General features: G+C 33.9%; 7 protein-coding genes across 21 annotated transcripts; 5 read left to right on the forward strand and 2 right to left on the reverse strand.

The window, feature by feature from the left end:
- Positions 1-3,728: 3,728 nt before the first annotated feature.
- LOC106061308 (antiviral innate immune response receptor RIG-I-like) lies at positions 3,729-25,700 on the reverse strand. Of its 2 annotated transcripts, none has more exons than XM_056009757.1 (17): positions 25,503-25,700; positions 24,632-24,741; positions 17,301-17,432; positions 17,005-17,169; positions 16,773-16,867; positions 15,902-16,156; positions 15,255-15,417; positions 14,548-14,646; positions 14,282-14,457; positions 14,026-14,167; positions 11,690-11,902; positions 11,130-11,297; positions 10,504-10,751; positions 9,879-9,961; positions 9,026-9,310; positions 7,515-7,624; positions 3,729-5,018 (listed from the first exon to the last, which is right to left on the reverse strand). In XM_056009757.1, the coding sequence occupies exons 2-17, from the start codon at positions 24,684-24,686 to the stop codon at positions 4,915-4,917; spliced, it is 2,493 nt and encodes an 830-aa protein (XP_055865732.1). In that variant the 5' UTR covers positions 24,687-24,741; positions 25,503-25,700; the 3' UTR covers positions 3,729-4,914. The 2 variants fall into 2 exon arrangements, with proteins under 2 accessions (XP_055865732.1, XP_055865731.1); XM_056009756.1 differs by having other exon boundaries at positions 25,347-25,700.
- Positions 25,701-25,799: 99 nt separating this feature from the next.
- LOC106061293 (antiviral innate immune response receptor RIG-I-like) lies at positions 25,800-48,924 on the forward strand. The gene is made up of 19 exons (XM_056009742.1): positions 25,800-26,101; positions 26,977-27,105; positions 27,231-27,397; positions 31,424-31,586; positions 31,813-31,980; positions 32,318-32,533; positions 32,795-32,944; positions 33,882-33,979; positions 35,167-35,418; positions 36,099-36,267; positions 37,842-37,940; positions 38,396-38,580; positions 39,270-39,408; positions 39,826-40,050; positions 41,023-41,190; positions 42,193-42,437; positions 43,891-43,973; positions 44,157-44,432; positions 44,996-48,924. Exons 1-19 carry the CDS (start codon positions 26,026-26,028, stop codon positions 45,114-45,116), a joined length of 3,129 nt encoding a protein of 1,042 aa, XP_055865717.1. The 5' UTR covers positions 25,800-26,025; the 3' UTR covers positions 45,117-48,924.
- A 6,380-nt stretch (positions 48,925-55,304) lies between these two features.
- On the forward strand, positions 55,305-71,982 carry LOC106061310 (uncharacterized). Its single transcript, XM_056009704.1, has 19 exons — positions 55,305-55,549; positions 58,989-59,129; positions 59,464-59,630; positions 59,784-59,961; positions 60,265-60,408; positions 60,746-60,937; positions 61,111-61,260; positions 61,964-62,064; positions 62,219-62,470; positions 63,979-64,141; positions 64,276-64,374; positions 64,867-65,045; positions 65,224-65,362; positions 65,623-65,862; positions 65,944-66,111; positions 66,412-66,659; positions 67,212-67,294; positions 68,123-68,404; positions 68,633-71,982. The coding sequence occupies exons 1-19, from the start codon at positions 55,441-55,443 to the stop codon at positions 70,158-70,160; spliced, it is 4,563 nt and encodes a 1,520-aa protein (XP_055865679.1). The 5' UTR covers positions 55,305-55,440; the 3' UTR covers positions 70,161-71,982.
- Positions 71,983-72,011: 29 nt separating this feature from the next.
- Positions 72,012-94,621, reverse strand: LOC106061311 (uncharacterized). 5 transcript variants are annotated; one of them, XM_056009805.1, is made up of 14 exons: positions 89,763-89,931; positions 86,443-86,492; positions 83,651-84,306; positions 83,393-83,528; positions 82,936-83,086; positions 82,291-82,480; positions 81,304-81,421; positions 80,590-80,651; positions 77,647-77,806; positions 75,203-75,322; positions 75,021-75,094; positions 74,786-74,898; positions 73,232-73,295; positions 72,013-73,092 (listed from the first exon to the last, which is right to left on the reverse strand). In XM_056009805.1, exons 1-14 carry the CDS (start codon positions 89,789-89,791, stop codon positions 72,979-72,981), a joined length of 2,037 nt encoding a protein of 678 aa, XP_055865780.1. In that variant the 5' UTR covers positions 89,792-89,931; the 3' UTR covers positions 72,013-72,978. The 5 variants fall into 5 exon arrangements, with proteins under 5 accessions (XP_055865787.1, XP_055865780.1, XP_055865775.1 ...); XM_056009800.1 differs by lacking the exons at positions 86,443-86,492; positions 89,763-89,931 and adding exons at positions 86,273-86,371; positions 94,408-94,621 and having other exon boundaries at positions 72,014-73,092; XM_056009790.1 differs by lacking the exon at positions 86,443-86,492 and adding an exon at positions 86,273-86,371 and having other exon boundaries at positions 72,014-73,092; positions 89,763-89,915.
- Positions 86,980-124,536, forward strand: LOC106061294 (ATP-binding cassette sub-family C member 4-like). 3 transcript variants are annotated; one of them, XM_056009772.1, is made up of 30 exons: positions 86,980-87,031; positions 95,568-95,699; positions 99,585-99,695; positions 100,018-100,135; positions 100,582-100,800; positions 101,154-101,243; positions 101,669-101,832; positions 101,927-102,052; positions 104,385-104,637; positions 108,343-108,555; positions 109,009-109,062; positions 109,193-109,234; positions 109,506-109,792; positions 109,904-109,990; positions 110,575-110,671; positions 111,197-111,337; positions 111,587-111,739; positions 112,017-112,054; positions 112,915-113,174; positions 113,479-113,558; positions 113,702-113,852; positions 114,253-114,483; positions 115,076-115,176; positions 115,368-115,559; positions 116,046-116,291; positions 117,167-117,339; positions 117,648-117,753; positions 117,998-118,117; positions 119,377-119,544; positions 120,206-124,536. In XM_056009772.1, exons 2-30 carry the CDS (start codon positions 95,632-95,634, stop codon positions 120,935-120,937), a joined length of 4,821 nt encoding a protein of 1,606 aa, XP_055865747.1. In that variant the 5' UTR covers positions 86,980-87,031; positions 95,568-95,631; the 3' UTR covers positions 120,938-124,536. The 3 variants fall into 3 exon arrangements, with proteins under 3 accessions (XP_055865747.1, XP_013074825.2, XP_013074826.2); XM_013219371.2 differs by lacking the exon at positions 86,980-87,031 and adding an exon at positions 89,941-90,097; XM_013219372.2 differs by lacking the exons at positions 86,980-87,031; positions 104,385-104,637 and adding exons at positions 89,941-90,097; positions 105,927-106,173.
- Positions 124,537-136,444: 11,908 nt separating this feature from the next.
- On the forward strand, positions 136,445-165,281 carry LOC106050915 (vesicular glutamate transporter 2.2-like). Of its 5 annotated transcripts, none has more exons than XM_056009853.1 (12): positions 136,445-136,533; positions 149,809-150,021; positions 152,888-153,030; positions 153,205-153,322; positions 153,847-153,934; positions 154,621-154,707; positions 155,546-155,679; positions 156,548-156,700; positions 157,870-158,002; positions 158,629-158,739; positions 158,970-159,097; positions 163,594-165,281. In XM_056009853.1, the coding sequence occupies exons 2-12, from the start codon at positions 149,842-149,844 to the stop codon at positions 163,843-163,845; spliced, it is 1,527 nt and encodes a 508-aa protein (XP_055865828.1). In that variant the 5' UTR covers positions 136,445-136,533; positions 149,809-149,841; the 3' UTR covers positions 163,846-165,281. The 5 variants fall into 5 exon arrangements, with proteins under 5 accessions (XP_055865828.1, XP_055865838.1, XP_055865811.1 ...); XM_056009836.1 differs by lacking the exon at positions 136,445-136,533 and adding an exon at positions 147,229-147,544 and having other exon boundaries at positions 149,685-150,021; XM_056009846.1 differs by lacking the exon at positions 136,445-136,533 and adding an exon at positions 147,229-147,544.
- Positions 165,282-178,918: 13,637 nt separating this feature from the next.
- On the forward strand, positions 178,919-201,365 carry LOC106061296 (vesicular glutamate transporter 1-like). Of its 4 annotated transcripts, none has more exons than XM_013219376.2 (12): positions 178,919-179,052; positions 182,940-183,152; positions 184,727-184,869; positions 186,203-186,320; positions 187,443-187,530; positions 188,081-188,167; positions 189,468-189,643; positions 190,954-191,103; positions 192,622-192,754; positions 193,004-193,114; positions 193,579-193,706; positions 194,755-201,365. In XM_013219376.2, exons 2-12 carry the CDS (start codon positions 182,982-182,984, stop codon positions 194,983-194,985), a joined length of 1,536 nt encoding a protein of 511 aa, XP_013074830.2. In that variant the 5' UTR covers positions 178,919-179,052; positions 182,940-182,981; the 3' UTR covers positions 194,986-201,365. The 4 variants fall into 4 exon arrangements, with proteins under 4 accessions (XP_013074830.2, XP_013074829.2, XP_055865886.1 ...); XM_013219375.2 differs by lacking the exon at positions 178,919-179,052 and adding an exon at positions 181,685-181,823; XM_056009911.1 differs by lacking the exon at positions 178,919-179,052 and adding an exon at positions 181,864-182,434 and having other exon boundaries at positions 189,525-189,643.
- The last annotated feature ends 1,990 nt before the right edge of the window (positions 201,366-203,355 follow it).

The raw sequence follows: 203,355 nt of genomic DNA on the forward strand, positions 1-203,355 counted from the left end.
GTTATAGGCCCTAAACACTTATTAAATAGCTATTCTATTGGTTCTTAATAAATTTCCTAAACTCCTCCATGGTTCCAGACATTGAAGCTGCATTTTCATATCTCTACATATAAATTCAAGCTCACCCTTTACTAGACATTTTAAGATATTAAGTTGATCTAATCAGCTTTTTTGGTCTCCCTTAAAATCGTATAACTTAAGAGGCTGATCAGCGTGTCTTGTATGTTAGGTGTGCTATTTTGTCAAACAAAATACAAAGGTGCTTACAGTCAGTCTGACTTAAATATCTTTTACGTCGTTTGCTAAAACATTTATAAACTTTTTAACATGACAGATTTACTTTCAGCTATTGGTTTTATTTACGTTCTATTTTCAACAACTCATGGAAATTCTTTATTCTATAAAGACTCGTCGTTAATATGGTCACAAAATGTCAAATTTTCCATGCAATATCTCCTCACATTGTTTTACTTCTTTACATCAATCATAGCGACGACTTCCTTGTCAATTGTATTTGTAGCAGGATGGCCTTGTTTTCCATATTTCCAATCAGGATGAATTCTTCATACCTCTTTTAATATTCCAATATTGCAATTCATTTCAACTACAAATTAAATTTCTATTTCATTTCAATACAATTAATTGAAAATAGTCGACAACAAAAGAATACATTTTTTTGGTTATTAGTTGACTAAATCGTCCCCATTTGGAAGCATCAGAGCCATTCTTGGCATTAGCCAAAAAGACAAATCCCCTACAATATTCAAGTAGGCCTATATCATTCGACTGACACAGTGTAACATTTCCTTTATCTTGGCTTCTTTCACAGAAAAATGAAATAACATCATCATCTTCAGAAATCTCAATGGCCACCTATTTTCTTTCAAATTCTGCAAAATTTACATTAATTTCATGTGAGATTTCAATAATATTTTCTTTCTGAAGAATGTCGTCATTTGTTAAACAGTGACTATATTGGCTGGCATCCTGATATTACGAGTCTAGCTACAAATTCAATAGATTCGATAAAAAAATCAAAGCAGTGTTCATATACATACATGCAGATGGCAAACTTCTGAAAGTATTAAGTATGATATAGCATTTAAAACCTTTTGATAGAATTTCATTTAAAAATAATAAAATATGTTTAGTCGAAATGAAAAAAAGTATATAGATCTATTTATTAATTGTGAATAACATGTTTCTTCAAGAGCGTCCTAGAGCCATACATTTGCACAGGTAGGCTGTAGTCTATCTGTAATCGGACTGCTCCTAAAGTGATCGGAGCATGTCTGCTCGGGCTCCCCACTTCGTAGAGGCCAGCTTCCGCAAATGCAAAGTTTCCCTAAGGCCTTTCTTGCAATTTCCAGGATGTGCCCACACATTTTTAGTTTGCGATCTAAAGTTACACCAAGGTAGCCTACTTGGGTAGCTTTTCCATTCTGAGAGCCACTCCGTTAAAGGAAAGCCGGAAAGGTTGCTCGAGAATGCCAGTCCAGAGCGTGAACAGAGAATAGACCGTCTTGGAGATGTTTATTTCTAACCTCCATTTTTGTGTGTATGAGCAGATTCGAGCGTATGGAGATCTTCTTGCAACACTTTTTGTATAGAGGTTGCGCTCCTTCCGGATTTCCAAAAGACAATATCATCAGCATATAGCAGCTTTTGGCATTTTACCTGGGCCGGTAGGTCATTTATGAAGGCCGTGAAATGGACGCATGACAGTACGGAGCCCTGGGGCAGGCCGTGCTCGAGGGTCATTTCCCCTGAAACTTCTCCGTACATCCTTTTTCTTATTGTACGCTCTTGTGAAAAGTCTCTAATCCAGTAATATATCCGTCCCCGCACCGTCACGGCTCTTATCTTATGAAGCAAACCAGGCCGCCATACTTTATCACTGCTTTTTTTGTGTGACGGTACGCACCGATACGCAAAAATGAGTACTTTTCTTGTATTTTAACGTTTATTATTAATTTTTTAGTATTCTAAAGTTAGGCAATCCATCACTGAGTCCGGCACCTATATATTTACTTACAAAAAAGCAATGCTTTATCATATGCCTGTTTTAAGTCAATGAAGACTGCGTATCTGCTTTCGGTCCTTTGGAATCCATCTGCTAGGCTCTGCATAAAGATGTTGACTTGGTCTATAGCGGTCATTCCAGCTCTTAAACCAACCTGTTCTGGAGCTATAAGACGGGCACTCTCAAGGTACCAAACCAGACGCTCATTTACCATTTTTTCAGACATCTTTCCCACACAAGATGTGAGTGAGATGGGCTTGTAGCCCTCAGCAGTGGTAGCATCTTTCTCCTTTTTTGATATAGGAATAATGGTGGCACGTTTCCAGGCCTTGGGCAGATGACCATCAGCCCAGGTTCTATTTACAATTACGAAGAGCACGGCCCTTCCTTTCCCCCCTATATGCTTGAGGATTTAGGGGGTGATACTTTGCACAGGTGTTTGTCCAACGTTCTCGATTTTTCCTGTTAACAGACGTTTAGACTAGTAGGCTGAGTCTGTTATATTTCTGCCTGAGTGTTGGGTTGTTTGGGTTCTTTTGGACCTTTTGGTGTGCCCTTTTCCGAGCCGTAACAAGTTTGTTGATTTCAGGTTTCCAAAAGTTCTTGATTTTTTTACAAGGGTAATTTCAAAGAATAAACTTTTAGCCACGTTTAGCTGCTGTTATTTGACGGTATACAAGGTCGACAGAGCTAGACTCTACATGGATTTTTTCAAGGGCATTGTCGACAGGTGTCTCATATCCTTTACAAGTAGCTTTAGTATAGCACCACTTTCGTGGCTCCTTGGTGTTGATTTTAGAAAGAGTCGCAGTCAGTAATATTTGAATGTGGTCACTACCAATATCGCCTAGTACTTGATAAGTTATGACAGATTCCAAGTTAGCAGAGACTAAAGAAAGATCTGGTCGTGATAGTGAACCATTGCTAGAATGCAGAAGAGTAGGAGGAGAGTGTCTTTCCAAAAAGGCTCTCACGCTCTCCTGGTGCAGAGCTCTGCTGGTTAGGTTTGGGGAAAATGCTAAGCTCTGACTGACCTAACCCCTGCACGCTCGTCTGGTGTAGAGATTGTGTCTGTCGGGGTCTATAGCTTATGCTGAACTGATCAGCCGCCGCCCTGGAGACTAGTGAAGGGTCAAGCCATTAAAATTTGCGGGCTCTAAACTGGCGGGTACAACAAAAGGTCTCCTGCCTCACTTCACTTTCGTGGATTAAACCGTGCCCATACGAGTGAATAAATACATAAACAGTATCATAAATGTAGATAAAAAAAAAAGTAACACTTTTTATTTTTCCTGAAGGAAATGTATTTGATATGTTGAATTGATGAACGTTAATTAAAATTAACTTAATAAACAACAGAAATTTTAAAACAATCCAGATTTTTTAAAAAAAATTAATTTGTAACAAAACATCATCATTAGCATTGTTGTTGCATCATATAAACATTTTTAGTTCAGAATGTGCTATTTTTATGTTTGGGTTTTGAACATTTGAACAACATATATACATTTTAGTTCTTGGCAGATATAGTTTTGATCAAAGCAATAAGTGTAAACGTAAAAAAAAAAAAAGAAAATGTGAGATCAAATGAAAAACAAGAGTAAAACAAAAATATAAAAAATTAGGGGATTTGCATAATAAATTACAAAACCAGTAATCTCCTCCTTTGTATTCCAATTTTTAAGTTCCAGTTGACAATCTTTAAAAAAAAGATACAGAAACATAGAAAAAGAAGAGAAAGTGATGTGGAGGCAATATAAGAAAACCTAAAGGAAAACAAGAAATTAAAAGAGGTAGATTTGAAGAGATCTTGAAATAAATAGAAAACTAAACAATGTCAAGGACAACATAATGAAAGATAATTTTTTAAAAATAAGTAATAACAGATTGTGCTTTAAGCAAAAGAGCTTACAGTTTTGATTTTACAATGCTAAAAAAGTGTAAAAAAATAAATAAAGTATGGTAAACCTTTTAAATATATACAAAAATATCCTATACTCTTTATACTGGATAGAAAAAAATGCCAGCTATTTATAGTTATCCAAGGAGATGGGAATCTCCAAAGAAGAACAGATTATTATTAGTGGTGGTATACCCATGAGTACATAATACTAATCCCTTATAATACTCACATGGTTATTTTTCTTCCTTTGAGTCAACAACATTTGAAAGATATATTTGATTATTAAATAATTATCTGCTAATAATTGTCTTTCCTCTTGATTGTTACATGTTAAAAGATTTTGTTTTCATCTGAGTCATCAAAGCAGGGATGATTCTAGTTCAAATAATTCGACATATTTTTTAAATAAAAAAAAAAATCTGTTTTTATCCTTTTTTTTGTTGCCTTTAAAGTTTTACTTATGTGAGATAAGTAATTAAATAAAAGTACACCTTTACTTTCTCCACTTAACTGTTAGCTATACATTAGAGCTGTGTGGATGAAAGGGTGTCAAAAAATGCTGCAGTTTAAAGTCCAGTCTTCATCAGGATATAATCCTGAGAGCTCTATGAATGAGAATGACAGAAGAAGGAGGTTGGATTTCTTCTGCTTTGTCATTTATTTGCGGTAGTAATGTTAAAGCATAAAAATGACAAAAGAGTATAATAGGCTCCATTCTTCTCTGATATTTTGTTTTTCTATTGATTTTTTTGGTTATTGAGTTAACAATTTCATTTTAATTATATATAGAGCTATCTGTATGGTTTCTACTACAAAAAAAATATTTATAATGAGAGAGGGCATCACATGAAAAAGATTTTTAATATCAATCAATCAATCATTTATAATATCTCTTTCACTGTAAAAGAGTAAAAAAAATAAAGCAAATAATAAAACATGTTTTAAAATCTCATTTTAGGATTCAAAGCACAAATGAAATGCCATTATACTATTCGTTTTCTAGAATAGCATCAATATTATTGAATACATCCTCCAAACTATTTTCCTCTTGGGTATTTGGTTCTAATTTCTGTCTCTTGTCTGTTTCTCGGGCTGAAATTAAATACATTATGATAGATACCTTTTTTTTAAAATAGGCTTTTAACTTTAAATTGTAGATTAACCATTCTGAACATATAAATGAATTAGGCAACCCATTTCATGATCTAGAAATATTAGGGAAAAAAAGAGTACTTATGTGAATTAGTCCTAGCCTATGGAATAAGAGATGTGTTTTTTCTGAATATTTTTTTAGTTATGTAATTATATTTGAAAAGTTATGGTCTAGTTCAGGGGTGGGCAAATTACGGCCCGCAGGCCACATGCGGCCCGCCGGAGTGTTTTATGTGGCCCGCTGACACCTACAGTAGTCAGGTGTGCCCACAGTATATACTTATAAAAATGCAAATATATTAAAAATAATATAATTATAAATTATTGAAACTGCCATTTTAAAAAGTTTCAATCAAATGAAGACTATGCTTATTGGCTATACATCAATACACTCAATTCAAGACACAATCTCTGATCAGTATTTATTCAATGCTATGAAGAACTGTGTTGAATGTTGCGTATGCTTGGAACAAGATGGAAAGGGTGACAACTAGTGGAGCTTGATCTTTGACTGAGTAAAATGGTGGTTTTTTTTTAAATATCCCAACCATAAACTTTAAACAGGAAAGTTTGCACAAAGTTGCATAAAATATCATCTTCACAGGCCGAACGACCATAGTAATCAAACGTATTAGAGTTAGGGGTATTAACCTCAGGTAGTTCCGATTATGAATAAATTAATCCAATATTTCCTCTATCCTAGCATGGGCAAGGTAAACGAGAACAATATAAAATCTCAAGGAAGAAATTGTTCTGTTCTGGACATTGACTGTGACCATGTTACCAATAATTCTAATGAACAGTGGAAGACAGATTTCATGTTTCATAATTGCCATTGCAATGAGCCTTTTGCATATGAAATGTAAATGGATGTTAAATCTTTTCAAACAAGGCCTTCCCATTTCTACAAGCAAGCAAAAGAAAACAGGCATTGTCATTTTCCTCTGCTGAAAGGTGAAATTATTTCTAGTGAAATTATTAAAAGTACAACACTTATTTAGATTCCTTAATTTTGCAATTTATAAAAGCAAATTTTAAGACGTCAAGAACTGGTTTTCAATACCATTAGCTCACCATTTAGCGTAGAAGCTGATTTAGCTCCAGAGGACATAACTCCGAGCAAAGAGAATTTCCAGTCAGTACTTCCACAGGAGTCTTATGAGTTCCAGAATCTGTATGTCAACACTTTAAAAAATGTGCTGCTGTTCATACTATTTGGGTACACATACATCTGTTCTTCTTCTTCTTTGTTCTCATTTTACATGTTGGAGGGTTCAGATCAGTAATCTAAGATGAACCGCGCAATGTTCTTCAGATCAGGCAGTTCTCCAAATAGTTTTGGTTCTATAGGAGGGTTTTGGGGCCAAGGCCCTGTTCGGGTCTCTGATTTAGAATGCACCATTGAAGGACAAGGTCAGCATTCTCTGGTGATGCTCCAAAAGGGCAAGTTTCGCTCGTCCCCACATTTAACTTCCGGAACATATGTTGTCTCATCCAGTGAACAAGCATTTTATTTTGGGTGGGGGGAAACTAAACAAGTATAATTACTGGTCGATTTTGACTGACTGTAATTTGACAGCAGTCACAAGGGTAACAACTAGTAAGCTAGTTTCACAGTTCCGGAACATTATGCACGAGTGTAAAAAGTAAAATACTGCACATTAAGTACAACTGTATATTAGCGTGGTTATTGTAATATAAAAAGACAACAGCAATTAAAAAAAAATTATTTCAAATACTTCTAACTCTTTTTGTAATTCCTTAACGTGGAGTGTGGAAAAAAAGAAACGTGAATATAATACAGTGTAACTATGAATTAAAAGTTAGCTAGAGTATCTTTCTAAGTTGTATATACATATGCTGCCCGCCATTCCCAAATTTAAAGAAATGCGGCCCTCTATCCAAAAAAGGTTGCCCACCCCTGGTCTAGTTAAATTTTTGTATCTGAGTAGCAGGTTTGCTATGAATCAGGTAATTCCTTTTTATTTGCATTAGTTTTTGTTCATACTCTTGACTGTATACAAGGTAACCAGAGCTAGACTCTACCTGTAAAACTAAAGTAAAAGTAAAGTTCCCCCTTTCAGACCTTGCAATTTATAGGGCAGATGATGTAAAGGTCATCTGTTTCAGTGGCCAACTGTTAACTGTCATGTGGCAAGGACAATCCCCTTTACTTTTCCCCAACTAATGTATGATATCCATTAGAGCTGGGAGGACTCAGAGGCACCCAAAGATACTGAAGTAAAAAATCACAGTTTTCACCAGGATTCAAACCCAGGATCCCCAGTTTGGAAGCCAATCACTTTATCCCTTAGCCACCATGCCTCCTGGTTACATCTTCTTCAACTTTATTGCCATTTCACTCTTTCTAAAATGTCAGTGTCTTAATTTGGTGTATTGTTCTTTATAATTATATAAACAGCAATCAAAAATTACCTTCTAAAGAGTGATCTCTTTTACTTGAGCTATTTCTAGGAACATTACCATGTGTTTCATTAGCATGGACTTCCTCATTTATATCCATTGATGAATCTTCAAAAATATATCTAAAATACAAAATCATACATGGATGAATGTAATTAGGTACTAGCATTATAACTAAATTAGATATGAAATCCACCTAACTGAACCATAAAACATTGTGTTTGTAAAATGTTTTCCATGCTTCGGATGTTCCTACAGGGTTGAAGATAATTTACTCCTAGTCCAAACCTACCTCCTGCAGGATGACAGAGGATGGGAGCGGGCAGGGTTTGAAGCCAGAACCATTGATAAGTCCGAAGGACAGTCCAGCGTGCAAACTGCACAACCAGGCAGTCATCCAACATTTTGTCGAGCCATATACTCCAATTGAATTTTAAAGAGTCCTAAAAAATCTCATTCAAGAAGTGTAATTCTAATCTTATAAACTAAATATATTCCTTCAAAACAGAAGACAATGAATAATAATATTTTGATTATCCCCCTCCCACCATTTGAAACAAAATTCTGTTTACACAGACAAAAAACAAAAGATTTTGATTAGCCATCTACATGATGATCATTGCAAATTTGAAGATCTTAATAAAACTAATTAATTATATTCTCAAAGTGAATGAAAAAAAATGCTGGACTAAAAACCAGAGAATTCATTGCAATGGTCAACATCTTAAAACAGGATACATTTCTGGTAAACAACTATAAAAAAAAAATAATTCAGAACTGTTATTCTTAATTTTTTAAAAATTGATTTTGTATAACACATGTCTAAAAGAAGGTTTCAACTCAGCAAACACAACTTAGCTCGAGACTGGATTCAATCGTGAGTCTCTTTGAAACAGGTTGTCACTCAGCCAAACAACTCATTATTAATAAAAGATCAAAATATGCCAGAATAGTTAAAATTCAACAAATAGAAAAATACTAATAAGTTTCATCCAATAACAAGGAAATTGCACTCTACCAATAAAATGAAAACTCCACTATCCAAGTGAAGCAAAAAACAAGCTGAAATATGACAGCATCAGAAGACAGAGAAGTGACAATGATATTCCAAAGGACATTGCAGAATACAATATTGTATGATGGAACAAGCTAGTTTTTAAGAGTCAAAAGATCTCATCCCAGTTTAATGATTTACTCAAATTATTTATCCATAATGAAAAATTAAATGAATGAAAATTCTTTAATTGAGGTATTTAAGATAATAAACAATTTTTGTTGATCATATCTCTCACACAGATAAATTCCATGGGTCCCATGAAGAAAAAGGCATTTAGACAGCTATATATTTTCTAAGCAGGTTTGATTTCACTTGACTATTTTATTTCATCATTTACAAGACAACCAATAATAAAAAGTTGCACAATTATCTCTTTAAATCATGTTTTATTTGTATATTTTCTTAAACTCATCTTTGTTGACAAATGAAAACATTACATTAGTTTGCAAATAAAAAAATAAATTACCTTTGTATATCTTCATGTGTAATGTCATCAACGAAAAATGGGACTTTTTTCAATTGATTGAATTTCTGAGGTCGAGCATTAGGTTTAGTTTTGAATTCAAAGTTCTTTACTTTAAGAGCAAGGACAGGATTATTGCAGCATCTAACAATTCTTCCCAAAAAAGCTCTGCATTTCTTGCCTGGCTGGGGCTCACATAAGCATCTAGCGTCTGCAACATATTCTATTTCATCAAACTCTTCAATTCCTTTTGCACTTGCAAACATCCAGACTTGTGAAAGTAGCGAACTATAAACCATTAAATAAAAAGTTGTGTCAATGTCCAGTTAATCAACTATATCATAAAACTACCTGTGAAAGTGTCAGAACTTTTTTACATTTTTTATGGTACATCAAAACATTTTACAAATAAATTTTTTAAATTATTGGGGAGTCTATCACATTGCAATGACAAATTGATTATTGTATAGCCGCAATATTATTGTTTCTTTCTTCTCAAAATTAAATGTAATTTTTTAAAGTTATATTTTTTTTCAGTATATTGTCTTTTTTTTTTTTTAAATCTGAAAGGCAGTGTGAACATACTTGAATTAGGTCTTTATGTTAGTTAAAGGAAGGTCAGAGACATCAGGTGCATGATTTAGAGTAAAAGAGGATCAGTTTATTAAATGAAATGGATAAAGAAAACAGAAAGATGATCAGATATATAACATAGCATAACTATTACTGGTAATCTCAAGTGAAGAATGTGATAAATAGGTGTATATTACTAATAAGAAGTGCTTCGTATTGTTTACATTTGTCTAATTTTGTGTTATAGAACTTTTCAAGCTATAAGACATCTTGCTACACATACCTGTCTAAAGCTGCTAAGCAAGTTTTATTAATTAATTTAATTTTGGAACTGTGGACTTGAAACTTTCTGCATAAATGACAAACCTATAATTTGTGTGAAAATATAAAAAAATAAATTAAAAATTTATTCTATTAGATTTGGCATATTGTAATGTACTTGGTTGGTATTTTGGTATTTATTTTACTAACCATTTCTAATTTGCATATTACTTAGTTTTGCAGTACCTAGGACCATGCTTAAGTAAGTTATTAATTAATTTGATTTAATAAATGTATAATAATATGAGAAATCAAAGTAACATCTAGAAAATCCCTGAAGTACCAATATTCAATGAAAGGACATATATGTGGCACAAAGTCGACATTAACTACTTGAAGTCAGCTTCAAATGTTGGATGTTGTTGACTATCAAGGTAAAAAGAAAAATGATATGCCTGTTAAAATTGTAGAAACTGGGAGGCAGTACACAATGCTAGGAATGGAGGGTTGAAACAGTAAAATGTTAAAAGTGTAGAAACTGGGAGGCAGTACACAATGCTAGGAATGGAGGGTTGAAACAGTAAAATATTAAAAGTGATAGATCTAATGATTTCAAGTAAAATTTTTGAGCATTTTAATATCCTTACCATTGTAAAGTCAGTATGTACAAGTTTTCGTTTTCTTTCATTTTCTGTTTTCTCCTTCTCTTTGGCATCTTTTAATGTACTTGCTTGGTAAATTTTCATTTTACTTGTCCATTCAGAGGGGCTCCAATTCCGCAGAGACTTTAGGGCATCATGCATTAAGGTCATTTTATGACGATTTTGTATTTCCTTTTTTAGTATTTCATCCATAGCCAGCAGAACAGAGACACCATCTTTTGCTCTGGCACGTCCTGAAATATACATGAACGAAAAATCATTTCTTATTATTTAAACAGTTACGTAGGAAAAAAGTATAAGAGAGAAAATTTCTTGAATAATGCAATAGCAAATATTTTAGAAGAAGGAGTAATATCTAATTGGAATAAGATCAAAATGGACAGCAGATGATAGCTTTGTCTGCACAAGATGTGGAAAAATATGCAGGTTGCACTCATCCTTAATCTTGGAATTGAAGATATTGTCATTATTATTATTATTATAAAAATGTTTTTGTGTGTTTATTTTTAAATGTAAATTAAACAAATTAAATGTTACTGAAGCAAAAAATGAGTCCAAAAATATGAAAGACTTGTTGAAAGGTGTATAATTTGAACAAATGAATTAATTACCTCTGGTTTGCACAGTAGTAATTTCATTGCCAACATGATTATATTTTACAACTAAGTTGCATTCTGGGATATCCAGGCCCTCTTCTGCCACTGATGTAGCAACCAAAATTCTTTTCTCTCCATTTCTAAAAGCTTCTAAAATACTCTCTTGTTGCTGCTGAGACATACCTTTAAATTAATTAAGAATTGAGTGGGTCAAAAATAAAATGTCAGAAGACTGTCATAGAAAAAGAGTTATTAATTTAATTTAAACTAATTTTCTATGATACAATACAGATGCCTTAGATATTAGGTGAATTATAAAGACTTAATAAACATGATTTTAATTTGTTTTAAATTAAGGTGAGCAAATTGACATTGGTCAACTATATACAAAGTCATATTTTTATATTACATTTCATAAAAATTATTGAAATTATAGTATCCTACATTTTGCAGACTATGTAAATTTTATTATTTTATTAAATTCAGTATTGAACTATTAAGTGCTAAATATCTTTAAAGCTGAAGCTAATGAAGAAAATAAAGTATAAAGACATTGATATCCTAATGCATCATACCAAGACCTAAAGTATTGTTAGCGCTGGTAAAGGGTGAAGCAGCCCATTCATTTCTATTCAACCATGAAGCAAGTGCTTCTGTTAAAAGCCTTGTCTTGACAAAGATGATGCCTTTTTGAGATTCTTCCTTGAGATTTTCTTTCAATATATCATTTAGAGTAATCAGATTTCTATTTTCTTCCACTGCTTTTCTTGATACAAACTCATCCAGCTCTATTTCAAAAATGTGATTTAAAGTTATACATTTAATTTAAACAAATGGAATGCACCTATGTTAAAACTATAGGGTTATTTTTAAGAATCAAAACAGAGATGAAACTGAGCTGTAATTAAGAAAAATAATTTTAAAAAATACTATTCTTTTAAAATAAATCTTATATTAAGTGTAATTGTGTCAATTGTTTTTGGATCAGTCATGCATTAAAATTTGTAATAGATCTGGACAAACAATAATAAATTTGTGTGATTAGAAATATATTTAGCAATTGTTTTTGTTCCGCACAATTTCATGCTATTTAGCTTTCTTAATGCACAATGACCCTATAACTTGTCTGAACCAATTTATTTTGGGGGGGGGGGGGGGGGGGGGGGGGGGAGAGAAGGGGTTATCTGGATGAATGTTAACATAATAGCTTTTAAAATGCATTTTATTTTTTTTTAAATATAAGTGTTGTATGACTTAAATTTGAGCTTGAGGAGGTAAAGCCCCTTAGGCCAATACACTAAATACTGTGCCAGCAAAGTGGTTATGAAAATAGAAAGTTTTAGATTTATCTATTGTTAATTTCAAAATTTTAAGCAGCAACCTAATTCTCTACACAATGTATACACAATGGTATATATTCAACTTATACCACACATCTGTCAAGTAAAATATCATTTCCTTGTACCTGACAAAACAAAATATTTTTTTTTATTGATTCTTGTTTTGTCAGGTACAGGAAATAAGTGTGCAAAAATTTCAACTTGATCCAAGATTGAATGTGGGAGAAATGATGTGCACATACTTTTTACAGACAGACGAAAAGACACACAGAATGAGTTGATATAAGCTTTGTAAAAATGAGATATTTATGTAAAATGTTGAACATTTCATGCAGAGAAATAAAATAAATAAAAGAAAATGCAGCGAAGAGAAACAACCTGGTAAAAAATTGTCCACAAAGCCTAGAAGACAAAAAGATAATCAGACAGATCATACTCAAAGATGGAATAACATGACATATATACTTCCCATTCTCAGTCAAAGACTATGTTAGATAGCCGAAAAGTATGAGTCATGATAACCTATAGTATTACAAGATATATTGTAGCCTTTGTAAATGTTACTCTATTTAATCAGTTTCGTGGCCAAGCAAACAAGTCATGACCACATTGTTGTAGAAGGACAGGTACAAAATTGTAGATTTGTTTTGTCAATAAATGAAAATAAAATGTACATTTACTTAAGTCTTAAGATGCTATTAAGACCCAATGCCCTTAATAATCTCGTAAAAAAGGCACATGTGGCAGACCAGCAGATAACACATGAAGTGTACAAGTCAAAATGTTGTGATTATGGTTGGTAAAATGTGTGAAATGTACAAACATGCCCCAAGGTAAAAATAAAAAAAGTGTAAAATTATTCTAAGACATTGACAAAAGCTGGAATGCCATTCTTAAACTATCTATCATGGTCATAGATGATCTTTTACGGTACCATGTGTTACGGTCTATAAGCTCTTGGAAGATCTTGAATGATCTTTTGCCTCTTGAATAAAGATCCCGTAACCGTGATGCCGAGGATTAGAAGATGCCAGCTGTCTAGAAGAATTACTGTGACTTGCTAAGGACTATGTTATATCTAGATCTAGATGCAATCTAGAAAATGAATAGGCGAAAATCCTTCTCAATTCAAATACAGAAACTTTTAATTTAAAACTTGAAACAGCAAATAATAATTACAAGAATAAACTGTGACAGATAAAATATTCAAAAGATATCTACTGGATGTTAAACGATCTACACAGTATGAGAATCGGCTTGAGACTTAAGAACAATAAGTGTCTTGCTCTTATGAAAATCAACCTAAGACTGAAGAATTCTAGCTCTCGCGCGTCTCTCTGTCCTCGTGACTGAACTTGACCTTTAAATTAACATTAATAGATTAACCAATCAAGCTATTTCTACAACCAATCAGATAATTTGCTATCAAACATTACATGCATGATCACCGCATGATTGGGAAAACCAAACTTGACATATAACCTTGAACTGAAATAATTATTTAAATAATTATTAAATAAAATAAAATAATATGTTTGACAAATGATACGTGACACTATGCTACTCTTTACCTTGAAAATAATTATAAAATGTTTTTTCCTGATTTAAAGTATATTCATCCACTTTGACAGTATAATCAATGTTGGTTTTCAAATGCTGCATAACATCTTTAAGTTCAACCAGATCTAGTGTATCTAGGGCACAATTATAAACCTGTACAAATTTTTAAAAATTTTTTTTAGTCAATTAAGTTTACATTGTAATACAAAACCTTATTTTTTAAAAGTTTAATGTATATAAGTACTTTATATTACAAAAAGAACTTACTATTAAATAATTGACAATAATGATTATTGTTCTGACACAGAGATGAGTTGAGCTATCAATGATTTCTGATCTGGCCTCTCTCTTGACACTTTCAGCCCACTGTCTATATTCTAGACATTTTCTCTTTGTATCAGGAATTTTAGACACCAGATTTTTCAGTTCATCATTGCTTATTTCTGAAGAAGTGAAAGTCTGTGCAAGTCAACGTTTATTTCTAAACTAGATACCAACAAACTTAGATAAACAGTGCTAAGCAAGGTACATACCTTTTGCAAGCTTTTTTAATTCATTTTCCATTTTTATCATCACACCTGTGATTTTTTGGGCTATTTCAGTTTGATATTGTTCTCTTAATTGTTTGGATTCTGAAAATATTTTTATATTTGATTGGAGATTTTGGTAGATGGTGGAAAAAACTATTAATAGCTAGATTTTTGGTGTATCTGGTGTACAACATAAAAGGAAGTGTTGATACGCTAGGTTTCTATAAAGTATTTGGCACTTTTTTAGCACTGCAGAATCAAATTTTCTTTTGGTTTAAGCATGAAAGTATACTAGTATGGCTCCATGGTTTAAGCATAGAAATAAATTCAATATGGAGAAAGCTTTAGAATGTTTCTCTGTGACTTAAAAATTATTTAGAAACAAAAGGCCAACCAACTAGGAGACTTGATACAAAGATCAACTGCCACACACTGGTTTATTTTCAATTTATGGATCAATTTTTTTTAGTTGGACAAAGGGAAAGATGTGGTATAGTTTATAGTGAAAATCTCCAATAGTTTCAATAGCCAGTCAAAAAAGATAATAAATAGATAGGTGGTGAGCCCCCACCCTAATATTATGTAACTATTTCTTTTTTTAAGAGTATTAAGTAAAGGGTAGATATAATAAAAGCTTTTATTTCATTCATATTTTGGACCCAAGAAAAAAATGAGAAAATTAACACTTTTAATAGCTTTAAAAAACTTGCTTTCATTCAAATTTGGCAAATAACTTTCCAATTCATCTTTAAACTTTTCCACAATGGAAATATTTTCAACATCCAAATTTCCACAGAGATCAAAGATAGGTTTCACAGCATCTTCCACTTTTTGGGCTTTCTCCACACCAACTGAAGCAGTCAAACCAACAATCTGTCCATATCAATAAAAAATTAATCTGCAGTAGGTCTAAAAAACACCAGCTTTAAATAACTTAAGGATTTTATAGAACTAAAATATCTTAATAAAAAAATGAAATATAGAGTGACGCTTATTCTTAAATGAATATAAGATTATAACAGAAAAAAAAAACAGCTTGAATGTAAATAGTGGATTTAGTAAAAGCTAGGTTTACTGTTTTTGGCATTTATTAGAAAAAAAAGATAAACTCTAATAAAAAAAAATGATATAGTTTGCATTAGTAAAATATTATTTATGATTAAATAGAAATGTTTGGCCTGAAGAAGATGACTAGCATATTTGAAAAACATCCTTGACCTAGAGACTTTAAAATAAATTGTGATCAATTTTTAAGATCTTTTCATATAAAGAAAAATTCAAATTGCTTTAGGAAGAACTACATTACTCATAGGTAGTTTTGGTAGTTAAAACAATTTTTACTGTATTTTTGAACTACCTGAGGTAATCTTATGCTTTCATCATTTCTACTTTTTGTTTCCAAATAGTTCAACATCAGTAAATTGTAGGGTTCCCCTTTATGAGTATGATGACATTCATCAAAGACAATCAGAGAGAAAACACCAAGATGCTCAAGGAATTTCTCTTTCAGTGAGTTGTACAATATCATAGGAGTCATAACAATGACATCATACTCAGGAACAAGTAGATGAAGTTTTATACTACTTTTATTTCTGCCACATATAGAGGTAATCTGAAAAAAAATACAGTTAACTTTAATTAGATAATGTTTTATACTTTAATAAAACCTTTGACAAAAATTTTTTTTTCAATACATAATTTCCTTTTTTTATTTCTATATAGGATAGTGCATTTTTTATTTTAAATTATTCATGAAAACAAATCATATAGAGTCAGAGGAAATAATGCTAATCACAATATAACAGACATTCTACTCTACATAATTCACTGGACACCTAATACCATTTTCTGAAGTAGCTCATAAACATCTACTCGTTCCCTAATTTGGAAAATCATTATTATTACACAGCTACTGTCATTCACCACCCAAATTTTTCAGCTATGAAAATCATATGTAGCACACCCACATTAAATGGATTTAGTTAACTTGAAGACGACTTTATCATTTCATATGACATAATTTTATTACCGTAATTACCATGCAACATTTCATGTTCATTCATATGTATTCTAGCAAACTTTGTAGTGATACGTAAATATGCCTAGGTTAATAATGTTTTAATGTTTTGCCATTTTTATTAAAGCAGACTATGATGAATGTGATTTATTATATTACCAATTATATTATGCTAATTAATCTTTTCAGAATACACCAAAATACAACAAACTTTATATTCCTCTGGGAGCTCCTGGCACAACATTTTGTGTTGTTGCATCAAAAGTGGTACTGTTCTAGCCAAAAATGCAACTTTCCTTGTCCCTCCTGTTGAGACAATTGAATTTTTTAAATAGCACATTAGTATTATATTATTTAAACACAAAAATATTTTCCTTAAATTGCATCTTTCACCTAGTATAACAAATTCACAGTCAACAATATAAGATAAGGAAAAAAGAGACCTTCATGATTCTTTAAGTGTTCATTAATTATATGAATTGCCACTTTGGTTTTCCCTGATCCAGTGGGAGCACAAATTAATGTATTTTTGCCAGTTAAGGCATATTCTGCCAACTCTTTCTGATATCCTCTAAGCTCACTTTTAGAAGTAGTTCTGGCAGTATTTTCTGTGTGAAAAATATATTTACAGTACTTTAAAAAATGTGTATAAATAAGTTAATTTTATAATTAATATCTTCAATTAAATTCTGGATCATTGTAGAGACATCTAAAACATATAACTACCCATTAAATCTACCTTGTGTTGTTGAAGACTTAGTATTTGTTTCATGATGGCTAATGACATACTCTACATTACTTTTCCCTATGTCACTCCACTTTTTTGATGCAGCATCTTCCTTTGATAAGATTAATTTCTCAAAGTCTAAGGCTGTAAAACATAGATAATGGTCAAACAGTTATTTGTGTCATTTGATTATGTTCTTACTTTCACCTTAATAATTGGTAGTAATATATAAGATTAATTTACTCTAGCCATCACAATGTCTGCTAAAGTGCTTTGAATGGCAACCAGAATGTATTCCTTAAGTATTCATTTACAAGGTGCTGCCTAGATAAACAAAGTTTTAAATAATTTGTTGAGTTTTTTTTTTTGAAGGAGGACAATGATACATATATATATATATATATATATAATATATATAATATACTATTGGTTAATATGCATGACTAAATGCATGACGCGTAAAAAGTAAATCTTCTTTTTTTGAGGTAACGTCTTTATCAAATAAGATAAAATATATGCAAACAGTTTAGCTTACTGTTATATTATCACAATACACTAACAATACTGATGTTTAAAATTTACACTCCATTTTTATTAACGTGAAACAAGAAGAGAACGACCAGCAGAGACTGATACACAGTGACTACACACTACTGACACACTTCAGAGTAAACCGTGAACACGTGAACATACTGAACAGTAGAACAAGGGAGACTACAAGAAAACAAACAAACACACACACAACATACATAAATATAAATACACATAGAAATGTAACATCCTCCGGTGTTTGAGGTTAGTCATATACATAGTCACTAGTTCTAGTGGATTTGACCACTCGGCATGACCTAGTTGTATAGGTTGTCGACCCATGTAACTGGTCTTGTATAGGGCTCTCAGGTCTCTGAGCCGTACCTTCATATGTGCTGGGTGCAACCACAGGTGAGTGATTATCAGGCTCGTTCGTACCTACTGGTGTGGGCGCATTCGTATCAGCAGGCGGTGGTATTCTTCGTAAGTGAATTCTATTTCGGCGATAAACTCCTCCGCCCGATTCAACTTCATACGACCGTTGCTGTAACTGACGAGTTATAACTCCCTTTTGCCAACGCTCATGGCCACGCGACCTTGATCTCAGTCTCACCTCTTCACCCTTGGCAAGGGGAGGTAAATCTTTAGCATGTGAGTTGTAGTAAATCGCTGATCGCCTCTGGTTTTCTTTCAGAGCTTTTCTATGTTTCTGAGGATCCAGAACTTGAGGTTTCAACAGGTTTTTAGCTTTAGGTAGTAAGGTTCTGATTCTTCTGTTGAAGAATGCCTGTGATGGACTAACACCAATTTTGTTCGGGGTGCTTCTATGATTAAGTAAAGCTATGAACTGATCTTTATTTTTAAGAAATAATGTCTTTACAGTCTTCACGGCTGATTCAGCTTTCCCATTTGATCTGGGATAGTGGGGACTGCTTGTCAAGTGGTTGAAACTCCAATCATTGGCGAATTTTGCGAAGCTATCCGAAGAGAGCTGAGGTCCATTGTCAGAGACCACTGTTGATGGGATGCCATATCTAGCAAAATGGACTTTTAGTTTTCTTATGACAGTTTCTGCCCTAGTGTTCTCTAGGCGATCAACTTCGCAGTAGTTACTGTAGTAGTCCACACATACAAGATAGTCCTTGCCGTCAAGTGTGAATAGATCGACACCAACCTTTTTTAAAGTCTCTTCCTGTTGATTGGGTTGAAAAGCTTGACATATTTCGCAAGTTGAAATATAATGTTTTAGGTCACCAGCCATTCCTGGCCAGAATAAACTCTAACGAGCTCTTTTCAAGCATCCTTCAATGCCTGAGTGTGTAGAATGAACTTCTCTTTTCATTTCTAGTCGTAGCGACCTGGGCACTACTACTCTTTCACCTTTGAATATAAGCCCCTCTTGAACGGACATTTCGTCTCTGAAATTATAATAAGGCGTTAGTTCATATGGTAGAAGATGTTTGCTTTGATTAATTGTGATTAGAAATTTTTGAAGCGTCCTATCTTTCTCGGTTTCTTCTTTTAGTCTCTGTAGTCTTTCTTCCCCAATTGATAGGAAACTGGCCATATTTATGAGCTCAAACTCCCCTTGACTGTTTGTTTGCTTCTTTTCCTTTTTTATAAACTACGGTTATATCATAGTTTTGTATGCGCAACATCATTCCCTGCAATCTTCGAGAAGCAGCTGAGAGAGGTTTAGCCATTATTGCTTCAAGAGGTTTGTGGTCACTTTCAATGGTTGTATGTCGACCAAATGTGTATTGGTGGAACTTATCCAGTGCAAATACAATTGCCAGCATTTCTTTCTCGATCTGTGCGTATCTAGTTTCTGTATCAGTCAAAGATCGACTTGTGTAAGCTATGGGCTTACTTTCCTGCATTAAGACAGCGCCAAGACCATTTTGACTGGAATCACACTGTATGGTCAATTCTTTAAGTGGATTGTAGAATGCTAGCACAGAAGCTTGAGTCATCATAGATTGTATGTCACAGAATGCACTGTCATGTTTTCTCGACCATGACCAAGGGATGTCTGTATGAAGTAGCTGTCGTATTGGTTCAATGACGTCGGATAGTTTGGGTAGGAATTTAGCAAGATAGTTCACAAACCCACAAAAGCGCCGAACTTCCTCGACGTATGTTGGTTTGTTCATTTCTTTAACAGCTTTTACCTTTTCAGGATCAATCTTTAAACCATCGCTTGTAATTAAATGTCCCAAAAATGTTATTTCTTTCATTTTAATCTCAGCTTTTTCTTTGTTCAGTTTAATTCCCACAGAGCCACATCTCTCAAATAATGCTGTAATGTTCTTGTCATGGTCATGGGAAGCTGTTTCCCATGTGTCTCTAGAACCATAAACTATAATGTCATCAGCTACACCAATCACACCTTCAAGGCCTTCAAGAGTAGCATTTAAATGTTTCTGAAACAGTTTTGAGCTCACAGATGTTCCAAATGGTAATCTTCACTTGTAACGTCCAAAGGGTGTCTGAAAAGTTGTGAGCAAACTCGATGCTTCATCCAGATGCACATGCCAATAGGCATTTGCGAGGTCCAATTTTGAAAAATGTTTGCATTAGATAATCTTGGAAGCAAGTCTTCCATTACTGGAAGGGGAAAACGTTCTCTTTGAAGTGCCTTGTTGAGAGGACGAGGATCTAAACAGATACGGAGTTTCCCAGATTTTTTAGTTGCAATCACCATTCGACTGACCCAGTCAGTAGGTTTATCAACAGGCTCAATGATTCCTTTTTCTGTTAGCAGTTCTAACTCAGACTTTACTTTAGCCTGCATAGCTAAAGGTACACTACCAGATGGACATGTAACTGGTGTTATGTCAGGATTCACTTCTAAGTGTACAACACCAGGTAATTCACCTTGCTGATCCTCAAATACATCAGAGAACTGTTCAAATATTTTTGTCGATATCTTTGATAGAGGCTTATCAACACTTTCAACCTTATCAACACTTTCAAAAGTATGATAGTTGATTGTAATTAGTCCCATTTTTTCTGACGTTTTCTTCCCTAACAGGGGAGTTAAGTCATCTTTCACAACCACGAAGTCAACACGATATCTCTTATTAGTCCTTGGATTTTGTACTATGAATTGTACTTTTCCAATAGGTATAAGTGTACTACCATCATAGACACGTAATTTGCTTTGAGTGGGACAGATTTTTGCAGTTTTAATGAGCTTCTTAGGGATAACATTAACGCTGGTAACCAAGTCAATCTGACACACAATCTTCTCAACAGCCAGCTATGATCATTTCAGCTTTTATGATCTTATTGTTTGGTCCACCTTTACAGAAAGCACAGCCTCATCATTAGAAGATAATGAATAACAATCATCACTGTCCTCCTGTACACATGCAGTTTCTTTTGGTTGCATTGAATGCCGAAATGATTTTTTTGTTTACAGATATTACAGATTTTACCCCACGCAGGACACAGTTCCTTTTTAAATGGGTGATTTTGTTCAAAAAATTTACATTTGCGCTGTTTATGAGCAGCATTTTGATGTAGAATATTTTTGCGAGAAGAAACCTCGAACGCCTCATCCTGTGGTGGTGAGGCATCAGATGTACCTAGACTTGGAGATTAAGCGTCTATGGAAATTGTCCAAAATAACAATATACCCCATTGTTATATCAACCGAGGGGATAATAACAACTGACCTCACAGACACCTTCAAGGCCCTTAACATTCCTAGGAACATCTTCGTTGCCTGTCAGAGGGCGGTACTGCTGCAGACCAGCCACATCACCAGAAAATTCCTCAGTGGAAACTGTTAAAGGGACTACGATGAATTTTGTTTCTCTTTAGCGAAACTCGACCCTGGCAGCGCCAGAGAATGACTACTCGTTCATTTCTAACATAATAATAATAATCTTTATTGTCCGTATGGAAATTTGTCTTACAATTTGTGCATTACACCAAACAAAAAACATAACTATAAGAAACCAAACTGTACATTCACACCAGACTCACTCATAATTTACATGTGACAAAGTTTATATCAGATTGTTCTTATTTAATGATTTGATTGCCAGGGGAACAAAAGAGTGTTTGTGTCTGTTTGTCTTTGCTATCAGTGTCTTGTATCTCTTTTGTGATGGTAAAATCACAAAATCCTGACACAAAGGGTGATTCTTTATTTCGAGAATCTTGTTAGCTTTTTTAGAGATGTTTGTCTCAAACAACTGCCCAAATGGGGTTTGTTTTTTGCCAATGATCTTACCAGCAGCATTTAGGATTCTATAAAGTTTATTTTTATTTTTAATGCTCAGATTGCCATACCAGGCAGTGATATTGAAACTTAAAATATTGCAGATATGAGCGTGATAAAACATAGCCAAGGCCTTTTCGCTAACATTAAACGAGGACAGTTTTCTTAGTAGTCGTAATCTTTGCTGCCTTTTTTGCTGATATAATCAGTATTTGCAGTAAAATTTAGTTTATTGTATAGGATAGTACCAAGGTATTTAAAGGTTTGCACAATTTAAATAGTCTCTCCAACTACCATTCGGTCTCTTATTAGTGACTCATCCATACGATTGCAAAAATTGCACGTTTTAGCCAGTGTTCGTAGAGCTAGTAAGTAATCCTCAACAGTTTCTTGTGGCTTCTGCTATCTGTTATTAAAGACATATCTTTCATAGGTTTCATTTTTTTAGACATATGAAGTGCTCATCGAATGCACATATTATATTTTGAACATTGTGCTTTGGTTTAAAGGTGATACTGTTGTATAGGCCTACTCATGGGCGTAGCCAGGATTTTTTTTCGGGGAGGGTTTTGGGGTGGGATCCCCCCCCCCCGACCTCACCCCCCCCCCCCGCGGAAAATTTATATATATATATATATATATATATATATATATATATATATATATATATATATATATATATATATATATATGTGTGTGTGTACATAATTAATCTTTACTACATTCTGACCTTCCTTTCGGAAGACGTTTATTGTTTATTGTAGACTCCCCGCCCTTGTTAGCAAGGGGGTCTGGGGGAGTTCGCAGTGCTCCCCCAGCGCGGGGCGTAGCCCCGCCGCCGAGCACTATTTCTGGTATTGAAAGCCAACAAAATGCATATTCTGAGGTATCTACAGTGCATTATCTTGCTATTAAAAAGTTTTATTTCAAAAACCTAATGTGCTATTCTTACTGACTTAGACCCTCTCGCGCCGTTCGGCGCATTTTCCGGCAAGCTGTTTCCGCAACTCTTATTTTGCGTAATTCATTTTGTCGGAAAACATGTCCCGCAAAACCTCATGTGACGCTCTGTCACAACCTTACTAAGGATTCGACTCCCAGTTCGGCATATGATTTCTTTGATTTAGACCCGATCTCTATGACTGACTCCTAAAATCTGTCTTAGCCATCTTTGTTGAGACACATTTAATGATTTTTAATTTCGGCAGAAGACTATTCACTCTTAATTAATGGAGCCCAAGCCACTGGTAGAAATTTGTAACCTTTCTTGACTACGCTCTTGGAATTATATGCCTGTATTTCGCTTTAGATTTTATATCGAAAAGGAAAGTTTTTTCGTCAAATCATCTGTTGAGGGGTTTTAAACTAAAAAATCTCTGTTTTTTTTTTGTTTTGTTTTTAATTCAAAACCCCATTTAGCTACGATCATAGAATTTGGTGACTGTAGTTTGCTTTAAAATAATATTGAAGAGAGAGGTTTTCAACTCTAAACGCTCTGTAGGGGAATTTTAAACTCAAAACCATCTGGAGGGGTTTTAAACTTTAAAGAAAAAGCCATCTGGAGGAGGGGGATTTAAACTCAAAACCCCCTTGGCTACGCTCATAGATTTTATAGTGTGTAATTTCCTTTTTTTTTATATTGAAGAGGTACTTTTTAGCTTCAAACCCCAACTGGAAGGGGGAGGGGGTTTAAACTCAAAACCCCTTTGGCTACGCTCATAGAATTTTTAGTGTGTAATTTGCTTTTTTTTATATTGAAGATGTGGTTATCGTAAATTTTGGATGGGGTTTTAAAATCAAAATCTTCCTCAACTGTGCTGTTGGAATTTGGGGATTGTTGTTTGCATTTTTTTTTGTTTTATAGAAGAGGGTGATTTAACTGCAAAAACCTCTGGTAGGGGGTTTAAAATTCAAAAACCCCCTGTAGGGGGTTTTAAACTCAAAGCCCCCTGGTAGAGGGATTTGTATCTCAAAACCCCCTGATAGTGGTTTTTAAAATCTCAAAACCCCATGGTAGGGGGATTTAAACTCAAAACCCCCTGGTAGAGGGTTTTTAACTCAAAACTGCCTCGGCTGTGCTGTGGTAAGTGATGATTCAGTATTAAAATCTCACCTAAAATAAACAAAATGAAAGCAAAAATCAGTCACTTAATTCCGTCCCCACCCCCCTCAGGGGGGGGGATTTCATTTCGGGGGGGGGGGGTTTGAACCCCAAGAACCCCCCCTGGCTACGCCCATGGGCCTACTGCCAACGCCTCTGTGCCGACAGTGTGCAAGAACAGTGCTTAAGCATAGCATACTCTTCATCTATATCGTTTATTCTCTCTATAGTGCAATAGTTCAGCCACATTTGCTTGAAAAGCTTCCATTCCTCACACCCTTTCTTCGCATTTAAAGGAGGGTTAATTCTTGGTTTAAGTTAGTTTAGGGTTAGAGAGTGATACACACTACTGACACACTTCAGAGTAAACCGTGAACACGTGAACATACTGAACAGTGGAACAAGGGAGACTACAAGAAAACAAACAAACACACACACAACATACATAAACATAAATACACATATAAATGTAACACTTACTAAGCCCAATAAGATCATCAGTAGGCCTACAATCTGCTGGATAGGAAGAGGCCATGAAAACTTTCAAATTGGAATGTCAACTCAATGTAGATTCTAGTAGATTAAGACCTCTAGAATATAAAAAAAAATTAAATAGGATTTATACACCTGTAACTGTATGTAGATCCGTAGTGTATAATGCATTACAATTATTACAATAGACATAGAATTAAGAATAATAATTGACATAGATAATCGTAACTCATAAATGATAAAGCGTCTTGTAAATTATATTCTAAGCATCAACCATTCATTGAAAAGAGCAGATAATCTGTATCTACCTAGTAGCCTACCTATAGAGATATGATTCTAGTACTAGTCCTATATTCTATAAGTTTATAAGGGCAGACTGGGCTCTCCTCTAGCTGTAGATCGACTAAAGCTTTGGTCGGCAGCCAGTCTAGGAGACGGAAAATCCTACTCTATATAAAACCTGCCTACGGCTATCACAGTATCAGTTGTTCACAGCTACTCTAACTCTATGTGGACTGCATTTAGTCTAGATTTAGTTTAAAGAGTGGGTAGTAGTATAGGCCTGCACTTTAAAAATACTTTGCGCAGGCTGGAGGCAATGCAGTAATTTTTATAATGACTATAATTATAATATAGACTATAGAGTACTAGATTACTAGATATATATATTAGTATAGTCGCAACAGAGTCGATAAAAGGATACCTCTAAAAGTCGCCTGCTGGAATGTCCGTACACTGCAGGACAGCAGAGCCAACAAAAGTCCAAAAGATAGATCTAGACTAGATTCTATATTATAGACCTATATAGATCTAGATCTAGAGACTGAAACCAATAGTATAGTTAGAATAGTTAACTTACTTAAATCTCAGAAACTAGACTAGGCTAGCTCAAGACCTATAATAAATTTAGTATATATATATATCTCCCCTCTATAGAGTCTAGAATCTATACTAATCTATTCTATAGTAGTATAAGAAATCTGAAAGTGAAACTATGGAACTATACTACTAGATCTAGATATATCTAGTATCATAGTTCCATGGTAGAAACAAGATGATTCAAATAATTTATAATAATCGGAGAAACCCCAAAATCGGAAATTTGGCATTTGTTCCAAGAAAACTTCCCCCTTTTTGAGAGAGTAGGTCTTTGATACTTGAGTACAGCCCATGTCATGTGATCTATTATAGTCTACTGGGCTAGATATCTTGGGGCAGCATGCTAGTCTACAGACGCACTACTAGGCACTAATCTTCCTTATGTCATAATATGTCTAGAACTAGAATTTATATTCTAAATACCACGTAGATCTAGTAAAATCTAGTTCCATAAAATGATAGGAGGTTATATTTAAATATTAATACTTAATAGAGAAATAAAAATGGGGGAACTTGGTCAAATTATTCATAGTCTTGGAGATACTTTCATTACGTATTTAAAACCTGAGGCCTTTATAAGTAAGTGGCATATGATAATGGTATATGAATATGGTTACCGACAAAATATTTTTAATCAATTAGTTATTAGAGAATTACACCTGTAATATCGATAGGCCCTAGATCTATAGGCCTATAGATCTAGTATAGTGAATATAGTTTATAATTATCTATACGTGTAGGCCTACCTACTACTACACCAACTCACATCAGGTATTTATTCTTTGGTGATTCCACCTAGCTAGATGTAGAATTTATGGTTTGATTTTACATTAACTTTTCCTTCAGAATTGAAGACGATTAAGTCTGGCTAACCCATTAAATTTCTTGTAGGATGGTTGGAGATGATGCACTAGCAAATTATAAACTTAGAATCATACTGATGACAGTCAATATGGGCATATGATTGCAAGATATGCTATAAATATAAAGAATGATGTTCTGGTAAATGTTGGTTTCGACAGTGTGGGGCACTTCTTATTGTTCAATATCTGTCTAGATATATATATGGCACACCATCCCATATCAGAGACAACTAGAAAAAAGACTTGGAAACAAATGGTTTCCAAAGAAATAGCTATTTAAATCCCTCCACAAACAATTACCACAGAAAATATATAAGTATAGTTGTCAATAAGAGAACTTCAATTAGTGTGCATTGCCACTTACAATACTTCTTTTATCTTAATGCTCAAAGATAGGCCTAAGTCTTTTTATTATTAGATCTTGAGTTGGAATCAGATTAAGTTACCTTGTAAAATACAGATGTAGAGAATTGATGGTAGCCAGTCTTATTCAGATCTGAATGTGAAAATAAGGAAGACATTTAGTCTGGACTTTTGAAAATGTATTTTAAATAAAGAATTGCTATTTAAAATATCAATTTTCTTTTGTAGATTGGTTCACATCATTGCACTCAGGTGTTCCTTGTGATAAATTAGAAAATGTATTGAAACTTATCGGTGAAGATGAGACAGCTATAAATGAGTTTACAAGAATCCTTTCCAGTGTTACTACAAATGAAGGTGATAAATGTTAGGCTGAGCCTCTTGCAATTGTGTTATTGAATAAGTACATGTACAACTTCATTTACATACTATCATTGGTATATCTCATTCATGGGAATCTCACTTTTTTAATCTGTCTACAGAGCTACAACATAATGTTTTACTTGAAGCTAACAAAGATACAAGATTCGAAGGTTTCTACTTGAAATATATTCCATTTATAATTAATGGTCGATTGACTGCAGGACTTAATTTGGATGACTATAACCACATAGCTAAAATGTTACATAAAGAAAAGCTAATATTAGATGTAAGTAAAATTAGGGATAGAATTGATTTGGTTGCAGATCTGAATGTCTGTAATAAAAATTTTGATGGGAGAAATCAGGATTATATGGCCTCCTTCAGTCGCAAAGCGACTATGGATCATCTCATGGAAATGAAATGAATGCCTGGGCATTAGTTATGGTCAGAACGATGTCACCCACACATCAGTTCCCCCACTCCATGCAGTTGATGTATCCAAAGGAACGGCAGAGCCGATACAGTTTGGGGTCAGCGGCATCGCAGGTTCTGCCAGAGTGTAGCACTGGGTGCTGCAAACTGCCTTAGGGTCACCAGCTCCTGATTTTTCCGAAACCTTTCCCATGATTGGGTATTGCTGCAGGCAACAGAGGTTTGAATTCAGAGTTTTCCTTCTCCTAGGTGGGTAGCGAGCCATTGCTAATGAGCCCCTCCGGCCCGAAGCTTATTGGTTAAAGCGTCAGTTACTCACCTTTGCCCCTTCTCCTGTTAGTTAGAGCAGTTCCGCTGGACTCAATATCTGAGCCACACGTGAAGGCCTGGAGTTGGACTGGTTGTCAGAGGCTATTTGAGACGCATGCCATTAGGAAGCATTTTATAGGTATTGGAGTGCTTACATCCATTACCACTTCCGGCAATGACAACCTTGCGGAACCTTGGGAGAAAATCAGGATTATAGATCTTTACTTAAGTCCCTTAGCTAACTGTGCTTATTAAGGTAACTGTTGTCCTATGGCAGGCATGTCAAACTCGTTAAGGTGTATGGGCCGCATAAAAAACGTACAATATCCTGAGGGGCCACAGTAAAAAATCAGTTGCAAAACAGCTTACTAGTTTTATGTAAATTAGAAACAATAAAATGGAATACAATAATTAATGGCATACATGTCCCTTAGTTAGCTAAATTTGCAGTACAATTTCATAATTAAAAATTACTAAGATAGCGTAATATTTTCTTTGTCCTGATGCTTGACATATTTTTGGGATACAAGTTTATTAATATCAGGTGGAAGTTTGTTTGTCACTGACACTATCATCACTGACCACAAACTTTGATCAGATAATCTCAAACAGTGAGGTGATTTGTAGTTTTCATTATAGAAAAGAACTGCTCACAGAGATCAGTGCTTGCAAAAATAGCTAGAATTCAGGCTGCAAATTTCTGCAGTTGAACGTACCGTTTATATAAATAACTACATTTTGGCGCAGCCACTTCTTTATTCTTCGCTTTCAACAAAGAATCTAACTGCTATTCTATCAGCTCTAGTTGCACATTACCAGCAGCATTTTCAGAAGCAAATGAAAATGGAGATAAAAACAACAAAAATTCTTGCTTGTATCAAACAAAGTCATGAAAATGACCAGTGGAAGCATCTACTAACGATTCCAGGTGTAAGACATATTTACCAAATGTTTTTAGTTCCTGACAAGTGAACAAGATTTTCTCTTCATATTTGATTTATCCATACACATAATTTTGCTTGAAAGCACTTCACATGATCACACGCAGTTGTGACAATTTAGTCTTTATTTTGAAGTTTCAAATTCAAGTCTTGCAGGTGACCAGTGAGATAAATTGCAAATGCCAAATCCTGAACCCATTCTTCAGTATAGAAATGTTCAACAGGTTCACCTTTCATGTTCAAAAACAATACAATTTCTTCATGCAGTACAAGAAATCTCTTCAATTCTTTATGACAAGAGAGCCAGCAAATTTCGTGTCCAATGTCATTCAGAAACCTTGAAAATTGACGATGATTTAAAGCCATGAGCACTGAAACCAGTTTTAGGACATGTTGGAAGTGTAATTGCTTTGTGCATTATGTTTCTTGGTGAATGATGCACTGGAAATGAGCAAATTTTAAATTAGCATTAGCCTCTCTTATTTTTGCAAGTAGCTTTGCATCAAAACCATTTCGCCATCCGTTGTTAGACTAGCTAGCTTTAGCAAAGGTAAATTGTACTGCAATATCACCTGCTATTTCTCAAAAACATCCTCGCTTGTTGTGGTGTTATGTATAGAACAAATGTTACAAAGCTCAAGTAGCTCTTCATGTATCTCAAAATTCCTGTCACAGGTCCTTATGAGTATAGCCAACTGTGCTACACCCGTTACATCAGTTGACTCATAGAGAGCCAATGAGAATATTTCAAAATCTATTTTGTTCTTTAATCCTTCACACAAGCTGACTGACATGTCAATTATTCTATGTGCCACAGTGTTACTAGTTAAAGTTATTTCTTTCAATGCTTTCAACTTTTCTGGACTTCTGCAGCTTTAACGACACACTCCTCCATAAAATTCCTTTCACTAAATGATTTGCTATGGCTTGCAATTAAGTTTGAAAAAAATGTAGCTGGCTTTCACTCGTTGTTCAGTTTAACAAATACTATTTTTCAATTCAAGTAGCTTGTCATCTTTTATTTTCCAGCGTAATAGTTAAACATTATATTGATAATTTTTGAGGTGGCCAAGTGGGCCGCATGCAAGGTGGTCGCGGGCCGCATGCAGCCTCCAAACACCGTGTATGATATGCCTGTCCTATGGTATTAATGTTGATATGTTAATTCATTGTCTACATATAGTGATGAACATAAGATTGGCCCAATTAGATTAAGAAGAAAATTAAAACCTTTTTACTTTCTTTAAAATTGTGTAGATAAGAACTAATTTTATCCAGCTTACCCCTTTTCCTATTAAGATTTGGTATAAGAATATATTAAGTATAAGAGAGATTATGTAAAAACAAATCATTTGGAAAGAATTTTATTTTTAATTTGTTTAAATCCACTTAAACTACCTTGATGATAATAACAGTTACTTTTGTGGAAACATTTATTTTACTGATGTACTTTCTACAGCTTGCTTCCAAGTGATAATTTCTTATATTAATTTCAAAACATAATAAAATACTCAGAAAGACACAAAGATAAAGGCACATTCCTTGCTTCATATGATAGGACAAATTTGTACAATAGCTCCTTCTTCCATAGTGCTATTAGAGCATAGAATAGGTTTCCTGAGCGGGCCAGGACAACCAATGACTGACAGAATTTAAGTCATTGGTTAACATGTATTGTCCTAATCTTCTTCTTTTTTTGAAGTAGCATCTGTATTTTATAAGATAAGATAATATTAGTTGTTTGTTTTAAATGTTTTGGATGTTCCTTCAGATTTGAAGATAATTACATCCTAGCCCAAACCTCCCCAAGGACAATGATGGATGGCATCAATAAGGGCTAAAAACTGGGACCATCAAGACCACTTAGCACATACCACATGACCAAGCAGCCAAAAAGTTTTTAAAAATGTTTCTATTGTTCATTTTTAAAGTAATTTAAAGACTAAATTTTTTTTTTTAAACTCACCTATTGAAATGGAAAATATGTGTAAACCATTTAATTTGTATCAACACAATACACAACCTAGTACCTACACAAAACACAACTGTCATTAGAATGATCCAGTTTAATTCACCTCAGACAGACCCTATTATCCAAACGAGCAAGCATAACCAACACACTACAGAATGGTAGTGCTGAATAACTGATTACAACAGATTCTTTTTCAATGTTCAGATTGCAAAAGAACCTACAGCTCAGCAGCAAAGATGAAGAAGAATATCCAAACTATAAATAAGTTCATATTTAAATATAGAAGAAATTGAAATAGTAATCACAGTATGTTTATAAACAAATATTTGAAACTATTAATCATTTTAATAACAGCCAATTTTTTGTATAGCTTTTTGTTTTATATTCTTTCTCAGAATTGAAAATCAATTTGTCACTTTCACAAGGGCTTTTTAAGCAGACAGAACATTTTTAATTGCAATTGCAGTTTTTCTCAAATTTGTGCAATGAAAGATAAAAGTGTGATAGTATTTTTATTATATATTTTTATTCTTATTATTTCCTTTTTTATGTTACAATGAAATGAATCAATAAAAACAAACAAACTAAACTCTTTACTGATAGTTGTGTTTACTTTTATTACCAATCAAATGTAAACAATTTTCTTTGGTGTAAACAGAAGAACTTAAAGATTTGTTGTAGTCAGCAAAGTGAAAGTGATTTCAAGAGAGAATTGTTTAAATCTATCAAAAGAAAGAAACCTCACTGGCCATTTGTCTTTATTGAAATAATCAAGCAAAAGAGAAGTGATATTTTTAAACGATGTCGTTTCGAAATTGAAAGTAAGTTACCAACTAATTTATGATAAGAGCACTGCTAAGATGCTAAAACATTTTTAGCTAATTCTTATATTACATCACTTTTAAATATTAAGTAAATATGCATAGATTCCGAATCACAATTATTTGACTGATGCAGGATAAACAAAATTAAGAGTAAAGTAAATGACAATTTTCATTTATTGACTGAAAATAAAAATATACATTTTTACTTGACTTTTTAATATAGATATATTAAATGAGGATAGAGCTGAAGAAAACCTTTATGGTGATTACAACATGCCAGAAAGTGCTTCATACATAAGCTATTCAAGTAACTCCACATCTCTTGATTCAGATGATTTTTCTCTATCTTCGAACTTTGACTATGATCTGGATGAATCTAGCAACATCTCAGGTGATCGGAACAATATACAATGTTACTAGCTAGTTATATTCTATTCAGTTTTTTGTTTTATTCTATTGTCAAACACACTAATCAGTAATGTGCTCTGGCAGGATATTTTAACAATGTTGTGTTTATTTTTATATTTGATCTTCTTGAAAAATAAACAAATATTTTATGACATACTTTATGCATATTGGGACTTCAATTTTTGAAAACGTCCTCTAAGTCTAAAAATTATCTTATATAAACTATGTTTCATTATTCCCTTTTTTTAAAAAAAATAACATTGTATCTATTTAATGTTTTAGTCTATGTAACTGGTTTTAAATTATTTTTTTTTAATCAGAGGAAGGTTTCCACATACATGCTAGCTCCCAGCTTAAAGCATCAGTGAACTTTGAGCAGATTATTAATTCAGGAGCACTGAGTGAAGATGCCATTACACAAGAAACTCAGCGAAAAGTGCAGGATTGGAAGCTCAAAGAAGAGTCACAATTTTCTGATGAAGATAGATCAAATAGTGATGACAGTGATAGCTCAGATAGCGATGACTCTGCTCAAGGTCTGTTTATAAAATGTTCCGCATTTTTTTAGTAAGGAAAGAATACAACAAAATTAGTAAAGTAAAAATTTTGATTATGGATGAGCTAAAAAAACTTTTAAAGGAAATTTTTTATCATTATAATAAATATATTGATTTTGAAGTGGAAAATATTTATAAGTTTCTAGGCTAATGCTTTATTAACCACAATTCTCTTTTTCTTAAAAGCAAACATTCTACTATGCCTAAAAATGTTATTTTATTAAAATTTGATTTTCACAGAAACATTACCTTTAAATCTTAGAGGCTATCAAGAAGAACTAGCAGAAAAGGCCTTAGAGTCTTACAATACAATTATCTGTGCTCCAACAGGATCTGGAAAAACTAAAGTGGCAATGCATATTATACTTAGCCATCTGCAGACCAACAATGGTAATAAATTATTTATATATATGTTAGTATTGTATTACTGTCAAGGTAAATAATTTCATAGAGATTTTTGGATTTCAGAGAATGGAAGATACTCTTACCTCCAGTTGATTGAACTTACTGATACTGGTTTATGGTTGATGGAGATATAGTGTACAATCTTAACTCCAGTTGATTGAACTTACTGATACTGGTTTATGGCTGAAGGAGATATAGTGTACAATCTTAACACCAGTTGATTGAACTTACTGAGACTGGTTTATGGCTGAAGGAGATATAGTGTACAACTCCAGTTGATTGAACTTACTGATACTGGTTTATGGCTGAAGGAGATATAGTGTACAATCTTAACTCCAGTTGATTGAACTTACTGATACTGGTTTATGGCTGATGGAGATATAGTGTACAGTCTTACCTCCAGTTGGTTGAACTTACTGATACTGGTTTATGGCTGATGGAGATATAGTGTACAGTCTTACCTCCAGTTGGTTGAACTTACTGATACTGGTTTATTTCTGGTGGAGGTGTAGTGCTTGGTTACAACTGCTGAGGTATCCCTAGCCATTGTTATTTCCCCATGACACAGATCTAGTAAAATCCTGCAGCTGAGCTACATCAAACTGGCTGAAAGAGGAAGCATTTAAAACTCATTTTTCCTTTTTCTTTTTTGTTGTTTCTCAATGTGTCCAGAGTAAGGGTCAAACATTTTTTTTAAACTGTGAAGCAACCTCTCATTTAGTTAGTTTATTGAGTAATTTGGGTTGAGAATCTGCTAGATAATACATAAAAAACTTAGGCAAAATTTTTACTTTTTTTTTTTCTTTTTAGAATTCTACTAATAAAATATTTAGTTTTTAAAGTAGATAGTGGGGTTTGAATATCTTTTATATATATATTTATTTTAAGAATAAGAATTTAGCAATAATTTTTTTTTTCACAGATAAAAGGAAAAAAAAAGTAGTATTTTTGGCTAAAACTGTACCTTTAGTCATTCAGCAATTCAGCTGTATTAAAAAGCATTTGCCAGAACCATTTCAGGTAGGAAATAATTTTAAAAAAAAAGGTATTATTTAACTATAAACTCTATTTAGATGTGTGGACATTATGATTTTCATTACATTTTCAATTATAATTTCTTGAGTTTAAAGAAATTCATCTTATATACTTTTGTAAATTTTAAATAGTCTTTTAATGTATACCTTAATAAATAACATAATTAATAATACTTCTTACCCTGGCAAACGAATTGAAAATTGTTAACAGAAGCTAGGAATAGTTGAAATTATCTATCATACTCAGACATCCTGTTACATTACTCACAACTAAATTGCATTCAGAAAAATGTGAAATTTGCTTATAGTATGTGTATGTAGTCAAAGGTAATTTGAAAAAAAGGTAATATCTTTAGACCCAAATTATATTTTATCTTAGAAATTACAGACGTTTCTTCATAGCAGAAGATAATTAGACCTCATTCTATGCTTATTTATGTATGTCATTCTAGTCCTTCATATTAAATTGAGACTTAAACTCTGCTAAGTCATTGGTTTTTCTGGCTGATTCAGGCAACCTGTTCATGCTCTAAGGCACTAGAAAAGAAGGAGCTCTTTGTTAGCTACATGAAATAAACCAACTCGGCATGATAACAATAAAAAAAAAAGGTTGTTTTGAGTCAATATAATCTAGATCCCCTACAGCTACTGATTAGCCTTAACTGGTGATTTCCCTCTGTTAATACAATTATTTATATGTATATGCATAATTTAATTGGATTTTCAATAATGCTATTAATTTTTTATATCTAAATTTGAGAAAAACAAGGACATAAATATCATTGCGCTTTTTCCTAAAGTGCTGATAAAACTTGGTATTTAGTTTTTAAAAAAGTGTTTTTAAAGAATTTTTAGTGTTTTATTTATTAGTTGATATTTAATGGTTAAAATTAAATATTTTACGAAAAATATTTTTTCGAAACCATTTTTTCCACATTTGATTTGTTTTAGAACAACAATCTTGACCTTACCAAACATAATTTAGCCTTTTTTTTTTTTACTTTTCACCCTCACCACACACAAACACCATCAAAGCAAATGAAATGGTTTGACAAAAAACTTTTGTCTTTTGTGTTGACTTTCTGTATAGTTTTGTGAACATTCAATTTATATTGATGATTTTTAATGAAATGGTCTTTTTTTTTCGGTCTTTTCCTTGTCTTTAAAATAAAGTCAAGATTTTTAATAGGTGGTGGTGAAGACAGTACAAACCTTCATTTAATTCTACCAGACATTGATATTGTTGTAATGACGCCGAAAATTTTAGAAAATCATCTAAAGAAAAAACATGTTTTTCTACATCAATTTACCATGCTTATTTTTGATGAATGTCACCACACATGTCGAGGAGAGCCATACAACAATCTGATGCTGAAATATATTAAAATCAAACATAGTACTGGTGTATTCAGAAGCTTACCTCAGGTGATATTTTTTTTCTGGAAAGAAATGGATACTCTAATGTATGCATTGTTAGAGCTGAAAGTGTGTGTACAAATGTAGAGTTGAATTTTCCTTGTATAGGTCAGTGGGAAGGAATGAGAGGGTAACTGCAAGTCTGCAATAGTTAGACTTGTTACATTGTTGTGTTAAAGTTGTGATAGACTTGTTACATTGTTGTGTTAAAATTGTGATATTGTGATAGATTTGTGATATTGTTGTGACATAATAAAGAGGAGTGTGAGAAAAAGACTGGATACTTAGTAAAAGTTTCAGCATGACCCATACTATGGTTTTGAGGTTTTGAACAGCCGTAATATGCAACATTTTTAGATCTTTTGATATTTTCATATGCCTTATCAGTAAAAAAAAAAATGGGCTAATTTTGAATCGTGTTTAATAGTATATTATTAAATTGAAAAAATGAATGACATTTGAATATATCGACTTAATTGCTTATAATGAAAGAAATTGGATTTGCAAAGGACAATTATTTCTTTTTTTTTCATAACTCGTTTTGTTCAAAGTCAAATCAAGGCATATGACTAAAATAAAAAAAATTGGATTTTTTAAATGAATATTCTCACAGTTTTGAGAACTTTAAAAATAAATACAAATCATCAAAAAAATTTCTTCATGATTTTTAATAGAATTTTTTTTTTCAGGTTATAGGTTTAACTGCTTCAATTGGAATAGGAAAAGCTGACACAGATGAACTTGCAGTTAAAAGTATAATGGAAATATGTGGCAACTTGGATGCTGTACATGTTGCGATTGTTCAGAAAGAAAAAAATAAAGAAGAATTAGAGAAACTTGTCCCTACTCCTCATGAAAGTAAGCTTTCTTATTTTACTTTTCAAATATTCCTCAAGTAAGTAAGCTTTCTTATTCTAGTTTTCAATAACATATTGCAATGACTCTTTCTATTCAGGCTGTCTGCGTTGCATGACACAACCAACTCAAAGAACTTGACAACTCAGGGCTTCAAATAATGTAACTCTTTAATGTCTAATAAATCAACAGCAACTATTAGCAACAATTAGCACTGACTGTACAAATGTTTCTCCATAGACAACCATACTGCTGTATACACTCTGTATTCCTGTAAAACACTCGACTGGTCCCTCCTACTTGTCTTGGACACATACTTTAGTACTGAATTGAATCGTGAAGTGACTGGACTCTGCTGGCACCTTCGCTCTTTTTGAAAGCAAAATCACCTGTTCCTTCTGGATGATCACATGACTGTATCACATGTGAATTATCTGAGTAGTGCTCAGATTACAGTATTTTCCTGAAGTGTCACAGCATTGCTCTTCCTATTGCCTAGCTCTGGACTGTGTCACTATCAGCTGATTACACACACAATTACCCTTAACCATGTCACCACCACAGTTATAACAATATACTGAAGATTCTGATTAATTGGATCACATGTAGTGACATAATAATTTTTTTTTATTAACATCTGGTTGATCTAATTAGATGCTCCTTGTTTCAAGAAGAGATGGTGCTTAATATAATATGCCATAGTGACTTGTCACTATGTCTTATATTGTCCAGCACACACAAATGATACAAATACTTACAAGAACTACTTTTGGTCTACACATCATCCAGCATAGGAAATAAAATGACTAGATTAACCTAGGAACAAGCGTAGGATGCAGTCATCTTCTTTTTTGAAGTAATGTCTGTATTTTATAAGATAAATACATTGTAAAAAAATTTACCTGCAAAATTTAGCCAGCGTTTGAACTTAACATATAAAAATTCTTCATATTTGTTGTTCCACTTTTCTCTCCCTTTTTATTTTAGCAAGCTATTTGCCACATGTGAGATTTCAGCATTTATACTTTTTTTTTTCTGTCAGTTGTTGATGATGTTTATTTCTATTTTTTGTACTAAATTTTTGGTTTTAGAAAATGTTCAGTTGTTTTGGGTTAATGACCTTGAGGTCTAGAGAGAAAGGTTATTTATTTTATTTTACTTCATGTGAAACAGAAGTTTGATCCTAAGAAATGAAATGAAATGAAAATATAATGGATGTCTTTTTTTTTTTTGGATTTTTGGATGTGAACTGAATAAGCTTATTGTCCTATTAACCATTGTTGATAGTAAACAGCTTATTTAGTTATTAAATAAAGTAGATACAAATACTATTAACTTTTCTCTTTAAATATTGCACTTTTTTTTATATTGAAAATGTATGTTTTAATTTTTAAAAAATTTAAATTACTAAAGAGAACTCTTGTTTCCTATTGACTCATTAAAGGCTCTTTTATATTCCTTTAGGGATGCACTTCAAAGTTAAAATCCCAATGAGTAGCATTTATAATTACAACTATGCTTAGACAGTTCATTATTTGACTTTTTGTTCATGAGATATATATATTGTTTTGTTCCAGTGTTATTTCGATTGATTGATCATGATCTGGATGTATTTGTATTACAAGTCATCTCATTTTTCTTTGATTTGGAAATGAAACTCTCTGAATATTGCAAAAGTAAGTAATTACAGATCTTGATTTGTGTCAGTTGGTTCTAGAAGTTACCACAGAAGTGAGCGGGTGTTGTTGGAGATTACTTTGCCTTACTTCAATGTTTTTCTCAATGCATAAATTAAAGTGTAATAACTTAAGGGAGGTGACCAAATGATATACATAGGTTTATTCACATGGGGACTTAACTAAGACATAATAATGTCTGCCTAGAGCACAGTCTCTTCATAAATTCTACACTCTATAATGTAAACATTCTTCTCAGTCTAGTCTCTAAAAGTGTGCACCTTCTGCACTAGCTTGGATGGCAGTGTGCATGGCAGGGTTTTACTAATGTGTTACATTCTTCATTTCATCATGAATTAGTTTCAGCACTAAGATTTAGGTTAATAACTTATGAATAGAGATTTTTGAAGATTCCTCTTGAAAAACTCATCCTTAAAATTTTTTATCATTTACAGAAGCTGGCAGCAAATGGCTTGACAAGCATATGGAAAAACTAAATAGTACTCTAAAACGAAGTAGCCAACATTATGGCCAGTGGGCTGTAACCATTAGAAATATAGCAAAGCTTTTGCCTCGAACTCACAATGAAGAGAAACACCTAATAGTGAGATATATAATTGTAATAGCAGAGTTTTTGATAGTAAGTACCTTGTTTTGTAAAACATAAAGAAATATAAACATTGATCATATTTCTGAACTTACAGTTTTGAAATATTGCAAAGAAATGTATACTTAACTGTAATTTTTTTGTGTAAACAATTTTCCCTTTTAATTTGCCACTAATCTATTACTCAGTATTCCAATAAGCTCTATATTTACATTTAGTGTTTTGAAAATTAATTTTTAAATCAAATAGACATAATATTAAAATTGAACATATTTAAGATTATGTATTTAGTCTGTTTCATTATGGTAGTTGTCACAGTCATTATTAATGGTGCCTTTTCTAGAGATGTCTTTCTAATAGAAACATTCCACATTTAATTATCATAAACATTATATAGTGAAATAAATGTCCTCTTAGACACAAAATTAGATTTTAGTAACACTTTGAGCCAAAAAGATTTGATAACTTCAATTAAAATAATCTACCAAATGATAAAAATATTTTATTGGCTTGAAACAGGAAATAGAAAATCAGACAAATTGTCAAACGTGGGATCATTTGTGGAACAATCAGAGTGAGGTCTGTTTGTTACAAAGTCAATGCTAGACAGCCACTTGTGTGTCTACCCATGGAAGTAATGGTTGAAATTATATTTAACCTCAACAACAAAATTTAACTTACACTTTTTCAGTCATTTGTCTACATATTTTTTTTTTTGATAGGCTTACAATAATGCACTTGAAGTTCACAGCCTTATTCATCTGAAAAATGCAATGGAATATCTAGAAAAAAGATTAGAGAAATATAAAAAGAATGAGAAACCAACTAGTGTTGAAAAACATTGTCTCAAGTCTTTTGAATGTAAGTTGAACGTAGTATTATAAATGTTATGGTTATGGGTAGTTAATATTTGTGGCATATTCTTAATTCTACTCTTTGTTTGCTTTCTTCAGTGATGTAGAAATTACTTTCATTTTACAACATGAAAACCTTTTTTTTTAAATTGCTTCTCTATAGGGCAACTTTCATGCTTAATTTCTGGACCAGTGGGGGAGGGGGTATCTGAAATAGGTTTTCTTTGCTGACTTTAAGCAATAACAACTCTGCTTAAGTCAGGATTTGAACTCAAGCCTCCTTGATAGGTAGCCAAATTGTTTTTGACACTCTGCCACTCATCACACAGATTTTTAAAATCTAATTACATGCATGAAAATGTTTATTTTAGATCTCAACTTTTTTAGTCTCATTTCTTTTTTTTTTTGTTCTGTTTTACTATAGCATTAAAAAGTATGGTCAGAAATCAACCTAATGAAGAAAATCTCAATTTGATCAACTTAAAAAAAGCACTGGTTGATTGTATGACGGAAGAGTCACGAGGAATAATATTTGTAAGAACAAGAGCTTTAGCTTATGCTTTAAAAAAATGGCTTAATGAGCAGAAAGAGCTTCATGCCTATAAAGCTATGGTCTTCACAGGAAGTTCAGCTCCCCCTGACAAAGGAGGTGATAAATTTATATCAAGTATATTAACTTTAAATTTAAAAAAATGTACCTATTATGTCTCTCACTCACTTCTTTTGACTCATGCTTTATTTGTCTGATAGATGGCATGTTGAATAATCAATTTATGGTACATGGTAGTAATATCTTCATTTTGACAAAAATTATTCTGGGAAAGGGGGGGGGGATAAATATCCACCCCAGGAGTATGTTCAAATAGAATTTTTTTTGTATCAAAACTAAAGAATTTATTTGGTGAGGAAGCATAAGAACATAGAAAAAAACAACAACATTAATTAAAATTTGTAAAGGAAAAATAAATTAATTTAAAACAGTATATAGCAGACATATGGTATATTAATATGTACAGGATATGATAAATTATAAGCACAGCTCATCTTGAAGTATAAGAATAATTTCAAATAATAGTATAATCCACAATAATATATAATAAATGCATATTTCTGACATTCTTAATTTGTATTGAGATGTTTTTAAATGTAAATTAACTGTTAACTTAAGTCATTACAAAACTATTAACTTGAGATTACATCAATTACTAAGATATTCATCACAACTGTCTTGGATTGACTATCACTTACTCAATCACTCTTTTTGACAAACTAACAGTCTTCAAACTCTCTGACCTTATATTTTAAATATTGTTGACACACTTTCATTCATTCTGTATGAACACTTGCCATGAAATATTACATTAAATAAATTATATGATAAAACTATTAGATTGTCAAGAAATAAAATATGTAAACACATTACCAGCGTATTGAGAATCCATCTGGAACATAGCTATATAAAAACAAAAAGATGCAGCCAAGTTTGGTTGTGTTTCTAGATTGTGTTCTCATTATCAGTTCTTTTAATTACAATTTTAAAAATTACTTTTTATTATATTTGATATTTAAAATCACTGACAATCTATCTTTAAATGTGTCTTTTTATACAACTTCTTTTAAGGAATGTCTCAAATAACTCAAAAAAACATAATTGAGAAGTTTAAAAAAGGAGATATAAGACTTTTGGTGGCAACATCTGTTGCAGAAGAGGGTCTTGACATTCCTGAGTGTAATGTTGTTATCAAGTATAACCATATTGGAAATGAAGTGACAACAATACAGATAAGAGGTAGTCATTTTTTATTTGCTTTTTCAATCTTTTATTTTTATTAAATTATTAGAGGATAAATAAAATAGGATTTAATAGGATGTCACAAAATATTTTCTTAAAAATTAATTTTCACACCTTACTTTCTTTTGGACTTGGTGATGTAATCTCCTTATTTTAGAAAATGTATTTATTTAAGACTTAAATGTACAATATTTGTAACAATGAGTATCTCTCAAATGAAATGTGTCAACCACTGGTTAATTGGTATTAGGAATGCTCTGGATTGCATTTTCTGATATTCAACTGGAGCCAAATATGGCTGGATAGTAAAATATGATATTCGTCTGGAGCCGGATACCTGCATATCTTGTAAATAGCTTGCATTGCTGAACATTTTGCAAAACTGTTAATTAGCACACCTATATTCCTATTATTATTTTTTCAATTTTATTTACCATATTGTTGTAAACTCTGTTACTGATTGATGAATTCAAGCTTAACAGCATTTATAAAAAGATAGGCCTATGACTAACTTATCTACAAATTTCTACAAATTAGCAAACTCACTGACCGGTTACTCGTGTAGAGATGTGGCTAAGTAGATTTTATCTTAATAGACAATTTTTTTATCTAACAATTTTGTCTAAGAATATTATCTCTTTTCCTATCTAAAAAAAAATTTTAAAACCTATTATTTTCTTTTCAATGGTTAGAAAAATATGGAAATATAAAGGGAAGAGTTTGTAATGTTAAGTATGCAATATGTAAAAATAAATTATATACTGCTGAAAATTTTACCTAAGTTTGTAAACAGATTATCTACCCCTTTCTTACAAACTATATACAAAATATATATGTATAAATTTCATGTGGAAATTTCTCATACTTTCATTATGTACGAGTGATAGTGATAGTTGGGGGCACTAATGTTATTTCACAATTGACTATAAGAGAAATATTAGTTGTTCTGTTTTAAAAGTGCTATAATCTTCTGTAACAGTATTCATCATATTTTACTAGGCAGATGCAGAAAGGCCGGGGGTGTAAGTATTCTACTAGCCACAAATACTATATATGACAAAGAAATCTTGAACCAAAAAAAGACTGAATTAATGAAGCTGGCCATTGAACTTGTTGCACTAAAGGATGTAGTTACAATGCATGAAAAGAATTTAGAATACCAGAAAAGTATATTAGCTGAAGAATTAAAAAAGAAAGAAACAAAAAATCAAAAGAGAGAGGTTAAAACGAAGCATTTTGAAATGGTGAGTATTATGAATATGATATTAATATAAAAAAACTTTAATTCTATTTATTTATTACCACTAATTTTTAGAAGAAGAATGGCAGAACCGAAAATTTTCAATGTAATTTTATTTTAATAATTTTGATATAGTGTGCATATTTTTTTCTGAAAATAGAGATAATTTTTTATGTTGTATTTGACAACTACAGCTTTATTATTTATTTCATATGCTTATTTTAAGTGCTCAGTAAAATTGTAATAATTTGTTTCTTTCTTTAAATTTTGTAAGCACAAGTGATATGATCAGTTGAATTTTGCCAACAATATATATAAAATTATAATTGAATTAAAAAAAAATTTGCACATTTTATTTCTCATTTTATTGGAAATAAAGTATAGCTTTTATATAGCGCTACTTTCATGCTTATAGCATGCTCAGAGTGCTTTGGTCCAATCTCTTTTGTGGACCAGTTGGGGGGAGGAAGTATCTGGGAGAAATTTTCCTGTGCTGCCTTTAGGCGCTCAGTAAACACAATTCTGCTTGAGTCAGTTGTCGAACCTCAAGCCCCCTTCATAGGTAGCCAAGCAAAGTTCAAGGGTACTTAGCCTCTCAACCATACTTGTTGGAAACAAGTAAACTTTTTTTTTTTTTGTCAGTAGAAAGACAAATATTTAATTTACTGGTCACGTTTTGATTGAAATTCAAATTCCTAGGATAAAACTGCAAAAATTGTGTTAATGTAAATGTATAAATGAAAGTATGTTTCCACTCAAAAGTGCTATGATGTCTAGAAGAGTTGCTGTTTTCTCACAGACATTGTAGACGATAAAAAGCGAAGGATGACTTCTATAATAATCTTCTGGACAGTTTTGTGGAGATCTTAGTCACTGAAGTCTTCAATTAAAAGATTTATAGGCAAAAAGAGGAAGATCAAGGGTTTTTGTGAGGAAAATGGTTCTGATTGTTAAGGTGCATTTTTGAAACCCTCATGGACTTCATTGGGTTGTAAATGAATCACACAATCCTTAACATCAAGTAAAAATTCATATTGAGGAAGTTATTACATCCTTACAAAACTGAAATTAAAATTATGAAAAGCTAGGATAGGAATAGAAATAACATCCAAACATTGAAAATGAGAGAATCAGATAAAAAAAATGTATTTGTTCTTGAAACTAAACTTACATGCTGAGTCACTTAATGTAGACAATGGTTATTCAACAATGTCATGAAGTCACTAGGAAATTTATAAGGATAAATAAAAGTAAAAGTTTAGTAGTAATTACATTTCAAGTAAACATGCTAAGTTATTGCTAGGAAATCCTTATAGCTAATTTTGTTCAATATTAAATAAAACCAACCACTTTTAAAAGGTCTATTACATTTTTAAAAAAATGTGTATATTTATTTCAAATTCAATTTATTATTATCAGCCATGATTTCAGTTTTAGCACATTTTACATATTTTCAGACATGCCATTTATGTGGAAAGCTTAGAATAAGCAGTGATATGATTCGCACAATTAATGGATCACATAGAGTTATTATAGATAGGTAAGTTATTTTTAGTATAAAAATTATATGATTGAAATAATTTTTAAGTAAAACAATAGAAAAATATTATATTATTATATTTTATTGTATGCTAACATCAATTGGCTATAAGGAAAAAAGAATTTAAAAAGTTATTGTTAATGACATTGAAAATATTGTTGTTTTTTTTTCATCATTTTATAGGGATATTTGGAATGTTGTAAAAATTAGAGGAACAGATGGAACTAAAACATTTGGAAATACTCAGAAAATTGGAGCTGTTCATTGTATGTCTGATCCTGAAAATGAAACTTTCTGTTTTAATAAACTTGGAAGTTTAATGATTTATCATGGAGCTTGTTTTGTTGCTCTGGGAATAGAAAACTTCAGTGTAGAAGCTGAAGACAAAATTGCTTTCTTCCAAAAATGGAAAGCTATGCCTTACTTCATTCAAGAACTGTCTGAGGAAGATTTAAAACAGTAAGGATATTATTTAAATTCTTTTTTTTTTCTATTTAGCTATATAACCCAACACAATTATTTCAAATACTACTCAATTTATTCCATTTATCTGAGGATTTTGATATTGGACATTTGTTAAACACTTTTTGGTATACTAAGCAATGTCCACATCTAGTAGGGCAAACTGCATAGCCACCTTTAGGTTTATAAATTACTACAAGGCCTGCAACCTGTACTGACTATTTTAAATTCATAATTGCTTGTGCAGATCAATAGGCCTACCTCTTTTTAGACTGAATACCATTCAAAGTGGCACAGAAGTAGAAAATCATGTAATGTTCACACTGGCTGCTTTGAGTGTAAGTGATCACATGCAGTCATGCTTTAAATGAACATTTTGTATGAAGGGAGGTGGGTTGTGGTTGTTAGTACCTTGTATTTAATAGTTTCTGATATTAGTTCTAAAAATAAGGAAATCTACTGATAATTTGCAAACCTGTCAGGGCAGCCGCTCAGTTTGTGTGATAATTAAACAACAAAAAACTTGATCTTACTATAATTTTTTTTGATGCATCTAACAGATATTGTCCTGCAAAAAAAATAGATACAGATAATGATGAAACAGAAGAAGATAGTGTTGACAATGATAATAGCCAAGGAGAAAAACCACAGTGGGAAGAGGAACTAAAGATAGAAAAGTAACCACCTCAATAGGGAAGAAGATCAAGTGGGAAGATGATCCACTAAATCACACAAACAGAACGTACAGAGATCTTCATATCAAAATAAAATAATAGTCAGTTAAATAGTGGTGGAGTCTATCTATTTCTACATGTTTAGAGCATCATATTGTTGGATTAATGCATAGTCGCTATAAATTATCATATATAATCTCAATGCTCTAAGTTACAAAATGTTGCCAGATTGAACATTATGTGTTATAAAGATATGAGAAAATTTAAATGAAAACATTTTGCTGTAATTCTTTTTTTTTTTTTTTTTGCTCTTAGCGTTGGTAAGGTTGTGACATGAAACAGAATCTTATTTTTCAGTCTGTTTTTATCTGGAGATTATATAATACAGCTCTCTCTCTTTGTAGCTCTGAGAATAAAGTTGTAAAGAGAAACCTAATGTCAGTAGTTTTCAATCTACAAGCAGTAAATATGTTGTTAAGGTTCACAAAATATAAATATATCTTTATATTTTTTTTTAAAAAGGGAAGGGATATAATCCTTAATTTTTTACTGATGTAATATTTACTTTCTAAAAAGAAAGAATTTCAAATATTTTAATATCTCGTACTCAGCATGTTGCATTGTGAAGAGTTTCAAAATCTTAATTTCTCATTAACATAAAATGGATCCTGGTAAAGCGTTTTAAAGTTTTGACATCTCAGGGCATGGTGGCTAAGGGTACATTGCTTGACTTCTAAACTGAGGGGATATTGAGTTTGAATCTCATTAAAGACTGAGGGGTCTTGAGTTTGAATCCCATTAAAGACTGAGGGGTCTTGAGTTTGAAGCCCGTTAAAGAGTCTTGAGTTTGAATCCCATTAAAGACTGAGGGGTCTTGAGTTTGAAGCCCGTTAAAGAGTCTTGAGTTTGAAGCCCATTAAAGACTGAGGGGTCTTGAGTTTGAAGCCCATTAAAGACTGAGGGGTCTTGAGTTTGAAGCCCATTAAAGACTGAGGGGTCTTGAGTTTGAAGCCCATTAAAGACTTGGGGGGTCTTGAGTTTGAATCCCATTAAAGATTGAGGGGTATTGAGTTTGAATCCTATTAAAGACTGAGGGGTCTTGAGTTTGAATCCCATTAAAAACTGGGGGTCTTAAGTTTGAATCCCATTAAAGACTGAGCATGTGACATTTTTAGGGCACTCTTGAGTCTATCTGATTCTAATCAATACCTAGAATTAGTTGGAAAAGTAAAGTCAGTTTCATCATTGTTAATCATCACTTATAAAAGCAAATGAGTCTTACATCATCTATCAAATGGATCACAAGGTTTCTAAGGAGAAAATTACTTTATATTCATAAAACATGCTAGTTTCCCTTAAAAACATAGACTAAGTTTTCAAAGATAATTATCTATAATATTTGTCACAAATGTTTTGTTTTTTTCTAAATAATGTGTATTAATTACTATGGAAATTTTTACTATTCTATAGTTATGAAATGTTAAATATCCTAATTAATGTGGTGCATGGTACAGTGCATTGATTTTCTTTCATGCTTAATTAAGCTTTCTAGTATTTTTAATTTTGTCATTGATGTAGTTTAAGAAAGCTGGGTATTTTTTTTTATATATACTTTTGTTCAACCATATCAATTAGTAGATTAGGAATTAGGAAACTACAGACCAGTATCACTTACCAGCATCACATGTAAAATCCTAGAACACATAATATGTAGCAACATCATAAACCACTTAGACAAACATAATGTCCTCACACCATACCAACATGGCTTTAGGAAATATAGATCATGTGAAACACAACTAATAGGACTAATTGATGATTTTTCAAAAGGTTTAGATAATAGTGAACAAATAGATGCTATCTTACTAGATTTTTCTAAGGCTTTTGACAAAGTTCACCACCATAGTTTTCTTTAAAAATTAAAATATTTCGGCATTAATGGTCCACTGCATCAGTGGATTAAAGATTTTCTGATAGGGAGAGAACAAACTGTAATAATAAATGGCTCTAAATCAACACCGATAACAGTAAACTCAGGTGTATCTCAAGGAACAGTCTTGGGTCCACTACTATTTTTAATTTACATAAATGATTTACCAAATTGCATTACTTCAGGAACAAAAGTCAGATTATTTGCAGACGATTGCATAATATATAGAACAATAAAAACAACACAAGACACAGATATTTTACAAAGAGAATTAGATGAATTACAGAAATGGGAATCAAATTGGAGCATGTCAAGAGTAACAAAAAAACTAAAACAAATTAATTCCACTTATCTTATTTATGGCAAACCAGTAACACAGACTAAAAATGCAAAATACCTAGGTGTTATAATAAATGAAAAACTGTCATGGAATCCACATATTGATGAAACTACAAAAAAATCAAACAAAGCATTAGGATTTATTAAAAGAAATTTCTATAAATCAAATAAGAACATAAAACTAAAATGTTATTTAACCTTGGTTAGGCCAATAATAGAATATGCATCCTCCGTTTGGGACCCCCTCAACTCAAGAAAACATTAAGAAACTGGAACAGACACAAAATAGAGAAGTGAGATTCATAACAAACAAATATTCACATTTGACTAGAGTAACACCTTTAGTAAAATCCCTAATTTTAGAAAGCCTTCAGGACAGAAGACTCAAAAGTAAAGTAGCAATTATACATAAAACACTGAACCATAATCTTCAAATACAAAAACAGAATTTAATAAAATACTCTCAAAGACACAAAAGATAAAGGCACATTCCTCGTCCCATATGCTTGGACAAATTTGTACAAATACTCCTTCTTCCCTAGTGCTATTAGAGCATGGAATGGGTTGCCTGAGCTAGCCAGGAAAACCAGTGACTTGGCAGAATTTAAGTCATCGGTTAATATGCATGACTAAATGCATGACGCGTAGGACGTAATCATCTTCTTTTTTGAAGTAACGTCTGTATTATATAAGATAGGATAATTGGAATTTGAATTCCCTTCCTCCTAATGAGCTGATAATGCATTGTAGTTTACAGCTCTAAATATCAAAAGTTTTACTGGTTTATAAATTACAGATTATTATTATTGTCATCAGTAGACTCCTTGATCTCATTGTACAAAGTTTTACTGGTTTATAAATTTCTAAAGCATGTGAAATATGTTTTTAACCAGTGTCTGGGCATTTTATTAGCTATATCTTATATTATCAACTATTGTATCAATGTAAAGATTCCATAATTTGTTCTTTATTTTAAAGCCTTATAAGAGTAGTAATCTAGGTAGCAGTTTTACCATAAATAAGTTTTTTTGTTTTTGTTTTTGTTATCTTTTTTTTTACTCTCAGAAACTCATAGTAAGTTATTTATTTAATTGATAACCTTGAAGGATAATTAAAATTTGTTTTCATTCAGAAATTATTGATCCAACATTTTATTTAATTTAGCTCAAGCCTCAATTAACCTACGAACTACTACAAAAAAATAAGTGTAAGGGTGGGAGATAACTAGGAGAAAAAAAAGTGCTTTTTAAAGTTCTCTAAACTTTGACCCAATCTGTGTTAAAACTTGTTGGAATGGGCTTTTAGGTTATTGGGTATAAAAAACAACGAGTTACCTCAAAACTGCTCTGGTTTTTTACTGTCCACATTTCTGCTCTTTCTATGCTAATGAACAAAGGCAATAAAAACTTTGAGATGCCTAATTTGAAATATTTTCTTTATTTCTTTTACCAGTAAAGTTTTTATGTTTAACGTTGGCCATAGAAAGAGATGATCTTTACATCATCCCCCCTATAAATTGCAAGGTCTGAAAGGAGTACCCTACCTTCACTCCAACACAGTTCTAATCTTCCACATCTACTAAGTTAACATGACATAATAATATTCTCTTATAAAATTTTGACAAAAATATTTATGTAGCCCAATATTTAAATACATCATAGAGCCATAAATGATTTTTAATACATTAATATATTGCTAGGAGGAGGTGCAGTGGTTTAGTGGTAAAGCTTTTGGCTTCCAAACTGGGTCTCCCAGGTTCAAATCCTGGTGGACAGGTATTTGTAATTTTGGGATTTTTAGGAGGCCCAGCTCTAATGGGTACATACATTAGTTGGGGAAAAGTAAAGATGTTTGGTCGTTGTGCTGACCACATGACACCCTCGTTAACAGTGGGCCACAGAAACAGATGAACTTTACAGCGTCTGCCCTAAAGATTGCAAGGTCTGAAAAGGGAACTTAACTATTTTAATCTACTATATTGCTATGAACAGCAAACTTCTCAATTTTGTTTTTGGTAGCTGCTAACATCGTTCACTCCTTTAAGCCCAGCTTCACATGCCTGGTTTAATGGAATTTTAAAATCATAATACTTTTTTTAAAAATCACTTTCAATAAAGATTTGTTGTTTTAATTTTATCGAAAATTGAGGTCAGCTTCAGAAGTTAGAATTGATCACATCAAGGTTCTTCTGCCATTTATGCTTTGAATGAATTTTCTTTTGGGGTTTAGGCCTTTGCCCTAAAATTAGTTCTTGATTAGACATTCACAGGACAGTGTGACTATTAACCTTTAGTAAAGGTGTCATGCCTGCCTCACATCTTGGGGGCCAAGCCTACGAAGTCCTATTCAACGATTCTATTTACCATCTGCCACCAGAAGGGATTGGAGGCGCAACAGCTGAGCGGTAAAGCGCTTGGCTTCCGAACAGATGTCCGGGGTTCGAATCCTGGTGAAGACTGGGATTTTTAATTTCGGGATCTTCCGGCACCTTTGAGTCCACCCGTAGGCCACAGAAACAGATGACCTTTACATCACCTGCCCTATAGAACTTAACTACCAGGAGGGGTTGCTTCATAGAACTTACTGTAGAGAAGTTATGGATAAGCACAAGAATTTTCAATTACACTAGTTAGTGGAAGTAAAATGCTGCCACACTAGACGCATCACGCAACCATTTGAAAGACATCTTCAGTACACCTAGATCTAGTAAGTGTAGAAAAAAACAAGCTTTGATACGTTATTGGGGTTTAAAGGTAAAAGTGCAGATTAGTTTTGTTGTTATGATTAAAAACACATATACTCAAATAGTAGCGGCCACTAACTTGCCGAAGTATGCGGGTTAATGATATGCAGAAATAAAGAAGATGGCAACGATTCTTTTTTTTTTTATTATTTATTTTGCTCTTTGTTGAGCTTAAATCATTTATTTTTTAAAAGCAGGTTTGAATAATTAAAAAAAAACATAACTATACTCTTAAACATAAAAAAAAATTGTTTAAGTGTAGGCTTGTTAGTTTCATTGACAAAACCCTCTAGAGCCGTTCAGCGCTTAGAGATAGGTCACAACATCCACATCCTCATCCGATAGTGTCGAAGAATTTCAGCTCTTCTGAAACGGTGCGATACCATGTATTTGGCCTTCATATTATGACTTTTTTTTTTTTTTTTGGGTGGGGGAAATCGTATTTCGTCTAGTTTAAGTATATAACACACGAATTTCAGACATACGGTCACCATTTCACCTAAGAGACGAGAGTCCTTGCATGAGCTGTTGAAGATTTCTCTATAAGTGAAATGATCTCTGGTTGATTTTCCTAGGATCTTTGTTGGTTATCATTGCAGAATCACATTTAACTTTTTTTTTAAAATGAGTGACTTCCATTTCTCGCAGAAGTAGTTCACCGTAGGGACAACGATAGTGTTGAGGAGGTGGATCTCGGTCTCCATGCTAATTGATTTGTTTGCCCAGATAGGTCATAACTCATAATGATTGAAATATGGCTCCTGCTTTCTACACCCGGCATGCTACATCGTAATACACATCCCCGTCGTTTAAATTGTGATCACGCCTAAATTAGTGAACTTTTCTATTTGTTCAAGCTGGCCGATGTTGACGGGGTTATATCAGATGACTTGCAGCCAATATGCATAACGTTTATTTTACCCGGAGGCCAATTTTTAGTTCAACCATGGTGCAACTCTATTGAGGGGCTCCATCTTTTGTATACATTTAGATCTAATTGTAGTCCCGAGTAGTGCTATCTTAACTGCCATGTCCGTCAGTCTGTTTGTTTGACGCCATGCAACTTGATTCATGTTTTGATTTACTCCATAGAAACGCATTGTATACCATGACTCAAGGTTTATTAACGAGAGTTTAGATATACTTTTAGACAACCAATGTAAAACCTTTTGGTGAAAATATCCAAACGTTATTTGAGTAGGCCTATAGATGTATCAAACAGCAAACGAAAAGCGGATGGCCTTAAAAGAAGTGGTCAAGGAATCGGCTATTTTGAAGGAAAAAGTCATGGACACGATCACCGAAGATGTAGGTTCAAACGCAAATCAGCTTCGATTGGAATGATTGGTCTTTGTCAGTGGTGTCACTAGGGTCGGTGTCACCCAATGCGGTTAAGTCAGGGTGTCACCCCCCCCCCCCCTCACTGCCATCAACTTTATCCAAACTTTTCCCAATAGAAACTCTCGTTAATTCTTTTTGTTAAACCAATACTGTAAGCTGATTACCCATTTTCATCAATTTTTTTGCAAAAGTGTAAAATTAGTCAATTCTATTTTAAAATCCCATTTTTAGCGCCCCCGAAAGGGTAAAAGACGCTATTAGTTTTGTGTGAAATGTCTGTCCGTCTGTCCCGTTTAGATCTCGTAAACTAGAAAAGATAGTGAAAATCCGACATCACAATATTTTAGACCATTTAAAGTTCTGATGCAACGGCTTCTTTTTTTCTTTTCTGAAGGCGAAGTATCTAATTTTTTAAATCACTTATGCAAGCATTTTATTTTCATAAAAATACACCACTTTACAACTATTAACTATTAAACACTCAAACACGTGAGGCTCTTTATTAGGGGAGACGACCGTTTTCCATATTTTTAACACATTTATGCAAACAGTTGTAGATTTTTTGTATACAATTTTTATTTTTATATTTGTATTGTTATGTTTTGAAAGGTCTGTTATACTAAGTACTATATTTACACACAAACAAATGTTTACTATTTTTTTAAAGAGAAAAAATCTATTTAGTAATCTTGTAAACTGCATTTTCTTATTTACAGAAACATAATTCACACATGTGAATTCGAATAAGAGATTATCCTTTTCAAAACAATTGGATTAATTATAAGACATCAGTTATGCCAGGGGAGGCGCGGTGGCTGAGCAGTAAAGCGCTTGGCTTCCGAACCGGGGGTCCCGGGTTCGAATCCTGGTGAAGACTGGGATTTTCAACTTCGGAATCTTTGGGCGCCTCTGAGTCAGCTCTAATGGGTACCTGACATTAGTTGGGGAAAAGGAAAAGTAAAGGCAGTTGGTCGTTGTGCTGGCTACATGACACCCTCGTTAACTATAGGCCACAAAAACAGATGAACTTTACATCATCTGCCCTATAGACCACAAGGTCTGAAAGGGAACTAGTTAGGCCAGGTTCACATCTAACTTTACATTCACTTTCACCTATCCTTTGATCTGCTGGACCTTTGGGGCACTATACAAGATCTGTCAACCTTCTTTCTACATTCTTATCTGTCATTTGTCTTTGCCTGGGGGCCGATTTTGAGTTTGTGTTTCTACACATTTGTCTTTGCAACCTTGTTTTATAATAGTTTTGCATATTTTACAATGTATATTTTTAACATCACCTAAACATGTTTCCTTGGATAGACTTTTAGACGTAAACGGTATAATAATAATAATAATAATAATAATAATAATAATCTTTATTATCCGTAAGGAAATTTGTCTTACAATTTGTGCATTACACCAAACAAAAAACATTATAACTATAAGAAACCAAAGTGTACATTCACACCAGACGCACTCATAATTTACATGTGACAAAGTTTATACCAGATTGTTCTTATTTAATGATTTGATTGCCAGGGGAACAAAAGAGTGTTTGTGTCTGTTTGTCTTTGCTATCGGTGTCTTGTATCTCTTTTGTGATGGTAAAATCACAAAATCCTGACACAAAGGGTGATTCTTTATTTCGAGGATCTTGTTAGCTTTTTTATAGATGTTTGTCTCAAACAACTGACCAAATGGGGTTTGTTTTTTGCCAATGATTTTGCCAGCAGCATTTAGGATTCTATAAAGTTTATTCCTATTTTTAATGCTCAGATTGCCATACCAGGCAGTGATATTGAAACTTAAAATATTGCAGATGTGAGCGTGATAAAACATAGCCAAGGCCTTTTCGCTAACATTAAACGAGGACAGTTTTCTTAGTAGTCGTAATCTTTGCTGCCCTTTTTTGCTGATATAATCAGTATTTGCAGTAAAATTTAGTTTATTGTCTAGGATAGTACCAAGGTATAACGTCATTCTGTGTTATTCCAACGTTGGCTACCACCTAAAGTAGATAATGTAGGCCTACATTTGCCGCTTTAGTCATCTATTGGTCTCAGGGAGCGCTTAAAGATAACCTAGCGAGGTCCGAATGAAACCCTAGGCACCAAGCATTTTTCAGCATTTCTGAGCTTCAAAAAACTCGTTCTCTTTGTGTCTATCTTGTACCCATTGTTCAGGACGTCGCGCCCTCATGAGAGAACTTCATGGGGTAATAGCTTGAGGAAAGCTGCAGTAGTTCATGCGAGTTTGTAATGTTAGGGTTTGTAATGTCAGGGTTAATTTCTAAGCATGTCTTAGGCTTGGCTCCTTAGGGGTTTACTTGATTATTACTATTATGAACAATTATTACTTGATACACTTTAACTCCAGATATCCACTCAATTAGAATTACTTATTACTAAATAAACTTCAACTCCTGATAATAACAATGAATAACTTTAATATTCAATAAATCACACAATGACATCGACTCTCAATTATTATTAATTCACAATCACAAGTCCATCAACTTTATGAAATATATAAATACATAAACACCAGTCCAGGAAGCAACTATCCAACCTTCCTGGACCTGACTAACTAACACACTCTCTCGCACATTCAATGAAGACTTAACCATTCAGTTCATAACACGTGCAACACTATTCACATTCGTGACCTGGGAGTACTTAAACAAGGGGATATCACTATCATACCAAACTATTAAAGTAACGTATATTCATTCTCGCCATACCTCCCAACTGACAGTTGTTGTCCTACGATCTTCCTCTTGTTTAGTAAGGCTTCTTGTAGCTGGCCTGTTTTGTTCACACAAAAAGTCAATTGTAGGCCTACTATGGTACGTTAGTCGGAAGAAATTGGTTCGCACTGCCGTAAAAACGGGGTAGACTCTAGAATCAAGTAGTTCAAGAGGCATTAATAAAATGTTTTCTTTAAAAATTTGACGATAAAACGACTTCACATAATTAATAATTTACTTTTTCTTAAAATTTAGTAGGCTAATAAAGTCGCTTTCGTCTAATTAACACTAAATATAAAATAACTACAATGCAAATAGGCCTACAACCCATTTCTGTTCTTAAAAAAAAATGACTTTGCACCCCCCTTATTATCACGTATTTTTGGGGACATTTGTACCAAATAAAATAAAATAGTCTATGTACAATAGGGCCTAAAATAAAATCTATACATCTAATAGTAGACCCTACAGAAGATATGCTTGGGTAGGCCTATATTTACGTATACTATATGCCTACATCTAGAGATTTTTTTATATGCCAGTTTATGCCGAAATTCATTTTTTCCAATAAGTTTTTATTTTCTGTTTTTTTACCAATATTCTTTTTTTTTCCCCTTTAGGTACGTGTCCCCCCCCCCCCCCTTAATGCCACTAATGGGTGTCACCAGGAGCGAATCGCATCCTCCGCACTCCCCCATATTGACGCCACACGGATTGATTTCGATATAGAATCTAGATACCTGAGATGTTCTTAATAAATTGATTATTTTATTTTTTCGTTGTTTATTTTCAATTTTCCATTTGGGGTTTCAAATTCATTTCGCCTAAAAAGGCCGGCCCTGTTACAAACATCAGCATCATATGGGGTTTAGCTATGATTCTCAGGATTATTGACTCCCGAACCGCAGATCTAGATAGAGCCAATCACAGTTTGACAACATCGATATGAAACCGAAACAGACACCGAATGTTTAATCACGAAACCAGGAGGCAGGGGGAAGCAAATGTTTGACAACACCGACATACAAATTCCCGAAAGGCAAATTAAATTTAAGGGTAATTCCCGCTATACAATTTTTGAAGTAACGTCTGTATTATATAAGATTAAGATAAGATACAATTTAAAAACCCAAGCCTAGCTATGTTATTTTGACTCATAGATCTAGATCAAGGTAATTTCCGCTTTTAGCTAGAATCTATACTTGATCAAAGTGCTAGACTAGATTAGAAAGATGAATATTTCCAAGTTAGATGACTTGGAACTTTTAATAAACTCTCTCACTGACACATTTACAAAATATTTGTTACCAGGAGCCATTCAGAATAGAATCCCAATTCTTGGTAAGTAGTCTAAATCTAATCTAGACTCTTATAAATAATAAATTGATCATTATGATTATTATTATTGTAAATAATTATTAAATTTACTAAATCGAGATCTATAGGCCTAGTAGTTTATAAGGGCTTAGATCTAGACCTACTAGATAGATCTAGATTTATATAGAGAGAATATAGAGGATTCTGCTATTTAGGCAAGAATGGCTATCCTAATCTGTACTATACTACAAAATATCATCTGTATTAGAAATTTATTAAATTAATGAACAAAAAAGACAAACATTCAACACACATCTAATCATGCAAACATAAAATAAGTCTAAAAGTCGGTATAGTCGAAGTCAGTATCCCAGTGATCTAATTTAGGTAGAATAATTGTGTTCATATTTTTATTGTTTGTGTTCATATTTATGCATAATGTGAACACATCTTAATGATTTAATGTGAGGGACTAAGCCTGCGGATCTTAAAATTTAGTTAATATAGAATTAAAATCTGAGTTTATTGATGCCTAAATATAGACTGTCCAAAAAAAATTATGGTGTCCGGAATCAAATAATGTGGGTCAAATTAGTCAGAATTAAATGAAAACACACAGCCTCTTTGACCTTAAATATAATAACAAATATAGGTTAGGGGTACAAATATAAGTAGTCATCCTTATTCTCCTTAAACTAAAGAAGATTTTGATACTTCATTTTCTTTTCTATGTTGAACCATTGTCAAATAATGCGCTGTCAAAGTCAAACTTACAAATTTGGGCCTATAGGTGTCCGAATAGCATAAACAACTCTATATCTATAAAACCTTTTTCCCCATAGCTTTTAGATATGCATTAAATCTGTATGTTTCTTTAGTATGACTTAATGGCATGGCATAATTATTAACACAGCCAGTGGCAGTGAGTTTGGTCTGCTAGATTCCATAATAAATATATAATACTAGTCAACCGGCATCGTAGCATATGCCGCTATTTTGCAGGGCCGGCATTAGGGCACCGCAACCTATGCGACTGCAGTGGGCCCCGCACTTTCATAGGCCCCACGCTAATCCTAGGTGTTAATTATTAAATTAAACCATTTTATAACTTATAACAGATTTCCTGCGGCCTCCTGATTTACCAGGAGCTCCTGGAAATCTCCTGAAATTGCAAAACTTATGAAAAAGTCCTGGAAATCTCCGGAAATTATTAAAATCTTTTGAAAACTCATACAAATCTCCTGAAAATTATAGACAGAAATTGACATTTTGGGGTGTCATTCAATATGGAAAATGGAAAACACCAATAAAAAAAAAACGGCATTATCACGAAATTGTGGAATCTGGTGAAAGAAGCTTATTGCGCCTCAAACTAATGAAGAATTACTTGAGGTCAACAATTCTCAAAGATAGATTGAAACATTTGGTAATTCTTGCTATTGAGCATGATCTATGTAGGAAACAGAATTCTTATGATATACTGTATGACATCGCTACATGCAAGGCTCGTGTAGTAATTCTGTGCGTACTAAAGAAGGAATAAAATGCAAAGACAAATATATTTTCTAATACAAACTCTTTATTTTCACTTATTATCCGTATCCCTACCCAAACTGAGCCCAGCAATATCTGTTTCACATTGCGCCCCACAATGGTTAAGTCAGGCCCTGCTATTTAGTGACGGGTGAATACAGAGTAGATTACTTGTTCTCTTTTCATGACTTCTTGGTCACAATGGTTAAGTCCAGCCCTGCTATTTAGTGATGGGTGAATACTAATTGTTCTCCCCTCCCCTCTTTTTTTTTGCCTCTAAAATTACATGGGGTAATTCTAATCCGTCCGACTTGGATCTTTCCATTAGGCTACTTGGTGTCCAAACTCTTGAGCCATTAAGAGAATTATATATATAGATTAGTCTAGTCAGTGTAATACAGTGATGGGTATGCGGGCCAAGTTCGACAGCATAGAAGTTAAGTTTCATACGGCCCACCACATGTTTTGAACAGTTTTGTAATAATTAAAAATAACAATTTCATTAACAATTAAAAAATTCTAGCGTTAAATAAAATAAGAGTTTAAACATTGAAATATACAGTGCATTTAAAAAAAAAAAAAAAAGAAATTGGTGCCAGTACTCAGTGATGGATTGCTTAACTTCTAACTACTAATGAATTAATAATAAATATTAAAATATAAGAAAAGAATAATTTTTTCCCCCACATTGAAAAAGGTTACGCCATACCAGTGTGTACCATCATAAAAAAGCACTGGAAATATATATCTATATATCCTGTATGGGGGCCGAACGTATGCCAAAAGCAGTCTTTTTTAGTGAGCTGAAAGGTGGTTGATGCAACAGAGGTGCCCCACGGAAACGCTTTAAAGACCAGCTTAGACACCAACTTGCTTCAACTGACATAGAAGAGAGCTCCTGGTTGCATTTGGCTTCAGAATGAGACAGCTGGTCACTTACATGGGATATACATTTGAGACCAAAAGAAAAACCACCGGCGAACAATGGTTATGCTTCTGCCGGGTGTGGCAAGATATGTAGGACACAGCTAGGGATGCGTAGCCATGGGTGATACTGCATTCCTTATTAATCTTCAGACTTGAAGACTAGCTTTATTATTATTATTAGTATATATTGTGTTGTGTATTGCTAAAAGTAATAAAACATTTTCTGATGGCAACTTTGTTCAACAATATATATATGATTTAAGTTTGTCATTAGCTCAATTTCGATAACCATAGATTTAATGCAATATTTCTGTATTTTTCTTTTTTTTATATATTATGGCCCACCTAAATTTTTCTTTTAATTTTTTTGCCCACTCCTAGAGACGTTTGCCCATCACTGGTGTAAAATGCTGATAATGTGTGTAATCAACAAGTTCTGGGTCCCAAATTATTTTCTGAGGACAATCTGTAATCTGTTGCTTACAGATAATGTGAGACAGCAAATTTTATATTTAAAGAAGTTATAAGAAATATTCCTGCTAGGCATTTTTTTTTTTAATTGACACTTGTAATTATAAATTTTAGTCTAAAGAAAAAAATGTTTAAAAAAAGTAACTAACATTACAACTGTTAAATAGTATTTAAATCTTTAACCCACCTTTTCTTTCGATATACTCTAAAGACCTTTTAACTGTTAGCAAAAAAACTTTCAAAAGAGACAGCCAGAGGACATACATTTGAGACCCAAAGAAAGTCTACCACTAATTACAAACCCAGACAATAAAAAAATAGCTTCATTGAAAATGTGACTAAAGTCATTACTTTAATGATTTTAAATGATGGTGATGTGAAGAAATATATAGGTAATGATATTTGGGTCTGTTTGGTCAAATGCAATGCTTCACTTTTCATTAACTCCATATTGGAAAACAATGCCTTAAATTATTTAGATCTAGATTTGCACAAATCTAATAGAGTTGTTTTTTTTTACTTTAAAATGTAGATGGCAGATTAAAAGCCATTTTGGAAGATGAACATCAGTCAAGAAAATCCAAAATTGAAGGCCTATTGGAATGGATACTAGATGACAAAAATGCTGTTTGGATCTTTGCTAATGTTTTATGGGACTTAGCACAAACTTCTGGTATTTAATTGATTTGGTTTAAATTGAATAAAAGTTGGTTTTGTATAACATCACATTGTTTTTTTTTTAAATAAAGGTATTATATTAATTGTTAATTGTTGGTATAATTAATTGTAATCCTGACTTTATTTATATCTTGAATTGCCATTTAGTTTGGGTATCTTTATGTGACTGACTTGAATGATTTATTTTTGTTATTTAACAGAAAGTCTTTTGTATTTAATATTGACCACAGGGACATTAGTTCTACTTAACTAATAATTGTTTCATCAATTTCTCAAGAATATATATAATTCATTAAATTTATATATTTATTGTTCATTTTTTTTTCTAGATGGATCTCTGTACATAACATCAGGAATTGAAACAAATGTAGTGATAGATGTAAATGAAGGTATCTATCGATTACTCCAAATGGTAAATGGAAGCTCAGATGAAATATCTAAAGAACATTGGGGTGCAATAATAGATGAAATATATGATAATAAAATAATTCCACAGGTAATTCATAGTTTTAAGAGTCTTTTTTTTTTTGTTGTTGTTACTGTTGTTCTAGTAGAGGGATAGATGAGATATATAGCCTGTAGTGGGTTTGAAACAAATTATTTTTAAAGTATTAAATATTTTATACTTCTTTTTTAATTTCTTGTTAAGGTGGACTGTGAAAGGTGCAAGAATGAGTTAAAAGGCTCTGAAATTTGTTTGCAAATGATTCGATCAATAAGACGTCAAAAGCCTGACTGGCCACTTGTGTTTCTTAGGGCTCTGAAAAAAAGATGCCCAAACATTTTTACTCCAAATATAATCATATCAACAAAATTGCCAGAAGAAAGTAAGTTTTAATTACACTGTTGTAAAAAACAAAGCTCCAATGAAACAATTAAACACATCTATATTAAATGAACTAAGTATCCTGTCATTGAAAATAATACTGCTATAAAACATTAGAAATAATATAAAAATTTTTAAAGCTATAATCTATTTTCTCTGTTTTATGTCTTTTTATAATTTCAAATATTAATCAGCATCCATTATGTTAGTCGAAAGAGCTATACAAACTCATTTACAAACTCATTGTTTTTCAATTTTTGATTAGTAAATAAAATAATAAATCTCTGAACAATTTTTTTTCCAGCTCCAAAAATTGATGCAATAAGTGAAATTCAATGGCAAGATGATAACAATCGAAACAGTCTTGCTTCTGATACTTTTATGTTTTCACCTTTTTCTGAAATAAGTGACTCCAGTTTTTTACCAATAAATGAAAATGAGAGGCCATGTGAGTTATATAATTAGAATATTAAACTATTTACTAAATAACACATACTAATTTAAGCTATTGTTTTTTTTTTGTTACTTAACTCTTTACATATGCAACTCATTTTGTTTGGGAATTTTTTAAAGACAAAAAAATACTGATTATTTTTTTAAATTTATTTTTTTAATTTTTTTTAAAATTTATTTTTAAGGAATATCTTTTTTTTTAAACAAAAAAAAAATTTTACTATTAGAGTTTGGCAATAAAATTATGTTATATATATATATATATATATATATATATATATATATATATATATATATATATATATATATATATAACATTAATATCTTGATAGCTTCTACATATGTGAAAATAAATCTTCAAGAAGATAAAAATGCTGAAACATGGAGTCAACTGAAAGATATGGGTCTGATTGATAATAAATACTTTACAACAGAGACACAAGTTAAACAATCAATTACAACTCAGACATCAGGTGAAACATTTTTTTCTGATGAAAGTGACAGTGAAAAAGAGGAAGAAAAAGGTCAGAAACTAAACTTTTGCCATTTACTGTAACTATTATTACAATTTGTTTTTTTTTAATTTTAGTAATACAATTGTTTAAAATCATAGTCATTTTTTTTACTAGAGAATATATATTTATTGAGTATAAATTTTAAAAAATTATAATTAGAAATGTTTTTTTTATATTGTTAGAATCTCCAAAACTTAGTTTAAGGAAATATCAGGAAGAACTAGCTGTCAATGCATTGAAAGGAAGGAATACAATCATTTGTGCTCCTACAGGATCAGGCAAAACTAGAGTTGCCACTCACATAATATTGGAACACTTGCAACAACAAAAAGGTAAGTGTCTATATAAAACTTGTAAATCTGTTCTGTGAATTAACATATTTCCAACACTTTCATCTCAGCAATCCAAAAGTGAATTCCAAACTCTATTTATTTTATACAATTGATATTTTACTTTCTCTTTTTTAGTGCACTCAATTAAAAGTGTGTTTTTAGAAGTGTATTTTTGGATAACTTTTACAATTTGCATACTATTTAGTTTTGGAAAAATGAAGAAACTCTTAAGTATAAAATCAATAGTTTTGCTTTTATGCAATTAATTTCAAATCTTTTCTATATCCTAAGGTAAGCACATATTAATTTTTACTTTTCACACTTCTACATTAGGCACTGGAATAGCAGCAGTTTACATACAGCAATACCTAATCACCATATGATCTAGTTTTTTTTCCATGCAGACTAACTTGAGTGAAAAAATAATTAGATACTGTATTAATGTATAAACCAATGGGAATGTTCCTTTAAAAAAATGCCAGAAACTGCAATAAAAAAAAATCTTTAAGAGGGAGCGATGGTGTAGGAGTAATGGTTAGATCTTTAATATATCTATCTCTGAGATGTCTGAGTTTTACATTATTGCATTATAACTTAATTTCATGTCCTATTGTGAATTGAGTATTTTTTTAAACACATTTGTTGATGGGCAAAGTTTATTAGACAAATTATTAAAACTTAAAACACTTTTTAAACATTGTAGATAATGAACCCAAGAGGAAAGTTGCTTTCTTTGCAAGAACTGTTCCTTTGGTCATGCAACAATTTAAAAGTTTAAAGAAATATTTACCTCAACCATTCCAAGTAGGTGGATATGTCATTAAAAAAAAAAGCTAATTAAGAGAAAATTTATAAAAAAATGTTTAGCTACTTCTGCTAATATAAATTGTTATTGCTTGTTTTTTTTTAAATTTTTTTTTTTACTACACTGGCTTCAAAAATGTTCTGTTTTGCCAAGGTAACCAATTTGACTGGTGACAGTGAGGACAGTATGCATCTCCACATGATGTTGCCAGACAATGATGTCATTGTCATGACCCCTAGGATATTAGAGAATCATTTTAAAAGAAAATGCTTGCCTCATTTGGGTGTGTTCTCTATGCTGGTCTTTGATGAGTGTCATCATACACGCAAAGGAGAGCCATACAACAAGCTAATGTATAATTATCTGAAGACAAAAACAACTAATCCAGATGTCAAGCTACCTCAAGTAAGTGATCTTTATTCTTAACTCAAAATCAATGTTGCCCACCTCATTGTCTAACAAATTCATATCACTATTTTATAGCATTTTTCAAAGAAAGTAGAAATTTAAATGTAAATAGCTTTTAGTATAGTATACAGTACGACACAGCATGAATTTCAGTAGTGGTTCCCTATTGGAACACACATTTTTTAGTTTGCATGGTCTTTTAAGTCTCAAAAGGCTGAGAACTACTGCTGATGGTTGGGTACAATATTGGTTAATATACAGTGGTGAGAGCATGAAGAAAGGGTATCCAAATAAAAGCTTGTAATAAAAGAATGGACTGGCCTCTCTCTTGATATTCTGCTAAGAACAGTTGTTGACTAGGAAAAGTAGAAGGAATTGGTTAAATGAAAGTCAAGAGACAGATGATGATGATGATGATACACAATATATATAGAATAAAAACTCTGAAACCAAGTCTTTGCTGCCTTGCAGCTAAATCCCAACACAGGACAGGCTTTGGCAGTCAACCCTGAGAAAAAATCAGGAGCCGGTGACCCTTAGGCAGCTTGTAGCACACTATGTTATACTCTGGCAGACCCCATGATGCTGCTGTATTGACTATTGCCATTCTTTTAGACACAACAACCGTGTGGAAAGAGGAAATTGCAGTGTGAGCAACAACTTTACCATAGCTAATGCTCAGGCTATCATGTTGTTCTCCACAAGATGAGCCATAGTCGTCTTACAACAGAAAGAGGCCAAACACAATATATGTACATCATTCACTAATCTTATAGTTTCACAACCTCTGATCTAAAGTTAGGCCAGATAATAGTTTAGTTTTTCCTTTGCTATGGCTATATTATAACATCAAGAATTATGTGGACAAAATTGTTCTAAATTTTCACTCCTAAGTTTACTCTTTTCGTCATATACATAAGCTAAGGTAGAAATTTTACATTTATTTTTTACTATACAGGTGTGGTAGTAAAGAGCTGTCAAACCTAGAGCCTTAAGTTCAATTTTTTTTCTTCTGTTGGAAGAGTAATCACTGTGAAGGTTACTTATCACAATAATAAAAAAAAAAGAAAAAAAAAAGATTGAACTTTATAGCACTTAACCCCAAGATCTCTAGTTTTTGAAAAAAGCCTTTACCAGTCTTACACACTTATGAGCAGCACTAGGGACTGTTTGTGCCCTGGTCAATGTGGTTTCTTATTCTTTATAGTATTGACCATTTTGTCTCTCATTAAAAATGTTGTTTTATTGCTGCCTTTATAAATGTAATATGTGTGCATTATTTATTGTTTCAGCACTTAGCTTAACATTTGTATTCACCATTTATGAGAAATATTTCAAACACATAATACAGAAACAATCCCAAATTATATCAAATTTAATGTAAACAATCTCATATTCAGAAATTTACTATTTTTATTGTTTGTAAAATATTTTAAATGTTTTGGGTGTATCAAGATCAACAAGTACAAATTCAATTAAACCAATTAGCCTAATTCATTTCATAGATTGTTGGTCTAACTGCTTCAATAAGTGTGGAAAAGGCAGTACAAGATGAAGAGGCTATACAATGCATTCTCAAAGTTTGTGGTAATTTGGATGCAGAAAGCATTTCAATTGTTAAAAAGTATGAAGAGGAATTGAAGGCAACTGTTCCAGTTCCAGAAGAAAGTATGTAGAATAGTGAAAAAGGAAAGATAATTCAAAGTTAATGAAAATATCTTGTATTTTTATAATAAGATAATCTAAGAGCAAGAAAAAAAAATATTATTCATTTTTTTTTTAAATTATTTTGTTCTTCCCAGAGATGATTGAATTAGTAGAGAGAGAAAATGATAGAGCAGTTACACAGATCATAAAAGTCATGGCCAAATTAGAAGATAAGATTGCATTTTATGGTCAAGGTAAATCTTCAGCACATAATCAAATTTCTGAATAATTTTTTAAAACAATTTTATATTAAAAATTGAAGACATTGTCATTATTATTATATTTAAAAAAGTGTTCTTAGTTTAATTGTTAATGCAATTGTATTCTGTAGTTGGCATAATGATCTTTATAAAAGAGACTTTCCTATGTTTCAGTTAAGTGTTTAAGTAGTCAGTTTATTGTTTGGAATTTTTGAAAAGTAATATCTTAAAACTGGACAATAGTATTAATCTTCACAAATGGTACTAACCCATTTTCTAATGTGTCAATACAATTTCTTTGTTCTCTCATGAGAACCATTTATTATATACTAATGACTGGAGGAAAACAAATGTATATATTGAACAGTATATAACAGAGGTATTTAAAGTAGGGAAGAGGGTTAAAGAATGATTTTATTATTACAAAAGTGTGGGTATTTTACTGGCTGAAAATGCTCTTACATCATGCTATTATGTTAATTATAGAAACCAATAGACCAGAAATGAAATCATCAATAAGTAAAATGCCAATGGACAGAAAAAGCCAACAGTATGGACAGTGGGCTGTAACGATAAAAAACATAGCAAAATCCATACCCCGCAATGAAGTCAAAGAGACCAATCTATCAGTCAGATACATCATAATCATAGCTGATTATTTAGCAGTGAGTACAATTTGCTGTTCAGGAACATTTTCTTTACCAGTTTGCTGCCATTGAAAAACTTATCATGATCTTCTTTGGCTTAATGAAATTAATGTCAATATTTATTTGTATACTTTTTGAAGAATTCTCCAGAATTCTCATTTTTTATTGCTTGTTGTTTTCTTCCATTACATATTAGGCTTACAATGTTGCTCTTGAAACACATGACCTAGTACAACTTGGAGATGTGTTACATTATTTGGAGGGCTGCTTTATCAAATATCGTCTTAATGAAAAACGCACAACTGGTGAAGAAACATTTTACAATCTATTTGTTGGTGAGTTTTCAAAAATATTTACACCAAAAATCAAAATTTTTTTAAAAACTTCTCTAATAAAAAATAGTTATATGTTAAACAATTTGGTAAATTTCACATAATTATTAAAATGATTGTTTTTTTTCCTCTCGTTTTCCCATATTCTAGATCAACATTAGTTAAAGAACTATAAATCAATCTAGTTTTGGAAAAAGTAAAACTTAAAACCCATTTATTTGCCAATAAGTAACAGTGCTCATATGTAATGTTTTCAAACTCAGGTATTAAAGAAATGCTTGAAAAAAGGAAAGACAACCAGAATCCTAATCTTCAAAAACTTCAAGACACTTTAAAAACATATTTGATAGACAAGGGAGAGAAGTCTTGTGGGATTATCTTTGTTCGTACCAGGGCATTAACAGATGCTTTGACATCTTGGTTAAATCGTTGTGAGGATGAAGGCCTAAGAAAACTTAAAGCTACTGTTTTCACTGGAACAGCTGCAAGTGTTGATCAGGGGGGTAAGTGCTATGACAGAGATAGAATTGTTTAAAAAAAAAGGAATTGAATGTATGAACTTTTAGTTGTTTTTTTTTATATAGGCTTGACTCAGACTGAACAAGAGGAGATAATTCAACGATTTAAGACTGGAGAAGTTAGACTGCTTGTTGCAACTAGTGTCGGAGAAGAAGGTTTAGATATCCCAGAATGCAATTTGGTCATTAAATATAACCATGTAGGAAATGAAGTCACAACAGTTCAGACAAGAGGTATTCAGAATCATTTTTGTCTGTTAAAAAAACAATAAAGTCATGAAAGTAAAACTTCAACTAAAATTCTGCAAACTACAAATAATCTCAAAAAACAAAATAGATACCAATGTTAATAATATTATATTTTTTAATTTTATTACACATTTTATTAACAATCAAATCAATAAGTTAAAAAATTTCACATAGTTACAATTTTTTTTATGTTTAGCCTAATAAAAAAAATTTAATTCCAAACATTCTAGAAAAACCTTTTGACTTCAAAATTGTTTATTAGTTTTTTTTGTCATTGTTGTTTAGGAAGAAGTAGAAAAATTGGTGGAATGTCTGTACTATTAGGAATGAAAAGAATCATAACTAAAGAAAAAATTAATCAAGAAAAAGCCAAAATGATGATGAGAGCAATCAAAGCGATTTCTGATATGAGGCGCTCTTCCATCAGAAAGGAAAATAAAGTGCATCAGCATCAAATTCTTCAAGATGAAGACATTTTAGAGATGGTGAGACAACAGGAAGAATGCAGTCTTAAAAACAAGTCTTTTCATATGGTAATATAAGCATGCTGTCATTTAAAATGTATTTTTTTTTTTAATTAATGTTACCTAAATTTACTTTTGTTCTCCTGGATCACAAACTACTTCTTATAAATACCTTTCCAATTTGCACTCTAAAGCTTGATTTTCATATATATATATAATATATATTGTTATGGCATTTACAGGAAGCAACTCAACAGCAAGGAAACAATGATAACACAAGTTTAATTAAATAAATCACAAAGCAAGGCAGATATTAACAACCATCAAAACATTCCACTTCCTCCTCCTTTCTTCCATTTCATCTCTTTATAGTGCGCTGGTGCACAGCCATAGAGTCACTACAAAACATGGTTATTACAATATGTTTTAAAATTAATTTGAAAGTAGGAAAGAATTATACCTTAAAACGATACCTTGATTTTTAGTTTTCCTTTTGATCCACTTTCTATTAAATCAACTTTGGCTTTTCTTGTCTATTTTTTAAAAACATTTTTTGGCTTCCTTAATAATGTGTATCTTTTGTACCACCATTTGTTAATTAAAAAAATTATTTTTTTTTAGGTTTGTCATTTATGTCGCAAGCTTGTTATACCTAGTGATAAAATCAAAACTATATTTGATACGCATCGAGTAGTTGTGGACAGGTAATTATTGCATTTACTGATTTGTTATTTATAATGGTGATAATTTATTAATGAAATATTAGGCAACTCTTAAGCTAAAACATGGGTAACCAATGAGGTAGTTCTTTGGGGACCGGGATATGTTTTTAAAAATTAAGTGCTTTTTAGTACAAAATATTTTTATAAGATTATTTTTCATTTAACAAACACTGTTAGCTTTGTAATGACAAAAGTACTAGTAGTACATAGAACAACTTATCATCATTAACTGATGTTGATATCATTTTAAAATTAAGAAGTAAGAGGGTCTTTAGTGTAGGTGATCTTTACAAGATTAAAAATTGGAATGCTCTAGACCATGATTTTAATATCTCTAAAAGTCCATTACATTCAAATAGATAATAAATGAATAAGAATGTCTATTTCACAAATTTGAAAGAATGGTTTTCAAAAGTACTTTAGTTAAGAAATATTTATGTTAGAGCTTGAAACTTTACCCATTGTTTACTTTTTTTTTAACCCCCCCCCCCCCCCCCACCTTTTTCCTTCCATCCACCCTTTCCCTTTTGTCCAAAAAAAAAAGCTTATGAGGCATGTGACATTAAGTTTATGAGACATTTGATAGCACATCAACTGGTATCATAATAAGAATAGCTTAGAATTCAGGCTAATCTGTTTCTATAACAGGATTTAAATTAACAGCCAAGTACTTAACAATGGGGTAACCCAACCTTAAAGATTATATCTCTTTTCTTAAATTTTTATTATTGAGATTTAACAGTTATATTCTAATTTTCATCTTTTGTTTTTTTGTAAAGTAAAGAAAACTTTAACACAATGTAATTCCAGAACTATCCTAAACTCCACAAAAGTGATACCTTATAGAAATGCCAAACAATTTGATGAAGTTCAGCTAATAGGATCTGTTCGTTGTATGTCTGAACCAGAGCCTGGTAAACATTGCAACAGTAAGATTGGTAGCATGATGATCTTTTCTGGAGTTCCATTTCTTGTATTGACCATCAAGAGTTTTGGATTTGATACAAACAGCCAGTTAGGACTTGAGTTTTACAACCAATGGAAGAAGGTTCCATATTTAATAAACAGATTAGAGCCATCTGATATTACAAGGTAAAACACATTTTCACTCTCTTTACATCTAAAAAAATTATAGAAAGGCAAATTTTATTTTAAATATTTTTTTTAAATGTAAACTTTAATTTAATATTTTAGTGAAAGGAATTCAAAATATGATGGTTGCTAAAATGTTACTGTATAAATTTCAATTACTAATGAAAATCATTGATAGAAGACATTATATATATTTGATTGATATTGATATTTTGTTTTTGATTCTAGTTATTTCCCAAAAAGGATTGTTGAAATTAACCCTACAGATGAAGAAGATGAAGATAGTGATTCAGATGATGATGACAGTGATGATAGCAAGGGCAACAAACCACCCCACTTAAAAAAGCACACTACTCAATCTGGTGGATCTGTTTCACTTGCAGCGAATGCCCAGAGTTTAACTGAAGTCAAAAAGGAATCCCTAGACACAGATATTGCTATAAATAAAACCAACAGTAAAACATTACTTAAGAATTCAACAGAGACAGAAAATTTGAATGATAGTGGTAGATATTCTTATGGTGATGGCCAAACAGATTTACCTGTTAAAAGTGATGCACACCAAAAACTCGAAAGCTTTGATACAACTGAGCCTAAATATGTACCTAATGTAAGAAGAAACATTTTGGAGGGAGTGAGTGACAATGCCTTTCAAGCGCAAATGCCTGGTATAGAATCCTCAAAGCAAAACAATTATTCTTCAAATAATATTGATAAAGCTTTGAATGAGTATTCACCTTTCTCTACCATCAGTGAAAGACCTCTTATTATATCTTCTGGATGTGGTATTGGCTCTCCACTTATTAGCGGTAAAAGTTCATCCAGTTATTCTGTCAATAGCAATGTTGTAAGCAGTTCATATACACATTCTTCAGGAAGAAGTGATAACAGAAATGTAGGTAACTTTGAAGCTCAGACAAGGATAAATAACAATATACCATCTCAGTTGAACTCTGGTGAAAAAAGTGTGCATAGCAGCAATGAAGAAAACTTACATTTAAATGCCAAATCTAGCAACATGGAAAACATTCCAGAGCTCTTGAACCATAGATCTGATCAAAGATGTTTGGAAAATATTGCTGAAGAGAGCATACAAAGAAATTTAGTAAGCAGCAGTGAAAACGGTTCTAACAGTAGACTAGCTCAGATAGGTCTAGAAAGCAGAAGTCCTACTGGTGAGAACGATATGAAACCAGTGCAGAGATATTTAGAAAGCAGTAATGAAGAGAGATTAAATGATAGACTAGTTAAAAAAAGTTTAGAAAACAGAAGTGATCAAAGAGTTGATGTTAAACCAGTGCAAAGAAGCTTGGAACCTAATGAGGAAGAAAGATTTAATGTTAGACCTGTGCAAAGAAGTTTGGAAACTAATGATGAAGAGAGATTTAATGTTAGACCAGTGCAAAGACATTTGGAACCTAATGATGAAGAGAGATTTAATGTTAGACCTGTGCAAAGAAGTTTGGAAACTAATGATGAAGAGAGATTTAATGTTAGACCTGTGCAAAGAAGTTTGGAAACTAATGATGAAGAGACATTTAATGCTAGACCAGTGCAAAGAAGTTTGGAAAATAGTCATGATCACAGTCAAATATTTGAACAATCAGGCGGAGAAGTTCAGAATTCTAGTCAAGCAGAAAGGGAAGAAACTGAGCCCAAAAGACAATTGAATGGTCCTGACAGGGAAGACAGACAAGATCCTGAGGATTCCTGTCCACCCTCACGAGGGCTAGGGTTTTTGAGTGACTTACTGTGATATTTTACAAATATGAGCATTCTAAAAGAAATAAAGAGTTTTTAATACAAAAGTAAAGTTCTCTCTGAGAAGACTTGTTATGTTTATATGTTTTTGTGGCCAGCAGTAATGAAGGTGTTACTTGGATATATAATATTTTTAAAAATGTCAGGTTCAATTTTGTTACATTATAATATTGTTAGTCTTTACATCCCAGTAAAAAAAAAAGGAAAAAAAATGCATTGTTTGTGTAAAGATAAGTATACTTTTATGATTTGCTGGCTGGGGATTAGGGATGATAATTTTTGGTTATGCAAAGAAAGAAAAATGTTTGAAAAATTACATACAAAATTGCTAAAGATATTATTGACATAAAGGATTAATTTTATTCTTAGCAACATCTTGTGCTTTTTAGTTTTAGCTAATGAATGTTCATTTAAACATCAATATTAGCTTATTGCACTTAGAGTAGAAAAATTTCCCACCCTACATGTATTTTTGTTCATTTCAGTAAATTCAACAAATATTCATAACACTCTGTTCTCATAAAGGTACATTGAAGAAGTTTACCTTACAGTATGTTAAAAATATTCCTACTGATTACCATTTATTGATAATATGAAACTTCTATTGTTGATAATTTAATTTATCATTTCTGTGATGCTGTTGTCAGTGTATTCATTCTTATTATTTTAGTCTATTTATTAAAATGTGAATTTTTATCTTGATAATTTCATTTGACCTTTGTTGTGAATGGCTCCTGAATGTTTTGATTTGTGAGAATAACCAACTTGTATGGCTCACTGTTTTGTCACAGAAGCTAACCCTAAAACTAAACTAAAATTAAGGGAATTCCTAGTACCTGAGGGCATTAAAATTTCTTCACAGTATGAAGAGATAAACTAAAACTACTCACTGAATCAAACAACATGAGGAATCATTCAGACTTCAAGCAGGAAGTTATGGCATCAATTAGAACAGATTGAGAATGGCTATCTTAAAATCTCATGAACTTAAATGAACTCTACATAACAGAATTGATAGTTCAGAAATCGGTTGCCCATTTGAAGCCCTTAATGAGTTGTTCATATGGGATAGACTATTGCCATTTCTGTTCAATGACTTGTTTAAGTTCCTGCTTATGGCAGAATTGAATGACACAGAAAAGTTGTTTCTGGTAATAAGTAAGTTTTATAATTGTCATCAGGGAGAAGATCTATTCAAGAAAAATAAAAGAAAAAGTTTATTTTGCAACATCTGCTAACAATGCAACATGTAAGCAAAAGAATATAAGTGTTACAGTTGTGAAGAAAATGGTCATATGGCGAGACACTATTTCTGGAGACAAAACCAGAGTAATAGGACCAGCAGAGAACAATTTCCTGTCATGATTCAGGATGCTGAGAGTTTTAGGAAAGTATTTGTGTGGCTCAAAGCTCTGCATCTTAACTATGTAGTAAGAAGAATTCACTATTTGCTTGTAGGAGAAGCAGTTGATGAGTTTGATACTTGTGTTGCTATATGCTTTTAGATTCTAGATTGACTTCATCACTAAAAACTAATTTTGGCTCTTTGAGTAAACCTTGAAGTCCCATTCAATTGTTATCCATTCAAGTATACATTTTTTAAAATGGTTTTTGAATGTTGTAGAATTGATTATCATTTCCATTTTTCATACTACCTTCTATTTCATTATGCTCTATCTTATGGAAATAAAATGTAATTTGATGTTCATAAAACCACCTGTGTGCATAAGTTATTAAAATTATTACTTTTTATGTTCCTAACAGTTGTGATGTATATAAAAGAAATATGGATGAATAAAAAGATATACAACACTAAATGTTTTATAATAATTTTATTTGTTGCTAAAAAATACTAAATATATTTTTAAAAATCTATATAATGAAAACAAAATTTAAATCTCTCAAATTTAATATCAATAAATATAAGATACAATAGTCGATTACAAAATATAATCTCTTTATGAAAATTTAAAAATAAAGATTAACAATAATGAAATCTTAAAAATAAGTTATAATACAGTAAAATAAAATGTTTACTGTTAATGAAAATTGATTTTCATGTAAAATTACTACTATCACATAATGTAAAAATAAATCCTGAGAAACAATATCATATATAGTAAGAAAAAAAAATATCCATATCCGGAGAAACAAATGGGAGATAATAGTTATAAGAAGTGGGCTTTAAAAACAGACAATTTCTTTACAACAACAACAAAAAATCTGGTTAGAAATAAAAACAACAAATAATATATTATCACATATTCAAAGGCTTACAGATAAATGATGTACACATTCTAAATATATAAAAGAAATGTCTTGCAAAGATGTAGTTCACATGCAGTCTGTCAATAAAACATTTAATAATAAGGCTAGTCTTTGAGTTCAAAAATTAATGAGGAAGGCAATTTCTCCCAAGGCGACGCAGCCCCAGCTGTGACCTAAATATTTTGCCACATTCAGGGCAGGTATAACTATTGTCTGCCAGTGGTCGATTTAGATTTTCACCGCCTACGTCTGGTTATTTATATTCTTTTTGACTGCCCTAGACTTGCTCAATTCCATCTTGACAGGTCTGGTAAACCACATGTTCTTGACCTGCATGATGACAACAGCAGGTTTTTTGCAATCAAGGAATGGAACCTCACAAGCCTTCACTCACATGGAGTTTCATGATAATGATGGTTGTAGAAGCATATATAATATAAATGGCTAAGTAAATAATCAAATTAGTTTAAATCTACAATACAAATACATTCACTGTATTATCACTTTAATATCAATTTACATTATACATTTTCTTCATATTTTTGTTAATTTTTTATTTTATCCATGGCGTTGTGTATTTGCATCAGGGAGTTCATTTGTTCAACTGTGACAGTTCCATTTATAAACTTAAAAATAAAATTGTAATAAAACTCTGGTGCCTGAAAAAAAAATGAAATTACTCTTAATGTAGCTGAATATTAATTTTCTATTGTAATACTTTCTATTTAAGAAGTAATATTTATTAAAATGAACATGAAGTGTAATATTGAAACATTCTGTTACTTTATGAATACATACCCTGAATGAGATGTTCTTTAAAAACAACAAATGCTGATAAGACAAATTAGTGATACATGTGAATCTGAAAGTATTTACAAAGAATTAGTTTCAACTATTTGTTGATTGTTTACTCATTATCATGCATTCTAAAAAACTTAAGTTACAGATTCTAGCCACTGCACTAAACTATGGGTCAGACCTTTAATCTACAAAGTTACAGATTCTAACCATTACACATAAAGCTCCACAAAATAGTGTTTTTTTTTTATGTATAAAGGCCTATTAATTGTGTTTTCAGAAAAAAACAACTAAGAAGGATTATATTAAGACTTTTACAAATGTTAAGCAGTAATGGTAAACTATAATATCAACAATCTAGGATCCTAGCAACTTATCAATAATCTAGAACAGGGGTGGGCAACCTTTTTCTATTGAGGAAAAAAAAATTTGATATAATGTAATTAGAAAATACGTATACTGTAATATACATTTGCATTTCTTTTTTTTTTCACACTCCCAGTTGAATTACAAGAGTTAACAAGGCTATGGAACTAGCATACTTGTTGTTATCCTTGTGACTGCTGTCAAATTACAGTTAGTCAGCATCAACCTGTTCTTACACTTGTTTATTTTCAAAAAATTGTTATTCACAGATGTTTGTGTATCCAAATAATTGTTGAAGTTTAGCAGCAAAGTTTTAAGTGTGTAAATACAGCTTCTAGCACCTATAAAACTCCCATGGAAGAATTGACTGGAACTTCCCTTTCAGGTCATAATTTGGTTGGAGGATTGTCCTCTGAAACTAAATCAGCTTCTGCACTAATCTTGACTATTAAAATTTGCTTTCAAATTCCACAATCAAGGAATCCAAATAAGTCTTGCACTTATTGTTAAGAAAGATATTTAAAATTATTTGTCTTTAATATAATTGAAATTTTATATGCATAAAATTCTGTGGGCACACCTGATTTCTCTACGAGTCCGTGGACAGCATAAAACACTCAGGCGGGCCGCATGTGACACGCAGTACGTAATTTGCCCACCCCTGATCTAGGAGATATTCCTAGCAAATAAGTTTCTTAGTTTTAATAATAATAATGGCAATGTCTTCAATTCCAGAGATTTAAGATGAGTGCAGTGTTTCATCTGACTATGCAAAGCCAGCTACAACTAAATCTTTTTCCGCTGTTGTCTGCTGGCAGTCTATTTCAGTTTTCTTTTCATCTTTTGCACCTGTTTTCAACAAGGGCTTTTTTTTTTTATCTGAAATGTGTGTCTCACAACCTTTGTCACTTTCAGAGGCCATCTGCTGCCAGCTACTTGCCTCTGAGCCAGTGAGGGTGAGACGGTGCCTGAGACATTAAGACTGAGGCCCAAATAATAATATTATGCACAAACTCATTTTTACTCATCTAAACCTATCATTCAAGCAGGCATGAACATATTTCAAACAAAGTATACCTTAAAGAGTCGCAGTATGGTTAAAAGAGAATGACATGATTGATAATAACTAGTATAGTATTTTTAGTACATGTACTACAGCTGACAATCAAATTGTAAAAATATGCTTACTGTGAAAGATTATTTTGCACTATCCAATCATTCACATCAAAGTCCTGGTTCCTAGCTGGTGGCAGAGAATTAAGTGATTGTTGCAGATTTGACACCATCATATTGCCATTAACCTTTTTTTTTTTTGCCAAAAGAAAAAAAAAAGGCAACTTGAATGTCAAATAATTTAGAAAGAGAGAATGGTCAGTATTGTCATCATAAGAAAATATTTTTTTAAATCTTTAAATAAACTTACTTTTTTCTTGATCTTTCCCCTTTCTCCAATTTCTCTTAAAAGATCTGCTAGTTTGGCATTGAAGTCATATTTTCCTATTAAAGATATTAATAAATTATTAAATGTTTTATATTATTAAAACTAAATCAATAACATAGATTTTAGTGCATTTAAGTCTTTTTTTTTGTCTTAAATAAAATTACCTGTAAATTCAAAAAATATTTTTGAGCCCAATAAGAACCCAAGCCATCCATCAGGGGTGTACTTGTTTTGCAGAAGAAGTGGAATAATTGGTTTCTTCATTTTAAATGCATAGTCAGCCTCTAGTGAATCAGCCAAAAAACCCCATTAAAAACAAACATTTAAAACAAGAAAAAACATAAAAAATACTTTTTTATAAAAACAAAGCTTATATTAAGTGTAATGGTATCAATTAGTTTGGATCAGTCATATACTTATATTTATGATTGACCTAGACATGTAAATCTGTGCGAAATAAATATTTTTACCAATAGTTTTTGTTTGGCTTTTAGCTTTCACAGTGCGCTAGGATTCTATCACTTGTCTGGACCAGTTGTGAAAGGGGGAGGGAAGAAGGGGATATCTTGGTGAATGTTTACATGATCGTTTTTTTAAATGAATAAAAAAAATTTTCACTCAGGACTCAAGATTCCTCAAGGGGACTAATTCAACTTATATCACCACCTGTCAAGTATGATTTCTTCCCTTGTTCAAGATACCAAACTAAATAATTAGTTACCAATAGTTAATTAACTAAGTGATTCATTTTTTTTATTAATTCTTGTGTTGTCTTCAAGGGGACTAATTCAATTTATATCACCACCTGTCAAATATGATTTCTTTCCCTAGTTTAAGATAGCAAACTAAATAATTAGTTACCAATAGTTAATTAACTAAGTGATTAATTTTTTTTTTAATTGATTCTTGTGTTGTCAGGTAAAAGAAATAATTTCAGCTTAATCGGAGATTGGTTTTGGGAGAAATAACATGTACAAACTTTTTACCATACAGACAGACAGAGTGAGTTGATATAAGCTTTGTAATACAAAATAAATAAATAACATAATATATATATATATATATAATATATATTACACAACACATAATAGCTTTTACACTCTAAATATGCCTGTGTTTGAGTCACAAAATGAATTTATGACTAAACTTGAAAATTCCAAGATCTGTAAATTGCAGTGAAATAAACTTTTTTTTTCAATTGCTGTCATATAGCACAACATTTATGCTTAATGCCATGCTCAGAGCGCTATGGCACAATCACTTTTGTGGAAGGGGTGTCTGGGTGACGGTTTCAGTGCTGCTATTGGGCACTCTACAAACACAACTCTGCTTGAGTCTGGATTCAACTCAAACCCTTAGATAGGTTCACATTTATTAGAAGTTCTTTGATGATGCATTTACAAGCTTTTGAAATAGTATTGCTTCATTCTGACCTTAGTTCCAGTTTCTTATGCAGGTAATATTAAAGAAACATTAACATTGTATAAAGCTTTCAATGTAAGATATTATTCTGTGCTGAAATGAAAACACTTGCTTGGTCTTCAGGAAAATATATTCATTATGGATGCTCTCTGTAACAACATTTGCGATGGTACGATGTGTTGTTATGCCGGGGATTTTACTTGAATTCAATAGTTAACAAAAATGACGATCTAGAATCACAATTGACGACTCTTTGATAAAACAAAACTCTGGAACTTTATTAAATACAACGTAAGTACAGTTTATGTACAAATTACAAATCAATGAGCATATTACAAAGGCTTTTCAAACAGAGCTCTTAGAAACGTGACTCACTACAAAGGCATTATTTTATCGACTGGCGTTACTTTCTTACTCCCCGCCAATTCTCTGGCGCTAACTCTTTTCAAAAAATGTCTTTGTTTAATTTCAAAACAACCAATAGATTTCAAACTTCAAAATCACGTCCCTTGGGTAAATCCTGACGTGCTGACAAGTGTCTAAATTTGAGGGGTAAATCCCGAGGCTCATGTCGAGGGCTTATATTTTCTTTTAAAAGTGAAATGTACAAACAATTCTATAATGTAATCTGTGACACTCTCTATATGTATGAGACAGTACTAAAATATGTATTTAAAAAGTTTGTCAGAGAGTAAAATAAGATTTTAACAGCATATTAACTACTGTCAAAAAATGCAAATTAAAACTCTATGGTCATAACACAAGGTCCTCAGGGATCACAAAGGCCTTCCCTCAGGGAGCAGTACCAGGAAAAGGAAGAAGAGGCAGAAAGAGAAAGTGATGGGGAGACAACATAAAAGAATGGATTGGCCTGTCACTGAAAGTGATTCTATCCAAGGCAAAGGACAGACAGGAATGGAGAAAGATGGTAAAGAGAACGTATGTGGTGCAGTCCAACAGACTAAGGGGATAGTGAGGGAATTAATACCATGTTGAGATTAATGAAGAACTAATGAAGAGACAAGTAATCAATCAGTTTTCAAACACATGTTAGTTAATGTCTATCTAGTGCCCAAAAAAATAATAGAACCATTCTGGTTTGTCAAATAATGTTTTACAGGTTCAATCCTCTCTTTATTTTGTAATAGTCTCTCTTTCTATATTTCAATAACTATATTCAACACACCTGATCTGCAGTAAGTGCTTTCCTTATATTTTTCAGACATGCACATTAAAAATACATCACATTTCTCCACAGCCTCGGCCATTGCTTCCACTGATGACCCACTTATATTCTCAACATCAATCCATATTGCATAGCCATTACTTTTAAGGGCATCACAAATCTGTCAACGTAAATAAACAGTTTCTAAATCTTAACTTATAAAACAATAAAAAAGATTAAACTCAAAGAAAATATAGAAAAAAAAAAGTTATGTAAAAGGGAGAGAGACACAGAAAATACTTGAAACAAATTAGAAAACTAAATTAATTTAATTTAGTTCTGAGATTAATTTAGCCTTCACAAGAGAAAAACTTTAATGTTTCTTTTTTTTTAAATAAAAAAACAACAACAAAAAACCCCATCATTTTCATTTAGCAGTGATGCTCACCAAGACAAAAAAAAAATGGTTCCATACACCCCCACACGGTGACCCGTCAAAATAGCGCCGACAAAAAGGCGCGAAATTTCCCGACAAAATAGCGCAAGACAAAATAGCGCGGACTTACATATGATGTGTATAAAAGTACCGGATTATTAGTAATTAGAAAAAATATGATAGGAAAATACAAAAGTGTGTTATACTATAATCTGCAGCATCTTTGGCCGCAACATTGGCAACTTAGGTGTGTCAGGATTAGTTAAGATGGCGATCACATTTCTTATCTTGCCAAACGTTTGTTTAATCTCAGGCAGTGACTGACCAATTCAATCTCTGATTTTGCTATTTCCTGTCTGTCAGTGTCTAACACCATGAAATAGATATCAAATTGGTCGCCAGAGACGAAACCGCAGAGTGACTCCAAGATTTCGATAGCATTATGGAATGTTAAAGATCATGTACAGGACAATCTACCACGAACAAACAATTCAGTGGAGGGATGGCACCATGCATTTCAGCTGTCTATTGACGGTCATCACACTAATGTGTACAAGTTAATCTCTCACTTCCTCAGAGAACAGGAGAACACTGAGAACAAGATTCTGAGGTACAATGCTGGAGAACGAAGTAAAGCTGCAAGCAAGACAAAGTACCTCCAACTTAACAGACGTCTTGCAGCTATATTACCATTGTACGGAAACAAGCCAGTGATGGAATTTCTACGTGACATTTCCTACAAGTTAACTTTGTGAAAGTTTGTGTGTGTGTGTGTGTAAATTTGACAAGCATCTTTGCTTGTTTTCGAAGTACACTTTTATAATGTAGATATATTCTATATTGTGAAATTATTCATTTTTTATTTCATATTTATGTTTTAAGATATCTAAAGTGTTTCCTGCAAAATGACTGAAAAATAATGATAACATTAAAACACAAAAAAAAATGGCTTTATTCATATTTTAAGATATCTAAAGTATTTCTTTCAAAATGACTAAAAAAATTTTTTCTTCGGTATTTTGTCGGCGCTATTTTGACGGGGTACCCCCACACACATCCCCTTAACAAGCTAGTGGTTCTGAAGAAGAGCAGTAAACTCCAGCAGAGGCAGAGGCATGGTGAAAAACATTTTTTTAAATTTCAAGCTGCATAAATGCATTCTCCTAACATCTAGCACATGCTATTCATTGTATTGTAGTAAAAAAAAGTCAAATTAAGTCAAATAAAGAAAGACAAATTGACATTGACAAATATTAAAATGCAATGAACATTTAATTTCCTTTTAACACATGGTCCTATGACTATTGAAAGTGATCATCATAAGATCATCTATGTTTTAAACAACTTGTTTCATAACAGGTCTATTTTTTATCATGCAAAAGTCTATTTATTACAGAAGAGCCAAACTTTGGACAAATTTGACCATTTTGTCACAAGAAAGACTTAAAGGAGACTTATTTGAATATCTTCTAGATAAAATACTTATTATTTGATCTTGTTGCAGACACCTTTTCCAAAAACATTGTAAAGATCCTACTTGGAAGATAAAATGGTGTCCCCTAATTTATTTTATTTTTTAAACATTTGTTCTATTGTTATTTTTACTTTTTTAGCGGTCCCTGAAAGGGGAACAGACGCTATTAGTTTTGTGTGGTCTGTCTGTCCGTCCATCCCCACAAAATGTTTTCTTTTTTTTTAAATAGAAAAAACTATTTATTATGCATATAAGTGGAACATAATTTAAAGCAACAATCAATAAGTAGTTTTTTATATTATCACGTAAACTGCAGAGGGGCCGAAAGTACAAAGGACACTTAATTAACTAAAGGAATTTTTTTTTTACCGAAATGTTTTCTATTTTTTGAGGCTATGAATAAGAGATTGACCCTTTACAAAAGAATTAGATCAATTAGATAATCATTATATGACATCAGTTAGGCCATGTTCACATCTAACTTCACCTTTATTTTCACTTATTCCTTTGTCTGCGGGACCATTGAGGTACCAAACAAGATCTGTCAACATTCTTTCTCCATTCTTCTGTCATTTGTCTTTGATAGAATTTCATTCTGATATTCTTTCTGAAAATATTGTAACCTGTCCTTTTACCTGCTTGGGTGTTTCCACACAAACTGTCTTTGTAACTTTGTTAAATATGGATTTATGACTACAATGCAAGTACAACAGATTTTTTGTCCCTTGAAAGAAAAATAGAATGCATTCTTACTCCCTTGACAGTGCATCATGCCATTGCTGGTCTACTCAAAGTTAACTTTAGTGGTCACACCATTAGAAAAGATATCAACAACAGAAGTAGATAGGCCTTAGAGTGGAACCCCCAGAGCACAAGACATAGAGAAGACAGAAAAGAACATGGCGATGCAGTGTTATAAATGAAGCAGAGAACAGGAAAGAGCTGGGAACCCATTACAAAACTAGCAAGAGACTGTGGAGAGTGGCATGTTTGTACCATGAGGAATGCAAAGGAAAGATGATGATGATGATCTGACATTTATTTAAATTTCTACCTGAATCACTGTTTTTTGATTGGACCAACAATAACTGATCATAATGTGACCCTGCTGACCATCTGAAAAATTTAAAAAAAAAAGATATTTCTGCACCAATGTTTCATTTAACAAAAAATGTAATTTGCTAGTATCATATAATTTGTAATGCTATATGCCAAGATTGATATATATTTTAGTAGTTTAAAATAATAACTATTCTAAAAGAAAGATAATATAAAATTTACTTCAAATTGTTTCTATCATATTTAACTGGGATAAAATAATTTTATGAATACAAAACACAACTTTGAGATAAGAAGGTTCATAGAAAAAGGTGAATTAGAGTTGAATGGTTTCAGAGACTCATATGCTACCATGGTATTGAATAAATGCTTAACAGTGTATCCCACACAATGACTAACCATTGTTAATGTATTGCAACACAACAAATGCTTTTTTAATGACAGGCATTTATTAGATTTCAAACCTTCTTATTCCTTAAGATGGGTTAAATTGTTACAGAACACAGGATTAATAGAAGTATAGATAAGTCTATTAAAATTTTACATTAGTATAATTATCTTTATTATTTTCTTTGAAATTAGGTCCCCCTTTTTCTATTCTTCATATAAAATATAAACTTAAAAATGGATATTGCAACTTTAAAAAAAAAATCAAAATGCACCAAATAACATACACTTTTTTACAATTTTAAATGAGGCTTTAACTTACAATGTGTGCTTGATTTTTCTTCGCTAAGTATAAGAATCACACCCTGGCATGCTTTTGCAATTTGATGATTGGGATTTGATGATAATTTATGTATGTTATTCATAAGTGATTCATTTTCCTATAATTGTAGATAATTAAAAATTTTATATTGATGGAAACAACAAAATGCCATTTTTTATTTTTGAAAACATTTTGAGCAAATATCTAAGTACATTAAAAATGTATAATACTAGTCTTCAAGAGGCTACCATAAGTCTTTGAAAATATGAAAAGATCAAAAAGTATATTTATCAAAATATTATAGGTTGACTGTGACTGGAGTGACTAAAAAATAACAGGTTTAAAAAAAAAAACAGTTTGATATGTAATAATGATTGATTTTCTTCTATGGGGGAATAACTATTTTAAAAAAACCTATCTTTTTGGTGTATTCAGTGTACAGAATAAAAGAAGTTTTGATAAATATGTTTTTTAAAAGGAAATTTTATTTTTTAATTTTAGCAATGCATATCAAATTTATTTTCTAAGCTATTTGAATTGTAGTTCAACCTTTTAAAATGTAGTTAGCAACACTGAAGTTCAATTCAGCAACCTTGACATTGTTTAGTTGATGGTGAAAATCTCTATTAATGAAGTAATGACATGCAATGATGCAAAGCTCATCAGTTTAAGTAGGAAAATATTAACTATAGTGTCTTGTGACTAGCACAATTACAAACCATTGCTATCGGCCCTTAACAAATGTCAATCTTCCTTTAAAAATAACATCAACAGGAAGTAGTTGAATTATTATTCTTAAATAAAAACTTCAAGTGACAATCTTTTTTTGCAGAATATAACTCAAATCATTCAGTATGGGCAATATAGTCTTTATAGGTTCAGTAGAAATATGGCGTAAATATTCTTTTAAAAAGAAAAGCTTTTAAGCTTCTTTTAAATTTTAGTCTAAATAGTCCTTCAAGTGAATGTAAAACTATAACTACGTACAGATATTTTAGCTTTGTTTTCTGGTGCAAAAGAAAGTTCCCAAACAAGTTTTGCTGCCCATTCAATTTCATCAGGCATACCATCAGAAAATATAGATAGCACAAGATCTATGACATTTTTTTTCACTAGTATTTTTTTGACTTCATCATTTTTACTCAGTTTGGTGAGTGAAACCATCAGCTCTACTGTACTGTCAAAATGCAAAAAATTCAAGTAAGTCATGCTTGGTTCAAAATTTATTATACCGGTATTTAGATATACTTAGTCAAGATTTTTAATCAAAGATTTCTTTACAATTACAATACCAATTAGTATATTTCCCAATATTGAATTAATAAAGATGTACAATACTAGGGCCTTTAAGTATGAAAACTAAATAAAGATTATTTTTAAACCTGGAAAAAAGACTAGAGTATCAATAAATGTAGCAAATAAAAATATCCTGCACAATAAAATATAAACAATATTATTAGCCTTTGCTAGATCTAGATCTTGTGACTTGTTATAACCATACTATACATATGAGCTATCAATCTCTTGTGTTTTTATGCAATCTGTATAACCTAAGACTAACAAAAAAACAAACTGCAACTGGAATCAATTATTATGGAATTTTCACATAATACCAATTAAAATAATATTTACCTAAACCCATCAAAGCGGTGATCTCTATTTCCCAATGACCTTTTGATCATATTCAAGATGAGGTTGAAAACTGATTCATTGGATATTAAAAGGTGTGTTTGATTTTCATCAATGATCAAAGCTAGAGTTATTAGTACCAGCATGGTAATTTCTGCATGGGTAATATATAATTGCTTTATATACATATATAAATATGACATTGTATATGTTTAATCTCTAATCAATATGAATGACTATTAACACAATTTACATATCAAGAGTGTAATAATCTCATTTTTTAAATCTATAAAAGAAATTAAAAAGTGTATGACTTATCTCTTTTATAGCAAAAGCCACTACTTCAATACTGACATACTATTTAATAATTTTAATAATATTGCATCAAGAAAAAAAAAATAAAAAATGAGCAAATATAAAATTATTTCAAATTTCAATAGAGATTAAAAAAACAACTCACTAGTGAGATTTTCATACTTAAGAAAATTTCCAAGAATATCTACAACTTTGTATTTCCTGAACAGAGGTCGAAGATCATCATTTTTAGCTACATTGTGTAGAACACCCAAACAGGATTCAAAACAAAATGAATGCTTCTAAAAAAAAAAAAAAAGTATCCAAAATATTATTTTATTAAAAAGGTTTTTTATAGAGTCAATATATCAATGTAAAAATTCAAAATGAGCAAACTAATTATATTAATATATAAATGACATACCAGTTCCTTTTCAGATATACCAATCAGCTTTCTTAAATCTTTTACTACTTCATTTAGAACTCCATCTTTAGCAAGAGAATAGCAAAACTCACTGCTGACATCAGAGAAATTCCACCAAAGGCTCCGAAAAAAGTTAAGAATAAGAATTTTTTCTGAATCCATTGGAATTTCACCAATCAAAAGATGATCATCAAAATAATCCAGTCCAGAATCTTTTAAAATTGATTTATATCTCTTTAGACTATTTTTGCTAAACATAATAGCAGCTAGGTAATCCCCTAATAATGTTCTTTCTTTTGAACTAAGGTCATGAAAAGAAATATCTAGCTTTTTAAGACTTTCCATTAAACTTATTTCAGTATCATTAGTATCAATGCAATGCACAACTACTTCGGTAGCTAGCTGAAGCATATCCTGAATGTCAGCATTGTCTTGAAAAAGATTTATTTTTGATTCCATTTCAGCCTGAACAATATCTAGTTTGTGAAGCAAAATTTTGAAATTTAAAATTTCAATATTTTTTGTAGTTAGATTCAAAGATGTTTGAACATCACTATGAACTTTTTGTTTATTTTGTTTAGTAGTTTCAGATATTCCGTTAACTGTTTCTTTTATACTTGTGGCTGTTTGTGGTCTATCAGGCTGGAAACTAAAGGCTGAAATAAAGTTTTAAATATTAACAATTTAATGTAAAAGAAAATACATTACTTGAACATTTGTAAATATGAAGTGTTTAGCTACAAAAGCTACTAATGTTTGTAAAAATATATTGAAACTATTATAGTGAAATTATGTTATTTTATTGAAAAATACTCTATTTAAAAAAGAAAAAGCTACTAGCCCATGATAGGCAGGGTGATCACAGAATTAACCATTTGAACACTAGTAACAGGTATTCCCTAACCCTAACCCTGATGGAGATTATGAATCCTAAATCCAGGATTTAGTTTGAAATGGGATTGTAGAACTTCTCATTAATACTCTCACCCCACCCATGAAATGGGAATTGAAGCATATCAATTATTATCATTATCATCTACCCACATTCCATACCTGGTATTTAAATTCATTTAATTGATGTGAAAATAATACCAGGATTAAAAACATCTCAGAATACAAAGACATAAATTAGGAAAAAAAAAAGGTAAATAAAGTCAGTGGCATCACTAGGGTTGGTGTTACATAGTGTTGTTAGCTCAGGGCGACAGCCTTCCCCCCCCCCTCAACCTCACCCTAACCCTTCCCACTAAAAAAAGCAACAACAACTTTTCTGATAAAATCTCTTAGTTTGTTTTTCTTTTCTTTTCAAAGATTATACATGTAGGAAATAATTGTCTACATCAAAAGGCTATTACGAAACTCTAAATATGCATTGACTTATTATTAATTTTGGCATAGAAATAGAATTTATCATAAAGTAAAATTATTACATAAAGATGTTGTTTTGATTTGAGAAGAGCTATTCCAATGTCATTCAGAGCTTAAGTGACCTTTGAATAGAACAAGTCTTTTGCCTTTAGATTGGCGATCACTTTGTCAATTGTGAATTAAATCTTCAATTTGCAAGTATTCTTGGGTATTATTATTTTCATCCTGTACAACTGCACAAAAAGGTAAAAATCACAACCAGAAATAGTCCTTTATAGTGGTCTTGAAATTTAGTTGAAATTTCACATAATAGTTTTTCTAAAAAAAAAATTAAAAATAAGTTTTAAAAAAAAAATGTCCACTTGGGTGTCCCGTGGAAAGGTCTGCACCCTTTGTTTTTCTAATTCTTTTGATTTTTATACATTAAATAAAGTTGCTTTAAAAAAATATGTATAATTAATATGACTAATATTTTACAAAGAGAATTAGATGAATTACAAAAATTGGAATCAAATTGGAGCATGTCTTTCCACCCAGAAAAATGTCAGTTATTAAGAGTAACAAAAAAACTAAAACAAATTAATTCCACTTCTCTTATTCATGGTAAACCAGTAACACAAACAAAAAACACAAAATACTTAGGTGTTAGGTGTTATAATAAATGAAAAACTGTCATGGAGTCCACATATTGATGAAACTATAAAAAAAATTTTTCTATAAATCAAATAAGAACATAAAACTAAAATGTTATTTAACCTTGGTTAGGCCAAGGGTTTGGGACCCCTCAACTCAAGAAAACATTAAAAAACTGGAACAGACACAAAATAGAGCAATGAGATTCATAACAAACAAATATTCACATTTAACACCTTTGGTAAAATCACTAAATTTAGAAAGCCTTCAGGATAGAAGACTCAAAAGTAAAGTAGCAATTATACATTAAACACTGAACCATAATCTTCAAATACAAAAACAAAATCTAATAAAATACTCAGAAAGACACAAAGATAAAGGCACATGCCTCGTTCCATATGCTAGGTCAAATTTGTACAAATGCTCCTTCTTCCCTAGTGCTATCAGAGCATTGAATGGGTTGCCTGAGGTAGCCTGGAAAACCAGTGACTTAGCAGATTTTAGGTAATTGGTTAATATGCATGACTAAATGTATGATGAGTTGGATGTAATCATCTTCTTTTTTGAAGTAGCATCTTTATTATATAAGATAGGATAATATTAGTGGATTTGTAAACATACATCGAATTGTTGATATATCCTCATTAGTTTTGATAGGAGTTTGAGGCTGTGACATTCTTGAACTGGCAGCAGTTCCCATTCTTATTCTTTGAATAAAAGCTAGAAGGAAAAAAAAAGGCTATATAGATCATTTCAATTTATATAATTTCTTTTATTTTTTTTTATTTTACCTTTTTGTTTTATTAAGCCTCTGCAACATAGGGTTGATCCAAAAGTCAACCTAACAACAAAAGCCAGGAACAAATTATTACAGTACATACAAAGAAATCTCTGTACAACTATTTCACCCATACCACAGCACCAAAAGAAATACATGGCAATGTACAGTGTATTCTTATGGTAATATTTTTAGTTGCAATTACTTATGATGATGTGTTACAGCGGACATAAGGGAGATCACCTGCCTTGTCCTATTCACTGACTTAAAAAAATGCAACATATCATTCTTGAAAAGAGATATTTCCTTCTTCTAAATTTCCTACTAAATCATTTTTTGCACCTAGGCTGCCATTCCTTCATCTTCCTTTCTTTTTATTTTCCTGCTTTGCTTTTGTGTCTTATTCCTTATCTCCCATTCCTCTTACAATCCTTTCCCACTTCACATCTTAATCACACTCACTATCCTAAGTAGCTCAATGAACAGGCCACTTCACATTGTTGGATGCTTGTGTTACTATATCTGACAGTATTAACCTACTTGCCATTTTTCTACTGTGAGGATTGTGTTTGGTTCTAGTTTTATAATATGCTCTATAGCAGGTGAGAACACAAGCATGACTACAGGAAAACATTTTTAAACTACCAAAAATAAATGACAAGCTGACTTTTGTCATTTAAATTATTAAGTGCAACATATTTATACCTAATCTAGGTCATACTAAGTTCTAGATTATAAACTAACTAAAGTAGAGTTTTCTAAACTTGATATGCAATGGAACACTTCACAAACTCTGAAAATTGATAAAAACTTGCTTTACTCTTTTTTAGTTCAGATAATTAATACTAGTTACAAAAACAACAGTTTTAAGTCGTTTAACTCTGTTAAGAAGTTTTAAAAACATTGACTTTTAAGATACTATTACTTATATGCAGTCCTGAATCAAACGTTATGACATAATTACTTTTTTTAAGAAAAAGGTGTGATCTTTACATTGGAATGTCTTAACATTTAGATTACTCATTTTTTGTCACACACTAAATTTGTCTTATAGGCTGGAGAGGAGCCCATCAAGATATTCTTGAACCCAGAGTACTAGTGTGATATTTACTTGTGTAGCAGGCAGTGGTTACGTCCTATAGTCCTCACAGTACTGGTGTGATATTTAATTGTGTAACAGGCAGTGGTTACGTCCTTTAGTACTCGCATGCGAGTCCGCACAGCTTTTCAGACGCTCTTGAAAGAACTGGATATTGCTTTAGTAAACCGTTAAAACGTTTTTTACAGGGAAAATGATCGTTGAGTCTTCTACTCAAAGTGTCTCTATTCTGCCCTCCCTTAAATCCAGCACCGTTGTATTACTTACAATCAAAGCAAAAGGTCCTGCCTTCTAACCCTTGTCTGAATAGATCTGATGTGAACATTACCTATATGATTGTATAGTTTTAGACTATACAACATTACGTATTCTTTTCATGCTCATACCGAGACTTGAATAATAAATAGAACTGCATATAATTAATCTTGTTTTAAGAAGCACACATAACTGAAATAGGGTTACATGCCAAAATTTCGTACAACAAATTAGTGCTGACAAAATGGTGTCTTTAAAATAGCGCTGAGGAAAAAAAAACGTAGACTGTATCTCATATCCAATATGCCTTGACAGCAGAGGTTTGAATTCTGAGTTTTCCTTCTCCCTCTGGCAGGAGTAACTCATTAGCTTTAGGTGGCAAACCACCTTTTGTCGTATAGGTCAAGCTAATAAATGTTATCACCCACAGCACCTTGGAGATGGGGAGGGGTGCTGGGGGCACGAGACAGCGGGTAGATTGGTCATGAGCCATAATCTCCAAAAGCACTAACTCAAATTTAACAATATCTGTTTCAGAACAGAAAAGAAATAAAATAGATTCTAGAACCAACATGTTAGACACATGCAGATCTAGGTATTGTAAAAGACTGAATCATTTATTTCAAAAACAAAATGCTGCACATATTAGAATGACTGGTTGTTGACACGCAAGTCCTGGGTTCAATCCCCATACTAAACAATTTTTGTCAAGGACAAATGAAATATAGATGTTAAATGTTTTCTTGCAGGTTCAGCGAGTGACGATTTTAATTATTCTGACAGTGGATTCAAGCGGTGGTTGATTTTGAAACCAATACGGTGCAATGCAAACACATTCACATCGTATGACCTCAAAACCATCCATTTGAAGTTTGTTTTCTTTTCTAGCGGTGGTTGATTGAAACCAATACGGTGCAATGCCCACACATTCACATCGTATGACCTTAAAACCATCCATTCAAAGTTTGTTTGTTTTTTCTTTTCTAGCGGTGGTTGATTTTGAAACTAATACGATGCAATGCACAGACATTCTTATCGTATGACCTTAAAACCATCCATTCGAATTACTTATTTTTTAAGAAAAAGGTACGACCTTTACATTGGAATGTCTTTACATTTAGATTACTCATTTTTGTCACACACTAAATTTGTCTTATTGGCTGGAGGGGCCCCACCAAGATGTTCTTGAACCCAGGCCCACAGGTACCTTGCTACGCCACTGATATGACTGGTGATTTCAAAGTACAAGATGAGATCCAAAGATCTGCACTATGTCTATATAATATAATAATAATAATATATTATTTAAAATATTATATAGTTGTATATGCATTTTTAATCTATTTAGAACTTTATAGTAGCCTACAAGTGATTGTTAATTTTCCACATGCTTTTATAGAGCCCTATTACCAAAATGGCTTGTAAAAATGTATCCCAAGACACTTGTATCAGAAGCAATATGCCACTAGCCTAGGAGCGCGCTAGGGCTTCACTATAATAGGGGGTAGGGAAAATATATATATATACCTTATATTCCTTCTCAAATCTCATCAACCATCATTTACATGCATATGTGTGCCATAAAAACGGCTCCTTGAGCCACATGAGAAAAGGTGTGTGGATAGGGATAAGTCATTAAGTGATAATGATATGTATTATTGTATTATGTTTGTTGGGGCTTAATTTCTTCCATCTCGCCAGCGTGCAATGAACTCTTACTCTATCCTTTGGTTCCAACAGGCCAGGGGATTCCATTTTAAATTGCTTCTCTGACTGTATAATTATAATATATAAAATATAAAGTTATAGATCTATATATAAAGACTCAAGTCAAATGTCTCACAAAGAAGTGTGACAAAGTTATGAAAGTAATAAAGAAATAAATATTTAAATTAATATATAATTTATAATCTTGTTTAATCTAGACTCTAGACTTGTTAGAGTCTACATTAGACTAGATCTAGAGAACCCAAAATTACCGAGCAGTCCATAAAAAGTATAATATCATTATGGCATAAAATGTAGAACTACGTCTAGATATATATATATTTCTAGATGTAGATCTATCTCACATAGTCAAAGGTGTGCGTTTCCAAGAAACACAGTAAACATATTTTACAACGAGAGTTATTCCGCGTGATAGGGAAGGAAGAGGAAATAAATACATAACTCTAGACTCTTAAGTACTCTTTTTAACTTGAGTACCAAAAAAACAAAAAAAAATCTAAGAAAGCTCAGCGCTAGGGAAGGGAATAGTCGTAGAATCGAAAGTTATTTTATGATACACTCACACTGTATAGTTCTTATTCTAAAGGTATGCATTTACTTTATCTAGATCTATATAGGTAGTAATAGATTACGGTTACCTATACTTATAGCCTTGTAAATGTAATATATCTAGACTACGACTCGACCTCAGACTGAGACTTAAGACTTAGGTCAGTTAAGTCTTTAAGTGACTTAACTTCTTAAGCCAAGTTAAGGCAAGTTAATTTTATTAAGCCATCTTTTATTAATTTTAAGCTTTAACTTTAAGGTACTTTGACTTAAGTAAACTTTAATTACTTTACTTTAGTCATTTAGTCTTAGTCTTATTAGTCTACTCTTAGTTTAGGAAACTATTTATTCTCTACTTATACTAGACAGATCGACTAAGTAGTCTACTCCAAAGCCTTAGTCAGGCTTAGTCTACTTAAACTACTTAAAGTCTAAGGTTAGTTTAGTGACAGTATCGACTTCACAAGAAGCTTTTGGAGGCCACTATTGCCTGTGCTGTGTACAATTATTACTATATATAATATACTATTTAGTATAGTATTGTAATAACTGAAGGGAGGCAACTCAATGAGGTGACAATGTTTATTTACATGGAGGACATGACAAACACATCTAGGACATCTGCCTTGAGTACAGCATCTTCATATCGGCTCTAAACTTAGGTGGAAATTGTTCCCTTTCTTCCCTAATGTCAACATCCTTCCTAGTCTAGTCACTAATAGTGCGCACCTTCTGCACTATCTTAGATGGCAGTGTGCATGGCAGGATTATAACATTGCCCCTTCTTGGCACTTTTCATCCCGAAAAGTAACAGTGCAGTAGAGGTTTGACAGTTCAGGTGTAGGTCGATCGGTGGGAGCCACAGGCAACTGGGAGTATGTTCCCCACAAAGTCATCTGCGCTGTTTTCCTCGGGTGCTGCTTTCTCTTTCTCCAATCGATCAGGCTGTTTTTGAGATGATGATGTGGCCGTTTGGCTCACAAAGAGATAGGGTCGAGTACTTTTTTCTTCAATACAGCCTTTCTTCAGACACGCTGTTTCAGCAGACCCTCCCGACAGACGCCTCTCAAGGGAGCTTTAGGTTCACATGCAGCCACGTTGCAAACGAAGTCAGATGTGCCGCGGTCATCTTCAGCTAATTGTCTCACGTCCAGGAAATAGGTCTCTTTAAGTTCAAGTTGAAGATGTGTTCCTCTTGACAGCTCTGATTCAGCCTGGACTGACTGACATTTGTCTATACCAATGTTGATTATGATTGCAGAAGTACACATATGCTTTGTTGGTTGTTTTCTTGGCAACCACATTCTCTGTGTGATGTGCCGCACGTACAGTTCATGCTAAACTTCTGGATGCAGTTATCGAGCTTCAAATTTCTCTCGTGAGCACCAGCAGATAGGTAGAGGTCTTTAAGGTCCATAGCAACAGGCATAGGTGGAGACCCAATGTTGTCTTGATCTGTCCAGCTCATTGAGGTACTCGTAACAGGTACAACAGAAACAAATGCTTCAGGGACATAACAGACTTCAGTTTCTTCATTTGTCTCTTTCCTTTCAATCTGGTACATCCCGTTGAGATCATTGCAGCAATCGTTGTCTCTTTTCTCGTCTAGAAAGTTACACTCACAAGACTTGCCCACAACACAGCTACAGACGGCGCTCCAATCCCCAGCGTCTCTATCACCACTGTTTGTACAGCGACAGTCCTGACCATGCAACTTCTTCACCAATGAGTGTACAGGCAACTGCTTCTTCACCAATGAGTCTACAGGCAACTGCTTCTTCACCAACAAGTCTATTCCTTTTTCGTTTGAGACACCATTTTATCTACCTCATACTGTTAATGTGTTCACAAATTGCATCAATGCCTTCATGTATCTTGCCAATGAGCTCATAAATCTCCCGTTCAATTTCAAATAGGTAGGTATCCAGATCTTCGTTTTCATCTATCAGGGCTTGCAGGAGACGAGCTGTAAGCACCTCATTGGTACCACCAAGCTTCAGACATCGGTAACGAAGTCCCTGCCTTAGCTCTTTAACTAAGAGTTGGTCTAGTTGTTTCAAAGATGCCATTTTGATTGAATCCTACCTCATCTCGCTGAGTCGCCTATAATCCCTTTTCGACACCAATGTAGTTGCCTCCCTTCAGTTATTACATTGGTGTCAGAAGTGGGATTTGGGCAGCTCAACGAAAGGAAAGAATGACAACGCTTAGGAAGCTAGATGAACTTAGCTGTAAACAGTTAAAAGAGGAGCTCCGAGCCAGGTACCTGAGGATCTTCTGTGCCAAAGTAAAGATGAGAGCCAGTCTTCGGCAGGCTCTTGTTGATGAAAGGGAGGATCCGGAAATATACTTGAAAACTATGCAAGAGTCACTACAAAACATGAATGACTCGATACAAACACAAATCGAATAATTGAGCACCATGCGTGGCGTGATTGGAACTATTCAGCACCCAATAGTCACAATACAGGATTTAATGAAGGAGAAGACAGATGAATCGATGAACAAGAAAGATGAGGCGTTAGGTACCATGCTCAGCGAGACTGATGAACCGATATATGGCCTGCTGAACAAAACAGATGAACTTATGGCTACCATGTCGAGAAGAATAAACGGTCCGTTACTCAACGGAGACGCTGATAATGGTAGCGCTGTCCGTGACTGTGATAACGAGTTGTGCAAGAGTAGCTCTCACAACAAGAAGCTTGACCATTGCTGCGAATATCACAAAGATGAGCACAGACCTGATTATGTCCATGTGATCCTGCTGCATACCCCCAGGCTTTCTACGAGATCTGTGCTGACGGAACTTTGCAGGGAGAGTGCAAGTACCAGAAGACCTGCCAACAAGGTCCGGACCCAACAGGTGCTTGTTCAGTGGACATAACCAGCGAGAGAAGCCCTGAAGGTGGTAAGAAGAACCCTGTGAGACGGGATGCAGCAGCTGATGAATGTTTGCACATCAGACATTATCCATGTGCCCTACAGGCATGTCTTCCAGATGCTGCTGGGTTTGGTGAACTGCTTGATAACCTGACCTCCTGGGGGCCTCCGACTAAATTGCAAAGCATTCACAGAGAGTCTGCTGAAGCAACATGTAGAACCTTCAGTCTTGATGACCACCGCCATGACATCCCGAGACACACTGATGGTGCGCATCAGAGCGCCATTCAACACAAGTAGTGGAAAACTTGTTTTGACAGGAAGAAGGACTGTTGTGATTCAGCTAAGGTTATGGGAGTCTGAACAGTCTGGGGCTAAGTTCTGTCCTGTGTGATACTAGTGAAGTGTTCGGAAGACCTGGAGCGACACTGGGAAGTGTGTCGGTGGTCTGTTCTTCTGTTCTGGTATTAATTAGGACTCTTAGAACTTAAGGCATTACTCCCTGTGACTTGATAGCGGAAGTCCAAGTCTAACTATTTGTTGATGCTTGTAATAAATTCATCGTTTATTATTACCTCCTGACTTTCGTTGAGTGCCTGCTTTAGAGTTACAACAGTATTAGTTTTTTTTTAATTATTTACAAGTCTCATAAAATATCTCTAGACATATATAGTTTATAGTGTTATAACTCTGGTGGTGATACAGATGTGGGTAGCTGTGTGTGTGTGTGACACAAATTACACAGGCCAGCACTAGCTAAGTGGTCAACAGTGATAAATGCTGACTGGCAATATGTCATGCTTCAAAAAAGAGATTGTGAACACTGCTCAGACCAGTCACGTCTGACACAGTTATGTGATCATCCAGATAAGATAGGCAAGAGAGAGACCCTGATGTTGTTCAGGAGGGCCAGACAAAACCTTATGCTGGGGTTGACGAACTTTTGTAAATTGGACATTACCAATGTGCCCCACAGGCATGTCTTTCAGTTACAGCTGAAGATAGTGACATGTATAATATATATGACAATCCTGTGGGCCTACAGCTCATTTGCAAAGCATCCACTAAGAAAGCTTTCTATAGCAACGTGTCTTGATGACTACAGCCCTGCAATCTAATATCCCATGTTGTTGCTTTAAAGGCAGTGTCTGGCAGAAAAACCACGCAAAGAACATGACATCGTCTCAACCAATGGAAGACCAACTGGTGTCAGAAGTGGGATTTCTTAATGCTTCTGTAAACTTGCTGTGGAAGATGAAGATCCTGACATGTGCCTGTTCGAAGTAGAACCGTATGCATAAGGAAATCATAGCTCTATATTAAAATAAAATTTCATAAATCAAATGGGAATTAAAAATTAAAATACTCTTTCACCTCAACTTGGTTAAACGAAGATTGGAATATAATATGCATTCTATGTTTAATCAAATTTAGCTAGAGCATCACCTTTGTAAAATCACTCACCTAGAGACACTCCAGGGCAGAAAGTAAAGTAGCTATAGTTTAGTTTGCCTATAACACTAAGTCACACTCATGTTTGCGATCTCTGGGGGCCAAATAAATTTCAAACATGTCTGGCACAGGTCCTATAGAGTTTTGTCATGCTATTATGAACTGTTGGCATAGGTTTCAAAGGACCATATAATGATCTGACATCACACCATAATTTACAAATAAAAAACAACATAATAAAAAATAGCCCAATACACACAAAGATAAAGGCTCATATCCTATTTGATATGCTAGGAAAAATTCAAGTGCAGTTAGAGTTACAGCATTGATTAGGTTGCATGTATCTGCCAGATAAGCTAGTGGCTTAATAGAGAAAAATTAAATTTTATCAACATGTGTATAACTAAATTAAAACTTTCAACAAAGGCCTGGTTCCTCTCCCAGAAAAAAAAAATTTAATTGCATTTTAATATTTTTCCACACAAAAAAAAATCATATAATGCTGATTATGATCTCTTTTAGATATTGGTATATTTTGAAAGAGATTACATGTTTTCAATTTCTAAGAAAATACTATCTAAAAAAAAAATAGTTTCATGATTATAGCCCAATGTTACTCAATGCTGCTGACATAGAAACTGGTCATTGCCATTTAATGGTCACACTTTTTTTTCAAATACTGTACAAGTTGTTTTTTTTTTTCTGAAACTATTAGTATTAAATATTTTGCTAATCTGATTGATTTGTTTTTAAGGAAAAGAAATACTTTGATTTTTTTTTTTAGGGAAATTCAAAAATAATTTTCACAATAAATGATGTTTGCTTGTCATTTGTGTTTGTGTACGGGTGAAAATTTACCATTAATTTATTGAAAACATACTTTAAATATTTGTCAATGGGTTAACTTAATTTACAGAATATGATCCATAAATACATTTATGAGACAATTGTAAAAAAATTTTATGCATTGATAATCAGTTTTAATGTCAAAAAGTTTTTTGTTCATGTAAAGATACCATTAGAAGTGCAATATTTTGGTCCAAATTTGTTTATCTGCTTACTTGTTGTTAGGCTTTCTTTTGACAAGAATGTAATAACATTAACTTTACATATATATTATTAATGCTCTAAAAAATGTGTATTATATTTATATAAATAATTTATGTCTATAGAATTTAAAGAGCTGATGCTAAAGTTTTAAATGGTTGCACCTTGTGAAAGTACATAAAAGTCAATATGGTGGATCACACAGCAAGATCTTGTCCATATGACCATGCCAACATTTTCTCCAAGCTTACATTCTGGTAATTAAAAACACTTGTCATTTTAGTTTAATTTTTAAAGTAATTTGTGGAAATTTCATGAAGATTTTACATATATATCTATATATCATTATATTACATATCTATCTATCTATCTATCTATCTATCTATCTATCTATCTATCTATCTATATCTATCTATCTATCTATCTATCTATCTATCTATCTATCTATCTATCTATCTATCTATCTATATCTATCTATCTATCTATCTATCTATCTATCTATCTATCTATCTATCTAGACTGGCAGCCCCCAGTCAGTTAGGTGCTGATTCGCCACAGCCTGCCTGCTCTAATGGGTGCTTAGAGCTTAGTTTAAAACGACAAGCAGGCTGGAAACTTGCACCAAGCAACAAAAGAAGAAAAATTAAACTGAAAAAGAAAATCCCTGTCATGCGACTGGCCACTTGGAATGTCAGGACAATGTGTCCTGGTCTCACTGATGATCTTAGGCAGATCGACGATGCAAGGAAGACGGTAGTTATAAACAACGAGCTAAAAAGGCTACATATTGACATTGCAGCCCTGCAAGAAACCCGACTGGCCGAAAATGGCATGCTCCGCGATACTGACTACACTTTCTTTTGGAAAGGGAAAGCACAGGATGAGACTCGAATACATGTTGTGGGCTTTGCTGTCAAGAACAGTCTTCTTCCCATGATAGTCCCTCCAGTTGGTGTATTGGAACGGCTACTAAGCATAAGTATGATGACAGCACTTGGAAAAGTCACTCTAATTAGTGCCTATGCCCCCACACTAAGCTCGCTTCAGGAGGACAAAGACAAGTTCTATGAAGACCTCAAAGAAGCCATTGCAAACATTCCTCAAAAAGAACATATGATCCTTCTAGCTGACTTCAATGCCAGAGTAGGATCAGATCACACTACCTGGCCAGACTGTCTTGGGCTTTTTGGAATCGGAAAGATGAATGAGAACGGACAAAGACTGCTTGAATTCTGCACATACCATAAGCTCTGCATTACCAACACATACTTCAGAACAAAACCACAGCACTGTGTCTCATGGAGGCACCCTAGGTCTGGGCACTGGCACCAGCTGGATATGATACTGACACGAAAAAAGGACATTGGAAATATACTGCAGACACGTAGCTACCAAAGCGCGGATTGTGATACTGATCATACTTTAGTGTCCTGCCGGACAAGACTGCTGCCAACTAAGATCCACACATCACAGGGAAAAAAAAAATCACGCCTGAATACTACTAGCACAAAAAATCCTGATCTTTGCACCGAATTTGAGAACAAATTAGAGGAAGCTTTTAAAAACTTCTCTGTGACTGAGGTAGAAAAAAGCTGGACGTTTATGCGTGATACAATCTACCAAACATCATCACTGGTCTTTGGAAACAAAACCAAGAAAAGCGAAGACTGGTTTGAAGCTAGTCTACCAGAAATGGAAACTGCCACTACGAACAAGAGAGCAGCCATGCTAATCTACAAGAAGGATCCCACCCCAAGCAACTTAAAAAGGCTCAGAGCTGCACGTAACAATGCCCAAAGAGTAGCGAGACAATGTGCTAACAAATACTGGCAGGAGCTATGCGAAGATATTCAATCTTGTGCCGACTGTGGTAACATAAGAGGACTATATGAGGGCATGAGAAAAGCCTTTGGACCTCACACCAGCAAGTGTGCTCCGCTCAAGTCAAAAGATGGCTCAATCATCAGCGATCATGCGCTGCAAATGGAACGATGGGTAGAACACTATGCAGAACTCTACCAGATTGAAAACGCCATCTCAGCAAATGCTGTTTCCAACTTCCTATCACTTCCAGTTTTGACGGAATTAGACGAAACGCCCTCAGTAAAGGAGCTGAGCATTGCCATTGACATGCTTGCACATGGGAAAACACCCGGAGGAGATGGCATTCCTGCTGAAGTAATTCAGGCTGGAAAACATGCCCTAATCAAACCACTCCATGAACTGCTAAGCTTGTGCTGGGAACAAGGAATGGTCCCCCAGGAATTGAAAGACTCCAACATTGTTACAATTTATAAAAATAAAGGCGACCGCTCTGATTGTAACAATTACAGAGGCATCTCACTGCTTAGCATAGTCGGAAAGGCTTTTGCTAGAGTATTACTAAAGCGATTACAAATCCTGGCAGATTGTGTTTATCCAGAGTCGCAGTGTGGCTTTAGGGCAGGTAGATCTACAACAGATATGATTTTCTCTCTTCGGCAGCTACAGGAGAAGAGCAGAGAACAAAAGCAGCCCCTCTTCATAGCATTTATTGATTTGACCAAGGCCTTTGACCTTGTTAGCAGAAGCGGTCTGTTTGCTGTACTAGAGAGAATCGGCTGCCCAAATAAGTTAAGAAAACTAGTGTCAGCTTTTCACGAAAATATGCAGGGCACCGTTCAGTTTGAAAGTTCTTCCTCCAGGCCATTCTCCATTAAGAGCGGTGTAAAATAAGGATGTGTACTGGCCCCTACACTATTTGGCATCTTTTTCTCAGTCGTACTATCCAGTGCTTTTAAATCCCTGGAAGACGGAATATACATCCATAGCAGATCCGATGGAAGGCTCTTTAACCTGGCACGTCTTAAAGCCAAAACGAAAATGCATCGTATCTTGATAAGGGAGCTGCTGTTTGCCGATGACGCGGCACTCGTATCTCACTCACAAGGAGGTCTACAGAAGCTAGTGAACGCCTTAGCAGCTGCTTGTCAAGAGTTTAGCCTTACTATAAGTCTCTCCAAGACCGAAATCCTGGCACAAGACGTCGCAGAAATACCTATAATACAAATTGGGAACCACACCCTTTCAGTGGTGCAGGAATTTACCTACTTGGGTTCAACAATTGTCAGTAACCTAGACTTAGACATCGAGCTGACAAAAAGGATAGGAAAAGCTACCACAGCATTGGCAAAACTCTCCAAGCGCATCTGGGAAAATGGTAAATTGACCACAGCGACCAAAATCCTAGTCTACAACGCCTGTGTTGTAAGCACTCTCCTTTATGGCTGTGAAAGCTGGTCAACATACATGTACCAAGAGCACAGATTGAATAGTTTCCACTTGCGCTGCCTGAGACGCATAATGGGCATCTCTTAGAGGGACCATGTCTCCAATCAGGAAGTTTTAAGATTGGCCAATATGAACAGCATGTATGCTCTCCTGACACAAAGAAGATTACGCTGGCTCGGACATGTCACCCGCATGCCAGATGGTAGAATCCCGAAAGATATATGTTGAGCTTGTGGAAGGAGTCAGACCCAAGGGCCGCCCAAGACTAACATATAGAGATGTCTGCAAGCGAGACATGAGAGCCTCAGGCATCAGCGAAAGTATGTGGGAAAATATAGCCAAAGACCGGAGTGCATGGAGACAGACTGTGCGTGCTGGGACAACCCTTGCTGAGAACAAAAGAATTGAAGCGGCTTTAATCAAGAGGGATAAAAAGAAAGCTGCCCTGTCTGCTAGCCCTAAATCAGAGGCATACACATGTACGAATTGTGGCAAAGTCTGCCGTTCTAGAATTGGCTTGATTAGCCACACCAGATTCTGCCCCGTCTCAAGATTAAGCCAAAACCAGTGACTCATTTGGGCGCATCCATTGCCTTTCGAGACAAAAGGAGCCATATATATATATATATATATATGTATATATATATGTATATATATATGTATATATATATATATAATTATATAATTAGTTTTAAGTTAGCAATGTGATATCTGTTTACCTATGGATCATCATCACAAATACTTGTTTATTTATTTTTTTTGTTATAGTTTTTTTTATAAAACTCACATCTTAACATACCGTACTCAAAATGTTTTAAGGAATTGTAGAAAGCATCTCATAATTTTTGGTGTTTGTTTTGTTCCATCATCAGGTGGATGAATGCATTGTTTAAATTGGGCTTTAAAAATCATCTTTCATCTCTAAACATATGTGATGTATCAAAGGAGGATGAGTCTAGCCTTATGCAGTCCAAACTTGAACGGTATCATTCTCATGTATAATGTGCATACATGTTTGACATTAGCTGAAGTTTAAATTTAAAACTTACAAAAATAATATCTTTTTTTTTCTTTTTTCCATTTTTATATGAAAAGTAAAGTTTTTATTCTTTGAAATTATAATTTTGCATAAAATAATGTATGAAACATATATTTATTTATATTTGGATTTTTAAAAATATTTAGATATTTATTTAAGTACTACCATGGGTACGCATTAGATTTATCTCAAAACTATTACAATAAAATTGTAGAACTAATATTTTATAAATAAACATTTTTATAAATATTATGAAATGATTACAGCTACTGGAAAGATGAAGTTCAAAAATATACAGAAGGTGGCAAGGCTAGTCTTTTTCGGGCTGTGCTCTGGGCATTCAAGTGGCAATGGATTTTGCCTGGAATTCTAGTTTTCATGTCCGTAAGTATCTCAATGCTATAGATGATTCTTTTCATAAAAATCACTGTAATCCTTAACAAAGCAACATGCAGGATCTGTTAAAGCTGTTAAGTTTGATTTTGACTTGAAAAGCTTTTAATATCATTTTGACCTCAATTCCCCATTATAATAAATCCTGGTCACATGATAGGATTTGATTTTGACCTCTTTAAACAGAAAATAAATTAAATGTCTACCTATGAATTCAAAGAAAAGACACATGCTAGAGATTCCTGTTCCACAGGCTACATTCATATAAATTTGTTTGTGGAAATGCATTTATAGCTTTATGAATAATTTTTTTTAAATTAAAAAAGATTTACATTTATCAATAACTCCTCAAAGTTTTCCTAGATAATTCAGATGCTTTTTTACAATTAATTAAATGAGACTTTTTTTAAATGTTGAAAATATCTTTTTATTTGTAGGAAGCTATAAAGTTGATACAGCCCTATCTTATTGGCCTGTTGGTTGCTTATTTTAATGATGATGCTGATTCAGTGAATGAGTCCACTGCTTATGGCATCGGGGCAGCTCTTGGTGTGAGTGCATTCCTTCAAATCTGTCTAAACCCTACCTACTTTTTCATCATGCAGCATGTTGCATTGAGAATGAAAGTTGCTGTTGGTGCTATGATCTATAGAAAGGTAAGCACACTATTGTTGAAATCTCCTGGGACCACTATCATATCTTCTTATCTACATACTGTGCCAAAATTAATACATTTATTACACTTATTATATTCAAGCCAAACAGTAAGTGTTAGATAGCTGAACAGTTTTAATCAATTCAGTAATATAAACCATCAAAATATTTTTTAAAATGAGAATAATGAAATAATAAGAAGGAATGAGGTTTAGTGAACTTTAGTCCTAGATGTAGTTGTTTTGTTTCCCCACACTTTCCTCTGCAATATCTTTATTTACTAGAGCATTCCTATGGAAATGAGATGGACCATTGCACGTTTATATGTTTTTAGATGTTGGTTTTCCTTTCACAGGTTCTGTCTTTAAGCACTGAAGCTTTTCATTACACATCATCAGGGCAGATAGTTAACCATTTGTCAACTGACATAGAAAAATTCAATTCGGTAAGTTTTTGGTTCTATGATTTGATGAGCATAGTGTTATGTTTTAGACTATGTATGATGATCAAGGGGACAAAAAAGTGGGTTGAAATTTACATTACCTCTATATCAATTGAATGTCTAATTCAGATAGAAAGATTTCTGAGGATGGAACTCTGGGTATTTAACTTTGAACTTTTTTTCTATTAGAAATTCATTCTTAGTGCCACCATGTCTTTGAAGTTTTTAATTTTTATTTGTACAGACAAACTTGTATGTATGTAACATTTTGATTGCAGTTATTTATTTCAGAATGTTAGTTGTTTCTTGATAAGTTTTATAAACATTTTATAGTTTTCTTTTGAATCATTTTTATAGCATTGCAACCTCTGTAATTTTTTTAAATATTTTTTTCTTTTCTAAGCTTCATTTTTTGTGTTTGTTCCCAGTCCATTGATTTACTACATTATATCTGGTTGTCTCCCCTGTCAATCATTCTTGTTATGTACCTGATGTACAGCCAGATTGGAGTCACTTGTTTCTGGGGCTTAGCAGTGGTAGCAGTCATTGTGCCTGCTCAGGCAGGCCTGTCATCTATATTTGGTAAACTCAGGTAGAGCACACACGTCATTAGTTAAACTATATTTTAGTAATTAAATATTTATTTATTTTTTTTATTCTTACTTATTGAAACTTAATTGTTACAGGCAGAAAATCGGGGCTTGTTCTGACAAACGTATTCAGTTAATGTCTGACGTTATCATGGCCATAAGAGTTATCAAAATGCATTGCTGGGAGAAGCCATTTCACAATCTGATTACCAAGCAGAGAAGGTAGGAAATTCTAGCATGTTTATGTTATTTCCCCCCCCCTCCCCCAACCAAAAAAAAAATCTGCATATACTGCATCTTTTGAGCATGCATTATACTTCAACAAAATTCATCTTTTTAGAAATAATAAATACATTCAATGACATTGTTCATTTAAACAATAGATCAGTATTAGTCCATGAAGAGAGATTTCAACTAATCAGACATTATCCCACACCAGTAATAGTTTATAGTTCAGCAATACATTTATAAAATATTAGCATATTTGCTTTATTTTCACCTAGTCCCATCTAGAAAGACATTGAAAAGACACTGTTGAAAGTTTGATACTTTTGTACAATAAAAGTTAATCACATGACAATCATTTACCATTGTAAAGTGAATTTCCTGAGCCTGATCAGGATATCTTTGTCGTGGCACATTCATGTGAAAAGCAATGTGTAACTTTTTAGTATGAAATTTTTTAGGGAAATGGATTAGTAAGATGGGACTTACATAAATTAAAAACTTCTTCTAGTCTCCTTGTCCTAAATATTAGAAAACCAAATTTGAAATAGATTCTGGCTTTAGATTCAGTACATGAAGTAAATAAGTTTGATTATAGTTCTGTAATGTATTATCATGTTTTGCATTTTGTTGCACTTATTTATTCTAACCAACCATGCTCATTATCCTGTTGTTTTTTTTTATCAAGATAAGAATAAATTCATAAAGATGAATTAATGCCCATTGCAGTTTCATTTATCAGATTTTAAGAATGTTAGTGCTCTGATCATTGTGAAAGATTTCTTGCTGCTGCATTCAAATTAAACTGTAAAAACATTCTTTTTTTTTTTCCATCTCACCTTGACACAGGCATGCTTCCTCCAACATAAATTGAAGTGCATTATGACTTTTATATTAAGATTCTTTTTTTAATTATTCTTTTTTTTTTTTTTTGTGCTTGTTAAAGGTATGTCGGTCATAGTGCTCAGAACCAAAGCAATAAGTTTTAAAACTTTTAAAACATCATTAACTTTATCCATTTAAGACATCAATGACAATTTGTGTAGGAACATGAAAAGTCACTGAGATAAACAGTAAAATGAAAAATTGTTTGAAATAAAAAAAAAAAAAAATAAGGTCACAATGTCATAATCTGAGTAACACCAAATTAGTAAAATTTCAAAATTTAGAAACATTCTATGACAATTAAAAAAATGTTTGTAAAATGTTTTACATGTTTCGGATGTTCCTTCAGAGTTGAAGATAATTACTTCCTAGTCCAAACCTCCCGCAGGACGACGGGGGATAGGAGCGGGCAGGGTTTGAACCCGGGACCATCGATAAATCTGAACGACAGTCCAGCGTGCAAACCGCACGACCAGGCAGCCATTCAATTAATGTAACAGTTCAACATTATAGTACTTACAACACTATGGTGGTATATTGCTGCTGAATAAACCACCTAGCTACCTTATTGAGGTGGCTTGAGTTTGAATGCAAATCAAATCACTTGAGTTGTATGTGCCTAGAGATAGCATATAAACCTTCTATCTCCCTCTCTCAACTAGTTTACTGAGCTGCTCTAGGGGCATAGAGATTCCAATAGTAATATCTTACAAATACAACATCATTAACTAATAAAAACACCATACTTATAAAGATAGTAAAATATGAACACAGTTCTCATGCTTTAGTCGAGGGGAATAAAGTGCCATCTAAACAGGGAACTGGTGTGCTTTAAATAATAAAAAAAACTTATGTTTTTTTAGCTGTTTAAATTTCTGGTTAATCAGTTTTAACTGTTCAGTATCATTTTAATGAGAAATTACATTAGTTTAGAGAATGACAAACTTCACGCAAGGTTAAAGTAAAGCTGTTTTTGTATCCTCACTACAATATTTTTTCAAGCTGCTTTTCCCGACCTCATTTGAAAGATTTTCAGCATTTTATAATCATTAGGAAGCCCTGTATGCTGTGAAATGAAAGATCCAAAGTTTGTTTGGAAATTAAAACACAGCAGATTAATTTAGACAAAAAAAAAATGTAAACACTGTCATAAAAAATCCTAAACATTCCTCACCAATGATTTACTTATTGGTTCTAAAGCTGACTTGCAAACAAATCAACAAAACATTGTGTGTGTGTGTGTGTTTGCATTTATTTATTTTGTTTAAATTGTCATATTTTCACATACTTAGTGTCAAAATATTTGTTTAAAGTTTTACTTTTTGTAATGCATAAACAAATCTTTGAAGATGATTCATTTTTTGTGTCCAATTGATCTTGTCATGACTCATTGCTGCAATAGAATTTAGCCTTTAAGCCATTTATTTTCTATATCTTTTAAAAGGCAGGAAATATTTTATTATCATATTGGAGCATTTCTGAAGTCCATGGCCAATGGGGTTGCAGATGTTTCTCACAGACTGATGGTATTGCCCATGATTGTTGTCATGTATGTTTCTGGTGATAAGCATATCACATCCCAGTCTATCTTCACTATGATTGGATGGCTAGATGCTGTACGCCTGACTGGATTCTTCTTTATCTATTATTCTGTGGAGACTATAAGCCAGCTCGTAGTTTCCTTAACTAGAATTGAGGTGTGTGTTTTAGATGCTTGATATATCATCTCATTCTTTTATTTTTAGTGTGCGTAGTAGTAGTATTTCCTGACAGAGCTGTCTTACTGTAGGTTTTTTTTACCCACAACTCACTTGTTTGTTTGTTTGGCTGTTCAAATCTTGCATTCATTACCCTTTTTCATTCATCTACCCATATTTTTCTTACCTTTCTGCATTATCATTTTGAATACAATGTTTTTTGACTACATTATGTGAATTGACAACTCTTTTTGTACAAAAATTATACAATAATTGCTATTGGGGATAATGATTTGAGAGCTAACCTACTTCTCTCTACCCTGATATGGTGCTTTCTGAGTTGCTCTTAGCTATGACATGGAACGTGTAGGCTACTCTCAGACATATTATGGGAATAGTAAGGCTGTTCTCAGCCATGGTATTGGACTTGCAGGCTGCATTAAGTCATAGTATGGGGCTTGCAGGCTGTTCTCAGCCATAGTATGGGACTTGCAAGCTGCTTTAAGCCATAGTAAGGGACTTGTAAGGCTGTTCTTAGCCATTGTATGGAACTTGTAAGGTTGCTGTCAGCCATGGTGTGCTAATTTTATGGCTACTGTCAGCCATACTGTAATGCTTATTTATAAGGCTGCTTTGGTTTTGTGCTTGTTTTGTCACTGTCAGTCAATGTATGATGTGTTTATGGCTACTCTTGGAAATGGTATATTTATGTAGTTCACTTGCTCTATAAGATAGCCATAATTTGATGGCTACTCTCAGCCATGTATGTTTATAGTAGCTCATGTAATGATGATTAAGAAAAACAATGGATTAGAATGGAGTAGTGGTTGTTTGGCTACTGTTGGCCTTGGTTTGGTGTTTTTGTGTCTACACTTAGAAATGGTATGAGGCTTTTAGGTCTGCTTTTGGACAGTGCTTTTATAACTTACTCTATGCTGAATGTTATAGAATTGTTAAATATTTTAGTAATACATTAATTAAATGACTGGTATTAAAATTTGTGAGGATATCTTGCTTACCCCTTTTTTAAAGTGGCTTTAATAGAGCTAAACTTCTCTTCGTATATTCTGGTGCTTAATTACATACATCCATATTTTTTTACAAACAGGCAATAATATTTTTAAAGACAGTTTGTCAATGAACATTGATGCACTAAGAGGAAGTTTGCTTGTGGACCATGCAACATTGTTTTAAATTTTGCAGCAGGATAAAAAAGAAATAATTCCTATCAAAACCATAAAAAAGAAAAAAAAAAAAAAAAAAAAAAAACAATTCCAAACTTTTTGCAGATCTGAGATGTCTTTACTGAGACTATCTGTCTTGGTTCGGAGTGTAGAGTCTGCTCTAGATGCTCTATCCACGCGTTTGTCTTTCCTGGCAGTAGCCATAGTCCTCTGGTACAATGACTCTAATGGGGCTGTAGATGTATTCAAGACACTAGCCTGGCTTTATGTACTTCAGGGTGTGGCTAATAAGTTCCCAGTACAAGTGTTGCAAGGGTTAGGCAATCTGCAGGGCTCAGCTGAACTGGTGCAAGTGAGTCTCAATTCAACATCAATCATTTGTTTCTATTTAAAAAGAAAACACTAAAGCAAGCTTCTATTTACTGTCTTTTGTTGGCTTTTACTTGGGCTCTTCATTTTCTGTATTCACCATTGTGTTTATGTTGAATAAAAAGAAGTATTTAATCACAGTAACTGACTCTTAGTTGGCTTATATTTTTATCTTTCCAAACATATTTTTTTTACTAACTTTTATAATACTTTCAGTTTCATAACCAGTCTAATTCCTGATATCTCTTGATAGACAAACTTGAAATCTATATGCTTTTTCTGAAGGTGTAGTCATATAGTAATACTATCCATTATTGAAGTTAATTAATTTATCATTTAAAGTAAATTATGTTAATCAAAGGATCACTATTAACAATTATATGTTTCAATGTTTAATAGTTGTTTGATGCAAACCATGCTTATATTGTATAATTAATGTACCCATCTATTCTTCTAAGTTTATAAAAGAAAAACTTATACAATTTCATCAATTCACAAAAGAAAAATGTAAAATAATTTCCACAAATAGGAGAACAAGTGTTTGGAAAAAGTATTGATATGATTATTTTCCAAAGGGGAAAAAATATCTAAAGTTAAAATCAGGTTTTTTAAAAATTTTGTATACTTGGTTTATATTCTATATCTGCTGATTTTTTACCAACTTGCTGATTTGTTGGTAAAATTGATTAAATTCTGCAATTAAAAATATTGCAGTTTTTTTTAACTTGACTTGACTATTATGTTTTTTTTCCTAAATCTGTAATAGACCAAATTAAATACCAGTGAGTTAATGTATTTCACTCTAAACCTTACAATTACTAATCATGTTGTACATAATTCTTGCATGCTCTGCATTCAAAGCATTTCTTATTGATGTCATTTTGTATCACGTTCTGAATTAAACCATACATTAAAATTCTAACCAATTTTATTTTCTCTGCTTTGACATTAAATGAATAATTCTAAAACATATGAAACTCTTTAATGCTGTTCACAGCAATTTTAATTTGCCATTTTCATCATTTCACTCAGGCATATCTAAATTTTATTAGTTTAAAAAAAAAGTATTAGCATTTTTGTTTACTAGTAATAATAATAATAATAATAATCTTTATTGTCCGTACAGAAATTTGTCTTACAATTTGTGCATCTTCCTTAATTGTAAACATATGGCCATATAAGGCCATTTTTAAAAAAAACACCTCCAATGTGTGTGTGTGTACAAGGTCACATAGGACCTATTTTAATACATCCAATGTGTGTGTGTATACATGGCCATTTAAGGCCTTTTTTTAAAAACACCTCCAATGTGTGTGTGTATATATTATATTTTTGTTTATCCACCTAAACATGATTGGGATTTTTAATTTCGGAAGCTTCGGAATACACCCAGCTCTAATGGTTACCTGACATTAGTTGGGAAAGGAAAGGCAGTTGGTTGTTATGGTGGCCACAGGACACCCTGGTAAACAGTGGGCCACAGAAACAGATAACTTTACTTCATCTACCCTATAAACCACATGGTCTGAGAGGGAAACTTTACTTTTTTTTAAATTTAAGAAAATTACTATTTTTTTCAGAATTTCCTTAGTGACAGTCATAGTGAAACCACAGTTATGGTTAGGGTTTTGTTTTGTTTTATAGTTGAGATAAACATTTTAGAGAGTTTGGAAACTGAGCAGTAGTGAGCTGTAGGGTTTACATTGTTGGGAGTATTACTGTGGTTTTATTCAATGTTTTAGCCCACCATGCAGCTTAGAGTATCTATTGGTGATTCATACCATCCTGTGCCTCTTATAAAGCAATATATACATTTTATATTGTGTAGTTAATTAATATTGTAATATTGACTTTAAACATGACATCAGCCTAGTTTAGCATGCTTAGCCCCTTTCCGCTGTTGGCATGATTCACTACCTGCATGACTTAACCATTGTTTTTGTTGCATGTTTGTTTATTTATTATGCATTTTTATCTACACATAAATTTGTGATTTCACTGCTTTTTTTAAATTATAGAAAAGAGTATTTGTTTCTCTTTTAAAATCTCGTACATTAATTGTTTGTTTTAAAATGTACTGATGTAAGCTCTTTAAATTTGATCAAAATAAAACAAATCATTTTTCAACTAATTTTAAACTTCTTTTAAACAGAAATTTCTTCTACTAGACGAGGAGAAAGAGCAAATTAAAGACCTTCACCTACATAGATCTGTTACATTTCGTAATGAGCCCCAGAGTGATTGGGCTGTTGACATTGATCACATGACAGCACGCTGGCCAATTGTGTATTCAGAAGGCAAAAGGCGTTTTAATAGAAAGAGAGAAAGAACAAGTACCAGCTCGACAAAGAGTCTTTTACTTGAAGTAACTTGACTTTGACTTTTATTTTAGCATTTATGTATAGTTTTTTGTTTATTGTTATATTTTTTTCTTTATTTTTAATATTTGATATGATTCTCAGTACTTTAAAAAAAATAATCATCTTGTTAATTTTTTACCAAATAAGTGTATTTAATCTTGTAAAATGTTAAATTTCATGACAATCCTGTGCACTCCCAGGGGAGCATAGGGCCACAACCACACCTCTCCACCAAACTCGGTTCTGAGCAGCTTTCTTCATTTGCTCCCATGTTATTCCATTTTAGTTTCCTACTTTACTTTTATATACTTTTATATTATATTCCTCTTGTTAATAGTTTATTTTATTTCACTTTTAACTCTTTACATTTAAAAAATCTTTGGTGAATTATGTACCTGTTTTCATTTAGATTTTATATCAATTTTCTATTTTTCTTATAATTATTTCCTTGTTTTCAGAGTGATACTGATCATTCCTTCTCTTTGAAATATATTTCACTACAAATAAAAAAGGTGAGTGAGGTTTTTTGGTTTTGTTCAGGCTTTGTTGCATTTTATGTAGGATTTTGTTTTGTATTGCTTTTGTTGTGTTTTATGTATGTACCCTCAACAAACTTATAACTTTGTGTGTGTGTGTGTTTAGGGTGAACTTCTGGCAGTAGTTGGTGTTGTAGGGTCTGGAAAGGTTTGTGACTTTTTTTCTTCTTTCTAGTTTAATAATTAACAAGTAGTCAAAGAAAGTCATTCAATATCTTGGAAGTTGATCTTATCAAATAAGTTGATCTTATCAAATAAGTTGATCTTATCAAATAAGTTGATCTTATCAAATTCAACATTGGAAACAATTAAATCTGTTGTTCCTTGAACAGTAATACATTTTTATTAAGACATAGTAAATTGTTTTAATAAAATCAATTCATTTAGTTTTCACTCATTTATATATATTTTTTTCTCAGTCTTCATTGATGATGGCATTGATTGGTGAGCTCCCTTATGAGATTGGTCAGATAGCAGTAAATGGTCGCTTGAGTTATTGTGGTCAGACTAATTGGGTGTTCAGTGGAACGGTTCGGGAAAACATCCTATTTGGTCATTCCTACAATCCTAACCATTACCAGCAAGTTGTCCAGGCTTGTGGATTGACCCATGACCTTCAGCTGTTACCAAAAGGTGATCAGACGTATGTAGGAGAAAGAGGCTTGCAGTTAAGTGGAGGGCAGAAAGCTAGATTAGCTTTAGCAAGGTTAGAGACTTTTTTTTTAATAAGACTTTAATTTGCCATTATTTTGTTTAATTTTCTTTCAGGAATTTTTATTTATTTATTTATTTTTTGTTTCTACTTTATTTTTGACAGAGCTGTGTACCACGAGGCTGATATCTATCTTCTTGATGACCCTCTTAGTGCTGTTGATACAAATGTTGGAAGACAGATATTTGAAAGGTTGTTTCCCTTTGTTTTAGTTAAGTAATGATATATTCATACAGACTGCTGTAATATAAAAAATGCATTACTTACTATTACTTATTACTTACAGTGAGCCACTTTTTAAAATTGTGTACACTTTGAGCAATAAAATACTTTAGTGTGACTGTTAAGATAGATACTAGAAATGAAATGACACTTTCATATATAAACAAATAAGTAGCTTCTTTAATCAGCCATCTATGCTCACAGAATAGTGTCCCCTATGAATGGGCATAACTCTTCCTACTATATTCAATATACCTAAAAGGGGGGCAATCTAGAATATTATGTAAGCTACTACAAGAGGCGTAACATTCCATCAACAGTGACTGTGTATATTTTGTACATAAGTGATTAATAAAATTCTTAAATTGGACTCTGTATATTTTGTATATAAGTTATCAATAAAATACTTAATTTGTTTTGTCTGCCAGATTTAATTCATGTCTAACTTGCTTAAAAGAAACAGAAATGTTAAAATTATGTTTTTTTTTTTTAAAAAAGCTAAATATTCTAAATATCCTATTGTTAACAAGTTCATGTATTGTGTTGCTCTACAGTTGTATTTTACAACTTCTAAAAGACAAGACAGTAGTCATAGTAACTCATCAATTGCAATATTTGAAACAAGCTGATAGAATCGTTGTGCTTCGAGATGTGAGTAGTTTAATTATTTTTTTTTTACCTGCTCTTTGTTTTTATAAAGCTAATTTATAAAAAAAAAAAAATAGATTTTATTTCATATATTGAAACCATCATAACCTTAATCTAAACCTTGTTTTTTTTTATTTCATACCCTTTTTCTCATTCACAGTTTTTCATTTCAATTCTCCTCTACTGCTCCTCAGTTGTTTCTCACTTATTTTAAACAAAACCTTCACCTACCACCCCTCCCCTCTTCCTCGATTCTTTTGCTAATTAATTCTTGCCTTTAAAGACAAAGTTGAATATCTTTTAATATTTTTAATTGAAATATTTTGACCTTAGAAATTATTGTATTAATGTAATTCATTATTAAAAGAAATCTTTTATCTTTTTTTTTGTACAATTTTTTAAATATAATTCTGTTTTATATATTTCTTGGGAGCCCTTAGAGCTTTTGCTTTATTTGAAAAAGTTGAAATTATACCTCAGCTTTTGGTTTCTACAATAGTGTTATATAAAGATTACATTTTATTGCAGGGTTCCATCCATGATGTAGGTACGTATGAGGAGTTAAAGTCTCGAGGTATGGATATGAAAGCATTGACTTCACTGGGAGAACATCCCAAACATGCCACTGAAGCTTCTCTACAAGCAGAGGAAGAAAATAAACAGTTGTTGGTAAGTTGCTTTTCTGTCCTGGACTCAAAGTGAGAATGTTGCTGTTCAAGTTTGTTCCACAAGTTTCATACACAGAAAACTTTTTTCAAGGAATGTTGAGACTGAGTGCTGTTGATCTCTTTTTGTTAGAAAATTATTTTCTGAAATGCACTTCTATGCATTGGTGAAGAGAATACTTACAGAAAAAAAAAAGCTTTTTTTCAGTATTCTACTTGACGTAATATCATTATTTGATTTGCTGTTTTGCAGTTGGAATGCAAGCTTCTGAAAGTGTCTGAGAATGAAGAGAAGGAAGAGAACATCACAGATATTATTGGTTTCAGTGTCTATTGGAGATACTTCACTGCTGGCTATGGGCTTTACTTGTTGCCACTGCTGTTTCCACTTTGGTTAGCTGGTCCAGTAAGTTATACTAATAATATAAGAAATACACTTTTCACTGCTGTTTACACTTTGGTTAGCTGGTCCAGTAAGTTATACTAATAATATAAGAAATACACTTTTCACTGCTGTTTCCACTTTGGTTACCTGGTCCTGTAAATTATACTAAGAACATAATCAATACACTTTTCACTGTAGTGCCATTTCACTTGATATACAACTCCCTTGGTTGAAACAAAACACATGAAAGATATATTTTTGATTACATTAAACGTTGAATTAACTTTTTGTTTTTCAGGCTTTGTTTTGTTTGTCAGATTGGATGTTGGCTGACTGGTGAGTTTTCTTAGTCATTAATATTACTGTCTAGAGAGGTTTTAAGGCTTAGCCTCTTTAACCTTGTCAACTAACAGGAGAATTTAACTGATAGCCAGAAAAAAGGTTGCCCATTGCCATCTATCTAAATCTATCTAAAGTAACCATTTTAAATCTTTTGTCAGGCACCCCACAAAGGAAAGGGGAAAAACATGACGCCAACAGCTGGGGGGGGGGGGGGGGGCTTCTTCTCATTTTTGTATTTGCATCTTATATACATATTTGAAGGTATTCAGCCTTTGGGAAAAAGGCAGAGAGCCCCACCTATACCCAATGGTATATATAAATATTTCTGGCAGCTGTTATTTAGCACTTGTAAATGATAATGAGAATAATAAAGTGTTGAGTGGAATGTGGGGCAGGAATGAAGAAAGTATCTGCTAGGACCTGTCCAAACCACCAAACCGTTCCTAGCAGTTGTCAACATTCTTTTTTTTAAGCAATAAGAGGTCTACCCACGGGTAGACCTTTAACTTTGCTCTGGATGTGTGAAAGAAAATTCTGATGGCATGTTATGATCTCAGTTATCCTGATGAAAATTTATTTCATATTTTTTTTAAAGTATGCAAGCCAGTTCAATCAAATTCAAATATTACAATAAGACATTATGTAAAAAATATACAAACACCTCAATGCAAGACCTTTTTTCAATCATGTGACTTAACAAATATAGTTACAAAGAATGACAAAGGCTTAATTCTTAAATGTAAATGCTAATTTTTGTGTTTTTCTTCAATATTTATTCTCACTATATATGAAGTCCATGAAAAAATGTTGAAAATAGTTTTGATTTATTTTTAAAAAGAATTTTTTTTTTGTAGGGTAAAATCCAAGCCTTCTGTCAATAACATGCCAGCCAACGCTACTTCAACTGCTAACATAGACAATTCACATAACTGGGACACCATGCCATCTAATTTACAGTTCTACATAATAGCTCTTATCTCAAGTGCAGTGTCCTACATGCTTTATGCCACAGTGTACCTCCAAATGGCTGCTACTTCCGGGGCTAGGCTACATGACTTAATGCTCAACAGTGTCATGAACTCAGTCTGTAGGTTTTTTGACACTCATCCAGTTGGTAAGTATTGTTACCAGAATGTCTCAATGACTGTATTTTAAAATATACACTAATTTAAAATATATTATTAAACCATTTTTTTTTCTCTCAAAGCATTTTGAATGGTTTAAATGTCTTAATAACTTAAAATTGGATAAATACAAAACTACCATCTTTCAAATGAGTCCTTTAAGCCCTGTCATAATTTATATTAAAAGGCTTATAAGGGGGCTTAGACTATTTTAACTTTTAACAATTTTTTTTACTATGAAATAGTTTAAAAAAAAAACAACCTCTACTGTATACAATTGTCTTTGTACTGCAGGACTTATTTTGAACAGATTTTCTCGAGATCTAGGTTTTGTTGATGACTCTGTTGCTATTCTTGGCTATATAGTCTCAATGGTTTGTAAAGCATGTCTTTTCTTAATTTTCTTTATGTATTTTCTTAATTAATATTATTTGCATAGTTGAATTTTTTTTTAGATAATAAAGAAAAAGTATACTTTTAAATAGTTAAATAAAATTATTATTTTTTTACTTTTCAGAAAACCACTCAGTTTTTAGCATTTTTCTTAGTGACAGTCATAGTGAACCCATGGTTAACACTGGCATTTGCTCCAATCATGATAATTATTGTATTGATTAGATTTTATGCTTTGCGAACGCTCAGACAAGTAAAGAGGCTGGAAGCTAAAGGTAATTTTAGCATGACAATTAATTTGAACTTAGTTGCAGTGTGGTAGAGCAATCAGCTGTTGAGCCAAAGGTCATGGGGTCTGGTCCAGGCAGGGATAGGATTGTTCATAATAGATTTTCAGAACACTCACATCACATGGTTTTATTAGCCACATGGTTTTAATAATAATAATTTAATTTATAGAGTGCTGTTAACAAACAAAATGTAGTCTCAAGGCACTGTTTTATTAGCAACATTATGTTTCATGAAAAAGTTAATGACTTTCAAAGAAAAGGAGGAAGTTTAGTTTAACCTGATTTTACAAACATAAAACTACTCACTTTTTATTGTTTTCCATAAAATTCTATATTTTGTAAGACATGGGTCTTAATACCAAATAAAAATTCTTTTTCTTTTCAGCGCGTGGTCCTGTATTTTCTCATGTCTCTGACACTGTATTGGGCTTAGAAACTATAAGAGCACTAGGGAAAAAAGATCAATTTCTATCAGATTTTGATGAGCATCAGAACAGTCATACCTCAGTTTGGTTCCTGTACCTCAGTTCCTACAGATGGATGTCAGTGCGCACGCTTGGTGCCGTAGTGGTGTATTTGAATATCATCATCTTTGTTTCTTTGGCTCTCAAAGACAGTGAGTAGCATGCTGACCATTGGCTTTGTTGATGTCATTAGCAAAACAGCTATGACTCGTATAGTAGAGTTTGAATGAGCTTTAGTGAGCCCTTTCTTCTTCTCCTTGCATCTTCTATGAACAAGTCAGTTAAGTAAAAAATCATATTAATATATTTATAATATAAATTGAAGAAAACAAATGAATCATCCATAATTTGATTTGCTTTTAAAATGTTTTTAGAGGTTGTAATAATGATATCAGTACTCAACAGTGGCAAATATTTGTTCTTCACAAAGTAACACAGATACTGAAATGTAACAATAAAGCTCTAAAGTGTGTCATTAACAAAACCAGAGTCTCATGCTAGCTGAAACACTTGAGAGTGGAAAGAATGGCTTGAAATGAGAGAAACATGAGTAGGACGTTCCAATATTTTATAACCATCTTGTAAGACAGACAAAAAACATGAATGTTTTTCCTCTTCAGTTTGGGACATTTTTATCCCACTCTTTTTGTTACATCTCAATGAGTCTTTTAATCCTAATATCCATGTTACATATAAATTAAATTATAATTTTTGATTGAGGTATTTGATGTATTCTCTGATCAGGTCTCAATGGAAATCTCCTTGCTCTTTCATTAATTTACTGTATTGCAATGGGAGAACCATTTGAATTTTACATGAGGGTGTCAGCTGATTTAGAAACTCAGGTTAGTTTTAGCTGTTTTATTTGTTACTTCATTAACACATGCTATAATTAAAATGTGTGCATGGTGGTACAGATTAAAACTATTTCAAGTCATTTTGGCTTAACTAAACAATTTTCTCTTGTATCCACTGGACAATTTTTTGTGTAATTTTTAATTCAACCAAATGTATGTTTTTTGTGTTTTTTTTTCAGATGACATCAGTGGAACGAGTTTTAAATTACTGCAAACTAGAGCAGGAACCTCCTAAAGTTTCTGACAAGCCTCCATCTCCAGATTGGCCAGTGATAGGAGCAGTGACATTTACAAATTTATCACTCAAATATTCAGCTGAAGCACCTTTTGTTCTTAAGAAACTTGATTGTCACATTAAAGGCAAAGAGAAGGCAAGTAACCGATGTTAATTTAAAAAGAGATATACTTTTATAGTTCCATTTGTTTGTGTACAACTTAAAAGCAAAATGAAAAATATAGCTCCTTGAACACTGAAGCAGATGCCACTTTTACTTGTTACATATGTGAGCTAGAAAGTTTCTCCACAATAGAGCTCAACAAACTTGTGATGAATCACAGTTGTTTTACTTAAGACTGTCAACTAACTTTAAGTTGCAATAAATAACTAGTTATTTCAACCATTCTTTTAATCAATTCAATCTCTAAAATGTGGACTGTCTTGGACTTCAGGCATAAAGTTTTGTCACTTATTTCTGAGAGGAAACAAAAAGCAATAACTTTCAGGCTAATTTAAATGAAATTTAAATGGAAAATCATTTTTCATAATATTTCCTAAAAATTGTTATAATTTCAAGACATTATTTGCAAAAAAAAAATATTTTACAGGTAATATTTTGGTAATGCTAATGATTTTATAGGTTGGAATTGTTGGAAGGACTGGATCTGGGAAGAGTTCTCTCATTTCTGCATTGTTCAGACTTGCTCAGCCCAAAGGTACTATTTACATTGACAGTGTAGATACAGGGAAACTTGGAATGCATGAGTTAAGAAACAAGATCTCTGTGGTCCCGCAGGACCCCATTCTCTTCAGTCAGACTCTTCGCTGGAATTTAGATCCTCAGGAGGAATTTAGTGACGAGAGGTTATGGCACGCCTTGGAACAGGTTCTAATTTATTTATTTATTGTCATTTCTCTGTTAATATTTTTTGTTTTCATTATATATTAGAAAAATGTTTGCTACTAATAAAGTCACTGTATTTAAAGGATATAGTGAAGAATAAGTATGGCAGTGTATAAATAAAATAAAGTATTCATTCCTCTAGATTAAAGAATTAAAAATAGACCCTATACTGATACCACCTAAACTCATTGTAAAGTGGGGGTTATAGCACATTCTATTTCAGACTTAGCAAGAGAAAGTTTCTCTTAGAAAGAAAGATTTAATTGTTTAGCAAGCAAGTGGAAAAGCCAGGAAAAACAATGACCTGGCAGAGTTTAAGTTTAACATTCATGAATAGATTGACCTAGGGGCACAATCATCTTCTAAAGTAACATCTGTAGTTTACAGGATAATATAAGTGGCTTACAACTGATAACCACTGCAGCTGAAATCATCTTTCTCTTTATTTAGCATAATCATGTTTGAAATTTTTTTTTAATGTAATCTGTTTTATAACTTTCAATTCTAAACCTTGTCTAAAGGTGTTAATTCTTAATGCCAAATATTTCTTGAAATGATTACAAAAAAATAATTTCCTTGGCTAAAACAATAAGAGATGGACTACGATATAAACAGTATTAGTCTTTTTTGGATGTGTTGTTCACTTTTATCTTGTAATTCTTATAATAGAAAGTAAAAGCTGTTGTACTGGCCATGTGACACCCTTGTAAACCATTAGCTATAGAAACATATGTTTTACAACATTTTGCAAGGTCTGAAAGGTGAACTTACTGAACTTAGTACATAAAAGTTTTCTGGATTTTATAAAGATATACTACTTCTATTAACTTTTATTATCATTGCGTTTGAATTCAAAGGTACAATTGAAGAAGAAAGTTGAGGAGATGCCAGGGATGTTGTACACTAACATACAAGAAGGTGGAGACAACCTAAGTGTTGGCCAAAAACAGCTCATCTGTCTGGCCAGGGCCATACTCAAGTACAACAAAATTCTCATTCTGGATGAAGCTACAGCCAATGTGGACCAAGAGTTAGTTTAGATTGTAGTGGTTCTGTAAGAGTACATTTAGAAATTAGATTGTGGTAGTACTATAACAGTTAAAGAGTGAAAGTCATTGAGGACATTGAGTTTGTTTACATAGTAGTGGTACTTAAGAGAAAGTTTAGATTGTAGTGGTGCTGTAAGAGTAAGGTTAGATTGTAGTGGTGCTGTAACATAAGTTAAAGAGTTGCTTTCAATGTGGACCAGGAGTATGTGTAGATTGTAAATTTCAGGATGTTAAACGTAGCAGTATGCTGAAAATGGAATAATGTCATTAATATTATTTGTATTTACAGGACTGATGATATTATTCAAAGGATAATTAGAGCTAGATTCAGGGATAGCACAGTGTTGACTATAGCTCATCGTTTATATACAGTCATGGATTGTGATAGAATAATGGTATTTTAATTTTTTTATTTTTACATCAATTTCCATTTTATTTTTTCTATATTTTAGTTAAAGATGTAATCACTTATATTCATTATTACAAGTCGCTTCTAACACTTATATTCATTATTACAAGTCGCTTCTAACTATTAATTTTTGTATTTTTTTTTAAAACTAAATTAGTTGGTATATATAGTTAAGGATTGTTCCTCAAAGCTTTTACTGATGAATAATTCTGAATTATTTTTGTGCTTAGGTTTTAAAAGATGGTGAGCTGGTTGAATTTGACTCTCCATATAACCTACTACAAAATAATGATGGTGTTTTCACTAAGATGGTACTTAGCTTAGGAAAGAATCAGTCTAAACAGTTATATGTAAGTACAACTAGCAAGGAACATCTATAGAATTTAATAGCCTTTCATAAAGGCTGGATTTTTAAAGATTATTATTCCTTTTTTTTTTTACTTATCAGCTATATATCCTTTGTTGTTTTTGATGAGTTTTTTTTTTTTTTAAACATTTTCTTACTAAAATGTATATTCATTTGATTCTTCTGTTAATTTATTTTGATGAATTTCTAAAGTTTAAGTGAGACTTACTGAATTAATTGCACCATTTATGTTTTGAGTATAACTTATCCTTTTATTGCAATAATAATAATAACAATTGCCATTATGATTATTGACTAAAAAAATTATTTAAGCTTAGAACATACACACTTTAACTTTTTTTTTCATTCATGATGTCATCAAACTGGTTCTATCTAGTCTGACTAGCCTCTTGTGTTCCTTGTCCCTTTCTCCTGTCCCTTCACTGGGTATCTAGTCTGACTAGCCACTTGTGTTCTTTGTCCCTTTCTCCTGTCCCTTCACTGGGTATCTAGTCTGACTAGCCACTTGTGTTCTTTGTCCCTTTCTCCTGTCCCTTCACTGGGTATCTAGTCTGACTAGCCACTTGTGTTCTTTGTCCCTTTCTCCTGTCCCTTCACTGGGTATCTAGTCTGACTAGCCACTTGTGTTCTTTGTCCCTTTCTCCTGTCCCTTCACTGGGTATCTAGTCTGACTAGCCACTTGTGTTCCTTGTCCCTTTCTCCTGTCCCTTCACTGGGTATCTAGTCTGACTAGCCACTTGTGTTCTTTGTCCCTTTCTCCTGTCCCTTCATTGGGTATTCATCAGGGGAAAAAGGAAGCACATTTGTAGAAATAAATAATTAGGTTGAAATAAAATCAAGTTTCAAAGTGTACAATTGTTTGTTTTAGATAACCAAAATGATTTATTTGATAAATTCAAGTTTGATGACAAGGTAAGGAGTATGAAGCCAATGGTCTGTATTTAGCTGACAGTAATATTCTGGTTCCAAGAAAACATCATATTCAGTTTTTGGTTGGATTAATAACAAATGTACTCCACAACTTTTGTTATGCTCTTATAACTGTAACATTGCTTTTATTTTTTACTTTTTTCTGAGTCAAAAAGTATTTTTGTAAACAATTCAAAATATCTGAAAATCTTTGTAAACAAAAGAAGACCAAAAGTTTGTCTGAAGTTAAATGTTGAACATGTTCCTTACTGTTTGTTTGCACAACTGTTGTCAAGTTGCTCTTTGATTGTGCTTTTTTGTTTTGTATCAAAGGCTCTAGCAGAACTTTCTCAACATCAACGAACTTCAGCCAGTCTGCAGCTCCATAGAGCTATGCTTTTGGCCACTGAACAGTTGGCTCAGAGCACAGAGGATTTATCAGCAGGTCATGCAGCCTTAAGTTGGAACAGGTTCACTCATAGTCAAGACTCTTTGGATAAAGTGAGTGATAATTATTTCTTTTTTAAAGTTGCTATCTTAAACATTAACAATCACTATCTTTAAAATGTCATAATAAACTTCAGTTACCTCGAAACTGGTAAAATTTAATAATGTCAAAATGTAAGCAAAATGATTCACTGATATATATTGGTATATAGTTTTTTTTTATAAAACCAATAATGTAAGGGTTAAAAAATTCACTGATATATATTGAGAAAAAATGAACTGTGATTTTAAAAGCACAAGTTTTATATTAATTTGTATCCTAACCTTGAATTAAATAATCACACAACATCATTTTGACAAATTGTTTTGGTCTTAATCATTGGAACCTTTTAGTATTTGATAGTTTGTTACTAAAAGGTACTGTATTGGGACCAGCTTAATCAATATGTATTGTATTTATATTCACAAATAGTTGTCACTTAAATGTATCTATCTTTTTGTTGATGTAACACTATTAGGCTTTAAACTGTAATAATTAGTGGACAGTCTAAAAGAGACTTTGCTTTTAGATGCTATTGTTCTGAAGTAAAGACTAGAAATTATAAAGTTTCTACAAGTTTTTTTTTATAAAACCAATAATGTAAGGGTTTTAAAATTGACTTTTGTTGGTTATCTTTTAAAAAAAAATTATCTTGTGGCATTTCTTGGTTCCTAGGCACTGGTAGAAAGCATCGTTGTCAAGGAAAAGAAGTCTGTTGCCCCTTCACAGCGTATTATCAGACGAAGAAGTCCAGGTCGCACTAAAAAAAATGCGTCTGAAGAGGAAGAATTGTTGAGCTATGACACTCCCCCAAAGGCTCATCAGGCATTTAGTGTCAGTCGTGGTCGTAATGGAAGTGGAAACCAGAATGATATAGGATCAACTCCATTGCAAGCTAAGAAAACTATTCAGGTTGACAGCTCATTAGAAAAAGTAAATGTGGGTAGAAATGACAATCAAGAGAACAGATCTTCTGGCAGAGAAAACCAATCAAGGCAAGAAAGTAAGCATACTTTTGAGTCGGATGTAGACTACAAACCTAAAACTTCTTCACAAGGAAAGAATAATGCCCTGAGCGAAAGCAAATCAGAAAAGAGAAATGTAGATAGAAATGACAATCAAGAGACAAGGTTTCCAAAGAAAGAAAATCCACCAAGGCAAGAAAGTGGGAGGGGGCATGTTTTTGAATCAGATGTTGATTATGAACCTAAAAGACGTTCAGGTGGTGCAGCTCTATCAAACCGGAGGCAGCATGCGTCATTACCAAAAAGCTCAACTCAAGAAAGATCAGCACCTGTCATTAGGGCCCAGAGTGATGGATCTGCTCAGTTACCAAAGACAAAGAAATATTCATCTCCCCACAAAACATTACCCCATCAAAATGATGAAAAAGAAGAATTTGTTTAAAGACAGTGATGAAGGTTTAGTTCTTAACTTTAGTAATCTGTTTTATGAAATATTCAATATTTTAAAATAATTTTTAATATGGTTCCCTAACAATTTTTTAGCAGAAATTTTACTAGCATTTGTTCTTTTAATAATTGTAAAAAAAAAAAATTTGGTACAAATGCTTGTGAAAAAGTTATCTTTGGTTTCTGCGAGGTATAAAAAAAAATAATATGTTATATAAAAAATGTTGTGCTCAATCAATATTCTTGCTATTTCTGCCAAGAATTACTTGTTTTTATGTTTCTGTTGACTGTGACTGTGAATCTGCTAATTATTAATGTAATCTATTATAAAATTTGAAGTTTAAAAGAATTATGAATAAGAGAGTTACTAATTGTATTTTTAGTCATTTTATCAGTATAAACATTTTTACTTTTTACAAACACTCATTTTAAATACTCTTGTTTGCTAAAATTATTAACTTTTTTTGTATGTGAACATTCCATTTGACTTAAAAAAGAAACTATATTGTGCTATCATTGTGTTTACATTGGTTTCACTTTTGAAGTTTGGTCATTGCTAATGAATGTTTTTAAAAATCGGTTTTACTAAGTTTTGCATCTGGTTTATCCATTTTTTCTAATGTCAGTTCTAGCATCTATGAACAATTTTTTTTATAACTGTACTGTTAAATTAGCATATTATGTTTTGAAGCCAGTATTTGGTCTAAATCTCAACAAAGTAAGTGTTACATTCCACTTTGTGTGCAATTATTTTAAATATTTACAGCAATGATACTTCAAGTCAAAAGAGGAAAGTGGATTTATTATTGTCTAACCCACTGCCAGTCCATTAGCCTAGTATGTCATGTTTTGTTTTTTACTGCATTGTCAATTTAGAGTCCTTGTTAGATTTATTTGTTGAACAGGTAGACCATTTCTTTCATGTAAAATGTTACTTGAAAAATGTTCAAAATAGCTTCAATAAAAGTGCCAGCCATGTGGATGAAAGAAACATAAAGATGCAATGTCATATAAAAGCTCATAAATCTAGTTGAATTTGGGAGCTTAAAAAAAAATTAAACATGATAAATTTAAAATCTAGATATTTGATAATATTATAAGATACATGGATGCATAATACGTGAATTTTGTGTTACAGTATTGGGATTTGTGTTTCATTTAAAATTGTATTTTGAGAACGATTGTTCACAAAACAATGTATCTAGTCACTTTGTGAATTTTATTTGCAATTACTTTGAATTAAATGGTGTCCATTAAATTTTTTTTTTATTATTGCTATTCAAGTATGAATTCAACTGTCAGCCTATATCTTTTTTTTTTTAGTATTGTGACAATTTATAGGTTAACTTCTGACTCCTTTTTAGGTGATAGGTAATCAGAGTTCAGATGATGATTAATTAACATTTTACTATAGCATTGGCTGTGCTCAGAAATGTATGGAAATCAACGAAAACTAAATTTGTTAGTTTTTTTTCTTAAAGTTATGTTGGCTTTGCACATCTAATTCATATAGAAAATAGAAGAGGGCATTGCATAGTTCCAACAACTTAAAAAAACAGATGCTGCTTGTACACATTCCATTCTTTATTTTTAGTTATCAATGATATTTATTGGATTGATCTGCACACTCTAGTTTGTTGGTAATAAAAAACATTTTCAGATTACCTTTTTTTTCATATGCAATAGAACATTTTTCTACATGTATTTGAGACTAAGTTTATTGAGTCATTTGTCTGTTGTTTTTTTCTCTCATAATACTATAAATTAGTGTTATTAATAATTATGTTGTAGATTTTAAATTGTAAACAATGTAATCAGCATAACCTTACAACTTTTTTGTGTGTGAACCTTCATGTTGTTGTTTCAAAGATTTAGAGTTGTTGTTTTTTTTTTTTTTTTTTAAGGATGGGGTGAATTGTTAAAGTCTTTGTTGTATAATTTTCTAGAGCTTTAATTATTTGAATGTATGTCTTATTCAACATTTTGTTGTAAAGAATTAGTTAATTGAAAAACAAAATCTTTTTATGACATACACTTTGTGACTTCAGTTGTTTAACTTTTATCAACATTCCATGTGCTAATCATGTTTGTAATTGACCTTTTTACTTAAACCTCTCAGTGACTATTTATTGTGTGCAGCAAAATGTACTTACCTTCTTAAAAGCTTTGTTTAGTCTAAGCAGCCAATCCAATAACTCACTTGGCATTAGTATCCCAACCTGTCTTAGTAACCAATCAAATAACTCACTTGGCATTAGTATCCCAACCTGTCTTAGTAACCAATCAAATAACTCACTTGGCATTAGTATCCCAACCTGTCTTAGTAACCAATCGCAGCCATTATCTCATAAATTTTGGCTCAAAATAATTTATTAAAAATGACATTTTCTAAATATAAAAAAAAGTAGTATATTGGTATTTATAAAATATGTGATGGCATTTAACTATTTGATGTTTTTTTCTTTTCAACTTTATTCATATATTTTTTGTAAACAAACCTAATATTTCAGATAAAGGAATTCTGTTATTTTTTTGCATACATATGTTGTGCCTTGAAAGTATATTGCAAGTGTTCAAAACATTTTTTTTTTTCCATTTATAAACAAATATATCTATATACTCACTTTATGGATTTTTGTATTACCCTTTCTACAAACTTTTATTCATATTCAAGAATGTCAGAAACCTAATTTTACATGCTACAAATATGAACTATAAAAACAGATGTAGATGACTGATAATAATTGTATGTATTTTCCATTTTCCATTAATTTTGAAATGAGTTTTATAGTTCATGTAATTTTTTTAACCTTAATTTGTTTTTTTTTAGATCTAGACCATGGCAAGCTAGTGTAAGAAAAGTGATGTTTTTATGTTGTTTAAAAATTATATATGTTTAAAATCAAGAGTTAAAATATTATTTTGACTTTTGGCACATAGGTTGGTCAAAACCAGAAAAAGGATTAGTACTAGTGCCTATATACATTAATTTTTGTTTTTATTGATATTTATAAGCCTGCAGAGAATGTATGTCAAAATTGTCTACTTTGTTTTGAAATGAAAAAACTTTTAATTATATATTTAAATACATCTTTTTAAATAAATATTATTTATTCATAGTCCCAGATTTTTAATGGAGTGTGATACAAATATTGTATAAATTTAAATTTATATGGTGTAAATGCATTGGATTTGTTAATATCATTCCATTCTACATTCCATTTTTTTAAAAATTGATTTCACTTTTTGTCATATATTTTATATCTATATAATCTACATTGTATCATATGTAACAATCCTTCTTTCTGTCTTTGTTTGTTTGGTTGTTTTCTGTCAGTGTAACAGGTAATGTACAACTGATAGGTGGCACACAAGTTGTAAAAGTCATTCTCTTATATACCTTGTTGAACATTTGACACCTATTAATGTCTTGTCATTAATGTCATTGATTTAAAGTGTGTCATAAGTTTGTGCGTTCAGAACTCTCTGGTTCTCTAAATATTTGGTGCTTCTCTTGAAGGATCCAGAATACAAAAGTTATGTCCTCTAAAGCCCTGGTGATATTTACCAGAAAATAAAAGAACTTAAGTCTGACCTCACTTGTACTTGTTATTAGCATAACTGACCTAAATCTGTTGTTTGGTTACTGTTGTACATAGTCTGACTCTTTCAAGGCCTACATAGCGTAGAACTCTATCATCATGAAATGGGTATTAATATTAATCAAACTTTCAATGCTTACGATGTCTTGGGGAAAAGCATGTGCTGCAGGTGGTGTAGAAAGAGTCAGACATTAGTGTACTAGTGAACAGAGCATATATAATATGCTGACGACACCGGTATTATATGAACAAAATCTACCTAAATACGGTACAAGATAACACAACACGCTTATTTCTGAATGAATAGTATTTAATTTAAAAGCATTAATTCTCAGACGTGTGTGAGAATGTAAAGACATAATAAGAAATGACACCACTTCCAAACCTCTGTAAACTTGAACAAGATTAACAAGGCCAGAAAAGGATATAGATCATATGGTGGTTTGAAAACACAACTCTGTGAAACTGATTATTGATACTCTTGGTATGCGTAGTTCATTTTGTCGGAGAACATGTCCTTCAAACCTTATGCGACGCTCTGTCACAACCTCACAAAGTGTTCGACTCCCAGTTCAGCATAGGATTTCCTTGATGGAGACCCGATCTATATAACTGACTTAGCCATTTTTGTTGAGCCACATTTAGTCTTTTCTTAATTTTGACAGATGACTTCCATGTCTCACATGCATATCAGCACTGTCTCAGCCCTGCTATTTAGTGACGGGTGAATATACATAGTAGATTACTTGTTCTCTTTCAATGACTTCTTGGTCACAATGGTTAAGTCCGGCGCTGGTATTTAGTGTTTGTAAAATGTTTGTTTGTAAAATGTTTTACTTGTTTCGGATGATCCTTCAGAGTTGAAGTACAAAGGGGGATGGGAGCGGGCAGGGTTTGATAAATCCAAACGACAGTCCAGCGCTCAAACCGCACGACTAGGCAGCCATCCATAGTGACCAATAAATACTTGTTCTCTCCCCCCCCCCCCCCCCCCACTTTTCTTGTTTTTTCCTGGTGTGACTATCCGCAGAAATAAGAGAGTGATCTTTCCTTTACTTCTTCTTCTCGTCCAAACTCTTGAGCGACGAAGAGAATTATATATAGATCTATAGATAGATGGAAACAAATGCAAGAGTTAACTGATACTACTCAAACACACACGACACCTACATGCCTTTGGCAGGACAAAATAGAGAACAAAGCCTTCTAAAGGAAGACAAAATAGAACAAAGCCTTCTAAAGGAAGACAAAATAGAGAACAAAGCCTTCTAAAGGAAGACAAAATAGAGAACAAAGCCTTCTAAAGGAAGACAAAATAGAGAACAAAGCCTTCTAAAGGAAGACAAAATAGAGAACAAAGCCTTCTAAAGGAAGACAAAATAGAGAACAAAGCCTTCTAAAGGAAGACAAAATAGAGAACAAAGCCTTCTAAAGGAAGACAAAATAGAGAACAAAGCCTTCTAAAGGAAGACAAACAAAATAAATAAACTTTAAAAACTAATCCTAAACAAATCATGGAGGCAACAAAAGTGGTTAGTGTAGAACAGGTATGTCAAACTCGTTAAGGTGTATGGGCCGCATAAAAACTTACTATGGCCTGAGGGGCCGCAGCCAAAAATCAGTTGCAAAACAGCTTACTAGTTTTATGTAAATTAGAAACAATACAATGGAATACAATAATTAATGGCATACCTGTCCCTTAGTTAAATTTGTAGTACAATTTGGTAATCAAAATTTACTATGATTGCGCATTTTATTTTTGTCCTGATGCTTGACATCTTTCTGGGATACAAGTTTATTAATATCGGGTGGAAGTTTGTTTGCCACAAACACTATCATCACTGACGACAAATTTTGATCATATAATCCACGGTGAGGTGATTTGTAGCTTTCATTATAGAAAAGAACTGCTCAAAGAGATCAGTGCTTGTAAAAAATAGCTAGAATTCTGGCTGCAAATTTCCGCAATTCTACGTACCGTTTAGGTAAATAACTAAATTTTGGCAAAGCCACTTCTTTATACATCACTTTCAACAAAGAATCTAACTGCTATTCTATCAGCTCTAGTTGCACATTACCAGCAGCATTTTCAGAAGCAAATAAAAATGGAGATTAAAACAACGAAAATTCTTGCTCGTATGAACAGAAGTCATGAAAACGGCCAGTGGAAGCATCTACTTACGATTCCAGGTGTAAGACATATTTACCAAATGTTGTAGCCGTATTTAAATCTTTTTAGTTCCAGACACGTTGAGAAGTGAACTAGATTTTCTCTTCAATATTTGGTTTATCTACAGTCATAATTTCACATGATCGCACGCAGTTGTGACAATTTAGTCTTTACTTTAAAGTTTTAAATTCAAGTCTTGCAGGTGACCAGTGAGATCAATTGCAAATGCCAAATCATGAAGCCATTCGTCAGTATGGAAATGTTCAACCGGTTCACCTTTCATGTTCAGAAACAATACAATTTCTTCACGCAGTACAAGAAATCTCTTCAATTCTTTATGACAAGAGAGCCAGCAAATTGTCATTTAGAAACATTGAAAATTGGCGATGATTTTAGCCACGGGCACGAATAAAATTGATATTGACTGAAACCCGTCTTATGACACGTTGAAATTGTCATTGCTTTGTGTGTTATGTTACATTCAAGCTTGTTGTGGCGTTATGCATAGAACCAGTATCTCCTCATGTATCTCAAAATTCCTGTCACAGGCCCTTATGAATATAGCCAACTGTACTATACCCGTTACATCAATGGAATCATTGAGAGCCAATGAGAATATTTCAAAATCTATTTTGTTCTTTAATTGTTCACGCGAGCTGATTGACATGTCATTTATTCTATCTGCCTTACTTCGGCAGCTTTAACGATACACTCTATCATAAAATCCCTTTCACTACATGATTTGCTATGGCTTGCAATTCAGTTTGAAAAATGTAGCTGGCCTTCATAGCAGACTCAATTTCGTTGTTCAGTTTAACAAATGCTATTTTTCAGTTAAGTAGTTTGTCATCTTTTATTTTCCAGCGTAATAGTTTAACATTATTTTGATAATTTTTGAGATGGCCAAGCGGGCCGCATGCAAGGTGATCGCGGGCCACATGCGGCCCCCGAATGCCGTGTTTGACATGCCTGGTGTAGAAGAAGATAAAAAAATGCATAATTAAATAGAGAAAGACGACTCGAACCACGCACAGTCGACCTACGTCAGAGACTATCAGCTACAAGTCGGTCCATGCAGTGGCGTAGCAGGGTACCGGGGTTCAAGAATACGACGTTAGGCCCCTCTCAGGTTATATGTATTCCCAGGTTGTGAATGTGAACAGCCTTGCACGTGTTGTGAACTGAATGGTTAAGTCTTCGTTGAATGTATGAGAGAGTGTGTTAAGTTAGTGAGGTCTTGCTCCAGGTTCAGGAAGGTTGGATAGTCGCTTCCTGGACTGGTGTTTATGTATTTATATATTTCATAAAGTTGGTGGACTAGTGATTTGTGAATTAATAATACTGGAGAGTCGATGTCATTGTGTGATTTATTGAATATTAAAGTTATTCATTGTTATTATCAGAAGTTGAAGTTTATTTAGCAATAAGTAATTCTAATTGAATGGATATCTGGAGTTAAAGAGTATCAAGTAATAATTGTTCATAATAGTAATAATCAAGTAAACCCCTAAGGAGCCAAGTCAAACACAAGCAAAGAAATGAACTCTGACATAAATGGGATCTCGTCTGGTCAGGTCTATTATCTATTATACGTGCCAGTTGTCTACTACTAAAGTTGGATGCAAAGCAAACTATATTTATATGTGTCATCTTTATATATGTGTTTATCTTTTTGAGCACACTGAGAACAGAGGGGAACTATTTTTTCGTCAAGTAATTTTCCCGACAAGTTTCACATATTGTTACCAGAGCTAGAGTCACTATTTTATGTTCAATGAGTCAACACGACATTAACAAGTAAGGCCAGTCTAAAAGTCTAGCCGAAGCCTGCAATTGTTTTATTGGTTGACCTAAGCGATCAGCACACGAAAGTTTGTTTTGATAGTAAACTCAAGATAGAATCTGAATGAAATTTTGTTCTCCAGTATTGTTTACGTCATCGTAGACAACGCCTAGAGATGTGTATATATCATTATGTTTAATCAACTCTATATAAAATGACATACCATTCAAAGAAACAAGTTGACATTTCTACTAGAGCCGTATTTATTTAACCTATTTCGTCATTTGTCATTGACTAATTTGGACTTGCAGCTACTTCTTGTATTCCGAGGTCAATGGGTTACTCCTCATTTTGTGTTGACGTCTTGAGATTCAGCACTGCGTGACATCACCATCTGAAGAGACAACCTAACAGAGGTTTGGGTGAAACTGAAGACCACAGACGACCCTGATACTATATGATACTATATGATACTAAGACATTGTTTCTACGTTGAGTGTTCGTCAACACTTTAGTGACACGCTCGTGCATGATCACTGTCCAATAGCAGGTGTGTAGGAGAGTGCTCTTGTGTAGACCTCTCTCTACTTATGGTCATTTTTGTCATTTTCTTTTCAGCGACTCTATATATTTGTGGACTATCTACTCACTATTGGATTGTTTGTAAATCTGATATCTTTTTGGATTATTATTGTACTACCTGACTAGATAATCATTTTTTTTGTATGTATACATTGTTATTACTATTAGTATTATATCGATGTTAAAATAATTTTGTTTTGTATTTTTCATTCCCTATATTTGCTGAGTAACAAAGCGTTTACAAGGAGGCTGAACAGTGACCCGACACTCCAGAAGTTCTACATTCTCGAAGTAACACCGTCTCGCGGAAAGAGTTGTCATATCTTCCCTTGCATCAGACCGAGCACAGATACGTTTTCTTTTATTGTCTGTCGTATCGGGCATTTCAGGTCAGATCGTACGTTACCTTGTCAGTAATGGACATAAAGGGTGAAATTTTTGTGTGTTGATCCTTTTTATAATTTATTGTCAAATGTAAATTGAACAATGTTACTTTTTAGCTTAACCTCTATGAGTTAATTTAAACTTACAAGTTCAGTAATATTCATTGTTAATTGCGTTTAAAATGGTCGATTTTAAACCTCGTTCGATTGATGTAACAATAGAACAGGGCCACATGCTAGGGATTGAGGGTAAGGAATTAAGAGAGAGTGCTTTGAATCAACAAAAACTAGATTTAGAGAGACTAACTCTAGAAATGGAAATAAAGGTATAAAGCAGAGGAAAGGAAACAAATGAGGGAGGTGGAGGACAAAAAGTTGGAAAGAGAACTGGAAATAAAACTGTCCATACAGGGGGATGAGCCCTAAATAGTAGAAATGGACATTTCTGATCTAAACTGTAGCCTACTATTGTAAAAGAAAACAGAAATATAACACGAGTATTCGTACAGAGTATAATGATAAATTAGACAAAGCCGATGATGCTGCTGTCAGTGAAAATAGAAATTATGAGAGAAGAAATTGAAAATGTCTTTAACTAATGAGGAACTAAATAATTGTCAGTATGTTGTTAATGATATTAGTGAGATAGAAGAGAATAGAGAAGTAATTGAGAATGTCTTAACTAATAAGAAACTAAATGATTGTGATTATATGGTTAATGATATCAGTGACATACAAAATAAGAGAGAAGAAAGTGAAAATGTCTTAGTAACTAACAAGGAACTTATTGATAGTCAATGTATTGTCAATACTATTGTTCAAGTTAGACCATTTCACAAAGTACACAAAGCTAAACCATTGAAGAAATTAAACCTAACCAAAGGAGTTTATCAAGCTGTTGGTGGGGGTAAAGTTAAACCAGACCCCAATGGACTACAAATGTTTTTGTACCTAAAACTCCCAAGAAAAAGAAAAAAGTTTTAATGTAGTGTTTCCCCTCTCCCAGTTGCTGAGAAGGGGAATGTCCACGAGGGTCACCTGAATTCCGGAGTGCGACTTCGCATTGAAAAAAATTCCGTCTTGTCTGTCCTCTTCTCTTATCTTAATGTTATTGTAACAAATCCTAACATTTCTTGTATTATCTAATTATTTTAACAGTAAACCCGACAAGGAATGGCATCCTTCATCCGGTAAAGAACCTCTACAGAAAGCTGTTGGGGTTCAATAATGTTCCCTTTTTCTTCTGATGACATCAGGTCCATAAGCGCGTTTCGAAACTGTCATACCTTTGACATATGCTGAAAACGCGAATGTTTATTTGTATAGCATTAGGGCCTCTTCAGGCCTTTTTAGAATGTTCTTTGTGCTAATATTAAATAGCTTTATCCTGATCAATTTTGTTGTTGCGTAGTGCCACTATGTTCACTGAGTAATTTGACCACAACACAAAGGCCCCTATATTTAGAAGCAAGCATCGTTTCAGCAGACAAAACGTTTAATAATCGTAATAAAATAGTGCATAATAACTTAGCAACTCCAGCCATGGAAATACATCACTTAGAATCTATTTATATTACATCTCCGTATCTCTTACACAAAGCACTATTAAAATACATACATCTCCTTACTCTCAGGAGTCCAAAGGGTAACTAAGGTTTTCACCCCGTGGTCAGTTACAGACCAATAATTTCTTCTTGAATAAGGCACGAGATAGTCAAATGACTATTAACTCACTTCATGTCACATTGAACTCAAACGAGTATGTGACAGAAACCTATGCCAGATGTTATGTTCTGGTGTAAATTGTTTGATAGTTAATATCGAGCCTTTCCTGTTTCGTGCAATCTTTTTAAGCGCGAGAGAAAGGTGTCATGTTTTTTACACCTTCAAATCAATTAACTTCTGATACGTAGCAACTTAGCATGTAGTGATTTCAATGAAATAAAGTTTATGAGGATAAGCTATAATTGTAATAAACTGGAATAAGCTAATCTGTAGTACATGTCCGACTATGCACGCTTTATTATGGGCTTGCAATTCAAAATTCTGTAGCACGTAGCAGTGACGATTTTTTTTTTTCATTTGCACATAATTATAGCTATCATTATAGGCCTATTTAGTAAAGGCCTAGAATATGATAAATGTTATTTTCTTTTTGTCTTGGAGGAAAAATTCTAGTCAGCTGTCAATTTGAGAAGATCTTTGAATGTTTGGTGCATTTTAAAATAGTTACTATACGTGAAACCAGACAGACTGCTTTAGGTGTAATCAGTGCCTGTTTCTGGTGTACTTCTGATTTATGTTTTAATTGTAATCAATTATTCATCTGTTCTTGAACCAGTTTCCGTGATGTTGCAGTCTGTCCATCTTAGCATAAGTGGCCGCTCAAAAGCACACCAGCAGTCACATTAATGACATAATCAAAAACCAAATTGACCATGGTGAGGAACACTTCAGGGATGGCATCTTGAGGAAGGCGAGACTATTGGCAGACAAACTAGGTAATGAATTAGTGCTGCCGATAATTTGTAGTCGACAGACACACTAAGCAAAAAAACATTTTACAGTCCGTATCTTGATTCGTTAGTTTCTTCGTTAACGTCTCTATTTAAAGCAATACTAATGCTCAGTTCAACCAGTTTTGTTTACACCCTTAAACGATGCAAAAGCATGAAACAAGTATTTATCTTCTTATCTTATATCATACAGACGTTACTTCGAAAAAGAAGATGATTACGTCCTACGCGTCATGCATTTACATTGAAATTAATATCGTATAGGTGGGGGGGGGCGAGGGGGCACCAGTTCTTTTCTTTAATATGCTCGGAGACAAAAATTTGAAGCTACGACTTTGAGCCATAGGTGGCAACTTGCATCCCCCTGCAAAAAATCCTGCGGGCGCCCATGAACAGCCGAAATATCTTGTCTATGGAATATACAATGAAATATGTCTTGATGTGAAATGAAATCTACATGTTCTTAGCAGCTTGTTGCCCAGATACTTAACTACTATTAAAGACGAGCACATCAATTTCAACACATAGAACTAGTCAATTAGGCTACTTCATCCAGACTTTTATAATTGCTTCTCACGTGACTTCTACTGTGACCTAATCACTTCTCTTTACATCGCTACTTTTCTAAAATCTTCTAACAACTCTCAGGTCGACCGACTACTAGCCTACTTAGTTACTAGACTTCTAACAACTCTCAGGTCGACCGACTACAAGCCTACTTAGTTACTAGACTTGTAACAACTCTCAGGTCGACCGACTACTAGCCTACTTAGTTACTAGACTTCTAACAACTCTCAGGTCGACCGACTACTAGCCTACTTAGTTACTAGACTTGGATTTCCTTCTCCTTTTTTTTTTTACACGGCTTCTACAGCTTGAGTTTCTTCTTAAATTGCTTATAGCCTTGCTGATTCTTTTATCCGTGGTTCAATAGAAGCGGGTCACAATGTCATCCTTTCACGCTCTATATTGGCCAAAATCACCTAAATATTAGAAACTGCCACAGGATTAAAATTTTACCAGTGACTCAAATACAACAGAACATAACATAACATTGATCTTATATTTAGATCTAGGCTATATAGACTAAACCATTTAAAAAAAAAAAAGAAAAAAAAACAAATCAACACAAAAAACAAGTTCAGCATATATTTTTGTTATTGCAATTTTATTAATATAATTGTTAGAAAAAGGAAAGAGTTTATATAGTTAATTATATAATTTATGCCTACAAACAAGCGTGCAGCACCGGTTTAGTATAGTTCCATGGTTTAAGCTAGTGTAGCAAAACAAAATCTCAAAATACTAAGTTGGCAACATCTCTGTCACATCATTGAAAACAAAATGGCAGCGTGCTGAGCAACCTTGACGTCGTTAATGCTTTTTGTTGATGTCATAAAATAATAAATATAAAAGTTCTCTTTTTTACAAGCAAATTTTTTAAAAACACGATTTACATTTATTAATTGTATTTAATTTTTTTTTTTTAATTTTCGGTGAATCATTAATTTTTGACGCTCACATTCATGATGACCCTGTTGTATATCATTTGTCTTAGCCATAGTGTATGCCAGTGTATGGCCAGTTTGGCTTTCATTAGCTACATGAGGGTGAATGCATTTACCTCATGCATAAATAATCATATAGATGTAGGTATGTGTACGTGCTAGGCTAGGTCTAGATTTTCATTATTTTATTATTGTATTATGTTTTTTTTTTTTTTTATGTAATTACAGGCTATAATTCCTGCCGCAGTTAAGCTGCAAGCCTGCTTTATTGTCCTGCTATAATTGTTGCTGTAGATCTAGTGTTTTTTGTTTCTGTAGTGTTGTCTAAGTCGGCTTAGGGCTTAGTCTGTTCTTAGTGGATATTAATAGTAAGGTACTAGTAACTAAGGTGTTCTTGTTTTAGTGTTAGTGTTATGGGTTGGTTGTAGTAGTAGAATATTGTAGATTAATGTAGATCTAGACTAGTTTATTGTAGGGTGTTAGTGTAGATCTAGGTCTAGTGTAGTAGTTGTAGGGATTTAGTTAGATAGTTGGTTTGATCTGTTTGTGCTGGATAGTTGGTTTTATCCATAGACTATATATATAAATCATGTGCGTAGCCAGGGGTCAACCCCCCCCCCCCATTGAAATCCCCCCCGGGGCGGGGGGTGTGTGGGACGGAATTAAGTGACTGATTTTAGCTTTCATTTTGTTTATTTTAGGTGAGATTTTAATACTAAATCATCACTTACCACACCACAGCCGAAGGGGTGTTGAGTTAAAAACCCTCAACCAGGGGGTTTTGAATTTAAAACCCCCTACCAGGGGGTTTTGAGATAAAAAAAAACCCTATCAGGGGGTTTTGAGATACAAATCCCACTACCAGGGGGTTTTGAGTTTAAAACCCCCTACCAGGGGCTTTGAATTTAAAACCCCCTACAGGAGTTTTGAGTTTAAAACCCCCTACCAGGGGTTTTGCAGTTAAATCCCCCTCTTCTATAAACCAAACTAAAAAAACAAACGACTATTCCAAATTCCAAGAAAACAGCTAAGGAACCAAAAAATTACGATAAACCCACTCTCAATATAAAAAAAAAGCAAATTACACACTCACAATTCTATGAGCGTAGCCAAAGGGGTTTCAAGTTTAACCCCCTCCTCCAGTTGGGGTTTGAAGCTAAAAAGTACCTATTCAATATTTAATAAAAAATCAAATTTCACACGATAAAATCTATGAGTGTAGCCAAAGGGTGTTTGAGTTTAAAACCCCCTGCCAGCGGGGTTTGAAGCTGAAAACTACCTCTTCTATATTAAAAAAAAAGCAAATTATGCACTCAAAATGCTAGGAGCGTAGCCAAAGGGGGTTTTGAGTTTAAATCCCCCTCCTTCAGATGGCTTTTTCTTTAAAGTTTCTTCTTCTTCTTCTTCTAGCCAGCTTTATTGCTGCTGAGCTGTGAGCTCTTTTGCAGATTGTGCCAAGGAAAAAAAGTGTGCTGTTTTCTTCAGTTGTTCAGCACTGCCGTACAGGGTGTTGGTTATGTTGGGCTGTAATGGAAGTAGGGTCTTTAAAGTTTAAAACCCCTCCAGATGGTTTTGAGTTTAAAATTCCCCTACAGAGCGTTTTGAGTTGGAAACCTCTTTTTAATATTATTTTAAAGCAAACTACAGTCACCAAATTCTATGATGGTAGCTAAATGGGGTTTCAAATAAAAAAAACAAACAAAAAAACTCCAGAGATTTTTTAGTTTAAAACCCCTCAACAGATGATTTGACGAGAAAACTTTCCTTTTCGATATAAAATGTAAAGCGAAATACAGGCATGTAATTCCAAGAGCGTTGTCAAGAGCGGTTACAAATTTTTACCACTGACTTGGGGTCCATCAATAAAGTGTGAATAGTTTTCTGCCGAAATTGAAAAACACAAAATGTGGCTCAACAAAGATGGCTAAGACAGATTTTAGGAGTCAGTTATAGAGATCGGGCCTAAATCAAATAAATCATATGCCGAACTGGGAGTTGAACCCTTAGTAAGGTTGTGACAGAGCGTTGCATAAGGTTTTGCGGGACATGTTCTCCGACAAAATGAATTACGCATAATAAGAGTTGCGGAAACAGCTTGCCGGAAAATGCGCCGAATTGCGCGAGAGGGTCTAAGTCAGTAAGAATAGCACATTAGGTTTTTGAGATAAAACTTTTTAATAGCAAGATAATGCACTGTAGATACCTCAGAATATGCATTTTGTTGGCTTTCAATACCAGAAAAAGTGCTCGACGGCGGGGCGAACGCGCTAGGGGAGCTCTGCGAGCTCCCCCAGACCCCCTTACGAGCAAGGTCGGGGAGTCTACAAGTTTTCCACTAATTCCAGGAAGAACCTATTCTAGGGCACAATAAACGTCTTCCGAAAGGGTCAGAATGTAATAAAGATTAATTATGTACATACATACACATATATATATATATATATATATATATAATTTTTTTTTCCGCGGGAGGGGGGGGCGGGGAAAAAATCCTGGCTACGCCCATGATATATATATATATATACCCATTCAGCACTTTTTTGTTCAAAAACAAATGATAGTAATGTGTATGGTCGTATAGATCTAGTTTATAGTCATAGGTCACTAGGTCTGGGTCAAAGTTGACATGTTTACTACGTGTACATTTACTTTTGATTGAAATAGAAACAATGATTCTAGAAATATATTAGGTGAAGACAAATTTGGAACGATCATAATTTTTCATGGCTTTTAGAATAATTGGATGTTATTTAGGATTTAATTAGTTTACAAAATTTATAACTTGCAGAGCTGTTAGTTTTATGCATATTTTTCACTTAGTCATAAATACATGATTGGTTTTAATTTTTAATGACTGATTCTCCATTCTCATCTTAAAAAAACTATAAATAAATCTTTAAAAATAAGTATAGAATCTAGATGTAAATAAAAGTTCACAAAGAACGAAATGCACAGGCTCAGGGACTCACTATTGTTTTTTTGTTTTCTTTTTTAGACTGACTCACTCACGGACTTATCTTCTATTACCTATTATATAGGCTACCTAGGTAATAAATGACTCTCTCAAAACTGTATTGACTCTTTCATTAATCGCTTATTTAACTCATATTAATAGTATTAAATGTAAAAAGAAATTGTCAAATGTGATGAAAAGAGAAATATATTATCCAAGCTGGCATCATCATTCAAACATCGTGAATGTTGCAAAATAAGTTTATATACCGGAAGTACCTCGACTCATTTCGGAGTTGAACGAAACTTATGCTTAGTTACCCTTAGTGTTGGCAGTCCTGTATATATATAGTCTATGGTTTTATCTGTTTGTGTTATAGTAGGATTTACTAGGATAGTTCGATTAGAGTTTGGTTAGTGTCTAGACTAGTAAGTTTGTGGTTAGTTAGACGGTTATTGGCACGGTTGGTTTGTTAGTGTTGATTTTGGTAGTAGCATAGGTCAAGCGGGTTTTTGTTTTGATGAGTTGTTGGGTTCTGTAGTAGTAGTTAGTGTACATATTTCATTTTATTATTATTTTATACTGATTTTTTTTTTTATGTAAATAAAGTATCCTTTTGTTTTATTATTTTCAATTAAAGTTTCGTTATTGCTTCTTCTTAGTTAGTTTAGTTAGTTTAGTGCTGTCTGGTCGCTTATGGGTAGGCGACTCTAGCCCCTTGGTCGCAGACCAAGGTGCACAGATTGGGCACACCAAGTAGAGCTACCATCTGCCTACTGTTATACAATTAATGTCGAGCAAATAAAAGTGTCTCCAGCGCCTCCTGGCCTGCTCACAGTAGTAAAAACAAAACCCGCACCCTTACATACCCCGCATGTGAAGAAGTCGGTCTATGTATGACACAACTATTGCTGTCAGCAGGCTTTGATTATTGGAAGAATACAGTGATGGCATCACTAACTATTGCGAGGATAGTGACATTAGTGAGACTGGCGATTGATGGTAGACATATTGAATGCATTGTAGTCTATACGTTTCGTTATTACCTGTGTCAACAAATTAGTTTAGTTACTTACTAATCACAATTGATTACTGTTATATTACAGATCCTCTGCCCCATCGGTACTATTTGTTTTCTTGAGGTTTTTGTGATATTCATAACGCTTGCCAATGTACATTTCACAAACAGACAGCCAACTATAGCAGGTATAAAGACCTACCGGTATGCTCGTAGTTTCCGTAATGCAATGTTTATGAATAAAATACATTTTGCATACCCGCACCTTTGTATACCCCAAACAGGTGCCGCTCGTAATAAAAAAAAAAAGGAAAAAAAAAATTAACTCGCGGTTATATCCGCGAAAATAGGGTAGTCTTTTGACTTTGTACCGTTAATAATAACCACCCATGCAGCGACATAAATACCTTACAGGGCTTTCCCAATTTCAGACCGTGTGTCCCTTAAGTTCCTTGGTTGGTTAACGTAAAGGCTGTACGGTAAAACATTTTAATTATATTCAGAACTGTAGGGATTTTATATTAACATTTACCCGGGCAATGCTTCTCAGCTTCACCTTGGCGCTCGTCTGGAAGGGGAGACGATTAGGTCAATTTGGGATTTTTCCCGTATGCTTGACCTATGGCCTCTCTTCTGACTCGAGCGTCTCGGGATACGAGCCATCGGTAATAAGGATGTAATAGTATGCATCTGCTTGGATCTTTCCCAGACAGAACTTTGTTCGGACAGGCAAGTTTTCATAGGCTTAGATTTCTTAGAGTCTTTTACTCAACTCCTATGACTATTACGAAGAAGAAGAATAGGCCTATATATTAAAATTTAAACACTGACTTTTTATACAGCAATTCCCAGAGGTACCAAATACAAACTAGGATTGTCAATTGGCTTACCTTCGACAAATGGATTACCTTCGTCAATTGGCAACCATTGTTAAGTCTGAGACATTATGATTATAATGGTGTACATACTTACTGCATGCTTGAGTAAGTAAGAAATGATACTTCTTTTATTTTCCTATTTCGTGATAATTTATTCCGAGAAATCCCAAGAGTCTTGAATACATCCCAAATGTCCTTGAACAGAGAAGACACAGAACAGAATAATGTTCCCGAACTGCGAAGGTATTACTCTACAAACAAATGGTGCTTCCATGCAGGAGAGGACAATGACAGGAAACCTCAACAAATATTATTCCTTCTAAATCTTTCTTTCCACTGTTTATAAATAGAGTTGTATTTCTTTTGTATAGCGCGCCTTCCATGCAGCATTCTCAGTGCGCTCTTGGCCAGTACATACCGGGGACTGTCGGCAAGTAGGTACCGAGCTGGAATAAAAAGAATAATTAATAAATAATAGGCTGCAATGCAAAATTAAAGACTTAAATAAAAAAAATACTCTTCAGAGGCAAAGTTTTTTTTTTTTTTTTTACTATTCTTTTATTCAACATGCAACTTCTTCATGGGTAGATAAACTTGGATATGGATCTCGAATACGTATCTAACGATTTTTCTACAAATATGAAGTTAGGTATATCTTTGGGAAAAGAATTACTTGCTATTTAGCCACACTGGGAAAACTCCCCCTTCCCCCTTTCTATAAATCAAATTTTGGTTACCTCCATTGGCATACATTTATACATTTCAGCAATAAGTTATGCACTCGATAAATAGTGGCGACGAAGTTCAGGATAATGACACAACTCTAATTTTTTGCATCATGCCAGTTATAGTGTACAGCAGTCATGCCCAAAGAACGGCCCGCTGGCCAGAACCGGCCCGCGACGTGGTTCCATCCGGCCCGCCGAAACGTCGGCTCAAAAAGTACAAAATCCTCCCCCCCCTCCCTTTTTCAAAAAGGTTGAAAATATATCTTTACCTTCGTTAGGGCACTCACTTTTTCTCTGATGGATTGGTACCATGACCTTTAACGAGTGTGCGTTGATAAGTTTGTGAAATGGAACTCTGAATGTAGAATCTACCAGGAAAAGGGAATGGATCTTTTTTATGGAACATGATAATAAGCCAATATATCTGTTTTGTAAAGAAAGTGTGTCTGTTTCAAAAACAATAACATATACAGCGGCATTATTAAACAAATACAAAGCCCTTCTTGATTTGAGCCTCATTTAAAAGATTGGTTAAACTACGCTTATAGATTGGAGGATCGATGGGAATATTTACCAAAAAGAGACAAGAAAATAAGTTGGTGGTAAAGCTAGATACACTGTTGCTCACATTTTAAGTAGAAAATGAAGCTATTTTTAGACGCGTAAAAAATGATAGAATTTAAATATTCCATTAATTAATGTAAGTACTAGATCCAATAGTTTCAAATAGTTTCAGGTGAATTTTGTATTTCTTTTTTGTACCTTTTTGTTGATGTTGCCGGCGACACGCGTGTCGAAAGTTAAAGTGGCCCGCAGATCGAATTTGGTTGAGCATTACCGGTGTACAGTGTTGTAGGGCGGTCGAGAATACTAAGAATTAAAACACTTTTTATGATCTATATAGGCAAGTGACACCTGGTAGTGAACTTTCAAGCTTAGCCATTTGGCACTTTTCAGTTAATATCTTTACATTCAATCTAGACAAAAACAATGATTGAGGCACAGAGACACTTTCGGACAGGGCCGGCCTTAGATAATTGGAGGCCCTAGGCGAAGTGAATTTGGTGGCTCCAAATGAAATAGACAAATATAAAAATAAACAGGGTAAAAAATGAAATGACGCAATTGATTTAAAACCTAGTGTACTGCAGCAATAACATTGGGCACAAATTTCATTATTTCGTCTTAGAAATATTTTGTGTCATGGTGGAAATAAATATCGGCACAAAGATTGAAGTTTTACTCCACCCACATTTTGTATGTACGAACTTACAAATAAACTTCCTTCAGAGAGAATATCAAATTTCCAAAGACATCCAGAAACATCCTTGACTTTACACTACTGTTGACAGCTTATAAACATTGGCATACAAGCCAGTGATTTCAAATAGTTAGGTGTTACTCGACTTGTAGAGGATATAAAACTAGAGCGATAGCAAGGTAAGCCGTACTTTAAATTTCGCAGTCCATTGGTGGTATGAAAGCAATAAACTGAGAAGAAAATCCCGAACTGAGAGTTGCGTTCCCTTAAAGACGATATACTGAAACTGGGAAAACTAGACTTAAAAACAAACAAAACATTAAAATACCTTAAAAAATAATTAAAGCGTATCGAAGTCGAGAATTCCACATTTACAACTATATTTCTCAATAATGTAGCATTTAATTAGTATAATATATGTTGATGTACCATAAGAGTTGTAATAAAATTATTGTATGAGTTGTGATAAATGTATTGTAAATTAAGGCGTCTTGAGACATTGCAGTAATAGACAAACTTTATCATTTCAAATCCCAAACATTGCGGGGGGGGGGGGGAGGGGGTGTTGTCATGTCATTCAAAAGTTAAAAGACTGTTAAAACAAATACAATGGATAGCATTGTTGTAGCCTATTACAAGCAAAACCAAGTTGTCGTATTCAAGGAAGTTAAACTAGACTGTAATATGAATGATCATGGAATGTATACATTGAACAAACGTACTCATTGTAGTCTATACAAGCCCCTGCGGTCGTGATGTTTGAATTATATTTTCTGTGTCACAAACAATTAGATACCGGTATGATAGATAATAGGTTGGTGGAGGAGTACACATGTAAATATTTTACAAGTTTTACATTTGAAATATAACCAGGAATGACGGCAATCACTGTTGATTTCTTTTAAATGCTTTGAGTACTTACCAGTGGCGTCACTAGGGTCAGTGTCACCCGGTGCGTTAAGCTCGGGTTTCCCCTCCCGGAAAAAAATCTCCCAGTTAAAAAACAGAAACAACTCTTATTTGTTTTCTTTCTTTATGTTGAACAATACAACTATAAACTAATTCTTTGATTGGTTACACACCAAAATGTTTTTTTTATTCTATTTTACAATGTCGTTGTTTTTGACATTTTATTAAAAGTTATTATCGACATCGTCAAGTAAAGCATGGAATATCAACAAAGAATGTTGATCAGTTTTGTAGATTTAAAAAAAAGTTTGATAGCGTTCAACGGAATCTTTCTAGAAAATAGCAAGAGAATAAGGCATCTCGCAACAATTTGTCCAGATTCTAAATCAGATCAAGCTGTGGAATTCTGCAACATCGAGACGGATATGAGATTATGGTGTATCTTATCCCCATTTCTCTTTCTATTAGCCATGGACGATGTCATAGAAATACATTAAACAAGCTGCATTTGTGGGTTCCCATGGCGTAAACCAAACCGAGTTCGATTTTGCAGACGACATAGCATTACTTTGAAATTCAATTTAATTTATACACAAAAAGACGGATAAAGACGCCCTCAAAGTTATGCATATTGGATGCAAGTTAACCAGTTCCCCCATCAACATTGGTCCTACAGATCTTGAACAAATAGAAAAGTTAACCTATTTAGGCAGTGTTATCTCAAGCGATGGTGATGCATATCGTGGTGTTGCATGTCGGATTGGAAAGCAGGAACTGTCTTTCAAAAAGTGCGGCCTATCTGCAGAAGCAAATCAATTAGCCTGGAGATTAAAATCCACCTGCTCAATACAATCATTGTCTCAGCGACCACCTAACTTAGAGACGTGGAAGACTGAAAAGAGGCTTAGCAGTGATGGCTTAGAAGGATCCTAGGAATAACATACCGAGATAATGTTACCAATAGAGAAATCTTTTCTCGCACAGGCATTCACCGTCTAAGGAAAGGGGCCACTAAACGTCCATTGACATTTGTGAGACACATCATTAAACATGACGAAACACGTTGACCAAAGTCAGCCTTAACAAGAAAGCCGAAAAGAGGAACACAAAATATGGTCATCGACATTTAACCTGGAGTCACACCTTTTTAGAAGTCCTGAATTTTGTGGGCACCAGCTGGGAAGTGGCTGTGAAAGTCGCCTTAGACTGTTTGTTGTGGAGAGAGCTTGAAGCCCTATGCGTGGGGAAAGGCGAGCGAGAGGCTTAACTCTATATGCTTCTCAACATTTTACAATAAAAAAAAGGTTACGTTCGACACTCAACTGGTCTGATAAGATGTTTGGAAAGAGTCTTAAGTTCACACTGAGTTATTTGGGGCGAAAAGCGTTTTCTACATTTCTGAGCTTCAGAAACTCTTTCTCTTGGCGTCTACAACGCATATCATAATAGGAAGATTACAAGTCAAATAGAATTAAATTTAAAAGGTCTGGCACATGCTGATACTTAACTAAGATACATTTGAGGTAGCTATTTTTATTTTTAAAAGTTGCATTTTGGAAAATGCATTTTTCCGTCCTGTGTGTCACCCCCTTGTGGGTGTCACCAGCTGCGGCCCGCACCCCTGCACCACTCTAGTGACGCCACTGGTACTTACACTTTTAAAAGCCTCTTTTTTCCCCCCCCCCCTCTCCCCAAATAAGAAATATATTTTATTAGTAAGCGTACCAATTAAATAGTTACATTTTAAAATACATGTACAAAGATTACAAAACCTGGCAATAGATACAAAAATACAGAGGTTGTTATAATATTTTAACATTTTAAGTTGCTTTGTACATGGCGTGCATTTAAAAAAAATATATTTCTAATAGCATATAATGAATCCTTTTTTTTTTAAATATAAGGTACACTTAATACTGTTTCTCACTTTCGAAAGGCTCTCAATTGTCATGCGAGGAGTGCTTGAAATAACAGTTTTCTCCCTTGTATATGAAGGTATTTTTGTTCCTTTAAACCTTAACTAATATTGAATTAATCTCTAAAATGGTTTGATTTAATAATGTTAACACCTAGAATTTGCGCGGGTCGTATGAAAGTGCGGGTCAAACTGTGGTCGCATAGGTTGCAGTGTCCTAAGGCCGGTCCTGCAAAATAGCGGCGTATGCTACGCCGTGGGTCGACTAGTAATATATAATCTCGAAACATCATGTGTACAGTACAATCAGTTCAAGTTTATAAGCTTAAAACATTAAGTGTATAACCTAGCCTTAGACCATCATGTGTATAGCCTTAGACGGTTAGACCATCATGTGTACAATCTTAGAACATCATGTGTACAACCTTAGAACATCATGTGTACAACCTTAGACCATCATGTGTACAGTCTTAGAACATCATGTGTACAACCTTAGACCATCATGTGTACAGTCTTAGACCATCATGTGTACAGTCTTAGACCATCATGTGTACAGTCTTAGAACATCATGTGTACAGCCTTAGAACATCATGTGTACAGCCTTAGAACATCATGTGTACAACCTTAGAACATCATGTGTACAACCTTAGAACATCATGTGTACAGTCTTAGAACATCATGTGTACAGTCTTAGACCATCATGTGTATAGCCTTAGAACATCATGTGTACAACCTTAGAACATCATGTGTACAGCCTTAGAACATCATGTGTACAGTCTTAGAACATCATGTGTACAGTCTTAGACCATCATGTGTATAGCCTTAGACTATCATGTGTACAACCTTAGAACATCATGTGTACAGCCTTAGAACATCATGTGTACAGCCTTAGACCACCATGTGTACAGTCTTAGACCATCATGTGTACAGCCTTAGACCATCATGTGTACAGCCTTAGACCATCATGTGTACAATCTTAGACCATCATGTGTACAGTCTTAGACCACCATGTGTACAGTCTTAGACCATCATGTGTACAGCCTTAGACCATCATGTGTACAGCCTTAGACCATCATGTGTACAATCTTAGACCATCATGTGTACAGTCTTAGACCATCATGTGTACAGCCTTAGACCATCATGTGTACAGCCTTAGACCATCATGTGTACAGTCTTAGACCATCATGTGTACAGTCTTAGACCATCATGTGTACAGTCTTAGAACATCATGTGTACAGTACAAAAAACCAAAACGTCAAAAGCACAAAAACAAGGAAACGCTCGTGCTGTTTCAAGAACAACGCCTTTTACTGTATCAATACTAAAAATCATAGTCTGTTTTTCCCTGAGCCTTTATCCGTACTGCTACTACTGCTCCTTGACTGTTACTCCCTCAGGCTGTATCAAAGCTGCGACTTGACAGTTACACTCTCAGGCTGTATCTAAGCTGCGACTTGACTGTCAATCAAAGGACCACAAAGAAGAGAAAGATTCCTGTGTTTTGTGCATGTGTTGAAGACACACTTTGCCTGATCTTGGGTTGAGCCTAACGGACTAAATGTTTTTCTTTGTTCTATCTCTAGTCGATGTTAAAAAAACCCGATGTAATCTAAACCCATTTCCCTTGTGGTTCGATAAATTCATCTTATCTCATGTAATACACATTTAAAACTTACCAAACTTACCAAACAGACAAAAAAAAAAAAAAAGCCATCTAAGCTGTCTACTTTTCCTCGGAAAATTCGTATATCCGTATTTTATTTTTTTAAAACTGTTAATTAGGTCATGATTAGGTCGAAGAAAAGTATGTAGTCAATGTTTTTTTTTCCCTCTGCAATGTGAGTCATTAAAAAAAAAATGGAAAAACCCAAAACATAGATTGTTTGATTTAAAGGACATGTGAATCAAAACAAAGTTCTATCCTTAAAAAGCAATATTGCATTTAGGCCTATATAGATTATGTTGTATATACAGCAAGAAATTGAGAAATTTAGTTCTCACAAAGAAGGACATAATCTTGTTTCTATTTTAATTTTAGATAAACTTTGATCAGCTGATCTCTCTGCTATAACTAGATAACATATGTGATCTTCCATTACCCACCGGCCTCGCCTGTTGATTTGTTTATTTTCTTATTACATCCTGCAAATGTTCACAAAATACTTTGGCCTTTCCCCCATCCCTATGAACAGAAAAATTGAGCCAATTTATTGTGGCGGTCCACCAAGGAAAAAAACAAACAACAAACGGTACTATGTTTGTACTGTCTGTCTGTCCTCTCCCTTTCATAGCGCTAGCTCTAAAACGAAAAATTGCTATTGAAAATACAATGGCCTAGTCGTCTTCCAAATGTGAAAGTCCGGTCTTCAGAAAGAGGCTTCTTTTTTTATTAATTAAATTTGAAAAGTATGAACAACTTTTTTTGGGTGTATAAATGGACTTTGTGTTACACATGGCATGAACTCCTGGTGAGGGATCATGGGATTGGATTTCACTTTCTTCTTAATCGTTTTCACCATGCCAAAAGGGGTTTTGAGTTTAAACCCCAATTCAGATGGGTTTAATGCTAAAAATACCTCTTCAATATAAAAAAAAAGCAAATTACACACTAAAATTATTTGAGCGTAGCCAATCCAATCGGGGGTTTTGAGTTTAAACCCCTCTTCTACAGATCTCGTTTGTTTAAAGTTTAAAACCCCTCCAGATGGTTTTGAGTTTAAAACCCCCCCACAGAGCATTTTGAGGTGGAAAACCCCCAACAGATGATTTTGACGATAAAACTTCTCTTTTCGATATAAAATCTAAAGCAAACTACAGTCACTTAATTCCAAGAGCGTATTCAAGAGTGGTTACACATTTTTACCAGTGGCAGGGCTCCATTAATAAACTGTAGTGAATAGTCGTCTGCCGAAATTGAAAAACACTAAATGTGACTCAACAAAGATGGCTAAGACAGATTTTAGTAGTCAGTTATAGAGATCGGGTTTAAATCAAGGAAATCCTATGCCGAACTGGGAGTCGACCATTTAGTAAGATTGTGAGAGAGCGACGCATGAGGTTTACGGGACATGTTCTCCGACAAAATGAATTACGCATAAGAAGAGTTGCAATGATATCCTAGTACAACTTGACGCCACTCATTCATTGAGGTCCTCATGGCAGGTGGGAAGAGGCCTCAGACATTACCAGTGACATATTTTTATGGAAACAGCTTGACGTCAAATGCTCTGAACGGCGCGGTAGGGTCTAAGTCAGTAAGAATAGCACATTAGGTTTTTGAAATAAAACTTTTTAATAGCAGAAAAATGCACTGTAGATACCTCAGAATATGCATTTTGTTGGCTTTCAATACCAGAAATAGTGCTTGGCGGCGGGGCTTCGCCCCGCGCTGAGGGAACTCCTAGCGCTCCCCCAGACCCCCTTGCTAGTATTGGCGGGGAATCTACAATTTTTCCACTAACTACAGGAAGAACCTATTCTAGGGCACAATAAACGTCTTCCGAAAGAATGAAGGGTCAGAATGCAATGAAGATTGTGTACACACACACAAACACATAAATACATATTTAAAAAAACAATTTCGCGGGGGAGGGGGGAGAAAAAATCCCCCTCCCCAAAACCCCCCCCCCCCCCCGAAAAAAAATCCTGGCTACGCCCATGGGGTTGCATATATATATATATAAATATATATGAAAGTAAAATAAAATATTCCTTTCAGACCTTACAATCTACAGGGCAGATGACGTAAAAACCATCTGTTTATGTAGCCACGGTTAGCGAGGGTATCATGTGATCAGCACAATGACCAGTTGACTTAATTGCACCGACAGTGAACCAACTTTTGTTCTAACCGTCTTAGTTAGTCATTGTCTAGTCTTTGGAATTTTTATTTATTTATTATCTGATTACTGTTCAGCTAATGAGATCAGCTCATAGTGTTTTAATTTAAATTTGTTATAACGCACTATCGCTACATAGGGTGTAAGTCATGAATAAACTTAGTTTGAGAGCCCTGATACAAGCAAAACTAATGTAGTGTACGCGGATAGGGTTTCTGAGGCTAATGAAACCGGATCTTTTTTTAAATGTGTGAAGTGATTCAATATATAAGATCACAAATCACATAAAACGCGAGTCTATCTACACGTTGGTTATTTGAACATTTTTTTTTAATTTAGTGAAATAAAAAGTCAAAATTTACAATCAACGTTTTCATGCATTTTCATATCAATGTGTCAATTTGTTTGGATTAATAAAAAAAAAACTTTAAAAATTCAGAGTCAGTGTAAGTCGCAAAATCTCAACATCTGTCGATAAAAGAGCAGAAGTAACATTAGACGTTTTATCATTTGCAACATTAGACTTAATATCGGTGTATATTATTACAAGGACAAAGGTAAGAAAAGCCTAACGAGTAGATTCTAGAATGTTTCTGACTGAGAGACTCCAAGGTTTAGAGACCGGCTCAACATGTCTCTCAGTTTTCTCCTGAAGTTAGATGGACATGAACCGTGCATGGAAGCAATTAATTACGTCTGTGTATGTGAGAGTGTTGTTGGTTAAGCTAAAAATGATTTATAAGTAGTGTATCAATTAAACAATGAAAAACAACCACGGGAATGAAGAGTTTCCATTCTCTGGTTCAAAGAGATTAGAGTAAAATATTATCCACGAAGCTTAAAGACAAGGAAATGGCTGAGAAATGCTCAAATATCCTGGCAAGAAACTAGGGCAAGTATAGGTATTGGAAGAGGCAAGAAACTAGGGCAAGTATAGGTATTGGAAGAGGCAAGAAACTAGGGCAAGTATAGGTTTTGGAAGAGGCAAGAAATAGAGCTGGACAAGGCAAGTTTTAGAGTTGTCGGAACTATGAAAGTAGCAGAGTATGATACAACTTCCTAACAGAAGCATTATCATACTTGGTTAGACAGAGTCAGTTTTTAACTTTGGACAGAATCAGCCCCAACTGATCAGGCTCCATATCCCCCCCAAAAAAGTGATTACTTTAGTAGTACAAACTTCAATTTGACTATTTTGTATTACTGGGAATTTTATCAAATAGTCTTTTGTAAGTTAAACATTTTTAGAGGCCTCTTAGTGAAAAAAAGAAGGATTTCTTTCCTTCTAGTTTAGATCACGTACACAAAATGTACAAGAGCTTTTAGAAAAACTGATTTCACCATCGCTATAATAGTGCTTACTATATGTTTTTTTTTTTTTGGTTTCTTTGTTCATCACCTACTGAAAGATAATATTTTTTCACAAGAAAAACTTTTAAAATACTTTTTACAATATTTCTATTCAATTTGTAGCTTCGTGGAAACTTCAAAAGCCTAAAACCTAGGTGGGTGGATGCGATTCTCGAAAACGGCTCGAACTATTTTCCTAGAAATTTGACCGTTGCTGTAGGTCGCCGGGAAAAGAATTACTAGCTACTAGTTTAATAAATTAATGTTCAGGAAAATTAGCGCATTGTCTTCTAAGTGTAAATCTAAAGGACTATCACTGGAATTTCATTAAGTCAAGTAGATCTAGACATTCGCTTAACCAGAATTCTTTCTCGGACGGAAATGGGGCGGGGTAAAAAATGTTCCATTTGTTTTTTTTATCTAACATTTATATTATTAATAGAAAACAAATCGCTCTATATTTTGTATAAAGAAGGTATTGTCTTTTCAAGAAGAGTATTTTAAATATTTTTCTTTGTTAAAAAAATTAAATATACAGATTTTATACACATTAGTTAAAAAGACAGTTTGTGTGGAAACTGGTCCACCCAGGCAGGTAAAAAGTGAGGTTTCAATATTTTTAGAAAGAACATCAGAATAAAATTCTATCAAAGACAAATGACAAAGAAAAAGGAGAAAAAAGGTTGACGGATCTTGTGTGGTGCCCCAGCGGTCCAAAGGATAGGTGAATGTGAAGTTACATGTGAACCTGGTCTAACTGATGTCTTATAATGAATATCTAATTGATCTAATTGTTTTGTAAAGGGTCAATCTCTTATTCAAATCCTCAAGAAAAAAAACATTTCCGTAAAAAAAATATAATTTTCCTTTGGTTGAGTGTTCTATAGCTACGGCGCAGCGCTACAGTTCACGTGATAATATGCAAAACTACTTATTAATTGTTGTTTTAAATTCTATCCAACTTATATGCATACTAAATAGATTTTTTCTCTTTAAAAAAATAGTAAACATTTTTTTTTTGTGTAAATGTAGTAGTTAGTATGGCAGAATTTACCTTAGCAATACAAATGTAAACAATTTTTTTGGGATAAAAAATGTAAAACCGTTTGCATAAGTGTGTAAGAAATATGGGATAGATGATGCTACCCTACTAAAAAGACTCCGTGTTTGTTACTATTAATAGTGAATAGTTGTAAAAGTGGTGTATTTTTATGGAAATAAACTGCTTGCATAAGTGATTTTAAAAATTAGATTTTTCGCTTTCAGAAAAGAAAAAAAAATTCCGTTGCATCAGAACTTTGAATGATCTAAAATATCACGATTTCTGATTTTCATTTTCTCTTCTAGTTTCTGAGATCTAAACGGGACGGACGGACGACGGACAGACAGGCCACACAAAACTAATAGCGTCTTTTCCCCTTTCGGGGGCCGCTAAAAACAATCAAAAATTAAAATACCATATATATTAAAGGGGCAGTGGAAGTTTCTTGCCATCCTGTCAGTCATGGCCGTAGACTGTTGTACCTGCATGCCCCACCGCTATTTTATCGTCATGATGTGCTCCATTGGTATGCTGATCAGTGTCGGATATAGAACCAGCTTTTCACTCGTGGTGACCCACATTGATCTCGTGGACAACACTAGTTCAAGTATCTCTAAGGACTCGGACTCCTTCTTCCCGAGCGTAAGTGAACAGCGTTACATCAAATCATTTTAACTCGCTTACTCATTTTACTTCCTTAATCAGCCTCTTCCTCCTTCCTTCCCAGCCTTCTTTCCTCCACCACTCATTCCCTGCCATCTTTCCTCCACCACTCATTCCCTGCCTTCTTTCCTCCACCACTCATTCCCTGCCTTCTTTCCTCCATCCACTCATTCCCTGCCTTCTTTCCTCCACCACTCATTCCCTGCCTTCTTTCCTCCATCCATCATTCCCTGCCTTCTTTCCTCCATCCATCATTCCCTGCCTTCTTTCCTCCATCCATCATTCCCTGCCTTCTTTCCTCCATCCACTCATTCCCTGCCTTCTTTCCTCCACCACTCATTCCCTGCCTTCTTTCCTCCACCACTAATTCCCTGCCTTCTTTCCTCCATCCACTCATTCCCTGCCTTCTTTCCTCCACCACTCATTCCCTGCCTTCTTTCCTCCACCACGCATTCCCTGCCTTCTTTCCTCCATCCATCATTCCCTGCCTTCTTTCCCCCATCCATCATTCCCTGCCTTCTTTCCTCCATCCATCATTCCCTGCCTTCTTTCCTCCATCCATCATTCCCTGCCTTCTTTCCTCCATCCATCATTCCCTGCCTACTTTCCTCCATCCCTCATTCCCTGCCTTCTTTCCTCCATCCATCATTCCCTGCCTTCTTTCCTCCATCCATCATTCCCTGCCTTCTTTCCCCCATCCATCATTCCCTGCCTTCTTTCCTCCACCACTCATTCACTGCCTTCTTTCCTCCACCACTCATTCCCTGCCTTCTTTCCTCCACCACGCATTCCCTGCCTTCTTTCCTCCATCCACTCATTCCCTGCCTTCTTTCCTCCATCCATCATTCCCTGCCTTCTTTCCCCCATCCATCATTCCCTGCCTTCTTTCCTCCATCCATCATTCCCTGCCTTCTTTCCTCCATCCATCATTCCCTGCCTTCTTTCCTCCATCCATCATTCCCTGCCTTCTTTCCTCCATCCATCATTCCCTGCCTACTTTCCTCCATCCATCATTCCCTGCCTTCTTTCCTCCATCCATCATTCCCTGCCTACTTTCCTCCATCCCTCATTCCCTGCCTTCTTTCCTCCATCCATCATTCCCTGCCTTCTTTCCTCCATCCATCATTCCCTGCCTTCTTTCCCCCATCCATCATTCCCTGCCTTCTTTCCTCCACCACTTATTCCCTGCCTTCTTTCCTCCATCCATCATTCCCTGCCTTCTTTCCTCCATCCATCATTCCCTGCCTTCTTTCCTCCATCCATCATTCCCTGCCTTCTTTCCTCCATCCATCATTCCCTGCCTTCTTTCCTCCACCACATTCCCTGCCTTCTTTCCTCCATCCATCATTCCCTGCCTTCTTTCCTCCATCCATCATTCCCTGCCTTCTTTCCTCCATCCATCATTCCCTGCCTTCTTTCCTCCATCCACCATTCCCTGCCTTCTTTCCTCCATCCATCATTCCCTGCCTTCTTTCCTCCATCCACTCATTCCCTGCCTTCTTTCCTCCATCCATCATTCCCTGCCTTCTTTCCTCCACCACTCATTCCCTGTTTCATGCTCTAATGTTATTTGAAATAAATTGAAATTCCGTCTCTACGTTTTATGGCCATGTGAAGCCTGAACTCTAAGCTGTTATATCATCACTTCACAGCTAGGCTTCAGCATAAAATATTAAATAGCAATCATTAACCCGATTCAGTAGCGTAAAAAGGTACCCATTGGTCCTGGTCTGATGGTGAGCCCCTCTCCGTAGTTTGAATGATAAAAAAAAAACAAATCGAGTCATCCTGTGTGTATTGGTAAATCTACAAAAACTGTTTTCCAATGCTGAGACTACCTTTTACATTACAATCAATTAAATAACGACTTCTATCTATTACTAGATACTATACAATTGATACACATAGGGCTGTTGTGGGTGTCCCTAATCATCATGGGCACGGAAGCAATGAACTCCTTTGAACTGAACGTATATATGAGACCCTGTTCGAATCGAAAACTCCGCCCCAACCCATCCTCAGGCATCCTACAGATCCTACAAGAGGGTTTGGCTTGGAAACAAAACTCCCTATTTCTATGAAGTTCCATTTAGGGGACGAAGTTCTCTAAGGCACCCCTCTTATAAGGCACAAACTAGCCTCGCTATTATCCTAAGGAATTCCACATAGAGAGTAATTTATGTAAACCATCTTCAAGGATTAAATCATTTATAAACTGATCAGATCAGATGTTTGTATATATTAAAACTAAGCGAACTAATAGCACAGCTTCCAGTCATGCTAACGAATCCAATTCATTGAAGCATGGCATAGGACGCGCAACAAAGATGCCGGGAAACCAATTAATTAGTTAAATTGTACTTCTTTTATTTAGCGATGCCACTAGTAGTGCATATCGGTATGTGTACATAATAATTTAATGCAGAAGAATAAACAATTCAAATGGATAGAAATGTTAAAATCTACAAAGTGCGGCCTGATTTGGGTTATAATGCTCACTAGGTCTTACAATTAAAATATGTTAAAAGCACTGATGCCCAAACTTAGGCCCGAGGGCAATATCCGACCCGGTACCATCCGGTCTGTCGAAACTTCAGCCCACGAAGAGTGAATAATGAAGTCGAGGCTCAAATTTTTAGAAGACGATTTTATTGTTTCGTCGGTGACGGGAGCGTGACAGGCTTGTCGGAAATGTTTCTGACCTCCTCCTAGGCGGCTGTCTAGTTTGCCTTTGAGGCCGGCCCTGGGTGTAATAAATTTTGTTATGGTGATAAGCTGAGGATAAAAACGTAAAATCAAAATCTAGATCTAACTGACCGATGACATTTGTTGTTTTTTGTTTCAGTGCAGCACCAAGAACACAACGCGCGACAAGGTCGTCAACTGGAAAGGTTCAACTACACTTTTGTTTGGTACTTTCTATTTCATTGGTCAAATTCTCTTCTCACTCCCAGGCGGTATATTGGTTCAGAGATACTCCGCAAAATGGTAAATAAAAACTTGTCCATCTATTTTACAGGGTAAGGTTCAAATAAAATTGAAATGATGAAAGTAAACCTGTTTTCAGATGTTCAAACACAATTGAAATGATTAAGAATGTAAATGAAGTAAGCTTTCATTCTATGGTTGTCTCTGATGACGGATTTTGTGAAATATTTCCAGGATTTTCGTTAGCACGATATTTATATCCAGCATCCTGCAGCTCCTGTTGCCACTTGTCATGGAGTTTGATCACATCTGGCTCATACATCTGTATAGATTTGTTCAAGGTTCTGTCGAAGTAAGCCCGTACTCAATTCCTTTGTTTATACAGATCTAGATACAATATGTATGGTAAAAAAATATCAATATATTCTGATCAAATTAGTTATTCACGAGATCAACCATGATAATTATATTCTGATAATTCCCATGGCTAATATTTAGGAATACAATATTGGTTACTTAATTGTATAAGCCTCCTAGAATATGAAAGTGAATTCGAATTTCATACTTCGACAATATAATCAGAGGTCCCATGATGTTGATGTCCCCCTCTGCAGTTAGCTAATGTTGTTAACCAGATCCTACATGTCATTATCAACAACCAAATGAGAAACAAGAATTCCTGTTAAAAACGATACTATAGAGAGCATAGACGTTTTGTTCGGGTATCTAGTAATAAAAAAAATGTTTTTTTTTCTACACTTTAGTGTCTAAGAGGGTCACCTCTCACTCTCTAGCGACATCCCGGAAAATGGATATAATCATATGATTCTAATAATATAACCTTAATGAAATAATCTTTCTTTTTAACGAATTCAGGCTATTACAGTGCCTGCTCTCAACGGTGTTGTTAGTCCATGGACTCCTGCATATCAAAGATCACAACTTATGACTTTAGCCTACGCAGGTACAACACATTTCTTTAGTATTCTTCTTAAAGTCAACAAACACAACCACATCACAGAGAACATACTATTCTGATATTGTTGAATGACTTTGACCTACTTCTAGATTGATTTTTAAATCATGAAGATCTAAATTTCTGGTATAAAAAATAAAACATGTATTTGCTTTGCCCCGTCACCGAGTTGCATTCTGGGCTATAAAAAAAAAGAAGTCTAGAAGTAATTTAGGGATAAATTGAAAATTATAACAAAATATATTCTCGTTACAAAAGCATCAATAAGATGGTGTTGCAAATGAAATGATAGATTAATAATTGAAACACTAAATTTTTCATGTGTGTATGTTTTCTTTTTCCTACCACCTGATCATTCAGGGAAATCCCCCAGTTAAAAAAACAAACATTAAATCATTTGTGAGTTCTATTTCAATCAAAATACCGGTATATGTTCCAGGATAGACTCTAAATGTTTTTTTTTTTTAAATCTTTTAGTCTTATTCGACTATTAATAAAACTAAAACCTAAATTATTGATTGGAAACAAAAGGATAGAAGCATAGTGTGATGTAACGCATAAGCAGATTAAGATTTAGTCATTATTTAAGTACGATCCACCATTTTACTCTTAAAAGTATCTTATTCCTATACTGATGAAATGGTTGAACACCTTTATCTCACTCTCTTCCGCAGGAGTTTATTTCAGTCCTGCTGTGGCAAGTATTACAACTGGAGCTTGTCTTTGCTATGTTAGCTGGAGCAGTATCATGTACATATATGGTGGGTACTCGATGTCCATTTCTATCACTTATAGAGCAGCAAGCTTGAAAAACCTTACGTTATTTTTACCTGACACCCAGCACACACTTATTATTTCCCCATAAATCTTAAAGACTGCTTGCACACCGTCAATGTCTAATTGTCCATTCAATTTCATCGGAGTTTTTTTTTTGTTACAATTTTCCCCAGTGTGTCTTGTGTATTTTGTCTGTTCTTTTTAGCTTCGTCTCTGTGGCTCTTATATGCATTGATTCTGTTTTAACAATAACACTATGGATCAGGTCATAGAAATGATATGAATGCCTTGGCATTAGATATGGTCAGAACGATGTTTCCCAAACAGCAGTTCTCCCTTCTCCACGCAGCTGATGTATCCAAAGAAATGACAAGTGCTGATACAGTTTGAGATCAGCGGTGTGGCAGACTCTTCCAGGGTGTAGCACTGTGTGCTGCAAGCTGCCTAAGGGTCGCCGGCTCTTTATTTCACCTCAGGGATGACACGCGAAGTCTTGACTATGTTTGGCTATAGCTGCAAGGCAGCAGAGGTTTGAATTCAGAGCCCCTCCTGCCCGAAGTTGACAAATCTATATAAATATTTTGACATCATAAAACTAGTGAAAGACAAAAGGGTGAAGATGAAGAAACCGTCGCATATGTTTCTGAGCACGATACAGGCGATGCGGGAATATGATTTTCATAGCATTTTTAGTTTTTGAGAACTATCGTGAGATACAATCAAATGGACAGACAACCCAGTAGCAGCTTTTTTTCTTACATGTCCGTTAACCCAAACTGTGCTACGGCTTGTTGTAATGTTCATTTTGATTTCGTCTTCTAGGAGGTGCTGGGGTGGTGTGGAGTGTTTTCTATGCATTTTTCGCTTTCCAATCCCCCGAGAAGCATCCAGGTCTGTGTGAAGCAGAGAGGGCCATCTTTCTATCCCATAGTTCCTCCACACCAAGCAAGACTTTGGTAAGAATTTCAGTGACCAAAGTTTCAATTTTAAAGATTGTTTATCTTTTGTTAAAAAGACATTTAAAAAAATATCTATTCCTTTTATTTTAATGCAGAAAATCTATACGGCCGAAGATTAATATAGAATGCAACATTTCACCTGGCTAGGCAGCCCCAGATGTGACCACATATTTTGTCACATAAATATATAAATTATTCTCAATCATTCAATAAATTTACATTTTTGTTAAACTTGTGTTTATATTTCGCTCAATGGTTGAACACCGCGGTCAGTGAAGTAGCGGGGGATTTGGGAGCTCAGGGGGTTTGACCTCTTTTGGGGCGCCTGCATTTTGACATTCGACATCGTGACATGAGATAATGGCGTAATATTTTATGTAAAAACAAATTTCGGACACTCATTTGGGGGCTTCCTTAAGTGGAGGCCCAGAGGAATTTTCAAATTTGGACCCCCTCCCTCACCCTAGCTACACCACTGACTGCGGCCAACACACAATTTCACAAGAGCTTTCGCCGCGCAACTGGAGTTGAAGCGTCTGCTGAACACTAACTGAACCATTTTTTTTGTTATTTCTCACGAATATTGAACAATGTTAAGGTGTCATTAAGCTGGATACTTTCATTTGTTGTCGAATAAATAATAATAATAATAATAATAATAATAATCTTTATTATCCGTAAGGAAATTTGTCTTACAATTTGTGCATTACACCAAACAAAAAACAATTTAACTATAAGAAACCAAATTTAGTTTATTGTCTAGGATAGTACCCAAGTATTTAAAGGTTTGCACCTTTAATGAAACGTATTGAAACGTTCTCTTCATGGTAATTTCTTTTTTCTCTCGACGGATGTTTTTGTTTAGGTCCAAAAGACACCTTGGTGTAAGATCCTGACGTCGATGCCAGTCTGGGCGATGTTCGTTGGTGCATTCTGTAGATGTTTTGTCTTTGTGATGCTCATAATGCAAGTTCAGCAATATTATAAGGATGTCTACCCTCATCTGAATTCCGCAATGGTAAGTTGACATGTGTAGACAACAGGAGATTATTCTCACCGAAAACTTGGATAAACTTCTGCTTGCCTACATTTTAGGTTTTGTTTTATAGTTACAGTGGTTTGTTTGGTGTAAAGTACACATTGTAAGACAAAGTTCCTTACGGACAATAAAGATTATTATTACTATTACTGTGATTACTTGGATTGGATGTTGATGTAGAGCTAGCAAAATAAATTCTTCAAGAACATACACAAATATTTATGAATCACTCCTAGAGTGTGTGTGTGTGTGTGTAATTTGCAAACATTTTGTTAACTACTACAAGTAACACAGTGTTTCGTTGTGCACATTTGGATGTTGTTTGGTCATTGAAAGAAATGTCGGTTTTTAGCGAAGAGCAGCTCTGAAGAAGAAATGTTTGATTTTGTATAGTTTGTTAGTGTGTTTAATTTGTTGATTTTGCATAGTTTATTGATTTGTTTAGTTTGTTGATTTTGTATAGTTTATTGATTTGTTTAGTTTGTTGATTTTGTATAGTTTATTGGTTTTAGTTTGTTGAGATGTTTAGTTTGTTGATTTGTTTGGTTTGTTGATTTGTTTGGTTTGTTGATTTATTTAGTTTGTTGATTAGTTAAGTTTGTTGATTTTGTATAGTTAATTGATTTATTTAGTTTGTTGATTTGCTTGGTTTGTTGATTTGTTTAGTTTATTGATTTGTTTAGTCTGTTGATTTGTTTAGTTAGTTGATTTGTTTAGTTTGTTGATTTTAGTTGTTGATTTGTACGCTCCTTCAGAAATTAAAATGATTACTCCCTATCCCAGACTCGTTCAGGACGGAAGTGAATGGCAGCGGGCAGGGCTCGAGAACCTCGTGACCAGGCATGCCATGTTTATGTGTATATTAGAGATATGTTTAGTATAATAAGTGGAATAAGTGTGTGAGTCTATGTTCTTTAGATATATATGCATGTTCATTAAACAGCGTACGTGAAATAAAATATGGACGGTGTTATTGAAAACGAAAAAGTCTTAACAAGGCGTACTTTAGATCAAACAAAGACACAAACTAAAGTGTAAAAAAATGACAATATGTAACTTCCTTTCCTTTCTTTTGACTTCATCTTGTCGAAAGCCATTCTGTAACTTCAAACATAATTTGCTCCTCCAAACATCTCTATTACTGACAGATCGGGCTATTGAGCGGAATTCCACACGTCTTTATGGTGGTACTAATGTTGATTGGTGGCAATGTTTTTGACTATCTAGTAAATAAAAATCTACTAAGTCGAACAAATTCAAGAAAACTGGCCGAAACATTAGGTAAGTAACTTTGTATCTTGAAATGTTACTATGTAAACACTGAAAGTGTCTGGGAACAATGATTGTATCCAATTAGAGAATATTTTTTTTTTAATTGAATTCTCTACTTTGTATTGAGTTGGTTGCAATACAATGAAATAATTTAGATACATATTGATCATAGTTTTAGAAAGATAACAATCACGATTTTTTAAATCTATGTATAAATTATTTTTAGAACCTAAATATATTTTAACAAAAAGAAATTAACGTTTGTGTAAAACTTGCGGTCTCTGGGCCAGGTGATTCTAGCCTGTAAAGATGATCTGGTTCACTGGTTCATGACGTTCGCATTCGACTAACCTCCCTTCAATTAGTTGAATACAAGGGCAGCCACTAGAGCCGAGGCCAATCGTTATAGAAGTCCTGAACACTGACCTGCAACGTCACAACCTGTGGGCAGTTTAGACCAATAGCTTGTTGCCGCATCACAGGTCTTTCGTCTGTACGACATGGCATGAAGCTATTGGTCTAAACTCTAAACTACAGTAGGGTGGACATAGGTTATCCCATGGGTCACCACGCTCCAGTTAATATTTAAGATTGTTCTTATATTTCAAACTCTTAATTTTATTTTTTCTCTTTAGGATTTGGAGTTATGGGGGCTTGCATTCTGGCCATTGGTTTCTTGAATGATTACGTCGTAGTCGCTGTTCTATTCTGTGTTGGTGTGGCTTTTAGTGCATTTTCTATTTCAGGTAAGTGTTACTGATATTGTTGTGTCACAGAGAACAAAATTACGGACATGTTTCCATGAAGACATCATGTCTATTGCAGTTTTAATGAAAACATTTTGTCTATGCAGTTTGCATCGAAACATATGTTTAAAACAGATGCCATAAAAACCGAATGTTTATTACAGTGATGTACAACGTTTTTTAGGTTGTGACAATTTAAATAATAGTAAACTAAAATTGAATTGTTTCAGGATATCAATTAAATCCTCTTGACCTCGCGCCTAAATTTGTCGGTCCTTTGACGGGAATCTCCAGAACAGGCACAGCTGGCTCTATTGTTAGTACTTTACTGGCAGCCAAGACAGTTGGTGAAACGCATGTAAGCCTCCATATTCTATAGAATTCTGTTGTTGTTGTTTTTGCTTTAATTATGTATCATTATAAAGAAGCAATAGTAGTTGAGTAAGTTAGGAATGTAAATAACTTCACAAGTAATAGCGACTCATTCACGTAATATATGATGATTGCATTTTGTTAGAGTATAATTTTTGTCTGTTTGCCGTAGTTAGAAATTATGTTAGTGACTATTCAAAACTGGTATCTCGTCATATTTGTTTTAAAATACATGGTCCGTTTTATAATACTGTAACGTCTCGCAAACTAGCTCTATGCTATCGATGGACAACATGACACAATTAACTGAAGAACTGGACAACATGACACAATTAACTGAAGAACTGGATAACATGACACAACTAACTGAAGAACTGGATAACATGACACAATTAACTGAAGAACTGGATAACATGACACAACTAACTGAAGAACTGGACAACATGACACAATTAACTGAAGAACTGGACAACATGACACAACTAACTGAAGAACTGGATAACATGACACAACTAACTGAAAAACTGGATAACATGACACAACTAACTGAAGAACTGGATAACATGACACAACTAACTGAAGAACTGGATAACATGACACAACTAACTGAAGAACTGGATAACATGACACAACTAACTGAAGAACTGGATAACATGACACAACTAACTGAAGAACTGGATAACATGACACAACTAACTGAAGACCTGGATAACATGACACAACTAACTGAAGAACTGGATAACATGACACAACTAACTGAAGAACTGGATAACATGACACAACTAACTGAAGACCTGGATAACATGACACAACTAACTGAAGAACTGGATAACATGACACAACTAACTGAAGAACTGGATAACATGACACAACTAACTGAAGAACTGGATAACATGACACAACTAACTGAAGAACTGGATAACATGACACAACTAACTGAAGACCTGGATAACATGACACAACTAACTGAAGAACTGGATAACATGACACAACTAACTGAAGAACTGGATAACATGACACAACTAACTGAAGAACTGGATAACATGACACAACTAACTGAAGAACTGGATAACATGACACAACTAACTGAAGAACTGGATAACATGACACAACTAACTGAAGACCTGGATAACATGACACAACTAACTGAAGAACTGGATAACATGACACAACTAACTGAAGAACTGGATAACATGACACAACTAACTGAAAAACTGGACAACATGACACAATTAACTGAAGAACTGGATAACATGACACAACTAACTGAAGACCTGGATAACATGACACAACTAACTGAAGAACTGGATAACATGACACAACTAACTGAAGAACTGGATAACATGACACAATTAACTGAAGAACTGGATAACATGACACAACTAACTGAAGAACTGGATAACATGACACAACTAACTGAAGACCTGGATAACATGACACAACTAACTGAAGACCTGGATAACATGACACAACTAACTGAAAAACTGGATAACATGACACAACTAACTGAAGAACTGGATAACATGACACAACTAACTGAAGAACTGGATAACATGACACAACTAACTGAAGAACTGGATAACATGACACAACTAACTGAAGAACTGGATAACATGACACAACTAACTGAAGAACTGGACAACATGACACAATTAACTGAAGAACTGGACAACATGACACAACTAACTGAAGAACTGGATAACATGACACAACTAACTGAAGAACTGGATAACATGACACAACTAACTGAAAAACTGGATAACATGACACAACTAACTGAAGACCTGGATAACATGACACAACTAACTGAAGAACTGGATAACATGACACAACTAACTGAAGAACTGGATAACATGACACAACTAACTGAAGACCTGGATAATATGACACAACTAACTGAAGAACTGGATAACATGACACAACTAGCTGAAGAACTGGATAACATGACACAACTAACTGAAGACCTGGATAACATGACACAACTAACTGAAGAACTGGATAACATGACACAACTAACTGAAGAACTGGATAACATGACACAACTAACTGAAAAACTGGACAACATGACACAATTAACTGAAGAACTGGATAACATGACACAACTAACTGAAGACCTGGATAACATGACACAACTAACTGAAGAACTGGATAACATGACACAACTAACTGAAGAACTGGACAACATGACACAATTAACTGAAGAACTGGATAACATGACACAACTAACTGAAGAACTGGATAACATGACACAACTAACTGAAGACCTGGATAACATGACACAACTAACTGAAGACCTGGATAACATGACACAACTAACTGAAAAACTGGATAACATGACACAACTAACTGAAGAACTGGATAACATGACACAACTAACTGAAGAACTGGATAACATGACACAACTAACTGAAGAACTGGATAACATGACACAACTAACTGAAGAACTGGATAACATGACACAACTAACTGAAGAACTGGATAACATGACACAACTAACTGAAGACCTGGATAACATGACACAACTAACTGAAGAACTGGATAACATGACACAACTAACTGAAAAACTGGATAACATGACACAACTAACTGAAAAACTGGACAACATGACACAATTAACTGAAGAACTGGATAACATGACACAACTAACTGAAGACCTGGATAACATGACACAACTAACTGAAGAACTGGATAACATGACACAACTAACTGAAGAACTGGACAACATGACACAATTAACTGAAGAACTGGATAACATGACACAATTAACTGAAGAACTGGATAACATGACACAACTAACTGAAGACCTGGATAACATGACACAATTAACTGAAGAACTGGATAACATGACACAACTAACTGAAGAACTGGACAACATGACACAATTAACTGAAGAACTGGACAACATGACACAACTAACTGAAGAACTGGATAACATGACACAACTAACTGAAAAACTGGATAACATGACACAACTAACTGAAGAACTGGATAACATGACACAACTAACTGAAAAACTGGATAACATGACACAACTAACTGAAGAACTGGATAACATGACACAACTAACTGAAGAACTGGATAACATGACACAACTAACTGAAGAACTGGATAACATGACACAACTAACTGAAAAACTGGATAACATGACACAATTAACTGAAGAACTGGATAACATGACACAACTAACTGAAGACCTGGATAACATGACACAACTAACTGAAGAACTGGATAACATGACACAACTAACTGAAGAACTGGATAACATGACACAACTAACTGAAAAACTGGATAACATGACACAACTACCTCAAGAACTGGACAAGACACAACTAGATCAAGGACTGGACAATATGACAAAACTAACTGAAGACCTGGATAACATGACACAACTAACTGAAGAACTGGATAACATGACACAACTAACTGAAAAACTGGATAACATGACACAACTACCTCAAGAACTGGACAAGACACAACTAGATCAAGGACTGGACAATATGACAAAACTAACTCAAGATGGCGTGTTACTTTATTAGCTGCGTGTAAAAATAATAAAACTGTACAACTAAAAGCACCAAATATTGACTGTACAATCGATTCAATTTAGAAAAATGTATTGTTGTATTAAACTGCATCCTTTGTCTCGTACTTCACTCAACTGTACTGGACCGTCTAGAGTCTCTAGACTAGTCTAGACTATCTTTTTCGCTTTATAAAGGGTCCCCGAAGGCCATTGACTAATGAAATGACTAAAACGCCAAGGACCTGATGCCAGTTTTTATAGATTATTACGTTTTTCTCACAGCCCATCTGCACATACAGTGTTCACATCAGTATTAGCCAGAAGGCCCGTCCTTGGTCACTTACCGCTCACAATAGGCTATCCTATGGCGGCTGGTCACACACAAACGGTTACCCCTACCCGCGTTTTTATAACAATACATTGCATTATGCTGAAGATTAAAAAAAAAACAAATGTCATCAGTTTGCAAAATAAGAGAAGTTCATAGAGTGATTAAAGATGTAAGGTCTCGATTTAAGAACGTGTATAGAATAGGTTATAAAATATTCTTTCAATACATCATTTTATGTGCATGTATACTGAGAAGGCATTCATTTTATGTGCATGTATACTGAGAAGGCATTCATTTTATGTGCATGTATACTGAGAAGGCATTCATTTTATGTGCATGTATACTGAGAAGGCATTCATTTTATGTGCATGTATACTGAGAAGGCATTCATTTTATGTGCATGTATACTGAGAAGGCATTCATTTTATGTGCATGTATACTGAGAAGGCATTCATTTTATGTGCATGTATACTGAGAAGGCATTCATTTTATGTGCATGTATACTGAGAAGGCATTCATTTTATGTGCATGTATACTGAGAAGGCATTCATTTTATGTGCATGTATACTGAGAAGGCATTCATTTTATGTGCATGTATACTGAGAAGGCATTCATTTTATCCCCACAGAAATTGCTCGACTGGCACAATTTATTTATTGTTGGTGGAAGCCTTCATTTAGCTGGAGTTCTATTTTATTGCATTTTTGCCTCTGGCAACATACAACCATGGGCACAGCCTGAGTCTGAAACACTCATTGGCGCACCATCCGATACCCAGAGAATTAATGCATCAACAGAAGGCTCAGGTATAGAGACTCCAAAAGCAAAGACGGCTAAAACTACTTCAAACTATGGGGCATTTCAAGATAGTATTTATTGACCTTATTATGTATATATTTTGGACAACTTTTAAGACATGAACATAATATAATAACGGCAGTTGTGAGTACCAAACTCAGAGTACAGTAATGGCTCCATTTGCAGCTCTATTTTATACTTAGTAGGAATGATTAAAACTTGAGTAGATCTATACCCTTAGACCGATATGTATATAAAGAGAGAGACTTGACAAAGCTTAAATCAATCGTGAAATTTCTGCAGTTCTAAATGACAATGTTTAACAAAAGTTGTTTTATTCAGATTTAGCATATGTACAAATTTAAATAAAAAAGCTTCTAAGGGTTCTAAATTCTAGATGTCTATATCTAAATCTAGACTCTATAGGCCTAATATTATTTGCATGACTAGCCTAAAAAAAGTTATCCCTTATCTATTCGTGACAATGAACTTATGAAAGCCTACTTGATTAATTCCTATTAGATTTCAACAAAAATCTAGATTAAAAAAAATAGGAAGTGATGCTGGGATGTCAGCCTCATTCTTTTACGACTTCGCCTGAAGTCATAAACAAAAATTTATTGATAATTTAGATCCTTTTTAATGTACGGCTGAGGAATAGGTCTATAGGTATTTTGTTGTATTGAGATTCACAGAAGTCTACATGACCATGTTTGCTTTTTTTTCGATATTGATTTAGATAGCTTTAACAAAAAGAGCGAATAAAAATTTCCCCTCTGTCCAGTTTATTTATTTCTATGTCTATACTTTAATTATGCTCCTATTTTGTTGTACTCTACTGACTGGCAGAATTGTAGTCATTGGTTAACTTGCTTGACGCGTGAACGTAATCATCTTCTTTTTTGAAGTAACGTCTGTATTTTATAAGATAGAAGATAAATCTGGTACTAAAAGAAACAACATTTGGATGGCTGCCTAGTCGTATGGTATGCGCTGGACTTTCGTTCGGACTTCTCGATGGTCCTGGGTCCCCCTGCCATCCCCCGTCGTCCTGTGGGAGGTTTGGACTAGGAAGTAAATTATCCTCAACTCTGAAGGAACATCCGAAACATATAAAACATTTTACAAACATTTTCTACAAGCATTTAAGCAAACACAAACATAAAATTATCTTATGTCATATTGATACATTTCAGTAGCTATTTATCCAACCGGAACCTAAGCACATGGAAACAGGTCATTGGTCAAGTAGGGGGTAAATGTCCTGACATTTTTTTTCTGTCCTTCTAGCAGCGGCATTTTGCATTTCTTTTATTAGTAGTCCTAATACAAATTTGACGAGTATACGCTGTATGTTGTGTGCAATGACTGTACTACAAGAAGTAATTTTCTAATAACATGAATTGTTTTCAAATGCAATGACATTTTGTTGGAACTTGATCAATTGTGTTGTATTAGTGATGAATGACATGAATAAAATGTACCAGGTGTAATAAATGTGTACACAAGTGAGTTAACTTCAAAGTGTTTGTTTCATTCTTTTGTCAAAATGTGCTGACGCTCATACCTATAATAGACCAACTATATCTAGACTGGACAAGTCAAATTTTTTACTAAAAATATTTTAATATTTTGGCATTACTGATCTATTACAAGAATGGATTCCGGACTTCTGGTAGGGACAGAACAAACTATTATTAATAAATAGCTCCAAATCAACACCAATGAAAGTAAACTCAGATGTACCCAAAGGAAGAGTCTTATATATCCACTACTGCTTCCAATTTACATAAATGTATATAGAAAAATAATGAAAGTAGAACAGACACAAAATATCGTGACATTGATCAGAAACGAACGTTCTCATTTGATTAAAGTAACACCATTAGTAACTTCATTAACATCATTAGTAAAATCTCTAAAAAAAGACCCTCCAGAATAGAAGACAAAAAAGTAGACTAGCAATAATACATAAAACGTAAAACAAAGCTTACAACTACATAAAACACTAAAAACGTAGCTTACAACTACATAAAACACTAAACCGTAGCTTAGAAATACATAAAACACTAAACCGTAGCTTAGAAATACATAAAACACTAAACCGTAGCTTAGAAATACATAAAACACTAAACCGTAGCTTAGAAATACATAAAACACTAAACCGTAGCTTAGAAATACATAAAACACTAAACCGTAGCTTAGAAATACATAAAACACTAAACCGTAGCTTAGAAATACATAAAACACTAAACCGTAGCTTAGAAATACATAAAACACTAAACCGTAGCTTAGAAATACATAAAACACTAAACCGTAGCTTAGAAATACATAAAACACTAAACCGTAGCTTAGAAATACATAAAACACTAAACCGTAATTTACAACTACACAAACACAACCTAATGAAATACTACAAAACGAGAGTGGCACATTTCCTATGTCATATGTTTAGACATACTCGTACTAATCCTCTTTCTTCCCCAGTGCCATTAGAGCTTTTCACGGGTTGCCTGAATCAGGCTGAAAAACACTTAGCAGAGTTTAAGTTTCTAATTAACACATGAATTAGTGTAGGGCGCTGTTTGTTATGCGTTGTCTGTATGAAATAAAAATCAAGTGCAATGTTAAAAAGGTAGAGAATGTGGACTCAAATAGGTCTACATCATTCTACATGTGTACAGACTTCTAGATGTAGACACTAGTCTAGACAATTAATGCCCTAATGTAGGCCTGAAAAAAAGAAGAAGAAATTTCTCGTACAGCTTAGGGTACATACCCCATCGATAGGAACAAATCTAAAAATAGATTGATGCACATTAATATGTATAAGGTCTGTGTAATTGATGGCGATTTCTTAAAAAAAAATTAAATAATAGTTGCGAAATATCAGAATTATATAATACGAAAATTTTAAAAATTAAAGGTTATTAATTTTCTCAATGTAAATTCATTCAATCATTTGGCTTCCATTTTTAGCGGCCCCCGAAAGGGGAAAAGACGCTATTAGTTTTGTGCATAATGTCTGTCCGTCCGTCCCGTTTAGATCTCGTAAACTAAAAAAGATTGAAAATCCGACATCACAATATTTTAGACCATTCAAAGTTCTGATTCAACGGCTACATTTTTTTCTGAAAGCGAAAAATCTAATTTTTAAAATCAGTTATGCAAGCAGTTTTTTAAAGAGAAAAAGCTAATTAGTATGCATCATAATTTAGACCTAATTTAAAACGAATAGTAATCTTGTAAACTCCATTTTCCAAAATTTTGTTTTTATTGTAAATAAAAAAATATATGTTTATGAGCATTCGAATAAGAGATTGAGCCTTTTCAAAACAATTACATTAATTATAAGACTTCAGTTAGGCCTGGAGAGGTCCGGTAGCTGAGCGGTAAAGCTCTTGGCTTCCAAACCGGGGGCCCCGGGTTCGAATCCTGGTGAAGACTAGGATTTTCAACTTCGGAATCCTTAGGCGCCTCTGAGTCCACCCAACTCTAATAGGTACCTGACATTAGTTGAGGAAAAGTAAAGGCGGTTGGTCATTGTGCTGGCTACATGACACCCTCGTTAACCGTAGGCCACAATTACAGATGAACTTTACATCATCTGCCCTATAGACCACAAGGTCTGAAAGGGGAACTAGTTAGGCCAGGTTCACATCTAACTTTGCATTCATTTGCACCTATCCTTTGATCTGCTGTACCGTTAGGGCACTACACAAGATCTGTCAACCTTCTTTCTCCATTCTTATCTCTTATTTGTCTTTGATATAATTTCATTTGGATGTTCTTTCTGAAAATATTGAAGCCTGCCTGGGTGGACCACTTCGGGGGCCGATTTTGAGTTTGTGTTTCCACACAAACTGTATTTGTAATCTTGTTTTTTACTGTCAAAAGAATTATGAAGATAAAAATTAATAAGACGTTTAGCTACGCGCCTGTTCTGGGTATTTATATAGGCTAGTGGGCTGAGAGTATTTACGGCTTCAGTTCACACGAGAGGGATTGTTCTAATGATCAACACACAGAAAACCATTTTAATGTTTTGGGGACTGTTATATAAACCTATAGTGTCGAACTAATCTTTATTCATGCATTAAATATCTTCCTCATTCTTAGCAATAGTTTGGTCCCCCATTACTTCTCCTTTTTCCCTTCCCCGCTTTAAATATTAAATTAATTTACAAAGGATCTAATGGTGTCTTACATAGATTCACCCCCTCCCACCAGATCGGCGTATAGGGCGGTAAGTGATAGGTCAAAACCGACATCTACAGCCTCTTCCCAACTAGTGCCTACGGTCACCACGGATTATAGGTATTCTAAAAAGGTGAGACGTCATGTAAGACGGACCTGATTTGGAGAACGTGTTTCGTCTTGTCTCAGGTTATACGACGTTCGGTAACCAATGTACTTAGGTCCGAGTGCACGCGCGATAGAAGACTATAGGTGACATGCTATTCCCAAAATCCTTTTCAGCCATCATTGCTGTGCCAACCTTAGCTTATTTTTAATCTTTATCGATATATGTAAATTATACTTAAATAAAATATTAATAATTCTTAAAACTGCACATAATTTATGTTTCAAGATGTTCTTGGGACCAGCCAATTTTATTTGCAAACTTAATTTTCGGTAGGTATTGGGATTACTATAGACCACATATTAACCTTTTAAACATTTGGTCAAAAATAGAACGACTTTAGGAACCTTTAGATCTGGAGTGAAAAGTGTATAAATTGCACCAAAACACTCATAAATATTACATGTCTAATTTGAAAAAAAAAAAAAAAAAGGGGGGGGGGAAGTTCTATAGAGTACATTTTTAAAGTTTAAGTATACTGGTTCGGATAATAATTATGTTGCTTACATAATACACCAAGCGTAGCAGTGTTTCCCAAACTGTGTTCTACGGAACCCTAGTTTTCCGCGAGGCCTGAATATGTGTTCCACAAATTACTGGAATAATTATATAGTGTCCAACAAGTGAATTAATCTGACCATGGAACTAAAAAAAAAGCAAAGTATTCCGCTAAATGCTTAGAATGTGCGAAGTTTTTCATTAAAGAAAAAGTTTGGGAAACACTGCCTTAAAGAAATGGTAGGTAGATCTATGTATTTGGACTGAATGGAGTCAAGCAGGAGCGGGCTGGGTATCAACATCGGCCCGGGCATTACCATGTAAACCGGCCCACAAATGGCATGTCATATATTTTCGGTGCGGGAGGATTTTTACCCCCTCCTCAATATATGTATTGTATAAAACTATAAACAATACAATAGCAGCCTAATGAGTTTGAAGCTTTTTTATCTATTTACTTTATGGTCAGAGAGGGTGTGGATTAGATTTTTTTTTTCTAGAGTTGGTTATCCTAATGCTTTTAGATTCATATATGCCTAACTGTCGATTTAGACTTAGATCTCAATAATAAGTCTTAAGACTATAAAAACAGTGCATTTCATGTTCCTGCAGTTAACAAATTATTGTTTGCCGCAATTCATTGATTAAAACCACTAAATATTGACCTAACTTACAAATCAGATTCCCATTATAAACAGAAATAAAACACCACCACGTGACTCACAGAAAATTTAGAACAACCCCATTCATAATATTGCACAGAAGCTTTAGGAATATAATGTTTAACAACATTTTATAATACTGCTTCTTTCAAGTGCAAATATTGACTCCCATAACTTCTACCAGCATCTTACTTTACCCTCTTCAAATGTGCATTTACTAAATAGTTATTAACTGCATCATTTTTTTATAATTGATATCACATGACCAATAAACAGAGATGTGTGTTTCAACTCTGACCACATGTTGAAAAGTTGTACAAATTATAATTAAACTTTTAATTAGTAACTAAACAAAATTAATTAAACTACGATTTTAACTAAACTTATTTTGGCTGTTAAACTTGGGCCTTAATTAATTAATTTTTTTTAAGTTTAACTGAAATTTTCTACCTTTTTAGTTAACTTTTGCCTATCACTACTTATAGATTACAGACGTTTCTTCCAAAATATAAGATAGTTACGTCCTACGCATTTCATGTGTCAATCTAGTCATGCATGTTGATCCGTGACTTAAAATATGCTAAATCATTGGTTTTCCTGGCTGACCCATGCAACCCATTCCAGTAAAAGATAAGAGAAAGCAGAATGGTTAGAGAGGCACTTACTTAATGTGAAAAGCTCTTGCTTCCTCCTAGTACATTCTCAAAAACGCGATTTGTATGTGAATATACCATGACCTTTCATTTAAAATCTCCTTTCATTAAATGTCAGATGTGACAGCGCTATATAAATTATTGTAATTATTGTAAGAATTTTCATCATTAATGACTTCATACTAAGCATAAGTTTGCCATTAATTATAATTGGTAAAAAAATTAATTCCAATTGGGGTTGTTTTCTAATTAAATAATATCTTTTTTTGTAAGCCTTAAATAATTAAATGTAGCATTTTTAGGTCTATGTTATTAGCCTAAATATAAATAAAAAGAATCTTACTTTTTCTTTTCAAATCGCAGAAAGTAGAACTTTATACCCATATTGAGGTGTGATTAAATTGGGTTGTTTGCAATTTCGCGCTGTGTGTATGTGTTAACAGTTAATTTTTATTAAGTATTGTTAAAGAGCTCATTGTCGCCCCTATTTTTTAATTTTTTTTTTGCTGCGTTATATCAATGTTTTCTAGCTTAACCTCTCTCATCCCTCTTTTTCGTTAAGTTTCAATGGAATCATCAAAAGACGGGGGAGGAAGGAGAAAAAAACCAAAAGGGAGTGCCATCAAAGGCCAGTAAAATGATGAAGCCAAACACAGCATCGAAGACATCAAAAGAGTGTTGAAGTCAACGTTTAGCAAATGATAATACGTACAGTATTGTTATGTACATAATGCTAACAGAGTCGAAAACCATATCCGCTTAGAATGACTTTAATACACTGACTGACTACACAACACACATTTCATGAACACATTCTTACAGACGAGTTACAAGCACATGTAAACATAAGAACGACAACTGATACAGCACATAATATTCATAACAAGTGTATAGTGTAATTTTTAAAAATATTTTTGTTAATTTAAAGAAAAAATAATTGTAATAATAATAATAATAATAATAATAAAGAAAACGTGCTCGGGCCTTTGTGTCTAGCAGCTGTCACTTTTTTTTCAAAGTTCTCTACATTGAAGAATTTGTTTTCTTTGGTCGCGACCAGACCAGCCCATTTGGTACCGGCCCACCGGGCATTTGCCTGTCCGCCCCTGGAGTCAAGTCAATAATTATCTCAAGTAAAGCGAAGGGAAACGCATAAACGATAAGTTGATAACATTATTCAACGGGAATTCCCTCTCCAAAGATCAACATCCTGGTTTCTTAAGTGTCCTTTCTTTCTTTGTTTCACTACCATGATATCCATGTTGTGTTGAACACACATACACTCGGTAATAGACGTGTATTAACAAGTCGCTCCGTCCGGCAACATAATTGGGGAGCTCACAAGTGTCACACTTGTTTTGTTTTTTTTAGTGCTCCTTAACAATCCCCCCTTCCAGTAGCATAACCCTTGGCTAAGGGGAAAATCTATCTATCTATCTATTTATCTATCTATCTATCTATCTATCTTATCTTATCTTATCTTATCTTTTCTTATATGATACAGACGTTACTTCAAAAAATAAGATAATTACGTCCTACGCGTCATGCATTTAGTCATGCATATTAACCAATGACTTAAATTCTGCCAAGTCACTGGTTTTCCTGGCTAGCTCAAGCAACCCATTCCATGCTCTAATAGCACTAGGGAAGAAGGAGTATTTATACAAATTTGTCCTAGCATATGGGACGAGGAATGTGCCTTTATCTTTGTGTCTTTCAGAGTATTTTATTAAATTTTGTTTTTGTATTTGAAGATTATGGTTCAGTGTTTTATGTATGATTGCTACTTTACTTTTAAGTCTTCAGTACTTAAGGCTTTCTAAATTTAGTGATTTTACTAAAGGTGTTACTCTAGTCAAATGTGAATATTCGTTTGTTATGAATCTCACTGCTCTATTTTGTGTCTGTTCCAGTTTCTTAATGTTTTCTTGAGTTGAGGGGTCCCAAACAGAGGATGCATATTCTATTATTGGCCTAACCAAGGTTAAATAGCATTTTAGTTTTATGTTCTTATTTGATTTATAGAAATTTCTTTTAATAAACCCTAATGCTTTGTTTAATTTTTTTGATAGTTTCATAAATATGGGGATTACATGACCGTTTTTCATTTATTATAACACCTAGGTATTTTGCGTTTTTAGTTTGTGTTACTGGTTTACCAGGATAAGATAAGTGGAATTAATTTGTTTTAGCTTTTTTGTTACTCTTAATAACTACCATTTTTTTCTGGGAGGAAAGACATGCTTCAATTTGATTCCCATTTCTGTAATTCATCTAATTCTCTTTGTAAAATTTCTGTATCTTGTGTTGTTCTATATATTATGCAATCGTCTGCGAATAATCTGACTTTTGTTCCTGAACTAATGCAATTTGGTAAATCGTTTATGTAAATAAAAAATAGTAGTGGACCTAAGACTGTTCCCCAGGGCCGTCGCGAGGGCTGTGGCTTCCTGCGTGCGAAATAAAAAATGCCGCCCCCCCCACCTTTTTTTTTTTGAAGAAAAAAAATCCATTAAGACTGAGCTGGATACTGTTCTAAAAGTGCCCTTTGATTTAAATCCATCTTTTGTAGACCATTCCGTATTTCCCTTTCATGTTCGCCCCGTTGTTGTATCCCGCACGTACAACTATGAAACATGAACTAGGAACAATTTTTTTACAGAAATGTGACATTTTGGTTCTTTGTGAAAAACATTAAAAACTGATCTCGTTCTGACTACTCATACTCCTGTATTTGTGAGGATTATAACTGATGAGCTGCGGCGGGATATTATAATGAATAGTGTAATTGATCATGATCGATATACAATATTTCGATAACTACATGGTTATGGTTACATGGTCTGGACGTGGATATGTTAATTTGTTTGTTATGGTAAGTTAAAGCATAATCCGAAAAAAAAAGCTCGAAATACAACAGCCAATGAAGGTGGAACCTTTTCAACATTCTGTACACTTTCATAATAATCATCACGATTGTATTTTGGAGAAATGTGCTTTGTATCGACAATCATCTGACATACACGGCTTCAGAGTTGCCAACAAATTTTTCCATCAAATGAAGCAACTCAGCGCTGAATATTTTTCTAGAGTACAAAGTAAATAATCCAAAGTACAAGTCACTTAAACAATGACTTGAAATAAAACATAGTAAGGCAGTGTTTCTCATATTCCAGGGTGGCGACTCCCTAGATAACAACATCTTTAGAAGCTGGAGCCCAGAGGCGCGATGAAGGCTTCCAAGATGAGGTCCGTGAGTTTTTTTTAAAGAATGTAATAAAAAAGAAAAGAAAGTCAAAATTTTTTAGGTTTTATTTCTCATTTCTATTAATTGAACACTGTGTCTAGAATCCAAAGTTACGTATTGAAAGTTCAGTTTTTGTTCGGAAATTGTGTTGCCTGCATAATGTTTAAGCCTTTAAAAGTTCTTCTTGGAGATAGAATTGAAGATGTGGCAGGTTTCCGCTAAAGTTGGCAAGGAGTCTGAACCTTTTTTTTGCCGCCCCCCCCTCCCCCTTTTTTTTCAATTGTAGATGATTGTGGGCCTGTAGCTCCAAATAGCTAGTACAACTGAACCGAATATGCATGACTAAATACATGACGCGTATGACGTAATCATCTTCTTTTTTGAAGTAACGTCTGTATCATATAAGATTAGAAGATGAAGGCGTTTTATATTTTATAAAAATAAACTTTAAACAAAGGCTTAATATAACTTATTGTTCACAGATTTAACTAGAGATGAGATATAGATCTAATAGTAAGAAATAAACTGATATTGAAACAAAATCTAGCTCACAACAAAAATAAAGTCTTTACTCTTTTGTCTTAAGATCATCTCACATTTGCAATAGGTACGTTAATTTCATCATCGTCCCTGCATAGCCAACAAATCAATCGCTTTTCTTCTCACTACCCACTCCATGACACCCCTTTTGTCAGGACGTTGCGCCCTCCTCCCTTCATTTGAGAGGAGCTAGCGCACCCCTCCTAGTGAAAACGTTTTTAAAAATTGACTTTTTAATTACCGGAAATAGATCTACTTACAGGGCGTGGTATTCGACTCAAAACAAATATTACAAACAACGCGCGAATATTCAAGGCTAGAAATGAGTTGGCGCTTATGGAAAAAAATTTCGGGAATCCCTCGCACACTGCTCTATTTTATTTGTTCTAGTTTCCAAAATAATTTCTTAAGTACGAATATCTTTTATATTTTCAAAGGATAATTGAATAATTAGAATTTATTTAAAATATTTAAGTAATTTTTTTCTATTGAATATTTTTTTTAAAGTAACCTTGGAATGATGATTTGGCCGCCCCCTAAGGTCGGCCGCCTGCGTGCAATGCACACATTGCACAATAGGTAGTGGCGGCCATGCTGTTCCTTGAGGTACGCCTGAGTTTAATGTTATCGGTGTTGATTTAGAGCCATTTATTATTACAGTTTGTTCTCTCCCTATCAGAAAATCTCTAATCCACTGATGCAGTGGACCATTAATGCCGAAATATTTTAATTTTTTAAGCAAACTATGGTGGCGAACTTTGTCAAAAGCCTTAGAAAAATCTAGTAAGATGGCATCTATTTGTTCACTATTATCTAAACCTTTTGAAAAATCATCAGTTAGTCCTATTAGTTGTGTTTCACATGATCTATATTTCCTAAAGCCATGTTGGTATGGAGTAAGGACATTATGTTTGTCTAAGTGGTTTATGATGTTCCTACATATTATGTGTTCTAGGATTTTACATGAGATACTGGTAAGTGATACTGGTCTATAGTTTCCTGGGTCAGATTTTTCTAATTTTTTAAATAGAGGGGTGACATTAGCTTCTTTCCAGTCCCTTGGTACTCTTTCCGGGTTAAGAGATGCCTGAAAGAGTATTTTGAACACTGGTGCTAGCTCTTAGTTCTTTGAGTAATCTAGCTGGAATACCATCAGGTCCAGAAGCTTTATTTGGTTTGATGTTGGCTAATAGTTTTTGGATTCCTTTTTCTTGTACTTCTATATCTCCTATGTTGTCTACTTGGTTCAAATTAAGTAATGTCTTTGTTCCTGGGGCTGAGAATGCTGATGCAAAGTATTTGTTTAGGATGTTAGCTTTAGTTTCATTATCATTGTGTGTTAAGTTGTCTTCTCCTATTAATGGCGCCATGCCTATTGTTTCCATTTTCTTAGATTAATGTATGATCATAGGTTGTTTTTTTTTTGGTTATCTTTAGATATTTCATTGTTTATGTGTTCACTATGCAGCTGTCAGCTTACTTTTTGGGTTAGGTGTTTAATTTTTATGTACTTTTTATAAACTCTTTCTGCCTTAGTTTCTTTAAATTTTCTATCTAGGTTTTCCTTCTGTTTACAAAGCTTCTTTAATCTATTATTAAACCAGCATTTATTTACTTTGTTTCATGTGCATGTAGTTGGTATATGGTTTTCTATAATGTTTTTAAGATATCTTTTTATGAAATTCCAGAGGTAATCGACTGGTTGGTTAATGACTCTATCTGATAAGAATGTTTGTTATTTATTTATTTGTTGATTTGAGGCACATCGGCACAATTTAGGCCATGTCGTGCCTGCAGTCCCTTAAGGACTACTCTCTCTCTAAACAGCAAGGGCCAGATTCTATACAGTAATATAATTAAAATTAAGGTCTATTCACAGTTAAAATAGTAAAGGTAGTAAAAATTTAAATATTTGGTAAAAATCTAATGTAAATAGTGTATGTTCACAAATTCAGAAATCACATCTTCGTAGATAGCCCCACTTCCCGAATAAAGCCCAGTACCTTCCCAGGGTCGACATTATTAAATAGTGTTTTTAGATTAGTGGCTCTAAAATGTTTCGCCCTGACATCCTGGTATCTGGGGCAATCAACGAGGATATGTTCCACGGTGAGGCGAGAGTCACAGTACTCGCAAAGTGGGGGCTCCTCTCTCTTCAGTACAAAAGAGTGCGTGATGTAGGTGTGGCCAATCCTAAGTCTGGACATGGTTGTGCTACCACGCCTTGTCAGACCCTTAGATGTGGGCCGCCACCTGACATCCGCCACAATCTGCCTGAGTTTACTGTGAGTCTCAGCCTCCCATCGGTTCTGCCACTCTCGATAGGTGGCAGAGGCAATACTTTGTCTCAGGTCCGAGTAGGGGATTTGGGTTCCTGACACCGCATGATTTAGGGCTCTCTTTGCTTCTCTGTCTGCGGCTTCGTTTCCCTCAATGCCAACATGGGAGGGGACCCAGATGAAGGTGACATCCCTACGGTCGGCTGTTATTAGGTCCAACAGCTTCAGGCTCTTATGTACCAATGGGATGTCAGTCTTCATCCGCCCCAAAGCTTGCAATGCAGATTTGGAGTCGGAGCAGATTATAAATTTCCTCCTTTCTGATGCTTTTACGGCCATAAGTGCAAGCAATATTGCGTGCAATTCGGCCGTAAAGATGGAGCAGCCATCGGGGAGTCTACGGGAGATTGTTTTGTTCCGAAAGGAGCAGGCACACGCGACCTTTCCCTCCATTTTGGATCCGTCTGAATGTTTGTTGAAAGTTTAATGCAGCTTGGTGTAGTTGTGTTAAGTTGCATTTGTTCCAGAGTAAGATTTTTCTTTTGGGTTTTATATTGGCTACTGCTTTTTTCTGTGTATTTTTATGATCTCAAGGTCTGATAGACCAGGGATTATATCATAATCTGCTACTAATCCAGGTCTGTTGGTTAAGAAGAGATCTAATGTGTTGTTTAATCTAGTTGGCTTTTTAATGTATTCATCTAAACTTAGGTTGTGTAAAGTTTCTATGAAAAGCTCATTTAAGTAAAGTAGTGTTGAAGACCATGCCTCTCATGCATAGCAGAAAGTACGGTCTAACGTTTTACAAATGATAATACATACAGTGTATAGTGTAATTCTTAAAATTATATTCTTGTTGAATTTCAAACAAAATTAATTGTAATAATAATTAAAAAAAAAAAGAAGAAGAAAACGTGTTCGGGCCTTTGTGTCTTGCTGCTGTCACTTTTTTAAAGTTGTCTGCATTGATTTTTTTTTCTTTGGTCGCTACCAGACCGGCCCACCGGGCATTTGCCCGTTTGCCCATATAGCCAGTCCGCCCCTGCCTTAACATCTCGTATTTCCTGTCTAGTTCTATTTACTCTTTATGTCTCGAGATTAATACACACAATTACTCAATACATATCATAACAAGAACTGCAACGTTTTTTTTTTAAATCAATGAGCTGCTCTTCTTCTTCCGTTGTAAGATTTGTAGCTTCATTGTTTCCAAATGGAGAGCTGACCCATCCATACTCATTACTTCCAACTGCTGGAAAGTAATGCTGCAATGCTGACTGCAGGTGTGTCAAAGAGTCCTGAATTGCGGGGGTGATTTCTTTATTTGAAGCACATTCATTGTAAGTATGAAAGCAGGACTCCTTTCGAGATCTTACCACAAATGACTTTCCGTTTTGCGGATGTAGTGATGATGGTTTCTGATGGTCCTTGAAGACTTAAATTCAATAAATTTAATTTGTCAAATAAATCAGAGAGAAATGTCACCTTAACCCACCAGATCTCGTCATGAACAGAAAATCCAAAGACTTTTTTTTTCAGCCTCCAAGAATGAAATCAGCTCAGCCTTGAGTTGGACGACACGCTTTAACACTTTTTCCCTGGATAGCCAACGAACGTTGGTGTGATACAGGATGCATTTCTAGTCTGAATCCATTGCTTCACAGAGCTGAGAGAAAAGTTGGGATGCAAGCGGTCGAGATTTGATGAAGTTTACAACTTCAATCACTTGATCCAGAACAAACATCAAATCTTTCGGCAAAGATTTGTAAGCAAGAGCTTCTCTGTGGATCATGCAGTGAACAACATTTGAATTTTCTTGACGCACAAGAGTGACGAATCTCTTTCTATTTCCCTGCATGGAATGACAGCCATCGGTGCTAACGCTGACACAGTTTTTCCACTGACGTTTTAAGAGCAAAATGATTTCGTTCATCTCCTTGAAAATATCTTCACCTTTGGTCGCAGTAGGTAAGTCTTTGCAAAATAAGAATTTTTCATCTTTTATGAACCGAATAAAAGCTAGCAGCTGAGCTTTGCCGCTTACGTCTTAGAATTCATCAACTTGAAGAGACCACAGTAGAGACACTTCATTGTCAGTCACGTCGAAGTGTTCGCGGATTTGATCTAGTAAATCTGACGATAAGTCTTCAATTCTGCGCGAGATAGTATCATTTGACAAAGGAACTTTTTTAACTTTTTCGGCGGCATCGGGTCCAAGGATAGTTTCAACAACTATTGCTAAAGCTGGTGCAATGACTGATTCAGCCTCTGTGTGTGCTTTCTTGCGTTTTGCTATTAACTGAACAACCTTATAACTTGCAATCAATCTCTTTCCTGGCAGCGTTAGGTAGTTTGTAGGTTCTTAACTTGTCTATTTTGTTGAGCCCTGATGTTTTCAAAGTATACCTTTGGTTGCGCTTTTATAGCTGGATGTTTTGTTTCCAAGTGTCTCTTCAATTAGCTTGGAACAAGCGCCTCATTCGACAGAGTTGTATTGCAGATCAGACAGAATGGCAATGGAGATTCTTTAGGTCCCGAAGATATGAAACCATATTCGATGTAATCTTCTTTGTACCTTTGTTTGGTTCCTTGCTTTTCATTTAACGCTTTCGCAGTTTCATTCTTACTAACGTATTTCTCCATGGATAACAATGGATAATGCTTAGTGATAATTTGTTATTATTAGCATACACCTACACAATTTACACGAAACACATCGCTTATTATTATCGTTGCCAATTCAAGAACTGCTGTGCGTCTACTAAGGTGGCCTACATTTGAGTCATTATAATAATAATATATGTATAGTGGAGCGATCCACTACTATTGCTGGTCGTTGTAAGTGGAGATGTCATCGCAACGTAAAAAGAATATTTACTAGTAGGCAGACCTGTGTAACGCTGCACGTGTGGCGTTCTGAAAACTCTCGCGGCACATCTGCAAATCTTCTACGTGCCGCTGCACACAGTTTGAGAAACACTGGTCTAGATCTATTTCAAATTTAATTACATGACCGATCCAAACTAATTGATACCATTACTCTTAATGTAAGTTTAAAAAAAATTTATATATATATATATTTTTTTTAATTAGAAAAAGACCATCGGAACCTCTGATCATGGAAGGTAAAATAAATGAACTAAAAAAAAAGGTCTAAAAAGAAAAGTCAGAGGTCATATAATATTTAACATTTTGTTGTCTAAAAGTGATTTATTGAACTATCTCCATCCCCAGGAGCGGACTGAGTGTCATAATCAGCCCGGACATACAATGCGGCCCAATACAATGTATTTCATAAGATGGGCATCCAATCATATCTGTCCTCAAAAGCATTGTGTAAAGTTTAATAATATATCGAAAGTATTTTGCTATATGAATAATTTATAAGATGATTTTGAAACTATCTGATAAGAACTATAACTAAATGAATAAAGTATAACACTTGGAATGGTGAATCTGTAGCTATAAAAGACTTCCTGCTACCATATACATTAACAATACATGTACTTGACATTCAGATTCAAGGCATTCAAAACTGGTTAGGTCATAGTGTTTGACATGACTTGATTACTACTCATTGGAATTAAATTTCTTTCTGAAAGAGAAATCTACAAATTTTAATTCAGTATTTTGTAAATAAAAAATGTGAAAAAAATGTTTATCTTTATATGAATGAAAACATTTTATATGTTTAAAAATATTATTAGTATCAAGAAAGAAAACGTTTAATGCTAACACTATAATTGACATTAAAAAGGCTAAATTTAGTAATAATTCCATAATTTTAAAATAGATGACATCCTTCCCAACAGTTATCTACCTTTTAAGGAATGATGTTTTGGTTTTTTTATTTCGTAGTACAAGGACATAGAGAACTCTAAAGGTCTTTTAATAAGAACATTTTATTTGATAGTATATCTTTTTTTTTGCAGTAAATAGTCCGAATGGCATACTATTATTAAATTGTTTTTTTAAATCAATCATTACCAAAATTTTACAAGAAGAAAATGTGTGTGTTTGTTGTAATAAAAGTTAGATTTCAGGAATGTAGTGTATTTCTATTGTAAACCAATATTACTTTTAGTATTTTGATTATTTTAATAGAAAAAAAAATGATCTCGTGCGATATTGCAAAAACGAAAATTATATATACAATTTTGACCTATTTTTATATGCAGAATGTAATTCATAGGAATAATATATATTAGTCGACCCACAGCGACCTATTTTGAAATGCAGAATGTAATTCATAGAAATAATATATACTAGTCTACCCACAGGGTAGTGCACTTTGCATTGCCGGCCCTAGGCCACTGCAACCTATGCCACCGCAGTGGGCCTCGTACCATCATAGGGCCCACGCTAATTCTAGGTGTAAATTATTAAATTAAACCATTTTATAACAGATTTCCCTCGGCCTCCTGATTTACCAGGACCTCCAGGAAATCTCCTGAAATTACAAATTATACGAAAGTCCTTAAAATCGTCAGAAATTATTAAAATCTTTTGAAAACTCATAAAAATCTTCTGAAATATATAGACGAAAATTGTCATTTTGGGGTGTCATTCAATACGGCATTGTGCAATACCCGTAATTGTGGAATCTGGTGAAAGAAGCTTCTCGCGCCTCAAACTAATGAAGAATTACTTGAGTTCAACAATTCTCGAAGATAGATTGAAACATTTGGTAATTCTTGCTATTGAGCGTGATCTATGTAGGAAACAGAATTTTTATGATATACTTTATGACTTCGCTACATGCAAAGCTCGTAAAGTAATTCTGTACGTAGTAAAGAATAAATAAAATGCAAAGACGAATTTATTTTCATATATAAACTCTTAATTTTCACTTATTTTCCTTATCCATACTCAAACTGCATAGGTCCCCACAATGGTTAAGTCCGGCCCTGCTATTTAGTGACGGGATGAGTGAATACAGAGTAGATTACTTGTTCTCCCTCCCTTTTTTGTTTTCGCCGCTGAAGTTACTTGGGGTAACTCTAGTCCGACTTGCAGAAATAAAAGAGTGATCTTTCCTTTACTTCTTTGTGGTGTCAGGAATGGTTGAGCCATGAAGAGAATTATATATATATATATATATATATATATAGAAGATATTTGGAATTTCGGGACATGCTGAGTACCCATGAGTTCACCCAACTCTAACCGGGAAAGCAAAAGCGGTTGGTCATTGTGCCGCTCGTCAACCATTGGGTGGACAACTTTGGGGCCGATTTTGAGTTTGTGTTTCAACACAAACTGTCTTTGTAACCTTATTATTATTATTATTATTTTGCACAGGATTCCAGCAATAGTTGCTTTTTATCTTACTTACTTTCTGCTCCTTTTTTTTCTATTCCTTTGCATTTTGATTCCATTTACGACAATGCTTTTTATTAGGATTAGATTTTAAATTGTAAAAGTTTTGTTTTTTTTAATTACGACGCTGAAAGTGTTGTATTTAAAGAGAATATTATAAAATCTTTTAAAAATTTTATTGGCATCCATGAGGCCCTTTCGGTGACCATACCGGCCCAAATGGCCATGTAGCCAGTCCGCCGTGCCCACCCCCTTTTTGCAACCGTTCCCATCAAACCCTGCTTCACTCATTTTATTTCCTTGTGTCGAATTAGCTAAACACACAAACTTTCAGTGGGTATCCCCGCAGAGAATAAAGCGATATATATGAAACAAAAACATCACTTTTGTCTGTCACAAAGAAACAACCAATGGAAATGTCACTTTATGTTTTGACTGGTGTATGTGGGAGGAGTAGCACTGAATTGGGAAATTAGTGTGCAGGACACTTGACGAATGCGTGAGTAAACCTGTGCGTGTGTAAGTTGGCCTATATGTGTTGTGTGTAAAGTCGCCTTTTATGTGCTGCCTATGTGTGTAAGCAGAGTATGGAATTATGTTATTGATTAATAGTTGTATAGCTTGAATTGATGGCAGTATTATAATTTACTTTTACGTAAACCTATTCAAGCTTCCACGTTTCAGATTCGGAAAAAAAAGACCAGACAAGAAAAGAGTAAAGCTTGTCACCTAGCGGTATGGCCCAATGTCTGTGTGTGCATAAGGGGAGGAGGTGGGGGGCAGGTGTGAGCCTAGGTTCGTAATACATTAACAAGGTCACTTCGTCTAGGTCATTCTTCGTTTTTCTCGGGAAATCCTGACCTAAAATAGACCGGATCTATTTTAATCAAAGGAGGACAAAATAGAAGAGCGAGGCGAAAATTTTCCCTGTTGGGAAACTCGGCTCTTAGGCAAGTGTATCAAAAACATAAAGTTACTTAGTCATTACAGCTTCCTACAACTTTCAAATCTAAAAACAAACTAGATCTTGGATCAAAATGTTCTGTATTAGTGAAATATTTTAGATATAAGAAGCATCTAAACAGACCAAAAGAAAAAGCCAAAAGTAGGGTAAGAAGACAGGATTTATTTTTATTTAATTGGTGTTTTATGTGTGTGTGAGAGAGAGAGCGAGCGAATTAGAGAGAGAGAGAGAGAGAGAGAGAGATAGAGAGAAAGATAGATAGATAGATAGATAGATAGATAGATGGATAGATAGATAGATAGATAGATAGATAGATAGATAGATAGATAGATAATGGATTGGTAGATAGATAATAGATAGGTAGATAAATAGACAGATAGATAGATAGGCAGATATAAATCTGTCACGCTCGACTGCGCATCAGTCCAGAAGACAGATTAAAGTAGGTCGAAAGGTTGGAAATGTACGTCTCTTATGAGCAAACAAGTTCTAGATCTGTTGCTTTTTAAAGAAATACAATAGGCGTCAAGGAAAGTTTATTGAAAAGAATATTCAAATAAATTAAGTGGGAAGAAAGAATTAACAAAAAGTTGATACTTTTAAGTGTCTACATTTCAGGTGTATAGTTTAAGTATCAATATTTGTTTTCAGATAAGCCAAGACTGATTGCGGCTGTCTTATCTTTCATTCATCATGGCCGTGGCTCTCTGCACTTGTATGCCTCATCGGTATTTCTTGGTCTTGATGTGCTTTATTGGTATGCTTATCAGTGTCGGCTATAGGACCAGCTTCGCCCTGGTGATGACCCACATCAATGCCGTCAACAACAGCAACGCTTCATCTTCTGATTCTCTCTTTCCACATGTATGTGTCTAGTTGCTAAGATACCCATGTTATATAACAACGATGTAACTTTGTCTAATTTAACCACTACGAATTCAACACATTTAAAAAGTGTATTATCTAAATAATGTTTTTTTTTATGGTATGGGTTCCTGTGATTTAAAAAAAAAGTACAATATTTTTAGAAATAATAAGGAAATATGAGAAGAGGGCAAGATAAATAAAATAAACTTTTTATTCAGTTACTATCTTTCTCTGTTTCATTGGTTTTGCATTTAGAATCCCTCTAGAAATCGAAGCCTGTTAAGAGGCTAGTAAAAGAAGATTAAGAGTAAGTTTGTCACGACAGATTAACAGTAGGCTGTCAACAAATGACAAACAGTAAGTTTGTCACGACAGATTAACAGTAGGCTGTCAACAAATGACAAACAGTAAGTTTGTCTCAACAGATTAACAGTAGGCTAGCAACAAATGACAAACAGTAAGTTTGTCACAACAGATTAACAGTAGGCTAGCAACAAATGACAAACAGTAAGTTTGTCACGACAGATTAACAGTAGGCTAGCAACAAATGACAAACAGTAAGTTTGTCACGACAGATTAACAGTAGGCTGTCAACAAATGACAAACAGTAAGTTTGTCACGACAGATTAACAGTAGGCTAGCAACAAATGACAAACAGTAAGTTTGTCACAACAGATTAACAGTAGGCTAGCAACAAATGACAAACAGTAAGTTTGTCACAACAGATTAACAGTAGGCTAGCAACAAATGACAAACAGTAAGTTTGTCACGACAGATTAACAGTAGGCTAGCAACAAATGACAAACAGTAAGTTTGTCACGACAGATTAACAGTAGGCTGTCAACAAATGACAAACAGTAAGTTTGTCACGACAGATTAACAGTAGGCTAGCAACAAATGACAAACAGTAAGTTTGTCACAACAGATTAACAGTAGGCTAGCAACAAATGACAAACAGTAAGTTTGTCACAACAGATTAACAGTAGGCTAGCAAAAAATGACAAAGAGTAAGTTTGTCACAACAGATTAACAGTAGGCTGTCAACAAATGACAAACAGTAAGTTTGTCACAACAGATTAACAGTAGGCTAGCAACAAATGACAAACAGTAAGTTTGTCACAACAGATTAACAGTAGGCTAGCAACAAATGACAAACAATAAGTTTGTCACGACAGATTAACAGTAGGCTAGCAACAAATGACAAACAGTAAGTTTGTCACAACAGATTAACAGTAGGCTTGCAACAAATGACAAACAGTAAGTTTCCAACAAATGCCTAATAGACATTTGATAATTCTAGAATCTTAAGACTATTATAAATGCTAAGATGATATTGAAATATTTTGGACTTTTTATCGCGTACATTTCCAAAGAGCCCGACTAAATCAATTAAGACTAAAACATTTGTAGTAACAAAATCGCAGACATAGGTTGAATATACGCTCAACTCATTGTATTGTATTTTGTGCATTCACTAAGTCGATACATTTTTCAAATTCCTATTCCTAATCACCATACATTCTATACAAAAACTGTCTAGGACTCAACTTTTGTGTTTGTTTACTGTCCAGTGCACCACTGAGGGTACATCACGAGACCTGGTCACCCACTGGGACGGCTCCACGGCTCTTCTCTTTAATACCTTCTACTTCATTGGTCAACTGTTTTTCTCTTTGCCGGGAGGTGCATTATGTCAGAAATTTCCAGCAAAAAGGTAAATCTCTAGCTGCATGCTGCATGATCCGTTTAAAAGTCTCAACAATCTGTTTATATTCAAAACCACACAAACCAATAAGATAAGACAAATATTGGAGATATTTAAACAAGAATTTACATATGACAAACACCCACACACACATGACGGCATTTGTGATGTAATATGTTCAATACTTTTTTAAGACTTTGCATTTATCAATGTCTACTTCTGCCCTGCTTCAATAAGACTCTTTAGATAAGAAGAAGAAGAGAAAGCGATAAAATGGAGGCTAATAAATCGCCTGCAAATGAAAGGATGATTGGATGAAATTTTAAAATAGACCAAACAATGTCATTGACGCCATAAAAAAGGATCACTTTTGCCAGCTATATACTACAAATTACTTTGTGCTAGAAGCGAAAGCGATTAGAATTTGATTCAACGACGATGTGCGCTTAGATTGTCATATGGTTCATTAAAATATTAAACCTATTTCAATACTTCCGAATTCTGTACACCGGATACACGAAACGTATCATGCTATTTATGGATTTGCCATCATTAATGAACATCTCATATTCTGTGTCTCCTCAGTATTTATTTCACACAACTTTCATGTAGAAAATTAAAACATTCTTTAACCCACAGTTATTTTATGATGGATAGAATCCTAGCTAATACACCGGCCAAATAAACCCACAGTTATTTTATGATGGATAGAACCCTAGCTAATACACCGGCCAAATAAACCCACAGTTATTTTATGATGGATAGAACCCTAGCTAATACACCGGCCAAATAAACCCACAGTTATTTTATGATGGATAGAACCCTAGCTAATACACCGGCCAAATAAACCCACAGATATTTTATGATGGATAGAACCCTAGCTAATACACCGGCCAAAGAAACCCAGTTAGGGAGTGTGTGTGTGTGTGTCTTTTCAAACACGAGGAAAGGTTAGCGGTTGTTTTTTTTTTATTTTACTTTAAGGGTTTTTGATGAAATTACGACAAAGCGAGAGACGCGAGGACGTGTGTTTGTGGTGTGCTAGATTTTGTTTAAGTATCCTTTCATTTTGTCACTACTAGGTCTATATCTATATTTCATTTCAAGTTGCATGTCTATGTATAGTTATAAATACAAGTTATATTCAAGTCTGTTAAAAATTGAAGTCTGATCAAGTTTGTTTAATTAGGAATAAAACACGTCTTTATCTGTTTAGTTAGTTGTACTAGATGTTTGGAGCTACAAACCAACGACCAAACAACAATGCTTACAAGTCTATTGCTCTTTCAAGCCTAACATGTTTCAAATGATCACCGCTAATAAATATTTGTTTAAATCACAGGATTTACGCAATCACGATTCTGATCTCAAGTGTTCTGCAGTTGCTTCTCTCCCTGGTTATAATTTCTAAACAAATTTGGCTCATCTACTTGTTCAGACTTGTCCAGGGCGGAGTGGAGGTAGGTTGTGTCCAGGGCGGAGTGGAGGTAGGTTGTGTTCAGGGTGGAGTGAAGGTAGGTTGTGTCCAGGGTGGAGTGGAGGTAGGTTGTGTTCAGGGTGGAGTGGAGGTAGGCTGTAGATTTAGTAGTCGACGGTGACGGTTGACAGATGACGCATGTGCCCACTACAAACTATACGCTTGTTGACCATAACGTATTAGACCAGGTTAAAATTTCGTAGAACTTCCGTTGACAAAGGAGTCTCTAGAACCCTAACAACAAGCAAAGTGAACTGTAAACTGAACTGGGCACGACTCGAGACGGTCAACTTTATAAAATTATTCCAATGTTTGAAATACAATACTACTTTTTATTCATTAAGCATTGTATCCGCAGGGAAGTCGAATTGTTTGAGAAAGATTTTAAATCTAGAGACTAAATATACAAGACGAACAAAAGAAATACTGTTGTGTGTGTGTGTGTGTGCGCGCGCGTGTATGTGCGTGTGTGTGCGTGCGTGTGTGTATTGGGGCCTATGTGGAAAGAGTTATCCTCTCGAAATATTTTCTCGGAAAAAGAAAAACAAAGAGTTATCCTCTCGAAATATTTTCTCGGAGAAAGAAAAACAAAGAGTTATCCTCTCGAAATATTTTCTCGGAGAAAGAAAACAAAAAGGGGTTTAAAGGGAAGTTTCTATATTATGTAACGGGTCGGTTTGTTTCGTGCTAAATATATATATACAATTGAAGAGCTAAAGAATCTTAAGTTCGAGATCGAACAATGGAAAGGATTAAGAGCACGTCTGTCCAATGAAAGAAGCAAAGCAAACTAATGTTATCTTTAAGGGCTCAAATGTTTGCGGTAGTGTGTGTGTGGGTGGGGGAGTTCACTACAATGCATCCGTTCCATTGTACGTTATAAGAATAAAAAGAAAGGATTCCTAGTTCCTGTTCATATATACACCATAAAAACTTTAAGGCCTTCTCTAATGCTTGTCTAACTTAGATGTTACACAATCAAATTACCAAATTTCTTTCAACGTAGCGAAATAGGGGTTGTCAGCTAGTTATTTATATAAAATTTATAAAAGATAAATAAAGAAATAATGAATAAACATGTACGTGTTTGTTACTGTCCACACAGTCGATTACAGTACCATCAATGAACGCTGTGATATCGGCCTGGGCACCTAAAAATCAAAAGACAACCCTGATGAACTTGGCGTACGCAGGTAATACAGTTTATAAATAGGAAACACTTCAGTTCCAGCATTCACAATTCCCAAACTTTTCCTCTTCTATTGGCTGATTCATATCCTGTGCCGGGGAGGTCTTTCAAATATTGACAGTTATTGTAAAGGAACACAAAACAAAATGTAGGGCGAAGTCTGATTCATGTTATTGTAACCTTAGGCCAAAATAAAAATGGTCGACCTCCACCCACAACACCCACCACATTTTTTTTTTTTACCTTTTCGATAAATTCTAGCTAGTTCTTACCTGTTATACATTGAATGAATGCAAGGTCAGTAGAGACCGTGAGATGTTCAAAATATGGCGCGCTCGCCGGAACGAAATGTGAAATCTTCGATGTTAAAAAAACAAGTTTTAAGCAACAAAAAAAAATTCTATTGATCAAACTGAGGTATACCTGGATTTATTCTTTACATTGATTCTTGTCGAGCCTCCAATGTTGACTATAGCGTATAACAAAACGTTTTTTTTATTGCATGTACTAGTAAAAACAACAACTCAATTTTGGAAAAAAAAAATTCTCCCCAGGCGTCTATTTAAGTCCAGCAGTAGCCAACTTTAGTACTGGAGCCTCAGTGTGTTACCTAAGCTGGGACAGTATTTTGTACATATATGGTAAGTAGCCCTAGAATAAAGTATTTCCCAAATACCTTATTACACCAACATGACACTTACAAATGTAACTTTTCATTATAAAAAACGTTAGCTATTTCATCGAGTCAATTACTAAAAAAGTTCATTGAACCAAAACAAAACATTTTGTCCTTTCCATTTGAATTTGTCGAGCTACTCGTGCAGAGACAAACTTTGCTGTATAATTTCTGTCCTTCATCTCATCGAACTTCATTGATTCTACAAATGGTGTCCCTCTAGATGTGCTAATTCATTTCTGCCAAAACTCTTGGCTCTTGAAGTGAGGTATCCCAAACAGAGAATGCTTATTATTGGTCTTTGAAAAGTTAAATAGCATTTCAGATTTTTTCTTTATTGTTCGATTTGTAGCTTGGTTCTAAAAAAAAACACGCTATCGATAGCTTTGTTTGATGTGGCAAATTATTTGATCAAAATGGTGATTTCACGAAGACTTTGTATTTACAAAACACTTGTACATTTCGTGTTTTATGTTAGAGTAAATGTGTAGCTACTGGTTTAGTAGGAATAAGATTATCATTTTGTTTTGTTACGGTAAAAAATAATTTTTGTTTTTTGTTTTCCAGTGGAAATATTTGATATAAATTGATCAATCAAAGTTACCACTTGGTCTGAAAATCATCTTCTCACTTTTCACCTATCCTTCAGTCTGTTGGACCGTTGGGGCACCACACAAGATCTGTTGATCTTCTTCTGTATTTTGACTGATAGGATCTTTTTCAATGGCAGGCCTGTTCATTCTTTTATGTTGTCTTCCCATTGCTTTCTCTGTCTCTTCTTCTTTTTTTCCTGGTACTGTTTCCTGCAGGAAGGTTTTTGAGAGCCCTTAGGATCTTGTGACAATAGTAGGTCATCGTGGGGTCCAATCACTGTTCTAATTCTGACTATAATCTCTTTGTTTGCAATGCGGTCTTTGTATGTGATACATAGGATCTTTCTATAGCTTCTCATCATCAAAATTTCTTAGAAATGTTTCGGTACCTCGTGTTGTTATTATTGTCTATTTTGACTATGTAATCGTATACAAATATAATATTCCCATTAAATACTGATAGCGTCATTCAGATAAAGAGAAATAAAATTATAAACATAAAAACAGAACGTCCAAAACATAGAGTGTTCAATTGAAGGCTTGAATAAAACTAAGTGTCCTAAAGGGGACATTTCATCATTGTAAACACAAATTTCCTCACGGATAATGAAGATTATTATTAGTATTATCGTTATTATTATTATTGTTTGTGGATTTGTTTTTATTAAATAGGATCTCTGGGAGTGTTATGGAGTGTTTTCTTTTACCTGTTTGTCTACCAATCACCAGACCAACATCCATGCTTGTGTGATTCAGAGCGAGATCTGTTTATCCCACAAGCCTATGTCTATGGAAATGCTGCAAATGGAAATGCTGCAAATAGAAATGCTGCAAATGGAAAAGCTGCAGTAAGACTTGTACTTTTTTTATTCCAAGAATTCTTTGGTTTATATTAAAAAAAGAGGTTGTCTCTCGTGTCTAGCCAGACAACATCTCCAGCATTTTTGTCCCCTAATGTGAACAAGAAATAAATTGAAAATAAACTTTTTAGTAAATACATATTGACTATTGAAACCACTTTTCACCCACATTATCTACTTCACAGCTATTATATGGCAACTTTAATATCCATTGAAAAAAAGTCATCCAGATAAACTATCTATATATATAATTCTCTTCATGGCTCAAGAGTTTGGACACGTAAAAAGAAGTAAAGGAAAGATCCCTCTTTTATTTCTGCCAGTCGGATGAACTAGAGTTACCCTACGGAAAAAAAAGAGGGGGGAGAACAAGTAGTATTCACCCGTCACAAAATAGCAGGGTCGGACCGTTGTGACCAAGAAAGATCATTCTTTTTTTTTATTTCTACCTCACGTACATTTAGCGGCGAAAAAAGGGGGGGGGGAACAAATAATCTACTCTGTATTCACACTTCACCAAATAGCAGGGCCGGACTCAACCGTTGTGGGGCCCTATGCAAAAATGAATTCGCGGCGCTCAGTTTGGGTAGGGATACGGATTATAAGTAAAAATTAAGAGTTTATATTAGAAAATACATTGGTATTTGCATTTATATTCATTCTTTACTACGTACAGAATTACATTACGAGCCTTGCGTGTAGCGAAGTTATACAGTACATCATCAAAATTCTGTTTCCCTACGTAGCTCACGCTCAATAGCAAGACTTACCAAATGCTTCAATCTATTTTCGATAATTGTTGACCTCAAGTAATTCTTCATTAGTTTGAGGCGCGAGAAGCTTCTTTCACTATATTATACAATTACGGGTAATACATAATGCCGTTTTTACTTATCACGCGTAGGATTATCGTTTTCCATATTAAATGACACCCCAAAATGAAGTCTATATATTTCAGAGATTTGTATGAGTTTTCAAAAGATTTTTAATAATTTCCTGAGATTTCCTGGACTTTTTCGTTTATTTTGCAATTTCTGGAGATTTCCAGGAGCTCCTAGTAAATCAGGAGGCTGCGGGAATTCTGTTATAAGTTGTAAAATGGTTGAATTAAATAATTTACATCTAGAATTAGCGCGGTTCGTTTGAAAGTGCAGGGTCCACTGCGGTCGCATAGGTTGCATTGGCCTAAGGCCGGCCCTGCAAAATAACGGCGTATGCTAGTCCTAAATAAAATACTTGTCTCTTTGATTTGGCAAGATCAACTCATTTGAACATTCTAATCTCTTTGTTCTCTTCAGGTCCAGAAAACACCGTGGTGTAAATTCTTCACATCCATGCCAGTCTGGGCGATGTTTGTTGGTGCTTTCTGCAGAAACTTTGTCTTCGCTATGCTCATCACAGAGGTTCAGCAGTACTATAAGGATGTCTACAGTCTCAATTCTGCTATGGTAATTTCACATTTGGCAGTGCAGGCCTGAGCAGGTTCTGGTGTAGCTGAAGTGTTGGGCCTTTGTGTTGTTGGATATTGTGTGCTAAGTATTTATTTAGACTACATTGAATTGCTTGGTCCAGCCCTGCAAGTAGTTATTTTATTGTAAGATAATTTTAAAGAAAAATGAACAAAACTTGATCTTTTTGTTAATGTTTCCTAGAGTCCTAGAGTGGATGTCCTTGTTCTTTAGTAAGATCCCTCTTGATATTTCAATATAATCCTGTATTGTGACGAATAAAAATGGAGAGGCGTGATGGCTACCGATTTAACGTGTCTACCATCTACCATCATTTTTTTTACTTGGATGAAAAATGCCTTAATGACGCTAGAAGAATGCAATTGTGCAGCTTTCATCACTCCTGTCCCTTGACTTTCGTCCTAGAGGTGCTGTGAATATTCGCGTAACCAAATCTCAACACTTTTCCCGGTCAGCAGCTGTTCTTAGCAGGATATCAAGAGAGAGGCCAGTCAGCAGCTGTTCTTAGCAGGATATCAAGAGAGAGGCCAGTCAGCAGCTGTTCTTAGCAGGATATCAAGAGAGAGGCCAGTCAGCAGCTGTTCTTAGCAGGACATCAAGAGAGAGGCCAGTCAGCAGCTGTTCTTAGCAGGATATCAAGAGAGAGGCCAGTCAGCAGCTGTTCTTAGCAGGATATCAAGAGAGAGGCCAGTCAGCAGCTGTTTTAGCAGGACATCAAGAGAGAGGCCGGTCAATTCTTTTACGTTATCCAGCCAGATTTTTTTCGGACGACCCTTTCTTCGTGCTCCCTTTACTGTACCTTCAAGAACGACTTTTGATAGTGAGTCATGTCTTACAATACGACCAAACCATTCACAGTGTTGAAGAGTTCTTCCTTTTGGCCAGCCAGAGTGTTGACTTATAATAGTACAAACTCATTTGTCTTCTTTTGCTGGTAACGTCTAAGGATGCAAAAAAATTGAAACCCACTGGAGCTGCTTACAGTGCTCCACCAGTCGACTAACTGTCGATGGGGAGCGCCAACCTTTTCATTGTCCGAGAGAGTCATCTAAAAAAAAAGAGCTGAGATAACATTGCTCTAAAGTTAAATATAGGTCAGTGTTGTTGCAGTTTGATCGAATATATACATTGTACAAGGTTTACTAGGGATATGGTTAGGACTTTAAAATAAAATTGTCCTCCCACTAAAAGAAGTTCTGTATTAGCCATTGTTACTGAGTGTTCTAGCCCTCAGCCTTAAGTTAGACAAGATGTACGACTCAAGATTTGCGTGGTAACTCATGTACTTTCAATCTATCATACATTTGTCAGGCACCTACATGTTTATGCTAATTAATATAAAATCTTTACCTCAAGAAATGTATTTATTTTGAAATAAAATACTATAATAATACTAATAATTTTAGCGAAAACCAATTTTTTTTTACATTAAAACCAAAACAGCAGTATTTGGCTAAATAAAAAAATAAAACAACTACATTCATTCTCCCTTTCCAGAATGGGCTACTGAATGGACTTCCACATGTTTTCATGGTGATATTTATGCTTCTAGGATCCGTGTTTCTGGACTATCTTGGTAAACATGGAATACTCAGTTGGACTCTAGTCAGGAAATTGGCCCAAACCTTAGGTACGTATCCATCTCAGACAGCGAGGATGAGAACTATTAAATGGACTATTACATCATGACTTAGTAAAAAATTCCAACGAACTCTTGAGTCTAAGCAATTTTTGTAATTTACAGCAGCTAAACATTTGAAAATGTACAAGCCAAAAATATTTAGATTGCATTATAAAAATTTCACATATTAATTTATGATATTTGAAAAATGATCTATCAAATGTTATAGTCTACAATAACTATGTCAATGTATTTCAGGTTTCGGAGTTATGGGGGTTTGTATTCTTGTCATTGGTTTCTTGGATAATTACATTGAAGTATTTGTTCTTTTCTGTGTCGGTGTGGCGTTCAGTGGATTCTCAATATCAGGTAGATCCATCAGACTTTTAAATGTAAGACATTAAATGATCGAATTCATCTCTATGTAAGACATTAAATGATCGAATTCATCTCTATGTAAGACATTAAATGATCGAATTCATCTCTATGTAAGACATTAAATGATCGAATTCATCTCTATGTAAGACATTAAATGATCGAATTCATCTCTATGTAAGACATTAAATGATCGAATTCATCTCTATGTAAGACATTAAATGATCGAATTCATCTCTATGTAAGACATTAAATGATCGAATTCATCTCTATGTAAGACATTAAATGATCGAATTCATCTCTATGTAAGACATTAAATGATCGAATTCATCTCTATGTAAGACATTAAATGATCGAATTCATCTCTATGTAAGACATTAAATGATCGAATTCATCTCATGAAGAAAGAAACAACAAATACAGGTTTTAAACATAATGTTTGATATTTTGGATTTCAGGCTATCAGACCAACCCCCTAGACCTGGCTCCCAAATATGTCGGTCCTCTGACTGGCATCTCCAGGACAGGAATGGCAGGCTCCATATTAAGTACTGTGTTAGCCGCTAAGACTGCTGGGGACTCGCACGTAAGTAGATCTACTAGAGCACTACATTCTGGACAGAGGAGACTGTATAAGAGGAAACTAAAAATACAACCAAATAAAAACTACAACCGAGAAAAGAAAGGAAAAGAAAAACAGCGTGTAATGGAATCGTGGCGGGAAATTTGAAAATCCACTTCTTGGTTTTAATGTTAGGGCTAACAATTATCTGGCTAACAATTATCTGGCTAACTATTATCTGGCTAACTATTATCTAGCTAACAATTATCTGGCTAACAATTATCTGGCTAACTATTATCTGGCTAACAATTATCTGGCTAACTATTATCTGGCTAACAATTATCTGGCTAACAATTATCTGGCTAACTATTATCTGGCTAACAATTATCTGGCTAACTATTATCTGGCTAACAATTATCTGGCTAACAATTATCTGGCTAACTATTATCTGGCTAACAATTATCTGGCTAACTATTATCTGGCTAATAATTATCTGGCTAACTATTATCTGGCTAACAATTATCTGGCTAACTATTATCTGGCTAACTATTATCTGGCTAACAATTATCTGGCTAACTATTATCTAGCTAACAATTATCTGGCTAACTATTATCTGGCTAACAATTATCTGGCTAACTATTATCTGGCTAACTATTATCTGGCTAACTATTATCTGGCTAACTATTAACGGGCTAACAATTATCTGGCTAACTATTATCTGGCTAACAATTATCTGGCTAACTATTATCTGGCTAACTATTACAATCCAAATATACTGCCACTTCTTTTTTTTTTATTTGGGCTAAATTGCAGTTGCATTGAATTCGACAAATGCAATCTTTTGATAACAGGAACAAAAAGTTGTTTCCTGAATTGCTAAATAAACTCAGTAGTTGGGTAATTACTTTCTACATGTTATGGACCTCACTGTTATATCAGTTGGCCTAGTTTGTCGTTCTAGGCTATTTTAATGTTTTTAAATGATCTAACGATTATAAAAAATAATTTTATTAACTGCATTTTTGTATTGATCTTTTAGTGTATTCCAAATGCAATTTTTTTTCTTCAACAGAAGCTTTCAGACTGGCAGACTTTATTTATTATTGGTGGAAGCCTTCACATAGCAGGAGTCATTTTTTACTGCATTTTTGCCTCTGGAAGACAACAGTCATGGGCGGAGCCTAAGTATGAAGCTTTGGTCGGCGAAACTGACGAGACGGAATCTAAAGAGAATTCAAATGTTTTAATTTCCCCTTCGGGGATCAACTCGAACTATGGTGCAATAGACAGGGAGATCTATTAGAAAGTGACCTTGTTGTTGTTACATATATATTTATTGTTACATGATGAGATTTTGTTCATACATGGCCATTTTAGAAGGACTTCATGACCATTGGTCACACCAGATTTGCATTGAACTAAAAAAAAAGGGTAGAGATTGAAAACATAAGCCCTTTGAGCAGGGGCGGACTGGGTATTAAAATTGGCCCAGGTATTACCATATAAACCGGCCAACAAATGAATGGCATGTCATATCATTGGCGTAGTCAGGAGTTTTTCGTTGTGGTGGGATTTTTTTCTACCCCCCTCTGCAATGTGTATGTATTTAATTAATCTTTATTACATTCTGACCTTTCATACTTTCGGGCGTTTTTTTTTTTTTTTAGCTTAGAACAGGTTCTTCTTTTAATTAGTGGAAAGACAGTGCACACCACCAAGGACAGCTAGGGAGTCTGGGGGGGAGGGCGCTATGAGCTCTCCCAGCTGGGTCCGTTCGCCCCGGATCCAAGCATTATTGCCGTCATTTTAAGCTTTAAAAAATGCATATTCTGAGGTATCGACAGTGCAATTAGCTTGCTATTCTTCCGCTATAAAATTCATAAACCAAATCTGTTATTCACTGCACTTAAGTAATGAAGTCCAGCGACTGGTAGAAAATGGTCACTATAGTTTTGCTTTGTATTGGAGTGGGAGGATAACCACAAAACCTCTTTTGGCTACCCTTAGGAAATTTGGTGACTGTAGTTTGCTTTAGTTGGCTGCACTGGGGCATAAAGTAAAGTTTCATTTTCAGACAATGAGGTCTGAGGCAAGTGATTTTTTGACCCCCCCCCCCCTTCCTCCCGGCAAAGCCCATGTGTCATATTATAGGTGTAACCTTGTAAGCCTAGTTCTCTTCCAAATATATACAGTTTGATAACGCATCGAAAACTGGATGTATGCTTGCTTAGGATTAAATAATGTATTTTATTTTTACATGTATGTAGTCTGAAAACTATAAACAATAGCGGCCTTAAAATGAGTTTGAAACTTTTTGGTATTACTTATAGATTACAGACGTATTTTCCAAACATAAGATAGTTACGTCCTACGCATTTCATGTATCAATCTAGTCATGCATGTTTATCTGTGACTTAAAATATGCTATGTCATTGCTTTTCCTGGCTGACTGGCAACCCATTCCATTAAAAGATAAGAGAATGCGGAACGGTTAGAGAGGCACTAACAAGTACATTCTCAAAAACGCGAATTGTATATGAATATATCATGACCCATTATTTAAATTAAATTTTTTTTAAAGCCTTAAGTGTAGTATTTTTAGATCTGTTATTACAAATTTAAAAAAAAAAAACTTTTTTTGTACAAATCTCATAAAGAAGAACTCTATTCTCATATTGAGCAGTGAAATAGTTGGGTAGTTTGCAATTTCGCGGCTTGGTGTGTGTTAAAGTTAATTCCTATTATGTATTGTTGAAGAGCTTCTTCTTTGTTCTTATTTTTTATGTTGGAACGTTCAGATGACTAGACCAATACATGAGATGAATTGCGCAGTGGTTTCCAAATCAGGAAGCTTTCCATAGAGTTTTCTTGCTATTCGGGTGTTTTGGGGCCAGTGTCTTGTACGGGCCTCTTGGTAAAGAGAGCAGTTTTGGAGGACATGTCTCATTCTGTTCTGTCCGGTCCTGAGTTGTAAGATTAGACGTTGATCTTGTAGGAATAGCTTATAATGGGCATCATCTTTCTTGTGATTTGGATGAGAGCTTGTCCATTTCTCATTTATTTTATTTACTATTAGTTTCTTCATTTCTTCTAGATAGAGTGTAATGTTTAATTGTGAGTTTGTTCTCCCATCCTGGCGAGTGTGTCAGCCTTCACATTTCCTTCTAGTTCTATATGTGCTGGTATCCATTGTATCCGTTAATTGTCGCCCCTATTTTTTTTCTCCGTTATATCAATGTTTTCTAGCTTAACCTCTCTCATCCCTCTTTTTCGCTAACTAACAATGGAACTATCAAAATGTGGGGGTGGGAGGGCGGAAAATAACAATGTGTGCCATGTAAGCAAAATGATCAGGCCAAACACAACATGGAAGACATCAAAACAGTATTGAAGTTCATGCGCTCGTGCATAGCAAATAGTACGGTCTAACGTTTAGCAAATGATAATACGTAGGCTAGAGTGTATAGTGTACATTTGTTTTGGATTTTCTTGTTGAATTTCAAACAAAATTAAGTGTAATAAATAAATTAAAAAAGAAGAAAACGTGTTCGGGCATCTGTGTCTCGTTGCTGTCACTTTTTTTAAAAAAATGTCTACATTGGAAAATTTATTTTTTTTGGTCGCGACCAGACCGGCCCGTTTGGTACCGGCCTACCGGGCATTGGCCCGTTTGCCCATATAGCCAGTCCGCCCCTGCCTTTGCGAATCATTCAAAGTCTACCCATTTTAGTATCTTTGCTACACAGTGAAGAAATTTGATGACATTCATTTATAAACACATATCTTAAAAGACAAACATTCTCAAATAATGTTTAGACTGCAATCATTGCCATGAGAATCGTAAAAAATACTCAAACTTACAGTCCTTACCTTACCAAAGACATTAGTGAAGTACAGTAACTGACTCTTGACGTAAGTTCTACTAATCTAGCCCTACAAGTGTTTCACTAAAGGGACATAACTATGTACACACAGAGTTATGCCGACAAAGTCTCGCCTTCCAAGAGCTTCAAGTCACTGGCCCAAGTTGCTTGGTTTCCTACGTGTCGTGAAATTCCTTGACAAGATTATTTCGTCCTGGTCCGAATGTCGGGAAGGACGACTGTGATAGAAGCGAGGTTTTGAACACGGGATCAACGCACACAACTGTCCACGACCTACGAGCCATCCATTACTAATTTAGCATCATAAAGCTCGGACACTCGTATTCTAGTTCAACTTTATACCTGTGCGAGACATTGTGGGGAAAAATGTCAGCAGTGGCGTCACTAGGGTGGGTGTCACCCGGTGCGGTTAACCCAGGGCGTCAACCCCCCACCCCCGCTGCTTCCCCACCCCCCCCCCGAAAAATTTGGTGTTTTTTGTTTGTTTAGCCACATATTTTATAATTAACTACATTAATTAATTGTTAAACAACTATACAATGAGTGTCAATTAAATTTCAAAATTCAGTTGTTGCAATTTATCTATAGTTCAGTTGTGCAATAATGCGAACTTAAGTAAATTAAAATGTTTTTTTTTTCTGGATTTCAAACTTGAAAACGTATTAATCATTAAAAATTAATTTCTTTAATGATTTCATTTTTAATACATTTGTCGTTTGTCAAATGTGTTATGCTTTTGGTAAAGAAAAAGTTTAATTAGCCACCACTTTGTCAATAGTTTAAAGGTATGGCTACTCTTATGTATCTTTGGCCTTCTAGTAAATAAAACAAAGATAGATAAAATAAAGACATCTGGCGATAGATCTTAAGCTGCGCCTATAAAGGCTATTTGTTTAGAGCGAAAAAATTATTTCCATTTTACCAAAAATTACAGGCAAGAAGCATTTCCTGAAAAATAATGTTGACCACAAAGATTAAGTGAATGTTATACACATCTATTTGAGGCACGGTGGCTGAGCGGTAAAGCACTTGGCTTCCAAACCGTGGGTCCCTGGTTTGAATCCTGGAGATAACTGGAATATTAATTTCGGGATCTTTTGGCGCATCTGAGTCCACCCAGCTCTAATGGGTACCTGACATAAGTTGGGAAAAAGTAAAGGTGATTGGTCTTTGTGCTGGCCACTTTTATACCATGTATTAAATAGTTTTTCTGTTGTTTCTTTAAATTTCCTGTACTCCTTTATGGCTACATACACCGAAGCTGCATTTTTTTTATATTCCTGAGCTCGACATATCAATTCAAGCTCACTCATTTCTAGACATTAACGTAGATATACAGATATTAAGTATACAAAATGATATTATATTAAGTATAATATATTAATCTAATAATAGTAATAATATTATTAATATTAATATACTAAGTAGATCTCACCAGCTCTTTCTCCCTTAAAATCTTATGATTTATGAATCTGATAAGTGTGTACTAGGTCAGGTGTCCTTTAAAAAAAAAATGCAGAGGTGCTTACAGTAGCAATGACTCATATGTATATCTTTTATGTGGTTTTCTAAAACATTTATAAACGTTTCAACAAGATACAATTTTCAGTTATGGGTTTTATCCACAAAACAGTTACATCATCTTATGGTAATTCTATATTCAATAAAGGCTTGTTGTTTAATATGGTCAAAATGTCAAATTTTCCGATTTTATAGAAACAGTCCGTGCAATTTATCTTTCCATTGGCTTTCTTCTTTACACCAATCTTAGCAATTGTCAATTGTATTTGTAGCCGGATGCCCTTGTTGTCCAATTTTCCAATTCAGATGACTATTTTTCATACGTCTATTGATATTCCCAATTCAGACTTTATATCCCACCACTTTTTAAGTTACTAGTTTGTATTTTATTTTATAGTACTAGTTGAAAATAGTCGACAACAAAAAAAAAAAAAACAACATACAATTTCTTACTATTAAGTAACTAAATCATCCTCAACAGGAAACATCAGCATCATTCTTTGAACAACTGGTGCAAATGCACTTTTCCTTTTACTTGAGAGAATTTTCTGCGCAATTCATGGGAAATTGGCACACCACAAAAAGAAACTATCCCCTAGTCTATGGAAATCTATAATATTCCACTGATTCACTATAACATTTTCTTTTTCTTGGCTAGAGTTTCTTTTAAATTCAACTTCTGAAATTATATCATCCTCATCAGAAATCTCAACTGTCGCTTATTTACTTTCCTATTCTACTAAATTTACATATACCTGGAGAATGTCGTCATTAGTTAAACAGTGACTATTTGGTTGATATCCTGATATTACGATGCTAGATACTATTTTAATAGATTCGATAAAACATTGTAAAAAAATCAAAGCAGCGTTTATATGCATGCAGCTAATATACTGCTGAAAGTTAGTACTTTTTAAAAAAATTGTCAGTTATTCCAAAAGCGCAGTTTTTTTTTACTTGGGTCTCAACTCATTGGCCTCACGGGAAAACTCGAGGTCGACCGTTATATCGGTTTGAAAATGGCTCATTATCGAAAATTAATTTTGGCTGGAATGTTTTATGAATGAAATTTTCTATGTGACGTCAAAGGGATGTCACCGCTTACGTCACTGGGCTCACAGCAGTACACTAAGACATTTCTTCGCAAAGAACAAGTTTTAATGAATCCATTGGTCTAATTAAACATTTGCGCACCATCTTATTGTAGATTAATCTATTATGTAACTATGTCGATGTATGATTAGTTATTGTGTTTTAAAGGCTTTATAAATTGCTTACACTTTAATTGCGTAGACCCGTAGATAGCTTTTACTTTGTTGTTATTTTGCAATGTGTTCAAAGTTCGAAGTTTACTGTCCCATACCAAAAACACAGGAAATGGTCACAACACAGCTTCTCTACTCCTTACTTGCACACACTGAACATGATACCCAGGGCCGGCCCTAATATTTGCGGGGCCCTATGTGAAATGGATTGCGCGCGTCTCAGTCAGGGTAGGGATAAGGATAATAAGTGAAAATGAAATTAAAAGTTCACCAAAGATATTTGCACACCATCATGGAAATAAGTTGGCAAGACCGCACTACAAACAGCAATGTTCTTGCGAAATAGTATGAACTTATAGTCCGACCATCACGCTGGGATATTTTACTTTGTTACAAGGTGCACGTTTACCCTATAACGTAGAGATTTTGTATCACTTGATGCTTTGTACTAAAGCCATAATGAATATACTAATTGCAATATTAAGTCTGAACGAAACCAGTTTAGAAGCTACACTGCAAAAACTTTCTGCCAAGCCAATAATAGCCCAATAGTTTTACGGAAAAGATGCAATGTAAAACGTTACGACGTGAACTGTGGTTTTTCTACACTGTTGGGGGGGGGGGGGGACTTAGGAGAATTTCTATTCTAATCGCCATGTACAATTATATTGAGAACTAACAGAACGAAAAAGCAACTCTTCAGATTGATAGTCTTTACCCGATCGTTTATTTTCGTAATTACAAAAATATTCCCAAAATGACCTCGGGTATATATCCTTCCTTAACAAATTATTCATCCGAGCGAGGCTCGGTCACCTGGTACGGTATATAATAACAATATAAGGACAATATATGTGCCTAATATGTTTTAAACGTCTTTTTAACATGCACATTGATGGCTACTCAGAGTTCTTGTATTGCGCATCATTTCTACAAATGTGTATTAAGATTGATTTTAGTATTGTACATACTTTTAATAAATATCTACTTGTAGTGATTATACAAGAACTTATTTTGTGACATTTTTTTTGCTTGTATTTTATTTCACCGTGACTGTTATGTCCTAGATATATTCATTCTGATGGATGCGACCATTGCGCAGAGGGTGGGTGGATAAGACATGTAAGGCGAGAAAGTGTGAGACCGAGGAATGATTTGATCATGTTATTGATTGCATTGAGAGCTGAAAGAGAGAGAAACGAAAGAAACACTTTGAAAGATTGTCCAAATTTATAATCAATTAGACACGATGTATCAGAGTGTTTGTTGGAAGTACTATAACTTTGTTTTTTAGAAAAACATTTTAGATAATAAAACTATTACTTTTAAAGCCAATCAAATCCGCTTTAAAAAAAAATCTTTCTTAAATAATTAAAGGCACATTTTTTTTTTAAATCCTAGAAATGTAAATGCCATGGAAAACCAAAGTACACTATCTAGATATATGTAGTACTCTACCATCTTATTCTAAATGTTAAATTTTAAATCAGAATATCTTTAACCATGATCATTATGTTGCCATGTTTAAACATTCTAAACGCTAGTGAGAAAGAAAGATAATTACAATCTTGAAGATATCTCGTGACGGAGAGCTGCTGCGGAGAGTTCAGATCCAATACCTTTGTCAAGATAATCCAGAGTGCACACTACTCGGCGGACAGCAACTACCATACCTATCATCTCACCTTTACCTATCCCTTAGTCTGTTGAATCGTTGGGGGCGCAACACATGATGATCTGTTGACCCTCTCTGTATGGGTGGATTTATGGTAGTCATTTCATGCCGTGTAACAAGGGCCCTTCGCTGAACAAAGCCGAGTACCTCCAATTCGGTGGTTCGACTTGGATGTGAACATGTGTCCTTTAAAGTCCATCTTGGGACTATTTCGTCATGGCCCTTGGACCTTAAACGATAAGGCCTTTGGCCCAGTGGTGCTATGCTAACACCGCCACTCACATGAATCTGAAGCGGTTTTCCAGGGCTTGTCGCTAGGAGACACACATAAACAAAACCAAGTACTATTGTGGCCCTTTTTATTTAAAATGTAAGGCGTGAAATTGAAGATTGAAGATCTTACTGAAATTGATGAAAGTGAAAGATTTAAATCTATCGATTTTCAATTCAGAATTGAAGAGTTTTTATTTTGTGATGACTTGAAGAATGTAATAATTGTCCACTAAAATTTGAAACCTAATTTTTTTTTCTTTTTAGTTTATTAGACCAACAAAAATTCAAATCCATGATTGAACATATCCTTTTCTAGAGTAAAAATATTAGAAATAAAAATCTAAAGACAAATGGCGCAGTGAAACAACTAAAGTTCTCGAGTGAAATTTCGTAGAACATTTTCATTGCTCTATAAAAAAGCTTGTTCAAATAAAATGTCAGCTTGGTACCCAACACATTTTAAAGTCTCTTTACATAGGTTGAATTTATTATCATACACATTATCAGATCGGATAAAGTAGCTTTTAGTAAAGAAGTTAATTAATTGTATACAATTTCATCTTTCTGCGGACCCCCTATAGTTGTTTCGTGGATCCCTGGGGGTCCGTGGATCACAGTTTGAGAACCACTGATCCAGATCTATTACTGAAAATACATTAAAAGTTTTAAAACCTTTAGATGACTGCACTACATCCAGAACTAAAAAGTTCTAAACTAAAATTCGATTAATCTGTTTATCAAATAGGCTTGAACTACCAACAGCTGGAGCAATGTATTTCATTACAAACTGGTCAACTAACTGGTCCAGCTTCTTTTGCTCTTCTTTATTATGATGCTCTTGCTCAGTTTCTTTGTGAAGGGGAATAACTCATTATAACTTATAATTAATGTACTGCAATAAGCAATTATCTTTCTTTTTTCTTTTTACAAGACCAATTATGTAATGTAAAATTAGGTATATACTAAGTATAGAACGGCTTTGTTAAACAACACCCATACCATCAAAAATCTCAAAGGTCACTGTTGTCCCGTCTTCAGGATTGCATACTAGCGAT

This window comes from Biomphalaria glabrata, chromosome 1 (assembly GCF_947242115.1).
Source record: "Biomphalaria glabrata chromosome 1, xgBioGlab47.1, whole genome shotgun sequence".
NCBI lineage: Eukaryota > Metazoa > Mollusca > Gastropoda > Planorbidae > Biomphalaria > Biomphalaria glabrata.

Coding starts and splice junctions, on each gene's coding strand:
- LOC106061308 (XM_056009757.1), bottom strand. CDS start 24,686: ATGGCCTCTTCCTATCCAGCAGATTGTAGGCCTACTGATGATCTTATT. Junction 10,752..11,129: donor TACTACTGTGCAAACCAGAG/GTAATTAATTCA, acceptor TGTATATTTCAG/GACGTGCCAGAGCAAAAGAT. Junction 7,625..9,025: donor ACACATGAAGATATACAAAG/GTAATTTATTTT, acceptor TTTGTATTTTAG/ATATATTTTTGAAGATTCAT.
- LOC106061293 (XM_056009742.1), top strand. CDS start 26,026: ATGGGGGAACTTGGTCAAATTATTCATAGTCTTGGAGATACTTTCATT. Junction 32,945..33,881: donor CCATCTGCAGACCAACAATG/GTAATAAATTAT, acceptor TTTTTTTCACAG/ATAAAAGGAAAAAAAAAGTA. Junction 37,941..38,395: donor ACTCTCTGAATATTGCAAAA/GTAAGTAATTAC, acceptor TATCATTTACAG/AAGCTGGCAGCAAATGGCTT.
- LOC106061310 (XM_056009704.1), top strand. CDS start 55,441: ATGAATATTTCCAAGTTAGATGACTTGGAACTTTTAATAAACTCTCTC. Junction 62,065..62,218: donor ATTTACCTCAACCATTCCAA/GTAGGTGGATAT, acceptor TGTTTTGCCAAG/GTAACCAATTTGACTGGTGA. Junction 64,375..64,866: donor GATTGCATTTTATGGTCAAG/GTAAATCTTCAG, acceptor TGTTAATTATAG/AAACCAATAGACCAGAAATG.
- LOC106061311 (XM_056009805.1), bottom strand. CDS start 89,791: ATGATATTATACTTTTTATGGACTGCTCG. Junction 75,095..75,202: donor AATATTTTTTGAATTTACAG/GTAATTTTATTT, acceptor TATCTTTAATAG/GAAAATATGACTTCAATGCC. Junction 73,093..73,231: donor TAAAGAACATCTCATTCAGG/GTATGTATTCAT, acceptor TTTTTTTTTCAG/GCACCAGAGTTTTATTACAA.
- LOC106061294 (XM_056009772.1), top strand. CDS start 95,632: ATGGTGGATCACACAGCAAGATCTTGTCCATATGACCATGCCAACATT. Junction 99,696..100,017: donor ATGCAGTCCAAACTTGAACG/GTATCATTCTCA, acceptor AAATGATTACAG/CTACTGGAAAGATGAAGTTC. Junction 104,638..108,342: donor TTTCCTTAACTAGAATTGAG/GTGTGTGTTTTA, acceptor TCTTTTAAACAG/AAATTTCTTCTACTAGACGA.
- LOC106050915 (XM_056009853.1), top strand. CDS start 149,842: ATGGCCGTAGACTGTTGTACCTGCATGCCCCACCGCTATTTTATCGTC. Junction 155,680..156,547: donor CCACACCAAGCAAGACTTTG/GTAAGAATTTCA, acceptor GTTTTTGTTTAG/GTCCAAAAGACACCTTGGTG. Junction 158,740..158,969: donor TAGTGCATTTTCTATTTCAG/GTAAGTGTTACT, acceptor GAATTGTTTCAG/GATATCAATTAAATCCTCTT.
- LOC106061296 (XM_013219376.2), top strand. CDS start 182,982: ATGGCCGTGGCTCTCTGCACTTGTATGCCTCATCGGTATTTCTTGGTC. Junction 189,644..190,953: donor CTGCAAATGGAAAAGCTGCA/GTAAGACTTGTA, acceptor TGTTCTCTTCAG/GTCCAGAAAACACCGTGGTG. Junction 193,115..193,578: donor CAGTGGATTCTCAATATCAG/GTAGATCCATCA, acceptor TTTGGATTTCAG/GCTATCAGACCAACCCCCTA.